Raw genomic sequence first — 257,453 nt, 5'->3', positions numbered from 1 at the left:
TGTGTGTGTGTGTGTGTGTGTGTGTGTGTGTGTGTGTGTGTGTGTGTGTGTGTGTGTGTGTGTGTGTGTGCACATAATACAATGGAGCAATTGGCCAGAAAAACACTCATTCACACTCCTTGATATTCATAATGTGTTTTCTTCTGTAAGCCTTTGAGATCCTGTTTGCCTGTATTTCATGGTGCCCAAATTACCTAATTCCCCTACTTGTTTCTTCTTTTTCCTTCCGTTATTCATCCATTCATTGATTCAACCATCCTCCCAGAATCCATCTGTATCGCCATGCAAATGCATGTCACGCATGAGTGCTCACCTGTCAGATACCCTTACCAGCTCTGATTGATTTCATGCTGCCACCTGCTGCCTTGGTCTGCACGGAATAGCTGCCCACCAACAGCCATGAAGGTACAGGTAGTCTTTTTTAATTATTATATCTGAAATACTAACGTCATATTGTATCACCAGTTAGTCCAATGCTCCTTAATTGTTGTTACTGTTTTAAAACGGAAAATATTATTTGCATTGCAATAAATCTCCTGGAATTGTCTTGAATGTGTTTTCTCTATGGCAAATATAACTAACACACAAATATTTGTATTTGAAAGCAAAGTCTTTGCGTTTGGCTTAAGCTACACTATAATGAAATGTTCCTCCTTGGTTCCCACCTTTTCCATTTTCCTTTCCATCTCCCCTTCTTCGTCTGCCATTCCTTCTAATATTCATCCCTGCCTCCTTCGCTCATCATTCACTCTTTTATCTCCTTACTTCAGATAGTTTCTTCCCTCCGGAACTGCTTTCTATTTCTGTCACACTTCTTTCACCTTTCTATCCATCTTAACTCCTTGGCTCCTTCCGCTGGCACTTCCTGCTACCTTTCTTACAGACCATCCTTATTTCCTTCCATTCATCCATCCACTGATCTTTTCTTGATCTTTGTCTTTCTGTGTTACACTTTCACCCTTCCACTCATCCTATTTACTTAGCTCTTATCTTTCATCAGCAACACCAAAAACATCTCTTGGACTGTTTCCATGTTTCTTCAATGCTTAACCACTACTGTTTGTGAGGCCAATTATAGTATGATAAAATATGCTTGAGTCCAGATGTTGCTTTGCCGCAGTGGATGAGCTACAGTCCCTGAAAAGGTTTTCCTCCTAGAGTTTGTGCTGGGGATTATCCATATGTAAACAATGGGACTAAGCCAGACAGTGTGTGTGAGTGTGTATGAGAGAGAGAAAAAGAAAAAAAGAGAAAGACAGGGTGAATGTGCATGAGGTCTGTAAGTGTGTCAGTTTGTAAGTGTCAGTACGTGTGCATGTTAGCCTGGACTCTCAGGAGAGTGTGAAGGCTTCATCAGCCTCTACCAGAAATGAAGAGAAATGAAGACGACATGCAACATATTGCATTTCCTTTCTCACACAGATGTAAGCATGATCTTTTTCCTGCTGGACACAAAGACACAGATGCATGAATCACCTAAAGGCATAAAGAAATGTCAACAAATCCCTCTGGGAGAAGTACTTCAGAAGGGCATTATGGGTAGCTGAGTTCACCCATGTGCGTTTGACTAACACGCACAAGTTCATATATCAGAACAACCCAGGCCCATGCCACTAGGGTTTTCCTCCCTTCCTCCAGAAATAACTAATGTTGTTGACAAAATGCAGAGTGACACATGCGGTTTGCTGGCCTACCTTTGGCCGGCTTACCTTTGGCCAGGCAGGCCCACAGGGCAAACACTGCAGCTCCACATCATCTCTCTGTCTCTGTTTCTGAGTCACACTATGTCCTTCTTTACCCTCAGTTCCTCACTCTCTCCTCTTCATCCATCTTCCTTGCCCTGCCAGCTCTCCTTAAATCTGACTCAGAGCCATCATAACATGCTCTACTGTGTCCTTCTCTTAACTTTCTTTTAGCCTCAGCCCTTATTCTGCTCTATATTCAGTTCCTTTGTCTATGTGTTGTTATCTTTCCCTTCTATTCCTATTGGGCCTACTCTTGTGCTTCTGATTACTCCGACAGCACTCTGTGTCTGTGCAATGATCTGGTTGTAATAAAAAAAGGCTTTATGACCCTGTCTGTATTTATGGCATGAAACAGCATGGCATTCTTGCATGTGCGTGACAGAACAGAGGCAGAGAGAAACAAACAAAAACAGAGAAAGTCAGGGAAGGAAGTGAATGAGGTTGAGAAGAAGAGACCAGACTCTAGGTGTGGGAGCGAAGGTGAAGCAATGTAAAGGGATGAGAGTTGAGGAAAGGCGAGGAGCGGTTATAAGGTGGCAGAGAGTGCTGGCACTGAGCTCAGGTGTTACTGTGTTGTTCTCACAACACCACTGGAGAGAACCTCAGCATTCTTTAGGATCAACAGTATCTCTGTCCAGTTGGTCACGCAGCTAACATTCCTGCACTCACATCAGTTTGTGTAAATGTGTTTGCATGCATGTGCACATTAGGTCAGGGAATGTGTATGCCATTAATGGCCTTGCTTACTCAAAGTGCTGTAATTGGCTGTTTCAATGAGCTCATGTCAGTGGAAATTCAAGGTTGGAGTTAATTATCATTGATCAGTGACAGACCTCCAATTATAGCTGCAGCAAAGTATGCCTTTTGAAAAGCTTCTTTATTCTGCATGATTTGAAATTGTCTTCAACCGTGGAAAGCAAGGAGACAACCTCTGACAACAAAGCTGTCTTTTGCTTAATGAGATTAAAACAGGGGTATCGCCATGATACTATGCCACACACCTCTCACACCTGCTTTAAGTGGGCTGGCTTGGCCCAGAGCAGCAAAGGAGGCTACTGTCTCTGCTCCTCCTCTGCAGTGATAGCTACTGAGTCGTATGTGTCACTGTCTCACAGAAAATGACAGGAGGAGATTTTTGTTTCTCTCTCTATCAGCGTCCCCTGACAGTCTAGCTGTCTCACTCTCTGGTTCTATCTCTGCCTTGTCTACTTCTCTCTGTGGTTTCCAGACCCAAGACTGTTGGCTCCATTGCTATGCTTGGAGTGATCCGCAGCCCGTGTTTTAAATGTTTAATGCCGCCTTGACAGAACCGGTCCCCAGCCATCCATCCAGGAGGGCCAAAGCAGGCTGGTGCAGGGTGAGCGCCTCACCTTTCAGAGGCAGATTACAGATGCACACACACCCTGATCAAGAGCTCCAAAAGGTGAGGGAATAAATCTCCCCTGACAGGAAGGTTGTTTCAGCCTTTACACTCTATATCGCAATGGAGGGGAGAGGGCACCTGAGCCAGGCCACCCAAGGGAGCAAGTGAAAAGCAACAGGGGGAGGTAAAATGACAGAAAAGCACTAAGAAAAATATATAACTAAGAGACAGATGAAAGGAGAATGCGAAGAAGAAAGTGTGTGGGAAAAAAGAGACAAGAAAAAAGAGAAAGTGTTGGATGATGGTTAAGAGGGCAGAGTCTGATAAGGTCATGGAAGCAAAGTTTCAGAAAGTCATTCCACAGCATGGGGCAGAAATCAGGCAAACAAGGGGAAGAAATAGAAATGAGGTTAAGGGGGAAGAACCAACAAAACTGACAGTTGACGAGTTACTGGTGGCCCGCTCGAGCAGACTTGTACCATAGAGACATGAGACAGATGGAGAGCAACGAGGGGAGGGACAAGAGAGCGGGAGGAAGACAACGGAGAGAATGATATATGTTGAAATGTTTAAAAGTCATAAATGGGGCTGGGAGGTGAGGATACAAAATAGAGGGCAGGATGATTAAAAGCTGAAAACAGGGGAAATAAATGACAGAAAAGGTTTCAGAGACAAAACTAAATGAAAAAGAGTCTGGAGAGATATAGAGGATGGAAGCAGTAGAAGGATGAGATAATTAAATAAAATAGGGATCTGTGTTGAGCCAGACAAGGGTAACAACCAGGAAGAAAGGATGGAGAGATGAAGAAGGAATAGACTGATATACCCAAGAGAAGGTAGGAAAAGGGAAAGACAGAAAATAAAGTAAGAGAGACATTTTTAAGAACACCTCTTCTGACATTTACATTCAGGCCAGACCGGGTAGAGCTAGCATGGGCATACCCCACAGACAATGTGACATTTCCATCCCAAAGGTGCTATGGGAGAAGAAGAAAAAATAGCAAATGAGGTTTCACCCCCTACCACCAGTAAAAAAATGCAAGCGTCTGTCCAGAAACAGAGTTCAAAGGGAATTTCTGTTTGATGACACGGCTTGTCAAAACTCAGCTGAATACTCACAGAAGAGAGAAAGTCGGAAATAAACCGCACCTTTAAAAAAAAAAAAGCCCATCTTGGCAATCAAGGTAGCCCTAGTACAAACCTTCATAAACTTTCTTTGCCAAGTTAAAAGAATATATCAGAACCCGTATTGAAATTGAACTGCATGTCTTATGCGATCAAGGGACTCTCACACTGATTGTGAGTTCAAAAAACATTGTACTCTAAGCAAGCAAACAAACAAACATCCAATTCTTCAAGAAGTTAATGGAGAATTGATATCAAATCACATTAATCAGATTTCATCCGCCCGCCTGCCTCCGGGCTACTGGCGATGATGGATTTAAGCACAAAGTAATGATGGCCACATTTAGCAGAGACAATTTCTATGGCAACCTCAAATTACTTCACCGTAAACAACAACAACAACGACAGAGACGAACGCAAGCGAGCTCATTAGAGATGGTTAGATGCACATCTACAGCAGCCGCAAAGCACTATGGGAAGGAGGGAAGAAGGGGTTGGAGGGGCATGATGTATTTGCAGCACCAACACCTCATTTATTGCATAGGGACAGAGTGAAATGAGAGAATGAAACCCAGGAGTGAATGATGGGTGGAGAAGCAATGGAGCAATAAGGGAAGAAAGGAAGAACGCGTGAGAAAACAACAGAAAACACAGAGGAAGAGAGGGGGAAAGAGAGATGGAGTGATTTGCCTTATTTCCGAGACAACTCCAATGACAAAGCCATTCTTCATTAGCCAGTCTCTTTACAGTGTATATGTCAACCCTGGCGGCCAGACAACTGCAGAGGAGTGTGATCATAATTTATCTATTTAGAATGCCAAGGGGAGAAAGCTATGGTGCCGTGCAGCGCTGTTAGCTGAGCTGTCCTGCCGCGCGGCGCAGTGTAGTGCAGTGACACTACACTCAATGTGACTGTGGAGATAACTGAAGTCAAAAATAAACTATGCAGGGGGGCATATGGAGATGTAGTGTTGCATATGGTAGGCATAACGTCATACATCATATGCTGGGGACATCATGATACATAATATGGCAGGAATATGGATATGTGTAAGGACCATAAAAACAACTCCACCAGTGCTATAGAAATACTCCTGCGAAGAATACATCTCCCTATAACTAGCTCGCCTTTACAAATATAAAATAGTATTGCTGCTTAACTTTATGTTATCAGTTGTCAAAAAACTTAACATTTTGTGCAGAGCGGAGTATTTCTGTCATTGAATATTTTATTTTAAGAATGAGGCTTGTTATTCTGACAAAATAGTACAGTACGGGGAGATGGTTTCTGCAATTATGTTAAGTGTTTTCAGAAGAAGCTGTGCCACTGGTGCAGAGGGAACACATGCTGCAGGAATTATCTCTGCAGTGACTGGAGAATGTGACAAATACAGGAGACAGTGATCCATTTAAACGGCCCTCAAGACTAAATGCAAGAGGAACTGAGCCTGGGCAAGAATGTCTAATCTCTGGTTGTTGCATTGTGTGCAGTAGTAGCTGATTGGACTTGAATTTATTCGATAGAGTTATAGGACAGGGTTTAAAAGGGTCCATCCATAAAAAAATGTGATCATACATTCCTTTAAATGTGTCTAAAATGGTTCAGTTCAAAGCCATTGCAGTAGTGAGCAATGAGTTTGAAAGGAGAAGACAAATGAGTAACACTCTACATTACCTCAACAATAATTACAAAAGTGCCCTTGAGCTTGGCCCCCAGTAACGGCCCCTACACACGGCGGCGTGCATTGAAGCTTGCCGGCGGGCATGTCTGACGCTCGACCAACAACCAATCACATGAATCTCCCGCCCCAGACACACAAGCAGCGGTTTGATTGGCTAGAGCTTGTACTGGCATATGATTCGATTGGCTGACGCTTCCGTCGAAGCTTCAAAAGTAGAACATTGCTCTACTTTTGAAGCGAGCAATGCAAGCTTTGCTCCCACAATGCAGTTCGGCGAAGCGTGAAGTCACCCCATTCAAAGTGAATGAGCAGAAGCGTTGAAGCTTCAACGCACGCCGCCGTGTGGACGGGCCGTAAAGAACAAGTCAATTTTTGAATTGTAGTGCAAAGACGATTCCAGTCTGCTAAAAAAAAAGACGTGCCATTTCTGTTTAAGCAGACAAAAGCAAACTACTCTGAGCCCATCAGGTTCAAAATGAAAGGAGTGCTTCTAAATCTAGAGTGTTATTTGGCACCCCCCTGTAACTATGGCCAGGATGGTCATAATCTCACCTAAATCACAATGGTGTTGGTTATTCTCTATTCTTTTAAGGGATATAAATAGCATTGAATTATTAGAACAGTGCTTTTACAGGCAGAGTGGGAGGCAACAGAGGGAGCAGCTTCAGTGAAGTATTAACCCGCACAAACATCCACTCAACAACATCTGCTGTGTCTGTGGTAGTTGTGTGCAATGGTGAGAGGACGATGGAGCAACTGAAGGATTTAGCAAAAATGTTTCTCCACTTCTTTCCATCAAGAAAACAGCTCCCCTGGTGTCTGCTCCCAACGTTTAGCTTTGGCCTGTAAACCAAGAGCCCTGACAGACATGTTCAATTAATCAATGCTCTACTCGCCCCAGGGCGCTAGACAGGCAGAGATAAATAACCAGGAGTGGGAACCAAATACAAGAAGCTAAGAATCTGGGTTCCCATTACAAAAGAGAAATGTGGTTCTGCTAATGGGTCCTTAAATCCCACTCGAGTGATCTCTCTGCACTGCAAGACGCCAAGGAAAGTGAAACGTTTGATTGTTTTTGTCTTTACTATACAAAGATAGTTTCTCTTTGCTCTGCAACAGCTGTTTGTTACTGGCACTCACTTATTTAACTCACAGCGGCTTTGATAACACAATTTTAAGTCAATCTCACACTCTTTACCACACTTACGGAGGTAAGGTTTTATAAAAGAATCCCGGAAAAGTCTTGTTTGCTGCCAAATGATGCTGGCAGCTATCCAACCGATAATTATTAGAGAGGTAAAGGCTATCTGCAGAACGTTGCCATTAGTGAAAAAGTTATAATACCTCTGTAGGTATTTCAATTCAATATTAGCATTCCGGATGAACATTAGACCGGTGGCAATATTAGCATTCAGGATAGCGCTAACAAGTTCATCAGCATGCAGGCAAATGCAAACCTGAGCTAGATTTGAGCCTCAGGTAGCATTAGCATGCAGATGGTGGTGGGACTCTGTGGTGGGGATGGAGGAGGGTGCAGGCTAAGTGATTAGCAGGAAGGGCTCTTACTTCACATGCAGGATCAGCATGGGGCTCACAGTGTTGAAGGCTAATGAAACAGAACTGGGTTGAGGGAGAAGAAATAAGCCTGGTGGGGCAGATGGGGGGGCATTGTTATTCTTACAGCGGAGCCATGATCACACACTTATAGTGGTGGTCTCACAGTCCTTCTCACACTATAATCATTTAGAGCTGCATCAATACACCCTGCGCTAGTTTTTGTTTCATGGAGCTACGGCCATATGGGCAAACAGTATTTTTCAATTATGTGAAAAGTAATCATAGATACACATACACAACCACACACACATCTCAGGGGGTTGTAGTATTGTGGCAGTAACCAGCCTGTTTATGAGTGGATAATCCAAGGTCCCTGTGATTAAAACAGCTCCAAAGCACTCCTGACACTCCATTACCCAGCATGCCCCGGGTGAGGCAGGATTGTACATATTGATTTCACGCCTCATTACACTTCCTGTCTAACAATGTCATTGTTCTTCCTGGTTCTACAGGATTGACCAGGTATAACTCTGGGAAGGGACGGTGGACACATCACAAATGATCACATTAATAATGAGCCTGGGCTTGTTGGAGCATCACTGGGAAAACCTTGTCAGCCTGAACTCTTTTGACCCAGTTTTGAGTTGTTGTTTTTTACATTGACAAACTTTGCTCCCAATATTGGCAAGTAGAGCATCATTTTTCAAAAGTTGGTAAAGTTATTTTACTTTATTTCCTTCAGTGTTAAAACTGAAGTGATCCTTCCCTATTAAAACATCAATAAGAACTGAAAGAGGCTTGCTGTATAAGATGTAAAAAACATACATCGATTTTCTTTTCAATGTATTCTGTGTTTTCTGTCAATTAACTAGACTGTGACTGTGGTGGCTCCTCAGAGACTAATTTGTCCCCCTATATGGACCCAAATACAACAATATTATTTGTAAGCTATACAAACCAACAGTAGTTTGGCATGGCCTCCTGGGCTGAAGGTGGTTCAGCCCAACTTTGTGAAGTGTGTGTGTGCGTTTATGTTTAAGTCTGAGTTTGGTTAGGGTGAGAGCATGTGCATTAGATTAGTATATTAATTAGGGATGCTCCGATCGATCGGCGCCGATCGTTATAGGCCGATATTCACTCTCGGCCGATCGATCGGTGCTCTCTATAAAGGCCGGTCAGGAGAGCCGATCACATGACGTAAAATACATGACACTTTTCTCTGTGCGCGGCAAAACAAGCTCGCCAAAATGGCTTCACCGGTCTGGCAGTATTTTAAGGTGTCCGAAAATGACAATAAAATAGCGGTATGCAACGTGTGTGAAGCAGAAATCCTGCAGCTCCACCCGTTGTGACGGACCGGTGAGCGGAGCAACACACACAAGAGTTAGACCTAACACACTTAGCTATTTTATCTACATCTGGTCTATTTTATTTATTCTTCACTGTCGGGTCACTCAGAGAGAGAGGGGGAGAGAGGAAAAGCCCACCCACCCTATGATCGGATCGGCGATCGGTATCGGCCGATACTGATTCCGGTGATCGGCCCCAAAAACACTGATCGGAGCATCCCTAATATTAATATTAATATAGCCATTGTACATCATATGCCATCCATTTTTCATGGAGCTAAACTTTTATTAGAATGATCCATTTAACTTTAAATATTTGCATTGTTATGAGGGAAGCATGCCCCTTGTGCCGAGGTCCATCCAACATAGTCACTCAAAATCTTATAGAAAGAGTCAACTAATAAGCACAGAGCTTTCAAATTATTACATTTTTAGATTAGGTATACAGCTTGATCTTGAAACAATTAAGGCATAGTTAGGCATAGGGGTGTAACGGTATACGTATTCGTACCGAAAATATTCGGTATGGGCCCTTCGGTTCGGTACACGTGTGTACCGAAGTGTACCGAACGAATATAACGTTAAACGTAAACAATTGAGAACGTGAACAACTTTTTGGAAGTAATCTCAGGTGCTGCGTCGCAGCGTTCAGTGTAATTTGCTCCCCAGTCATTTTATTGGACGAGAGGCATACTATGAGAGCTGGTCACAGGGATGCGTTCAAATTTAGTCAGTAATTTGAGGAATTGGCGAAATGGCGAACGCAGATAAAATTGAGCTCGAAAATCCTCCAGCATCATTGAAGTCTCCGGTTTGGGAACATTTTGGTTTCGCAGTTACATACAAGGATGATGGACAAAGACAGGTGGACCGAACCAAAGCTTTTTTTCGGCATTGTTCAACTAAAATTGGTTACGCGGCTGGCAATACATCAAACTTGCACACTCATTTGAAAAGGTATCACCCGAACGTGAATATCACCGGTGCCAAAAGAAAAATGACTGAAGTGCAAACCCAACTCCCACTAGCATTTAAGCCTCCACCACTTGTTGCCATGTTAGCAAAGCGCTACCTGGCTGTATCGGCTACCTCTGTCCCTAGCGAGAGGGTGTTCTCCAAAGCAGGAGACATTGTTAGTGCCAGCAGATCTGCCCTTTCGGCAATCAATGTGGACAAGTTAATCTTTCTTAAAAAAAACATGAAAATACAATGACAAGCCTAATGTCAAGCTGGCTGCTTAGGTGAGTACTAGTACAGTACAGTTCATCGAAATGCTGCACGTTAATGTTTATTTTATTATATTTTGTATTTATTTGAGTGAATACATTATTCACAGTTTAATAATAATTAAAAAACCCTAAAAAATATTTTATGTTTTGTGATCATTTTTTCTGCTGTACCGAAAACGTACCGAACCGTGACCTAAAAACCGAGGTACGTACCGAACCAAAATGTTTGTGAACCGTTACACCCCTAGTTACGCAGTACATTCATTGACATTAATTGAGCTGTGCCTAACTCCTGGCTGCTGTAGAGGCAAAGAGCATGTCCCTGGCTTTGGTTAAATTACCAGCACAAAATGCAATTGAGGGAGAACTATTTCTAGACAGCTGTATGATGTACTGTTGTAGGCACGCCGTTATTCATCAACGTTGATGGAAAAGTTGTCACTCCGCGGTTGTTATTCTCTTAGAAAGTTTTAGTTTCTTGTGAGCTTTCCAAAAGTCTCAGAGTGTTTGTATTGGATCATTTATCCCCGCCTCTGAGAGTGTACAAACAGCGTTGTGCTGTGATTCCACTTTCACTGATTGACCTTCAAACGTTAATTGGCAAGTCTGGTTTGGACTGTATCTCAGAGTGCTGGGAATTGGATGGCTGCCACTAAACTCAGCGCGCTTTGTCTTTTCTCTCTCTCTTTCTCTCTCTCTCTCTGCTGACATCCCTTCCTCTTTTTGTGTCCCTTTTTCTCCTTTAAGTTGTTATTTACCAATGACCTCCTCCAAATCAATTCACCTTCTACTTGTGTCCTCTGTCCTTTCCCTTCTCTCCCACTCCCTATCTTCCTTACTCTTCTCTTCCCCTTTCTGTCTCTCTCAATCTGACACACACTTCCCTGATTTTCATGTTTCATCTCATCGCTCTTGCTCCTTCTCTCTCTTCCTGCTCCCTCTCTTTGGCCCAGAGGATGGCAGCTGCAGTAGCATGTAGCCTGCCAGCTGCCAGTTATGATGATAGTGACAGTACAGTGGGGGTGCTGCCTGGATGATGTTGACTAAATGGAACATTGTAGCACCACTGGCAGAAACAACCTCAAGCTTGTGCATGCGCGCACACACACACACACACACACACACACACACACACACACACACACACACACACACACACACACACACACACACACACACACACACACACACACACACACACACACACACACACACACACACACCACACACACACACACACACACACACACACACACACACACACACACACACACACACACACACACACACACACACACACACACACACACACACACAACCACACACCACACACACACACACACACACACACACACACCACACACACACACACACACACAACACACACACACACACACACACACACACACACACACACACACACACACACACACACACACACACACAAACAACAGTGCCAGGGAGAACAGCCTTCGGCCCAACTAATAATTCTTCCCCAGGCACAGCCAGGGTGAGGCAGCTGAACACCACCCTTTTCTGCCCCAGTCCCCCACTGATGCTCCCTCAGTGAGTCAATGGCACATGGTTCTCCTATTGTGACATACCTCCCACTCAAGCTTGCATTAAAATCATTACAAGTCACCTTGGCAGCTTTGAGCCTTATCTAAAAGCCACAAGTCATTATCAGGAATAAATTACATTTAAATTACATCTGGCATTTGTGAGTGACTCAGGTGTCTTAAAGACTGCAGAAACACACTGTAACACTGGATACACACACAGCGACTCCTGGAAACCTGCAGAAAGGCAAGTTTGGCTTTACAGCGTAATCTAATATCTGTTCATGTGCATGTGCATGTGCATGTGTGTGTGTAAAGAGCATCCATGTCTCCCAATGTTTCCTGCCGAGTGTGTTTACTGGCAGAGCTAGACAATATCCTCCCCACCTTACAGACAATCATCTCTCCGATTACAGTGTACTTATCCACAAGACACGCACAAACACACAGGCCCTTACAGAGCCATTTTGCACGCACTGACTTATTCACATATGTGCAATTAGTCAGGTCACAGACACACCATTCACACACAGAGTGAATGCCTGCTGGCTAAATAATCCGTTCCTACACTGGCACAGTAAAAGAGACAAATGTTGAAGGACACTGAGGACACGCACGGAGTGACAGAGGCACGAAACCCAATTTTAAGCCTGAAAACCACTGGCAGAGTAGCTGGCAGATAGGTTCAAAGCCCAAAAAGCTTTGAACCAGCACATCCATCCTCTGAATGCGCTGTCAAAGTTCTTACTGTAAGATGGTATGACAGTATAATTTCAAAGCTTACCGCAAAAAGAGTACGTATTATGCTGTTATGGCAGCAAGAAACCTTACAAATTCCAATTTCTTTTGCATACAGTAAAGGTTAACATGGTCTTATATATCAGGTTCCACAAACCAATGAAACCCTTTCAAAAAATGATTCATCACTTCATTACAATGGGAATATTCCTTTTGTCCTCTATTTGTGACATAATAAGAATTTCAGGAGACTCAAGGTTTTTCATAAGCTGCTGTATCAGATAGTCATGGGCAGGGGGGAGGATTTATTTCTTCTTGATCATTCTGACCCTGAGACAGAGTTCATTAATCCCAGCTCCAAAACACAGCTGTCAAATGAAGCACTAGACAGGGTATCGATAAAGGGGAGAGAACAGGAGCCACAAGATGGAGGTTGATGCAGAGAAGTCTATTAGGACACACAAACACAAATGTACTCTCAGAACAAGCTGTGAACAACACACAGACACCCACACAGAATCACTTTTAAACCAACTTCTATATGTGTTGGACAGCAGTCAAGCTGAGTGAAAGTGGAAGTAGTAGAGGGAAGTTTCAGCACACTCAGAAGGCCAAAGAAGTGGACTCAAACTCCAGCAGAAAAAAAAGGAGCCTGGAGAATATCCGGCAGTATAAAGGATAGAATACATTACTCTCTCAACTCTGAGGAAGAACTTGATCCTTTCAAATATGCAAACTGAAAACCTCCATCACTTGTGGAACATAGATAACTCGAGTAGTTTATGGATACTTTCATCTCACATGAAGCAAACTGTGACAATGATGAAGACTGCACTGGCCCGAAACCACAACTTGGTCCCTGAAAATAAACTGATTCAACTTAAGTTTCAAACCCTAAAAAGAGAAACTATGCACCACAACATTGGTTATCCCCTTGCTTTGTTAACACAGGGTTTCTTCATGTTGCATGTCCACATAAAAAGGGGATGTTTGACGCATCATTTGGTTGCTCAATAACCTTTTTCCCGGCAACCTTTTACTGGCCCAAAATCACGCAAAATTGTTTACCAACCCACAACACCAAATGACCATAATCTATCATTAGAATGTAATTTGAAGACAATCAATGGTCTAGATGCTAAACTGTGCAGAAGAAAAATACGAAGTAGCATTATTCTTTCTCAAAAAAAGATTAACTGGCTGCTGGGTAAAAAGCAAATAAAACCGCTTTCATTAAACTCATATCAGTATCAGTCAGGGCAATGCAAGCAAAACATGAAGAATATAATTTAGCAAGAAACAAGGTTAAATTGCGCACGTTTATTCTAGAAACAGAGGACATTAATTCTAGCTAAATTAAGGTATGCAGGAAACTGATAGATTGTCGAGCAAATCAGCTCTGGTGAAATTGGTCTCTGTGGAGCTCTCCTACGACTAGGCGTGATGCAACATAGTGCAAAGCATCTTGAGGAATTAAAATGGATCCAACTGTAGCACAGAAACTGTTAAATAGGAACAATCTAACAAAATATGTAGCCAGTTGATATTTATCTGAGGATGTGAAAATGTAGCATGACGATGAAGATTTCCTGTTGAGCTTTGTTGAATTAAATACATGTAATTTGACTAATTAACAAATCACAGAGGACACGCCACAAATAAGTCCAGTCAAACTCAAGAACTCTTGTTACTAGGGTGTCCAGTATATATCTCACAAAACTTTAACAGTAATACATTATATGTTTATGAATATGAGTAATGCATACTTCAACTTTAGTGTATTTTTACAGGTAGGTTTCATACAGACTTTATTGGGTCACATCTGTGAAAATACTGTGAAGCTCTGTGTCTTCCTGGTGAGAGTCCTCCAAATACAGCTTGGGACTTTATGTGCTGTGGAGGGGTTCACATGGTACACGTTTCAAAACCCCAGGCACACAGAGTGCTTTGCAGCGGTGATAAGTGTAGAAAAATAATTGGTTATGCCAATTTCCAGACCTCTCGTTAGAGACAATCCCCAGGAGGTCAGGACTCCCAAACCTGAGTGCTGTGCCCGCCAAAACCAACACGCCAACAGCAACCAACATGATGAACTATTGTTGTGTGTTAATGTCATAGCTGGTTTAGATGTAGAATGGCTCTGATTAATTGATGATTGATGAATCAGATTTTTAGTAAGGTGCTTAGTGCTGTCCCAAATAATAAGGTTTTATACAAAGTGCAGCACAGTGATGCCTTTGATGTCCAAAGCAGCATTTAGTTTTATTCTCTGTCACATTTATTTATTCTGCAGACTGCATACTTGTAATAATTTAAAAAGCCTCGGGGCAAACAGTGGTTGGAAGTCCTTTCACTAACATGAACATACCACGTCATGTTTTACTTATCCACCAGCAACACACACCACACACACACACACACACACACACACACTCACCAGCAGACAGATGGTGTCTACTAAAAGGAATCCAAGCCATGTGTGTATCCTTGGTGTGTGTGAGGCATGTTGATGCCGCAATGGGAGTGGGACTGCTGGGTTAGTGGAGTAATATTATCATATGCAGGGACGCCCCCCTACCCACAAACACACCGGGACACAGAATGTCAGTGTGAGGCAGAGAGATTTAGAGCTGTTGATTAAAAAAAATTTCTTTATTTAAGAAATACGCCCACAGGAACATATCAAACCTTCAGATAGTACCATAATTCTGTGTTTTCCGTACCATTATTTAATTGTATGCAGACATTACTGTGCTCCCTGTGTGGAAATGTATTATTCATGAAATATCATGGCGCTAATAGACCTACTGATGGTAAGTGCATTATATACATACCATACACACTACCCTAATCACCAGCAACTGTGTAGGATCACAAGCATACGGGCAGCTATAGGGGGGACGGGAGAAAATATATAGGCCTTGTGTCTCCTGAAGTCTAATTTGTAACAAATATTTTCCAGTAGACAGCTATTGTGGAATTATCAATAATGTTTTTGAAGGTTTATGCACTGGAAAATACGTAAAACATATGCTTTTGTTGCAACTATTGATTCAATGCTCGTTTGCCTTATGATGACAGAATAAGTCAATCATTTTGAATTTCAAACATGTTTATAGCTATTGCACTTCAGAAGAAAAGTGAGGCTTTAACAACAGCTAGTCTGTAAAGAATTCCCTTTTGGATAAGTTCACTACATTTGCTCTCCCAACAGGAGGGGGACGGAGACTGCAGGTTCACATCTCGTCCAAAGCATGGATCTAACTTAATTGTGCATGCTTCAGTGATTCAGAAATCTGAGCGCACTGAGAGAGAAACCCACAAATGAATGCCATTTGTAAAGGAAAGAAAATATGAAATTGCCATCAGCACTTGTCCTTCACTTGGTATGGGTAAATGGAATATTTTGTGGTATTAAATTAAGGAGGATTTCAGAGTCAATGCATCTTTGTGTATTGCATGTACTGATGAGCTAAATCCAAATGAAACAGAATTCCATTATTCAAAGAAAATAAGTCCACGGCTAAACACAAATCACCAGATGCAATTAGTGAGTGTGTGAGTTTTTATTTTTTTTGAAGAGCGGCTCGGTACTCAGAATATCTTCTCATCATGCAAAGGTCATGTTTCTGTTGGGTTCTTTATTTTAAACTTGTGCAAACTAACACACACACACACTTTACCGTAACCTATACTGTTAAATGTGATGGTTTTTAACTTCTACTTCGACACTTGGAACTGTATCATTGAAACTTAAAAGCTACATCCCTTTGAATTATTCCTTTGTTTCTCCTCTTTTTGCTTTCTCTACATCTTTTCAGTCCACTTTTTTTTATCTCAGTAGATTTAAATTGCCAACTTGCAAATTATTATTGTCCAGTATCTCCCTCTACACCAAACGAACCCACTCACTCACAGTGACTTTCCCATGTCATCTGTCCTCTCTTCTCTCCTCGCTCTAAGTACAACTTTCCTTCCCTCTCTCCACCTCCTCCTGCTAACCTGAACCGGGCCGCCCCATGGCCCGGCCTGTACACTTACAGCACTGCAGCTTCCTTATAAAGCTCCCTGTCTAGTAATTGCCTTGATTTTAATGACTTTTTCAATCATGTGTAGTTGGCTACAGCTCGCGCCCCGTAATCCCCATCATTTCCATCCATTACGCTCCCGTATTCCCTTGGCACCAATCAATCTTTGGTTTCTTTTAAACACTTTACAGCAGCAGAGCACTTTTTTCGCTAAATAACAGTGACAACCTTCTGACCAGCCTAATAGCAAGCTGTTTATGGGCTATGAGGGGAGGGAAGAGGAAAGAGCCAAAATGTGCCTTTCTTATCAAAGTTAAACACAAGCGAGTTTGGCACCAGAACACGTGTACATTTGAGAGTTCCTACCTGCTCTTTGACAGAGGCGAGGATGGAGGACGTGGTCTCCGTCTCAGATCTTTCTCCATTGGAGGCTGGCATCACAGGGGCTACCATGGCCCCTTTCTCCTGCTCCGCGGGCTGATCTGGCACCGGCATTGCTAATATAAAAGAAAATACACACATAACATCAATATTCATCCAGTCAAGACTAAACACAGATATGACACACATATATACAGATTTGGTGTCACGTACACTTCCAAGATTATTATTATCTCTGATCTGTTTAACAAGTAAATGTCCATAATATGCTTAGAAATCATAGGGTGTAATACATTGCTTGAAATTGTTCGCATCTTTACTAGGAACTTCTAATAGCTAATTTGGCACACTTTTAAGGGTGGGGTAGGTCATTTTGGAGAAACCAGCTCGAGTGTGCTAGAATTTGAAAATACACAGCCGGAACAAATCTGCCACTTCCTTACAGAGCCCCTCCTCCAACACACACGAACGCGCACATGACCAATGAGGGCACGAGATAAGTTTGTGCACAGATGGAAGGCTGAGAGGCAGGTAGGCCATCCAGTTATTTTAGCCGGGCCGGCTCAAATGATTGGTCGTGCTTTTTACAGCGCCACGGCTTCCACAGATGACATTTTCTTATGGATTTGTTGTCAAAGCACTTAAGATATTCATTGCTATCGGGATGTTAAGAGCATTCCATGGAATATAACAAAAATTGTATCTCGAGCCGGTTTCTCAAACTTACCTACCTTACCTTTAAGGGTGTCATTTAGTAAATAAATAAAAGGCTAAAACCAGGGTTGTAGCTAACAGCATAAATCACTGACTCCATGGCAACATTATACTTACTTTACTCCCCCAACGCATTATTTACTTTAGCTCCGAAACTTAAGAAGGATGATTATCTAACAAATAACAGACACAAATGATATGGTGGTAACAGCATAGCGGGTTGAAATGTTTTCAAAGATGGTAACAAAGCAAAGCTCCTAAACACAGGAAGGGGTACATTAGAATGTACCAAGTGACATCCACATCATAGGGGGATCGGAATATCTAGTTGATATACAGTATGTTGTTTCATTTTTCTAATCTTTGTAACTACAAGAGGTTCTTCAGCATACAGTGAAAAATAAGCAGAACAATATAGGGCTGATGTGTCCAGTAGCTTGCAAGGTAATCCATGATTAAACAGAGAGATGTCACACAGCTTAATGAAAGACCTCCCTTGCTGAGATAATGAACTCTTGAGGGCTCTTCTAGTTTATTAGTGTATTCAAGTTTTTTGCAGTTTTTTTAGAGTAAATATTAACAGTAATGTTATTTAGAGCTAATCAGACACACGTTGAGTCTAAGTAAGCTATTAGCACCAGGCTAGTCAACCCACAAAGTCAACAATAGCTGAGTGCAAATCAGAAATCCAGTCTGTTCTTTAATATAGTTAGATAGCAAGCAGACAGACAGCAGGGCCAGACAGGGTGGTGTCGGTAAATAAAAGATGCTAGAGAGATGGCCCACAGATGGTTATTTTCACTCTCACTTACAAACACCACGACTGTCTGGCATCTCCCCTTCTGAGTGGAGATGAGTCAAGAAAGTTTGGCTCCAGAGCAACCACAACCCCAGCAAAGACCAAAACACACCAGCTGGCGGACTGCCACATTGTCTTGCATGAGTCGACTGTGCAAGTCAGCGGAAGGAGGAAGGACTCATCTCACCTTATTTGTGGAGTCCTGCAGTTGTTTCCTACAGTAAACACCTCCGGCAATGAAGTGGAGCCCTGACCTGCCACCACAGAATGAACCTATGCTCCATCAATAATTTAATCTGAGGCTTCTTGGCAATAGTTTTGTGCTAAGGTGGTTTGGCTTGCGTTCCCCAAACCATCCAGTTATGCCTGTAGCACTCAAACCCACTGAATTTTGAATAGACATTAAAGACATTTCTCATGGCAGGAAAATCACAGGTGTGACTAATAACATTAATGATGGCTTCTTTCCATTTAGCTGTGCCAGTAAGCCATGCCAGTGTGCCAGACTGCAAAATGAGCCCCTGCATGGCATACCTAAATGAAATGAAGCTGTTATTAGTTACACCTGTTTTGATAAGTCACAATGTCTCTACCCACTGGTTGGGTTTTCTTATGCTTAACACTGAATAAATGTAGAGGACATTTCATTTATTCTTGCCTTCCAATAGATTATTTTGAATTACTGACACTGATGAACAGTTTTTATGGCATTGGTTTATCAGACAACCCTTATTATCCCAAGGCTTTCTGACGCTTTATATTCACAATATTCATTCAACTAAGTCACAAATACAATTACATTCAGTGAGCGGAGAAAGGTAATTTTTATGAAGGGAATTATAACAAGAGTATAAGATTATTTATATAAAACTGAATTACCCAAATCATTTAAAAGAACAATCAAATCTAAATCCAATCCCAGCAGCAATGCAATTTTTGAGCCTGTGCATACAACAATACACATCATTGTGAACCATTTATTGTCCGCGAAAGCCATAGATCATGTATAGAAAAGGCACACACCCTTTGTGATTAGTGTCCAGACAGGTGCTGTGTTGTGTTCAGAAAATTGAAAAGTTGGCTCACTGTATATTGGCTGCTTTGGAGATAACCCCAGTACCAAAACATTTGCCATCAGGTGTCACAATGCTGCATCACCCCAATGTTCCTCCTGAGCTATTGTCAGCAGCCACAGTTGAGCTGCTGTTGAATAGATGCGTTACATCCTGCAGGCTACAATGTAACAGGAGCCGCAGCTTATAGGGGGCTTTTGTAGCTCTGGGGCCACACTTAATTGCAGCGCATTCTGGCTGATTTGAGCTGTGTGCAGCTTCCTGTTGAACTGAGGAGAAATGATGGCCTGACATTTCATTTGGCTCAGACCTAGATAAGACATGAAAAGCTCAGACAAAGTCTCCTTTTTGACAGCATGATAGAGGACCCAGCATTTAGCAGAGTTCCTTGGAGAACAAAGTGGAAAAACAAAAGAGAAATTCAACAGGAAACAAATGGCACATCACAGTTTGAAGTTTTACTTCTTCTTCATAAGTTTGCAGTTTGCAAAGGAGACCAAGCAATAAGTGAGGGGATTACTCTATCATTCTATTTATTTAGTGGATAAGAATTATTAAGACTACTTAATTCAGGAATGTTGGTTGAAGGTTTTGGTTCAACACATAAAAAGTCATTTGGCTTTACGTTTTTAAGTCTTAAGTCTTTAAGTAACCACGTTTTAAATATGGTTTTCATTTCAAAACAAACTTGGGCATTTGCTGTACTTGTCTCTTTCAATAGAAAAACTGATTTTGCTCCATCCACAGGAAGAAAACACATGCAAGCACATACAAAAACAGAGCTTTGTCAAACCCCGACTCATAGGATTCGGCAGGATGGGCACCTCTGACCCATGCTCACACCGTGACCTGTGGCCTCCACTCCTGCCCCCTGCCGGCTGAACACACCTTACGCATGTATACTCCCAGACACACACATTCAGGACATGGAACACATCGTCCTCTGAGGTTCAATGAGGTCTTTTCCCCTTACCCCCTGACCCCTCAGCTGTCTGACTCTAAGCATTGTTGGCTCTGCGGCATTGCCCTGCTCTGACCTCTAACCTTAACTTCTCTTGTTATCTTTTCTCCTAACTTTTAAAAAGGTGTCTCCCACCATTGCACAACGTATGCTAACAGATTAATATTGATCTATTATTTTAGTGAAACCACATGATTAATATGATGCTTTGAAAGTCTTTTGAAAAATAAGTAGTACTCCCTTTTCAATCTATTGGAGTGTCGTTATAACGTTATTATCTTGATTCCTATTTTTAGAGAATGTACCTCAAATTCCATCCCAAAACCACATCCCAAGTATTGCGTGATCAGGAAGCCATTGTCCTCAGCATGTTTGAGGGAAAGGCTCCTCTAAGTACCACAATCAAAAGCATGCTTCTCCCCTCCACATGAAATGACACTGTTAAAATATTTACAAAGCTCTGAATGCTAGCTCAGTTGAAAAAGAATTGTATGATGGCTGCAAAAAAACAAGGGGGTTCCTAAGGGATGTGAAACAAGTGGAGCTAGAATCCTCCTGCAGATCTACTCAATGCTATTACACATACTTGGTGTTAATCATGGAGGACATTTTGACATGTCACTGTTGGAAACACAGGTGTAGGTAATAGAATTAAGGATAGCTGAATTCTATTTAGCTGTTTCAGTGTCAGAGCCCTGCTATAATGGATGCCATGGCACACTTGAATAAAACAAGCCCTTGTTTATATTGTAACACCTGTGCTTTTTACTATCATGACAAGCCAACATGTCTGCTTTGAAAAATGTCTTACCTTCTCTAGACAAAGTGGCTCACTCGACCAGCAGCAAAGGATTCTCAGACAATACAGCACTGTGGAGGAATGGAGTGTGACACGATTTTAGTGTATTGCTCAAGCCACTCACTGTTTATTACTGGCATATAAATATATCATTATAGATTTAACTTAATGATAGTTATATGGCATAGCTCAAATTGAGAATGGCCATACTTATAACAACAAAAAAGTTCATTATAAAGCCAAATAAAAGTGCCGATGCTTACCTGAAAGCACTAGCTATCCAGAAACATAACGGTTACAGTTGCACACCTGCACGCAATCAGCGCTAATTGAACATAAGTGGCAAAGACAAAACATACGAAAACTAGCTTACAGTAAGCTAGCATAACATCCCTTTAACGTCACTTCCTTGGGTTAATTTGGACTAGTTAATATTCATTACAAATAAAACCAAAGTTCCAATGATAAAAAGCTATAGGACCCGTTTTACCAGCAGCAAGAGACATATTGTCCGCTTATTGTTTCCAACAAAAAAAACGTAGCAGCCTTGATAGCACCCAGGAAAGTTAGCTAAGACAGGCAACTACAAACCGTTCCACATATGACACAATTATCGCTAAATACATCGTCAGCTTTTAAATAAATGCTACGACATTTGTTTTTCTTTTTATCATTTGCAGTAGTCGTTACCTGCTGTGGGCTGTCGACCAATAGAGACTGCCAGTTGTTGCCGTTTGCACGTGCAGTAGCGCTCGTTCATTTAGTGCAGATTTACTGCAGGTGCTTCAGAGATGACGCTATCCAATCACAGAAGAGCACCCACTACTGACTAGATGGTGTAATGGCACTATGAGTACACAACCTTTATAAAGGCTGCTGTTTATCTAAAAAAACAAGGTTGTGTTGTCAACCTGCAATAAGGGCTTAAACTGCAAACAATGTAGATACTGTACTTTCACTATCATATGACATTTGCGTTTATATACATGTCAATACAGGGACCCAATTATAGTGAGTGGATCAGTCCCAAATGATGGTCTACTCTACTCTACACTACAATATTTGCATTCATGCATTACTGAAAATGGCTGATTGTGAACAATAATAGCTTGACTTAAATAATATGCTGCCTTTATAATATTATAATCTGTAAGTGATAACATGTGTTCATCATTCTTTTAATCCGCAGTGGAAAATTATTTCTGTAGACATTCATTAAATATCTCTTATACTTTCCAAGAAAAAAAAGTAACTTTTTGTATTCAGGTATGAGTCATACCAGTCTGTGGAAGAAGCAGGATTTATTGTGACAGCAGAAAGAGAGGTGTTATGTTTCACGGATAAGCCAGAGTCAGTCCTTTTACTTATGATGTAACATTCTTAGTGGCTGCATTCAACTGTTGAGGCAAGAGGACCTGCCACCTTTCTGTCTTTTACAGTGGATTACTGCTGAGAGGCTGTCACCAAAATATGATGTTTACCACTGATGTGTCAGATAGCAGTTTATTTTAACTGCTATCAAACTTAACTCTGCGTTGGATATATGAGACACTCCATGTTAGCCAGTCATTGTGTAGCATTGTCTTAAATCAAGCATTATACTGCAGCACAGACATGCAAGGTACATTGTGAAACAGAGTTTACGGATTCAGCTGTTGCTTTAGATAAAATTAAGAAAAAATGGTATTCCACTGAGTCTTAGTGCTGTCTATATATTGCTGTAGGCTAGTATGCCTCATTAAAATTGACTCATGCCAATATGTTCATTTAATTAGAATTTTAAATCCAATTTGATGAGCATCAAATCTGTCTAGTTCCATATGAAACTCAAAATGAGGGACATGTACATTCAAATTGATAGAAATTTCTGAGTTTTGAATATATTTTAACTCATTAGCTGTGTGCTCTTCGCAGTCATCCTCAAATAATTATCATCCCAAACATATGCTTATAATGCTAATGTCATCAGAATGAGGCAAAGCTTGGAAAATAAAAAAAAGTATAATTATAATTTCCACACCCAATTTCCCTAGCCAATCACTTGTGGTTTCCAACGCCTGCTTTGCCTTTCAAAATAATTCCCAAAGTCTGCCACATATGAAAGTCTTGGATGATTGATGGCTCCAATTTACCTTCATGTACAGTTTAATATTAAACTCTGAATAATGTATATTTCAGTGAGCACTGGGGAGAGATGGAGATGGTGTTTGGCTCTAGATGTGGACAAACACACACACACACACACACACACACACACACACACACACACACACACACACACACACACACAAACACACACACACACACACACACACACACACACACACACACACACACACACACAAACATGCACAGCACAACTCACTGTATGCCTGTGTGGGCAAGCACGTCAACATTTTTAAATATTCTGAGACACCCATAACTAAAAATAGATGCTGTATTCTCGTCTACAGAATTGAAATATACTGAGGTGAATAATACCAAACAACAACAAGTTGGATATACAATATTTTACCAATCACTCCCTATTTAACAACCATTTAAGTAAGTTTTGGGGCATGAATATTAAATATAAATTTGAAAATGAATGCAACACGTCACTGATTTTTTTTATGTGGCTCCATCTTTCCATTTCAAGAAATCTGAAAAGGTTGTAGGCCGTGTTTTAGGATTTGCTTTGAATCCAAACATACATCTTAGTAATGAGAAGCATCAAAAATCCTTTCCATATGTGTATGTATGTTTGTGCATATAACCAGTAGCTACTGTGCAAACTCACTATGAGTACACCACCATTCATCATCACTCTATATTCATGCATGTGTGCAAATTTGTGCAAATCTCAAAACCATCCTAATATGAACTTTGTCGTTTTGAAGCATATGGTGCTTGCGAATAGTCCCAGACTCCCAGAGCTTATAAATTTGGCAAAGGAATACAAATGTGAACGCTCATAAGCATGTCTTGACATATTGACGTATTGGTGGTTTGTTAGACTTATATTCCCTCTGAGAAATCAACAAACCTCAAATAACTCCAGAACAGGCGATACCAGACACAGAGCGAGACTGGAGGAGGGTGTGGTTCACAGCTCCAGCAGCTCCAGTGATTCTGAGGCTGGTCACAGACAACTGAGATCTGATGCCTCGGGCCTGTTTTGCTCGCTTTCAAAAAGCCTCATTGCAAGCAGTCAACAGAGACAGCAACATTGATCAATACCAATCAATACCTCCAGCTATTGCTAGTGTAGCATTTATATGATATACTCCAATTATTTTGTGTCATCTCGAGCAACAATTAGTATTCAAAGAATGAGAAAATACACAGTTTTTTGTTTTGGTTGTTGCTGTAGCCTGGGGGCGCTAATGTGAAGCGCAAACACACACGTATGCACACATGTATATTCACACAGCACAGTGTGGCAGTAGGGAAGCTGTCAGATGGTTGACCTAGATTGGGTTCTGGGTTTGAAGACATGCAGGAGAAACTATCTGCATGCAAAGTCAGAAATCTCTGCTTCCACAGTCAGTGTAAGGATTTGCAGTACTCCCTCCTTCTGCTTCCCTTTTTGTTTGTTGTCTGTCTGTCTGTGTTTGTCTCCCGGGCTGGGCGTGGCTGACCTACTTCTGGTTCCCGCCAATTCATCTCCGCAGCTGCTTCTCATTCATCCTGATCATCTACTCATCCACACCTGCTTATTAACCCGGTCTCCTCATCCAGTCTTCACCAGTTCGTCGTCAAGATTACACTGGTAATACGTATTGCTTTCTAGCTTGGTCCGTCACTACTCTGGAATTCGTTTTTGTCTTACCTGTTTGTCTCTTTATTCAGTATCCATCATCTCCTCCTCCGCTTGCCACGTCCAGCCACTTCCTCGTCGGACTCATCAACTCTTCACACAACCAGCTCCAGCCTGTTCGCAAGCCTCTGCTCGGAAACCCCTGCTCGCCACTCTCCTGTCCGGCTGGACAAACTCTCACTCCTGCTCCAACCAACCCGCTCTCGGGAGCGCAAAGACACAGGCTTGTCCACCTTTAATCTACCTGGCGTTATCCCCAGCTGTCTCCGGAGCCTCGGCGGAGGATCTCCACTCCCTAGCTTTGTTTTCCCCTTTCCTGGACAATATTACTACAGTTAGTATCCTCTGACTCGATTAGTAATTAAAACCTTTTGCTGCAAACTCCTGTTTCTCCTGTCCGTGTTTGTATTGTGGGTTCATTCCTGAAAGAGCGATCACGGAGCTTAACAGTCAGAGAAACCAGCACGGAGAGGTAGAAATTATTCCAACTTTTTTTCCTGCTACAGAATATTGTAAACTTTTCTCCCTATAGTGTTTTTTGTATTTCATTCTGACGTTAGGAAGGCAGGTAGGAGGAGAGTGTGAAAAGAAGACGGATATGCAGAGAGACAGAAAAGCCCACTATGGTGTCATTTGATCCCAGAGCCATTAAACTGTCTGCATGAGTGCATGGTCTGAATGGTAATTAGGAGCATTTTAATTGATATACAACAAGAACTAAAGAAGTGCATTGCTGCCATACAGAAAATACATTTTGTAAGACAAAAATGAGAGCATCTTTTCTCAAATAAATGAGATATTCTCAAAATAAGAAGTTGGATCTTTAAAATACTGTTAGTGCCAAATAGGTGGAAACCATTCTTCATAAATTCAATCAAAGTCAAGATGCATCATGTGTCTCAAACTTCAACACATTTGGACCAATGTAACAATGACAAATCATATTTGACTAACACATTTTGATCTTAAATGATGGCACTCTTGTTAGTCCAGGAAATGATACAAACCTGAATCTTGACTTTCTTTCAGCAGAGAGTCAAAACATGCCAAGCTGTGACTTATCTAAAACAAAACAACAACTGGTGAGGGGATAAGACTTTTAGTGTTTGTATCAACATTATATGCAACATTGTGCCTGGCGCCTGGAAACAATGTCTGCTCATAAGCAGGTTTCATCAGCTCGAATGTCAGAATACTGGGGCTCATTAACACGACTGAAATAATACTGTCTGCAGAGCTGTCAACAGGAAGGCAGCGTTCCACCGCTACTACTGTCACCTCTGACGTGAGATGCGTCAGGAAGTTACAGTAACGCAGCCTCACAGTCACAAACATGCAGGCTATGCAGAGTGGAAGGAAAACACTGTATGGGTATGCTAGCAAAAGAGGCCAGTTGATCAGGGGGATAAGATTTACAAAATATTAAATATGAAAGAAGATAAAAGGGTAGGAACAAGAAAGTAGAGAGTATGAGAGAAAGTCGGAAGAAATCAGGCGTATCTTTACCTGAGTCTTAACTCTTTCTTTCGTCTCACACCTCCCTCTGACTCCCATCACACATGTCTGAACAATGTGCAACTGATAATCTCCTTATAATCAGCATGCTGCCAAAACACGCAGCATGCAAACAAACCATCTTCCTTTCCTTGCCGCCTGAAACTAACCAAGAGCTGTGACAAAGTTGAGACAATCAGTGACAGGGTTAATAGGAAATGTGCTCTTGGTCTAATGAAACACCTCTTGTGTTTTCATGTGACTGTTGATTTGGTGTTTAAACACACTACAGGACTACCTTGCAAAGTTTTCCACCGGTACACATTTGTCACACTTAGCTGACTGATCTGTTTGACATGGTTCAGCGCTGGTGTCCACTGCTCCTGGATTAGCTCAGAGCCATGCCATCATCCCGGATCATTTGTCTTGACATCAGGCAGTCAGTCATCCAGCAGGTCAGCCATAAGTCTTTCTTTGTCTATCTCACTGTCTATCTCATTCTAGAGGTCGTTCTCTAAAGAAAAACACATATTTGGTCGTAAATCAGCGACGAAACAACACATATGTACATAACTTTTATTTCATTGCCTTCTCTACAATGCAAACATACCTTATAATGAGATCCTGTATCCTCTGCCTTTGACTTATATACAGTTCTGAAAATAGAAACGTACTGTTTATGTTCATGTGAATCAATTCCAGTTTTATGTATTATATATGCGTTGTGGCAGTACAGGAACCACAGTACTTGCAATGACAGATGAGCAAGAACGCATTTCATTCGGTAAGAATAGCCTATGCATTGCCTGAAGCACGCCAATGTATGCATAACATAATGTGCAATATCCCCAAATCCATTTATAGAAATGAAAGTACAGTCCGACTCGTAAGAAAGACAGGGAGTTAATGCTAACAACTAGCGGCTGCCTGGGGGAGGCTACTCACGGTTGGCATTCTTCCTTACTATCAGTGAAAGCTCCCTTTACCTCTCAGAAACCTTGTCCTTGACTTGAAATCCTGTACGAGAAGACGGTGTACAAAATGTAATCATCACAGGATCTGCTTTGATTCAATTTTGCAAGAAAACCAAATAATATGTAGTCTTCCTCTAGCCCCTGTGGTGTGGAAGCATATCACATTATGTATGTTGCATGCCTCTATATTTCAAAATTCTATCAAGGTAAATGTTTTGTACAGTACCTGTCCCACAGGCCGTACAACTTAACCACATAATGTCCTTGCCTGCAGGTCCTATTAAGGATGTTAGCCAGCATATCCCTGATGCACGCTTTACTATATCCTAATTTCACAGCTTCTAACTTTACTCATTTCTTTTTTTTCAATGTCTAGTTGCTACACTTATATGATTCTCTTTCTGGTACAGATAAATGAGGGGTAATTACTTTTAATTATATCTGTGTGCTTATTTATTTCTGTTAAAAGAAAATGTTATGCCGCAGGATCAGTATGATGGCCGTAAGCATCATTACCCCGTCGCCCAAAAGCACAGCCAAATGTGTCTTTTTCATCACCTTGATCGGTTCAGAAACCTCCATTAATGTAAATGAAAAGAGAGCCTTGCTTCACTGCTGGGGGCAACTAGATCCAAAACGAACCTTGGTAATTTTGCTATGTAAAGTAATTGATTGACATTAATAATGAGTATGATTTAGTTGGCCCTTTGTGACCCTGTGGTAGAAAACAGGCTAGTTATAACCAATATATAACTGCAGACACCAGCTTTTTGCTATAAACAGGCCTTTAGAGCTGTCCATGGTGCTGGAAATAAAACTACCCCACTGTTTCTCTGCCACTCATGAAACAGCCTTTTGAACAAAGTTATTCATGATCATACTTCTTTATTTATTCTTTTTAGTAAAGACAAAGCTAAGCAAAGTGAGTCTGCACACAGTCATTTGTGTTTCCTCCTCAATACTCTTTGGGACGTGAGCTATTGAATAAAATGTACGTATAACCCTAAACCTCTGCGTGTATATATAAGCATGTTGTCCCTCTGAAGTGCTTGGAATTCAAGGGGAATGCCAACATGCATCACTTTAAAAGTCATTGCTCACCCATGTCTGCTGCACAATTATCATCTGAGCCAATGACTTTAGAAGAGCGATAACCTGATAATGCTGGAGATGACATGCGTTCCCTGTGACAGGTGGATGGATAGCAGGACTAGACGTAAAGAACTGCTTCTAAAAGCACTTTTTCCATTCACCTCTTAAACACTTATGGGAGACGGAGAGAAGAAAAAGGAGAAAGAAGAAGACATTACGCAGACAGAGAGCAATGAGGGTATAGTGGGTTCGGCAGATAACCTTGACCGTGATAGACATCAAAAGCTGTCTTGTAGGTAAGATATGATTGGCATTCAGAGGGGATAGAGGCCAACATTTACCTCAGTGTTATCTCTGAGACAGCAGGCCTGAGTCTGCCTGTGATCTAATGAAAGAGAGCATTCCTCTGTGACAGGACCAATAGGGAGAATAAGATGTACAAGGAAAGAAAAATGGGTGGTCCATTTTTTCCACTGACTGTTAAAATGCTAACGCAGCCACACAAACACAGGGCTTCAATAAGCGTATCCTCTGCTCTAATTCTCTGCCTCCTTCTGAGATAGCTTTGTGGTTCTTGTTTGCATTTCACTCCCCAATCAACACTGTGATGTCACCCCCCACCCCTCCACACCACCACCACCCACCCCCGATAAATAAGTAGGGCATCTACTTGGAGAGTGCGGGATCAAAACTGACAGGTCAGTGTTCAAAACAAGCGTGATAGAAAAAGAGAAAAAGAGAGAGAGAATATGAGATGCAAGGAATGAAACAGCAGAGGCAGGAGAGAAAGAAAAGCGTGTGTGAGAGGGAGAGAGACTTCACAGATACCCTGCTGCAGTCTGATAATCATGTGAGCCTCTGTGAGTTTCAAACACAATCTGCTCGCACATGCACTCACACAAACACACACAGTGTATTTAAATGTGTTGCATAACTAGCTGTTTTAGAAACCAAAATAGATCGGTCCTACTGTATAAATAAATGCAGTGCCTGAGTAGTTGACCAGCTGGGAAAATCTGGGTTGGAAGGTGAAATCCTATTATTGTTTCTCCCCACTAACCCTACTTGTGCGTGCCCTTGAACATAGCGCCGATGCTTTGATGATACTCTAGTGACCACCAGAACCAACAGCAGCTACAAGTAGTAAACACATGTTTCTTGTTTACTTGTCAGTTCAAATTCTAACTTATTAACAAAATATGTTTCAAGGAAATAAATCATCTGTAGCACTAACTTGATTTATTTTAAGATGCGAATGGACTCTTCATAAAAAGCAAGTATGTCAAAGTGTGTCACTACAAACATGCTGTTTCCTTTAACCTATTAGAAATGAATTGATTTGCTCACATGTCGTTGCAAATATCTTTTGTATTTTCTTGGCTATAATGAGACTTGTACTAAAGTTGCCTCAAAATCAAAGAACACTGTCTTCTCATTTTGCTCTATGAACAACTGGTCCGTTTTTCATGAAAAATCTTTAGTGTGTCCAATGTTTTCTGCAAGACATTTCCCTACACGTTACAGTGGTGTCACCTAGCCTGTACTGTCTGCATGTGAGATATATAATAGCGTGTCCAGCATAGAGACTGTTACTCCTATTGGAACAATGCAACCCCCTGTGGAGAAATAGGATTAACATTAGAATGAATGATGATGAATTTCCTTTGAAAAGTGCACCGGATTGACTCTTTATCATGTAAGTTCTGGTGCTCAATATGTTTGCCCCCTGTGATATAAAGGATATCGTGATACACTGCATCGTTAACTCTAACTCAAAAGAAGTGCATATTGCGACTTCAATCTGTCCACAGCAGTAGCTTTCCATTTATAATGCAGCTAGCCACAATGTAAAGTTATATTGCATTCACCCAGAGAACTCACTACTATATGAAACGCCACAGTAGAGAGGCTGTGCTGTGGCACGACAGGAAGAGTATACCTCTGAGACTCGGATAAGAGAAGCCGGGAGCTGATGGAAACATGGCTTTATCATCACACATCCTCACATCCTATCCCTCACAACCTTGACATTTAATGCATAATTTACATGAGGTGCCACTGCCAAGCACACACATGCTGCCGTCATTATGTTGCAAAAGATATCCTGCATTTACATAAAAGAGATATGAAACCACCTGTAAATAAAGATCAGACTGTGACTTAATCACTGGCTTTCAATATATTAAGAGCCTCTACCTAGCTTCAGAAAATGCTAGTATGACACTAATAATCTAGTCAAAAAGGATAATAAAGCAGCAACTCAACAGAATACAAAAAGAAACAAGGATTAAAATGCATGGAGGAGACAATGGAGAAGGCTTTGTCTTCACCTGATTCTCAATTGCATTAGAACTGATAAGGTTGTGGACAAGTCCTATAATAGGCTTTGCACTTTGCAGTTAATTTGCGTTAAATGTCAGTGTTATTAGGGATTTTAAACATTTAGAGATCCAATTACTTAGAACTTTTAATGGAAGGTTACTTTTCTTTTTCTCTAACACCACCATTAGTAAGAAAGTTCATCAAATGCATTCCAATGTTAGTTGAATCAGTATACAATTTAGACTTAACTCATTAAGTAGGCATACATTTAAAACAGATTGTGTTTTAAATATATGAACATGATTCTGGTAGCATCTGATGTGTGTTGCATGTGAACAGTTGACATCAATTTGCACAAGCCCACAGATGGAGGTGAGGGCACACATGGAAGGCTTGGATGTTATTTCCATGCTCTTCCAGCTGTGCGGAGCTGAAAGTCTTCCTGCTGCTAGTGTTTGATCCCACCGAGATGCCGTACAGCTGTCAGAAGAAGGGAGATCCCACTGGGACTGTGCCGCCTCAGTGCTATCAGCATGACGTCACCCTCTCACTCTACTCTCACTCTTCCTCGCTGTCACTCCTGCCTCCATCCCCCATTTGCTGATCTTTATCACACCCTTTCCTTTCCTCTCTTTCTTCATGTCTGTTGTTACGTCTTCTCTTCATCTTCTGCCATTTATGAATGTCTTTAACTGTGTTGTAAATTAATGGGTATCTGGGTTCCCTTTTGTTGCATATCTCTGTTGTGTTTGCTGCTGCACTCGCCATCTAGCATCTGTCACACTATTACCAGTATTATAATAACCATTCTATATGTCTGACATGGGAACGTCTGTACATGTGTATGAAAAAAATAAAAATAAACTGTTGCTGTGCCGGCATTTCTGTCTTCATGTTGTTGTCCTATTCTCCTCCTTATCAGCCCCTGAACACATTCCTACAGACAAATGCGTGTGTGTGTGTGTGTGTGCGTGTGTGTGTGTGTGTGTGTGTGTGTGTGTGTGTGTGTGTGTGTGTGTGTGTGTGTGTGTGTGTGTGTGTGTGTGTGTGTGTGTGTGTGTGTGTGTGTTAGCTATAATTGCAAATGTGCAAATGTTTGTTTGGCAATGCCTGAATAAGTGCGTAACAATGTGAAAGTGTGTGTGTGTGTCTGTCAGGGAAATAGAGGGAGATAGGGAGGGGAAGGGAGGGGAAGAGAGGGAGTCAAGGCATTTTGTGCTCGCTCTCTCCGGGTCCAAAGCCCTTGGGTGTCACAGAAGAGTTCCACTGTGTTAATCTCTGTGTAATAACTGAATCACAGGGAAAACAATAGTGCTATGGGTCCCTTTTTTTTTGCAAGCCAAAAGGCCTCGGGGCAGCAGGTTATTCTGTGTACAGAATGTGTGTACTCACATGCACAATGCATGCCTAAAAAGTGTAAGCCAGACATAGAGCATTGTGCCAAATCTGAAATGCAAGTTAAAGATATTCTTCTCCTTTAATCCTGATTCATGCTTTCTAAACAAAGACACGCATCGGAGACAGGACGGAACATTCAATTAATTATAAATACAAAACATTGTGCAGGACATAAGATAACAGAGGATGATCCGGGTGTATTTTGTTAGCATTGTAACATTCAGAGATGCAGTCTCAAGTCCCTGCTGTTCAATTGTCATTAAAAAGCATTCAGGGTATTATTTCTCTCTCCTTCTCTCCGCTCCTCTGAAGTGTGATCAGGCTCTTAGTGTGTGCTATTGCTGCAAGAGACATATGGGACCTCAGTGAGCTGTTAACCTCGTGGCTTGACTTTGCCCTCTACCAGTGTGTGTGTGTGTGTGTGAGTGTGTGTGGGTAATAGATAGACAAAGACAGACAGAAAGATACATTGCTGGATTCAGAAGAGAGAGAAAAGAGTAATGTATGGTGCGTTGGTCCCCCAATGTCCCTCACTTAGAAGCTTTTATACAGCTGTGCCTGAATAACAGAATCAAGCCTTCAATATCATTTAAGTGTTGGTTCAATACACCAAGTCTATTCAAGTGCTTGTTAGAAGCATCAAGAGTTGAACACAAAAGCCGACAAAACATGCCGCCCCCATGTGATGGCCTTGATATACTGCAGACGATAAGTACAGTCGGTCTAGTCGCATTACGTGAACAATGGTTCCCAAGGAAACAAACAACAAATCAGGCTTGGAAGTGAGGAGAAATGAATGTGTTGCCAAAAAGATAAACCTGTTGAAACGCTAGGAAGTAGAACTAAAAAAGAATAACAATTACGAGTAATGATTAACAATGCAAGACCCATCAGAAAGCTGTTTGGTTGATGGGACAAATCCAAATGAGAAGATCAGATTGCCTGACAGCCATGTGTCCTTTTTGCCTGGATTTGGAAAACACTTTTGCACGGAGGCGGAAAAAAAGGGAGAAGAAGCAGAGGTAGAAGAATAAGATTAAGAAGACTTGTGGGAGATACTCTGTAAGTCTTCAGAAAAACAAACTAATTTCTCCGCAGCGTTTGCATGCACAAACACATTATTATCACACCCACAAGCACACAAATATGCACTGACTAAATGACTGCGATAAACTACAGAAAAACATCTCACAGCCGTGAAGGCAACACGGAGAATAATCAATAGCAAAAAATGTACACCATGATGCACTTCTGCAGTGATAAACATCTAAGAATCAACCTTGGTTTGTAATCGATTGTGATTGGCTGGAGCTTGTTCATTATGTTCATTTAACATTGAGTGGATTTAGACACCTCTGAATCAATGTACTCGCTGCATTTACATCAATAAGCAATCTTTTTTCATATCCTTTCCACAGCTGGCAACAAAGAAATAAAGCAATATATACAATAAGTATGAATGTACTTTATATGGCATTCCCCAGCCGGATTGTATGACAGGCTGCTAGTATAGAAACTCATTTCAAATTCATATTTCCCCTCCAACAGGTCATAATGATCCCCCTTAAATGATAGATCCCTTTCCTCTTCTCTAGGCCACAGGTAATGAGATCTCCCCTATCTCAGTATTCATATACATGCCTTTGTCACATTAATTATTAAATGTGGAAAATAAATATGAATGAATATGAAAAATAAATCGCAGTCAAGCCATGGAAATAAGACACAGTACACATTGAATAAATGAGATAAAAAAAGTATTGCCAGAATGACAGCACGCTCTGCCAATTCTAAACTACAGACACTTCCTCCTACTGAGGAACTGCAGACAGTATCTACAGTCATATTAGTGTATTATTCATCAAACAGAATCACTTCTTCTTCTTTCTATACTTTGATGTAGCTACACCTTCCAAAGTCTAATCCTCTACTGTGATCTCTATGCTGTCATAGCAACCAAACAATGCTAATAGTAACAATGGTTTCTGGATGGCCACTTGCTGCTGACCCCCGCTGTGTTGTGTCACAAAACTAGACAGACATAATGTAATGAATAGACTATGTGAGTAAAAGTGACGACCAAGGGGTCCAGGTGAATCGGGAGACACTTTCAACGGAAAGAAAGATGTTCAAGCTCCCAGAATATTTAGCTTCTGCCCCTCTGACGTGTGCTCGATCAATGCACAGCTCGTGGGACACTGTTCTGTAGCTAAATCTGGCCTTTGACCTTCTTAAAGGGTACATTAGTGTGAAAAACTTTGACCTATTCCTGACCCAGCACACAATGGGAAACAAGTCATCCAGTCTCTGGTTTTGTCACATCTTGAGTACTGTCCGGTCATATGGTCATCAGCAGCAAAAACACATATACAGAAATTACAAATAGCTCAAAACAAGGCTGCCAGACTAGCTCTCCACTGTTCGAAGCGCACTCATATTGGACTTATGCATAGAAATCTATCATGGCTTCCGGTTGAGAGACGTCTGCAATCTCGTGTTATCACTTTTCTCAGAAATGTCCAATTTAGCAAAAAAACACTGTATTTTTATGATCAAATAGTTTACACAAGAGACGAGCATGACCAGCTACATCAGGCCATCTACTGGCACCTAAACCCAGGACAAATCTTCTGTGACTTACAGAGCTATAAAGGAATGGAACTCATTGCCAAACTACCTTGCTGAAATAGAGTCCAGAGCCTCTTTCAAGAAGAGATTGAAGGGCCATCTACTAATGACCATGTACCCTTGTGAACTGTGAACCCTAATTGAATTCTACCTCATGCTTTGCACTGGTGGGTGGGTGTCTTGTGCACTCATCCTTGGCTGAGATTGATATTGAAAGTGGATGAGATTGTTGATGATGTTGGTGAAGTTGTTAATGATGTCTGTCTTGAATAGTGTTGTATTGTTGTATTATTGTTGTATTGTTTTAAGTGTCGGACCCCAGGAAGAGTAGCTTTTGTCAAGAGCAAAAGCTAATGGGGATCCTAAATAAACATAAACATATAAACATAATGCCATACACTAAAAATCACACCCATGTCATTTATGGTGGTTTTTTTACATGTAAAATAATATTGTGGTTTTAGTTGTTGTATGCTTTCTCAAGGAAAAATAAATTGTATTTGCGTGCATCACGTGTACACATACTGTTTATGTGAGCCTGACATGTGACCTTTCTCTACTGAGACCCAATCACTCGGCCAACAAAGAGTGTCCACAGCTGGGCGTGAGGTTGACGCTGGCTGGGGAGGTTTGTGGAGACCTCTGTGCTGTCTCTCGCCTCCTGCTGCCTTAAATAATGTTCCATAAAGGGAGAACAAGTAGCACTGCCTGACTAACCACCAATGGAAATTCAATTTGCTGCACAGCATGACTACAGAACATCCCACGCTGGATACAGAACAGGGAAGTGTGCGTTTCTGTGTTTCTATTGTACATTCATGTGTGTGGTTGCGTACGATGTGTGAGTGTGTGTCTTGTCCACAAAATTAACTTCACAGACCCATCAAAAGTCTCACTACATGGGGGGAAAAAGGAATTGACTTTTTCTAAAACAGGGTTTGTTTCAATACTCTCCCGGTGGAAGACGTGGAAATGATGCAACGACTTGAAACACTTGACGGGATCTAAAACTCACCCCCCACCCCCTCTCTGTCATAACGGTTTAAAGCTTGCCGTAATGGCGGGCGAGGAACCTCGAAAAAGATCAAAGTAAGACACCTCACTGTGCCTTTGGTTTCATTAGACCTTGTGATCCCAGATGAAGCAACAGATCAACAAACGTGTCACGCATCAGCTAAGAGGTAGTTTGAATCCTTTTTATTTTTAGTATAGCCTTACTTTCTTAGTTTAAAAACAAGGCAGATGTTCTTTTATAAATAACCTCTGAGTAGACTATGTGAGACAACGTAAAGACAAAGGAGTCCAGGCGAATTGGGAGACATTTTCAACTGAAAGAAATATGTTCAAGCTCCCAAAAGAGTTAGTTTTTGCACCCTGAAGTGTGTTTGATCGAGGCACTGAATGCATGCAGCTCACGGGACACTGTCCTGTAGCTAAATCTGGCCTCTGACCTTTCTGACCAGCAGTAGAGTTAAATGTTAGTGAAAAACGTAGACTTATTCCTAACCCAGCACACAATGGGATTCATAAAAAGTCAATTCCAAACACTACAAATCACAACTAGGTCATTTGAATGTGACCTTTTAAATAAAGAAACTCTAATATTGACCAAGAATAAGAGTGCGGATAAGGTAACCTGCCTACAATAAATGGAATCCCTATCTTTGCTTGCTGTGCCTGCAAAATCAATATCATTTTTCATCCATTGGCGAGACCGATGAAGTCCATTTATGTATAAAAACTTCTGTGAGCAAAAGGTTTCTTTGCAGAGCGCACTGAGAAAACCTCTTCTATCATTCCATGTCTGCCGTGCAGGTCAAATTAGTTGAATTAATATCACATGAACAAACTGGTAGCCGTGCAGCAGGGGGTTTTCTGGCAATGGCTCGTTCTTTTCCTGCAGCCTATTTGCCTGAGTGTGTGTAGAATTCCCTGCCTACAAAGTGGATTTTTGTTTCAACTATCGCGTATATAATCAATTGTTTGTCTCTTGTTTTTAGAATATGTGTCGTCTTCTCTATCTGCAGCCCTCTGAGAGAAGGCGGGCGGAGAAAAGAGAGATGAGAGTGACAGAAATGGTGTCTTTGTGCAATTTCTGTGCATTTCTGGGAATCTGCAAGTCCTTTTTTTCAACCTCTTTCAAAGACCTCTCTCTCTGACAAATAAAGACTTTGACTCCAAATCTCTGGCAGACGCCCAAATCCGGCAGATTTCGAGCCTAATTGGCCCAAACAACAGCGAGGGGTATCTTGTCTCTGCAAATGACTGTAGCATTTTGTAAAGAACGAGAGCAGCATTTGTTTGGTTTGTTTAAAACCTTTGGCAAATAAAACCTAGAATGAGCATAGCTGCATGCAGATAAGACACATACTGTATAAGCCAGCTGTGGTTATACAATAAATGACAGAACAAGTTAAAAAACAGATGCCATTTGAAAATGCCAGGTCACCACCACTTTGTTCATCTTTCCTTTTTTCTTTTTTAATGGAGCGTCGTCAGTAACCCACGCATGACCTGGTTTTTTCCTGAGTAAATGTGAAAGCAGTTGTTGGTTTAAAGATCAAACCTCCTCCGCTTCTTTGGTCTTCACTTGATCAGCCATAAGATCTGTACCATCGAACAGCAATGACAAAAGCATGCCAAGTCAGCCTCTCTTTTCTTAGATGTCTCTTAACACACATATCTCCAGCAGATTTCAGCAATAATTGGTACACAAAACAGTAAGGGGTGTCTCGTCTTTCGCCAACATTTCATGAAAAGCCTGTGGGACACGTTTTTTTTGTCACGCTTGAAAAACATTACAAACCACAAAATGTTTTTCACTTGAAGCAAGAGACAGCCGAGCTGATGTACTACTGCGGTGCCGCTGTGTACATTCGCTGTGGAAATTCATGAGCTGCACAATATCTGAGTTAATTTATATGCGGATATCAACAGAGAGTTGCTTGATGAATTATACATAGCAGATGCGAGCCACAGAAGACAGATGAGTGAAATTAATGTGCACTTGCTATTCTAGATCCTGGCCACATTTGGGATCAAACCCATGCGAGAGATATCAGGCAATGGAGGAGTAACGTCAAACGCTATTTATGAGGCAATTTAATGCCATATGAGTAGGAACGGCATTCACTTCGCTGACAAAGAAGTCTGAATTCTGTACTTCCTTATTAAACACTCCTGGGGGAAACAAGGGTTCACCGATCAACGTATCACATCTCCAGCTTCACGAGAGCTCTAAAGGTTTTTTTTGGAATAAGTCTTTCTATTTGCTAAAGAACAATTAAAGAAATCCCACTGCAAACTACAGAGACTTAGTTATTGTTGTCCCTTAATACTCATACCCTAAAATGACTTAATTAAATTCATAGCCTCAATTCATACAGTTAAATTGTCATTGCCCCCTTGACAATCTAAATGTAAACCATATGAACTTGAACTGAGACACATGGATATATTTGGATAATAAAACAACATTGTGTTATATGTAGAGGGAATATTACACTTTTGTTTACAAGGCTGAAGAGGAAAGGGCATAGTAAGATATTTGAGAACACAATTAAACAGTTTAAATAGAGGGAAAAGTGTAAACTGAGTAAGCCTACAGAGATAAAAAGTAAAGGGATGTAATTTGAGAGCACAAATTACAAATCTGAGATAACATCTTAGCACAGAAATGCTTTATTACCCTACTATCCTGCTTGTTGAATTTCATTACCAAGTTCCTTATGTACATATCTTTACATGACGCATTTCTCTTCTCTGTGATGTTTAATTCATCAGCTTCACGACAAAACATGCATCTACATCTTCATCATTATTTTTCTCTGAATAACTTCATGTTCCTGTGGCTCTCTGGAGCACAACAGTCCACAGGACGTCCAATATATTTTAATCTGAATACTCCCGATAGTGGAAACCTGTTATGTTAAAGAATGTATTTTGCTGCCCGGCGTGCTGTATAACAAAGGATGCCTCAGGAAGAACTGGGCATAAATAAAAATGCTGAATATCAGGACGGAGCGCATACAGCTTACACTGACACGGGTGTTACTCGGAACAAGCACAATGTGTAGCTAGCAGAAAAACCTGCCTTTGTTAACTCAGGGACTGTGAAATGAAATCGAATAATGTGGACAGCAGGAGCCGAGGCTCGGCTGAGGATGTAGCTCTCCAGTGTCAACACACATCAATAAACAACCTAATAAAAAGCCCTGTGGTCAAAACATTATTTCAGCTGCCGTTCTCCGCTCAGACTTGCTGAAAAACGCAGCTAAGTCCTCACGGAACAAATCGAGCAGAGTCCTACTGTACAGGTGGTTGCTGTGCGTTCAGCATGTTATATACATTTACAGCTCCTCTAACCCTTTGTCTTGTCTTCCTCTCGCTTCTGATCTATGACTCTCTCGCTGTCACTGTTCTCTCCTTCCATTGATCGAGGTGGACACATATCCACACACACATAAAACCCACACAGCAGGGCAATAAAATAAGGTGGCAAATCCATTAAAAGGCCGTTTTGGTGCGATCCTTATCTCTTCCTGTCTCTGTCTCTCCCATCATTTCCATCAAATCCCTCTCCAAAGATGTGAGAGAGCATTTGATTGACAGGTGGAAGTAGCCACAGCAGTACACAGCTGATAGGGATCAGCGTGTCTGCTGCTGATGGGCATTTATACCACTTGGCTGGCCTCAAGCTTTTAAGATGAAACACCTCTCTGTGGGTGTGTGTGTGTGTGTGTGTGTGTGTGTGTGTGTGTGTGTGTGTGTGTGTGTGTGTGTGTGTGTGTGTGTGTGTGTGTGTGTGTGTGTGTGTGTGTGTGTGTGTGTGTGTGTGTGTATGTGTGTGTGTGTGTGTGTGTGCGCGTGTGTGTGTGTGTGTGTGTGTGTGTGTGTGTGTGTGTGTGTGTCAGTGGGGGATAAAGGATTACCCAAGAAGTAAGCATATATAGAATATAAGTTTTGGGTTAGAGTCAGGTTTTAATATCAACCAGTTATTAAAATAAAGAACCATATGTGTTCAAAAATGCTGGCTGACCCATTACCTTTTCTAATGCCAAATAAGGACAACTACTGAACCAGGCTCAACAGACCATAATGACACCCATCTGAGAAGTAAAGTGAGGAAAAATGTTATCTTCAACATCAGAGAGAAAAATCATGAAACAGCTGTGTCTCAAAATGCAAATGCATTATGGTAACTTTCTAATACATAGTTGAAGATAAGGCCTTACTAAGACAATACTTTTATTTCTGAAATGAAGCTCGGAAGAAAACTCAAGTGTCAAATGCAGCACCTAATATTTCCCTTGCCTGTAGTTTGGGAATACAAACACAAAGGCAGCAGGTGTGAAAAGCTCTCTACTGTAGCTTTCCAATTAGATTATATTATGGGGACCTTATTTCCTGTGCTTGACATCAATGACACTGTGTGTGTGTGGATGGAAAAGCAATGATGTGTGCGTACAAGGAAAGACAAGAAATGACACACACACACACATACTTGCATACACATTCGGGCGCAGGTGTTCATCAAACACGTTATTTCCCACTTGACCAGCCAGAAAGATAATACTATGTTGCCGCGCAAAGAGACGCAGCATCAACAATACACCTCTCCGCTTCCTGCCATGTAACGTGTCATTATGTCAAAGCTTCTTTTTTTTTAATCTGCTCCTTGCAAATCCCACTTCAGCTTTAACAATTTCTCCTCACACCTGATGCACTTGTTGCAAAACCCCCACGATTTTTTCCATCTTCATTAGACCAGAGGGCAGTGTCGTACTACTGGGAGTTTAACGATGCACTCAATCTACGTTTTGATTAGAATTTCGATGCTAAGGTCACAATTAAATATGATTTTTGATTTTAAATTCTTTTGTTGAGCTATGACGGCTTTGCCAAGGATGCAATAAAGATCACAATAACACACATACATGCACAATCCAACACTGGGCTGCATTTTCACTCAGGGAAATCATGATGATCTGTGTTCCAGCTATGGTTCCTCTTTGATGCCCAATTAACTCAGGCAGACCTGGCTAGCTGATCCAATTATTATTTCAGCTTAGCAAGTACAGTGTGGCAGGCGCAGAGGTGATGTCATGGCTAGGCAACCGCCGACGCACTGCTCTCACTGCAGGCCCTGCACTAAATACATACCATTAGGTTAAAATGCAGCGTTTTCAGTTAATATAGCATGGTGCAACTCTGTGTCACATTGTGCTTTTTCTCCTTCACACCTTTCTGTCACTTCCTGCGTTTGACGATTCCTGGTCTCTCACTCTGCCGACTGCTTCTTCCTCTTCTCGCTGCACAGAAACCTCTCTTACTCCCCAATGAGCTCTCCATTGTCCCACATCTTTCCTTTACCCCCCCATATCTTTTCATCATTTACCCCTTTCCTGTGAATTCCATCTTCTCTCACCTGAATCCTAACCACCTCTTCTCTCTTCATGCTTTCTCACAACAAATCATTTAATTCCTTCCTGCTTCCGTTTTTTTAGTTTCTTTGTTTTCCCTTGCACTAAAGACTGAAGGGAAGGAAGAATAATAATGGAGTTTGGGGGGAGATGAGGGCAGTTGGCTGACAGAGAGAGTCCCATCTGCAGTGAGCTCATTAGAAGATGGGAGGAGAACACGGAGGCATCCACATTTCTCTCTATATCTGTCTCTATGTCTATATGTGTGTCTTTCTCTGTCCTCAAATACCATGCTCTCATTTATCACAAACATATCCGACACACAGTCAATTGTTTTACTTTTTACCACCTTGCAGTACCATGAGGCCATACATTTTTACTACATGTGGAATCAGTGGAAATCAAGCCATAAATCCAAAGCATTGTTAAAGCTGGACAACTGTTCTTCTTCTCTGACTTTTGCAGTGTAAGAAGGAGTGTGATGAATTACTGATAGGAAAATGCTCAAAGCTGAATCTCCAACTACTGCCTGAGCTTGACCCTGCTTTTGTGCATGAAGCCTTAAAGCTAGCTGACAGGGCCTTGAGTCTTAACACCTCTCTCCAAAGGTGGGCAAAATAAGTCATTGTCCTTTATCGCATTTGCCTAAATTCTGCCATTTTCAGCCACTTGAATGTAAAGTGCAAGTGCAGATTAAAACTGGCAAACCATGCCGGTTGCACGTTCCAGTCCGATCTGCATTAATGTAATGACACTGCCCACTCCTTTCACCTCTAAACTACAAATAATTATTTCCATTTTCTATGGCTTTAATGTGAAGGTCAGCAGATGGCGAGGATACACTAATGGAGCTGGGAAGCATGAAAAAAGCATGGTGTCCATTTTTTGTATTTTTAAACAGAAGGTTATTCAACTGATCCCCAAACACTAACATTACTCACCCTCCCTCGCAAAAAGGGTCAAAAGGTCAGCGACAGCCAACATCTTTTGAGCTGTGAGGGATTCTGCTCAAGGACTCTCAAGTGATAAACATGAATCACTGCGAGTCAAGTGTTTATCTTTCAAACTGTGGGATACAAGGTAAGAAATTAAAGAATCACCAACCTACTCACAGCATGGGTGGATACATTCCTGATACAGGAAGCTATTCAATTCCCACTGCGTGATAACAAAGCCATGATAAATCGATTTGAATGATAAATACAATTGTAACATCTCCACTGTTACCTGGACATCCACATTGGGTGCCCTGCACAGCACCCTTGAAGGAAAGAAGAGTGATATCTCGGGTTTAATGGTGCATAACATGTATGTAATCTTGTAACAATTCCACAGTAATGGGGATATCGTAAAAGTGTCCATTAGCCGTGGCACATCAGCGTTCTTTATGTCATTAAACAAGCTCATGAGAAACCCGTCACCAACGCAAGCATCAAGTCAGCTGATAGATGAGCACGCCGAGGCTGTCAATTAGCACCCCCCCCCCCCGCCCGCCCTGTGTCCATGAATATGCAATCAATGCAATCGGCAAGTATGGATCAAATGTCAGCCGTCTGCCTGAGGCCCATTCACATTTCATTTTAGTGAACATATGGAAGAAAGCACGAACAACATGTAGCACATAACAGAGCTCGATGGCATCAAAGTGTTACATCAAAGCTCTTCTTGACAGTTCTACTGTTGTCTCTTGACTTATGTTGCTTTCTTTTCTTTAATCAAGTAGTAATATTAGATAGAAAGGACATGAACATACACAAGTATATAAGAAAAGGAAGCTATTTTTGGTGTGTTCAAAGACAAATAAGGTTGTGAATTTCCTTTCGGAGTGTTTATAAAAGATGCAGTCAATACAACAATAGCTTTTTCCCCATCTCATGTTGACAAACCAGCAGCATCAGATGTTGCCTCTGGGCTTGTGTCACACCTCAAAGAGGTGCCATATGTGCCACCAGGCCCCAGAGCTCCTCTGGAGGAAACTCATTTGTGCATTTTAAACAGTCAGCTAATCTAATATTTAGGGTCTTTGAAACAAATGAAACAATACTGGAGAGACAGACTGGGCTCCCACATGTTTAAAATCTCTGAGTCAAATTGTCCTCCAAACAGCGATGTGGGAAAGGATGTGCCCGTGTTCAAATAATAAAAGTACAGAGTGACACTCGGGAGAAGAACTTTTTGAACTTGTCTACTTTGAGGTGAGGTCAAAGGTCACGTTTCAGTGTAAGACCCCCTGGACCTGGTTGAAATTCAGTGACTTTCTCATTGACAGGTGCTCCAGGTCCTGCTGCTGATGCTGTCTTACATATCAAATGAATTGTTGTTGTGAACAAGTGAAAGGGATGAAAACAGTGCCAACCCAGTGAAAGATTGACATCCTGTTATTAAGTATAAGATATCAAAATGACATCAGAAGATCAAATTTGTGGGCTGACAAATTTGACTAGTCTTCATGTCGATATACCACAGTTACTGCACCGTTTTCTAAAGCATTACACACAAAACGGAGCTACTTTGCAGCTCGGAGAGATGATTTTGAGGCAAAACCTTTTCTGCACACAATTGGCCAAACATCAAAGCAGCCATTTGAAAGAGGAGTTCCAACCTCTCTTGATCTCTATCTTTGCTCATTTCACATGTCGAGAAGTGGCCTACAGCATGGGGGGAAATACAAATACATCTTTGCTGTATCAGATATGATAAATTCACAACATCATTGCACCAAACCCCACCCCACTTGTCAAATACAAACTAAACAGTTACAGTATTTTCATTTCTGACCCTGCTGTGCTTCAGGGAGGATAACTAATTCAAAGTCTTCCCTCCCTATCCTCAGCAGCTCATCCCAGCAGCTCTTTGGACTGTCATCAGCAGTCCATCCTGTGGACGCCTGCCAGTAGCCCCTCTGTCCGATCAATAGGCACCGGCGGCTAGCTTTCCCCCTTTTGCTCTCTCTCCCTCTCTGCTACCTCGGTATATAGAGGCTGCTCTGTTCTGCCGGCGCAGCATAGTGATTAGGCATTAGGCCTGCGCTGCTGTGTGAATTAGCTTAATCTGTGTCCGCGATGAAGGACGAGGCTTTTCATGCCCACTGGAGACATTCACTGGACATAAAAGAAGCTAATCTTTAGGACATTTAGAGGGGGTGAGAGTGTGTGTGAGGGAAACAGGGATTGCTTGAGACAGTTCCCACAGTGATTTTTGTTTTAAATCCATCCAAGTTTTTGAAGATGTGTGGCAAGGTGAGTGTTATACTGTCATCCCTCAAAGAACAGGAGAAGTGGATAACATGCAGGTGGAGAAATAGAGAGAAAATCTATATTCCCATATTCCTGCAGCAGAGGTCAGTTTAAGGGGAATTAGAGGGGATTGTATTGAACATGGAAGCTTACCTGGCCACAGAGGAAGCTGCCTAACCTGAAGTGCTAAACCCAAAGTGTTATACTTTCAAACACTGACAAAAGACAAAGGAGTTAATGTGATATACCTGAGCGCACTCTTTCCCTCTCTGTGCTTCCTCTGTCCAGCATGCACCTGTCCAAGTGCTGACATGCACTAGGATGAACATGAACCCACAGCATGCCTAACAGCAGAAACCCCAGCCCTCCTCCTCCTCCTCCTCCCCCTCCTCCTCTTCCTCCTCTCCTCCACATCATCTGCTGGATATATTGTACGCCCTTGACAAACTGCCAGTGCACAATCCCCCCTCCTGCAAATGTCTACTGATGAAAGCCCAAGTACAGCCGTAGTCTTACCCATACTCTTATCCTTGTATCACCTTTCCTGCTCCCGCACCTCACAGACAAAAGGCAATTCCATAAAAAAACGTAACAAGCATCAGTGGACAGAGATTTATAAGCAATAATCTACCCTATAATACCCAAGGCACCTGTTTGGCCCCAGTAATAAATCATATTCCAATCCATACTAGGCCATAATATCTTGTGCAGATAATTTTAAGGAAACAACAAGTTAACTTCTGGTAACAATGGACTTCCCCAAACAAATCATCCGGCTATGGAGAGCAACCCTTTTTGTTTACACGGTGCTTTTCACACCTTAAAAGCACTTTTACGCACAACCAATGGGGAATGTGGGTCAGCTGGAGCTAAATATCTGTAGAGTGTTGGGTGATCCGAGCACAGCCGGACGCTTGTGTCTGAGAGGAGCGTGTTATCAAAAGCAGATCACCAGCACTTTCCCAAAATCACCCACCATACATGATCAAGAAGTCATTTCCTGCGCATCGCCAAACTACGATCCACTTTGGGGAATGAAAACAGACTAAACACACAGACCTGTCACCTCCTTGCTGTCTGCCCGATCACATTAAGTCTACAGCAGGGAACATAACGGGATGACCTACCGAAATGAGATCCTGTGCACTGTCAGCGTCCGGCTTCCCCTCGTTTCCCTCGTGCCCCTGGTCCGCCTCTCCTTCCAGTCAATCCGCAATGTGCTCAGATCAGATCACAACGGATTGGTGCGCCTTTTCGCTGCGTCCTGCTTCCAGAGTTGCCGGGGATGGAGCGACCATTTGCCGGGATCCTGGGCCGGGGGTGCGAGGCTGAGGCATCCGCAGGGAAGAGGAAAGGGATGTGGAGGAGACAAAGGAGGAAGAGGCGAAGCGCTGGGTGCGAAACGCGAGAAAGAACGAAAGAGAGGAAGAGACGGAGAGAGAGGAGAGCAGCAAAGCACTGCAGCGACGGGGAGGAAACACCGCCGGAGAGGAGGCAGACAGCAGCTCCCTGACTCTCTCCCGCACTCGCTCACGCACATGCGCGCGCGAAACATTGCAATCATATAAGGATACGGAGCGCCATCTGCAGGTGGCGCGTGGTGGTGAGGTTGGGAGTTGTCTCATGCATTTCATGTGTGTTAATGAGCATATTTAAACTGTGATTTATTTTTCATTTTTGACAGGGTGTGTGTGTCAGTGTACCTCCACGGGAAAACCTTTCTTTTATTAATTGTTCTGACTGACATTTCTCCAAATTCTACATCATAGCAAGTGCTGTGTGCATGTCATTACTTTCGAAGGTCATCCTTGGCAACAATTAGAACACACACAAGCAATAATTTAGGCTTACTTTGACCTTGACCCTTCGTCCTACCCTCAATACATCTTCAACCCTTTGCCAAATTCTGGTTTCATCATATAATTACCTTATAAGGATGTGATTCAATTCTTATGTGGGAGATTAGTCCACATATGTGTACAGATGTTTCCCCTCAACACCACCGCCACTTACCCCACCCATGTTGTCATACACCGCCCCTTCCCCCCTCTGCACATATTCACACTCCATGGCAACCAGATCCCTGTTGGGTTCTGATGATGATAATATCACCTGACCTGCCCTCCATCATCTTTCCACCCCTATCCCCTTCAGTTTGCAAACACACACACACGAGCACACACACAAACCTGGTTTCCCAAGGTCAAGAATTGCTGAGTATTTCAGATACGTTGCTATATCATATTCTGCACAGTCAGTTCTGCTGGCTCGGACAGATTGAGGATTTATTTCCTTCTTCCTTTCCTTTTCCTTTTTTTGCACTCTCCTTTTTCATTTCTTTCACTTTGTTCTCTCTTTGGAGGCATTAAAATGTCTACATCATGTTGAGATATGGCCAATGTGCACACAGTGTCGTTTCTGTCTCCTGTTCATTCTGATTCTTGTCTCTTCTTTTCTTTTTTAATCAAATAACGTACCCTCAAATTTCGTTCTTCTCTATTCATCACAAAAAAAATGTGTAAGAAACTGCTGTTCGGAAATGCTTGTTGTACAATTATATGGATAGCGATCAGTTCTTTCTAGAAAACGCAATAATAATATATTGGAATATATTTTTGTATTCATCTTTATAAGCGGCACAGCAAAATATCATATTTACCACCAAACTGTGTTGTGTTGAATAAGATAATATTATAGGGATGAAGAGATGCTGCAGAGGTATACACATAATCATGAGCTGTGGGGCGCTGTGCAAGCAAGTAAATACTGGGTATTCAGTGTTCAAATTTGTATGGAAATGGAGTCAAAAAAGCCACAATACATATAAAAGTAAAAGAAAAACAGCCATGCCACTTTTATACATTTTACACAATAATAAAGACAGTTGGCATTTGCATCCAAACTCCTTTATAATTGATTTAAAACTTTCCCATTCATTTATATATTTTTAAAGATATTATTATTTTATAGTTATATTTGAGTTGAGCCATATTTAAGTACCTAGAACTATATTTCTCAGTTACTACAAGGATTGCTTTCAGTGAATATTCCTTAGATAAATAAAGGTTTATAAAAGTTCAAATCAACCATATTTTCTGGCATGATCCTCAGTCACACTTGAACTCAGAAGTTATTGTGTATAACTTTGTTGGGTTTGAAGCTTTACTGTGCAACCTCTATAGCCAAAGCATTGCTGTGTTGAAAACTGACTGCTGGAGAATCTCGTTAATTACCACCATTCATCTGTCATCTGTTTGGTTTCATTTGTTTACAGCAGGAGGTGTTCACTTCCTGTTTGAAATCGTTCTCTTTTCATTTCTGCACTAATGTCATTATGGAATTGTTTGTTTGTTGCTTTTATCCTGCACATATGGACAAAACAGACACATTATACTATATTATTCCATCATCCCATATTGTAGCATTACAGCCAAAAGTGAATTTGAAAGATACATACAATACTCTTCCGTATTGCCAATGCATTTAGAGATTGTATTGCATACCTCTGCCTGCTGTTTAGCAGCCTGTTTATAGACTGGGAACTGATTTCTAACAAGTGTTATAAAGGTCAGAGGAAATTAAAAGTCAAGCAAGTGACGTCAATCTGAGCTTTATCAAAGATATATATCTTCTGTGATAACATATTTTAATCGTACTCTTCTTCTCTTTTTGTGTACACATGTTTAAAGACTTTCCATTAGATGGTGCCACTGAGCTGAACTTAATTTCAATGTTTTTTTCTATTATATTTTAAATCTAAATACTTGTGCATTTTCCAATGCGACCAATTTTCTCCTTGTCCACTTATGCCTGAAAGATGCCACAACATGACTTCCTGTTTATGTGTCACTATTTACTCCTCGGTCTTGAATGTTCACCCACATTGATAAGAGTGAGTACCAAAGGTCATGCAATGAAAATAGTTTATAATGTAAATAGACCGTCACAAATATTAGTTTCTTGCTGCAACACATGAAACACAGCTGCGATAAAGCCTGTCCCTAGAGATGTTTTATATAAAGCGTTATATATAATTGCACTCCCTTTGGGCTGCTGCATTGGGCAGTCACTCTAACCCTGTACATATTTGTGAAATAGATACCATGGAAACGAAGTATTTGAAAGTATACATATTTAAAGGTTCCATCATTCATCTTCCAAATCTATTAATCTCGTTGGACAGATGTTGTCACTGCATACATTTGGAAATACTGAGAATCAGAAAGAAAAGGAAGCAACTTTACACCACATAAATGTAAAATCTTTGTGGATATCTATCCCATAACTCCCCATAAGAACATGTTGAGCAGCAGATGAGCACAGAGCGAGATCACCGCCAATCCCACGTCAGGGATTGGAAGAACAGATCACACAGGTGGATGCTGTGGAGGTGGAGGAAGCAAACAAGAAGGCATTCAGCACAGCGGGGAAGAGAAGCCAAAGAGGTGCATATGGGACGGCTTATTATGCAGGAGTTTTTGTTAGTGGCAAACATAACTGTGTCTGGCAAAGTTTTCTGCCTGAGCATCTCAAATGCTTTATTTAATGAGAAACCATACTGCAAGAGAGAGTATCGGCTGAAGTGTGTGTACAACATAACCTTAAACTTATTCCAAAACAGTGAGTGAATAAGCCACTCAAGGATTTCCATCATATATTGGATTTTAGCTGCAGAGATTTCCTCCCATTCAGCCATTAGAAGGATAATTCTTCCTGAAAGCTAGAATCTGTACTAAGATAAAACAGGGAAGTATGAGAAAGTTACAAATTCCTGTTTTTATTTCCTTTTTGATTCACCCCCAAACCGTTGGTTGAATGTCCGATTCATAAAATATGTTGCAACTCAGTTCAGAGAAATGATCTAGAAGTCACACCCTCATGTCTGTCAGTGTCTGTGAGAAAGTTGCTACAGTTCATGGGTGGGTGCACAAAACTAACATTGGCTGCAAAAGTTCAATGGAAGAAATGACTATAATTCTGGAAAAAAATCTGTAATGCTGACAAGAAACTTTTTAATTGACTATATGGCTTCATCAATAGCGGTCATTAATGAAAGAAAAAGAAACTCATGAGGTGATCAATATTTCTTTGCAGAAGGCACTGAAAAACTTGTGTAAAAAGTCACAAAATGTTCAAATTATAATATTGTCTACTACTTTATTTCCTGGAAACATTTATAAGGTAACAGGATTGTTTAATATTATACATTCAATGATAAGAGTAATGTTACAGCTGGCTAGCTACCTAACAAGGAAGGAAGACACACACAATTGTGGATTTTAAATGATATTTATTTATGAAAATAAGAATTCAATAATTAATAGGTGATAGCAGTGAGATATAATCATGCTGCCTTCTTTCTACTACTCCAGGTGCAGACTTAATGGGTGCTTAATCTCAATGTTTACTCACTTTGAATCGTCCACAAATTAGAAATTCCAAAATGACTTAAGCTGCAGATGTAACATGGATTATAACTGACTCCACCCTTTGCTGAACTTACCATTGTTTATAAAGGGTTGACGCCTCTTTCAAGAAAAATAAACATCCACCTATTACCGAACACAGGAGAGTGTGTTGCCATTGTGATGGATTGGCTCTCTGAAGCAAGTTTCATATATGAATGGATGTGAATGGATCGGAAAACCAGTGGCTGCCTGAAAAGTGGGAGAAACAGATTCATCATGGTCAGCATGTTACAGGAAGTATGCATGCTTTGTAGTTAATGAGCTGAAACGAGACAAAACACTAGCGATGTAATGATCCACAACAGAAATATACAACAAAAACAGACTCAACAATTCCCACTAATTTCCTCCCAAACTTTCGACCTGTTCAGCAGCTGTCATCGATATCTACCTCACCACTGGCGTCTTTACATATTGTTAAAAAAATCCTAACCAGATCTTCTTGTCCTCAACAGCTAAAGACCTTGTTCAAAAACCACATTCCACAAGTTTATTTAACCGTGCTAGCTGCAGTATTTATGCAGAAATGTAAGTTTGTGTTCTGAGCCTGCTCTGCACAGGGATCAATATCCTGGTAACAAATGACCATGGGTTATATAACCTCAGAAACTCCCTCTGGGGTGAACCTTGGGGTTTTAGCAGGCCATTTACATGCACAAAAAAGTATGTAAAGCCCCTAAAAAGCACATTAGGGCCTCTTTTAATGGTCAACCAGCCTTCATGTTCAATGCATTTGACAACCTAGAAATACTTTACTACGTTCCTGTCGGTTAATCAAAAATCCTCAGCCATCCAGAGCTCTCAGGTGCTGTAAAATGTAACCATGATTTGCAATACTTGTTCCAATATTTGATATGAGCCCTCAACATTACAGAAGGATATAAAACATTTAAGTAACAGGTAATATGGAGCGAAAGTTTGCATCGGCACTTCAATGGTAACCACAGACATTTATATAATAATTTTAGAGTTAGATAAACTCCGGTAATGCACACATAGTTTGTAAGTGAATCACCACGCACCAGGAAACGAGACACCTTTGTTTTACCTCACGGTTGTCATGGGTACCCCAATCATTGTCTGGTTCCCCCGGTGTGCCGTTCCTGACAACACTGTCATGATCTGATGGATGTGTTTAATTACTGCATGCTCCAACCCTGAAACACACACACACACACTTCATTGATGTGCACATTTTTAAACAAGCCAGCAGAACACCAATACATGATAATACAAACTGTCTACAAACGGATATTTCTGCAATGTTTCCATGCAACTATCTGAACTCAATTTAAATACACAGGTAGGAACAGCAACAGTCAATAAGTACAGTCACATAGAAACACTTTCCAAGTTATTAAGCCACATTCCTGCATGCATTCTTCAAACTAAGGTAAAAACAAATAGAGCCAACACATGCTCTCTGCCCTCATTAAAAATGACAGCATCCGTGTATTGCTTTATTTATGCAAAATTTGATCAAAGAGGTAACATCCAATAATGTAGTACTTTTTCACTTCTGTCAACAAATGTGACATATGATTAGTGATTACTTTGCACGGCAACTATGCAGAAAACGCAGTAAGGATCTGTGGCTGTGTACTGATTTATTAAGATGGGATGCTTTTATACGCTGCTTCTGTCAAGAAAATATGCTCTTACTTCTTTACAAACATTTGTTAGTTTCAAAAAAGCACAGTAGAGCAGTGCATGTTTTAAACATTCATGGGCTTGGCTAGCAGAACCACAATTGAACCTTCTGAAACAACAAATACTGTTATTGTATCAGAAACGTTATGAGTGTCAGACATTCCTATATATTGAGTCTATTATTACTGCTTAAGCTCTATAGCAATTTGAAGAGTAACAACAAAGAGAAGTAGTGGTCAGTGAGAATAAATAAAAAATAAATCAATCAATTAGTGGCTGATGATTCCACCTGAGGCCATATTATGGTCACCTGTGTAGCCGCGTGGGACGGGTTTGCTGAAAGAGAGCATTTGAATGAATAAATGGTTCCAATAATTAGTCGAACAGCCTAGAGGCTTGTTCTGTGTGTCTGACATGAAAAACATAACACTGCTGTCACGTTGGAACTTTAACGACACGTTTTCCACGTTATTGTGTCAAGATCCACAGTAAAGTGAAACCTCTGCTGGCGAGGAAGGAAGTAAAATCACATGCTGCTGTTGCGTTACGCAGGACGTGGGGAATGACAGTAAACCCTGCGCTCTAAATCCACTGGAACCACGGGAGGACCACTGCGGTTGTTTCAGTGTAAAAACCAGACAGACTGAGCATCAATGAAGACACGAGAGAGAGTGTCACTTTCCACTCTGGCCTGCGGTGAATATGAATGAAGAATGACCAATGGTGAGTAAATAAAGCGAAGGCGTGTAGGTCAACTCAGCTCGCGTAAAGCGCTGACGCACTGAAAAGAAACATACATTTAACACATCAAATTCTACCAGAATGAAAGCCGAAGTTAGGTTCGTGTTAGTGTAAGGATCATGGAGCACTCTTGTAAAGTTTGTGCCATTTTAAAGCAGTGTAGTGAACCGGTATCGAAACTTACCGAAGAGACCTGCATCCGTCCGTCTCCGCTGAGCCTCTGGAGGACTAGCTGTATTGTTGGAGACTTAATGGTTCTACAAACAGGGGAATTCCGTGTTTATAACCTCCCATCGGCCAGTCAGAGGGAAACTGAAAGATTTGGATTTACGGGAATTTACTTCTGGGTTAAAGGAATTGACAATCTCGGGTAGGACTGCTTTAAACTCCAGAGATCAATGTTTACGTCCAGGAAAAGGTTACAACAGGTTTTAATGTAAAAATAATTAATACTAAAATTGTTGTGGTTGTATATAAAAAAAATACACATTTGGGTAAAAAGTTTTAAAGACGTTACATTTGTGATATAAGGGTATTCTACTATTGGATTTTTTAATTGACGAGGCATTCACGTACAATGTCACGGTGGGTCAATTTGAACGGTTTCCAATGTATGTACAACTATATTATGTTTGTCTCTGTTATGAATTATTCTACAAAGTAAAACACCTATAAAAGTGGGGTAAAAAGTGCACTATTTTTATTTAAAATGTAGGGAAGTCAAGTATTCTACCAGTTCCATCACTTAATTAATATGTGCCATTCCTATAGGTTATTGTTTCTCCTCTTAAAATATTAAACTTGGGGATGTTTGGTCCTGCTGTGAGATTGGGAGAGAAATTCTAGTGGGTTTTTTAACAAAATGCAATACCACCTAAAATAAAAAAAGAGGTCGGAAAAAGCTAACATGCTGCAGGTAAATACAGGGATTAAACAAGGCAAAACAATAAAATAGGTTATAAAGCACTGTCATGTATTCAAATCTCTCTTATTGTACATTTTAAAGGGTCTCAGCATAAGAGTTTTAGATTGCTTAGATCATGGAGCCATGTCTGGGAACAAAGCCTTCTAAAATCCGTGGATATCCAATAACCCTTGGTATTTCATTTAAGGGCCAAGTGTGTAGTTTATTTTTCATTAAAAACTGTATAACATGCAAACATGTTTTTGATGAGTTGTCTGACCTCCCTCTCACCATCAGCCTCTTCTCTGCATCAGTCTGCTTGCTCTTCTGCTTCTACCTCTATCGCTGTCCTGTGACAACAAAAGGACTCCCAAAGAAGTTAAAATCGATTACATGTTTGTGCAACCTGTTATCAACAACGCAGTAAGTAAGACACTACTTCTATTTATAAAACTAATTTTAAAGTTATGGATCCATCAAACTTTGAATACGTAATAGATCTGACTGAATGGATACTTCTCATGAATTGCACTGATAAATTGAACCCAGGTTACATGCAAAATCCTTCAATGACTTATCTTACGAAATCTAGTCTCTAAGAAGGAAGTGGAAATACTTCATGAAAAGTTAGAGCAGCACTTTAAAAAGCAACACTGGAGATCTGGATCACACAAAAGCAGCTGCAACCTAATATTAGGTATTAGATGTTAACCATTTTGTGTGCTCCACTTGACAGTCAGATTGAACCCTCCTGGCTTCCTTTTGTTTTTAAATACTATTAGGGGTATTGGTTGCGAAATTTACATCCAGTCATGCACGGAAACTAAAGCAGAACGAGGAATGAAGCTGGTTTTAACACGTTTCTTCAAAAAAAGAAACACTAACGGGAAAAGAGGACACTTTCTGATACACATCTCCAATTTCTACGGAACTTTGCTTTTGGAAAACATATTTTGAGCCCTCTATGGGAAGTTTTCTTTGAATAGATAAACTTTAAAACAAATGTGCTTTTGTTTTTGCAATTAAAAGAACATTTGCCAACTTCAAAATGACCTGAAAATGCTTGAAAAAGCAATAAAAACGTTTCACAAACATAATTAACAAGAGCTAAGAGTTAAAACTAGCTGCCCTGTTTTATAACATCTAATATTTACCACTGTAATGCTTTCATCCTTTCAAGAATGGGATTATCACAACCTTGCTGGAAAACTCATCCTGCCCAGCACTGAAACACAGGATCCGTGGCTGCACGGTAGTAAACGCGGTGAGAAATAATTATTTTACTGTTTTATTATTTATTTTAGTGAATGATTTCCTGAGTAACACTTGAAATATATATATTTATTTTTTAAACGCTTAAAAGGTAACAATAAACCCCATCTCAGTTCAATAAATGTTGGGGAAATGTTGGTGTACATTCAAGTAAAAGTTACAATCAGACCACCAAGAGAGCTGATATCAGTCTCATTCAACACAGTTTGTGATAGATTTGATTAAAGGAGCACCGGGAAGCAAGGCTGCCCATCATTTTGTTGTTGCACAGTCAGCAGTTGTAGTGCAGCTGTTCTCCAGACCAAAGGTGGTTCAACATACAAAACTGGTCACTGAGGGCGTGCACTGTATGACTCACATTTTGACTCCTCTCCCTCTCTTCTGCAGGATATTGTGAGCACCTTGCACAGCCTAACCTGCAAAATGAAGAATTTAAACATTTCTCACACACACGCTCTGGTCACGACCGTCTCAAATTCAGTATGGTGTCCCTGTCATGAGAAACCGGTAAGTCTAGGCATATTTATTTGTGTAAAAATGTAAAGATTCGTTAATATAATTTATTTAATAATGAATCTTTAGAAAAGGGGCAGCAGAGGGTGACCTGCTTACATTTTTTCCATTTCTCCATGTGAGTTTTGGCCCTTTAATGTTTGCAGACTGCAGTCGTGTTTCTGTTTGCCACAGAGAAGGTGACTCAGTGAGGTTATATAGCCTGTGTGAGTGTATCCAAACATAAACCTATTTGAACCCTAGTACACTCATATATTTGGTGCCAGGCAGAAAGTAGCCATAGCGGAAAATGTGCCTGAAGAATGTTAGGTCACTATGCCTTTTTGTGCACCAAAATGAAAAGTGATTTGGGGCTTTTTGATTCACCTGTCTGCATTTTAACCACTTTTCAGTCTGTGATTTATTTGGAATTTAATTTGTATTTTACTCAAAACATCACCCTCTTTCCCCTTGAATGAACAATGTTTTGTGAACCTGTACTTCATTTTGAACAGTCTAGGATCAAACTGAATGATTCAGGATCATAGTTTTAGTCTGAGTCATACAGTGTAGCAAACAGTCTTATTCTGCCTCAGGCTTCACCAGATCAGTACAGGTTTAAAATACTGGCTCACAATCTACCATGGAAGGTTTTGGCTTGAGTTTGAATGGACATACTGTACTTTGATCAAATCCCATATACGGCAGGAGCAGGATGTGTTCTGTGATTAGTCAGTTATCAGAGGTCAGACTTTGAATGTTCCTGAACAGACTGTGGATTGAGCCGTGTATCGTCTTATAAGGGGATACATATGCATCAATAATGTGTGTACTGCATTCTGATAGCGCTTATCACTAAAAGGCACTTGCATAACTGATGTTTATGTCATTGTTTTTGTGTGTTGACATCTATTTACTAGACCAAAGAACCAAGCATGGTGTTAAGGAGGAGAAAGGCAGCGAGAAAAAGAAGAAACAATCAGAAGAAAAAGGAGATTAAAAAACTTTGCAAAGCCGAGGCAATCCTGTCTGCCATGACCAACTGCTACCAGATGCTGAACACTATCCTAGCAGACACCTGAGACCAAACTCAAGCTCAATGTGAAGCAAAACCATGCCATCCGTGCCAGTGCTCCTCTCTTGCAGTCCTTCACTGGATTATGCAAGCGGAATCTTCCATCTTATTTAAGCTATCAGTAAATCTCTCTTGCAACTGTTTTGGACGTTGACTACTGACTCTTTTAGATGCATTTGCAAGCTACGCTAACACAAGCTATTAAGCCAACTGGAAGTTCTAAGGCTGTCCGACATAATGGATTCTTGCACACTGTGCTGAAGGCCAAGTGTGCATTATTAACCGCCCACTTTTGTGAAGAGTTCACAAGAATGTCTTACAGACTCCATGTTCACTGTACAAAGAAGCTCTTTGACGTCGGTGGGTGTATTCAAAAAGGAAACTAAGATGTAAAGCTGCAAACAGTTTTTAAGCAAATCGATATGACATTTACTGGCACTCAGTGATGCCAGATCAAGCATGAGCAGGAAATATTAAGGTGCTCAAGTAGTTTTACTTTCACTTTGGCACAGTAACCAGCCCTGACACATCTAATTTAAAACTCCTTTGTTATTTTTTGTCTGAGTTGTTTTAGGCTGTGTGTCAACTCTTTGGTACTCTCCTTAAAATGACATTGTGTTGATTCATCATTCAGTGTCATTAATCACAGTGTGATTGATAGTTTAAAAGCACTCTGCCACAGATGGCTGATTTCGACACACAAACCTGACTCTGTTATGGGATACGTCTAATAAGCTTTCCTGTCGCATAAAGTTGGTGATTTGATTAATGGTGCCTGCCTAATAAATGAAAAAGAGTCCTATTAGGGCGGTACAGTAGTTCGGGGAGCAAAATGCTTAACTGCCACATTTGTTGTTCTACATTATTTTTTAATAGGCCAGTTGTTGGTTTGCGTTCCAGAAATAATATTGGCAGGCAGCCTTTTCCCCAACAGATATGTTCTTCCTGGGACTAATTAACATGTAGCTAATTTCTGTTTGTAAAATGTTGCAACTACTTTTGTATATGGCATATGTATTCCAAATATATTTATCTATAAAACAAAGTAAAGGTGTATGTGTAACTTATTTAATTCTATAGTATTACAGCAGTAATGTTTTCCCGTCTCTTCAACAGACTCACAACTCCCACAGCTGTCTTCATAGACATTTATTGATGGTGGAAATACATGCCATCAAGTGCACAACTGTAACCAGGCTAACGATCAGTACAGGAAACACACCTGTCAAACATGTCATTCATGTAACCTAATACAATTACGTTTCATGGCTTATTGACAATTGCGACCTTCTTAGTTCTCAAAGGAATTAAAGAGTATCGATTCATACTTAGTCACTGTGCCTTTCCCTCTTTCCCTACCTGTCAATGTGCGCCAATATGAAGGGGAGGGGTCAATCCCTTCCATAAAGAGCATTTGACCCTCAATACCTTAATGCTGACTCAATAGTAGGACATTGTAACTGGAACACAACCCAAGTTCAATTAGGTTTCATTTCAATCCAAAAACACATTTTAATTCCATATGACATTAACAAAAAAGATTCAGTCATTGTTCATTCAGTAAAAGCGAAATGGAAGAAGAAAATAAATAAACTGTATAAAATGAGGGGGAATCAAATACTTTTGCTACTTATGTTTAGAGACGTCAGGCGTACAATGCTGATCTTAAGATAGCTGAAACAAGCGGTGCCTGTAAAGTGACCTCCTTTTTGGACAAGGTGATGTCTCTCCAAAATTACAACACACTTACTTTTAGAATAACCACGTTGTTTTCCTCAGTAGTCAATCTTATTGCACTTCAATTGGAACAGTTTTTGAGGAAGCGACGACAAATAGGATTAAGGAGTGCATTTCAGATCACGGTTGAATGGGGATAGAGAAACCAGGGAAATAACACCTCCAAGTGACTCATATTACATTTTACAACCTGCCTCTTCAATTTGATCTAATCTCTTACTCATCTGTTCTCTACTTTACTTACTCATGTTTTTTCCTGAAATGTACTCTTCTTTATAGGGTGCTAAACCCTTTATAATTGTCCAAAGACAATAAAATTAAGGTTTATTACCAATTCATACTGAGATTTTTTACATTACTGGATGTTTTTTTCCTCTCAAAAGCTGCTGATATCATGAACCTTAACAGTTTAACATAACTGTATACAAGTTCAGTTTTAAATCCATCAGCCTACAATCAACTTTATTGTAGATTATGATGATCATACTTTTTTTGAAAAAAGGAAATGTGTACTCATCAGAAATTGAATATATTCAGCAGGACTGATAGATTGAGAATAGAGGAATGGACCGGCAAAATCCATGAAGATATGAAGCAGGTAGAAAAGAAAACACAGCAGCGTTGGACATTCGGCTGATCACACCACATTACTGTCGTGAAATTACACTTGAGCGTGAAAATACAGACGGATACATTTTGGTGAAATTCTGATGCTAGTTTGAGTCCCGGTGCATCCCCACACGTCTAGTTTCTCCTTCCTCTGACCTGCATCAAATACACATCCTCCTGAGCCCACACTCGCAGCAGAATTTGGCTGATTCAACAGGGTACTTGGTCCCACAGGAACGACAGAACTTGCTCTTCACTCCACCGTTGTCGATTTCGTCACTGCCGTCGTTGTCATTCCTGGGAAATTCAACAAAGATGACCAAACAGCAAAGTGAGAACAAAGTTCATTCAGCTGTTTTTCATCATTTTTAGTGCCGAGCTGCTGATAATGTTGAAAAGTATTATCGATATTAGAGCCAGCGATACATGTAAACAAATCCTGCGAATGTTTGAGTGTTGTGATAATAGTATAGGTAGGCTTTTTAGTTTTATTATAAAATACTTAAAGGTCCCATGTCATTCTTTTCTGGTTGTTACCCGTCCCCTTGTGTTATGTAGCTTTTTCTGCATGTAAACGGTCTGCAGAGTCATAAACCCTCAAAGTACACCCTGTAGCGAATAAAACTCTAACACAGAAAAGACCTGTCTATGCTGCCCCAGAACGCCTCGTTGGACATTTCTCTTTTTCCATTGTTTACTTCTTGGGTATAGTGACGTATTTCGGGTATAGACTTAACGGCCATTACGTTACGTCCGCGGAGCCGTTACGTTTGGACCAATCCGCGGACTTCCTCACACACACACACACTCGGCGGGACGTTGCGAGGCTCGCTGCTGCGAGGAGCGGGACACTGTGAGCTGGCTCACTGGTGTGGGGTCGGCGAGACAGCGAGACACTGCGGAACTCAGCCTGGGCACACACACAAACTCCCAGCCAGGCTGCGGGTGTGTGTGTGTGTGTGTTTGGGGCTGGGTTTCGCTGTGTCTCGCTGTCTCGCAGACGGCCACTGGGCTCACAGGGAGGGGGGGGCAGGAGCTCCAACAAGCCGTTTAGGACAGAGAGTGAATACACATACTTTACAGATATGCTGTATGAGAAACCAATGTGAGTTTGGAAAATTGCCCAATATAAATCTATTTTAGTAGACCTCAACAATGGAATTATGATCAGTAGAAATGGCCATGACATGGACCTTTAAGCTCTATGCAAGGTGTACCGCAAGCACTAAATGGTGATTTGATATCAATAATTTAGGGTTATCTTATTAAGCAAACAGCTTAATGGCTTGCAAGCTGCAATGTGCATATGAGGCACCATTCATGAGAAATCTATTGTGTAACACCTGTTACTGAATTGATACACAGCTTTATGCAATACACCAACGAACCACAGGAGGTCAGGATAGTTTATCAAGACTATGGTGGTTGTGTTGTGTTTTTATAAAAATAAAAATAAACCCTGTTTGTCTCACCTGGATATGTAGTTGTCTACTTTCTTCTTGTTGAGTGCTATTCCAGACTGAGTGTTCCTCGCCGGGCCGTAACCAGAGCTCACTCCCCGGGTCTTACTTCCAACACTGAGAAAAAAAAACATAAAGAGACGAAAGACAACGATGAGTCAAATGCAGACCCCTTGTGTTTTTAAAGACAGATCGAAGTTTAAAATAGGCAAGTTTTAGGTTTAAAACTCACTTTGTACTTGACCCACTGTATTCAAATTATGAATTAACTCTGCCAGTGCAAGGTGTGTGTGTGTGTGTGTGTGTGTGTGTGTGTGTGTGTGTGTGTGTGTGTGTGTGTGTGTGTGTGTGTGTGTGTGTGTGTGTGTGTGTGTGTGTGTGTGTGTGTGTGTGTGTGTGTGTGTGTGTGTGTGTGTACTGACCCTAACGGAGGGCTTGTCAAGCCTGAGGGATTAGTCCTCAATGAACCAGCAGAAGCGATCTTACTAGAAGACATCCCTAGAGCAGAAGAGGATGAAAAAAAAATGAGAAAGTATAACAGAGGCATTTTACTGTACTTCTTGTACTTATCCTAACCCGAGTCACTACATTAAAATAAATCCGTCACACACATATAGAACTGTCAGATGTGACACAGCTGTACCCGTACCAGAGGGCTGTCCGATGCCTGACCTCTGGGGTAAACGAGAGGAGGCTGAAGGGATGGAGGACATAGCAGGAGAGGCCACCTTCTTCACCGGAGCTGAAGGCTTGGTCTGAGAGGGAGAAAGGGGAGGCAAAGAGAGAAGAAATGTAACATAAATAATTGCATAAAACGGAACATCAGCCATGGAGGTCATGGGAAGCTAAGCATCAACATAGTGGCTCTACCTGGAGACACAGTAATAGGGATAGAGAACATAGGTCATCACTATACTACAGCCTACAGGCGCTGACTACACTGTAGATGTGGTTGTGCATGTATGTGAATGTCTGATATGCACTGTGACTCTTTCAAATGTCTACAATGGTTTGGCTTTACTTACAGGTGTAATGACAAAAATATCTGAGACAATTAAAAAAACACTGACTGAGCTTAGCGGCAGATCCATTACTAGAATATAATAAATGTATCCCACCATGGCCCATTTGGGAACTGTGACATAATGACCAATGATATGAAAACATGCAGAGCTCTTAATCAAAATGGTTTGGACCCTGCTGTGTTTTTTTATTGGCTTTCTGATGAAACCCCCACCCATGTGTTGTAGTTGCTAAGTGACTGGTAATTCTACACCTGCTGCAAATGGGCGTCTCACCATGGTGATAACGGATAAGGAATTATTAAAGATTCCCAGACAACAGTTCTCACTTAGAAAAATAATTGGCAATTACAAGAAATGAAGAATTGCCTTAGCCAAGTATTTGGGAGAGAGTGTAGCTACCTACACATACAATCATTAAAATTACAGGGGGTAAACACAACTTGTTTCATTATTTTGGAGTGTGTGCAATGTATAATGAATATTTTTTCAATGTCAACACACTTTTCGGTGCATGTTTCATCAGATTCAAATGAGGAATGAATGGTAAATGTTTGCACATGTGATCCGGCATTCCTCAACATTTTAAAAGAATTCTACCAAATTCAAGTGTCTATTAGTGCGGGTATAATAAGCGGTGCAGTGTGTGGAGTTGTGTACCGGTGTGCGAGCAGCAGGCTTCTTCACTTCTCCTAACTTGTTGCCCTTGCTAGGCATACGGGCCGCCTGCTCCTGGCAGAACTTCATGTGTCTGTCAGCTGCACCCTCGTTGAACCTCCGCTGACAGAAAGGGCACTGGACATAGTCTAAAGACAAAACAGGGGGTGAGAAAATCGACCTTTAACTGCATCAGCTATGTGACAAAAATGTGCCTTTTACTTGTGTTTTTATTTTCTCTGAACTGTAAAAAAACAAACACTTGGTATTCCACATAATGAGGCAATCCCATTTCCTACTTCTTTCCAAATTTTTGCTCTACTGTGTCAAAAAACATTAATCATGGGCCCTGGAAAGCAGCTGATTGTTCACAAGTTTACACAGTTTCTTAACAGTAACCATAATACAGCTCTAGTTATTACTGTCACTTGTGTTTCCTGTTTATTTCCACTCTCTATAAAACGACATGTTACCTGGGTCATAAGTAGCAGGGGGAGGCGGGGGTAAAGGTCCTCCATCCTTCAAGACCTGATCGATTCCCTTGGCAGCCCGGATGGTAGCGATGAAGTCCTCATGCTTCTTGCGCCAGTTGGACGGCTTCTTCAGGGGTTCTGCCTGGCAGGAGGCCACACAGACAAGATACATCGTTACAGCAGCCATTTAAAAAACCACAACCAGACAGCTATTGCCGCTGACATGGGAAACCTCATCTCTGCTATACGGAGTCATTACTTGAAGTGACAGTCACCTGTGTACTCAGTCTCTAGTTACTTTCCATGTTAAACAAATAAAAGCCTTGGTATTCCAATTATTTAGGATTATTTGTAATGAATGCAACTATTCTGTCTGTCATAACCAATTCACTTTATTTCTATTTTGCATTGACATTAAAAGAAAATATTTGTTTTCCCACAGTGGCAGTCTGAGTCTTATCTAAAGCTGATGATTTTTGACAGAAGTAGTTCAGAGAGCGTCCTCTGAGTCGTCTCTGTGGCAACATGATATCCCTGCTGACTTCCTGCTTCATCTTATGCAGTTACAGTCTTCAATGATGCACGATTGTCTCACAAACAAAGATGACTTTGAGAGAACTGAAGCTACAGTATATTTCCTTTATTCCCTTTAACCATATTTCTAGTTAATTCTATATATACGACTCGACTCACAGATTGCCTCCTATTTAAGGACTTCAAAGTGGTAATGATGTACTACTGAGAGAATCACATGACATGATCACTGGGAATATTGTTATTCCAGGTGGAGGGCAGAGCAAGTGTGCAGCAGTTAGTTGAAACACCAGAAATATAAGTGTTTTTGAGTTGAAATCTTAATAACTGCAATGCAACGGACTTCACACTGGCCCCAATGAGTGGAGGGCCTTGATGCACATTCATTTGTTTATTGTCTGTTGTAGATTAGGGTCTTATAAAACAATACCACCGCCAGTATGCGTTGAAATACCTCAAGACTATTTAGGCAATTGATTGAAAGCGAGAAATCAGTATATACAAAACGTCAGTGATTTAGCTAGGCCACTAAAATCCCATGTAAACAGAAAGAAAGGACAAACAAAATAAAATCAACTTACTTTTCCAGAAGAAGTTGAACTTTGTGACTGAAATACAATCGAAAGCGTCTAAATGTATTCAGGCTTACATTTTTACATCAAGGGGAGTTTTCAGACGGATGTACAAGCTAAAGCCATTTGTTGCTACCTAATTATAATCAGATTTAACTGTGTAGTTAGAGTTTCCATCCCTCTGCTTTGGATTAGTCTTACCTTTGGTTTGATGGGTTTAAGCGTGGGGATGTCTGTTCCCTCAGCTCTCTGTCGACCTGAGTCAAAAACCTTCCTCCTTTTAGCAGCGGACTTCTGGCAGATCTTAGCATGTTTCCCCTGTTGAGAGATTTACAAATACACAATAACTACACAAGCTTAATCTGTTTCTGCAAACTTAAGAAACATTTGCAGACATTTGAAATGTGTACAGTTCATGGATAGTCATTATAACATTTTTAATACAAAACGTTATGAGAGCCAAAACAGCGTGGGTAATAAAAAGGTGTTTTGTATGTACTGTACTGTATAACTTCTGGATACAGATTCATCTCAAAAGATTGCATCTCACTGTTATAAGTAGCACCTTTGAGAAAGCTTCAAATGTAAAAACCCAGCATTTGTTATGTTTGATTCCTTTGTACATATGGCATTACATAGAAACCGCTATCTACAATTTGTACTCTTGAATTTACATTTGAGAATACATTTGAGCTCATAGAAATATCATAAGTGAAAGTTTACAATCATTTAGTCTTATCTCTTACACGTTTTCTTCAAAGAAAACTTTGAGTGCTTTGATTTTTGTTGTTGCTCATATAAAGAGCTCTTCACAGGCTATTTGGGTTGGAGCCAATAACCCATCTAAACAGCTGATATCTTGTTAGCTAGAAAAAATGTCTTAGTGCATGCATAACACAATACATTAAGTCTTATTTTGTATGCATCATTTTCTAAATGTGCTTGCTCTTAGAACACTGTATCTTCCTTTGGAGTGCTACAGTCCATTCACTCATCAGGATCTGATCTGAATGACCAGTCATACACACACAGCCTTAGGGAGAAAGTACATGCAGTCTGGCGGAAAATGAGATCGAACATGCCCTATCTACTGAGCCACTATGGCTTTATATCTCTATTAAGAATATTAAAAATGACAATTTCTTACCAGGACTTTAGGGAAGAAACATCTTTTACAGGTGTTGCATTGTATCAGCTCCTCTCCAGAAGGAGCTTCACCATCTGCAACAATAAACACATGTATGTGTGTTACAGTAAAGGAGGATTTATATGCAAAAGAACAGTAATTAACCACAGCTAGCCATATTTGTTTAAGTGATAAAAGGGTCATGTGTAGACAAACACATATGGGTTTGTTCACCTTATTTGATACATGGTAGTTAAATAAATGCTCACTATGGCTCACATAAATCATGTTTTGCATTGTTGTTGGCACAAAAACACAATGCTATAAAGCGTTACCTTGATAGACATTAGTTCATTTTACAATCATTCCACCATTAAGAAATAAATGCCGGGGAAAAACTGATGGTATTTTAACGTTAGTAGGACATTAGTTACATTACATGTCGTCAGTATATCAGTATAACGGTAGTTGCTGCCCACCTTTAGCGTCTTGAATCAATACGAACAAAACGACTTAATGTATGGCAAGTTTCATTAGTTAGGAGCATGCTAACAGTGGATAGCTCCTAATGCTAATGTAGGAATCACATCCAGAGTAGCTAGCTTCATCTATGGCCCTGTCGTTACCTAGCATTACTTGGGCTAAACCCCACACAAAAAAGGAGGTCGTTGACAAAAACGGGTTAACTAAAGCAAAAAGGAACCCGCCCATGTGTGAGGACAAAGACCGTGAGGTTGTGAGTCCGACTTAGCCACAAAACAGAACAAATAAACACATTAGAGAGTTATTTCTCTCACCTTCAAATTCTTCCATCATTAGGTTATGCTGTCTGATGCTTCTGTTGTTACAAACGACCAAAAGCAGCCAGTGGAAGTGAGAGGATTCCCCCCTGCCTACTTCCGGCTTCGCTAAAATAGGGAGGGTAGACTCCTAAATTGGTGAAATAACATCAATTCATGCTAAGAAAAATGTACTTTGCAGAAATACAGAAAGCAGATTTAAATATATGGTCTTTTTAGAAGCTTTACATTTTGCTTTGAAGGTTTCTTTCGTAGGAAATGTGGTTATGTCTTATATTTAGCAGATTATGTTACTAGGATTTCCTCATGATATCTTCTTTAATATATGTATATTTGGGTTGCATGTGTATACGTTATAGTTTTACATAATCCTTTGTTCATATTCATTTTTCAGGATTCAGTAGGCTCTTACATAATGTTACTTTATAATTTAGGTCAAATTAACAGACACTGGATTTCGTAGGTTTGGGATGAGGATGAACTATCTTGACATTACTGATCTTTGGCTACCAATAGCAACTCATTTGTCTTCATGAGCCAACATCCGACCATTTCATTGGTTGTTACTGCATGTCCCTTTAAACAGCGATGGGTGTGGAAGGCAGCCATAGATGTATTATGGAGGAAACCGCTGTTCTTCTTTTTCTACATCCATGCTGTTCTCCTGTTCCCATCATCATCCTTCCCAAATAATGTATTTAAATAAACCAAGTTTGCAATTTTGACATAAGGAAACCTTTCTCATTTTGATTATATCTAGTTTATTGCACGGTTCGAACAATAATAAGCTAACAGCAATGTAATGAATAGAAAGATAAGTATGAACACACAGACTAAGATAGAAATATGTGTATTAATGATTTTCTTAATGAAACAGACAAATATAAATCTACCTGATATGGAAGTATTACGCAAATTGTTATACATTTTTGCTACACACCACACCAATACAATGTGGTCTATAAAATAAGGCCAATTGGTAGTTTGGTTTATTTTATATTTTAACCTTGTCCTGTGACAGACCTCATTTGAAGATAACTACGATCATAGCTCCTTAAACAATAAAACAATTGTATCCCCTTGTGGCTTCTATTTGGCTCGAACACTTGCCCAGAGCACTCGGAAGTTCCCAGTTTGGCATATTGAGCACATATCTAATTTGAATGGAGCAATTCACAGCCAGATGCTATGAGACCACAGTCAAAGTGTTTGTGATGAAAGCCTTTCTGCTTTCATCACAACACGATCACTGTTCTCAAACGCTGACTCTGTGCCATCCCTCACACACACACACACACACACACACACACACACACACACACACACACACACACACACACACACACACACACACACACACACACACACACACACACACACACACACACACACACACACACACACACACACACACACACACACACACACACACACACACACACACACACACACACACACACACACACACACACACACACACACACACACACACACACACACACACACACACACCTACACCTGCCTTGTTCATCTGTCATCTGACCTTTTCACTTTCATTCAAAATTGTTTGGGTAGTGACAATTCGGGGTTCAGCTGAATAAACAAAAATAGCCTTCTAAATTAGCCTAGGTCCTTTGTTCAACCAGTAAATTGCAAAGTGTTGAACATATGCAAGTAATAACCCATTTTAAATAATCAGTAATACCCTAAGAGGTGCTGCAAAAAGTTGTTTTCAAGCCCTGACTGTTAAATACTGTTTTACTCCTGGTTGCACATGGTTAAAAAAAACAAGGGTTTTATTTTGAAATTCTATCCGGAAGCAGTTGTATTCTGGTATTGATTTGACGTTGGTAAATCCTCTTTCACTGAACATGGGGAATACCGGAGTGGCATAACAATTGATGTGATTGACCCTTGCGAATATTGGGAAGCCTTTTAACCCAAACAGGTACACTGCAGATAATAATATTAATAATAAGGATTACATTTTTTAGGAACAGTGTTTGCATGCCTGGCATCGTAATTTAATGTGAACTTAATATATGCATGATGCGTTTACTGGCACTGGCAGAGCTCTATGGAAGTCTTTGTCATCAGAGAAAGACATATGGCTGTGGATTTATAATGGAACATGTCGATCTTCCTGCACCATTAATGTTTTTATGCAAAGGTTATGTTTTACTGTGTCAACAATGCAATGATTTATTGGAAAACCCAATTACGCACGACCACAGGCTATCCTATTTAGCCCATAATAGATGATAAACATGTGCAGACATTAATTATTTTTAAACCATAGTAAAATAAAGTTTTCTCAATGGTCTAATGACATTACGTGGCAAGGGCTTGCTTTTACCAAGAGGACAGAGCATGCTGACTTCCTGCATTATTCAGTAACATTTGTTTGGAGAATGTATTGTTCAGGCTCTCAATTGGGAGCAAAGTTCTAAGGACAACCTGATAAGAATGACTCACACGCAGACCTTGGGTGCAACAGCATGATTCAATTATGTAAACTGTAGATTAATATTTCATAGAATATGACCAAAGGAAACACAGGCCAAGAATGTGCTGCCACTTTTAGCTTCAAATAGTATTACTACTTCAGTTCAAATATCTACATTACAGGCAGTACACTAACAGATGACCTATACAATTAGTAATGATGATATTTATCAAAAATATATTTTTCTGTTGACATATTTTGTATTTCAACATTAAGCTTTGTGTTCTGAAGCTATTGATAAGTATTGTGCATCTTGTTTGATAGTGTCTAAGACTTTGAGACTTTTAATCAATTTCATTATAGATTGTTCTTAAAGGTGAGGTTATATAAAGTCTTCATCTTGTGGATCTTCTTGCTAAATCCCGCACACCATTATCATCACTCAGTTCAAACGTTTGCCTTTAAGATAAAACGCTAATTGAGTTCTTATATTGAGGAACAGGCATGCTGTGTCTCTTGCTTCAACATGTTGAGGCTGACAATTGTACACAAACAACATCTGTTGGTTCTTTGCAGTCTTGACCCCATTTTGGGAATGACAGCCGGGTGGGAGCGTGCTCAGATGATGACATAGGAGGTTTCCAAAAATAGCCACGGTCAATAGCAGCCTGCTCGGCTCTGGAAATAGCCACAAATGGATGTGGGAGCTGAGGTCATTAAAAACAAATCAAACAACCCTTTGTATGTCCAAGGGGATACAAAGTGCAGAAAATAATGCTTTTGTTTGGAGTTTTACAAGTGCATATGTTGAGAAATGAATGGTAAAAACTCAGACTGACAGATTTTAATGAGTGAAAATGGAGGGAAGCTGAAGGCCAGCTTCACACAGGCAGATTGATAAAGATTGTAATAATGTCAACAGAGGGGTTTAACCTAAATCTCTGCAGCAACACAGCTCCCATCATGCACCATGCCTACTACAAGCGGAATGACATTTGAATACAGTCCTCTCCTCCCTTGTGCCGTAATTACCCCTTTAATTGTGTATTTTTGGAAAAGCACCATCATTTGTTGTTCCATTCCATCTGCAGAATGTATGTCCTCTGTGTATTTGGTGTTGCTTCACTCATATTAGAATAGATTAATCATGGTTGAGGTCATAAAATAGTAGGGGGGGGGGGGGGGGGGGGGGGGGGTGTTTTGACTGAGTGCATCGGTAACCCCCTGTGTCACTTTCTTCATGTCAACAAAAAATGTGTCATTTGTACCTGCCAGGCCCTGCTATGGTGAGGTGTGTTAGCGATGACGGATGAGGAGGCGAGTTATGATGACTTCATCGCCTCTCGACGAACTGGCCGCAGGAACGCCATCCATATTATCCCAGCAACCTCTGGGGCTGAGGGCCCCGCTGACCTGTCACAGAGTCTGGCACAGCTCAACATCGACAAGTCAGGTGAGAAACATCCCTGTGGGGATCTGAGGGGAATAAAGGAAGTGGAGAGGTATGTGTAGGGAGGGAGTGATGAGGGAATGAGATGCAGGTGAGGGAAAACAGGTGTGTCGATGGGTGGGGCATTCAGGTGATGAAAAGTGAGGAAAAGTCTGAGGGCATCATGGTGGATATATGAAAATTAGCAATGAAGGGGCCTTGAGATGTATGACATATGTTAGCATAGGCCACGTTTCACAATTAAATAGGTTTTAAAAAGTGTTTTAATTGCATCTATCAAGTGTATGCAGTGTCAGTATTCTACCACAAGGGGGTGACACATCCTGAGACATAATATCTGTGCATAATGGCTTTATAATGGCTATTTATTGCAATGCTTGGTACTGTAACATTACAAATAAATGTTCTCATTCACCACCAAGGGAGAAACATCATAGTAAAAATGAAACTCCCTCTACTCTAACATATTTTTGTATTATTGTTATTTCACTTAGATGTTTGACCTTCACAATTTGTGAGATTACACCTAATTTGGAAGCATATTGTTTAAATGTATCATCTAGAAAAGGTGGCACCTCCTGTGAAAAAACATTTAAAATTCCCTTTTCATCTTTATTTTTTTTTAATTAGCTGTTTTGAGTTGATCCTTCTACCTTAGTGTGTAGTTTCTGCTGTTTCACCCCACCCTATTCACAAATATAACCTTAAAGTAACTGTCCCTCTTTGTCCTTCTGTCAGGTGATGAGGGAGAAAACAATAAGGACAGCCAGGACTCTGCAGCTAAAGAAGAGGAGGCGAAAGCTGAGGGCAGCTAAACTCACATTCATGGACTCAAACCACCGCCTCTTTTCGTTGACCTGATCCCTGAATGCTAGGCCTCTCATTGGCTGGTTGCATCTAATGACTTTGAACAAACACAAAATCCTACTGCCACCATCCCACAATCAGGAAGTCATTGCTATGGCAACCACAGCTCCATTGAGCAGTTGGGTGTGTTCCAGTTTCATTAAAAATATTTGAAATCTCAGATACAACTGATTCAATTTGAAATATGTGTATGTCAATAATGCTGCAATCTGGCACTTTCAATAAAACATAAAATGGTCAGTCAAAGTCAGTCCAAATCAGGACAAAACACAGGACATTTTGATGAAATATCCACGCTCTCATCGCCTGTAGATGGTCTATGAAGAAGTCTTCAGCCTTGTATGTGATGCAATAGATGCAGGAGTTATCTTATTAAAAACAGGGTGTTAAGTTTTTATACGTACAAAATGTGTCCATATAATGTGATTTACAAGTTTAAACACTACCATTGAGCATTTTAAAAGGGATAGTCTGTCTGTCTTTACAATTGGACTTTGTTTAGGGTAGATATAGAGATCAAGAACGTATTTGCAGCTTGAACAAAAGAACATGGATTGCACTCCAATACACTTGTGTGTTTTTATAATGTAGCATATAATTGTTTATTGGATGTATGAATTTCCCCGGTTTATGGGAGTTTTTTTAGAATGCTTAAAGCCGTGATTCGTCAGACTACCTATGAATTTTACATTTACCAACCTTCCTTTTAAACCACCCCTCAATACTATAATAGTAGCTGCAATACACTGCCTTTTTCTGATTATCACATCTGTGGAAATGCACTCCAAGAATGTCTGTCTTCATTACCTTTTTAAAAACTGAAGTCATTACTTGTTTGTCTTAGCCTCTTTACGACATCAACTTATAAGAAAATAAATGACTTGAAGGAGGATTGGGCATTTTCTACTTTTGTTAATGAACAGTAATTTGCAGTGTAGTGATCATGTATTTTCTTTAATGCTCTTTCAGGGGGTTATGGTATGGCATTGTCAAAGACATTGCTGTACAATGTTGCACATTTGTCCACTAAATTAGTTTTGACATGCAATTAAATGTTACCGGTGGAAACATAGTGTCCAGATGTATTTTTTTAATGTTGTCCCATCTAAGAATAAAAGGAGAAACATGGGTATTGTTGCTCTCTAGTGGTCAACCTTAGACCTACAACCCAGACACAGAAAAGCAACCTACTTTTTAAAATCTTTTATCTTAATATACCAGGTTACAGCTTACAGCTTACTTTGTTTAAATGACCAGATTAGTTTTCATGATACTAGCTGATTGTGAATATATTTTCTCAGGGGCTTTGCCAACACATGATAACATGTACAGACCAAGATAACCTGTGATTTCTCACTTTCACCATGTGACTGTACATCTAGGAGTGTAACTGTAGAATGAAAGCACATCTCTTAACTTGTAGAATAGAGTCTTTTTTATTAAAAAATGATGAGCAATAGTACAATGATTGTCAAAGCAGTGCAATAGAGTAATATGGACTACATAATAAACAGTGATAGGGCCTATGTACAAGCTTAAATGGCATTTTGATTGACACACCATTAAGAAATCCACACCTTTTTAAATAAACATACCAATAGGAACTTTGTTTTGATACAATCCCTATAATCTTACATAGATGAGTTAGTCCATGAAAGCATCTTCGTCAAGCTTTTGTCTGGAAGCATTATTCATCAGAGTGAGTTTCATTGTTCAAACCGATCGCTGTGCCATGCAGCACAGTTTAACTGACTAAGTTTCTTGCGGGATGAAAAAGCCATGCATATCCTTTGGGAGCTTAGCGTCCACGTATGCTCGAGCTACCTCTTTAAATGTTTTGCCATCCAGAAACAGGATGAAACACAACTGGCCTGGGTTTCTGTTGATGACTGACACCAACACCACACCTGCAATTAAAAAAGGTAGAGAATACTGTTAGAATGAAAATCTAAGGAATCAAATGACGGCAGTTTTCCAAATGTACTTTTTCTTTACAAAAAGAAATCATTGTAAATGCACATCACACAGTGTATATTACCATCGTCCTCTGACTCTGCATTTGGTCTGGGGATGAACACCGGCTCTGAAGGCAGGCAGTTCTCCTCGCTCCAGAAAATCCTCTCCTTGGTCTCTGTGTCAAACTTCGCAATCTACAGGAAATGGATAAGTTATGAAGAAAATCATTAAAACATGCTGTAAAAACAGTTCATGACAAATCATTACAAACTAGCACTGATAACTCCTTCTGAAAGGTTGTAAACAGCAATTATTTGCAGTTTAAATCATAAAAAAACACAACCAAAAAACACAGTTCGGAGCTAGGTTAAAAGGGAAATCACAAATGTTTACAAGCAGATACTTAAAAAGCCTGTTAATGTTAATTATATTACTATTTTTTTAATAATTTAATATTCTTTTGCAAAATGACAGTCGGCCACTGGCCACTTAATTAAGAAAACCAGGGGCACAGGTCAGGCTTTGGGTAGGTTTTTTTTGTTTGTTAAACACACTTTTTTTAAAAGGAATATTTATATTAGGAGATATTCCCTTCGTGAATCAATTTATATCATTGTGTTTTAGAAAAACTCTGTCAGCCACATTTGGGTATCACTGCCTTACATCCAGAAAAGCGGTCATAAAGAGCTAATCTTTTAGACAAGCAGCATGCCTGTGCAGTACTTTGCCCCAACTCCACGCCATATACGTACTTGCAATATAGTTATTCATTTGTAAACTAGACTGAAGCATAGGGGCCCAGACACTGAGCAGATATAGCATTAAGTAAGCATTAAGCATTTTACCATCATGATGTCCTTGCAGATTCTAGCACTTAATCTGGATTTATGACTGGTAATTGATTGAGTCAGATAATCTTTTTTTATGATGTAGAAATCCCACAACTTAGACTTCACCCAACTTTTCTATTCAGCTGGCAGTGGAAGAGATCCAATGAATGCATATAATGCTGTTGAAATAAGGTTGTATGACGCTGACAAGGTAACATTCAATAGATAAAGGCTCAATGGAAATGACTGCCTCCCTGTTTGCGTATATAATGTTGTTATTATTTTACTAAGATCACCCTACTTGACCTCTCAAATGAGCCACTTATTTCCCCCCCAAAAAGAGGTTCCCTATTGTGCTATATTTTTCCCTCACCATTTAAAACTCCTTTTGTTTGTCCTGCTTTTTATTCCATATTACAAACGTCATTATATTCAAAGAAAAGCCCAAACTCCCTTATGTTGTTGGTATGATGTGTCAAGTGGGAATAAACAAAGAATGTCTAATTGTCAGACACAGGATGTTTTTTTTGTTCTTTCCTCTTGTTCCTCCACTAAAATGTGGATTCTTGGCGTGCGGTGACACGCAAGGGAAGCTTTGTTACTGAATACTTCAAAGCCTCACCGAGTTTGTTCCTGCTTCTCATTGTTTCTGGTATTTGTGGGTATTAGAGCCAGAGCCATAAGGTGGTTGGGTCATTGTTTTTGTCTCCTGATGTGCCAACTGCTAATTCTCAGTTCTGCAATTTGCTTCCTAATGCTGCAAAAACAATTCTGCCAGAAACAATGTGTTTCCCAATATCCCAGCCTTTAAAATCTCAGTTTTTATGAGAGTCTGCAAGTTATGGGTCTCTCTTGGTACACAACAATTATGGGACTGTGAGAAATCCGAAAGATGGATACAAATAAAAACAAAATGTTTTACCTCTTTAGCCAGCGCCGACTCCTCCACACAGTTCCCGTAGACAAACCGGTGCTTCTTGCCGTTGAAATCATAATTAATTCTTGGCAATTCAAAGCCTGATGGGAAATGTTGTATTTATATGAGCAAATGCATTTCTTTTAAAGACCAAATGAGCAATAATGACTTAATTTAGGGGTCTGTTTGAGTGGTTTACCTGCACAGAACACTTCTGCCTGGCACATTAGTTTGCCTTCCTTCTCCTTCACAGCACTGGCAGTCGTGTACTTGAGTTTCACCAGGTCCTCTCCAACTGCCACACCCTACAAACACAAAAGAATCCAGGGTTGCAGAACATCTTCTCAAAATGTCAGGATGCAGTCAATTTGAGACCTTTGTTTCCGCACCTTGTCTGAGTGGACGGGAAGTACAAATCGCTTGTAGCTTGGTTTGGAGTAGCTCTCATCGTGGAACCCTTCCTTCAGCTTGCTCAGGTAGAACATGTTGTAAAGGCTGGTGTCACTGTAGGCGATCACATCGAAAATCACGTGACCGTCGTCCTCAAAAGCATTCACGTGATGGTAGACCACCATCGCCCCGGTGTAGTACTTCGTCTCGAGTACTTTGCAAGTCTTTCTGTCTATCAGATGGATGAGAGTCTGTGGAAGAAAGAAACATTTAGAAAGACAGTCACAGTAATGTTAACTGACTTAGTTATGGTCTACTTGCCAGCAGTATGAACCAGGAAATGTTGAGTACATAAAGTTTTATGATAGACATGTATAGTACGGGTCCCAAGCACAAAAAAACTGCCGGATGCTAACTTGCATACATTTGACAATTTGCACACTTGGCATAAGTTGCACTAATTAGCAAATGCAGACAATTGCAAAAAAAATGCTTGGCCGATTTTTGGACAATTTTGGAGGAATATTGAGGATGTTGAATCAATTTCTGACATTTTTTGTATAAAAAAAAGGCAGTTTTGAGTCCCATAAAGCTTTAAATTCAACCCAAAATTAAACAAAATCAGCTAACCGGGTACAAATATACTCAACATTTCTGGGTTTCACAGGACCAAAAAGAACTATAACAGATCACAGGGACCCCTTACACTCTCGTCAGGGCAGAACTTCAGGCAGCTGGCCCAGTTGACCCCCCTCATGTACGCAGTGGCCATCTTGAGGATGTCCAGTTTAAACGGCTGCTCGATGAAGATGAAGTAGTTGTCCGTCATGCCGAAGCTGTGGTAGTAGCTGGGAGTGAGCAGGGAGCGGCAGGGGACCGTGCAGACCACCTCGGAGCTCTTCAGAGCGGGGGCCCACTTCTCTGAAGAGTTCTTGTCTGAAGTTAGGGGCAAATTAGTCATTTGTTGCCCTGTCTGTCTTGTGTTTTTTTCAGATTTTTATTCTGTAGCACTTAGAGTTCTGTTTATTCAAATGAAATAAACAGGGGGAAAAAGTATTATTATTATTAAACAACTATGAGCATGTACTTGTAGAAGAACTATGTATATGCAAAATAGAAAACATAAAACAGCATGTAAAATGAAATGTGTAGTGGCAAAAAATGCAGAGGAACTGCAGACACAGAAGCCATCCCACATTTACATGTGTGAAATGAGAATTTCAATTCAATGCAGAAACCAATAGCCCAACACATTTCACAATGGCTGTTCTTAATCTGATCCTCGTTCATTTGCATAATTGTTTTCAAAGTATCCCGCAGCTGATATGGCTTATAAACACTGAGGTGTCAGGGCAAAGTAGAGCAGGCCGTGAAGTTTATATACCTTTCTCTGTAACAGCAGGGACTTTGAACAGCGTGTATTTGGTCTTGCCCTTCTCTGCTATCGAGGTTCCCATGTTGTAGGTGTTGCCCTCTTTGTCGTAGTGTGGATGGGACGACACCAGGTTTACAGGCAGGTACTTCAAGTAGTCCACCTGTGGAAAGAGTTTGGTAACTTATGAGCACGGAAATCAAGTCTTTGCAAGTGGATGAGCGCTAATAGTGATCGTTGGCGTTACCTTATCCAAAGTTTCCAGTGTCACAGGGTCAATCTTGCGGATGTAGTTGGTTTCAGAGGTGGCGTAAAAGTCATTTCCGTACTTAATGAAATTGCTTGCTCCATTGTCAGTGAAGTCGGGCACTGTGTGGTTGAGAAAGGTAATCGCCCTGGAATATAAGGAGAAAAATGCTGAATATTAGAAAGTGGTAGAAGAAGCAGAAGACCTACTTTTCTCACACTGAAAGTCTTGTATTCTAGAAATGTGTGACTCAATTGCATCTAAATGTAAATGTAAAATCTGAAAGGGAACAGTAGGTTTTTTTTTCCAAAGTGTGAATATCCTTATTTAACATATCCTTTAGGACCTCTTCTATAAATGGCCTTACTTTACAGCACTGTGAGGTAAGTGTATTACAGATGTTTCTAAAGGCTCTGTAGCTAAATGCATGACAAATACAAAACAGAATAAGACTATTTATTGTGATGCTACCATGAGATGGAAGAACTCAGATGTTATACTTGAGTAAAAGTATTAATACCACATGTTACAAGTATAAAGTCAAAACGTTAATAATATATAATATATACTATATTATTGGATTATAACAATTAACACGTTCATCACTTCAATATTGCAGCTGGTAGAAAGGATATAAATACTGCCATTTAACTTGTGATTTTACCAAGGGATCAATAAAGATCAAAAACTATTTTTAACCTATATTACTAGACTAAAACTCATTGAGTCATCAAGAAAATGCAGTATAAGGTACACTATTTGCCCTGGTTTACAGAAAAGCAGAAGCAGTAGAAGTGGGGTAGCAAGAAAAAGAAATAAAGTCAAAAACTAAAATTGTACTAATCGATTATTTTATTTTAAGAGGATGCTCACTTGAAAATGAAGTTCTTGCTCGGGTCTGGATAGGCCATGGTTCCCATTTCAGACACAACAATCCTGTTGGCAGCCATGTTAGCTTTGTAGGTGTCCCCTCTCAGGAATCTGCTTCTGTGGGTCACTTCACCTGCAAGAGAGAGTTCAGGTTTTGAGCATGCATTAAAAGGAGCAACAGATAACCACTGTTAAACCAAAATAATTGTAAGACGAACCATCTTTAATGGCAAAACTGTTCATGATAGCCATCCCATCAAACCAGTGGCTGTAGCTGGTGTCCCCCAGAGAGAAGATGCCGGGGCCATTGCGCAGCAGCGTGCCCTGCAGCCAGCTGGGAATACATCCTGAAGGGGAGGAAACAGAAAAACAGTCAGCAATGCATTAGTAAAGTCAGTCCTAGTCCTTCAACAGAGTAAAAACTCGGCCTACCTTTAACTTCTGCCTTGCGGGGCTCCGGGCTCTCCTCTGCGTTATTGGAATAGTCTGTAGACATGTTGGTTGGAGGCGCAGTGCCTAAACTCTCTGACGTCCTAATAATGAACTGCTGTCATTCCCAGCGCAAACCGCTCCTTATAAAGCGTGTCAGTGGGGGGGGTGGTTTGGCCAACGACGCGTTAACTTATCTGGACACGGATGCACTCTAGCCTCTGTTTTGATTTCAAAGAAATCTTTATAGCAAGCTAAGTTCGGCGAAATGATCCATATCAAAACACTTAATCAACAACAAATATATGAGCCATCTACTGATTTGCCAGGTTCTTATTCATATTATTTCTCAACTTTTCACGTTTCATTCAATATGAGCCATTTTCGCTGCAGAAAATAGGTTCAGCCCATGATGTCATTGTAAATGTTATTAGTGAACATTTGGCTTGTCTGAATGTTTTATTCTGCAATGAACTTGTTGTTTCCCCACCATATAAATGTTTGAATTGCTTAAGTTTTGATTCAGTTCATTTGGATGGAAGAGGAACTCTTTTATGGATTAGCTAGTGATTCACTTATAGAAGTTTTTATTTGATTTGTTAATAGCCCATTGAACAGTTAGTTGCATATTCCAACCAGAGGTGGGATGTAACTAAGTATATTTACGTAGGTGCAATTTTGAGATACTTGTACTTTAGTATGCTACTTTTTACACCTGGAGTAAATTCACAAGCCACCCTGCAATATACACAGTCTTAAAACTTGCTGCATCTTCACCAGCTTTGATAACACTTTAATGCATCAATAATTATACTCAAAACATATCATATAATTATATTATTCTAAAATGGGTCAATTTGCATAATGAGTACTTCATTTATTTTGATGCTAATACTGTCAGGGTTGAGTGAAGCAGGCAGGACCCAAATGCAGATTTCCAAGATAATTCCTTAATCCAAGGTAACAAAGTAGAAAACAGAACACTACCCCGTGACATAGTCAAAGACAAACAAGGAACTAACAATGACAGACAGAAAAAACAGAACTAAAATACACACAAGACTAATCACACAAACAAGACACAGGTGAGGAGTGAGGAGAAAACACAGGGGCACCAGGTGAACACAATCGGGTAATCAGGTAGGAGGGAAAACAGACAGAAAGCAACAGGCAACACTTTTCAAAATAAAACAGGAAACCAAAGACAGAAAAAGACAAGACAAAACACAACACAGACAGATCGTGACAAATACTTTTATTCCTTTAATTGAGTAACCTTTTAATTGGTGGACTTTTACTTGTAACAGAGTATTTCTACACTCTGGTACTTCTACTTTTACTTAAGTACAAGATCTGAGTACTTCTCCCACCTCTGATTCTAGAGACTTAGAGATTGTATTTAGTAGGATATCAGAAGGTAACATATTTGAACTGCTTTGCTGACTTAACTTTTTTCGATGAATTATAATCACTAAAATACATCTTGCACTGGGGTTAAAATCCTTTACAGTTTCTGGGTTTTTTGTTCTGTGGAATTACTTTTTCTTGGAAGGTTGTTTGGTGACTCAGACTCCCTGCAGTGCTGATGGAGTCAATCGCTCTATTCAGTGGATGACTTGGACTTCTTGGAAAGTAGGTAGTAGTAATAAATCCTATCTGGACGTTAAAGTCCAAATGCTCTTCACCTCAGTGGGTAAATAGCCTCAATCTCAATGACATAACTGCATTTGGCCTCAGATGACCAGAGGTAACAGAATAATGGGTGCTTAATTATCTGTATAAAATACTTTATGCTGCAGTGATGCTCATCACAAGATAGCACTGTTGGCACAAACAACAAAAAGGGTGGCATCTGAAAGCAATAGTGGGAGGTTCTAAAAGCCCTTTACTCAAATTTGATTCAAATAAATGTGTGGCTTGCGGAGGAGATTGCTCACGGGTAGATAAAGAGAGCCTTCAGGTGAACCTTTCCTGGAATAACTAGTCCAGTTTCTTTTCGGAGAGGCGGGAAAGTGTATGCATTCATTTAGGTACAATGATCATACACATATAATATAAATAATAATAATACAATAAAAGTATGTGAATTAACATATTTGTATACACATACACAAGTGTGATCATATAATTCAGAGAATACCAAAAAACAAATACATATTTGTAAAAGAAATTAGGAGAAAATCAAATAAAAAAACATTAAATGATAATAAAAAAGTAAATTGTAAACTAATAGGAGATGGATAAAAAAAACAATGTTAACATTTTTAAGTGTATTGTTAAAGTATGTATAAAGGGTTAGGCGTTGTCCTCCTGTCTATAATTCAGTTACACAATTCACCATAGAGCCCAAACAGACTCAAATGATCTTCAAAGATACAAATAGCATGAGGTGTTTGAGCCTTAGAGATGCTTTGGGGGCAAGTGATGTCCTTACTGCAACAGTACAAGACTAAAACATGTATATATTTGGAAAAGTTTGGATTTTGCAAAGATAGATAGTGATGTAAAACTCTGAGTTGTATGAGATTGAGCCTGAAACTAGATGTACTATCATTCACTGAAATCAATGCAGCATTCCAGTCAGCATCTTATGAATAAGTTACGATAGAAGAAACTTGATAAATCAGATTTTGGGAGGTTACATTTCCTCCACAATTGGCTAAAGCTTCATAAGACATTGTCAGTGTAGGTAATTTAGGTTTACAAGGAATAACCTTAAGGAGAAGGCCCTATCAGTGCAGAGGAAAAAACATATCTGCACTTTGATCAACCTACGGAGCCATTATCATTACTCATATCAAAAATAATAGCAGCGTAAATACACTGTCAATTATGATTTTCTATGGATTTAGAAGTGCTAAATTTTTACGGAAACCATTACAGCTGCTGCTTCTATTTACAATATGTATAACTGTTCTGGTGACTGTTTAGAATCCCTTAGAAAAATGTGTATGTATTTCAACAATCAAATTACAAGAAAACTAACATGAGTTTGGTCCAACCTTTTCTTTTTTTGCAAAATGACCTACATAGAATTCTGTGTATACTGTATCACTATCAGAATTTAGGAGCACTTTATATGTTATGGTTTGGTGCAGGACATCTGTTATCCTCCCTAAAAGGTGACGTGACACCTCTGCACTCAGCGTTTCCACAATAAGTGGAATTCCACTCTCCCTTTTCAGAGAAAGAAGTGACACAACACTTAAAAGTAACACTTCAATCTTTGCTAAATAAATGCATAGCAGCACTGCCCTCTAGTGGCTCCTTACCTGTAGTGGTTAGGCATCATTTAATGTATTTGTAACATTTAACATGATCTCATTGATAAAAGGGAATGATAAAAAAGATACAATTGTTGTTACTCCCAGCTTTTAAGACATATGTGTGGCAGGGAATGTCAACAGCTGGAAAATTACAACTATTGTCTTTACTGGAAACTTTCATAAACACCTTTAGCACCTGCAAGGAAATAAGAAGCAGACTAGGATTTATGTGGCATTGTGTGACAAATTGACCCTTCTTTTACCAGCATGGTTCAGAATGTATAGTGTTCAGTGAATGCACCATCCTTTCCCAAGTGTCATCCATACATATCTTTTAGGTTTTATGACTTTTCTGAGCATTTCGGAACACATTTCAAATATACCTACATCATCTTTGCTTTGTAAAGTGGCAGTTTGATCTCCAAAGTCAATGCAATACAAAGTCATTACAATACAAATCAAATATGATTTTGTATCGTCCTAAACAATGTTATAGCTGCCATTAAAAAGTCAGCCATGCACTTGTCAAAGAAAAAATACTTAATATAATATGTATTGACGATAAAAAGATTGCGTTTAGTTAAAAAGCATATTGTAAAAAAATTGAGACAATACATTTGTTTTAAGCTTCAACATGATAGCACTTCAATTAAACACATCACATCAGTTAATTTGGTATTTATTGGAAAGAACAAGTGAAAATGTAAATGACAAATATTTTCTCTTCTCCAATACATTCATAGAATGTCACTAAACACTCCGTCTACTCACATCTCTGCCCCGTACGACATTCAGAACAGAAACACCGACACCAGCACCGCGCTCTCTGTTACCGCAGCATCTGCTCTTGGATTAATAAATTAAAGACAATGGTACGGATACAATGCTAGATGCTCATAGTATTCATGTTTATTCGCACTGCCCAGATTGTTAAAGACTGTGCCGATTAGTATTCAAGTATTCCCTCACGACTTCTCTCTGTGCTGGATATTATACAAAATATCTCTATGATGCTGTCATCATCATCATCATCATCTGTGGATTACATTATGTGACACAGTACAAGAATAACGTTTAAGTAAACATTATGTACTAAGAAAAGGAAAAAACCAAAGTTGTCTTGCAAAATGTATATCTGTTTACAGTGCGATCCCCATGCAATACCACATGCAGTTATAGAGGGTGCATGAAGAAGACCTTATCGGCCATGCATACAGCCACAGCTGAACAGAAGTGTCATGCTGACCTGAAACCCTTTTATGATTTCCTTTAATTTCCATTGAAATATGAACACATCCTGACTGTTATCTAAGATGTGAGATAGCATATAGCCAGAGTCCATCCTGTTCCAAACAGTGCCTGTAATAAAATGGCGTAAAAGTCTTTCACACTTTTGACCAAGCCAAACTTCACTGAGCCTCATCACACTGTGAGATGTGTGTGAGAACATAACAAACCATGGTTGGCACTGAAAATGCTCATGGATATGAAAAATAAAGTATATCGGAGTAGCAATGGCTAAAGCACTGGCACGTAATTTGAATTTAAAACCATAACAAAACAAAAGCACTAAAACAACCAGCCTTTACATGACGCTTGGTTTTACATTTGGAGCTAATACAAAGGCCAACATATCACTTTAGACAGGCATCAGACATGGGAAAACTGTGCTGTGGGCGTGTAACAAATATTCACTGTGCAATCACAAGTTGTTTTTAAAAGGCAACAAAATCAAATGCTGAATAGCAAGGCCTACTCTCAAAACTAGCAACACATTTGACAGAAGCTTCTGATGTACAGCTCATAAAGATACATTTTCAATATAAATTCAAGTGTTGTAAATCATCTACGAAGTGCCATCTTTTAATTTGAACAAATGATACATTTGTCCTGAAAAGCCTTGTACAGATTTGTTCAGTGTTGTACGGTGATTAACTGCTTTGTCGGTAGAATAACGCTTAAGAAACAACGATGGGGTAAATCATCATAACTTTTCAATATTCAACTGAAAACAAAACAGTACATATTTGATCAGTTTCATGAATAACTCTGGAAGTGCACATGGTGTTTAACAGCTGGAAATCATACAGAACAGAAGCAAAATGCTCTAAAACAACCGGAAAATATCTCTAACATATACAGAAGTATTAACAGTTGAAATACTGATTATTGTCTCTGATTTGACCAAACCATTAACATTTTTAACATTCAAAATCTAGTCAAATTAATTTACTATAATCATGTACAGAATTAAGTTTGATAGCCTAGATGTGCATTCTATCGTGGTAAACACATGCAGCTTGTTGTGGCTAATGTTGCATTTAAACAATTTGTGAGGATATCATAAACAGGAAGTGTGAATATTACATAAACCTAAGGTCAGACCAGTGCCAGATCTACTACCAACATTTCAAAGCCGTTGCTCTTGGTCTACAACACTGATTCTGAATGAGCATCCCTTTACATGCATCGCACGATGTGAAATAAATATAATGACGGCTTCCACAAACAGTGTCAACAACGTAACTTTGTGTATCCAATGTGATATTTGTTTCCAATTCCTGTGAAATATCAGGTTGTATTCCTATTAAATCATGTGGATTTAAATATCTGGTGTTGCCTTAATATTATTATTTGCATTGCTAAATGTCAGCAACACAGCAGTGACATTCAGTTTCCCTTTTGGCCTTTTCAAGGTACTCCATACATCAGTCTCCTTGTCATTAAAAACAGTCAACTTGAATTGTTTAAAAACGATTTGCCTTGACCCCAGCAAGACAAAAGAAAAACACTTTAATCCAAACCATTAAAATGCAGAAAGACTCACAATATCAAATAAACCTCTTAATAGGCTGGCTTTTATTCAAACCTCTTGACCTAATGACAGTGGGTGAGTGATTCAATGATTTCAATAACTGTTCTCCTCTGTGATTGCACTTGATATCCCTCCTTTGTGGCAGTCAAGTCCCAACAAAGGAGGGAGGAAAAAGAGATGCTTGACCCTTTTCCTCAACAGGCCTCTAACAATGATTGTATGGCACTGACCATTATAGAGAATGTTTCCCATGTTCCCTTTAAATCTTTGCTTTACCATCAACATATTCCATCATTTCCATCCCGGGACTCAGGCAGCAGTAATAATAATAATAATAAAAACCAAAATATTTTAAAGTATTTTGCTGAGCATAAAGAAAAGTAAACTTGTTGACGATTTGTGGTAATCCATTGTCTCGGGACGAACTCTTTGTTTGGTGGAGAGGAAATTTGCCATGCTCATATTGCTAACAGGTCATTCCATGGCTTAGTCTGTTAAACAGTCCATTGGTATGCTTGCTTTCCAAAATAATTCCCTCATTACATTCGGTCCTGTAACATCACCTCGCAGGTTTGACAGTCCAAACTGCTATCCACACACTGTGTGCTATAGTTTCGCGTGCGTATAGCCCTATTATTTACACGAGGCCGATAGAAACGGACCCCACAAACGATAACGGGTCCTAAGGTGGATAGATTTGCAAACAAAACGCTCTGGGGGGTCAACCGAGTCCGTGTTAGTCTCTGCTGTGGAGTTCTCCCACCACTGACACCTTGTTTCCCTTAATCCGTCTTCCCATTCTCCTGAGGCGCTCCGGCTTTGCTCCGTTGTGCCGAGCGCAGCACTCTGTAGCAGCCGCGGGCGATCTTATGCATCCACATAACGTTCATGATGTCCAAGCAGATGCTGGAGCCGATCCAGGCCACGCGGCCCCCCCAGGGCACCAGGTAGAAGGCCTCGGTGCCATACACCATGTACATACGGATGTAGTAGACCGGCATGACGGCGATGCGGACAAAGAAAAAGACTGCTGCCATGGCAACACCGTTCGCCATGTTGGGCCGGGAGGACTTAGGATAACCTAGTACCTCAAAGAACCAGCTGGAACACAACACAGAGTTAGGAAACAAGATGCAAATATACAATTATGGAAAGACTGTTCACTATCACTTCAGCTTTAGCATGATTAACAAGGAGTTGGTATCTACAGTAATAATCAAAAGACAACATGCAAGAACCAGTAGATTAACTACATGTTATTCCTAACCATTTTTACACCTTCTAATGAATACAACTGCAAAACATTTGTAAATTGAGCTACTAATCTTAAGAGCCATAGCCCAGGTCATTAGCAAGCAGGTACTCACCGCTGGTTAACACATGGCGTGGAAAACTCCGCAAGCAGACGGAAGTTAGCAAAATAAGGCAACATTCCTAAGCCCTGCAAGAACAAGGTAAAAACAGGAAGACAACGAAACATGAAAGGGAAAAAAAACACAAGAAACCGAGTCATTTTGATCAGCAGGCAGGAAGCTCACACTTCGCCTGCTCTGCAAGTCACTGTATGATATTTCAGATTTCAAGACATGCTTTTACTGTGAGGGGAACTCAAGTCCAAATACAGACCTACTTGCCAGATCTAACAAAAGAGGCTTCTGCTTCAAGGCTCACAATTATTCTTTGGCTGAATTTAGACTGGTCCTTAATTTGACTTCAGAATGATTAATTCTCCTCATCTATTCATGCCTTTGTAGCACGAGTTTCCAGACCATATTTTATGATAATCAATCTGTCTGAATATTAGATATATGAATGTTGACTTGTTTGCCTGATAATGGCCCCAACTGTCAAACATCTAAATGGCTCATCCTTTAAAGAGTATTAAAATCATGGGATCCATCCCCGAAGATCATGAATTCCCTAAACTAGAGCAACATTCTTACTAATGCTAAATGGGGTTGCTTTTAGTGAGGCAATACATGGTTTTGCGTCATATAAGTTGTCATGTTACCTCATATATTCAATTAACACTGACTAATGCATCTTTATACCAAACCATATGCCAACTACTGCCAATTGCCTTCATGTATTTTCATCGATAATGCAGCAGAACAGTGTAAAGACCCCACAGCATGGCAGTTATTCTAATAATCAAATATCAACACAGCAAAGATATTGATACAAATAATGTACAACCATACACACACTCAGCCAGCCACTACTTGAAGGAGCAATCAGAAGCCATGCAGAGGGAAAGCAATATGTTTACAAGTCATAGCTTAGCGTATCAGGGCCTGAATCCCATGTTGTATGAGATCATCGTCAGCAGGTTTGTACTTGAACGCTGAATTTAAGAAATTCATGGACAGAAGCCAATATGACGCCCTTGAGTGAGCCCTCTATAAAAGATAACCCACAAGGCTTTATTTTCCATTTCAATTTCACACGTTTTAAGCTGCTGCTAAAGAGAATGAAGATGATCTTACAAACAAGATGATTTCAGGACACCTCATCTTGTAAACATGGCCTTCCCTGCTTAATTAACTAAATAAAGCAGGCTAAAATTGTTTTAATATTTTGCAATCAGACACATCTGTTAACGACTCTGCAATAAGATTGTTTTAGAGATTGAGTGCTGGGATTTGGATCTCTACTTCTTGACCATACAAATAAAAATCATAAGTCAAACTCAATGCTAAGATAAAAATCACAGCACTCAATTTCTCCCACAAACAACCTAAATTGGAGGTTATTTGGCTTTCACAGCATGTACAAGGAGACTTACCGTCAGAGCTGAAACAAAAGCTGTACATTAAAACATACTTACTATGTGACACACACATCTGCATTGCACTGTTTGTAACATATGAAATGAAGTTTCCACCTAGCATTAGCATGCTAGTACCTCTAGGAACTGGTAAGTCCATACTGTGACTGGGCATCATATCTGCTCAGTGCAACACAACAGCATATAGCAGACAAGGCAGGAATAGGTCCCCATCTAGAACAAGACCTGCTCTGGGTTTTCTAAATGACACACAACCCTTTTGGTAGTTTTTGCATGAACGGGGATGACACAACCCGACTCGATGTTGGAGGTTTAAAGAGGGGCTATTTATGTTAAAGTCAGCAGGACACAGAGACAGACAGACAGATATATTAGAAAGAAAAAGATGCCACAATTGAAGTAAATAAGAAGCAACATTAACAAAAACGTAACAAAAGAAAGCATGCATCTAATATTTACAGTTATAAAATTACCGTATGGATTTAGCTACACACACAATATACAGATTATGCTGCAATTAAAAAAATCATAAGATTATTTGAACCGTTATGAGCAAACATTAGTGACTGATTAGTCAAGAATCGTATCATGCCAACAAGCTCATAACATTAGGCTGATTCAAGTCTTAAGTATTTACCAAGTACATTTTGCCTTAATTTGGCTGTGTGCCCCATAATATTCATATTGGGTAGGTATAATTTATTTGACATAAACACACACAACACATTAACTAATAAGACTTAGACAACTAGACAAATTTGACTAGGTACAGAACTAAAATAAAATGAAAACGTTCAAGTTTCAAGTTGACCACTTTTACACTGGTTTCACCCATATGTTCAGTACAGTAATGTGAGGTGACAAACGCGGAGCATTCATTCTGTTGTCCCACATGAAGTTCAGATCTCGTCTGAGGAACAGTCACGAGTGACCAGTAACAGTATGGCCTACTTTGTCTCATTATCCTATCTGTTTTAGATACAGCGGCTTGCTCTGTTTCTCAAAATAAACGGCTGGATTTAAAGTTTAAATCCTATTTTTAATATAACGATGTGACACTGATTTAATCCTATTATTACTTGGACACAGAAATGTGGAAACTAAATATTCCTCATTAACAATGCAATGAAGACAGACATCCAAACCACATGGTAAAATGTCTCATTTAAGAAGAAAAACAAATCCGTAAAATCCAGCCAGTGACTGTAGACAGGGGTACAATTTAAATCTGGATTTACGAGTTTATATGCAACATAAAGCTAAAATGGAATTATGTTTTCTTTCCAAGTACATCTGACAGAAGAGGCCGGAGGGGCTTTGTCAGTTTCCTCTTTAGGAATAGTCAGGACAAGTTTAAGGAAGAAAGAAGAGGCAGAGCTAGGATTTTAACACAGAAACAGACAGGCAAAGGCCGGTTATGTAGAAAGGCAGGGAAGTAATTGAGAGTTAAATACTGTTTGTTGGCATGCACAGTTACAATAAAAAAAACCCTGCCTTTGTAGAATGCTTCAGAGCTGCCAGCATGCACACAGTGGTTACAGATTAGCATCAAGCTGCGCTAAACTCACGCCAGATTCACACAACTTAAAAAAAGGGGGTCAGTAAAACAAAGAGAAAGCACGGAAAGTGTAAGGGAAAGGTAGGGGGGGGGGGGGGGGGGGGGGGGGGTCATCAGCCAGTACCATCATTGAGCATTCCATGCAAAAATACCATCGTCATTCATTTCCATAATAATAATTATCAACAGATCCTGTTGACCTAGAGGGTTTCAGATTGAACCAAGAGTGAACAGCACTACCCAGAAATGCTGAGTCATATCAACTATCTGCATGTTTAGACGAGAGCTAACTGTATAAAAACGGAGCATCAATAAGCAGCTTCTTAGTACTTCAAAGGAGAAAGGATCAGCAGGCTAATACCTGCAGTTAAAAAATAAATAAAGCTAATGTCATGTATATCAATCGATGTGCACCACCTATCAAAAATGGTTGACTTGCTAGCTACGACTGCTGATGATTATTGGTAACACTTCTTAGTATTCGCACCATATAAGATGTGTTTATACATGGCACTTTTGGCCACTCTTCACTTAATATTTGTACATCGTGAGAAAGCCGAGAGGAAGGGAAACGACGCCTCCTGCTGGACCACGCTAGGTCTCACAGGTACATAAACAGCTAAACACATAAAGACTTGTGAAATGATGAAGCTCAAAAAGTGAGCTTTGAACATCCATAATATTTACTCATCTGATGTGTTTGAACAATTGGTGGTGTTAGTCGCCTATTAATTTGGCCTTGAACATATTCAACTAAACCAGATATGAGCAGCATGACAACACTCATAGATCTTAGTGAGTGGAGGCTATCTGAGGTGAAAGCCTGACAGGACACAGCTGCTCACTCTTGGTTGTCTCCTTCCCATCTTGCCTGCATGTTCTGCTATTGGACAATAAGGCACTCACCAGTACATAGTAGTAAGCATACAACGCTGCCAGGTGGTGAACTACAAAAAACTTGTCGCCTATCGCCTTCCAATAGTAAAATATTAGCAGCAGATCTGGAAAACAGAAGCACAGGGGAAACACAGATAACATGTCACTGGTGTAATCCAGTTTAGTAGTAGTTTGAAGACCAGACTGTAAACTTCTGATTGGCATCTGACCCACACAATAAGGCATACACTTAAGTGATTTATCGAAGCAATACGTTTACAACATCTTTTTACAATGTACATGCATCTTCTTCTACTTTCTCAAACATATCCCAGGTAAACTGAAGGTTTCTCTTACCAGATATGAGGTAGCCTGTTGTGATGGCAACATTAGTCTTCACCAGTGTAGGATCTCCCCTATTGAAAAAAAAACACATTTGGTTTGAGAAGGTTTGTGTGATTAAATGTTAAAGGGGCTCTAATGTGCTTTTTCTGTGCATGTAAATGGTCTGCAAAGGCTACAATCCCAAAGTTCCTTCCAGAGGGAGTTTCTCTCCCACACACTTTACATCACTATGTAACACTCGCGCTTCTATTGGCTAGCGCTCCAACACATTGTACATGATAGGCTAAGGGGCGAGACATCTCTAAGCATTTAACCAATCACAACAGAGCCGGCCAGCTAACCAATCAGCAGACTGGGCTCTGGTTTCAGACAGAGGGAGAAAAGAGGTGCTGCAGCACAGGCAGTATGAGAAAAATAAAGCATGGAAACATGTCACAGTAGAGACACACAATATAAATATGAACCTGAAAATGAGCATCATATGGCCCCTTTAAAGCTCTTAATATGTAGGTGTTGAAAATGTCAGCAGCATGGCTTCAAAAATGAACCCGAGGTAAGTAAATCTCTTCCAAACTTGCAGGGGAATTCCCATTGCTATAAATCAGAGACAGATATTATCACCAAGCATTTACACCCTTGGTTACTGTTGCTATGGCTGTCATGTGCGACAAAATAGACGTTTGATTCAATCTTAAACAGGTTGCTCAGGTCTTGATTTGATCAGCAATGCTAGGTATGTAGTATCTATGTTTTCAGGTTCTGTAAACCAGTTGTACATTCTGTTAACCCTCCTATTGTCACAGTAAGTTTGATTTAATTTCATGTTTTAAGTCTTCAACCTGCTATATAAAAACAATAAATCAATTTGATCATTTTATTTGAGTTTGAAGGTCTCTATAAAAAGTGTTGCATCAGTGTCTCTGTGTTAACCTGACCTGGCAGATAATAATAAAGAGTCTGCCAAACTATACAAAAATAAGGTTCTTTTGTGATAAATAAAAGTCAGTCGAGTCGAGACAAGAAAATGAAGTACAGTACATGTACAGTATACTAGGCTAGTTTTCAACTAAGGAAGCATTCAGCTGTGCCATTTGGTGTTTCCATGAACCAAACTTCTTGGACCAGTACCCTTAATAGTCCTTGTCATATTAAGTGAAACAGTATGGGAAGCAAAGGTTAAAAACATGCTATTCTCAGTCAATTCTCACCAGACTGGGTCTTCATTGACGGGATCATCAAAGAACAAGATGTAGAGACAGAAGATTCCCACCAACAGCGCGTGAAACGTCGACACCGTCCTGAAATTACAACCCAGACACACAGCCGTGATTATTTTGTTCTGATTTTAGAGTACAGTGAGTATTTGTCCTTGTTCAGGAATAGTGCCTTGGAGCTGCTCTGTGGTTTAGAGCGCTGAGTTCTCACAGCGAATCAACTGATTGCCTGTTGCGGCTGCACACAGATTCAGACCAATTATACTAAGAGATTAAACACTGCTGCAAGGTCAGGCAGAGCAGCAGACTCCAGGTCAGTCACTCAGGAGGTGAGACAGTCCAACAGCAATCAGTCAGTGAGACACAGTGACAGCCACACTTCCTGTAAGACTGTTTCACTAGAATCTGTAAAGTCATGGACCTCACCGGGAATCCATATAGCCTGGATCCATCTCCGCTAATCACTCAATTGCTCAGAAACCATGTGACAATTTCTATTTCACAAGTGCTCTCATGAGTAATAAAAGGAGTTTGAGAGAAAATGAGTGATTCATGCAAGTCACAGCCTGTCTGTCTGACTCAATACACACACTCAATATTTGTACTCAAACGTAGTTGTCATAGCTAGTATCTGCAATGTACCCATAACAGGATAGCAGTTAAACAGCTACTTGACTACAGATGACACTGTTTGATCTAATTGTCTGTTCATTAGTATGAAGTGAACACTGTGTCCCTGACGCATCTTAATATTTTCACTGAAGAACATTTTAATAATGGCAATAGACATAACAACAGGCTTGGCCTTGCTGTCAGACTGAGATAGGATCTTGTTAAATGTTAAAATATGAGGTTGACTTGCTGCCCGTACATCGAAAAGTGGAATTTAGAGATACTGTAAGTGTTACAGGAAATATGTGGTTTGTCTGAACAAAGACCCATGGTGATAATACGGTTTTGTCGGGTCACCTTGAGTTCCACTCCACCTTCTGCTTGTCACTGAGGCTGAGGAAGCTGGAGCTGATGCGTGAGGACACCCAGGGGCTGAGCCAGTGGAAGAGCCACTGGAAGGAGAAGAAACTGATCACCGAGATGGTGAGGATGAGCAGGCTGAATGGGTCCATGGCCACCCAACCACACTGAGGGAGAGAAGAAGTTTAAGATTAGTGCTTGAAGTGGTTACCCGTTATAAATACCTTGGTATCTGGCTTGATGATTGTCTCTCTTTTAAACGTCAGGTCAATAATCTGCTTAGAAAGCTAAGGGTGAAGCTCGGTTTCTTTTTCAGAAACAAGTCCTGTTTCTCACTTGAGGCCAGGAAAAGGCTAGTCTCTGTGACCTTTTGACCTGTGCTGGACTATAGGGATCTGATCTATATGAATGCACCTGCCCATTACCTAATCAAGTTAGATGCCGCCTATCACAGTGCGCTGAGATTTGTCACAAACTGTAAAGCACTTACTCATCACTGTACCCTGTATGCCAGGGCAAGTCTGCCATCACTTACTGTTCGGAGACTCAGTCATTGGTACATGTTCATTTATAAAGCCATGCTGCGTAAACTGCCACCTTACATCTGCTCACTGATATCACGGAGAGTCGCAAGTAGCTATTGCCTAAGATGCCAGGATGTGTTTTTATTACATGCACCAAGTGCTAGGACTGTTTTAGGCACTAAAGCTTTTATGTGCGCTGCCCCTCTAGCTTGGAACACTCTGCAAAACATTTTGAAAATTAGCATTTTGGTTCCCCTGCATGTCATTATGTTGTATGTGTCCTTTTGTTTTCTGTTGTATTTCTGTTACATGTGTAACCAATGTGCGGCAGGTCTCCCTTGTAAAAGAGATCGTTGATCTCAATGGGATTTTTTTACCTGGATAAATAAAGGCTACAAACAAACAATTAGAAATATAACTGGGAAATTAGACATTCTCTGTTGTTTCATTACCAAATTCGGAATTGCATCAGAAACAAAACCTCTGCCATTATAGGCCTAATCCAATCTTGCTAAACTCAAGAAGAAAGGCTGCCACTGGCCTTAACAAAAAAAAGGTATATTAAAGCTCATAGGTAAAGTTTGTTTATAATTAAAATTAGAAGTCTTGAAGAAACGACTAATGAAATGTTTTTTTGTGAGTTGATATTAATGTAACTGACTGGCTTAAATTAGCAAGTAATAATGTCTCATGATTGTAGGACCCAAATTAAATTAAATCAAAATGATAACGTGGCAGACTTTGTGACATCAGCAAGTATTGTCTTGTTGCACAAATAATTGATTTGTATATAGAATCATGATTAGAGTTGTGATTATGACTTCTAACAATAACTCTGCTCCATCAGCTTCTTTATATATTTAGCTCCTGTACCAGGATGTACAAAGTATTAAGTTGCATTTCGGCAAAGATACGCTTATGTATTACTTCCTGGAACTCTTCTCAGAGTAAGTGAACATTTTCAGAAAGAAGACCAAAGAATCAGGACACACTGTCACACTGTGTGCTGAAAGCAGTCATAGTGTTTTCACACCACACACACACCTTCTAAAACCACACACACCTTCTTCCCCAGGAAGCTCTACAGCAAAAAGCTGCAGGTCTACTGAATGCTGAGTGGAAACGTAGCTTTCTTTCAACTTTTGGAGGATCTTTTTACGTCTCATTACAAACATGAACAAATGTCCATACTAAATGTCCCGTGTGGCGATTACGTGCTTGAGTTGTACACACCATTAGTCAGAGCATCACTAAAGCTGCTCCATTATTTGGATTGCAATAATCCCACCGTGTACAAAAGGACATTTTACAGAAACAAAATAAAAAGCTCTACTCCTTTTATTCATCCAGTATGCGTAAATGCAAGTTATTGCTTTTGATCAAATTAAGTGTTGGATCAAATATTATAATATTTACTATGCTGACATTTTTGGAAATGCTTACTGTAGCTTTTCTAAGACCAAAACACATGTACCATGACCAATCGGGTAGATATTGCCATCAACATTAAATACATGCACATTACACAGCTGTACTGCATGCCAACAGCTATTGGAGACTGGTACGTACCACAGCTGTTATGTAAGAGCCTTTTAAATGGACACGGGTCATCCATGTTTTGGAAATTGTGAGTGGAATACGGTATAAAGGGTAATTAGCGAGGGGGGGGGGGTGGTTCAATAAAATCCATTTGATCTTGATAATTATTTAATTCTAAAACTAGGCCTTGAAGTGATAATGATGTATTAAAGAAATCTGTACAATGACCTCAAATAACCTATAGATCTATTTCGTCATATCTATATTTAGAAAAAAAAGTGATCAGCTCTGCATGCACAATGGCATGCAGCCGATAAATGTATGTCAGTGACAGTTCCTCTGCAGCCATTGAACTGTTTTTATGAGTGTTGCCGGGAGCTGTTTTGCATATGGCCTGATTCGGCTGTGCAAGCTCTTGGTAAGAAGCCAAGTCAGTTAACTTTATAGACGTATTTACATCTCCCACGCACGGTGTATATCCCAGGATAGGCAACCTAAAATAAAACACATCTTTCTCCCTGGAGCTCTGGCCTTGGTTATTTTATATCAGCCTTTGTTCCTTTGCTACGCGAAATAAATGCTCGAGGACAAACAGTGTGTACCTCACTTGCCAAGAGAAAGTCATCAGGGAACTGAAAGGCCAATTCCCCAGAGTCCCCGCCTGTAATGCATCCGAGGAGAAGTACTTTATTGTAGCATGCTGCAAGGCACAAATACTTTTTGTTATTAGAGGAACACTTCTAGAATCTATAACTGAAGATACATCTGGATAAGTAAAGCCATTCTCACAAAGTGGGGTCATTTGAGGTGCACACATGTTGTAGTTGTGCAAGTTCCCATGCAGAACTGCCAAGGGCAAATGGTTACAGAGGTCGCCTTAAGGATACAAAACAGCTGAAGATTCATGGTGAACCAAGCACCAGTAGTCTTAAACAATCTGCTTTCTAACACATTTGCCTTGTGAAGTGTTTCTTTATCAAAGATCTAATCATTTTAAACCCCCAAACAACAATCAGTGAATCAACATGAATGTCAAAATCAAGGTGGACCAGTGCTAATAAACAAACAAGGACATACACCTTCAATCAAGGCTCATGCAAGGCATCACAACAACCATTATTTTGAAAATCCCATTTCTAAAAACAAAGAGCAGTCCTTCGGCAGATGTATCTAGTTATAACAAGGTGGAAATAATGACTTTAGAGGGTTTAACTCCAAACTAATGAGTGCTATCCAGCACCCACTGTTTTAGTGCTGTCTCATAAGGATTTAGTTTGGGCCTGCCTTGAAGAAATGCCTTTACATTTTCTTGAAAGTGATGTGTATTTCCAGTGAATTGGAATGAACAGGTTTTTCCTGTAAGATTGTTTTGCGAGCTCCATATCCATGCAACCAGGGTGCGCTTGCGTAAGACGGTTGGACCTGTTTTAAAGAGGAAACGAAAATAACCGTGTGCATCACCGGATTGCCTTTTAGTGATGAGGATCGCTAAATAATGTTGTTATAGGGGAACTCTGGTTCTTTTACGCAAGGCATCTCATAGCACACGCACAAGGCCAATTGACGCCACAGCTACTGGAAATGTGTTGGAAAAACAACACTGGCCTGGTGTCTGGGACCAGCCTTCTAGGAGGAGGAAATACATCACCTACCTTTTGACTTTCATTCAGATGATCTGCGCCTCACTCTCGCAGCCGGTTACGGTTCCCAGGGTCGTTTTCCGTGTATATCGAGTCATGTCGAGTCATTTTTTGATAAACAAGAGAAGCCCGCCTCTTGCTCCACACACACACACATACACACACACGCACACACACGCTAACAACTTGTGGGGGACGATGCAGGGCTGGAGCTCCGCGTCGGAGGCAGCTATGCGGTGTTTACCGAGGATCCCATCCGAGGAGAAGCGTGCGTTAACGCGGACCTTGTAGCTCGACGCTCGATTACAGAATATCCATGGGGGCGTTTCTGTGTGTGTGTGTGTGTGTGTGGGGGGGGGGGGGGGGGGGGGGGGCACCCTCTCTCTTTCTCCTCCGGACTCAAATTACAGCTGAATTCTTAAAGATATACACACACATTCACACAGGCGCACATACAAACAGCACACAGTACAGTGGTCTGCCTTAGAACAGTCACTGTGTCTATTTATAGCCAACTGATCCAGGGGGAATCAGAAACTGCATCCCTGGTCAAGGTTTCATTGAATATTTCCTTTATTGTAGCCCTTTTCTAACACGATTACATATTTTACATTACACCAATGTAATGTGTTGGGTTGTTTATGTATTTTAGATTTGTTTTAAACATATGTATAATCTAGACTAAGCTACTCTTTAAATCCCAACTGCATTTAATACATCAACATAAAACACATTAATCCTATAGAATAAATGAATTAACTGTTGGTGCAATAATAAGTCAATGGCTTTTATAGCTGCTAGTTTTCCATTGGAAAAATTAAGTTGTGTTTATTTTGGTTAGACCTGTCTGACTCTTGCTGACTTTTTCAGTGTTACCTACCCATGCTTTAATCGAGTTTTTCTGAGTAGAGATTCGTTGAGCAGCTAGGCTTTAAAAGACAATACAAATGGGAAGTGTAAAAAGACATACAACAACAGACTCAACTTCCAGTGTTTTATTAAGCCACTGATGTCATGTGCTCCCCTGCTCAGATGTCAGCCATACCATTGGACTGTACTGTATGTACAAAGTGTCCAGACACATTACCAGAGGGCAGATGGCAGATTAAATGACCTATGCAAGCAATTTAAAATGAAATGGCTTATACCTAGATTGAGTAATGCCCGTGTATTTAAATCCTGATGTGCATAGATCACAATGAATAGAGTTTATAGTATCCTTTAAAGGTGGGGTGGGTACGTTTGAGAAACAGGCTCGAGATACACTTTTTGTTATATTCCATGGAATGCTCTTAACATCCCGATAGCAATGAATATCTTTGTCAAAGTGCTTTGACAAAAAATCCATAAAAAAAATCCATCTATAGGCCTATGTATTATATCTGCTCTCTGATAACACAGAGAGTTGCAAGCAGCTATTGTCTGAGATCGCATGATGTAGTGTTGTTACATGTGTCAAGAGCAAGGACTGTCTTAGGTAAGACAGCTTTTATGTGCGCAGCTCCACTTGCTTGGAACAATCTACAGCAAGAATTGAAACTGAGCAATTTCATTCCTCTGCATGTTTTTAAAGCTAGGCTTAGTGAAATGCTTTTTGATACCATGGGTACTTGTAAATGTCGATAACTATGTAAATGTAGCCTGTAAATATAATGTATGATGTCCTTTATTGTTTTATGTTTGTTTTATGTTTCATGTGGAACCTATTTGCTGCAGGTCTCCCTTGAAAAAGAGATCTATGATCTCAAGGGACCAATCTGGTTAAATAAAGGTTTGAAATTAAATTAAATTAAATCTGTGGAAGCCGTAGTACTGTAAAAAGCACGACCAATCATTTTAGCCGGCCCGGCTAAAATAACTGGATGGCCTACCTGCCTGTCAGCCTTCCATCTGTGCACATTTTTTTATGTATTTATTGTCAAAGCATTTAATTTATTCATTGCCATCAGGATGTTAAGAGCATTCCATGGAATATAACAAAAAGTGTTTCTGAAATAAATGACCTACCCCACCTTTAACTGATAAATGCATCTGAGGGGACAATACCGACTTCTGCCACATGGCGGCGCACCTCTCCATGTTTCTAACGCTGCAATTGTTTTCCATATTGTGTTAATTGACACACTTACATAAATACGTTTTGGTAGGAACTTTTACTTTTTACTGACTGGAGTAAAAGCTTAAAGTATCATAAGTTCCAAGTACCTTACATGTTTACTTACAGTACTTGAGTAAATGTACTTAGTTACTTACATTCACTCCTCACACACACCTTTCGTTTGTGTTTCAATACTAGAAGGTTGATTCTTTTTTAGCACACACAAATATGTTAACCCAATATGCCTCAATTTAATGATTTGGTCCCAGACACTTTAAAAGGCAACAACTATTTTATCATTTGTCCAAATGCACACATACATGCACTTATGCTTCCCTCTGCTGGATGGTTTGTGAAGTACGTTGTACGTGTATTTCCTTCATGTAGCACAAGCATAAAGGTTGTGCATGTGCATGTGGAAATAAAAAATAAGCTAAAGTAATACAAATAATGACTTTTGTTTTACCTTTCTGATTTATATTGCATATCGACACTTATATTAGACACACATATTCTAAGCTTGATTAGCTTAACCCTTTGTGCAGCATACATTTTATTAAAATTCTTTATTAATTATATTTTATATACAAGGTTGTTCTCACTAAACCATGGCCATTTGTACACATAATTACAGAACCCTAAAACCGGTCACATATAAGTTTTATATTTCAATTTTTATATGAACTTGTATTTGTTTTTATTGTTTAGTGATTTGTTTGTAACTATATTTCCTTTCATTGCAGTGTAGCCTCTCTCTAATGCAAAACCATTAAATGCTTCTGTTATTTGTGCTTTTAGGATTGAACGATCAGGGATTGATTGATTGAAGTCTTGTAGTCGGTTCTTGACGGATGAATGCTTTTATCTATGAACAATTGGCCAACACCATGGGTATGTTCACAAAAGATTGCACGTCTTAAAATGTAACACGTGGAGGTTTGTTGGTCTGAAGTAAGTGACTTAACTACATTTCGAGTTAGATGTTAAGAATGCAATTAAATCTCTTATGTTATTCCTGTAATCAGCAGTTACAATGTTAATCTTTATGTAATGAGTCAGTTACATCCACCCATTTGAGTTTTTTAAGACTTTTTTGGAAAGCATGCACTCACAGAAAGTTCTTAAACAGTAAAAGGTAAAATATACAATTTTTATTATTTATATATGGAAATACAAAATTAAGATACATGCATTTGTAATGGCATAAATACAGAAGGGTCAACATAAAAAATAATTTCCAAAAAGAAAAAGAACATTTAAGCTCATAGAAACTTCCACTGTAACAGCTCCTTTAGTGGTTGAACTATGATTTTGTCATGCACAAACAAATACCATTTTGATCTTATTGTACTTAAAGATTTAAAGCAAAGAAACATATACAATATACCACAAACATGTACTTTGGTCAATATGTAAAAAGCAATAGCAAGAGGCAGGAACTGATCAGTATGGAGTATGATTTGACATATAAAAGCAGCTTTAGTGATCAATGTGGAATAGTCAGTAAAAAAACCTTGAATCAGTGGTAATAAGGCAATTCATGAAAGCTAGTGGACCAAAGCAGCACAACATTTTATATCAGTCAGTTTTCTTTTTGAGTTCCTGTACCATATTCTTTCTGTCTGACATCTTAAAAGACACTCGTGTTTTCTCACCTTTAACAGTTTGGCATTGTATATAGATACATTAAGCTCTTAAAAATAAAGATAATATGCATGTCAATCACACAAAAGGAGTTTAATATGGATCATAACCGTCCTCACTAATCTTAACTACAACTTAGAAACAAAATGTACAAATATCTCAATTTCGTGCCTTAACAAAAGTCATTATTCCTCAGGCCTATTAAACTAAATCTTCGTGTTGGAAAATAACAAGCATGACTCAAATGGTGTTTAAATAGAGCTTCATAACTGAGCCTGTGGTGACACTATTGTAAACCCAGAACAGTAATCCATACATTGCTGAATTACTAGAGCTAAATCAACTGAAAATCTCTATGTGATGGTTGTACTTGGATAACTAGTCATTCAACCATGTAAGAATAGCACCTTGGAGCTACAATAGAAGCTCTCAGTAAATAGGAGTTTACATTGAAGAGGCACTTTGTAACACGTGTATAAGTTCACACATGATCATTTGATGCATGCATGCACACCGTTAAGACCTGAGAATGCCACAGAAAATAGAAATCAAATGAAATCGAGGCAATAAAAGTTAAAATGATAATATATTTGCTCAACTGCTTTTACTTACTGAATATGAATTCTTTATTTTGTACATAATATGATTAAAATACACTTGAAACAGTCAAAACTATTTGATACAACTGTGAAATTGAGCACCTGTTCTACTATGAAGTTGAAAAGGTTAAGGCTTTGTATGGCACATAGCATTTGGTATTTTTAGTTGATCATAAATGACAATCATGATGTTGATAATGATATACTATAGATAAAGCTTCTCCACATTAAACATCCTTTGTAAAAAGCTTCTTATGACCCAAATGGGGTCAATCTGCTCTTCTCTGAAGAACATAGCTTGTAATAAGCTCATGTAAAATATATTTTATTAACATTTGTGTCTTTAAACAACACGTTGAGGGCACATTCAGATCTACTTTACGACATGAAGTCTCTGGATTGAACCCATGGCCTTAAAATATCCAAATAATGATCTTATATCTGCTTACCATTTCACATGAATTCTCAGCATATGATAGAAAACCGTGCTCATCTCGTGAATGAGGTGGACAAAACGCAACGCTGACGTCTCTACACAACATTCTTCAGCATAGATGATACAAACATCCATCCGGAGACAAAATCAATTGTAGTCTTTAAAGCCACAAAGAGGCGTAGAACATTTGCGTATCCCGCTCCTTCACTACACCATGAACTGTGTGTATCCCTCAGCGCCTGTGACGATCACATCCATCCAGATCCTCATGGCCTCAGGAGAGGGAGCTACCATGTAGTAAACTCTGTCGTGAGTCTTTACACTGAAGGTCAGGGAGGGGTTCGGGCTCTGATCGAGGAAAAGGATAGGAAAACGAGGAAGGGAGGGAGGGAGGGAGGGAGGGAGACGGGTGATGATGAATGGTAAGTAGGAGACAGAAGGAGAAAGGTTGAGAAATCATTTAAAAATTATATTAGAAGATGATAGATCACCATTTTCACGACAAGAGTTATTTCCATGCATTACTTTTGTAGCAGCATACCTTGTGTGCATTCTTCAAGTGATCATAATACACTTCTTCAATAGCTTGGAAGTAGATGACTCCTTTCAGCTTGGCTTCATGCTTGTCTGCAGAAGAAATAACAGTAGCCATGACGCATACATAATATTTATTCATATGTTTTTGTGTCCGTGTGTGCTCTTGCCGCCCCTACCTGAATAATAGGAGAGTGTGCGTCGGTTGCGGTCGAACACGAACCAGCGTTTCTTCCAGGTTTTGATTTTGCCTCCCATTTTGATCAGGTAGCCCCTGCAGGTCTTCTCAGAGATGGATAAGTGGAAGCATGTGTCTGGGCTGTGACCCGCCGACTCAATGTGAGCCCGCAGGTCAAAATCATCTTTACGCACCGGCAGGTAGCGTGTTAGCGGCCGGGCCTGCAGAGAGAGGAGAGAGAGGGTTCATTGAAAAGAGGGCATTGCTTCAAGTAATGACAAAGATGTATTTATAGAATGCATACAAATCATGCAGATGTATAGCATATGTTAAGTAGATTCTTTCTTCTTCTGCCAACAGTTGATTGTCCAGGCAAAAGAACAAAAGATGATGGATGAAGCTTATACTGAGAACTGTAAGCAGGCATGATTGAAAACATATGGAGAGGGAATTATATATGCAACACAGAAAGGTTTTACACAGAAAACAGATGGAATGTGTGGTTGTAAAGTAAAAACAATCCCCAAAAAGGTTACAGGAACTTACAGTAAAATCAACAAATAAAGAATAATCACACATTTCAAACCACACTTTTCTTATCATAATAAACATTTATCTAGTGCAGGGGTTTTCAAAGTGTGGGAAGGTGAGCCTCCCCTCAAAGAATATAAGAACAGCCGCGCCCCCCCTCCCAATTATTATTGCTATTATTATTATTATTATTGTTGTTGCTATAATGCAGGGGTATTATTATCCAGTGGAATGCCCTTACCTACTGGCCTAGTTAAATCAAAGTGGTTACTTATTTTTGTCTGGGCAGTGTAGTTTTACACACCATCTTATTTGACTTTCTCAGGGCAGAGCCCCACAAAGAAAAAAATATATGTACACACGTAAGGTCATCATCTTAACAGTTTTTAATGCTCGAGTCATCCGTGCCTATTACAGCTGAATGCGGCGATTACCATCTTGTTCAGCAAAACGCCTCACAAACGTATTAACATCCAAAGCTTTAGTGCGTTTTGATTCAATGCTGAGCACAGCCAAACTTGACAGTCTCTTCTCTGTCATTGTAGACCGCAAATACCTTATTCCTTCCGTGTACTTGGGTCCGAATGCTTCTCGTTTTCTGCCGCCCGTTCAAATGAAATCGCCGCCAATCACATTTCCTCGCTCGCGCCAGGGTTACAAGGCTCGCGTCTTGTGCTGCATTCACTTGCACTCGGACATCAGGGATTTTCTCTGATAAATGTCCGATGAGCCACAACTTTTATTTCAAAACAAAGCTGCCAACTGGGGTGGCCAGACGCTGTCTCCTCTCTCACTTTAGGTAACTTCACTAAAAATCGATCCATGTTGCCGCTCGCATAAAGTTAGCTGAAGTTAACGAGCTAGATTTCATTGTTTCTCTTTATCTTTTTCTCACGCTGCGCCTCCCCTGAAGCTCTCTGGCGCCCCCCAGGGGAGGCGCGCCTCACACTTTGAAAACCGCTGATCTAGTGGATAACAGATATGTGATGTTCCCATCTCTTCATTTTCTTTCTTACCTGTGCCCTCTGTTTTTCTCTCAGTTTCACCTCACGATCTATGAGTTTCTGCCGTCTGCTCGTCTCCTCCTGCAGCCTCTTCTCCAGGTCCTCCCTTCTTTTCCTCTCCTCGTCCAGCGCCTGCATTCGCACTTCCATTTCTTGCTCCTGAGAAAACATTGAAATAGACATTTTTAATGTTTTATTAATGTGTCTTCAAGTTTGTGGATTTGTCATAAATGCAGATAAATATATTTATTTCTACCATTTCCAACGGCAAAGCTGTGAAAACAAACTAATAGAATAATTGTGATTTGATCTGGTAGTGACCTTGTTTTCGATGAGGCGGTGCTTCTCTGCCTGGGCTTCTCTCAGCAGTCGCTCCATCTCCTCTAGCTTGGCCATATTTGACGTACTGGCACTGCAGCACACAAACACACATTACACACATTAGAGCAAAAAAGTAGAAGAAAACGTTGGTTCTGCACAATTAACCACTCGGCATACAGTCATGTGAAAACAAACTCTAAATCATCTGTCATCTGGCTGAACCTAAATTACAATTAAAGTGTCATGAAGTTAATCAATTAAACCTTCTGCACAAGCAGCAAGCGTGACAAACCGCCGCCATTCTGACTTCGCCATGTTTTTTCAGGTGTTACATTTTCTGAGAATCTCAGTTCAGTAGTGGATGTACAGATTACTGTGTTGAAGTATAAGCATAATCCAAGTTTAAGAAAAAAAAATATTCATTTCCGTTAAACATCTGCGCAATTATCCAAGTATACAGAAAGAACCCTTCCAAAAAAGGCTGCACTCCCCTGAGAATACTCTGACTACTCACTGTTTATGCATGAGTGTGTGTGTGTGTGTGTGTGTGTGTGTGTGTGTGTGTGTGTGTGTGTGTGCGTGTGTGCGTGTGAGTGTGTGAGTGTGTGCGTGTGCTGGATCAAACAGGAACTCCATTATGAGAGGAAGCCTCGATGTCAAGGCAATCTAGGGATCAGACCTCTCTTTTTTCGTCTTTCTGTAAAGTGTTCTGACTCTCTGCTTTGTCCCTGTCCTCAGTTTAGGACAGCTTCACCCTGCTTCAGGTCTCTCACACTGCATATGGTCTACACGTGACATGCATTCCTGCCTGACATCACAGGCTAAAGATGTGTGTATATGGTATTCATGTGAAACAGTATTTTGCTCTCAATGTTCCTCTCCGCCTCCCTCTGACCAGCAAACACACATTCTCTCTTATCCTGAGCCAGAAAGGAAATGGATGCCCAGTGTTGATTTGTGATGATGTCACAACATTGTTAAGATGAATGGTCCACATTAGACTCAGTCTAAACAAATCAGGAAGGGAGGGAGGGAGTGCGAGGGGGAAAGAAGTAGGGTACCCCAAATAATTGAAAAGAGCGAAGAAAAATTGGAATGGAAGAAAAAACAAGAACAAATGAATTATTTCCCGCTCCCTCCCTCTATTTTTTGCAAATCTATTTTCACTTTCATAAGAAATCCACATACCTTGCACTCTTTGCTCTGCCATAATTACACATTAAGGACTTTTCACTTTTGAATTCATGCATTTTTAAATGTGAATATTTCTTAAACATGTTTGCTGTTAGTAAGCTTGTTCATTATTATTCACTTTCAGTATAAACAACGTAGGCATAGACACAAATAGACATGCATTCCTACTTAAATAACAGTATGATGGGTAGAATTAATTCATTTGCCATTATTTATTTAGTCTAGTACTTGCAATTAGGCTCATACTTGCATAAGAATGCATCCATCCAAGCCTAACCGTCCATCCTTTCCTCTCTCCCTCCCCTCCCCATGCCATTCTCTTACCTCCGTCGATGAGAATGAATCACCCTCATAGTCATTGTAGACCAACTCTGATTATTCAAGTAATTAGATCACTTGAGAAGATATGTATTTCTCTTGATGCAACACTTGTATCTCCAGAAATCAGGACACATCACTGACAAGATAACAAAGATTCCAGCTCTATCCTTTTTCCCAGCACAGATTCAGGTCCAACACACACGTCTTCAAGTCTGATCTAAGCCGGTACAACACAATCCAACTTGGAAGCGTTTTAGGAGGCAGCCTGTTCCAGGGAAACATTCAGAGAGGTCAGTCTGCAAATGGTTTGGCACTGTTCAAAATCCAACTACAGAAACAAGACCGTACCATTCAGAGAAACAAGAGGAGGGGAAACAAAAGACAGATGCAACCACTGGAAGAAGGAGAGAAGGAAAGCAAGAACACATGGTTTCAGTCCAGATGGGGGGTGAACCCCAAAGTGTACCTCCACACTCATCTGAACCTGAGGGGTTTGAATGTGAACGCACACACATTCACGTTTTCCTTCTTCCGTAACCTGACCCATAGAACACTAATCAAGGGTCCCCCTTAACTCGAGTCACACACACAGTACTACACATCTTAGTCTCTGAGGAGGGAGCGTGAAAGGCGGGAAACTTCTGCCTTGCAGCTCCACACACTTTTTGCATTAACTCACTTTCTACTCACTTTGAAGCCCCCAACCCCAACCCCCTTCCTACAGTCAATGTTTCATATTAAAATCACAAAGAGATATTTTTGCATTTTCAACCGTTTCTTGTCGGATTTTCCTTTAAACTTTGCTTCTCTTCCTTTTGTACATACACAAACAACACATTCCTGCAACACCTACCTGGAGACATTATCAGGAGAGCATGCAGAGATGCTGGTTTCAATGGAGTCAGAACTATCCACACTCATCGTGTCGAAGGCCTGGTTGTCGCTGTACCCGAAGGCATCGAGGTAGACGTTGGTCTGGGAAGCTGCTCGGGACCCGGACTGAGCTGGAGACACACACAGAAAGAGAAAATTAACAACAGCTTCAGGAGGGACTAACTATTAAATCGTATTCTTCATGTTGTACCTGTCTCTGTCTTCTCATCTGGGACAGAAGTCTGCCCAGATGGGGTCAATTTTGGATCACAATGCCCCGCCACTGTGAGACGCTCTTAAACGCTTAGTAAAAAAATAAATCCAAACCTCATAGATGTAACTACTCTTGTTTAAATATAAGGACTCACAAATGAACAAATAGGCTGCAAAATGAAAAACAGTAAGTCCTATAAAGCGAACCAAAGATGTCTGGAAAGAAAATGAGATGTCCTCAGAAGTAGAAGGAGAAATAATGACACAATTACTGTGCAGACATTTAACACGGCCTCTGACTACAGGAATAAACACACAGAAACCCTGATAGCATCTGCTCCATGCAGCAGACCCACCCATCTGATGAGCCTGATCAAGGGACCAGAGGGACTCAGGGGCCAGACACACGTACAGTGTCTGGGAAACACAGCAGCACTATAACAACACAGAGCAAATAATACTCTTTTGGATATATGTCTTGTAAAAAGTGCAGCAATGGAAGAGTTATCTAATTATCTGTGTAATTGGGTGGTCTGTACATAAGTTATTCCACTTTCATTCACAATAGAAATATACGCATTAAACTTGAACTGTATCTTGTGGTGAATGAACCAGTTATCTTAATGATTGGAAATAGCTGGGTGATGTTTGTGGCAGGAAGCTGACATGAAGAAATCTACTTTTTAGTCGTTTTTTGGTCTAATTGTTAAAACAATGAATATATAATTTATACTCAAACAAGCACCTCTTGTTAACTCACACAAACAAACTCATAGACAATACTCTACATCACTTGGATGGAGCAGCCCTCCTCCACTTACATTCCTGCACTATCTCCACTGACCACACACACACACACACACACACACACACACACACACACACACACACACACACACACACACACCACACACACACACACACACACACACACACACACACACACACACACACACACACTACACACACACACACCACACACACACACACACACACACCACACACACACACATGCACACACACACACACACACACACACCACACACACACACACAACACACACACACACACACACACACACACACACACACACACACACACACACACACACACACACACACACACACACACACACAACACACACACACACACACACACACACCACACACCACACACACACACACACACACACACACTACACACACACACACACCACACACACACACACACACACACACACACACACACACACACGGCCTTTTCATGTGACAACCAAGGGAAGTGTGAGTGTGTGTTTGCAAGTGTGAGGCAGACATGAAAAGGACAGAAAACACTGAGTGAGTGAGGCCCCACTCACACGGGACCGTTTGCGTTTATGCACAGTATGCGTATTCAAAAAAGTCTTCCGTTCACATGCATTCGTTTCATTTAACGTGTCTGTTCAAACGAGGCCGCTGGAAACGCTGTAGTACATATGCTGGGACTGTAAGTGGCGCTGTAACTTCCGCCAAAATACACCAAAAGCAGCGAAGAAGAGCAGCCCGAGCAGCCCCGCCGCAATGGCTACCCTTCTGTTTAAGCCCCGCGGTGTATTTAGCAACATGTAGTTCATGTAATTCTCCATGTCCACTTGTTGCTGATGGTTGTGGTAGAGGAGCTGTAGATTTTGCACTAATATCTGTAGCATGGTCAGTAGCAGTAGCACTAGCAGTAGCTACTGACAGGAGGAAGTGTGTGTGGTGATTGCTGGTATTCAGCGGGATATAGTCATTTCCTCAGCATATGGATAAATGCAACGGGGAAGTTAACTGAAAGAAACCGAATCTGTGGATATTGCATCGACCGACCAAGAAGCACGTCTCCGTGGAGAGGACGGCTCAGAAAGAGAGATATTCTCTACAAACACCGGGTGAGATGCACCTTTGTCAATATAATGGATCAATGCATGAAATCTGACTCTGTTTATTTTGTTTAAGGAGTATATTGGGCGTTAACAATTCTGGTTTGCCTTTTATAATATTATTTCATTCAAGAACCCCTTGTGCGTTTAATTAACACAGCTATTTTTGATAGTTGCTACAGCAGTGAGCAGGAGAGGTGGGGAGAGGTGGGGCTATCGTTATTTTTTCAGGAAATATTCGTATAGAGGTGATTACACGGACTCGGTTGACCCCCCAGAGCGTTTCGTTTGCAAATCTATCCACCTTGGGACCCGTTATCGTTTGTGGGGTCAGTTTCTATCGGCCTCGTGTAAATAATAGGGCTATACGCACGCGAAACTATGCAGATACAAGCAGTTTTCTCCTCGTGTAAACGGCGCCTGAGTGAGTGAGTGAGTGTATGCGTGTACCTTTATGCAGATGTCGAGATTCAGCTTCCTTGTTGGATAAGGAGAGAAATCTTGGGAGAATGCTGCCACAACTTATGCTCTGTACCAAGGGATGATGGGACTGTAAATAACAAACAAGAAAAACGGTTTCATTTCCATGTAAATTAAATAAACATTATTGCATCTTCAGAATTCTGCCATATTTACAACACACAATAGAATTGAATGTCGAATTTAAGCACATAAGCTAAAAATAGTTTGAGAAAAAGTTTGGCATTGATGAATTTGTAATCATTGGTGTTAGTTATGCATATGTCAACATCAATGTGTACCTTGGTAGGGTAGCTGCGTCCCAGTGTGGCACAGGTGAACTGGGGGGTCATCATAGGTGTGGTTTTCTTCCTGGGTAATGTGTCACTTAGATGGGACCCCCCTCCTCTCTCAGACCTTTTCCTCTCTTCTAGCAAACGGAAATGCTGACCAAACGAGATGTATATTAATCAATCAAAGCAATAGTGTGAAATGTGGTTTCTACACATTTTGAAGAGGGACGAAACGTCATCTAAATAAAAGAAGAAATGCATATGGAGCAGGAGTTCGCCACCATTTGTTCCTTCTTTTATGTCACACTAGAACAGACAAACACAAAGTTGCGGACACACACAGACAAACACACACGCATTACCTGCCTGTGTCGCTGGCGGTGATTTTTGACAGGAAGGGGAGGTGGGGGGGAGTCAGGGAGGGGAGAGGGGTCTCGATAGGACACCATGTTCTCCGGCCAATGCACAGAGGGTGTTTTGGGGAGGGGGCGGGGGTAAAAATGAAAGGAGGAAGAAGAGGAGGAAGAGGAGAGACAGTCGGCAGGAGAAGAAGAATGACAGAGCTTTGGAGAGAAGAAAGGTACATTGTCAGAAAACTGGAAGAGTTCAAAAGAAGGAGGAAAATTAGGGAAACACATTCATTCATACACACACACACTTTGCACCATCTAGCCCCTAACACCACTACACACACCTCGTCCTCCGGTGGTTTAGGGGTGTCTTCGTCAGAGGAGGGCTTCCCCCTGGACTCAGTAGAGGCATTGGTCAGAGCGGGGGCAGGGGCGGGTTTAGGGTCCCCCCCAAGCTGTGAGTAAAGCTCATTGATTTCACTGACTGTGACATAGCCCTGGAAAAGTGTCATGTAGAGAAGAAGGGAGAGAGAAGGGGTGAGGCATAGCATGGAGTGAGTCAGCCGTTTAATTACAAACTTGAGAATTAGTTGTTAGAACGATGCGGACACATTTAGTGGTGATTCGAGCAGTTTCAGAGCAACAATTAGAACGAAAAGTATCACTTACACTGTCTTATAACATGAATTGAGTTGGTTACATAAGACAATAGACATTGTTACAAGGTTACCTCAGTATTAATACACATGAGTATAATTTGTGCTCAGAATTCAAGAAATCGAAAAAGCAGAAAGAGGTAACCAGGAGGAAGGAACGAAGTTAGGATAAGATGGGTTTAAACAAAGTGGAACAGAAAAAGGAAATATTAGTGAAACCATCAAAAATACCTCTGCTTTCTTGCGAGAAATAGAGGAAAGGAGGGATGAGAAGGCGCAAGGGTTGACTGGAGGAGGAGAAAGTTTGGAGTAGGTGGTGTCATGGCAACGATCGCTAAAGGACTGACACACATCAGCCAGAGAGGCTGTCTCCTAGCAGAGAGGGAAACCCCAACAATAAAGAATGATGAGAGTCCAGCCCACTTTTAAGAGGCAGACAGAGTTAATTTCCTTGATGACAGCTGTCAATCAAACCTACCTCTCTAAGAGTGAAACCTCGGCCACCAGTGAGCTCAGCATATTTCCTTTCCAGCATGGAGAGGTTTTCTTTCTCCTAATACACAAAAAAGCAATGAAAAACAATGTTAAAAACTAAATGAACCTTTATTTGATGTTTTTTCTTTTCGCTTATACACAGAAGGACGGATGACCACATGCATGAATTGTAAACATGGAGGTCTTCGTACCCTTTGCAGCATTGCTTCGAGGGTGCTCCTCTCCTTCAAGAAGCTCTCTTTCTCTCGCTGAGCCTGCTGGGTAATCTGCACTGCCTGCTTCTTAAGAGTTAACAGTCGCTCCTGAAGGAAAAGCAAAACAAGCTTGTTACACATGTATAGCTCACTCATAAAGCATGACTCAGGCCTGACTCATTCACAAACAGACGCTGTTACCTTGCGAGACACACTGCTCCGCTGGAAGTCTGCGATCTCTCGGAGAAGATGTTGTGTGTGCGTCTCCTTCTCCTCGTCCTGCCTGCTCTCTTTCTCCAGCTGCTGGAACTCCAGGTCCTCGAAACGTTTTGACTCTGCATCCAAAACCTCACAGTCCTGAACATACACAATGAATAATTCACAGGGTAAATAGGCAAGACAAATTCATCTCAAAATAAAAGTGAACTAGACATACTGTTATGCACATACACTTTATATACATTCAAGATGCAGGTAAACAAAAAAGACTTGTATTGACACACACAGGGAACTTGCCATGCTGCATTTTGCCAATTAGACCCAATGCCGAAATATCAGCAACATTTCTATAATAGCCAAACTCTTGAATCCAAACTCTTGAATCACTTTATACAGGCTCAAACCATGGTGAAATAAAGATGTGTAGACATTGAAACCTAAAAGTTAGATATTGCGAAGAGAACAGGATCCAAGATTAGATCAGAGGTAGATCAGAGCTAGCCTTGGGGTGGAGAGCAAGTTAGCTCAGGAGAAAAGATGTGTGTAAGTTCAAGTATGCCAGCATTACGTATCTCTACATCTACATCGGCCTTTGTTCTGGTCTATACATGTACGCATGCATAGCCGTTTCACATTTCATTCGAGTTTTTTTGCTTTTCTATGTGTTGTAAATTCTCTGTGTGGATCCATTGATTTACTCATTAAACTAAATGTTTTCCTGTGTGTGTGTGTGTGTGTGTGTGTGTGTGTGTGTGTGTGTGTGTGTGTGTGTGTGTGTGTGTGTGTGTGTGTGTGTGTGGTGTGTGTGTGTGTGTGTGTGTGTGTGTGTGTGTGTGTGTGTGTGTGTGTGTGTGTGTGTGTGTGTGTGTGTGTGTGTGTGTGTGTGTGTGTGTGTGTGTGTGTGTGTGTGTACTGACCCTGGCCAGCTGCTCCTGCAGGGGCTCCTTGGTGGCCTCAGGGCAGCTGTCCAGCTGGGAGCGCTGCTCACACACAATCTGAGCCAACCTCTCTACTCTGCCCCTTTCTGCCTGTAGCACCTCGCACGCCTGGCATACACACATGTTCACGACACATAGACGCACACGCATGCCCACGCAGACGTACATGTGCACATTTGATGATGTGTACAGACGAACAAGGAAACAGACACACACACACACACACACACACACACACACACACACAAAGGACAGAGAGAGGATGGCAGCGTTAGTGGGATATGGGGAGCCACAGTTAGTTACTACGGCGATCAGGTCAGCGAGGTTAGCCAGGAGGGAGGAGGGGAGGTAAAGCTGCAGGAATGAACTAAAGGGATGGAGATCTGGGGAGTAGTAATGAAGGTAGTATGAAAGTGTCATGAGTTCTGTCTCCTGATGATTTTTCTGTTTGTTTAAATGGAAATGATTGGATGAGAAGCAATGGCTCAGTGGATTAATGCTCCTCTCTATGAATAACACAACATATACACACGTCCAAAATCTGTACAAGCACTCAACTTCACCCGGCTATTCAACCATCAGGGCAACACTAACGGACATCTTTCCCTAGGTCTAACTCGGCATCACAGTATTTAAGGGCCGTGGGGTCCAGGACGATTTCACGATTAGGTTAGGAATCCCAGAGTGTAAAATATCCAGATACCAAGGCAGCATGTGCACCCAAACACACATACCAGAGTTCCCGTTAGCCGGTAATTACCGGACAATGACCGGTAAAATATGCTGAAGTCCGGCAAATCTAAATCTCTCCGGTCAAAATGTCCGGTCAAAATAATTTTCCCTTAGCGCAATACCGCATCAGTTGCGCCACTTATGTGACAGACAAGAATAGTATGTGACAGACAAAAGAGTATGTGACAGACAAAAATTGTCAATTCTAATGTCTAACACTTAATGTGGAGAAAGAGATGTCCTGTATGGGTTGATTGTGCGTTGATCTGTTGGTAATGCCTCGGGGTTCCGGTGGGCATGTAAACAAATGCATAATGCTGCGCTATACTTTGTGGCCTCATCCGGTTGCATAGCGACGCTTATTGTTTAGGTGTCTTTTAACAAGCAGGTAGTCATATCATTAGCTAGAACTAGCTAGATCTGATCGATATGGACATAAATGCGAGTAAAGTCTAATCTGACAGGAGAGAGAGATCGGCTGCTGCTGACGAGTCGACACGCAGCTCTGCATGATCCCCTGCAGCGGCGAGCAGAGCAAAACACACTTCAGGTTAGAAAATCACACGTAGCTATTTTAATTACCTCTCAAACTACCTAAACTAGTTATAGATATGTTTAGTTTTACTGTCGGGTCACTCATTACTGGATCCGCGAGCTGCATGATACTGACGGGCTGTCAGGAGAAGGAGAGAGCGCTCCGTTTATTATTCCCGCGTTTTTGTAAATTACTGTACACTTTTGAATAATGTAGTTAATCTACTATAATTAGTTTGTTTAATGTCGAATCATATCAATTTGTTTTAAAGCTCAATAAATAACAAAGAAGACCTTTAACCGGCACTTATCTAATTTTGTCCGGAAGATTTCAACTTTAACGGACATGTTGACCGGCAAAAAAATATTCTAACGGGAACTCTGACACATACAACAAATTCAATCCGTTTAGCCACTTATTCCCCACCCTGTCAATGACACCATATGTTGGTATAAATGTCGACAGACTATCATACACACTCAACCACACCCAGAGTGTGTGTGAGATAGGATCACATGGTGCCCGCTATACCCTGGGCAGTATTAACAGATATATATTTGGACCAGAGACAGCATGAGAAGGATTAACACCTACCAGTTGGTCACATGACCCCGAAATGTGTCAGAGAGAGTCTCAGAGTAGTGTATGTATGTTCAATATGAAATGTAACTGTTTAAAAGTATATTTCTCCCTTCTCCGCCATTATCGATCACAGAAGGTATCAATTTCCCTCACTGCTTTACAATGAACCGAGCCTGTTAAGTACCTTTTCTTTTTCCTGCTGGGACTTGGATTCCAGGTCAGTCATCTTGTTGTGAAGCGCTTCCAGAGCATCTCTTTCCTGCTGGAGAGCGGCTACCTCCGACTCCTGCTCAGCCTCGACCAGAGCTCGCTCCAGCTCCACCTTTCATAAATACACAGCTGTACGTGAGTCATTTGTAGCGATCCTGGGTTACTTACAATAAATGATGTGTGAAATAAATGCCTTTTTGCCGTGTGTGTCAGCCCAAAGCGCCGTCCTTCCTCACTCTTTACCTCTTGGGCAGATTCTTCTATTTGGTTGTCCAGCTCCTTGATCTTTTGCTCCAGCTCCTCCATGTTGTTGAGTACTTGGATCCTCTCTTCTTCTACACGCCTCACTTCCTCCTCTGAAGCCCTTATTGCCTGTCCGCGGCGACGAGCTGCCTCATCTAAAGCCTGGGAACAAACACCACAGATTGTTAAGACATTAAAACATAATCAATATATGGGTTTCATGGTAGTTAGTTGTCACCATAAACACCACCATTTCTATCTGTGATGAAATTAGGTGAACTTCTGTATTTCTGGTCTTATGCAGCCACAAAGCCTCAAGTCACACACACAAACCACAGCTGTCAATTCTAATGTCTAACACTTAGCCTGCTCTAATCTAATAAATGAGCTGTAAATATATCCCATCTGTGTGCTTTAAGAATGTGTATGTCGATACTTTCCAAGTATTAAGGAGTGATCCTTGTCTCCTGAGAAAGAACAGGGAGCATAAACACCTCACACATCAATCCTGATTAATCTTTGAAGAAGCTGACCAAAGTCAAAGGTGCTCCTTTAGCGGTTTCATTTAATAGATGTGTGTGAAACTGAATTTACATTTAACATGTATCAAAGTCAAAGTCAAAGTCAAAGTCAGCTTTATTGTCAATAATTCTACATGTTTTACATCCAGAAATATCGTTTCCCGCAGTCCTACAGTGTGACATATATACATCAAACAAAAAACAAAAAGGGCCTATATAAACATGGTATACATTAAACAAAACAAAGGGCCTAGATAACCGGGGTATACAGTTTAAAATGTTAATAATATAATTTAAGTGTTCAAAGTACAGTTTCAGTGCAGTAGCAGCGGAGATGGGCAGAAAAGTGAGTTAGGGGGTTAGAGTCCAGGACCATTTGGGGCAGGGGAGAAAGGTCGGAGGCAGGGTGCCTATTAAAAGAGACAGGATAATATCTTGTCGTCACAGAGTAGGACATTCATTTATTCTAATTAAATTACATTTTTAACCTTAAAAAATTACTTTGATAAGAATATGTGATATAAGTGGGAGCGAATTTGAATCGCTTGTACCTCATTGTTCCTCTGTGCACGTGGAGAAGGTGAGGCGGCGAAGCTCCGCAGGCTGACAGCAGGTGATTCGGCCCTGGCGTCCCGCTGACCACTGCTGCGCCTCCGTCGTACCGGCAGATCATCGTCATAGAAGCCATTCTCTGATCCATGGGACGCCATGTGTCCGTTCCCCGTTCCGTTAACAGCTGAAGAATCAGAAAAGACCGATGGTGTGTCGTCATCGTCCTCGTCGTTCAGTTGAAGCTTCTCGAGCTCCTGGTTGATCTTCTGGAGATCCGTCACGACTGAAGTGGGAGTGGGTCCGCCTTCATCTCTCTCAGACCGGCCCAGCTCTGAGCACAGAGACAGGATGGTCTCCAGACGCTGTCGCTCCTGAGATGTCAGAGAACACATGTGCATGAGTTATCAGAATCAGCTTTAATGCCAAAGTGTATAAACAAACAAGGAATTTGACTCCAGCATTTTGTTGCTCTCAATGTAAGCAGTTACAAATAGTTACAATACATTTCAAAATAAATAATCTAGTTTTGAAGTTATTTTTGTTTTCATGATGTGATAATGTTGATTCAAGAAAGTCCCAACCAAACAAGTTATAACAATTTGTTATAAAAAAAAACCCACATTTTTAAAACTCTAATGCTGTTTTGGATGTGTAGCCGATTATTCTATAAATGTATCATAATTATGCGCTACAATATTAAACGCTATTAAAGAGACAACAAGCAAAGCACACATCATTTAAGATTATATGTAAATGCAAACTTACATTTATCAGATTTTAAATATTCAAAACCAGTATAAAATACACATTGCATTTTTTATATTTCTTCATATACATGCATATTATTTTTTATTTGGTTAAAGAAATGCACAGATTGAATGTTCTGTTTTGTTCCATACTATATAGAAGTGCCAACAGCTCTGCGGGTATTATTTCTTTCCATCATAAAAAAAAGTTTCCAATGATCAGGTTACCTGGGGGAGCATCGCAGAAGTCACTCCCTCTAGTTTAAATGTCCTTGTTTAGTCCCGAATACATTCAGTACAATCCTGTCTTGTTTGTGATTTACATAATTTAGTTAAGTTTATCATTTGTAGAGCCTAGAAAGAATATTATCCTTTAACTTGGGAAGCAAGAGCTTCCCTTTCCACGGTTCTGCCTGCCTTAACTATAGCTATATGAGGAGCTACGGAGGCTGCAGAGGGTCAAAATACCCCTCGTAGGTTCAGCAGTAGCTTCTCTGGAGGAGGGAAGTATGTAAGCCACAGCAAGCCTGTGTATGTAATATTAGAAATGGAGGTTAGGAAAAAGAATGTGGGACAGAGGTGTGTGAATGTGTTTGAGTGTGAGAGAGAGAGAGAGAGAGAAAGAGTGAGCTAATGAGAAGGTAGACAGCTGTCAACTATGATAGGAAGTGTGCACGAGAACAGGCCATGACTTCAAACACAGGAATGCGTCTGTGTGTACTGGAAACAGGACACTTTCCAGGGAGGAATCTGAACCAGGTGAAGTGATGATAATGAAAGATGAGAGGTTCAAGAGGTAAGGAGTTCTGAAGAGAGACATCCTAGAGCTACACAAAGCCTACATTATGTTGCTCGTCATTCATCACATTATTTTAGAAATTGTATTTTATTCAAATCAAATAAATGATATGAACAGACTCCAAATTGTTTACCAGTGTAAAGCACACAAACACACCCCATGCATAGTGTTATGTGAACCAGGAGCTGATGCTGTGTCAGTTTGTCACCTTGTTATTTTCTAATGGACACAAGCCTCTGTGGAGCCTTTATAGTAATCAGCTGTCAACTAGAGAGACAAACAGAGAGAGGGCGAGGAAGACACACTGAAGGAAGCATTGGAGGCGTGTGGCGCAGTGGACAGAGCCTTGGTGTTGGGACCAGGGGGTCACAGGTTCAAACCCCACTGCAGTCAGCATGTTGTTGTGTCCCTGAGACACTTCACCCCAAATTGCTCCTGTGGGGATTGCCCACAGTACTGAGTATGTAAGTCGCTTTGGATAAAAGCGTCTAACAAGTGACATGTAATGTAAAAGGAAGAAGGAGACGTAGAGAAAAGATGGAGAAAAAATGACAAGAAAGTGAGAGTAAAAGAAAATAGAGAAAAAAGTAAGGAAACCTCTCTAACCAGCTGTGCTTTTGAGGTGAAATAAAGTCGTTTGCATTCAAAGAATCTTTGCTGCAGCTCGACTTATTCTTCTAATTAAAATAACATCTCAACATGGAAATAATGCATGTGTCCTGTCATACCACTAGAGGGCAGACACGGTTAAGCCTTTCCTGAGCTCAGCCTTGGACTCACAGACACTAGACTTGAAGTTGTTTTACTAGCAGTATATCTTATAAGAACTACCAAAAACTGTTAATTGTTTGTTATCTTTCAGATTCATTATACAAATATATGTTTAAAAATAATAATCATTTAGAGATTTAAAAATATTAAGCTCAAATTAGACTTTGGGATGCTGCTTTTTTTAAATTGCACCAAAAACTAAAATCAATTGGTTTGAAGGAAAACCACATCTAATGCAAAACTGATGGGTTTAAGTAAGTGTTCTATATTGATATTGGACAAAGTGCAAATTGGGTAGGTTAACGCCGCTGAGATGCTTGGGAAACGCAGTTCGGTTTGCACATCATCCAGAAAACTATTTCTCACAGTTTAAGAGACACTTATCAGAATATGGCTGTGTGAAAGACAGATTAAAAGAAGGAGGATGTTGGATTATGAGTCCAGTTGTCATTACATGTTGAGCATCTGTGTGTTTATCCACCTGCTACACTACCACTGCGCTCTCTAATCTTCAAGGTTTCTCTAGCCCACATCTGACTGATGTGTTCTGTGGCTCTTTAGTGGTCCGAACCACACTGGGCGGACCTCCAGATGACTGACATAAACACGCACCACACATACACACACACAACCCAAGCACAGGGTTAAGAATAGTCCTGTTAGTATGGGCTTACTGCCAGAGGCATCTGTTGAGTGGTGAACCTCATTGTGTGTGTGTGCGTGCGTGCGTGTGTGCGTGTGTGCGGCTCCTTGGGAGAGTGAGTTTGAGGGGACAAGGAGGATAGTGTAAATCACATGTGTCAAACCAAAGGCCCGGGGGCCAAATCAGGCCCTTGGTGGATTTAATTTCGGCCCGCAGGATCATTTTGAATTACTATTAGATCTGGCCCGCCGGTATATTGCACGCACACCTTCACTCAATCCTGAGGAGTTCCTCAGCTCAGAGCCTGACCCCAAACATTGATGAACTTGCACCCAAGATGAGATGCCAAGTATCTGGCTTGAACTAGCATCACAGAGCAGCAAACTGAGTTTCAATGGATGTTTCCTTCTGCACTTTGTTTCTTGAGACAACAGGGCATGTTTGTTTTTTCTTTGAGGGAAATTGTTTTTTTGAAGCTGTTGTTGGCCTGTGGAGAAATGTAATCATAAGAAATGACTCTGGAAAAGCTGCAGATAGAGCCATAAGAAATGAATGCAACTGATTATTTAATGTTTAATGTTGTTTTTACAGGCAATCATTTAAGCTTTGTTAGTTCCAGGTTTAATATGTGCAATAAGTTCATTTCAATAAATTTTGCAATAAACATTGAACCAGTCCGGCCCTTGACTAGCCCTTGAGTTTGACACCCCTGGTGTAGAGGATGCATTCTTAAACTAAATGTATTGTACTACTTGGGGTGTGATTGCATCTTTATGCAAAACTATATTCAAATTCAAATGTAAACACTATGTTCTTTCAGCAATCCTTACAGCAACACACTGCTCACCTGTGAACAGTCTGCAAGTCTGTAACTCCTTTGCAAATGACACCAGATGTGGTCTGAATCACAGCTTATATCATAACTTCTATCCAGAGACATTTGATCCGATTGCATAGTTGTTCCATCAGTTGAATTGGCAGATGCGGGGAACATGAGGAACATTATAAAGAAAGCCACATGTGCAAACACACTCAAACTCACCAGTCTCTCCACCTCCTGCTCGCGGAGTCTCTCCTCCTTTTGGTGCTGGTGGTAGTCGGTCAGCTCCTCCTTCCCGCTCAGTGAGCTGATACTCCCCCTTCGTTCCCTGAAACCTCCAGGTGGGGTCACTCCTGCCTTTCCGAACGACTGCCTCCTCTCACCCAGCCCCATCCAAGGCTCCAGCCCTGCCTTCCCAAAGGAAGACCTCCTCTCTCCAAATCCAAGCCCCGGGGCAGCAGTGAGCCTCTCCCTCTCGCTGGAGACCCCATTGCTAGCCAGCCGTTCCTGCTCTGGAGCGTTGGAGGTCGTGGGGCTGATGGAGCCCACAGAGCTGGTGGAGGTCAGGCTGAGTTTCTTGGCCACACGAGGAGAAGAGGAGCCCCCTGTCTTAGATGGGAGGGTCACATCCGGTGGGGCAGTTGTGGCAGAGATAGAGGAAGTGGTGGGGGGCAAGATTTTAGGCGAGGAGAGGGAGATAGACACAACACTTTCTCCTTGAGTTGCGTTTCGGATTTGATTCCTGTTGGAGGAATGCTGGCTGGAGTTGTGGTTGAGGTCCGGGCTGGCATTGTGGTTGTTATTGTAATAGTCTTTGTTCACTTTATAACCGCCAGCGCCATCGGATCGCCGTGGAGGCAGCGTCGACAAGGTGAGGACTCCGTTGTTGTTGTCACGGGGAGACTGGGTGGGGCAGAGGCGTGGCAGCGAGCGACTGTGCCCTCCTCCCGTCAAACCATTAAGAGAGCCTGTTGAGTATTTCCTGGTCCTACTGCTGGGCACTGGCTCTTGGGTGCCATAACTGCGGCGGCCAAGACGGGGACTTGAGGGCATGCTGGCTGCACCTCCTCCTGATGGAGTGCGGGATGACGGTGGAGGAAGAGACAGGAGATAGTTATTGCTGGCATCAACAGAGGTGGTGGAGCCTCCGCCGTTCCATGTGGACAGTGAAGACGAGGAGCCCGTGTTGTGCAGCCGTCGGCTATCGCTACTGCCGTAGTTGTCCTGGTTGCGATTGACCGAGGAGCGTGAGGACAGAGAAGAAGAGGGGTCGGATCGTCGTCCAGGGGAAAGAGGGGGAGGGGATTTCAAAGACAAGGTCGAACGTTCTGAGGCATAGAAGCGCCTCGCCTGCTCCTGGTAGGATGATGAGGATGTGGTAGGACTCGTGATAGGTGTGGTGGGAGGAGACTGAAAGATGGAATGGAATACAAATATATTACACGTTGAAATACTCTAATGTGCTCTATATTTCATATCAGATATAACAGAGGTAGATGATAGAGAAATAGTTTTAATTTGTGTGTATTGTTCTTAGACTGTACCTCATTGCATTTACATTTTAAAACTACTTTGACACATGTATAATGTATAAAGCATCCTATGAGTATATTTTGTTAGTAGTAGGTTGGTCTATTATAGTCTACTAACTTATTCTGTATATTTATATTGTGTATTTGATAGATATACTCTCTACTGTTGATATGTACATATTTAATGATCATTTCTTTATTTTATGTTTAACTCATGTGCAATGCCTTGTTTACATGCTGCTGAAACAACACAATGTTCACATTTGGGATCAATAGATTAAATCTAATTGATCTAAAATAAAGAAGATAATGTTGACTTTAAGCAGTCCATGACCCTTCTGTGTGATGGCAACCAGAGTAATGAATACATCTAGTGTTGCAAGTTGAACACGGTTGTATCACCAAGGATAATGGGTAACCACGGTTAGCCATATTTGACTTAGAGATAATTAGTAAACCCCTGACAAACATCCAGAGTGGCCATATAGATTCTACAACACCTGTTGGAGCATGACGTAGAAAGCAAAATAACAAATCCCGAAGTGGAGCTTTACGATGGCTGACCTGCGTCACGCTGAAGTAGGAGGGGTTTGCGTTCCCGTTGGCTCTCAGGCTGTTCTCCAGGGCGATCTTCTTGCGCTGCAGGGTGTCCATCAAGTCCCGGAGCTCAGAGGCAGATCGCATCCCCCGAGAACTGCCGGTGCCACCCACCACCGAATGGCTATAGTCACTGCTGAACTTCAGGTAGTCTGGGGGTTAGAGAGATAATCATTAAATGAATTGTATAATATGGGAAAAAGTGTGCATACTCAAATACATTCATGGGGAGGAGGAACGAGGAGATCCAAATCGGGTAAATCCGAGGAATATTGAAGAAAACTGTGTGAAAGAAAAAAAGAGTGCAGAGATGAAACAAGAGAAAATAGATATGACAAGAATACACAACAAAAAAGGGATAAAGAGATGGATCGGCATTTATGTCCGTTCAGTTTTTGGAAAAAAGAGAAAAAAAGATCAGTAACAGGAAAATAAGTAGGTAGAAGAAGGAAAAGGGGAAGGGCATGAAGTTATAAATTGTGGTTGAAGAGAGGTTGAGTATGTACCTGAAGCTGCAGCTATTCATAGATTGGCCCTTGGCAGAACAAACCCAACCAAAACAACCCGTAACTGGCGGAGAATGACCCAGAATAGGAGTCAACTCACACACACACAGCATGCAAATACATTCTTCCGCACAACCATCCATTAGATCCAAGACAAACACTAACGCTAACTCGACTTCAGTTCTGCAGAGTAGGATTTTGGGGGATGAAAAGGACCACAAAATATTCTGGAATACCCTCAAGAGGCCCCCCACCCTTCCTAAAGCCTTTTATTTAAAGCAGCTTCAGCAGAGAGGTGGTCTTTTAGCCAAACCTCAACTGAGTCAGTCAGATTTAGCAGGAAGGAAGTTAGAAAGACAAATGTAGACAATCTTTTACTTGGGAAAAATATTGCTGAGGTTGGTGGGAGTATGTTTGAGTAATAGCTTCCACTTTTTCTGTCAGAATTACAAAAAGAACTCCCTTAATAGTATCTTATCATCAAAAATGCAGGTAAAACACTAGGAGGACGGCGATATGGGAGAAACCTAGCCAGTGTTTTTAATCCATCTGCGCCTTTATGTGGAAAAGGAGCTATAACAATGTTCAAGCTTAGACCACCCAGTGTTTAACTGTGAAAAACACCCACACACACACAATGAAGGTTTCCTACAACTGACAGCAGTGGGTCCGCCTGAGTGAAACACACACAAACACATATACCAAAAGTGTACATTATATCTTGGAGTATTCAAGAATAAGTGAGAACATTCAACTATTGGCTTTTTGATTTGTATATATTTTTTAACTGCAGAACCTAATAGCACATGCCATAGCTGAATATAAGCCTGTTTGAGAAGAATGTCAAACCTTACACGGTGAAGAGAAATGGGGCAGAAAATTAAAGACATCATAAGATCTAGAAACACGCACACAGACACACACACACAGACAGACACACACACACACACAGACACGCAGGGTGTTTGTCTCCATACATGGGCAGATTTATACAGGAGGCCTGGCGTGCATCAACTCCCTTCTATCGTGACTTTTCTTCGAGGCTAAGCTCAGTCTGCTTCATGTGTGAGTCTTCACTGTAGGTGCACATGTCAGAGTGTGAGTGTTGGCAATCTGCGGGATTTAAGTTAAGATTTTGGCTGCCTGTAATAACAAATGTCTGTGAGATGGTGTGTGCAAAAACAGCAGAGAATCAGCAGAGTGCATTCCTTACGTCTGGGAGTTTTAAGAGCAAGGACTCCACTGATAATGGCACACACACCTTGCTCAACGTTCAATCAATCACTACGGAGACAGCAGAACCCAGCTGCATCACCAAGGAAACAGAGGGAGGGGGGGCACCACATGACAATAACATTCCAATATGTTTTGAGTTTCGTTTTTAGCATGCGTGTGACAGTATGTTTATAAAAGACATATGAGATGGCTGAAAAACACCTGCCCTCATCCTACCCTTCAGTCGTTCTAACGCACATACTCAAAAATAACATCGCAGTCTTACACACCTGACTAGGACGTGACTTCCTGTGACTTTACCATGACATCCTTATCAGGGAGCAAAGATGTTATGGGCAGAGAAGAGATGTTATATGAGGAGAATAAGGTGATGAACTACAAGCACGGAAAAGGTGAAAATCAGATGGAAAAAATTGTTGAGGTGATAAAAAGGGAGGGAGGTACAAAGAGGATCAAGTACAGGTCGTGGTGGGGAAAAAGTTCACCCATCTTAGTGTGTGTGTGTGTGTGTGTGTGCCTACCTGTGTTGTAGGCCAAAGCTGACACGGGGCTCTTTTGTGGAAGCATACTTTTCATTCTGGTTGCTTCCTCGGGATGGTTGAACCGAAAGAAGTAGGATTTACCCAGACACAGAGAATAACCTTGGAGAGAAAAACACAAGGTCAAATTAGATATAAATCTAATATTAACTATGACAGAGCTTGAGTATATTTAGGTCATGTGTAGTATAAATAAATGTACAGACGCACATTTAATCATGGATCGAAAAGTAATTTTAAACATGGAATTCTTCTGTAAATGTGGCACAAAGAAATATTGGAGAGCACAAAACAAGGCCATTTGACATATTTATTAGTTATATATACCATACACCGCTGTCTGTTTGAAGTGTGAAGAGGCAGTCATAAATACAGCTTAAAATTGGTCTGAGCCTGGAGTATTTGTTCACAGCCAGAAACTCACTTCCACACACTCGTGCACAGCCGGCCATTCCCAACCACAGTGTTTGCTCTGGCCATCAATTAGCCTTGGAGCGCCAGGTATTAAACAAGACGTCAGGGTCACAACCCCTGTAATACACACAGACAGCCACAGCTGTACAAATAGCTCAGAAGAGAGTGGAGAGAGACAACAGTGCTGACACACACTCACAGGAGATCTGACACAAGAAAAGAGCAACAGGAGAGACAGCAAAAAAAGATGAAAAGACGATGCAAAAAAAAAAGGAGAAAATCACAAGACTGACTAAAACAAAGAGTTCCCTCTCATTTGTCTGTCCCTTCTCACACACACATGCAATCTCTTTGCTCTCCATTCTTTTAACCTCCACCCCGGAGGGTAGCAGCGTCAGATGAGCCCTACAGTAAACCCCCAGTATGTGTGTAAAAGGCTAAAAAATAACCTCCTTAATAGCTCCATTACAGTAACATCAGATTCCTTGGACCTGAAGTCAGACACTGAGGCAAGAGGGGGGACAGCGACAGGGTGAATGGAAAAAGACAGAATGGAAAAAGTTGTTATTCTTTCTTTTCCCCTTCTCTCGTTCGTATCCCTTTCACCCTGTTCTTTCTCACTCTTCACCTAATGTCTAGTTTCGCTAACATCCCCATGAAAAGCTGTAATCTCTCAGCACAGGGGGGGACCTGAGTGCTGTGGTGAGGTGGAGCCAACACACCACACACACGAAAACAGTGTAAGAAATGTTTAGTCTACACAGCTGGACTGTGAACGTCTCAAATACATACTCAACACAATCCTGCAGGTTTGGGCGCAAACTGTGAAGCAGTGACATCCTGACAGAGAGATCAAGAGATGAGTGTCTTGTTGTGAGTAAAAAGGATAGAAAACACACACAGATATGTCACCGTGAAGGTTAGTGTGAGCATGAAATAATGACATGTTTCTCATTGCCAGACATGAGTAAATGTTGAGCATGCACCTGTGTATCTGTGTGTGTGTGGAAACATGTCTCGTAACAGTGTCTGCCTAATGAATCACAGTAAGTCTCAGTATTTAGCACAACAGCAAACACACAGGCATGCACACACGCACTCTGCCAGCAGTCAGCTCTTGTAAAAATCTAATTTCCTTCCCTCAATAGGCTTGCCATGTGCCACCTTTAAAGTGGGGAGTAAAGTGTGTCGCCCTGATTTGTTCACAACCCCCAGCTCTCTGGTCTATCTAATTTCCTCAAGTGCTTCTTGGCTAACAAATAACTGCTAATCCTCTCCTTCAGCATAAGCAAATACAAGCATTATTGCGTGTTGGTGACAGAGAGAATGAAAGGAAGAGGGAGACAGTACTGTTAGAAAACGTGAAGATTCAACTTTTAACAAGTTCAAGAAATGCAATTTTGCAATGCAATTTAAATACAATTAGTTCTGCTGTCCTCAATAACACATCCCCTCTTCCTTCAAACACACACACAAGAAAGACATACCATCTATAACACAACATCTTTCATCTCCTTCATGTTTACTTGTTTACCAGCAAATTAAGTTTGCCTCCCACATCAAAGCAGCCCCCCAACAAACACATATGGACAGACCCTCTGCAACTACAACACAACTTGAAATTAGTCTGTATATACATTTATAGGATAATTTAAAGTTTGCAATCTACAAAGTCAGACCTCAGAGTCTTTGAGGGAGCAGATGTAGGAGCCGTATCACGTCTGGAGCCAATTTTTGTTTCCATGTAGATCTGAGCGGACCAAACTTCACTCTCACCACAATGTTATGGAAGAGGAAACTTAAAACTGTTTCTCTATTTGGTTAACTTAAGTGGAGGAATTGCCAAATTGAGACCATTAGGTTAGAACGAAAAATAAACCAATGGCAAAGATCCCATGACGAACATGTGCTTAGGTGAAACTCACTTACCTGCTAATTGGTCTGGTTTGACGTGCGAAGTAATCACAAAATAAATCACAACTAATCACCAACCATTTCCTGATGCAGTCTGAAAGAAAACATCCATGATTCTGCTTTATCAAAATGTTGCAATGTTCCCTTAAATCGACATGGTATTGCACTAAATTCACTCATTCATGAAAAGATGCATACACACAAGGTCCCAGTGGGAGTGTAAATTGGCCTCAAAAACCACAAGCTCTCTCTGGGGAACAGGGGTCCAGCAGTAACATCATAAATAAACAGACTGGTCTTTCTCAGGGGAGCTGCTGCAGATTAGGTCAGTCAGTCAGTCACACTTTTCCAGTCTCTCTTTCTCTCACAAACACAGACAAACAACCAGATGCATGCATTGTCTCCCCGCCGGCGGCTCAGTAGATATCTTGTCTCTGCTCTTATCTCAACTCTCATGCACACAGCATCAATCTATTGACCCTCACCCCAAACAGTCACACTGTGCTTAAGCAAAGGTTGCAGGCCTGGGGAAACCAACAGGTATAATCTTTAAAAAAAAAAAGAAGGGTGAAAACAAAAACCATGCAAACTGCTGACAAGATGTATTTCTTATTGAATTGGTTTATAGTGCAAGATTGTGCTGTTAAAACGGAACAACTGTGCTTTTTAGGCAGGGAAGCGAAAGACTAGTGAAGACAATAACATCCAGAACAATGAAGCCGTATTGTTTTCAGGTGTCAGGTGTCCTGACCACTGCCTGTCCTCACAGCCATGGGCTCTTTGTCATGTGCATCCACACCAGTCTGTGAACTTGCCTGCTAATGCATGACCCTGAGGCATGCACACGCATGTTATTACCACCAAAAGGTGCAGACAATATGCCAAAATGTTGCAATGGAAAACCTCCAAAAGTTGGCTGTAAATAAGAAATGTGACTTTCACAACTCGGTGGCTTGAACTGCAGAAGCAGCACTGATTCCCACTACATTCTTCAACCATAAGTCATACAAAGTTGTGCTTTACAGTCATTTTTAAGCAATTAAAGCAGTTAAAAAGAGTTTCAGTTTAGTGCACCAGTGCCTCCATTGATTTAGGGGACAGATGGGACTTAAATTACAGCCAATCAGAAGGGATTTTGATTTGTAATCTATAATAGCAGCAAATGCTCCACATCATGGCTGGTAAAGTAGTCAGTTCAGCTCTACTCATCAGTGTGACGAGTCTTCAAATAAACAAATGCATCGATTAATTGGAATAGCATTGCTCAACCTGTTCAAAGAGCATGTAGACAAACTACCAGACAGACAGATAGATAGATATAGATTCAAAGAAAGCACAACTACGCTAAAGTTGCAACTGTAAGGTGTTTAGCGTCGCAAATAAGAATGCTAAAATACACATACGTTATTTAATTAATGGAAAAATTTGAAGGATAAAAATATGACAAGCTGAAATGTATTTACTTGTAGTAGTGCGTCACAACATTGCATGAGTAAATGTAGCCTTATGCGACTTTCTTTAGGAGCTAGCATAATAAAGATCCGTTACATACCTTTTGAGTCCCATTCAGTGAACACGTATCACGAAAAAAACGACTTTCTTCGTCCTAACGTCAAACTAATTATCGTCACAAGACCTCAAAATAACTTCTTCTAGAAAAGTCAAATAAAACGAATATTACATATGTATATATACACTCGTGCCGGTCCCTGTGTTGTTGTTTGCCTCGCTCCTCAGCTTTCAACAACCTCCTCACCGTCTTCACTCCGTGTGGAAGAAAGTTTACTGATTTAGCATGAACTGAGTCCGGACTGAACCAACTCTTGGAAAATGGGTGGGAGTCTCGAGTTTTAGCAGAGAAAATAATTGTATATATTGTCAATGATCCCAGTATCATTATTTAAGGTTAATAATGTCTAATCGACAAGTAAAAGAGAATAAAACAATAGTGCAAGTAGTTAAAACTACAGGTAAAACTAAACGATAATACCACTACCCCCTATCTGCAGTTGGTAGGTTCAAAGGCTTTTAGACAGTGAGGTATTTGGAGGACGCCCCCTCAGCTTTTCTTTGTCTACCTACCTATTTTCCTTCTCTTTTCATTTAAATCCATTGGAGCAGTGTTCCCCCAAAACAGCTGCACTACAGAGAGAGACTGACTTCAAATCTTCTAAAACTGGTGGCTGGATTCTATTATAATGACACACTAATTAATTTAAGAATAATTGAATTTGACTTCGACAAAGCAAGAGCATGTACGATATTTGGTGGTATGCCACAGAGACTTACTGGCTACAGCCCATAATGGAATACTACTTTATGTTGCCCTTCAGCCTGAGTCAAAAGTAGTCTTTGAAACTGTTTCTTTCAGATGCTTTATTAACTGCAAGAATTTCCAACAAAACATGAACCCATTCTTTTCTCATGCATGCAGATGTGTGTGTATTTGAGACAGACATAGAGAGAAAGAGAACAATAAGACCAGCTGTGTTTGGTTCAACAACCTGATTTGCATTGTCTTCAGACCAGTGTGAATGCTGGGAGATTGAGTTTTATATCCAAGCTCCATTTTAATATGAACTGAGATGCATACTAGAGGTTATCCCATTGGTTTTTTGTAAGCATTAGAAAGAAGAAAGCCTGAGGTTGTTTCTGCTTCACGATGAATATTGTAATCATGCTGTATGAACATATTACTTTTCAACAAGTGACTTCCAGCTGTCCCAGTGAGTTAGTGGGAGAACTGATGTGATTCCAGGTCAAGCTCTGAAGTCCCAAATACAGAACAGATCACTTCCTAAACATAGCTAATCATCTCCAGGCTGCTCTACAGCGGGCATGTGTCTCTGTGTGCGTCTCTACGAGTTTCTGTGTGTGGTTACACTAACTCAACCCAGAGCATCTGAGGCCTGTATTTCTGAAAGATGTTCTCTTTCCCCATAATTTTCCAAACCATGCCCTTTTAACTTTTTTTAACCCCTTTTTCTCTTTCAGACCTCTCTCCACCCCTGTGAATTCACAATGCCCTGTCCTTGTGTGAGTAGACACAGCAACATGATGTCAATATTTGAATCAGCCAGGCACAGCAGGAAGATAATTAGGCCTGTCAATATTTAACTAGAAATTGCAAGACCACACAGGACACTATGAAAAGGAGAAAGGGGTACATAGAAAGGGTATGGAGCTACCAGTAAAACAAGGAGAGCTTTGTAACAGGGTAAATCCAGAAAAAGGGAATTTGGCAGAAGAGATAGGACAAACTGACCAGAGATACAAATATCAAGATGCTGCCTGACAAAAAACAGACACGTGAGCAGAGGTAAACAGAAAGATAAGAAACAAATATTTAAGAATTTGGGAGGTTAAACTTTTAGTTTATGTGTGTTTTGCAAGTATCCTGTAGAAACAGAATGTGATGTAAAGCATTTGCTCTGCAGTTGCTGGAAGCTGTGACTCACTGTAGCAGCTAGCTCCAAACCGCAGTGAATTAAACCAATCCAGAGGTGTACACACACACACACACACACACACACACACACACACACACACACACACACACACACACACACACACACACACACACACACACACACACACACACACACACACACACACACACACACACACACACACACACACACACACACACACACACACACACACACACACACACACACACACACAAATACCTAAACATGTGGAACTTCTCACACATACATAGGCCTGTACATTTGTATGAAAACGCAGTACACCCCGTGTTTCCATGCAGAACGTCAGCACAATGTTAACTCTGGCCATATGACACATACACACATTGAAAGGAATGCAAGTTAACCAAACCACAAGCTAACCACCCTCACTCTTTCACACACACACACAAGTTATGAAATACTTTAAGTATGCACACTCCATGCAATTAAGCCAACTTTTACTCCACATATTTTATGACCAGTAGGTGGCAATATATCCCTCTTACCCCTCTCAGCATAAAAGCGTGTGTTTGTGTGTGTTTGTGAGCGTGGATATCTTACCTTGTGTTAGTGGTGTGGGCACAGTGACCTGCACTCCATCCAGACTGCAGAGGTTACCACAGGGGTCAAGGGTCACCACTCCTCCTGTGTTAGAGGTTATAATGACGAGGTTAAAAAAAACTGTGTTCCTTCACTTCAAAGTAAAGCAACTGCAGATTATACGCACAATTACACAAAGATACTTCCCTGGTGAATGATGACTCCAAACTACACTACCAGTTGTAATAATAACATACACACAAAGCCATGCTATTTCTATCTTCACTAAAAGGCTTTGTGCTGAACGCTGTGCGTTGTATAATTACTGTGTATATATATAGTAATTATACAAGATGATTCACACAGGAACAAAAAAGAAGAAAGCATCAAGAGTGTAATCAATCACTTGACCTCTCACTGGCAAGGATCATTTTCTTTCATTCACACAATACATTACCAATCTACTGACAGATATCCAGCTTACGAGTTCACTCAATTTCATATTTATCTTGACACATTATTTCACCTGAAACAAATTGCAGAGTGTGTCTGTGATATGGTAATTATGTTGCAGTTTTCTTATGATGATGCTCTTAACAGAAGGCAAAATACTTTTAGTACATTATCTTTCTAACAGTTTGACAAATCTCTTTTCATTGGCAGATTTAATGATCTTCTTTAAGCAAGGCGAGATTTTAAGATCCAAGCAAAGCTTTCTAAAAGGAATTATTGGCAGCTAGAAATGTACTGGGTAGAACTTTTAGTACACACTTGCCAGTCCAAAATGTTAAGAGAACTGCTAATATAATTAATTATTTTTGTGAAAAGTGAACTGACATCAACCTTCATTGAAGATGAGACAGTGCTCTGCCTCGATGCCTGCTCCCTGGATGGTGATATCTTGAGGAATTGGAGCATCTTCTCGGCCAATGCGGGTCACCCCTGGAACAACAAGCAATACACAAAAACATTTAAAAAGACAAAACAACAGTATAGGAAAAAATGTTTTAATGTGTTCCAGTCATCATTGAATCTCCATTACTCTGGAAACTTGTTACTAGCAAATATACATACATGCTTTTGAACCATATGGGTGGCACAATGTATTAAGTTACTTCAGAATTATTCATTTGAACTGGTTGTTCTTCGTCATTAGACATTTAGAGAAAAATAGACCCTCAGTTCTCCTTAAAGGGATTTTTCACATTGCTGGCATTCCTCGCTGAAATGGAAGGGCACATTTTGTGTTTTGTACATTTTGTTCTTATGAGAATCAACCAGTTTAACTCTATAAATGTAGATATCTGACTTATTATAAAAATATGTCATACTGGAGCAGCTTCATTTTAAAAAGTTAATAAAATGTATTTAAAAGCAATCACAATGTTTTACTGCACTGTTCTCATGGTCCAGAGGAGGCCAAACAAAACGTCTCTGTCCCTCTGCACTGGGAATATAATGAGAGCTTTGTTAATAAGACATGTTAACTCGACCAGTGTTATCTAAGGACAGATCCTCACTATAATGTAAGGATATTAATCTCATATCAGTCAGTTGTTATTACTATTCCCTCTTCTGTCTGCAGGCCATTGAATTTTAATCAGTTATACAAGCATGTCTCTCATTATATCACGCTGTAGATCTACTTATCTTTGCTCCCATCTATTTGCTTTCCTGTGTTTGGCCAACTGTCTGGAATAATAATTAAGCAACGGCACCTGTTGCTTGCTGATCTGATGAATGCATGGTGTGTGCATGTGTGTGTGTGCTTTAAAGAGAGTGAATGAGGAAGGTGTGCAAAACACCTGTGGATGGCTGATGATAGAGAATCTATAAATAACTCTAAATGCACCGCCATTATGTCACAATGATCAGGTGTGTGTGATTTGGACATGAGTTCTCTATAAGGAACAGTGTTTGATTCTGGTCTTTTAGTTTAATGGAGTATTTTCTCTGTTGTTGTAGACACTTTCATGAAACCATGAGTCATCCCTGTTTTATAGCTGTTTTGATTCGAGTCTGTTAGCTCAGTGTTGCCCTCTTTTTTTACACTGTTAACTGTGCGTTCAGTCTGGGCACAAACCAGAAAGTGGGGTAATTTTCTTCCTAAATGACAGTAAAAATAAATAACCAGGGACGTGGTTGTAGTAGTTTGTTTGAATATGTGTTTTTAGTTCAGGGGAGCCCTGTGGGAGGAAGGAGTGTTGGCTTCTTGTCTTGACTTTATTGCGACCCAGTATCACTTTCCCCCTATCCCCGACACTTCTCCAGCAACCGTGAAAATGAAGCAATGGTTGGGCGGGGAGGAAAAAGGGGATCATTTAGCGGGAAAAGCAGGAAACAAAGCAATGAGGGAGGTTCAAAGAAAGGAAAGAGGAAGGGACAAAAATATCTGGTTTCACAGGTGACGGCTTTACATGACTTGTGTTAAAAAACATGGTAATCCAAGCCTATGGTGTATGATTTCTATGCTGTGTGTATTTGTGTTACCTTCTTTGAGTGGCAGCAGGGTGATGGCCACACTGAGCCTCCCGCTGCCCAGGCTCACCAGATGGGGAGAGGCTGTCTGGACCTTCAGACCCTTCCCTGTGTCAATCAGTTCCAGAGGCGGAGACTACGAGCATCAGGCAGAGGGGAAATGTCATTTCCAAACAAAGGTATTTATTATTGTTTGTGTGTGTGTTTGTGTGTGTGTTCTCTAACCTTAGGTTCAACTGGGGACATCTGATCTGACTCTGGCTGGAACATCATCTCACAGTCCTGAAGGAGAGAAAGGAAAATCAGCTCTGAGACTGAAACATATAATTATAATACATTCACAAAAGTCTTTAATGTTTTGTTCTCATCATCTTTTTATATTGAAATGTACATGAGGGTTTTTCAGTATCTTGTATCAGTCTCTTGAAGTCTAATCATCTTCAGCATATAAGGCCACACTGTGCTGAAAATGGTAGTGTAAACGTACAATCATTCATCCATTCATGTAAGCTAACATAATAAAGACACTAAGAGCAGGGTCACACAAGTACACATATAATAATAATAATAAAGTGTATTTATAAAGCACCTTTCATTGCTAAAAGCAATCCCAAAGTGCTACAGTAGGCGTAAGAACCAAATAAAAGAAACAAAACATCTGCACAAATGATTATACACACACACACACACACACACACACACACACACACACACACACACACACACACACACACACACACACACACACACACACCACACACACACACACACACACACACACACACACACACACACACCACACACACACACACACACAACACACACACACACACACACACACACACACACACACACACACACACACACACACACACACACACACACACACACACACACACACACACACACACACACAAAGTTAAACAACTGCAAACAGCTGCTGCCACATGAGAGGAACTCTCCGTGTGAAAGTGTTCCAAGGGGAAAATACCACTAGAGTGGACAAATTCATACACACAACCTCTCACACTCAAATGCTAACACAACCCGGTTTCCAGTGGGAAGAACTGGTAAAAAAAGGTTCCATGAAAACAGAGTTTAAACAACTATTTATGGTATGCCATCTTACTGCCTGATGCTTTACATGTGTTTGTGTTTCGCTTAATAAGCAAAAAAGGCCAATTATAGCAATGGCTGTCAGTTGCATTAACTCTATGTTGAATTATTTGGTCCAGCTCAAGAAAGTATCTTTAAATATAGTCGAGATTGTCCAGAAATTAATATAGGTGTTCATGAAGAGGATGAGGGCCACAATTTAAGTTTTTATTAACCAAAACCATTTAAAAAAAAAATGAAATTCACTGAGTTAATTCATGCTCCCCAGAAGATAGACCCTTTCCATTGTGGGAATCCATTTGCTTTCATTTGTGCCACCGGTCAAATGTCCAGACATGTCCTAATCTAAAAGGCCGTTTGAACTGGTCACATTCATGCTCCCAAGGGAACCAACCCATTTAATTTGAGTGTTTGCCTAAGTACAAACCTTATTATATCAGAAACACTGTTTGTTTTATCTAACACATTGTGGAGTGTAATCTACATTTCAGCCTCTAGGGGACACTAGCAGGGCTTCAGTGTCATGACTTTCTTATTTAGTTTTAGTTGACAGTGGAGTCCAAGATAAAGAAACATGTTGTTAAGGTTGGGAAAAAGTATGAAGTAATTTAATAACTCTAAAATAGCAGGACAGGATTAGACTGGCATAAAAGGAAGAGAAGGATAACTATAAAGGGGAATGAAAACAGGGCGAGATGAAAGGGAACACAATCAGAAATGTGTGTGTGTTTGAGTAAACACACTCAGATCCAGTGCCAAGGACAACCCTTGCAGCAACGTACAATTCAATGAAGGAAAAACAGTCCTGCTTCTATGTGTGTGATACACACTCATTCAAAGGCACACAAAAAAAAAATCCAGATGGAGTGAAATACTTCTCACTAAAGAGATGATTACAGTATATGGGAAACCACCCCGACCACATCTCCTTTTACACCTTCGGTTATTTCCTTCCTCTCTTCCCCTTCTCTCCCATATCCTGTAATAATTACTGTAATAATATACAGTACATTATCCACCTCACCATTAGTGTCTAATCTTTTCAATACTTTGACATTCCTTTTACTAAAATATTCTCTTCTATTTATTCAACCTGCTTGTCTTCACCCTATTTTCTCTTCATTTGCCCTTTCTATGTCCCATCATCCTGCCTTTTTAATCTCAATCTCCTCTCTTTTCCTTCCTCATCCAGCAAAGGAAAACCAAATCAAAGTCAACGCCACTCCACTTCCTCTAATTCAGCACCAGCTTCCTCTCTGAGGTCACTTCCCTTGCTGCTTTGACACCCTTATTGCCTTGAAACACACACTCTCACACACACACTTGCTATTTTTTACATCTCAGCCACCCCTGTTACCCCTATGCGCACACACAAACATCTACAAATAAAGTCACGCATCAGCTCTTTTGTTATTGCATGAAGATATGAGGTCCCGTATTCCCCTTTTTTTCAACATAGTGTAGACAAAGCAAACACACCATATGATGGCAACATCAGCCGGATTGGAGGTGCTCCAGCAAAATAGAGATTGAATGAAGATACAAAGTTCAACAGGGACTGTGAGAGTAATGACAAGACTATTTTCTCTTTTGTTCCAGCGGTCTCCTCCCGCTTCCTTCCTGTACGTCCTTTCCCACCTCCCTGACTCTCCCCTTATGTCATATATTCCTTACTCCACCTCATTGTCTCTTTTTCCGCAACCTCCCCCCTTCGTCTTTCACCAGGTGAGCTGCAGTCTGGCAGGTCAAGACAAGTTTTCACCTTGTTGTGCTTTACTTTAAGCAGAGCAGTGAGGTGTATCAACCCCCCTTCTAGATTTACAGATTTCAGCTCTGGCATCCTAAGGGGGTCTTTACAATCTGCAAACACCAAACCTGATGCTATCAGGCTATCTGGACCGGAGAGCTCAAGCATGAGATTACTGGATGGTTTAGGTATTTGCAGGTTTATAGAAAAACTAGATTTTTATCACTTGGATACTCTCTGCTTTGTGGCCCCTCTAAGCTGGTGCATAGTTAAACGTTAATCTACTAAAGAAACTGTTATCTTTTAAGAAGTTAGTGGAAACTTCAACATGGCTAAAGTGACTTGAGGTGTTTTGGTGTAGGGTTATGTCTCTGGTCTAACAGTAACTTGACAGGATGTCACATTACAGCTTCAATTGAGGTTGATTGCAGAATTACAGTCTATGTGAATAATGAGTATCAGGTTCAGCCAGATATCGAGTGACATGAGGCAGACTGAGAGAAAGAACCTCCAGCACAAATGAACTCCTGGAATGGAATGGAATGAAAGGCTGGGGACGTTTATACAAATGTGTTTTTTGCCTTTTATGGGAAAATATCCTTAATGTGCAGAGCTGACCTACTTTTACTAATCCCAAATCTGTTTTACACCTGAACTAGCGCTTTAGATATTAAAGGAACAGCTTAAACAACTCCATACAATGTTTTTAAAATCAAGTGCACGCACACAGTCTCTCTTTGATCCCATCTGTAGGACAGCTGATTTCCCCCAAATGCTCCGTTCCACATCTGGAGGTAGACAAAGAGAAAGTGATGGAAGGACTCATAAAAGCAGAAGGACAAACAGATCCAGCGTTCACGGACTGTTTCATCTCATCCTTTTTATTCTCCTCACCCTCTGCTTTCATCCCTCTGTCCCTCCTCTGTTTGTATTTCCTCTACATCTGTTTTGTTTTCTCTCCGTTTCAATTATCTTCTTTGTTATTGTTGCTGTCTGTTTTTCATGCAGGCTGCATTCAGGACATTTCAGCCTGTTGCTCATGTCAGTGATTTGGAACATGTTGCTTGCACACATATATTATAATATTGTGAGCTGAGTTAAGCTATTAAGATAAGTGCATCAACATTACCGTTATAACTACAGCGGTACGCACAGAAGAGTACAATGAACTACAGACAAATCATCAGGACTATTATTTTCATTGAATGCAGATATTCCATGTTGGCCATCTGCTTCTTCTCCTGCTTTATTGAAACAGCTTACATTGGCCTTAGGCTAAGGGTGTTTCAAAGCAGACCGCTCCTCAAGATGATTTAGACCCTGGGTTTAAACTTGACCAACTATAAGAATGGTGGTGGGAATAATGATACCTCTAGCTGCAGTCAAGGTGACTGTTGAGCTTTTTTTAAACGTGCTACAGAAATAAAATGTGCATGGGTAAAGACCACCATTTGTGCTAAGGAGTGGGAGGATTTACTCTTTGTTAAATATGGTAAATTTATTTTTTACACGGAGTACATGACAGGGGAAAACTATAAAATATGTTGCCCTGATTCCTGTTGCCTCTTTTTCAATCTATATTCAACTCCCATCAAAGGTGGGTGTTAAGACAACATGTTGACAAGATATATTTAATTATTTTCTGCGTCTTTGGTTTCGTAAATAAGTATTTGAAAAGGGTGCTTGTAGACTTTAAATTAGGGAAATATCGCTATCTGTGGTTATGTTTAGATTTTTCTTATTTTACAAACTGTTAAAAAAAAACACAATGCTCTTCAAAAAATGATACATTTATATAACAGAATCCTTTTTGTCTAATTTTCATGTGTCTTCGTCTCTTTCTTGTCATTATCTATGAAGCCTGTCCATTTATTGTTGATTATACTAAGTATCTTATTTGTCTAAAATGCTGTCTTCCCAGCTGTTCCTCTTTCATTCTCATGTTTTATATTTAAATGCCATGTCTTTACCCTTGTTCCTCTATCTTCATCTTTCCCGTTCTCCATCCCTCTGTCTCTCACTAACCTCCCCTCCCCTTACATTCCAGCATTACCCTCTCCTCCTCCCACCTGACAAAGCCAGCATTGTATTACAGATGCTGTTTAATATGGAGTCCCCCTCTCTGTGTCCCTCTTATAGAGCAACTCTCAGAGCTAAATAGGGTTATCTTCCTCCCTTCTCTTCACAACAATTACCCATATTAAACACAAAGTAGTTTAATATATGCCTTACGCATGCATCACACCAGACGTCAGCATTCCCACACACATTTAATCCTTTTGTTCGTAAAACACTGCTCTTCTCAGTCTCTGTGTGTTTTGTTGAAAACATTTCAAGCTGATAAACATAACTTGACCTGCTGAATCACAACAAACATCCACAAGCATTGTCCTCCAATTGAATCTTTCTCACACTCCACTGAGCGTTTTCTCTCTTTATCATTTACCCAAGTGCAAAATCCTCGCAGGAAAGAAAGTCCATTGTTATTGCAGCTGACTCAACGTCGGAGGAAATCTAACTTCAGTTTTTATCTCGGGTTTGTGTGTCTCTGGAAAAACCCAGATTACCTTTGCCGCCATATGGAGGGGATCAACTGATGTTTAGGTTTCTGAGGGGCCGGATATGACAGGGAGAACAACGACAGAGAGAGAGAGTATAGTGAGATGTAACTCACATTAACAACGCTTGCATTGTGAAATGAGCTGTAACTGCTGGACAGATAAGAGAAGAAGAGGAAGGCAGAAGGATCGACTTTGAGATAATAAGAAAAACAAACTGAGCAGCGGGGAAACAAAGGAAAAGGAAATGGATAAAAAAACAGATTTAAGAATTCAGAGATTAAGGGAAATAGATCGTTGACCAAAGAAGCTGCATCACTGCCTCCAAACTAAATATTGTCATAAACTGAACTGATGACAGTTCAAGCATACCTGGCACACACATTCATAGTAAATACTGTGGGAAAAATCTTACAACTACAGTACAAGTGGAATTATAATTTGTTCAGCACATGAATTAACCTTTTAAGTGCTGTTTTGAATCTGGTATGAGAACTTGAGGCAGGACGGTTGTATTCTCCTGGTTTCCACATCATGGCAATAGCCAACACTCCAAATATAATGGTTTTAACATTAGCTTAGCATTCTGATGTCAGTTTTTATTTAAAAAAGCCATGGACGTCCTGTCCATTTTTAAGATTTTAACTGAAAGCGAGTTTAAATGTGTCCTTCTGATGTAATACATAAGGTTTTTTAGTTTCACTAATGCCATCTGAACGGTGTATGGAAACACCAAAGAAAAATCTACAACCTAATAATTACACTAGGAACTGAAAAGACCAACTCCACATGACCCAAGTGTACAATGTCCTAATTGGGAAATCAAAGGTAATACATCAGATAAATTCGATACACAGGGCATGATCTAATGTGAACCTTTTACAAACTCCCAAACCACAGCCATACTTACTCTTTATCCATTCTTTAAAATATGACATGTAGAAGAGGTGGGAGGTGGAAAGATGTGGTTTCTTAAATGTTATGGTTGAAGTTAGGTCACATGACTGGCTGCATTAGAGGGGAAACAACATGTATGCTTCAATGAACTCAAGGAAGGTCCTCATCTGAGTCAAGAAATCATCTTCAAATGGTTATTTGTGGCAAATGTGGGATGACTCCCTTATACACACACAACAACAGACAACAGTCTACAACTAAATCAGTCCTCTTTGGGCATCACAATATGACCTGGGAATATCAAATGATATCATTTATATATCTGTAATATTCCAATATGAACTTCTATGTCATCAGCATTAATGAGTCTTTTGTTTTATCTTGAGTGGAATCCCCCACAGCATTTCTACTGAGGACCATCAGTTGCAGAAACAAACAAAACGTTCCCTGCGTTGATTTATGCCACACTAATCTGGAAAAAAGTTGAATATAATTAGTTTATTGTTACCTGCTGTAGATTTAAAACCAGTGGCTGTTGAAACAACACGAGAACAAAGTGTATTCTGTAATTTCCCCCATAAAAAGCCGCGCTTACCATTATTGAAGCGTGACTGGCCACTTCTGTCATCGTGCAGAAAAGGTCGCAATACGCAGCTGCTCCAAATCCAACAAAGGTCTGTCACTGCTTCACTGTGACCAAAGTCCCGACTGCGAATACATTCCCTGTGCAGCATGAGCAACCCGTGGATGTCTTGGAGATACTTTAAATCATCTGTCACATTAACACACACACGATCACAACACACTCACAAGCGTAAAAAAGCCGGCGGCCTCAGCCAATCGCGACTTGTGGAGGAATGCAGGAACAGCTGGAAGTGGACCTGGGGAGAGAACAAGGGGAGGGAGGGAGGGAGGGAGGGAGTCTCTCTCTCTCTGCGCGACGCGCAAGGCTAGCGGCGCGCGCGCGCGCCCGCGCCGCGACAGCTCGCGCTCTCGCTCGGCGCCGCTCTCGCCCTCTTCTCTCGCGCTCCTCCTCTTGCACACACCACACTCTCCCACACACACACACACAAACCACACACACACACACACACACACACACACACACACACACACACACACACACACACACACACACACACACACACACACACACACACACACACCACACACCACACACACACACTCTGGATTAAGGTGCAGGTTGTTAACTAGACCACCTAACACTTGACCTCGTCATTTGCTCCATATCTCTTGCTCAAATGGAGAAGCCTTTAGGGCTTGATAGGGCCAAAAAGAGAGGGAGAAGCATCTTTCAGATACCTTGGCAGCATTGATAATGAAACTCACGATAGATAAGAGGCATGTTTGGCTAATGATATTAACAACAGGAATGCAGTCTAGACTCACTTCACATGACACAATGCAGTCCTAATTATGCAGCTTTTGATTCATTCAGTCTCTGGGGATCTAGAATGGAGCACAAACTGGTACATTTACAAAATGCAGCAGGAACTTTGATTATTTAAAAAAGGATAATAAAGTGTAAGTATTTTCCCTTGCTAGAAAAAATACCTCTTACCTCATTCGAAGGATATTTACTGAATGAGATAGGCCTTTTTATATACAAGAAGAGGTCATATTTATATATGTATAAAGCATACCTTGGAGACAGACCCAACATAACCCTTATGATATAAACACACCGATTTGCAAAAAATAAAAGCATGCATGATGATCCAAGTTTATTTGCGTTTTCATCCAAATGGTAATTATAAAGCAAAAAAAAAAATGACTGGTAGAAAAATGATCTTATTTTCAAACATGCAAACCCATACTTTATGCAAAAAAACATATGCAATTTATTCCCTAAAAGTCAAGAACTGTTGGTATTTAAGCAGTGGCAGGCTGCTCTTAGTATAAGTTATGTGCACCATCTGAAAACTCTCTGCTACATGTACAGTCATGCACCAGTCTGGAGATATCACAGAGGAGAGGCCAGGAGTTCTGTATCAGAGGTATGTCATATTATTTGGCAGAGGTTCAAGTTTTCTCCACAGTTCATCAGAGAGGTTGCAGAAAACACACATTATGCACGACTATAATACAACCTTATTCAGGCAGAATGTTGTTTAGGCATGTGCACACACACACCACAACTGAAGTGGAATGCCCGGTGTGTTCTTATGGCTGGAAAATGACAGATGTCGTCTTTGAAAGTGGTTCTCGGGTTAGGACTGAGGCCAGGGAGGGTTTGCCTTCGCACACAAAACAAACAGACACACACATTTTTAAGGCAGCAGGACTATCTTATCTCACAGGCACCACTGGGATCTCAAGAGAGCATGATCCACTTTCACCACTGCTTCCTTGAAAGTGAATCTACAATAAAGTTAAAAGACCCAACTGTAGGATAAAATACAGAAACAAATAAGTATCCTTCATATTTTATATAAGGTCAAACTTGGAATAGGTTAATTGGGTAGGGGGCAAATGCTGTCCATTATGTTTTTATGTTTGCTTTGGTATGGCAATATGTCACATGGTCATTTTAGGTCTTGACTCAGATGCATCTTTGGAGCCTGAAGCCTTAAAAGGGGCACAGCTAAATGTTATCAGGATAAGGCTCTCGGAAAATGGTTCATTTCCTTTTGAAGTTTTTCCAGGAGTTATTATGCATCCATGGTTGCTTGCTAGCATGAGAGTGGCTAAGCTTTCCCAATGACATCATCTAACGGAGCCTGTGGGTTTGGTCTGAGGGCCGCTGAGCGTTTGACAGCATTCCGAGGTGAATACCACAAAATCCCATGTGATCCCAGGAGGCTGAGCAGGAGCTCTGGAGCTGTTTGGACAGGGATTCAAACCCGTGACCCTGCAGTGAGAGACAGCTTCATTTCAATCCATCATACCTTTCAGTCTTATTTTACTTTTGCCTGTCTGTCTGATGTAAAAAAAGGCTGTGAAACATCTGAACCACTTGACATCAAATCTCTGTTGTCATCAATGATGAAGGGTTTTGAGGATTAGTGTGTGTAAAACTATTCAACCCACACGCTTTAAATGACAACTTAATGACAGATAATTGGATGACACTGACACTGTTTGTGGCTTAAGGGTGATTGAGGTGCATTTGTATTTGTTTGCAGGCGTCTGGTGATGTGCCTCTACTCGTTCTGCCTTTTTTCTTTACCGACCCCACAATGTGTCAGAGGTTTAGTCATAAGAAGAGTGTCACCTGTTTTTACAGCTGTTTCAATAGTGTAGTTGTTTTGGTCAATGAGGGAAAACTACCACATCTGTGTGTGATGGATGTTGACTGACCTGGTTGATTCAGGTCAGACATCACTTAACACCCGGGATATAGCAGTGGTTACTTAAGTCAAACTTGGTTTACTCACTAGGATATTTGCAGAGTTGAATCACTTTTATAGTGTGACATACATGGCTCTCTAAGACACAAACACACCATGCAACCAAAGCATGAGTGTGACGATATTCCTGACACTCAAATGGCAAAAAGAAGACTGGAAACCAACTATAAATTTGGCTGCGTTGAAACCAAGTGAAGATTGTGAGGTTGAACTTTTGGTGATGGGGGAAGACTGCATTTGTATTATTTAGGAAGAGAAAATTACGTCATGGGACGTAAAGGGTCATCAAAATAAAGTGTGGCTGCAGATCTACACAGACTGTGGTGCCCAAAAATACACGTGTGTCAATGTTTGCACATATTTCTGCAGAGAATGTTTGTAGAATTACAAAATCCTGGCTGAAAAACCCAGGCTCAAATGCAGTACTTTAAGACTATAAAATCATGCCTGAGTTAACGTCTTCTCCTTTGAAACCTTGGAAGCCAGCAGGGATCCAGAAAAAAAGAGAGGGAAGGAGAGGGGACCAATCCAAACAACAAAGGAATGCTCTCCATCAGTTGGAGCGCTCCGCTCTCCCACTTGCCTGCCTTGGTATGTGTAATTACTCGGCAATTAAAGTGCCTCAGCTTGTGACTGTGTGTGTGTTGGTGTGTGTGAGCCTGGCGGTGCTTGGTGACCATGCTGAACCATGTCAACAATGTGGCCTGGACAGATCAGGCTATTTAACACAAGTGAGTCATAGAGTGAAAAAAAACGAAAGGCATAGTGGATGAAAATAAAACAGTATAAAGTAGTTAGATAATGATGCTGCTGAAGGAGGAAAATGAACTGCTGTTAAAATATCCCTTTCTGCATCTTAATGTAAGCTGACCTTTCTCTTACTTTCTTATCTTCTTCTGCAGTCTCCTCTTATTCTGATAACCACAGGAATGCAGGTCGACTGTCCCTGCAGTACTTTCATTTCACGCATAGTAATCACCTAGCCCACAAAGCAGAACACAAACACAGTAACACACACTAACTCAGACACACACTGAGATATTCATTTCAGACGACGATATTTTAGCCTTTCTGCCCTTTTCTATTTCAACATGTCGTAGACAATGTATTTTGTATAGAGGCCGATGCAGACATGAAATATCTTGGACATGGTCATACTGTAAATGCTCCTCTATGCATTTACCCCACATATCTAACTGTCTTAGAAAATTGTTTCCATTCCAGCATCTTGAGTCAAACAATGGAAGGGAAAAAATACTGAGCAGAAATACTATAAACAGAAACATTTATAGCCATGTATGTACATGCACATGTTTTATGAGCATTGTGGCACAACTTCCACACATATGTACCTCGGCAATCCCCCATAAAGGTGCAACGGTTTGAGGCTCTAGTTTAATGGAATAGCTGGGCAATACTGAAAAGGTGTTGGCACAGCGGGCTGCTTTTTCACGACCTGTGACTTAACATAGAAACAAAAAAACTAGAACCTGTACTTTTCATTATTGGAAAACCGCCAAGTGCATAGTTAAAAAGCTAACTTTAGCTCACTGAACAACTGTTTACAATTAAGTGTATACCAATTCCAATACCAGCAAGCTGAATATTTTTCTTTAACAATTCTTTATAAAAATGTGCTAGTACTCTGTAAACCAAATTCAATACCTATAAATATAGTATTTTGAATAGCACAACATTTATACAATAAAGGATCCATGATTAAAGAAAATCAATTATACTGTATACAGAAAAGTAAAAACTTCATACACATTGGAGATATGTAACAATTCAACGTAACAAATAGTTATTCATTGATATAGGAATGGTCATTTTATGGGTTTAAAAATAACTTAAGGAACTCCAGCATTATGTAGAAAATCCTTATCCAACAATGTTTTTGGAAGAATCTGCCATCCGACCTCCGACCTCCAATAGGCTGTGGGTCAGCACATATTTGTCCTGTCGTGCAAACACGTGTCATCTTTGTTTTCGCTCCTGTTCAGACAGCAGCAGGTTGTTGAGTTTGATGACGATGTTTGCAAAGTCAGTGAGCTCCACAAAGTCCGAGGTGATGATGTTGACCCCGTCCAGCCCCGGCCTCTGAGCCTCCACCCAGGAAATGATGGTGGGCAGGTTCCTAGAGGAGAAAGTGTATATGAGAAAGCAAACAATAACACTTCTTAATGTTAAACTGACGGATTCCCTGACCGTACAAACAATTATCTAAAGCCATGTTTCTGTCTCTGGAAGGATTATTGTTATGATTATAACATGTGCCAAACTCTAATCAGTTGTTTCTTAGCTGAATGTCTGTCTGTCCACCTCATTTCATTTGTTGATAAGATTCTGAGATACAGTAATTGGATTTGGGAGAAAATGGACCTGATGGGAAAAAGTGAAAGGGAGTGCTGTTAGTTTCCGTCTGTCTGTCAGTGACTGCATTCTCTGCTCGTATTGCTTTGAATTCAAACACTTTCTGTTTTAGTTCTTGTCATAGAGGCACACACTGACCATGGCTCTGTAGCTGTAGCAGTTCCAACACTCTTAAATAATCCGCTATGTCTGAGCCGCCTGCAGCAGAACAAAACCAGGAAGTCTGTTGTGTATCCAGCAGTGATAAACAATCCCATTTCCTCGGAAGTGCAGAATTAGGCCTCCTCCTGTCTCGCCACAGATTCCGCTCAGGAGTTTTATAGCTCAGCATCAGTGGCTGTTTCTCTCACTTTTAAGGGAAGGTACTCTAAGTCAGGAATTCCACTTTCAGCTGAGGATCAGAGAGCTAGCTGACTGCTAAACTGTGTGCAAATAATGTAGTCCTTACTTAGGGAAAGATCTCTTATCTAGGGGTGAAATGCGTTTCTGTTTGATCCGCTAAAGTTTGGAAATGGATTAAGTGGATTATAGCTTATCCTTAGCCAAATAAAGCAGTGAAGTGACATAATATTGGAATAGGGGAGTCAAATGCAAATATATGGTATAAAAGATACAATCTCTGGCCGTCACATCAATGGCTTCATAGCTCTGAAACAGCTGTGGCAATCACAGAGAAGAATAACAAATATTCACCACCAATAAAATAGGACTACAAATGGAGGCTTTTTCAGGAAATCAAACTGTTATATAAGTGGTGCAGCGCAGCACAATGAATGAATTTTTACAAATATGAAGGAAGTAGATATTAATAAATGTTTGTAAAGACGTTTATTTATTTATTTGACTGTCACACAATAATGTAAAAAAGTAATACAATCAAACAATAAAACATAAAAACCTACTTTTGCTAAAATGATTTTGCTAAAATGATGACACAGTTATCAACTGGTTGAACAGTGATTCATTTAAATGTGTTATTTATATTTTCATTTGCACCACATATTTAGTTTGCTTGTATTAAAGATGATAATAATTGTTACTGTAGGCATTTGTAGCATTTACTGTACTGCCCTCTGCTGGCCAAAAACTAGTATTAAATTGAGTTGAGCATTAGAGGACAAGATTCAAAGATGCATGACAACATGAACACTCACACACATGGGATGGATTCCTAAATCTGTTATACATGTTTCAAAGCAGGTAATATATTAAAAATGTATTGATTAAACCCTTGCATTAGTTGACAGAAATCTTAAACTCAGTCACTGACCTCTCCACCAGGTAGTTGCGCAGCCCCCACAGCAGGCCCTTGGCCACAGTGTTGACCCTGGGTGTGAGGATGGCCTGAGACACGTGGAAGGAGCCATGATTTGATCTGTCCTTCAGTGTAGCTTCCAGGAACTAGACAGGAGAAGGTCAAAAATGAACTTGGTGGGAGATTTTTTGGAACATAACTTGGGTTACATATGGTTGTTACTTTGTTTTTAAGCTTGAATCCATTGTGTGTTAGTGAATTCTTAGTATCTTTACAGTTTTCACTGGATAAAATAAAAATAAATATACATGAGGCTCCCATGCTGGTGAGTAGTTGCCACAGTCTGTGTTGTTTTCTGACCTGTGTGAGCTTGTTGGGTTCGGTGGTGTTGGCCCAAGGAGCGGGGATCTTGTTGCCGGGCCACATGACAGGGATGCCCTGAGCTGAAGGATGGTGGTAGAACACAATCACCTGAGGAGAAAGTAAATAAAAGACAGTGAGAAGATAAGCTGCACAGACCGGGTATATGAGTACATTTCTCTAATCTTGCATTTACACAACATTTAGCACATTATATGCATACAACTTATTGGCACCAGTGCTGAATATCCCTAAAGGTAGGTGTAAAAAGACTGTTTAAAATCATGAAAACACATTTGACTTGTCTGCTCTTCACTTAAGAGATTAAGCAAAGAGTACTGGTTGCATGTCTTTACTAATGAAACTTAATAAGATAGTTTGGCTTCCTTTTGAGCTGCTAATTGTACAAATCTCTCCTCGTCTCCTCCCTTTTCTTCGTCTACTCTGCCTCCCTTTCTTCTTTGCCAACTAACCCAGTTATGGATTAGGGTAAAAGGAGCAGGAGTTAAACTGATAGTATCCGAACCAGGCACTGACATGCACGTAGGACCATGCAGACAGAATTGCACGCACACAGATGTGTGTGAAGCGTGTGTCCATATGTTTAAGTGTCATCTCCTTAACAAATGACGCTCATCACTAATTCTTGTCCAGGAGGTCACAGGTGACAGGGATTACCTGACTTCAAGCGTTAAGTGTGACGTCAAATACACACACACTTCCATGCTGCTTTTACTACATGAGCTTTAAAGGGTCTTAACACTGGAGTCAATACACACAAAATGTGGTTGGAATAATGTTTCAAGTGATGTTGTGCATCCACTTTCATTCATCACCTGGTATTTATTCTTCCAGAGGTAGTCCAGAGTGATGCTGTCCACTGCACACATGTTACAAAGCTTGCTGCCAAACACTTCCTGCAGCATGGTAAGGAGGTACACATGATGCTCTGCGCCCATCGCATAGTAGTGGTTGAAGTCTAGAAACACTACCTGAATCAATCAAACAACAGACTGAATCAGTTAGTGTGTCTGTGCTTTCTGGAAATTATGTTTTTATGAAGGATTCTCACCTCTTTCCTGTGTTTGCTTAAGAAGGAGTTGATTTCTAACAAGCCTTCGCTCACCTGTGGGGGAGAAAGGTTGGAAATCACTTGTTGCATCAAGCCTTAAAGGTGACAGACTACCTGTAGCAAAACACTTTTTCAAATAGGGACCCGGCCGGCACATGTCGTGAAGCAGTAAAATGTCAGAAAATATGTAGTCCACTCACCTTGTGGCCAAACAGACCGTGGATGAAGTAGATCTCCTTTCCGGACTCCCGTGGCTTGGAGGAGACTCGTAGATCAAAGTATCGGATTCCTGCTTCCAGCTGCTCCTTAAATGTCAGATTCTAGGAATACACACATCATTTATTACATCACAGGCTTAAGTTAATGGCTTTAAAAACAGCTGTTACATAGACTTTTGAAATCTGCACCAAAAATCTGTGTAAATGACAACTATAAACTAAAAGTTTGTACATTTTAACTCAGTACCTGGGTCATGGCCCACTTCACCATGACCTTCTTGGCTAACACGCTGAACATGGTGGCCAGGTACTTCACAAATGCCTTCTGGTCGGGGCCAACAGGAGCATGCACATCCACCCAGTAGGTAAAGGAATCATGAGACCCTGCAAGAGAGATGAAGAGAAATAAAAATGTAATAGAGAGAGGATCAAATCATATCCCTCTCACACTTGTAGCTTTATTGTTGTGGTATCCATGCAGGTGGGATGGACAGAGGAGCAGAGGAGACACATCTTTACGCACGACAGGCTCACCTGGCACGGCGAGGTGTTTGAGGGGCATGGCACTGAGCTTGGGGGGCAGAGAACCCATCCAGTCGGCATTGACATTGCCAATCCCTGCAGGTCGGGTCTTCATGTCAGAAACAGCCAATTAAAAACAAACCCTCATGAAACCGCTCTCTGGTGCAGATGCAATCCTGGAGGAGGATTCCTGTGTGCTCCCGAAAGATACAAACTACCGTAGATCATGTTCTAAAGTTACAGTTCATCTACGTATACCAGCGGTTCGAAACGACATCAACCTCTTACGACACGTTAGCTGTCCCGGTTTCTTAGAGGCTATTGCGCTTTTGAGGCGCGCTGTTTTCCGACCGGTGAACCGGCATCAGTGGAGACAAGCAGCGGGTGGCTAACGACTGTGCTAATCCTCTTAGAGCAAAATTACACTTGTTATCCCCCCTCTCCTGCTTCTTGGGTTTACCTGCTTTGTGTGTTAGTGAGCAGACCACCACTTGGACACATGCTTACACAGAAAATATAGGAATGTTGTCTTCATTTTAAATTAGAATAAGCAAATCATGACCTTTAGCCTGTAAGAATAAATATGCTATCCATAAGTTATTATTCATGCCATATGTCTGTGATCATCGCGGTGATGGGGACTACTTGGTGCATGTAGCCTTCATCAGGGGTCATGACTCATGTCTGTGTTCAAATGTCATGATTTGGTCTATTCTATTTTATTATATTGTAGTCCAGGTATATTCAATTCATGGATCATTGTCTTTTAATGGGCGTGTTGGATATGAAAAATAAGTTCGATCTAATAACCAGGCTGCTGATCTACATATACACATATGCCCATTGAAATAGTAAATTTACATTTTTATTAATTTAAAGGTGGGGTAAGTCATTCTTTTCATGGAATGCTCTTAACATCCCGATAGCAATGAATATATTAACAATAAATACATTAAAAAAAAATCATCTGTCACGAGATAAATTTGTGCACGAGATGGAAGGCTGACAGGCAGGTAGACCACGGCTTCCCTACCTGCCTGTCAGCCTTCCATCTCGTGCACAAACTTATCTCGTGCCCTCATTGGTCATGTGCGCGTTCGTGTGTGTTGGAGGAGGGGATCTGTAAGGAAGTCTGAAGGAAGGGGCAGATTTTTTTCGGCTGCGTCTTTTCAAATTCTAGCTGGTTTCTCCATTCTTACCTACCTTACCTTTAAGGTGAGATTGAGTCTGACAGCTCTATACTGGTCCATGTGAAAATCAACACAGAACTACGGCTCCATCTTGTGGTGGAGCACATTAACTACAGTGTCCAGATATGAAGTAAAGAGGTCTCACTCTGACCCCTTTTTTGTCGCCCTGAACATTTATGCTGTAAATACCCTGGAAGTCACCTTGGTGGACATATTTGAGTTAATCAGCTAACAATTCATCTCTGTCATTATGGGTCTGAAACTTGTTTGCATGGATAACAACACAATTAAAACATAAATTAGGCTACCTGTCGCTTTGGTTCTTGCTTTGTGTGGCTGAGTTCAAAACATGAACTCAAAGGTGTTAAGAACTTCGCCAAAGACTGTTAATATTACTGGCAACACAACTTCAAGTCAATTAAACTTATTTCAGAAAAACTAAAGTTCAATCTGTATATATATTTTATTTTTCTAAATCATGGTTTAAATTGTTTTCATGGATGTATTGTTTTCCTCAGATAAAAAAAAAAACACTTCCGCAAGTCCCAGAAATCAATGCGTCTGAGCGCGCCCCTCGTCACCTGGAAACAAGCGTCACGTTTGTATGTGCGTTGCCATGGGGAGCAGTCACGCGCACGTAAAGTATCGCAGGAGCTAGCTTTAGATATTTCATCTGAAGAAACTTCGAGCTATCAGCAGGCGCAGACAACGGCCGAGGAAAGGAGCAACGCCCCTAAATGGTGAGTTAAAAACTGGAAGAAAAAGAAGAAGAAAAGGGGGGTTTGAAAGAAATTCCAAGAAAATGGTGGTTGAGGAACTGAACTGTCAAAGCAGACATGTCAACAACAAATGTTTCTCTGGTTTTAACTCTTTCTGATGAACTCCACTGTCTTTTATTTTTACAGGAATGATATCAGTTATTTTTTAGAGTTAGACTAGGATGTCTTTCCCTGCTGTGTGTTACATTGAATGTTTATGACAGTAGAGTTTAAGGGAATCAATTACCTCCAAATGTACTTTGTCAAGAAATGACATTTAGAATTAATGATCCAATTTAATTATTCTGTTTCTTTTCCGCTGTCCGGTTAGTGTCCACGTGTTTTCAATATAATTGACCTTGAATAGCTTCCTAATGTCATGTGGCCTGGATACTTTTCTTAATTCCCTTTAAATCCCTCCACAACAGATTGCCATATGTGAAAGCTGAGTGCAGGCCAGCAGTCCTTTGGCTGGCTTCTCCTCTTGTCTTAGAGCTTATTGTTTCACTGAGACTTGGACATCAGACAAGGTTTTGTTTAGAGAAATCATTTCTGGTCTATATACAGCATGCACAATGTATAACTAATCTATAAACATTTACATATTTGTAATTGTACTGATTATTAGGAGACATAGAGCTAAATCCAGTTTGGACATACTGTTTGGATGGCCCCATTCAATGAAATGTACACTAATCTTATTTTGTTTGGTAACCCTTGGTTTACCTGCATCTTCATTTCTTCTAATCTAAATACAGCATGTCAGCGATCGACAAATGTACTCAAGTTTCAAGAAAATAGCTGACAGATGGAATTCAAATCCTAACACTAATGCTCAAAACTATGCTTTCATAGCTTTACATGTGTGTATGCTTTTCATTGTTCTTCAACCAATCCATCTATTAACAGTTCATACAAAAAAATACCTTTTATTTTATTTTGTATTACCTGGATTATGCATGCTGTTTTTCAGTCTACAGGGCTACCACTGTTTAACCTTGACATTTAAAGAGATTCTTCTGATAGTTGATAAAGAAAATAACAATGATTGGTCATAACTCCACTTTTGTAGCCTCTCATTATCAGAAGAGGTTCTTTGACAGTGCAATCCCCCCCCATTTAATGAATAGTTTACACCTTGAGGATAGTTTAAATGTCAAAAATAACTACCATGTCCTACAAGGTCTATACAGTAGATGTATGTTCAGTTATCAAAATATACATTTTACGACCATTAAAACCCCAGACTTTCTCTTGGCCTTTCTTTAAGAGAAACTGAACATAAACCCAGCATGAGGCCTTAATACAAGAGGTTAAACTAGGCTTAAAAGATTTCAGGGAGGCTACTCACTTTACCTTATTAGCTTTAAGTTAAAATACATGAGGCAGGTGCAAGAATACATATTTATGATGCGATGCATATGCATAATAATACAATAATTGTATGTTACAACCTAAAACAGCACCGTGGACAGCTATGCATTTCACTATTAGAGAAATCAAACGATATCAGTCTGACAGGTGCGGTTAAAAAAGCCCTTTGGCTGAATATGCATCACAACATTATGATGACTAAGGCCTTTGGTGTGAATCAGATCCTCCAGGCAGGGTGCTTGGGGAAGGTAGTGGATGCCGGTAAGCGTGATGGTGATGTAACATCCTATTTACATCCCTATTGACTTAATCTGCCTAGGGCTGGCTTTGTCATCTCTCTTGGGTGGTCATGTGCCTCCTACTAGTGAGACACACGCCTAATCCTCCTCCCTGACAGAACAACAAGAAGTGCTTCTCGTTTAGCTTTGTAGATCTGAGGAAAATCCTTGTGTTTGGTGATTTCCAGGAATGGGTGAAGCTTCAAACTGTTGGCACGGTGTCCATTTTTGGCTGACCTACATGAGCAGGATCCAACCTTTCTAACAACGGATCAGACACTGCAGGATGAGTGTGGAACTCCAAGAGTTGGTGAGCATCGTGACATACTGGCCTTTTAAAAATGATGTCTTCTAGGAAATTAACTCTACTCAAGAATAGGCAGATGAAAGACTTTTGATCATTTGAATTTACTCAGTTTTTCCCCCCCTTATGCAGAAGGAAAGTTAAGGCAAGGCAAGGCAAGGCAAGTTTATTTATATAGCACCTTTCAACACAAGGCAATTCAAAGTGCTTTACAAAAATGGAAGACATTTTAAAAATGGCATTTAAAATCAGTCATTAAAAAGAAAAGATAATAAAATAAACATTAAAAGAAAAAATACATGGATAAAAGTTAAAAGTTACAGTGCAGTTTAAGATGTGAATAGTTCAATTAAAAGCAGCGGCAAAAAGAAAAGTCTTCAGCCTGGATTTAAAAGTAGTAAGAGTTGCAGCGGACCTGCAGGTTTCTGGGAGTTTGTTCCAGATATTTGGAGCATAATAACTGAATGCTGCTTTACCATGTTTAGTTCTGACTCTGGGGACAGAGTTTAAGTTAAGACCCTAATGAAACCGTCTTGAGAGATGATGAATCGCTACACCACCCTGAGGCAGCTGGGTGACGGCACCTACGGCAGCGTGCTGATGGGGAGAAGCAACGAGTCTGGAGAACTGGTGGCTATCAAGAGGTGAGGGTATTGATCCTTTTTTAAATATATATATTATTATTTTAGCATGTCTTTGTTATAGCATGACAATATCGCAATATTTTTGGTTATTTTCATATTGTGACAAAGCATAAATGTGCTCTTTATCTAGTTTTAAGGGCAGCTTTACAATTGAGTACACCATACAATACTGACAGTTCTATATAAGTGCAATAACTAACTTGGTATTCCTGCATTTAACTTGTATTGCAGCACTTGCAATTTTTTTAATTGCACTATTTTACTTTCTCCTAGGGCCTAAGATTTAAATCGCCAACAACTACACTGTTTTGTGCGTATGACGATAACATCTTTGAATCTTAAATATTTTAATATTTCTCAAAGTTCAAACAGTGCACAACCTAGTTTACATCGAATACTGTTTAACAAGTCTAACAATAACCCGGGAAAATGTCATCGCAGCAAGACATTTAATAAAAATAGTGCGATATTTGAATATAACCACACTCTGGAAGTATATAATATCAAGGTTTAAGTTTCAATATACACATTCGTTAAAGAAATTGCTCGTTATATATCAAATGAAATGTTACTCACACATTTCTAAACCAATTTCTGTGCAATATTTGCCCACCTTAACACTTTTAGAAAGGATGCACTTGTAAAAATATACAAAACTGAACTTGAATTGTACTTGTACCCTGTATCAACATCTAAAACAATGTTCAAAGTGAAGTTTAGGACTTCTGGTTTCCTACCATCACTAGGGCAAACAAACCGGCTAACATGCCTTTGTTCCAGCAGCGTGGCAGAAGGGTTCAATAATAGATGAGAAACCGGGGAGATGCATCCACCGGCTGATTATATGGTTGCCATGCAAGTCAATACAGGTGGTGACGGTGAAAGGCAGTGAAAGTAGAGGGAGTGTGTCGGGTTGCTGTCATTGTGGAAGGGACCACAGAAACTGGCAGGTGACCAGAGGGGAGAAAGAGATATGTGCACGTTCTGTGACTCTTACATAACGGCAGGTGGAGGGAGAGGTAACGCTGATCAGAGAAGATAAGCTGTCGTAAATGTGTCCCGCATACCAGCTGTGGTGTGGTTTTAATGTATATAGCAACACATACTGCGATAACAACTCAATACAACTGAATCAAGATGCATTTCACACTTAATTTAAGTAGAGAAGCAAATGGTAAAGATGTTTTTATGTCACTTTATGTCTTGAGCTTTTGCTGGTTTTATACGTCAAATGAAATGAAGTGAAATTTGAAACACCTCAAAAAAGCTGAATTATTGATGGAGATAAACAAAGGAATTTTGACTTTACTGTATGTGGGTTATATGCCCTGCAAATGTAGTGTCTTGTATTTTTAAGTTGCATGTAATAATTAATATCTGGTTTTGACTTCCCCCACAGGATGAAAAGGAAGTTTTATTCATGGGAAGAATGTATGAACTTAAGAGAAGTGAAGGTGAGGATGATCTTAATACTTTAGATAGATCTGTGTGCAGAAGCAAGTATGCCTTATAGAGCAGAACGGTGTGGTATCATTATTGTTGTTCTTAACTTTTCCCATGATTTGTCACACTAGTCTCTAAAGAAGCTGAACCATGCGAATGTGGTGAAGCTGAAGGAGGTCATCAGAGAGAACGATCACCTGTACTTTGTCTTTGAGTACATGAAGGAGAACCTCTACCAGCTTATGAAGGACAGGTAAGAAGACATTAACACACTCTACAATGCATGTCTGCACAGAAGTCTAGTTTGAGCTTCAAGAGCTTCCTCTTTGTAGCGCGAAAAGTTTAGACATTCATTCACACAAATAGGATTGTGATGTTCCTTTATATTTTCACGTGTGCTACATTTTTCAACTCATTTGATCAGTTAGTGTGTACCAAGAAAAACATAATGCGATGTTATGTATTGATTCTTCCTGAATCCTATCAATTTTATGTTTACAGAAAAAAGTTGTTCCCTGAATCAATTACAAGAAACATAAGCTTTCAGATTTTACAAGGCCTGTCATTTATTCACAAACATGGTAGGTGCACTGTGTTCCCTTCATGGCCTGCATGTGCATGACAGTGGTTGCATACTGCAAGATTCACGGCATATCGCCAATGAGAAAACGAAAAAGCTATAAAAAGTTGAGCATTTCAATCAAAGTTCGAAATTGGCAATCTGGTGATAAATAATTAAGAATCTTGTCGTTTGTACACCCTTAATCATCTAACCTTCTGCTCTGCTTTACTTTGAAGAATGGCTGTGTGTACGTTTTGGGGAACTTTACAGTTACCTTGCACTACCTGCTAATTTCTTCCACACATCAAGAATGCATGTTCTTTTCAGGATCTCCCTTTCTTTTAACTGCTTTTCTTTCATTTGTCTTTTAACCCTCTTTCCTTCCTTTTCTATCTCTTTGGTTTTCTGTTAGAGAGAATAAGATGTTCTCAGAGAATGAAATTAGGAACATCCTGTTTCAAGTGATATCTGGGTTGGCTTTTGTACATAAGCATGGTAAGAGGCTTTACACTGTCATTCTTTACCTGTTCATAATCAGAATAACCTTTCAGTAGTTGGTTTGGGTGTATATTGAAATGTAGTGCTAAGTGCACTGCCAACATGTAGATACATTCCCTTTAATGTACATGTGGAAATAAGTATTGCATACCATCAATAACAGGCTACTAAAACAGCTTGCTTAAGGTTAAAGAAACAATGTATCCATGGTTCGAAATGTCAATGTCGAATACACAGACCATCGAACCAAGGCCAGCGCTGACAGCGGCTATATACACCCAATCATCAGCTCCACAGTTTTTCCTTTTTCTTCTTCTAAATGTAGCTAAAGTTTTAAATACTAATGTGGAATAGTCACATATGATTGTAATCTGGCAATGTGCTTTACACAATGACTTAAGCTTAATACTTACCAATCCACAGGGTTCTTTCATCGGGACATGAAGCCAGAGAATCTGCTGTGCATGGGTCCAGAACTGGTGAAAATAGCAGATTTTGGACTGGCCAGAGAGATCCGCTCCAAACCTCCGTACACAGACTATGTTTCAACCCGATGGTAAGCATAATGAATCGCCATCTTAAACACAGAGGAGAGCATGTGCATCCATTGCAGTGTGCTTAACTGCTTTGGTACAGATGCAAGTTAGATTCACTTTTTGCAATACCCTGATTGTACGTTTGTTTACTTGATTATGTCCTCTGTCCAGGTACCGGGCTCCAGAGGTCCTGCTCAGATCGTCTACCTACAGCTCTCCTGTTGACCTGTGGGCGGTGGGCTGCATCATGGCTGAGCTCTACACTCTCAGACCTCTCTTCCCTGGAAACAGTGAGGTGGATGAGATCTTTAAGATATGCCAAGTTCTAGGCACCGTGAAAAAGGTGAGAAGAAACAGAATGACGAAAACAACATAAAAACACCTGATTAATAAATAAAACATACATTTAACCATCTGATTGTGTCTTCCTCCCGTAGACGGACTGGTCAGAGGGCTACCAGCTAGCTTCTGCAATGAACTTTCGCTTCCCCCAATGTGTGCCCACCCACCTGAAGACCCTCATCCCAAATGCCAGCAACGAGGCCATCATACTGATGAGGGACCTGCTGCAGTGGGACCCCAAAAAAAGACCCACTGCTGTACAGGTGGGGGAGAGTATAAGAAACCATAGCTTTATTTGCATTAGCATCCTAATCCCAGTCATTTGTTATTAGTTCTGAAGTCATACCTGATTCCCTCTGGCCCTCTGCATCACGTATCCATATCATGCAGAAAACATGGTCAGGTCATTACATGATTAAACATAATTTCCTCCACTGAGACGGTTTGATTACTCTGTGGGCCCTGGGTAGGAAACACCTTAGAGGGGACTTTTCCATGCTCTGCTTACAAAGCTCCCAGGTGTAGGATCACATCCAGATTTAGCTGATTCCAAGGAAACAATTCAAATTATGTTTAACTTACTCCACACAACATATACATATTTGAATAGGATAAAGTCTACATTGCTATTCTTTGTAATGCATTGTCACATTGTATAAATTAAAGCAAACTTCCTTACAGGTTTGAGTGTGAAATGTTGATTCATAGTCAGAAATGCTCAGGGAGTAATCGTAATAGCTAAAGAACAATCTGTATTCCTCTCTCTCCCTGTCCAGTCCCTGCGTTACCCATACTTCCAGGTAGGCCAGATCTTAGGGCCTCGTCCTCAGAGCCAGGAGATCAAGAAGGTCCAGGCCAGGCCGCCGGTCTCGGAGTCCAAGGCTGATACCCAGCAGTCTTCCTCTGACTCCAAAGCCTCCACTTCCTCCTCCAAAAACCAGCAGCCGCACCATCATCATCCTCTTCAGCAGATCCCCCTTCCCCAAACTGAGAGTAAAGCAGGAGGTCATGCAGTGAGTATCACAAACATTATTGTATTTCTTGTTGAATCAAATAATGGAGTCACCTGAGTTTATGCAGATTCAAACACTACCTTGTCATACATAAAGGAGTCTTTCTGGTCCCTTACTTTGCAGAAAGCAGCATCGCAGGGCAGTGAGAACAGCGTTGGTGGGGGTGGGGTGGCGGTGCTGAAGAGCGGCCGTCGTCGCTGGGGCCAGACCGTCGCCAAGACCTCAGACAGCTGGGAGGAATCGGACCGCTCAGAAACCGCCGCCTCCGACTCCAAGAAGCCCAGCCTGGGGGACGAAGAGGAGGAGTGGGGCCCTCAGGAGGAGAGGGGCCCTCAGGAGCATCGCCCACAGTAAGTGTCCTAACAGAACTATATTGGTGAATTGTGATTTACCTCAAGCATCTCGCATTTCTCAAGAGTTAGTTTAAGTAAAATATGTATGCAAAATGTCCTTAACTTCCCTAAATGATTTAACACATCTATTACCACCATAGGAGTAGGACTTATATTCTGACTTTATGTGATGCATTGATTTGCTTTTTCGGTACAGACTCTTAAAGTGTCTCGTTTTTATGTTTTCAGGCCCAAGCAGTCGGAGCAGAAGCCTCTGTATTCCTACAGCACAGTCACTAAGCTACCCAACAATGTTAAGATGGGCCAAATGGACCCCAATCTCCCAGGATCTGCTGCACGACAGCACTACCTGAGCCAGTCTCGATATCTGCCAGGTAAGACTGCATGATTAGCAATCCTTATCCTTGGAAAGAGAGCAGCAAATTGTAGCGTTTTGCAAGCAATTTTTTTATTTTTTTGTATAGTTTGGCATAATTTTCCCTCTTACAGTCTTTATATAAGTTGTTTAAAATGTCAGGTGAGCAATTGTAAAGCATGACTGCTGGTAGATCTAGTGTTTAATGCTGAATGACACTAACTATCGTAAGAAAACCTAAGAATCAGCAAGTCCAAATGCAAATTTCCCTAAATATTGGTCCTAAAAACAAAGCGTTATCATCATACTTTAGGTCACCTGATCAGAGTTTCAGAAAATTCAACGTGGTGATTTAAATGTTTGTGTTTTCATCACATCATTCCTGTTGCTTTTAGGGTTGATCGGCAAGCATCAGACTTCTTCTGGCGATAAGGAGTTGAGTGGTTTGACGCTGCGGGACTTGTGGGAGAACTCCTCAAACACTGTAAATAAACCGCTCGCTCCTATTGGAGGAGGATTATCAGTCACTAGAGCCAAAGCAGGTGAGGACTAATGTCTAAAGTAGAGGTGTTAAGTGTCCAGATTTGACTAACATGTTAAAGAAATCAAATCTATCAGAGATAAGAATCACGAGTACACCTCCACCCGCCTCATTATGCCCTGCAGTGGAAACCTGGCTACTGTCAGTGTCACATGATACAACACTTCTGTGCCACCAAGGCACTAAATGCTAATGATGCAGCTAATGTCTCCTGATCAGTAGTTATGGAGCCATTGACAAAGCAGGGTTAGGAGTGAGTCTAAAGTGTCTGCGACTTTAGAAAAGGGAGATCTCTATAAATCATTTGTCATGTAGACAGACACACAATATGAGTCCCCGCTGTGCTCTCTTCTTCTTCTTCTTCTGTCTCTTTCTTTCACCCTTTCTCTCCCTCTCCATTGCTTATTCATGAGATTAAGACTGTCTGTGTAAGATCAAGTGTTCCTTAAAAGGCCTTCAACTGCACCCCCTACTCATTTGTCCCCACACACAGCGTTTGTTTTGATACACGTATGAACACCTATTTGTATCTTTACAGTCAAGAACAATAACCCTTTTTCTAACTGAGATGCTAACATGATATTTATCTCACATTTCTGTTTTTCCTTTTCCTCTTCTTTCTGATTGCATGCATTTCTTCTCCGGCTCTACTTTTCCGTGTGAAACTAGAAGACAATGCCTCTAAATCTGACGATAGCCCGCCAGAGAAAACTGTTGTTAAAGAAAGAATACTGGAGAAAATTGATCTCTCCAAAGGTATTTTATTTCACGTGAACTTTTGTGTTGTATTTTGAGTGTGTTTGCTGATGCAACAAGCTTCAGTTATTCACCCAGCATCTTAACATGTGAATGAACCCAACTGCCAAAGACTCTGCAGGAGACAAGGGTACAAATACACAGTTTAGCCAGAGAACTAAGAGCTCCAGTTGCTAAATAGATGTTAGATTGCACTACAACCACAACATCTTCTTAGGGGAACAATAAGGCTTTTCACTAATTACCCCGATAAGCATCTGTGAGCTGCAGATCGATGGAGTCGCTGCAGAAGCTGAATGACTTCAATCACTCGGCCGTAGTCATTTGTTTGGGTCCTCAATAGCTTTTGCATATGCAGTAGCCACTTCACACACAATTTGTATCAGTAAAGCCATGTGTGAGAACATCTATTAAGTGTGTTTTCTAAACTTTACTTCATTTGTATGTTTTCAATGGTGTACATTATTTCATCTTATATGACCGTGAGAAGCAGCTAATGCTAGCGAGGTTGCTACATTAAAATAAAGACACATTAACTATGTTTTCTTCTATTTTAGGGAACTTTGTGAGCACCAAATACAACCTCTCTGGCGCTTATATTCCTTCATTCCAGAAGAAAGAGGTGGGCTCAGTGGGGCAGAGAATCCATCTCGCTCCTTTGGCTGGTCAGCACACAAGTAAGATTTGATCATGCTAAGCTGACATAATTATTCTTAATACTTTTACATCTGGTAACTTCACTTGATCCCCCTTTTTCCAGCTTCAACGGTTTCACTCCCTCATCTTTCTGAATATCAGTTTGCCATGACTATTCATACTCCTTTACTCTAATCAATTTCTCACCTACTTACTGGTACTATGTTTCTCCTCTTTCTTCACTCTTTCAGTCAATCCTTCTTCTTCTCCTGATAACAAAAAAGAGAAATCTAAATCTGCTAAGGCCAAGCCTGTATCCAACTCCTCTTTGAGCGAAAGTAATGAAGGTATTGGCCTTTTTCTAGTAGTTATTAGCCTTCTTTATTTTAGCCTTTTAAAATGATTCTTGCCTGATTCCTTGCATTGATGTTTTCAGATGAACAAAGCTGTCCTTCTGTATTGTTATGGTCCAGTGCTTTGACTGCTGATTACATTAAGATCCTAGTAAAATCCTGTCTAGCTAATGTGGATGTGTCCTGCTAGCTTCACCTGGCTATATAGCTTATGTGTTTAAAACTGTTTTTATTAGAGAAAACTCACTGACTTGCGTGTTCCTCCAGATTACGAGGGCTTGAAGAGGAGGGCAGACAGGACTCAGATGAAGGGGAGCAGCTACTCGGCCCTGGGGAAGACTTCTGGGAATCTCCTCAGCCGAGCCCCCCCCGTGCAGCCGGTCCACGGCAGGGTGGACTGGACATCCAAATATGGTGGAACTCGGTAGATCGGACAAGTCATACAGCTTCTCCTGCTTGATGGACTCTGGTATACATCTTTAGATAATGGATGTTAACCCCAAGCACAGTTTTAAAACACACTGAAACCCTACAGGGAATGCAGTATGTTCCCCTGAAACAAATTACAAACAAATCAACAGAGGTAGCTGGTAGGGGGAAAAACTGGTCTCAAAAGACATGCTTTCAGGAGACATTTTTCATGCCACAATTGCATAATTCTGTTTCCAGAGAGCCCAAAAGATGTTACTGGAAAACATGTTTTGGAGATGACGGTTGCCATGATGCTGAAATAAGACTGTCTGCTAGACAATCCCACTGTACTCCAGTGTGAGCCAATTCTACTGTTAGTGTTGAGATACTCTGTGTACAATTCAAATGTAGCATAGCTTTTCATTTTTATACTGTAGTTTATTATTGTTGTCAAGTATTGTTTTAATACTGATGGAAAAGCACTAACAGTAATTTATTAACAGCTCCTGCGTTGATCCCTCTGCTTTAAAATTTCATAAAAAATTGTAATAGCAACAAAAACGATCCCTTCAACTTATTCTGTGACGCAAGACAATGGCACACCTATTTGTATTATGCAATGAATTAATTGAGCATTTTGTAAACATTTTTATACAAATAAATAAATGTAATGTCATAATGCACTCATACAAAAAGGACAAGACAACCATTTCTATTATATAAACAAGGTTCTATATTTCATCCTCCAATATACACTTTACAAAATAACATTTAACGGTCAACAGTGAAAGACAGATGCTGACATGAAACAGATCATAGGGTACACCTCAGAGTCTTCACTCCATCACGACTCCTGGGGTTTCTGGAGCAGAGACAGACCGAGCTTCCCCACCATCACAAGACTGAAACAGGAAAAAAATGAAAAATCACATCTCTGTTTTTGACATTTGGCCCATCGTCTGGGGTCAACAGAAAAGGTCCATATAATGAGTCTATCACAGACATTTATCAAGTACATGGTCTTTCATAGAGGCAACCACCACACCTTGTCTGAGTCATCCTTTTTACCTCTCCTTGAATATGTTCATGTATGTAAAATAAATCAGTTTATTCATATGACAAATACCTTGCTGCAGCCATCAAGCCAGCTGGCATGAACTTCCTGGATCCGTAGAACCTCTTTCCCATCACACCAGTCAGAGCTCCTGATGTAGCTGGAAGACACAGGATGAACAAAATAAGATGTAATACAACTTGTTCAGAAATTGAAATTATCCTCATGGGACACAAACAGTGTTGTCAGTATAATTACCAAGGGACACCCAAACTTCTTTAGGGTCATTGGAGATCTGGTAGGCACCGATACCTGCGAGTCCACCGAAGAGAACACCAGCAGCCAGAGAGGGGACACTGCCTGAAAGAGAACACACAGCACATCAACACCTGCATTTATTATATCAAGGACTGAAGAGCATGAACAGACTGGTGTGTGTGTGGGAGTAACATAATTTAGTTTTATATGCCATGAAAATAATTGAATGAAATAGATAACATCCACATCCAAAGCATACACAATAATACAAAAATACAAGAATATAAGGTTACCTGCTTTGACGTAACCTATGACTCCCCCAGAAGCGATGAGGGCCGCGTAACCATATCCTACCCAATCCACAGACATGTTGGACACCTGCAAATAAAACAGCGTATGAGTGGACCTACATTAACTATTTAATTCACACAGCTTCCTATTGAACACGTAATAAAACGTAGAAGTGCAAAGACACCAAAAGGACTGTCTGAATGCTGCAACACAGAGGTGTTACACAAAACTAGCTGAGGAAACAGCAGGTAGAGAAACATTGTGTCATTAAAGAGAGTTCTCCCGCTTTGACACAGTAGTGCTTGTCTGTTTTTTTTATCAGAAATCGTTACAATGTGGACCAACGGAGGATACATATTTGTGTGTCTGGCTAACTCAGATAAGGCTAGCTGCAGTGGTGGAAAGTAACTAAGTACTAGAAACTTGTAATTTACTCGAGTATACTACTCCACTACAATTCAGAGGTACTTTATGTACTTTTACTCGACTACATTTATTGTATACCTTTATTTACTTTGCAGATTTGGATTAATTATGTAAAATATAATCAAGTCTTAAATCAGACTTTAGTTCCACCTGGAGTAAATTCACAAGCTACCCTGCTGTATACAAAGTCATTCAAACTAGCTGCACCTTTACCAGCTTTGAGAACACTTTAATGTATTCATAATTATAAAACAAAATATATAATATATTATTCTGAAATGGGCCAATCTGCATAATGAGTACTTTTAATTTAGGTACTGTATTTTGATGCGAATACTTTTGTACTTTTACTTTAGTAGTATTGAAATGCAGGACTTCTTCTTGTACATTTTTCTTCCTACACTCTGGTACTTCTACCTTTACTCAAGTACAAGATCTGAATACTGCTTCAACCTCTGCTTGCACGTGCAAAGACACCAAAAGGACTGTCTGAATGCTGCAACGCAGAGGTGGTACACTAAACTAGCTGAGGAAACAGCACGTATAGAAACATTGTATCATTCAAGAGAGTTTTCCCATTGCAACCCATGTCTGTTTAAAAAAAAAATCAGAAGTCGTTACATTGTGGACCAACAGTGGGTTATGTGTGTGTAAGGCTTACTTATGTAAAGCTAGCTTCTTTAGCACAGAGCCTTAGCCATGCACGCCTACCACAAACTAGCATCTGTGTTGCTGCTGCAGACATGCTAACACGACGGATTACAGAATATATACGCCATTGTTTGTATTGTATTTACAGCTTTAAACGTCTAAAAAAGCAGCATGAAAACATGAACCACAAGTATGCTCCATACAACCTTGCTCTCAGTTTGTCCTCTGTTACTGTCAACACACGGCAGCCTGTTCTCCACCGAGCACAATTTAGTGGTACACACAAAACGCGGCAGGGTGCCTGATGGGAAATGTAGGCCGTAGTGGTTGGGAAGCAGGTGCTGCTGCGTTCATGAAAACATGATTTATTGACATGCAAATGAACAAAACTTGGCACAAGGTTTTGGCTTTTTCCCCCCTCAAACTAACCATTTCTCCCTAACTTCCCTGTACTTGAACGCAGCTGAAATGTCCAGCACTCCTATGAGTCCTGTAAAACCAAAACAATTTAAAGATGTATTTAAATAATTATGTTTATAAAACGTAGTATATCGTGCATAATACATTAAAGTCATATAACACAAATAAAACCTTCTAAAATGTGTTCGCCTAGACAGTTTTTCTCTTAAAACTTACCCTTTCCCTCTTAATTTCCCCCTGAACGCAGCTGTAATGTCAAACTCTCTAAATTCTGTTCAACCTATGGTTTTAAGATATGTTTAAATAATTATGTTTATAAAACGTAGTCTATTTTGCACAATACATTCAATGTCTTGATTTGTCTATGCATACAGAAAATAACAGGAGCAATCTAAATCAATAATGGAACATAATGTGTAGGATTAACGATTAATTAACACGTTGGTAATAGCACCATTTGTTGCATATCATTTGACACTGCCACCTCCCAAGACTGATTATGTACCCTTGAGCAAAGCGTCCCCATCTGTTTCCACATTGATGTGCATTAGACAACAGAGCATTATTTCAGAGTGATTTGCTCTAAGGAAAATAACGGCTTCTGTTGTTTGATATGCCATAATGAAATGTATTATTTAATTGCTGTAGAAAAAAATACAGTGTGGAAACTGAACCCTGCTTACAAGAAGGTCTTCCTATAATCTAATTTCCTAACTGATATGACAGATACATTTGTCTTATTTTTATCACCACTAGATGGCACCACAGGATTATATTCTGCTACTTTTTAAGCCATATCAACAACCTAAGCTTCTAGTAGACTTATTTTGCTTTTATTTTAATACTTTTACATGTATTCTGTTTTGCACTCAGATATACATGTCTGCACAGAGGCAGAACAAAACACTCACTCTCACACATCTTCACTCACATCGGAATGTGTGTTTTCAGTAGTGGAGCCCTGCTGGGTGATTACCGTGAAAATGGGCAGGTTAAGTCTTGGAAGTGTGATTAAAGTTCATGAAGACAGACAGGTTTATGAAATCAAAAAATGACTTAACCTACTCCAATGAATGTGTCCAATTAAGTTGGAAAGGTAATAAACAAAACCTGCCTGAATTTCGACCCATGGCCATGTTATATATTTTACTAATTTTAACATGTTCCTTGTGACCACCTGCTTTTTTGAATGGCATTGTTTTTTTTCACTTACTGGAATGCTTGCGCACACATTCTCATTTGGTTTCAATTACCTGCAATATTGTCTTAAATGTTATCCTTTCTCCAGAAGCAAGGTGGCGCTAGAATACAATTTATAATCCCTGGGAAGCAGCGTTTCATTCAAAGGGCCTGAAGTCTTCTCACTCAGCAGACATCAATTTCATGATCTCACGGAGCTACTTCTTGTGACGGGATGGTTACTTCAGCAGTCAGGCACGTCCAGCTGGATAGAGTGTGCATCCAACAAAATCAAGCTGGGCATATTTTTAATATTCTAATCAACTTTTCCATAACTAAGGGGGGCAAAAGAACAAGTCCCAGTCATGGTCAAAATGTCAAAACATCTAGGGAAGGAGCAGAGGCAATAATAAGAAGGTTCCTTGTATGTTGCAACATTTTCTCAATGAAAGGAACACAGCATAATTATCCTACTACAGCCAATACAAATATAATAATACTAATACATTATAATTACCACACAACCATTTATTTTCATTCGTGTCAAATATGAATGCAAAGTGCCTGGGGTGCAGCCTGTTAAGCACAACTCGCAGTTTTAGGAAGTAGCCGGAGGCCGGTGCGATGGTGGAAGTGGTTGAAACCAAGCCTTTTAAACAGGCTGGATATTCAAAAGGGACCCCGCTCCTGCACTCCCAGACAGCTCTGCTTTAAAACTTACTCCTCCCTTATAGAGCCCCAAACAATATTTTTGATCCCCCCCTCCTCCACCTCCCTCTCTTTTGTCCAGTCCATGGTGAAGGTCTATAGCTGCAGGTATTGTGTGTGCAGTTAAAATGTGTTCGCCTTTGAAGTCAAACATGAAGGCAATTGTTTTAAATATTAACACCGCAACAAAAAAAATCTATAGATTCTATGTGGAATTATGCAATTGTGAAAAAGCACAAGTATAAAGGATTTATTGGAGAAAAAGGCACAAATAAAGTGTGCGTAAAAAGTGTGTCCAATATGTAATATAAGTGTTGGACGTAAATCCATGCAACGCTTCCCGTGTGCAAAGCAATGACAAAAAGGGGTTTTAGTTTAAATCTCTGACCATTATCACCTAGCGCACGTGTTGCACTGTGTGTGCGTGTGTGCGTGTGTGTGTGTGTGTGTGTGTGTGTGTGTGTGTGTGTGTGTGTGTGTGTGTGTGTGTGTGTGTGTGTGTGTGTGTGTGAGTGTGTGTGAGCGTGCGTGCGTGTGTAAAAGGGAGAGCTCATTCGCTCCTGGCCCGAGGGGTCTACATAAGTATGTATTAGAAAATAAACAGTGGATAAATAAATAATGACCCTCACAATAGCAGGGTAGCGTTCTTTGTAGAAGTAATGATGTTGGCAGTTAACCTTCAAGTTTTTAACTTGACACAGTTTCATTTGCAGAGAGAATTCATGGTTTCTACCCAGAAGAAAAGCTAAGAAAACAAACAGATATGTTCTTAAAAACTGTTTGTCAGTTGAAGACAAACATATGATACATACAAAAATAATATTATTTTTGCTTTGCTTTCTCTTTAATTTTCAGTTTTAGCACATTCTCTAAAAACACGTTTATTCATTATTATTTGTATTAGTATATATATTTTTCTACCATACATCACATCACAAGTTGTCTTGTACGCACAACACACTTTTCTTACGTCTTATAAAGGAAGTTCACTCTTTATGTAAAATTGCCTAAAATGTTGGGGGGGAAAGCTTAAACTCCCTTAATAAGTCAAATGAATATTTATTTGTTCGTTTTCACCATCATCGTTTTAAGAAAAGTCATTTAATTGTCCATTAGCGACCACAACATTACAGTTTAGGCCTATCGGGCACCTAGTCAAATGTGATCAGGTAGTTTCTCCCTATCGTCCACACCCGAAAGACTGCGCATGCGTCACCAGGTAGCCCCGCACAGTTTTTTTTAAGGCCAGGTGAGGCGATTCCGTCCAGGTAAGAAAATAAAAGGTTTACTCTGGGACCGGAGGCTTAATGAGATAGACACGGCACGGGATCGACAAGAAAACTACCAAAGGCAGCAGAAGACAAAGCATGTCAATTATGGGCAAAATGGGGGATTGGCAGGTAAGAGTCGCTCACTTTAAGACAAAGACACAGCTGTGGAAGCCCATGAAAACTGTCAAAGTGTCGACCTGTTGTATGATGAGCCTGCACAGGCACCGAAAAGACTGTATATAGTGGTTACACACTTGTGTTCTGTCAGGAAGAAGTTAATATAATTTATTTTGGAAACTCTTGCGGTTAAGTGTCAACTTGTCCATAGTTGTTTTGCTCTGAAACCTGATCATGTTATTTGCATGATGTTGGAAGGACTCCACACGCGTTTAATATACAATCGTATGTGTTTTAATAGAAATAACAAATGTGTCTAAACAAGCATAAAATGCTTTTTTTCTTAAAAGTGGAGTATTGACGAAACGCAGCCCTTATTAAAAAATATCTCGTTGCGTCTTTGAGGTAAAATCCAATTTATTATGAATGTACTTTTTAAGAGCTGTTCCAAATTCGTATTACATGTTTTTAAACCTAAAAAATACAAAGTATCCCATTATGGACTTTCTGTAGAGTTTCGTTAAGGTCTTCCCTGTAAACCTGGCATTGTTTTGGTGAGGTGTGCATGGAGGATTTAAACTGCTGCTACAAGAATCCTCGTTACCGATCAGCCCCACAGACGGCCAGGCCACATCTCCAGAAAGGCACCCGCATCAGCCAGTTTCAGGCACTCCACCAAAAATGGTAATCCGGGTTTTGAACGAGAGGAGCCAACGCCTTAAAGAGCTGGCGACCTGTCTGCTGACCCACGACCTGCTGAGGTGAAGGCTGGGCCGGCGTCAGGGCAGAGCCGGGCTCCCGAGCCGCTCATTCAAATGAAACAAGGCCATGTTGTTGTGTTAATTATTTACACTCCCCCTCAACCCTGCGCCCTTACAGGTAGTCAATGGACCTGTAGAGCGGCTTGGAATGGCTCACCTTTTTAACATAACATTGTAAGAATAGCCTCTCAAGGTCTCCACTCTCAATGGGATTAAAATAACAGTTTGGGAGTTAGAAAATCAAGGCTGGCAACAAAGTGTGTGACAGTGGTGTATTTGCATAGGCATGCTGTTTTCACATCGAGTATTAGAAAAGTCATCAAGGGACAAAATAAAGTTATATCATAGCAGTTTTTCCTTTTAATCAAATCAATTTAACTACATCGCTAAAATAGCATTTCTGTAGTCTTTCCCTTTTTGAAAATACTGTAAAATGTACCAAAAACCGTCCCAGGTGCATGCAGGTCCCCATGCATGGCTATATCCCCCTTATCAAACACCTCGCTGAACAGTAGAAATGTTAAGCATGTGTAGCGTCTTGCTGCTTTAGTTTTTACCTGTGCGCTGTCCATTGGTGTTGTGTGAGCAGATGGGGGGAATCAAACGGCTGTTGATATGCTAATGAGGCCCTGTGCCAGTGTTATTACAGAGCTGCTCCAGCCCTTCACTTCCACCATTAGAGGGAGACCTCAGAGCGCAAGACAGACAGCAGCCCACAGCTTCAATAAAAGTAGTTTTTCTGAGCGGGGAGCACAATTCACTGAGTGAAAACAAGACTAAGGCGAAACCTATACTCAATATCCACCTCAACAATCCATGAACATGCTTTGGAAATTAACTGATAACATTAAATATGAAGATTGCGAGGTAAGGGGCTCCTCTTTCATTTATTTTATTTAATTTAACCTTTAAAATTCAACTTGGATATTTTAGAGATTGTATTGTTTGGATCCAAATGTGTCATTCTTTTGACAGCTGGTAGGGAACATATTTAATTCAGCAGCAGGATAAATAGATCCATGTCTTTTATTAATTGCATGGATTATTATTTTTATGTTTTTTTGTACAGTAGCCTACAATTAAAACTAAGAATTAAAAAAAAAATGATGGGAAAAATAACAACAAATGTTATAATAATGAGAATAATAATTGTGCAGTATGGCAATAAAATCTGTATTTATTACATTAGTTGCTTGATTACAATCTCACCATGATTTAATTTTGTTCTCTTTAAATTCACATTTTAAAATATAACAGAATATTAAAAGGCACGTATTGGAAGAATAGCATACTACTTTACATTTACAATATATTTTATTAAAATATATATATTAAAAATTAAATGACAGATGTATTTACTTTCGCAGCCTGCTTTATTCACTGCTCAAATGGCATGGACATTTACCCTTCAGTTTTAATTTCATCTGCAATTTGAGCCGTTACACTTCGCGTGTGTGTCTGCATGTGTGGAGTGCATACACCGAGTTATTGTTGTTATGGGCATTGACTAAGTTAGGCAGTAATATCAGGAACTTGTTTGGGAGTGGAGAAGCCAGTCCAACGTGTTTTCAGCCGCGTCCTGGAGATAGGGACGGCCGGTAGTAGGACAACAAAAGCTGGGCACCTCCGCGTTCATGTTGGAGTGTTTATTTTAATTTACAGGCACTTTCTTTCGCTGGTGTGGATTTAAAAAAAATACAGTCCAGTCACAGACCGTTTTCTAAATATATATTGTAATGTGTGATTTAGCTGGAAAGAGAATGGAGCTGTGCGTAAAAGTTCCAAACGGCCCTGTCATAGACTTTGAGGATGTATTTGTCTTTCCGGGTTAAAATGAAAAGTTAGCCGGTGTGACTCTGGCTTTGGAGGTGAGGAGGAACCGGTGGATAAATTCGGCCGAGACAGAGGAGAGAACGGAGACCCATGGAGGGCAGTTCGCGCGGAGATTGAGGTGGAAAACAAAGGGACGAAATGAGCCGATCGGAATGCCCACTATCGTCTGCTGGATATTTTTACCCAGTTCCGAGTTGTTTCCTTCCAAGGCTTCTTCTTACTGTGGTCCACCTCCCCTTCATTCCTATGTCTTTCTTTCACTTTTGCGCTTTGGCCCTGGGACCCTTTTAAAATGCCCCCCCTCCTCCCTCTCTCTCTTTCTGATTCGTCTGACGAGAGTGTATGTCCCTCTTTTTGTCTCTCCCTCTCTCCACTCCCTCAACAGTCTCTCACTCCCTCTTCCTATCTCACTCCCTCTCTCTCTCTCCTCCACCTCTGATTAGATATACTGATTCCTCCTTTCAATGGACGTCATTTAAGCGCAGACTCCTGCCTTGAGTTGCGTCCTCCGCTTCACGCCCGATTTCCGACCATTCTTTCCTTATTATTAAGTATTTCTGTAATATTAATAGTCATGAATGCGTTCTATTAGGAGTCCAAGAGGGAGACGAAGAAGCGGCTCTTTTGCTAATATGAGCTCAAGCCAGGGGACGGCAGCACTGTGATAGAAGCCAGGAGAGCAGGGAGAACAGAGGGTTTTCCAAGAGAAACTTTTCGACCCAAATCCGACGAATATCTGCATTTTTTTCGACACACGTGAAGGGCAGGATCTAACCATTTGTTTTCTGATGGATTATCGTCCTGCTTCTGAGGCACATATCTGATCGCCGGGGCCATCGTGATCTTTCAGGAGAGAATAGTCTTTCCGGGGGGCTACAGTTTTTTATTTTGCTGGTTGGTTCCCTTTTGCTCGCCCCCCTAAAACACGCAAAGTGTTTTTGAACTGAATACTCTTTTCTTGAGTGGGCACCAACAATCCGTAAACATGTTAGTGCACAGTTTTTCCGCGATGGTAAGTTTGCAGAAGCCTCTCCGTGACAGACTTTGAATTTGTTTACACACCAGATTTTGTAATAATGTAATATTTCATTTCGCTGAGTATTTTTTTGGTGAAGCTTGCATGCTTAACATCTGTGGGACACTTTGGAGAACATTGTAAAATTGGTTATTTATTTGAGAGTATGTCCACCTCCGGAATTTCGATGTTTTTATTTGTGTTTTACCGTTTAATAACATTATTAAAACGTGCGTAAAAGTAATGTATATCTGAAAGTCTTATCTTTATCGGTTAATAGCAACCAGGACAAGTTATTCAGATTTAATACAGACTATTCCTGTCAGGCCATATTTGATAATGCCCCAGCAAAAGCCCGCAGAGCTCTTTTACTCTAGTAAAAACAAAGAGTGTAACTGCGATCACTTAGCTGTCTATTTCCAAGTGTGCAAACCTTAAACACACTGTTCCTTCTTCCTCCAGGACCGTCACGACGGCACCAGCAATGGGACAGCCAGGCTACCTCAGCTGGGCGGCGTGGGCCAGAGTCCCTACACGAGCGCCCCTCCGCTCTCCCACACACCGAACTCGGACTTCCAGCCCCCGTACTTCCCCCCTCCCTACCAGCCCATCTACCCGCAGTCTCAGGACCCTTACTCGCACGTCAACGACCCGTACTCCCTGAACTCGCTGCACGCCCAGCAGCAGCAGCAGCACCCGGGCTGGCCGGGCCAGAGGCAGAGCCAGGACAGCGGCCTGCTACACCAGCACCGCAGCCTGCCCCACCAGCTGTGCCGGGATTACCGCAGGGAAGTGCTGCTACCGTCCGGCCACGGAATCGACACGGGACTGTCGGACTCTATCCCTATCCATGGAATACCTCACTCTTTAGACGACGTTGGGGTGAGGCAGCATTTCTCTTCTTTGGGCTGTTAAAAAAAAAATCACATTTCTTATTAATGTCAGGGACTACTGTTACGAGTTAAACTAATATTACAATTAAAAAAAAAAAACTAATAGTGCTATTTCAATTTTAATAGAATTATCAAAACATGTGCATTTGAAAATTCCTATTCATATATAATATGTATTAACATTATTAGGGTATTCATTTAATAAATATAAGAAGGATTACAGAGGATTAAATTAGCAATTTTTTGCTACCTGAAAAAATAGCATGACATTTTTTTCCTGAGATGTTATTGTCATTCTAATACAAATATCCTAATTATGCATCGTTATTTCCATTTATAAAAAGGTTTATCGCTATGTAAACATTCAATATTACACATGTTGTTAGTCGTCTAATTCTCGTTTTATTTTATTTATTAATATTATCTCTTAAATCTAATTAAAATAAACAGATAAAAGCAAACAGAAGAAATGTGCCATTTACGTCCTTTTTAAGTCCTCTGATTTAATTGGATTTCTCAGTTTAAAAACAGCTGAAGCTCGCGGATGTCTGCGAACAATTACATTATAAAACATAGCTTGCACTAACAGCAACATTGAGTTTAAGGTAATAGCTCACGATTACTAAAGATGCATGATAAATGAGGGCTAAAATTGTCCAAAACCCTTATTCTTATTTAGAGGATTCTTCCCAGTTTTTAATCAGAAACAAACACCAATAATCCTCTAATTAGTTCATAGGCCTTTAATAGGCTGCGCTGCCGTAATTACTATCCAATCTAGATTAGAAGTTTCCTTGTGAGTAGAGCCAATATGAGGGCGAAATTAGGTCAGGATTATGGGGCGACACAGCTTCTTTATTTAAGTCTGAGTTTGTGATCTAGTGCAACCCGCTGAAAAAACATGGACAATAATAACAGGTATGGGCCTCGAGAGCCTCCATGGTGATTGTGTCCGCTAATTGTGCCAGGCTTTGTTCGAGTTGCATTCACATGTGAGGTAAAATGTCCCTGCCTTTTGTGCTAAAATTCTCTTTTTTTTCATTTTTTGCCATAGTCTGTTGACGATCAAGGAATTCACATTTCCGACCAGACTGTAATTAAGAAAGGTAAGCAATTTTCCTCCGAGATATCATGCATGTTTCTGCTACACACACACACCATTCTGCTCCAGAGAACTCGATGCAATGCGGTAATGCCTGACTGATCCTAATACGCAGTAGCCTATTTTTCATTACATGCTTTCCAAGTGCATCAAACTGGCTGCACCTTTTTTTCTCGCTGATGGAATTTACTGTCAGCGTTTCAGAGCAGCGGGGAGATGAGTAGGGCTGCTGGGCTTTGTAGGCCGTGGGTATTGATGGTCAAAGATTCAGTCCCATAGACTTCAGTGGTTGAAAAGCCAATAGCTGCAATCACACTGCATGGTCAAATTTAAAATGGAAGTTGAAGCGTAGGCCTACAGTGTGTGCAGGGTGTTACTGTGCCATTTATAGAGGGAATCTGCTTGGAAAATTCATGTTGGATTATAATATGTTTTATATTGTTAATATACAACACTTGGAGTCCCTTTTCACGGTCATGTTTAAACGCGTTTTGTCAGGTCACAGACTAGATTTTTCTTTTTTTCCCATTCTCTCTATTTTGAGTCTGTCTATCAGCGCATCAACATGATAATTGGCTTCTTATATTAGTAATCTCAAGAGTTCGTTTAACTCCTATTGTCTCTATTAGGCTCCCCTGAGCCATTAATGTCACAAGTGATCTATCCAAAGGCGCACAGTCCCCTTTGTCTCCGGTTACTGCACACCAAAACGGTGTAAAGCCCAGTAGTGCTGAGCCCCTCCACCACCAACCCCCCCCACCCCTGGTTTTGAAATCACACACGGGCGATTTTTGCTGGATATACGAGGAAATGTCAACATAGGTAGACTTTATCAAATCTCTCGGATGGTGTGCTGCTTTGTGCAAAGACGATCCATTGTGCGCACAAATAGAATGTGAGCGCCCATATAGCCCAGAGTTTCTCGATCTGCTGCTCAATCTCATATACATTTTGTTTTCTTAAGATAAAGAACAAATTAATGACACATTTTAATTTTTTGTGCGAGAATTATGCCTGATAGAGCTGATATTACTGACAACGCAAACACACACATTATTATTCTTATGCTATTTCCATTGCTATTATTATAATGGCTTCTATTATGTTCGTGTTGCTGAAAGTGTACACACATGTGGTGATAAACTCTAAATCCGGGGCCTAAATCCCCCCTTCTCATTTAGTTAAGGCTCTGCATTGCATGAAATTCACTGAGCACGGTCTCTCTCTCTCTCTACCCCCCCCCCCCCCCCCTCCTCCTCCTCCTCCATCCCCTCTCTTTCTTTACCCCCATTGCTAGGTCCAGTGTCTTTATCCAAGAACAACAACCTCTCCTCCATCCCCGTAAATAAGGACGGGCTCTTCGGAGGGGTGGTAAACCCCAACGAGGTGTTCTGCTCGGTTCCGGGTCGCCTGTCCCTGCTCAGCTCCACATCAAAGTACAAGGTCACGGTGGCCGAGGTGCAGAGACGCCTCTCGCCACCCGAGTGCCTGAACGCCTCACTGCTGGGAGGAGTGCTGAGGAGGTGAGTTCAAAAAAAAAAGAAAAAAAGAATCTCCACCTTCTCTCTCTTTCTGTACCTGTTTGTCTACTCCAATCTATTCTCTCTCTCCTCTGTACCAAGAATAATTAAAATCGACCAACCATGACACCTAGCTCCTGCATTTAAAGCAGGAGGGGTCTGTTAAATTCCATATTAACTTCCCCTAGTGCTCTCTCTCTCTCTCTCTCAAATTAATGTAGGCCTAGTCTGTTTCAACCCCAGCTCTATAGGCCCACTGAAGGCATTACACATGAAAACATTGGTCTCCAGTGAACTGTCTACTGAAGTGCTGTAGACACGCAGCCAGTAATAGCGCTGCCTATTAAGTAGGGCTTTATTTATTCATTTTGTACAGTATTTGTTTGCTGGTGAAAAAGGGCTGGGCTCTTTTGGTATTATTTATAGCACGCACGAGGGATGTAATGGAGGGTAAAGCCAGCCAAATGCACCTTTTAATTAGTGAAAAAAAGCCATAGAATAAAAAAGCTAATTCAATGCCTGAACCACATTAACTGTAAATATATAGCCACCATAGGAGGTAGCATCCAAATCCCAGAGATCAGAGAACATTATAAAAATATGTTTAACTTTTTGCCAAACAGTTTTCCTATACTTATACATTAACTACATTATTATGTATTTTATATATTAAAATGTGCACTCTGTTCTGTCCCAGGGCCAAGTCTAAGAACGGAGGAAGATCCCTAAGGGAGAAGTTGGATAAAATCGGCTTGAATCTACCTGCGGGCAGACGCAAGGCAGCCAACGTCACCTTGCTGACGTCACTAGTCGAAGGTAAGTCGAGTGCCGTAAATCACGTTCCCACTCTTGTAGCTCCCGCGATATCAGGTGCTTGCAAAGTGGGATTTTTTCCCCCCTTCTCTCTCTCTTTCTTTCTCTGTGTTGGAAATCAGCATATGCGCTCATCCGTGTAATGTGGACCGACTTTGCCTCGCAAGTAATAAAGCATGAAGGATGTGTGTGTGTCTGTGCAGTGTGTGTGTGAGGAGGGGAGAATGCTGCTGGTTATTCTATGGCTTTGCAGCGTTGGCCTTCGCTTTCAGGAGCACACTTGCAGGTCCACGGCTGGCCTAGTTTATACACAGGATGAATTCGTGTTGAAGTCCAGTTAATTATTGAGTGCTGCTTGTTTATTGGGCACCACTGAGCTGCTTCACCTCATGGATGAGAAGTGGATTGATTTATTACCCTGCATTATTTCAAACATTAATACAGGCCGGGTATGTCGGCGCAGGGCTGATTTTTAATAGTGACTTAATTATTTCGTTAATAGCTTTGGTTTTTCGTGAAGATGCAAATGGAATGGCGCTGACCTATTGGGAGCTATATGTTTTGGGCCTATTAAAGAATAAATTAGTCAATTATGGCGCGCTGAAAAGATGCACTGAATAAATCCATTTTGCTTGCAGAGTTGAACCTTATTATTCAGTGCAGTGGTATTTGGTTGTGCTGTGGGCTTTTAAAGGTGAATGCCTGCGATGGTTCATTGGTCCTTGTTAATCATTATTGCAGAAGAGGGCCGAGTGTTCATTGTGCTTGGTAGAAAATGTGCTGCTGTATTGTAATGAGCCTGGAGAAATGTATGATTCTGGGTGATAGGGGGGGGGGGGGGGGGGGTGGTGGTGACACGGGGAGGGTGGGAGAAGGCAGCCGGTTATTTAGTGAAGGGACAGTGCGTTTGCTGAAGTGCTGTCATTGTTTATGATCTGCTCCGTTTTATGGAAACCAGTTTACTGGACTTGAGCTTTGATGCTAATTGGCGCATGCGTTCTTCCGGAGTGGAGGCTTATGGGCAGGAAGCCCCGCAGTAAAAACTCAACTGCTTCAGGAAATTAAAACCAAAGACTAGGAAACAAATATATAACAGGGACGGAATGAAACCTGTATATGTAAAGACAAAGCGAGATTTATGTATAGCCCTTTACAATTGCTTCCCCATGCCTGTGTGATCTGCTGGACTCTCAATAATGTGCAGCCATTGGTAATCAATGACATGGTGTTCAGCATGACGCCCCGTCTATATTTCATATCCACTTATTGTCTCTCCTCCATATTATTCCGTTCTCACGGTAGGCTATGGGGGGGAGAGCTTGACGTGCATTGACAGCTCGCAGTTTTATTATTATTATTCCTGGGCTATTATTGTCATCATTAGTGTTGTTGTGAAGGCACAGGTGCTGTAACCCTGCTGTCTGGACACATCAGATTAATCATGTGTCGTCCAAGCAGGGAGTGTGAACTGCTCTGAATTTGATGTAACCATATTTAATAAGCAAACACATTCAACCTCGTTTTTTCTTTCCTTCTCAGGCGAAGCGGTTCATCTTGCCAGGGATTTTGGTTATACATGCGAGACCGAGTTTCCAGCCAAGGCAGTAGCTGAATATGTAAACCGTCAGCATTCCGACCCAAACGAACAAGTCCAAAGAAAAAACATGCTATTGGCCACAAAGTAAGCGCTATTATCACATTTCACTGTGTCACACCAAATGCATCCAAACACACACGAAGACAGGGATTGGATTATTAAAATTCACACTTACAAATAAAAGTATGTCATCATGATACATTACGTTGTCATCATTGCTCCATGCCAATTTCAGTCCACTAATAGCTAGCATAATATTAATTAATTAACAAGCTTTTTTGTGTTGCCAAATGGCCTACTTTTAATTGTTACTGGACATCTCTGCAATTTATGGATTTCATTCATACCTTTTTATTTACACATATAATTCAATATAATATTATACATTATTATTAAAAGTGAAGTTAAATGCTCTGTTGTTGGTATGTTGACTGGGCCTTTTCCTCTTCCATAAGCACCGTTTCGTTTGTGATTTCAGTGACACTGACACATAGCTGGTTCACATGCAGCACTATAGGTGTTTTTATTATGAGAAACAGGGGGATTCCTTAACTGGCCTGCATTTAATATTGATAACGGGCCACTATTATCAAACAGCTGTCCACTTAGAGTGTATTAAAATACCAATACATTGAAATGAAGAGAAAACGAAAAATATTAGATTTACATTTAACGTGATCATTTTGCATAAAGATAAAGGTGTTTTTTTTAAGGATTAAATTCCAGGTTTTTTACTTCATAGTTGTATTGGTTGCTGTTTCTACTATTTGATAATAAGCAGCTGAACGTTTACACTGCGAAATGGTTGGTTGTTCACCGACAAGTCATTTGCACTCATGTTTTCTCTTAAAATCTTATTCTTAATAAAAGAGAGATATCCTGCCCCTGAGCTCACAGATGAGTTTCCACCTGTTTGTAGCTGCAGGACATTTTCTTTAGCCAGGGGTTAATTTCTGAAAACAAAGCAGAGTAAGATAAACAATTTCAGTGCACTAATAAATGTTCTAAAGGAAAAGTCTGCAGAAACAGGATCTGCTCACTTTAGGCTAATTTGGAGTTTACAACCCAGCACCCCTGCAGGACTGACTAATTACACATTATTTTTGATTTATTCTCATCATGCATGGGTTTGCAGTGTTGTGGGTTTGTCATTAACTCTGCGTTTTCTCTGTTTTAGGCAAATCTGCAAAGAGTTCACAGACCTGCTGTCCCAGGACCGCTCGCCGCTTGGAAACTCGCGGCCGCAGCCCATCCTCGAACCGGGAATCCAGAGCTGTTTAACCCACTTCAGTCTAATCTCACACGGGTTCGGGACCCCGGCACTGTGCGCGGCAGTCACGGCCATGCAGAACTATCTGACCGAGGCTATCAAAGCTATGGACAAAATGTACCTCAACAACAACCCCAACAGTCACTCAGACGGCACTAAAGGCGGAGACAAAGACGAGAAGCACAGAAAGTGATGTTTCCATCCTCACCGGGCCAACACCCCGGAGGCCCTTCTTCTACACCGACCCCTCCGCCTCGCCCCGGCCCCCACCCATCCAATATAAATATTATAAATACCTTATAAATACTATTGATAAAGTTAAACGTGCCACTTCCTGATCTTGCGAGCGGTTTTACATGTTTTGTTTTGGATTCACGGGGGAAACGACGTGAGAATCTTCTTCCAACACCTGAACCATATGAAATGTTATTTTAAAAAAAGAAAAGAGAAAAAAAACCTGCGGAGGAACAGCTCCAGGGCGAGGAAAAAGGTGTATTGCCTCAGCCAGAGGACTTTTTATGTACTCCCTTATTTTTTATGAGCTGCAACGAATGGACTGAAATCCAGCGACCCCTCTATATCTCAATTTTACGATTGTGACAAAAACGAAGCGAAAAGAGGATGAATTCTTATCAGTATTGTGAATAATAAACTTGAAAAACAAAGAGAAATTCCACAGAGCTCCATGTCATGACTTCAGTTGTAGACTCTCACTCTCTCCAAGCGACCAACTTGAACTTTTTGAAATTTCAACACGATTCACGGTTATATAAGGGAATCAGTGTTCATGTATGTATATATTTATTTATGTGTAATTTAATGGGAATTGTAAATATGGTGCGTCTGTTGAAACTTCTTTTTTATTTATCTGGTGCCTCCTGTTTTAGTGGGTTTGAATATTCGGTTAGTTCTTCTTCATGTGATTTTATGGTTCTTAGAAAAACAGAAGTTTGGGGTATTTTATTTCTCTGGGATATTTCAATTCAGCCCTCTTGTAGCATGTTGAGGCGACATTGAAGCAAGTGAACAAATTGAATAGAAATAAACTTCCATTTCTCTCTATATATATCATCCTTATTCAGTTTTTTATTTGAGACAGAGCACAGGTGACACCCTGAGGAGAACTTGTTTTTTTTGTGTTTCTATTTTCGTTTTTATACAAGCTTTTATGTGTTGTGCCAATCAGAATCACCTCTTGTTCTCTCCTTGAAGCACCATAAAAGCAATAAATGGAATATTGTCTTTTTTTAAATGTTGGAAGACATTTAAAAAAAACATTTTTTGGGACCACCTGATATCTTGTCATGTCCGATAATGTCCAACATTGGAGGCGGTTTTAGCTGTATTGTATAGACATGTGCTGGCAAGTTCCCATGCCTGTCAATGTATTATAGTCCTTTGTTGCCCAGAAAAAAATAAATATTTGATACGCTTCATCTCGATTTTTATTCATATCTTTTAATTTTTTATTCACTGCACCCGGGTGTTTTTTTTTTCCTTTCTGTTTTTTTTTTTTGTTGGTCTTTTTTCCATTCTGAACGGCTACAGTAATTGAGTTTAAGTCTCCCCCGACGATTGCTCCTTGCAATAAGCAGCTGAACTCATTGCTTCCCTCAAGTATAATAAAAAAAATCTTACTTTAAACTCCCTAGTTCAGAGCACAGGATCTTATGCAGGCCAAATGGCTCACAACAATGGATGTATTCGCGTTTGAAGTGCAGCGCCACCCCTCCAGCTAAAACCCTCTGAGATGTATATAGGCCTGGTGTGCAATGTTTGGTTGTTATCGGCTATATTTGACTCCCCCCCTCTTTTATTCTGCCTTATTTAAAGACATGCATCAAATATTTGTTATGTTGTTTGCCTCTCAGTGTAATCAATGCACAATCAGCGCGCAGTACGCTGGCGTTTTAATCTATATTTCGTGATAATCATACCACTTTCATGCGGAATCTTCATCTCTGGCTGGTATATTTTTGTGGTCTTTTGTTTGGCTGAGTGAGCCTATAACTATCACGCAGGCTGTAATAGCAAATCTGATGCTGGCCTTGGCTTTATTTTGCGTGCAGAGCTGCAGAGAGCGTTGCATAACACTTGACTTTGATTGTATATTGATGGCGTTGCACCTATATAGCTCGGAATCATCTGATATGGAGCATGAATCGGTGTGGTGATATATGCATCTTCTTTTTCCCTATTTCACTGTCTGGTAACCGTGCAGTTTAAAATATTGTGAGAGCACCCCCCTCCCTTGCTCCTCTTTCTCTCCTCAGCAGCCATATTTATTATCTGCATGATTTTCGGGCCCTGGTTTAATTCTGAGGCAGTTGTTTTTTTTGTTGCAGGAGGGTGAATGAAGCCTAACTGTACATGTCCTTGGCATAATTGCGATGCACAGTGCTGGAGCAGGTGAAGCGAGGCATTGTCTGTCAGGCCCTGTTTTTGTTGGCTCAGTCTTCAGATTGTGTGTGGGATCCTGTCCTCAGGCACAATAGCTCACTCATAAAGGGGAGAGACTACCCGGCTGCTCCTGCTATGGTGCATGTGAGGGGGGGAATAGCATAAATAGTCACTTTAGGGGAAAACAATCGTATTAAAAACAGCATTGGTATTAGCCAAAAAGGAAGCCCCTCACGTGTGTCATTAATGCTAATGTTATTTAATAAATGCATCAGGGTTTGGGTGAATGAAAACAGGTTTCGGAGGGTGAAACGAACGCATTAGAAATAGTGGTATCTGTGACAATGGTGGATGTTTGTGCCTATTATTAGTGTGAGATGAGGAGTATGGCAGGGCCTGTAATTGTGTCTTTTTGTGTAATGGAATTGGTGTTAAAGAAACTCCAAATCCTATTGTGAGGCGTTTGTTTACACTGATACTAGCCTATAATTTGCATACCTTTTTAATACGAAATTGTAATTATACCCAAATTCGATCTTAAACAGGTAGAGCTAGTTCCTCAGTGAAAGTCATTTAAAAAAAACACAACAAGGAAGTGTGACATTTGAAGAGCCAGTCAGCAATACCCAGATGAATTTGGCTAATTCAATCCATAACTGCTGCTTGTCTCAAGTAAAGCAATTACAGCTGATTCCCGGTTAGTAATTAATAAGTGTGAGGCCTGTTGTTATCAAATATGTTGGAGGATTTGCGAAATAAAATATTAGAGGGGTTAGAGTGACGCATTGTGTGTGATTAAGCGTTTTCTGCAGGCAGATGATGCGTAAAGATGAAGTGTGGATAGTTTTTTATTTATTAATTTCATACACTAACTTGCAGTACTTTTTTTTGTATGATTCAGATATTTCCCTATTGAATGCTTGTGTGCTAACATTGCAAATATTTTTTTTTTCATGCAACTCCGTTAATTGACCACTGCCTGTCGCGCATTTTACGCAACTTTTCATCTTCAACCAGCTGCTCTCATCAGCCCTGTACACATGTGTCCCATCCACTTTACACGCCAGCAGCCATGTATGTGGTCAGAAAGTATTTAGTTGACGCTGTTGAGGTCACTGCCTGGTGAAAGGAGTGTCTGCATGGCCTAATTACCCCGCAGCACCATGGCTACAACAATCTGCACTGTAACGCTCGCAGGCAATGCTTTGGAGCTGCCTGCCTGCATGGGGAGATATAGGACAGCAGCACACAAGGACTAGATTTTTTTTCCCTTCCCCTGCACTGCCACAAATGTTATATTGGGGTGATTGGAGTTTGATTTAAGCCCAGCTGTCCTCCTGACATTTAAACAGAGGGATCTGCTGGAGATTGAAGTGATTGTTTAAAGATGATCAGTCATAGCGAATTACTTTGGGGGAAAAATACTTTCCAAAAGATCATTGCAAGTTTGCCTTATTGATGGAAAATAGATGTGTTTAAGGAATACACATGTTGATGCTCAAGAAATAATAAGGGACAGATATATACTCGATCTACACAATTGTTGCAAACGCAGTAGAGCAGGCCCTAGTCAGATGTGTCACTATTACGCATTTCAAACTGCCGGCTCTCGCTTTAACTGGCTCGGACACGACGCAGGGTTCCTTTAAATGACATTTGATACGGTTATTGGTGCAATCGAATTAGGCCGTGTGACTCTAAAGTTTGCAATGAAGCGCAAAATGGCTAATTGTCCTCAACTCTGACATCAGCCGTCATTGGCGCTGACCCCCCCCCTGTGGGCCCCCTTGCCCACTGAGAGCAGGGCTCAGAAGCCAAGAGAGGTCAATGACTCCAGCAAATCATCAAATCACCGCTGATTACTCGAGACATTAGGTAATCGATTAGAAAACATTAAGTGACTTTGAATAAACAAGGGACTGCTGATAGGAGGAGCTCAATAACTGCAGAGCAATATGGCTCATTCACCTAAAATGAGAGGTGTTTGATTAATTGCACGTGCACACTTCCTTGCACATGCACAAACACATATTCGTTGTTTTTTTGTGGTTTCTGTGTCACTTAAACCAAGTAAGGCTTTGGAAATATTATTTTGTTTGCACTTACAGGTCTCATTGTATCAAATACTGAGGTCTGTCAATTTCATGCGCTTGTGTATCCCTAAATATATGAAAAAAGAGGGGATTAAAATGGTGTTAATGTTTCCCTGCTCTGTTAATGCAGTTTCTAGTTTTAGTCATTCTCTCCCTCTTTCTGTCTCTCCCTGCATCCTTTGCAGTCAGCCAGGGGGGGAGTGTCGCCCCGGGCCAAACATATGCTTCTTTCCATTGCACTAATCCAAATGCAGCGTGGAGGAATAATTGCTCGAGTGGCCGTGGCTTCGCAGGGGCTTTGTCCCTCACTGGCTCCCGTCAGCCAGGCACACGCCATTTCAATCAAGCCTCTATATCTCTCTTTCTCTCTCTCTGTGTATCAAACCTCGGACCTTTTATCAAACCAGACCCTCACGCTCCATAAGCACACAGCCACATCCTCTAAAAGGCGTTTTTTGTATTTTCCCCTCATGTTGTTGTTGCTGTCAGGTCATCACATTTGGAGCCCCATCTTCATTAATATTGACAGTGCAGCACGTTGGCAGGCTTTATTGGCAAAACGGTCGCATGAGCAATGAATACAAATTAAAAAATGACTTTTTGGGTAATATTTCCTCAGCGCCTAGGAGTATTTTTAATATATTTCACAGATTCCAGGCACCAGGAAATATTCGGTCAAGAAGGGGAAATCCACTTGGTCATTCAAGCAGAAATCTGACAGAGTTGATTATGGCTTGTTTGGATTTAATGTGTTGTTAAAAACAGACCTAAAATGATTGACAAATGACGTGATCTGCACAGTTTCACAGATGTTGTCCTTGGGGCACTTTCGTGAAAATAAAATAAAAATGCTGAGGGCCACATATTTACTGTATCAGTAGTAACCAAACAGAAATAATAATAATAATAATAATAATAATAATAATAATAATAATAATAATAATAATAATGATAATGATAATAATAATACAATATTAATTAATTTAAAATAAATTGCAAATGTTGTGGGTTAATTAGGCCAACATTTGGACAAACAGTATCCCACTGTGCCAAATGTTACCATTACGTTTATGATAAAAGATAATTCGATTCGGTTATTCGATAAGGAAACAGAACTGTCTGTTTTCCTGTGATGAATTTCCAAACATACACAAGTTCTACATCGGCCTGTGTTCTGATCACACACACACACACACACACCACACACACACACACACACACACACACACACACACACCACACACACACACACACACACACACACACCACACACACACACACACACACACACACACCACACACACACACACACACACACACACACACACACACACACACACACACACACACACACACACACACACACACACACACACCACACACACTTTAACAGCCCGTGTAATCCTTTGCCTTATTTTCTTGTGAATCAACGACGGAAAAATCACTCTAGTAAAATGTAGCATTTGCTAGGAAATCAAATATTTCCACAGATAAGAAATGAAATAAGACAGAGCGAGAGATGGGGGGGGGGGGCGGGGGGGGGGGGGCAGGGGGGAGCAGCGTGGATGTCTGACTGAATTAATAGACATGATAATTTCACACTATTTCATAGTGAGCTATCTGTTCCATCACAGCAAAATAAAAGGGTCACTGCGCAGCTGTGGCAAACCCCAAGCGTTATTATGAAGTTTGATGACAGACCCCCACCCTCTCTTTCTTTTTTTCTCCTCTCCCTCTCTTTTTCTTCTCTCTGGTACTTCGCTTCAGGCCAGCAATAGCTCGGGGCCACGCCGGTGCCTCCCCATGATAAAGGACTTATACTCTGTCTGCGCAAAGAAAGCCGCAGCAGCTCCTCTCTCTCTGAACCTAATCAACTCACTGGCTGGGCCCTTAACGATTGGTATACACCCCCCCCCCCCCCCCATGTCTCTTTTCCTCCATCCCTCTCTCCCCCCCTTTCTCTTTTTCTCTTTCTGTGAGTTGCTGCACGTTTTGTTGGGCATTTCTATATTTATTTTAGAAATGGTCACAATAATAGTATTAATAACAATTACAATAATAATAATAACATTTATGATTATTCTTATTTTAAATCATCTTCATGTAAATACACAATAAAACAATGTAAAGAAATAAATACTGGTCGAAAGGAGTTGAACTATAGCACTGTGAAATAATATGAATTCTATAATAAATATATAAATATATACAAACATTAATTTATACAGTGTGCATATATGAATATACAACTCTATAAAAAAAGGATGGCATATAAAAGTATATAACTACGCCACAAAGAACATTAAGGTCATTTTAAACTCAGCCGAAGTTGTTATTCATAAGTGCAAGTTCCTCACTTTTTGACTCCTACACACAAAATACATTAAAAAAAAAAGAAATAATTATTTCCCGACAGAATAAAAAACAAGACATTCATAAAGAAATGGGACAGATACTGAAAATACCAGGACCTCTTCCCCTGGAGCCTCCAGGTTGATAAGTCCTTAAACTCTAATGCCAGGTGATGGGCCCATTCTCTCCATGTGGCTTCACTCCTGCCTCCAGGTTAGACCGTTTTAACTTCATCCAGCAGGAAAGAAACTCTGATGCAGTCACTACAATATTCTTTCTTGGATGAAAAAGGGAGTATGTTTGGTGCTGAATTTCTACAAATGCGACTATTTAATTGTTCACCAGCACTTACAATGGTATTACTTGCTTTAAGTGACTATATCTGCATTTTCCTTGCTGTTGGAAGTTTGAATCTTAATGGATTTTGAAGTTATTGTCCCTTTGGATAAAAGCGTCAGCCAAATGGAATGTCATGTCATTTTTGGACTTGCTGCAGTGCTTTGGGTATTGGGAATTATAACTTATTTTTTTAAATAAAGGGCATCAATTGGCAAAAATATGTACTTAATTAAAATGACCCTTGTCAATTCTAAGAGTGATGTTGCTGTGTAGGCCAGTAAAATAAAAATATATAAAACTATGGATATGGAAGATACTAATGACCCTTGTGTCCTTCATCATCTTCTTCACTTCACAATAAGGACATCAATTAAGAGGAATCGGAACAATACAAATATCTTTTTCTTTGCTTATAAAATGTACTTCTTTAAGCTTTGAGTTGTTTCACTTCATTGATTGTCAATTCAGTGTGAACAGTGAAGAGTGACAGTGAGAGATGGAGAAAGAGAGGAGGGGGGGGGGGATAGTGACAGGTGACAAAGGTCATGCGCCAGTTTCAATCCGACGCTCCTGAGAGCACACAGTGTCAGAAGTGTTGCAGCTCCAGATTGTGAAGGCTGTTCTCTGACTTATTTGTATGCTGACACTTCAATGTATATGCGTGAAGAAGTGTGACTGAACCAGGCCTGAGCATGACCAAATCATTACCCTGTAACCCTCATAAAGAACATTTCGATGTATACAATTTCACCCCCGTTCAAATGGTAAAGGGGTAGTGATAAAAGACACTTTATGATTGGGGTTTTAATAGATTTTAAAAACTGTCTCATATATTGTTCTTTGGAATTTTACTGTGTTCATTCTGCCTGTATTCAATATATTTCTACTCATGCTAAAATATTTCATTGTTTAGCCTACAGTGGAAAACAGTGCGAAACATGCATTTAGACTATTGTTAAAAGAAAGTCTATATTGAAACCAAAACTAATGGAAGTTAAGCCACGGTGACCCTTGTGCACATATCCAATGTTAGAGAACTTTTTATAATTCTTAATGAATACATTCATGAATAATGTGCTAAAATATCATGTAGCCCAACTGTAGGCTATTTATGTTGCTGGATTTTGATGGTGGTGTTACATGACATGGCATCCATTTGGCTACACTATGGTCTATTATTTTGGTCCATAAAATGTACTTTGCCTAAGGTTAGGGTTACACACTTTGGTTAAGGTTAATTCAAATCCTAAGAAAAATATTTTACAACAAAATAACACACTTTAGATAAATTCCTGATTATTTCTTTTTTGAAAATGTGTCCACACTGGTTTTGTTTTTAGCCTCTGCTGATTTATTAAAACTCCTCAACCTCCTGTCAATAGGGTTACATGGCTGAGCATATTGCATTCTGTCTACAAATAAGTGACCACTCAAATAATATTTTTGCACCAAATTCATCATATAGACATTCAATTGTTCTTGACAGAGTGGAAGTACAATACAGTTTTTGTCATTTTCAGAAGTTCCTGAGCGGCTGATAGCAACTGACTCTCCTTTATGATAAACAGCCACATTATTAGCTTAAAGGAGAGTCTATGGCTGGGAGTTAGAGAGCTTGGTCTGGCCTCTCGCTGCCTGTGAAGAAATGGTTTTGATCTTACCACAGGCTAAACACTGCCAACAGGACTTGACATTGCAGAACAATTTCCCAATTACCTTTTGACATGCATATTGACACAAACGCGCAAAACTGTAATTTTCCCTCTGAATTTGTTAGCTTGAGGGGCTCACTTTCATGCCAGTGGATTGTCAGATGTGCTGCTCTCTCTCCCTCAGTTTCTCGTACTCAGTATATCACTCTCTCTTTCCCAGTACATGTGTCCAGAGAAAGGATTCCCTACTGACAGCTGGAAAACGAAGACCATTTCCAAAATGGAGGGAAAAAATTGAACTTTCCACGAGGCTTTGTTCACATGAATTCATTTTTTTGCCAATATTTAAATCTAGTTGAAGTTTGTCTTGTGTGTTTACTTCCTGTGTAAGATCTTATTTTTGAATCTGGGAAAACGTGCTTATTTTTCTCTCATGTTTTTGGAATCTTCATGGATTTAAATGCGATCTGATGCTTTGCTTCCACAAACAAGTTTCATCTAATACTTCTGAACACTTGTGTGCCAAAAACCTCAACCTTTCCCAATAAACTTCGCAAACATGTTGTCTCCACATTGTCAATCTCAAGGTTCTGGCCAAACTCAACATGCCAGTTGACACTGAAATGCCATAATCACTGGGATGTTTTCCTGCGTTTGAGATGTCCAGGCAGCAAAGAGAGGAGAGAGGACGGAGGCCGTGTCATCACGAGCTTGTCATCGCGCTGGGCTTGATTGGCACATGCTAGGCCAGATTACAGGAGCTGGTGTTGATGGAAGGTTACCCTGAGACTCCCAGCCGTCTGAACCCCTGAAAAGTGGGTCAGGCTTGGGCTTGGCTCTGCCCCGAGCCCCTTTGCCCCAGCGCTGGTCCCGATGCAGGAGCTGTGGAAGAGGAGGATGGAGCCTCAGGCCTCGGATGAAGGCCAAAGCCACTTCCTCAACCTTCCCTTGTTCCAAAAACAGAATCATACATATGGTTTCTTAAAGATCCAGCATTTGAGTGAACAAATGATAATTCCTTTGGTTATGAGTATTGATTACTTTTTTTGTACACAATGGCTTGACAAAAAAGCATTCAGTGCAGACATAGAATAGAATCCTTTACTGTCATTATAGTAAAGGATTATAATGCTCTACTCATCTCATACAATGAGATGAGTAGAGCTACTCCTGTTTTTAAGCATTTATACTTCAATATGCAGATAAAGTTAAAGTACAGGAATATATCGGTTTAAGTCAAAATAAATATATATACATATATATGCTTGTTTTCACATTTGTTTCAATCAAAACTAATGTTTAATTTATTTTTCTATACTTTCAACAAGCAACTGTTAGTGTGTTTGCTGCTTGACTCTCATGTGTTGGTGGGAGGAAGCCAAACACATGAAAATAACACAACTTCATATTCTGTGATACCCAGATTTTCCCAATTATGATCACACATCCCTGATTTTGTTTACACTCTTCCATTACAAACAGCATATTAGGCTGTCTCCAGATTGTGTGATGATGAAGAAATAATAGAGTTTGGATGTTGATTTGCTGTGAACTCCCAATGTTCAAAGTAGTCTAAATGTCTGGTTACATATTGAGCCCTCATGATCCAGTTCATGACCGGCCAGTGTGTTTATATAACACACATTTCAAAAGAAGCGCAAAAAATAAGTATTTTTGACACTATGGGGTAAACAAATGGTTCAAAAGTAGGATGGAGGCGAGTTTGTTTGTTTGTAAAATCAAATTATATATCATAAAGTTCTCACTGGTCTTATTGGGAAACCACTTTAAAGAGTGTGGTGACAGCGGGTGGAGTTTGACATTAAAGTGACATTGAACCACAAGTCAATTAAAACAGTGTGGCTCATTTCTGCAGCTTGAAGTTAAAATACTAATGCAGAATATGGTATTTTGTTTAATACAAGGACTAGAATAATGAACTAGCAGGATATTCAAAACCTCCTAGATGCAAACATGAAAAGATTAATCATTTTCCTAGCTCCTGAAGAAGTCGCACAGCAGATACAAATGAGAAAATGTAAATGCGGCCTATATGAATTCACCATGGGCACCCTCTTTATCTCCCTCCATGGCCCTGGTGCACACTTTGAAAAGTGTGAAACCCAAATGAGCTCCGTCTTCTTTCAGTAGTCACCTAAATTAAAGCAGCCACAACTAAGGGCTGGGGCTGAACGCCAAAGCTTTGCAGTGGCAGCACCGTGTTTAACACAAGTTCCATTAAAAAGAGCCCATTACTACTACTGAGGGAAACGATGCCCGGGGCCTCTCTAAAGTGTTGCAAAAACCTCATTGATAATTAAATGTTGGTTACCCCCGGTATGCATCGCTCCCGCACTTTGCTTACCAATCAAACCTCCGCCCACCACTGCTGCCATTCGCTCCCTCTCCTCGGTGTTTATCAAGGAATCATACAGCTCTCTAATAGGTGCCAATTAGAACCAATGGGGGCTCTGGGGTTAATTATTCCCAACACATTATTTGATTGAGCGTATTTAGAGCAGTACAGTGCTGGGGAAAAATAGTGACAGCGGTAGATAACGCCTTAGTGTTTGTTGACAGTGACAGACACATGCCTGCTGACGTGCACACACATCCAAATCCTCATCCTAAACAGCTGAAATGACTTTATTCCACTTCCTGTCGCATACTTGATACTAAGCTGTACTGTATACAATGTTCCTTGTGTAAAACAATACAAAAAAGGTGGAAAAATGTAAAATGTTGCACCTCCCTTCTTCCAAAACCACGTCCAATTGATTTGATTTTACTGAAAAATCTGAAACGTTGACTTTAATTAAATGTATTATGTCAAAAATAAATCACAGAACTGCATTAGGTTAGTCGAAGGCAATAATATTAAGTTGAGCCTTCTTATTTAAACTTAAAATTATTGCTTTCAATTAACCTCATGTGAAATATGTTGACATAATACATTTAATTAAAGTCTTCAGTGTTGGAACCTCACATCCTTCAAAGTGCTTTTGCTTTGAATTCTCACTCATAACAGCCCAGTGTTGAAGTCTCAAGGTAGCGTGAGAATACAGATAAAAGCGGCAACTTGTTAATAATTTGTAATGTTGAATAATCTCACTCACACAAATAAGAAATGTCCCAAATGTATTAGATTTCACTGGCGAAAGCAAACAAACAAAAATAAACAACTGGTGAAAAATCATTATGCAGGTTCTTTCAATTGCAACGAAGAGTGTATCGCCATCAATAATACAATAATATGTGAAGAGGGGGGGGAAACAAATGTGGATTCAAGCGGCTCTCCTTGAACAGTAGAAGAAAGTGAAGACAAAAAAAAGATGATACACAATGAGCTGTAGGTATCTGATTTATGCTGGGCAAATAGATAATAATCATTATGCCCAGATAGTGCCTCTCCTCAGTCACACAGCAAAGAAGCAAAGACATAAAAGTAAGTTGAGAATAAAGCTTTTGACAGGTTGCTAATGGATCGCTGTAGGCCCATCTGTTTCACTGCAAATAGAGAAATGGTGGGGTTTTTTGATTTGGGTGTTGAAACTGTTACCACTGTCACTGTAAACAATAATTGTCAAACATATTTACCTCGCAATCGCTTTAGCAGATGTTCCGCTTTTTGTTTCAAGCCGCTTTTTTGTGTGTTGTATCTCCCCTCTGCAGACACACCACATGCCCCCCCACCACCACCACCACCACCACCACCACCACCGCTGCTGCACCCCCAACTAGAATATTGAGCAGGTATTTGCAAAAAGGTGCTCCAGGGCACAGAGTGCGAGGGATTGGGTTTGGGTGGGGCGGCGGGGGAGAGGGGAGGAGGGAGAGGGAGAGAGCAGGAGGGAGGAAAGAGATTATCTGGGCCCTTCATCAGCCGTTCAGCCCCCCCACCCTCCTCCTCCTCCTGCTCCTGCCCATCGTGGAGCCCGAGGGCCCGAGGAGGCGGCCCCGTGCCTCGCAGCCATGCAACCTCTTTATCACTCTAATCTGTTAATTGTAGGCGCTCAATTGGCACATGGTGGCTTTTTATTAGAGCCTCCCAACATTAACTAGACGGAGAATGTAGAAAAGCTGGTGTGGCCTTTTCTGTTCCTGTGCACCATTTAAAGCCAACGTATATCTATAGCATTTAGCAGGACTCAGGTTTCAAATTCCTTTCACTTACACTTATACAATCTTATATCTAATAAATAAAACTAACACTTACGCCTGTTAAAAGCAGATAAACAATCAAACGATAGCTTAAGTTGAGGTTTTTAGCCAGTGGTGTAAAGGAACTAAGTAGATTTACTCAAGTACTGTACATAAGTACCAATTTTAGTTACTTGTACTTTACTTTTTTGATACTTTTTACTACTACAATTCAGAGGTAAATAGTCTACTTGCACTCTATTTAATACCTTTTGTTACTTTGCAGATCTGGATTAATGATGTGAAATATAAACAACAGTTAAATAAGACTTTAGTTACACCTGGAGTAAATTCACAAGCTACCCTGCAGTACAAAGTCATTCAAACTAGCTGCACCTTTATAACACTTTAGAACCAGCTTTGATAACACTTTAATGATCAATAATTATACTCAAAACATATTATATATATTATTGTTGAATGTGCCAATCTGCACAATGACTACTTTTACTTGAGTTACATTTTGAATGCAGGACTTTTACTTTTGTAGCAGAGTATTCCTACACTCTGGCAATTCTACTTTTACTTAAAGGTGGGGTAGGTAATTTTGGAGAAACCAGCTCGAGTACGCTAGAATTTGAAAATACACAGCCGGAAAAAATCTGCCACTTCCTTACAGAGCCCCTCCTCCAACACACACGAACGCGCACATGACCAATGAGGGCACGAGATAAGTTTGTGCACAGATGGAAGGCTGACAGGCAGGTAGGCCATCCAGTTATTTTAGCCGGGCCGGCTAAAATGATTGGTCGTGCTTTTTACAGTACTACGGCTTCCACAGATGACATTTTTTTATGGATTTTTTGTCAAAGCACTTAAGATATTCATTGCTATCGGGATGTTAAGTGCATTCCATGGAATATAACAAAAAGTGTATCTCGAGCCGGTTTCTCAAACTTACCTACCTCACCTTTAAGTACAAGCTCTGAGTACTTCTCCCACCTCTGTTTTGAGCTTAAAATCTGCAACACATATTCAAAACCTGACACCTAGTCCATATAAGAGACACAATGAATCTATTTTCCTTCAACCCCCTGATGTTCTCCCCTCACAATGGAGGCTTGGCTCTTTAGAAGCAGACTGAATGCAGGGATGACCCTTTACTGCAGCAGGCGATCAGCAGATCTGATCTCAGGTGTTCTCCTGCTGTCTTTGTGCAGCTTGTTACAGTGAGCTGATCCCACCCCCCCCCCCCCTTAAAGGACACTTTGAGGGAGGACTGCTAGAAGGCCAGAGGTCTCCCCCCTGTCCCGTCCAGACTTGTCTGTGACGACTGCTCTTTCTCCCCCCCCCCCCCCCCCCCCCCCCCCCCCATGCAATTTCTCTGCCTCCTCCTTTGTTAGTCAGACTTGTATCAATGAGACGTCCCTGTTTTAAAAAAATAAAAAGGGGTGGGGGATTTACTGACCAGGTGACGCAGACATAAATGCACACACCTTCAATGCTTTCTGTGGCCCAAACAGCTTGTGTTTGTTGTCAAAAGACTGATTAGGAATAAGACCCCTCTCCATGCTGAGAGGTCAACAGCCGCTAAAGTCTGATAAATCTGCGTGTGCAAACATTAATCACAATATCAGCAATCCACCAAAAAGCGTCTGTTAAATGTGACTAATTACAGTGTAGTCAAATTGTGTCCCTCAAAAGAAGGCAGCAATATTTTATTCAAATGTATGAATTGTTTTTTTTGTTACGTGTGGAGAGATCCAAATGACTTGCATAGAAGTTAAAATTCAAAATGTGATTTGCATGTGTTTGCAAGGTCACACCTCAGGAGTGAGTTTGTTTAGTATCAAAGGTACAACCAGCGATTGATGCTTTAAAATGTTTGATGTCAAAGGGGAGGGCGCAGTACTTTCAACAAAGTTTTACCTCATGAATCCCGCAGAGAAATGCAGGCCTGCAACCTGGTGACAGAACAATGGAGTGAGCGATTTATGGCTGGCTATTAACAACTCCTGCTTTCAGGCCTCCATACTGCAAACAGGTGTTTTACGAGTCCGCCTGCTGTTTATTTCCACCAACTTTCAGAGTTTCCATTTCTACACCCGACCAAGGGTTACAAAAAATCAAACACCTCAGTAGATGACAGAATCACATGGTTTACACTCACTTCGTCATATTTAAGCTACAGAGGAGAAACACGGGTCCCTTTGCAGCTGAACAATGAATATTTTCCGTGTTATGGCTGATCACTGACTCTTTTTATTGGTTCTTCACCACAGAAGAATTAGTGCTGCAGGAACTTTAAAAACTGCCATGAAGGACGCAAGAGGCATGACACCGCCTCACAATAGCAAAGGGTACAAATTGATTTAAGTATAAACATGTCCGGCTTACAATCATCATCTCCTCCAAAACAAACCCAATGTCCCCTTTTTTTCTGTTTTTACTGTTCGTGTGAGATTTACAAAGTCACTTGTACCAAGCTGCAAGTAAATAAAAACATCATGATAACAAATTGGATTTGGAGATTCAATTTGTTTAATTTTTCACAGGCTGGAAAGACTTTTGGTTCAATGGGATCTTTGTTTTGGGAGATGAATTTCTGGGAGAATATATTTGTGACTGAGCAAGTGTTGCACTTGAACAGTATGAGGATGTGTTTTGATTTTGAGTCTTTTCCCACACATGTGCTTAAGTCTTCAGAATGCGTTTAATTTCCAAATTTTCAATGCATCTATGTTTGATTTTTTGCTCCTCTGAGTGGAAAGATTTGTGTGTTTGAGCTTTTTTTTAAAAAAACTCTTCGCAGCCGTTAAGTTTTTATCTTGATTCTGCGGCCTGGTCACAAGGACTTCATGCGGCAGACAACAGTGGGTATGATACAGAACTAAACACGGCATGAATATGTCTATTTTGGATCAATGGAGCCACAAAATGCAGCTGCAGAAACTCTCCTCGATCACATCTGCTCACACAGTTAAGGGTACTGCCATTTATTTGACGATTGACTTCAAGACTCAAGGTAAATTTATATTTCAGGCACTTAGCTACGCTCGGGTTGCTCAAGGTATCATTTTTTGGGGAAAATGGAGGAGATCTGTCTGGGAGGGAGAAGGAGGATGTGAAGCGTTTCCTGAATGGATACGTTTTCAGGTTACGGCAGAAGACAGGGAGTAAGTCTGCCATCCAGCATGGAGTGAAACTAATCTAATTCACTTTGAGGAATGCAAGTGGGCCAATGCATACAAGGTGTGAGGCGATGGCCTGTAAACAAAACTTGTGGAGGGTTTCATTAGAACCTGACACACATACAATATATCTTCAGAAAAACTAAATATAACCTAACATTGCTAGCTTTTCCACGTTTGAGGTTTGACTGTAATGTCTAAGTAGGTTAAGACAGCTCTTAAGAAAACAATACATGTTGATTGATTGACTTGTTAGCCAGCATTCACACACAAACTATTTTTCTCTCTGTCATGTTGCTACAAACTGTTTGGTTTACTATCATTGTGATGCTCTTTACAGTTTACAAGGAGGAGAAACAACACAACTAGCTTCAGAGTAACAACATGTGTTACTAGTAAAGATCCCTCATTGGGATTCCTGTCACAGTAAAATATGAAAAATGTGTCCTCCTCCAAATTGCTGCTGTTGGATTTTGGTAGAGAAGGAACTGTAGAATTATAGTAGTGGGACTTAAACCTTGTCTGTATGTGTGTTTGACAGGCTAAAAGTAATTGTCTGTGTACTGAAGCATTAGCCATTTCCTGTTGTGTTGACAGCTTTGTCATTGGCGGTCAAACTTTGCAGCGGCTGAACATGCCACGCTCCAGACCGCACTCCAGTTAAATAGCTTTTATTGGGTGACTTTTCGCCAGGCTAAATGGGGATACATTTTATTCGCAGTGTTTGGGGAGAGCCCGAGGTGTGTACGGCCAACATAAGTGGAAAGGCTTTGCAACTTAAAGCAGCCCTTACCTCGCGGCACTGTTTTATTACAACTACTGTTTACATCTCCCAATACATCCTAAGTATTTCCATTATTAAGTTTGGACAAATCATTTGCCTGGGGTTCAAGGTAGTATGCCATTGAAACATGATCCTACTGTTGATCTTATTACTGCCAAACCAAACAAGCAGAAATCAATTTCAGCAGGAAAGGTAAAGGAAGAAGGGAAAAAAAAGAGGAAATTAGATCAAAACGATCGGGGGTGGTGGTTGCAGCTGTGGGTGCAGCAGAGAGGGGGGGCTAGGAGCTATATATGACACCAGTGTTTGTTCGCTGCCCAAAGTCGACAAATAGTGAGCGCTGATTTCTAAAGCATTAAAATATTGTACATCACCCCCACCTCCTGCCCCGGAGGTAAAATCAGACACCTTGGATTACATTTTCTTTGTATTCATCACACACTGAGCTTAGTTTTTAAGACTCACTCCACACTGGGAGAAAAGTATGTTCCAGCTGCGTCGGTACTAACGACGCCTCAAGTCTGATTAGCTGACAGTTTAAAGGTTTTTATACACCGGGTTTTCATTTCATACATTGACTTAATAGAGTGTTAATGAAAATACAGATGCTGTTCCTCTAGCCTGTACATCCTGTATTTATTAGTTTTTATTGGGAAGAGCGTACATGAAATTGATGTCCTGTAACCAAATATCGCAGATTAAAACAAAAATAATTAAATCAAGATTTCCCTCTGATCTTCTAAGGATGTTAGAATAGGAGCTTGCTAAAAAATGACAGGGTAAAGAATACTGCTGTGTCCCACTGAACGTGAATCTATCCCAGGAGATGTTGCACCCCTGCAGAAAAATGGGTGAAAAAAGGAGGTGATAGATTAGCCCTAGGAGAAAATACAGAGATTCTGGCAGCAGGCCACTTGACGCCCCTATAAAACAGCAACATGCGTAGTCTTCCTGCCATATCCCTTTCATTTGGGTGGCACTGCAGAGGAGAGGACTGTGCATTTACACTGTTAATAGCACATCAGTGATGTCATGGAAACATTAGCCATACACCCTCTGTCCACGCAGGAGGTGACAGTTCACAAATGTACTAATTGCCTGCAGTATGTTGGTGTCGAATATGCTTGATCAAATGCACATAAACACACATATTTAAAATTTCCTTAAAATAGCTTGATCTACTTTACATTTTAAAGTTAGTTGACAGAAATCTTTATTTACAATGTTCACAATGAACATGAATAGACAAGTCAACGTGAAAATGGCATCGCAAACTTATTCCAGAGCTTATTATATGAATATTACAAAACAAACTGGGCCATTTGCATTCTGCTTTCACATGGTTAAACCCACGGTGCAGAGCCCGCTACTAACATATGGCATATTCCTTAAAGATCATACATATTTCAAATATGTTAATATTGCGCGGAATATATGCAGTGAGAGGTTACAAAACGCACATTAGAAAGCCATGAATTAATCTCATGAAAAATGGAAACCTGTCTAATTATTCTTTGGGACAATCATCAATTGCAAAACAGCTTTATGCATTCAAAAAGAGGGAACAAATAGTCGAGGAGGGAAATGTTGCTCCCCTTCTGCATTAGCATTTTTGTGTTAAGCACTGCAGTGTTTCTAGCACTGGTCAGTCATGCAGGCTGCTCGAAATTAAGCAGAATTCCCAAGGACTTTCGTTCTCTTACATCATGAAGCAGGGACAGTAATGAGTGAAGAAGCTCTTTCTCTCTGTATGCAAATCCTTGGGAATGTGCAGAGGCCCTTAATGTAACACATAGTTGATTTCCCAGCTTTTCTGCTTTAAATAGCTTTGTGAGTAAGGCAAGGATCACCGGCATGCTCCTGAACATGCACACGCAAAAAAATATGAGCGTCATGACATGCTGTAGTACCTATTTGACAAACAATTCAGAACTAACATTGAAATGAATTGTCAAATGCATGTACTTAATAGAACATATCTGTCTGTGGCAACACTAATTGCCTGTTATCTTTGCAGATAGCTAAGGTGTGGCTTTGATTGGATACTTGCTCGTATGTGCTCTACTGTGGAACTGTCAACCTGTCTGTCTTCATCTGTCACTCACAGCGGTCAGTAAAGATACCGGCATGTCAGTGTACGATCCACCAGAAATACAACAAACAAGCAGGAAGGTACCTTTAATTCTTTGACAACTTTCAGGTTTAGGCCTAATGCTGTTCATAACACCAACAGCTAAATAAAACATAGCACCGACTTGTCAAGCTAATGTATCTTTCTACACTCAAGTCAAAACATATTTATCTTAAAACTTTAAAGAACAGCTGCATTTCATCAAACGGGAGCTTGGCCTTGAAAGCACTACTCCTTTACCGCTCACAAATCTAAGAGAAGACAACATTTCTTTGATGCTAGACAACCGGCAAACATAATACTGTCTGCAAAGTGTGAATATTTGTATCTTTTTTTTTCCCTTCCTCTACTCTTTTCTTTTCTGCCTGCCCTGCTGTCTGCCTGTGTTGTTTTGAAGCGGTGAATAGATTTAAAAGATGCAGGATGACAAGACAAAGAGCTAGGGAATAGCCCCCGGGCGCTTGTGCTTTAAGTCATGCCATTTCCTTGCATGGCAGGCAGCCCTAAATAAGTTACTTATAAGCATTTATTGATGCACAAGTGTGGCATCTGTTCCTAGGCTGCGGTTCTGGATGTAATTAGCTCAGAACCTTACGCACTTCAATCAAGCGACACATTAAGAGATACAACTCCCCCACACCCCCTCCCCTTCAATGTTTCCTCCCTGATTCCCTCTTTCAATCTCTCTCGCTTGGGTGTTTTACTCATTCACACTGCGCGGAATCCTCCATGCACAGTAATTACTCTACGATAACCTCCATCATCATTATCGTTATCCTCTCCAGCATTCAGCCAGCATAGTGGGGATTGCTTAACTGTAAAACCGGCGAGTTTCTGCCGTGGCGTGAGGACTCGCTTTGATGACATCACCACCAATAAAGGGACGCTAAACAATCAAAAAGGCACATGAAATCAGTCGCTGGTTCAGGCGTGAGCTATTTCACAGAGCCAGATTTGAAACGACCCCTGAAATTCTTTTAATAGGGTTTGTTTCACTGTGCAGGGATGGCTTTGTTGCCTTGTGTGTGCACACACAGACATACCATGGTGTGTGTCCGTGTGCATGTACTTAGGCACGGCGAAAAGAGGAATTAAATTTGATTAATTTCAGACGGATTTTGGAAATATAAACTATTCATTTTGTTGCATAGAACACAAGAGAAGGTTTAAACCTAGCCCAGGGGTAGAGTCTTTGTGTTGAGTCTTCTTTGATATTACTGAAGGCTTTTTATTGAGCTCTTGACATGATAGATAAACCATACAGTGGATTGAATGGCCTTCCTCTGCAGCACCCAGTAAATGCCATTTGCCATTAACAATGCTGCAGTGGGGTACATAAACCATTAATATAACCTTTATGACCGTGCGCTCTAACTGAGCATGTCTCCAATACGCAGCTCCGCCTCTGATGGACGTGTTATCTGAGGCCTCCTCTCAATACCACTAAAAGAAGAATTTAATTGCACCAAACAGATGAGATGACAGACATTAGCTTTTTAAAGGCCGTCGTAAAAATGGAGACAGGATGAAAAACATAACAACTGGTACACCTATCTCCTGCAAACTCAGTCAATAAAAACTACACCTCAATATGGAGTAAATGAAAAATGCAGATTGTGGTTTCTATGAGGTTTGATAAAGCAAATCCAGAAACCAGTACCAAGGAGTCTGTGACCTGCTGTGTGGGTTTAATTGACGGGACAGTACGAGTGCCTCTTCCAGGCCAGGGGTGTGGAGAGGGTGGAGAGTGACAGGCGATCCGTCACAAGATGAGTGGGCCCAGTATGGAGACCTGTGGGGTGCCACAGACCCTCGGCCACTCCAGCAGGGCCTGGCCATTGATCATCACTGGGGGCCTATCGAGGAAGGGATGTGACTAAAGCAGGCTTGCGTGGAACAATGGTCCATAGTTTGGCCGACGTGCTTAAGCAGCTGGGCGTCAGTGCCTTTAATAGAAGGGGTAGACTCCCTCTATATGGTCAACAAGGCATTGTCTGTTCCCCCCCTTAGACAGAAAAGGTGGTTTTCTGCGAGGGGTTGGACCCACTGTCATGTGGTGGCTTTTTACCCCTCAGCCAGCAGTCTCAATCAACTCAATGGACTTTGTGGCTGACATGGTCTATATGTTTGTATGGAGGGGGGAAGCTACAAAGGAAGAAAGCAGCCCATTGAGTCACATAGAAGGGGGAACACACACAGCATATCACAAGGGAGCATCTGGTAGGAGGAATGTGTACATGATGTCAAATGATAGTCCAAAGATAGGCCTCCCTTCATAAAAACCAGCGAGGGTGATAAAGGGCAGCCCTGACAAGAAGAGTCAAGAGGAAGAGAATCTTGTTTGTGTTGCCTCGTCGGAGAGTTTTCTTAATGGGGTTCGTTGCTAAGATTGGGGAGGTCTGCCGTCTTGTGACACATGAGTAGGAATGTCTCCATGACCAAGTAAACTGTCTGACTCAAATCGTGCGGTTGGCTAGATAATACTGTCTTCCCCTCCCATTCCCCTTCAGCATCCACACCAAGTATGTCTGTCTGGAAAGATAAAAAAGTTTTGAAGAGCATGCGTGCAAATCCACCTTGATCCGTCCCCTGAATGCACACTTACTGTCAGCGTAAGCCAAGGCATGTTCAGGCACATGGGAGCTAACAAGAATCCTGCAAACACCTGCTATAATTCTCTGCAGTTTGAGTATGGGCATCAAATCACCACCTGTCTAAGCACAGGTATAAGTGGAGGTAAGACCTTTTTCATGAATGTCTCGAAGTGTATCTGTTATTAAGCAGGTGATTAACCATGGATAGTTTACCCTTTCATGCCCCAAGTTCAGGCACCTAAATCAGTAGAAAATCCTATCTCCTGCAGGAACCAATAAAGTATCATTATATAATTATCACATATAGAGATTTGTCTGGCTACTGTACCGTCTTCTTCATGTCTTTTATTTCGGTGTCTTAAACCGTGAGCCCAGTATTCTAGGGAGGATGTTTGTCAGATTTTGCACCAAATAATTGTGTCCTGAATTCTGTGCTCGTGCTGAGTTGTGTTATATTGTCCTATATATATACCATATGTGGCATGCATTTTAGTATATATTTTCTTATGGGCATTTGTGGGCTTGTAATGAGATGTATTGTCCTGTGAGGTATAAGAGGCCCTAAGTAGGGGTTTACCTTATGGGAACATGTTTACATGTAAGCTCAGTATACCACAGACATGTAGCTAAACAAATAGAGACATTGAAAGACTTGTTAAAAGTAAAACACGAGCCAAGACAAACACACATAAACAAATATGTTAATTTAGTTCAACCAGGTTGCATGATTGTCACACAGCCATGAGTTTCTCTTAAGTTGATGTCTTCCAACCCCTTATAATAAATGGCCTTGGTCCCAGCCACCCAGCGTCACACAGACCAAATGGAAGCGGGAAACAGAAATCAACCATCCATTTATCATGCACTTGTCAGATTTTGACCTCCCTACCATTAGCCGGCAGATGTTGCCCAGCGTTCATATGAACTCTGCCTGTGCGTTCAGAATAACCCGAGACCACCAATCCGTTTGACTGTGACTCAAAACACACACAAGCACACATTTGTTTGTGGGTGGGGACAGAGCCCGGCACAGTATAATAAATAGGGTTTGTGGGCAAGTCACAAGGGAATACCTCAGCTCAGCTGTAAAACTCTGCTGGTTGACTGACCCAACTATCTGTTACCCCCCCCCCCCCTGTAACTGTCCCTTTGGGTCTGGCTTGTGGAGACCTTCCCAAGGGGGTCCTCCTTTAAGCCACCTGACTATTACCTGTGGACCGAGCTGTCACAGTTACCTGCACAGGGGAGCCACACACACACACAAACAGATTAATGCCACACACACACACACACACACACACACACACACACACACACACACACACACACACACACACACACACACACACACACACACACACACACACACACACACACACACACACACACACACACACACACACACACACACACACACACACACACACACACACACACACACACACGGTGGTGACACCCTGAGGGAATGTTGTGGCAGGGGGGTGAGACTAGCAGGGGACCGAGCAGCTCTGGGGAAAGAGAGCATGCCATCAGTCAGGAGATGGCCATGTGCTGCCTGTGACATAAGCAACATGGCAGTATGGGGAACACACTTTGACTGAGCAACGAGTATGAGACACAAGAACAACGGTAGCAATAAACAAAACTAAAGAAAGATCAGTAGCACTGAACATGTTACAGAGTATGTGATATAAGGGGAACATCAGAATATCCATGAGGTCTATAAAGGTCTGTTTGATAACCAATTTGTAGGAACAGTGTATGAAATGAAAGGATCTCAAAGAAACAGAGCAATGCAAAAGCAAGGTTTTGAGAAACAAGGGCTGGTAATGACAAGATATCTTATCATCATTTCATTTAAATCCACCATTTATACAATCACTTTGAATTTCTAAAGGTAAATTGTGTGACAATAGGGCAACACTTTTATTTTTTTAGAGAACATTTTGAGGAATGAGCACACAGGTTGGTCTTGAAACAATCTGCCCACCTTTACCCTGACCCTATCAATCACTGTCAACACATCGCTGACATATCTCCTGTTGTCATATTGTGAGTATCAATGAAACAACTACTTGGCAGCCATTTGATAATGCTTAGCGAGCATGCACCCTTACATTTACTATTGTACGTTGTTTTGTTAAACCAGCCTTCATCAGCTGATATAGACTGACAACAAGGGCTCTGCTAGCATCTCTGCAGCCCCTCAACCCCCACCCTAAAAGATGTGACACAAGGCACGTGAGGGATGTGGGGTCATAAAAAAAGCCCAAGTGAATCATTAGCTTGGTTTGGTGCCAGCCAGGGCTAACTCATTAGCTACGTCAATGATCTGCCCTCCAGACAGAATCTCCTCTATTTTAAATACATCAGAATACACCACGCAGCTAGGTTTTTAAATGGTAATTGCATTTCATGGCTTGTTATAACCTCACTGGACAGTTTTGGCCACAGTCCTGCTGAGCTACGCTTGGTCTGGCTGCGGCAATTGAGCTCTTTTGTCCCAGCTTGTTACGTCCCCGATGTGCCGGCTTTTGCTATCCAGGGAAGTCATAAGTCCTAGGGCCACTGTAACTTTATTAAGCACAATACCAACACTATGTAGCGCCCAAGACAAGGCAGGAGGGAGGTGAGGTGGACAAAGCAGAGCATTGTGGGTGAGGGTGGAGGAGTGCTGTGGAGAACCACATGCTCCTTTCCCACACTTATCAGTTGGGGCCAGCATCCGAAAATAACATCTGATGGCTAATAACAGCAGGAATTAACAGTTTTGATAAAGAGAGCACACCACTGTTCTGTTGAATCCTATTTTGACTCCAAAATATCTTGTGCTATCTTGAACTGATGTCATCTTTTGCAAATATTGTCAAAAGCAGATCTAATTGAAGTCATATATTATTACTTGCTACATGCATTGGACTAATGCTTTATCATCTGCTGTAAAATACTATTTTTTTTTCTTAAAAGGTGAAGGATTTAGGATTAATTTTATTTAAGTTTTTGGGTTAGGGTTTTTTCTCTCACTTCTCTTGTAGCAAGAGAGACATATAAAGTCACAGAAATCTAAAATAAATCAATAAATCTCATCTTTTCACATAATATGGTGCATTTCAGGTGATATTAACACCTTGTATTTATATGTCATTTGACATATTTTTGAGCTAAAACCAGAAAAATAGTAATGGAGAGATTAAAGCGAAAAACGTTTAAAAAGCACAAGGTTACACAAATCCAGACAAAGGCAAACAAAGACTTGAGGGCTAAATCAGAAACTCACTGGTCAAAGACAAGCAAATGCAGGACGTTTTTTTCTAATGCTGGAGATCGGACACGGCACAAAGACAACCTGAAAGCAAGCTGGTGGACGTGGACCGGTATATTTACTACAGAGCTGATTAGGGAATGTGGAGCAGGTGAGTAGAGAGGATGAGCAAGTGAAGTGAATCCACATTTGTCCTCAAGGTTGAATGCCCTTTGCCCTTAAGTTGCTTTGAAAAAAGCCTCAGCTAAATGAAATGTAATGTAAGAATGAAGGAATTTGATAAACTGATTACTGTGTACTAAATAGGCTACACACTGTGATTTTTGTCTGTGAATTATTTAAGAAAAGTCTGCTTGTTTTCTTTTTTTGCACAGAAATAACTTGTTGCAAAGGAACAGCGTCTTCTCCCTGAGCTGAGAGGTTGTACCCTGTTGCAAAGCACTGACCAGCGGGGTCTGCAGACAGCGGAGCGGAGAGAGACGCAGAAAACAATCTTCTGCTTGTTTCTGCCTTACCTCTTCTGACATGGCCTGACCTCTCCATCGATCTCCTCTCCGAACAATGGGCTTCCTCCTGAAGAGCAGGCTGTGTGTGTGTGTGTGTGTGTGTGTGTGTGTGTGTGTGTGTGTGTGTGTGTGTGTGTTGTGTGTGTGTGTGTGTGTGTGTGTGTGTGTGTGTGTGTGTGTGTGTGTGTGTGTGTGTGTGTGTGTGTGTGTGTGTGTGTGTGTGTGTGTGTGTGTGTGTGTGAGAGAGTCCTCTTTCCTGGCAACATATTTTGTTCTAACCAACATGCGCAGAACTCTCCCGGACAAGTCTCTAAGGTGTTTTCCAGAAAGGCTGATTCTGATGTTCATATATCGTTGCTACAGCATGGAAGTCGTACCAGCATGCTAATATACTTTAATGCAGTTGTATATATAATGATGGAGACATATCTTTATTTAAATCATGTCATGAGATTTACATTTCTGTCAATCATTCATAACTTGAGATGTTTGTGTGCGGTACTAATTTACTAGCAGTGAGAGCAGGTTTGTCGTTTTGCTTGTCAACATCAATGACAGAAAGCAAGGTGAATCATCTCAACACACAGAGACACACACACACATACTCACGCAAGCTTGTATGCACGCAAACACTGCCCACTCGTCTTATCTTACACAGCTCGTTAGAAGTAAATACAGTACAGTGAGTAAACCAGGACCCCTGCCAAAAACCAGTGAAAAATATCAAAAGGAAGTGAGGAAGGAGAAATAAAATGAAACTGAGAGAGAGGGGGCGAGGAGAAAGGGATGGAGAGGGCCTAGAAAGTGACTTGAGATAAAAATAACTAGTCACACGACACAGAACAGATCTGGGAGCTGCTTCTCTCGCCTCAGGGCTCGGCCTGCCCAGCCACTACTGCGAGGGGGAGGAGGAGGAGGGTGAAGAGGGGGGAGGGATGAAGAGGTGATGGCAAAAAATGAGAGAGGGTTTGGGGGATGGATGGAGTGGACAGGGTAGAAGGTGGTGGTAAAGGGCAAACATCTGTAAGGCTCACAGAGGGAGGTAGAAGAGGGGAAATGGAAGATGAGTGAGAGAAGGGGGACAAAAAGTAAGTATGAAAGAGAAATAAGAGCATAAAAAAAGGTAAAAACGAGACAAAGAAATGGAGGTGTGTTTGATGTATTGGCTCTTGCTTACTAGTGTGAGTCCCCCTGAATATGCTAGAGGCAAAATAAAAAAATATTTTGTGATTAATTCCAAAGAAAGTGGACTATTATGAAGGGACTCCACCAGCCAGTGCATACAGTAACATAAATATTAAATGAGCACCATACAATGCGATGCAAATATCTGGCAAGGGAGTGAAAAACAAGGTGTTCAAAGCTCTTAATATTTATTCAACTGAATTGATAATTCATTTATGAATAATGCATTTGTCTTGTACCCTGATAACACCCATAATATAGGAAACCTGTGGCCTGCTTCTCATTTCCTAATCAAATTCTGTCTTGCATTAACATTTCTGCACAAACTAAATACTGGTCAGTTGAGATCTTTGCCAGAGACTTACAGGGTTGTGCTGCCACTCAACTTAAATGGAAATGAATTATATTTAGTTTTGGGTGCTTAAAACATCCAAAAGATACATCTAAAAACATTCATATCATTCCAGAAAAATCTTTGTTGTTACACGACCTCACTGCCAAACATTCTTGGTTGATACAATTAGTTTACAGACTATAGTTCCTGGTAAATCTGCCAAAGTAGATCTGGAAGCCCTGCCAAATAAAACTGAAACTATATATGTGTGGAGAAAGTGGGAAAATATGCTTTTTGGTATTTGAAGCGACTCTTTAAATAAGAGAAAATCCGATCTAAATAAACCTTCAACATCTCCCACAGCACAGTTTCTGGCAGTCGTCTTTGGGAAAATGTGCCCATGCTAATGTTTTACAAATCTTGTGAAACAGCAGTCGGCTCTCAGGACACCCCACACAGCTAACCTGATGAAAAGTCCAAGTAATCCTCCACCACTGAGGGGGATCTGGTTTTAGAGTCCAAGGCTAACAAGCAGCTGGAGCGAAACCTCTTCAGTCCCGCCTCTGCAGCGACGTAAAAACTTAGATTTTTCTCCCTGTCAATGTGCAACTGACTGACAACAGCGTGTTTCCATCCTGGCTCCATATGCCCTCCATGCTGCTTAACAACCTCGTCAGTGGATCCTGCAAAGGTCCATAAAAAATAGGCGACCACGGATAACGCCTGATGGCCATTCTTGGCACCAGGAGGGGGGTCCCCACCTCCTGAAGCAAGGCTAATTAACCGACAGGCTTATCTAATGATACCCCTATCTCTCTTTTTTAGTTCATCTCTCTGTCTCTCAGCCGAGACCCCCCTTAGACACCTCTCCCTGCGCGCTGACATTGTTTTCTATTATTATTCAGGCTGTGATGCCTCGGTAAGTAGTAAAAAGCCCGTTGACCATTCAGTGGCCAGGGGAGAGGAGAGCTGGGGCTGTGGATAATTAAAAGTTCCCCAGGTCTCTGGCCCTCAGGGGTCAAAATGAGGGGCTGGAGGGGCTGACACAGTGGCATGTGATGGACAAGTCGCTCTTTTGGGTAGCTCAACAAATCTGAGAATCAACCTGATTAGTATGTCTTGCCCAAAAGAAAAAAAGTCCCGAAACAAAAGATGCCGTACCAACAGAAAATGTAAGGACAAAGACATCACAGCCACACTGAAACAAAGCATCAGTGATGTTTGCGAGATATCTCCAAAATAAAAACAAAAAAACAAAGCAAAATCTCATGGATTATCAGTTTAGCAGCCTCTGGTTGTTGCAGGCTTTTGGCTAATGTGCGTATCACTTATCTTTCACACCCTGATACTGTTAATCTGGCTGTGGCTCTAATATGAAAATTAAATATTTTTGTTTTGGATCTCTCGTTTCATCAAAGAGCTTTATATATTGTTTTGCGATGATCAAGTTTTATAGTATTATAGTTACACATTCACATTGTGACCAATAAAATATCTGTCACACACGCCATAGTGAGCCCTTCTTCTCAGATCGATCAGCTGATTATCCCTCATTACTGATTGGCTGTGAGCTGATTGCATCCCATCATCAAGAAATCCCCTCTAGCCCCAAGGCTTGTGTATATGTGTGTGTGTGTGTGTGTGAGGATATATGATGGTGGCTGTCACAGCTCACTCGATTACTGGGAGGTGAGGAGGGGAATAGAGGGGAGGTGGGTTTGACCATTACAAAACACACACACACACACACACACACACACACACACACACACACACACACACACACACACACACACACACACACACACACACACACACACACACACACACACACACACACACACACACACACACACACACACACACACACACACACACACACACACACACACACACACACACACACACACACACACACACACACAATCCAGGGTCAAAGAGGTGTTAACGGAGGGTCAGAAATCATATTGCAGGGGATTCTTTTTGTAGCAATCTCCATTGGCCGGCCACTCTTCTACCCTCCCTCCCTTTTTTTCTTCCCGCCCTCCTCCTTTTCCCTCCTCCTTTTTTTTTTAGGAGGCAGATTTAAGCTGGGTCAAGCAGAAACGCTAGCCCAGTTTCCGCTGCTATGGCCGATAAGGCATTGTACCTTGGCCCAGTAAACAATGGGATGCCATCTGTCCATTAGCGAGAGCACAGCGTGAGGAAGGAGAGAGAAACAGAGAAAGAGAAAGAGAAGACCCATTAGTGTGTCCAACGTGAGGGCAACTTGAAACACATGAATGGAAGAGATCCTCAGCGAGGGGTCATACAAGTTACTGCAGAATAAATAACTTTTCTTGACGCCTTTAGCTGTAAATGCGCTTATTTTGAGGAAAAACTACCATAAAAAAATAAGAAAATAGAAGTAAATTGAAATGTAAGTTAGCTGGCTAACACTGTACCATACCCATTCTGTAAAATTCATATTCATGCTGTTATATCCATCTATTCTTATGCATATTTATATATTTATACACTGTACTCTGACCTGCTGTTTACTTATTTATTCTTAGCGTGCAGCACATCATTCACTTTTATTCTAGGACAGGATTTTTTTTAATGCATGTCAACTTATATTTTTAAATGTTCTTGTATGCTAGTTTTATCTTATATATGTTTGTATTTAAAGTTTCTTAATATGCAGGTATGGAGAGCTGAGCGTAAGAATATCATTGTAAAGTGCAATACTGTATATGACAATAACATATCTAGAATCTAAAATTAGACATCCAGGAAATTCACAGCAGTACAAATCTGTGGGCCTCTGAGGCTTACTCAGCTAAAGAGGCGAACACAAGTATAGCCCGAGGCGATTCCATGTCTGCCTGCGGCGATGACCCCAAAAAAGACCACGGCAAAATATCCCCCGAGGCGCAATTATATCTGTTACTAACATTCAAATGCAAGAGCTAAAGTCAAAGATCTTCCAGCGCAATAAAATCAGATGCATTAAAATAAGTCTCACTGTGGCCTAATGAGAGAAATTACCATCAGTCATGTGATTATGTGTCTTTTGTGATGGAGACATCTCTTATATGGGGCTGGGATCAAAGGCCCCTTAGTGTGGGAGCGCATACTGTAACTAAATGAGTGGGTGTCAACTGTTAATTAATACTTTTTCACAAAAATGTTATTGGATGCTGTAATAAGTCACTAAATAACTGTGCCCCATGAGCAACACACATGTATTTTTAGAGAGAAATGTGTGATCTTTGATACCGTGCTCAATACTTTTGAAACATTTCTCACACTTTCAGGGACAGAACTTCTCCGTATAAATCATTTAAAAAATGTTTTCCCTATTATAATGTGTTTAGACACTGATCACCGGTCCCTAAGTCTTCTTCTCCCTTTTCTCTGTCTTCCTCTGTCTGTCCCCGTTGTCTGCCTTCCTCCTCTTTGCTATCCCCATTCTGTTTAACTCCCTCTCTCTCTCACACACACCCAGGGAACTACTAGAAGTGGTTGCTTCACAGCTTGTCATCACATTGAAGGAGAAACAGGTACAAATGTCTGCTCTTTATTCGACACTGTGCGGTGCAGTCCTGGCACTCTAGGGACAGGAAGTGCTGCGAAGGAACTGATCTGAAAACTGTGGAGTGTGAGACTCTGGGAGAGTGTGCAAGTACATTCATACATGTTACAGATGTCTTAAATAAGTTAATGTGTGTTCTTGCATTAACTTTGTGCATATGTATAACTGTGTGTGCATGTGCGTACATGCTTTAGTGGGCCTTGGACTGACTGTTGGAGGTAGGTTGGGAGGGGAGGGGGGGGGGGGTGCACATCTCAGTTCCAACCCTAAGGCAAAGAAGCTATTCCAGAGTGTTTTCACTAAACAATCTATTTCTCGCGTAGGTTGTAACTCTCCCAAAAAAGTGTTGTTTTCTGCTGCGAAAATTTGACAGGGTGTAGTACATGCTTGAATCATGGCACACGTTGACAAGGAAGGAGCTGTGAATGAATTGTATCAATGTCAAGCTGTGGGGCACTCAAGAGGAGCGTACACGTCACATGGGAAGAGTGAAACAAGGCTAAGATAGCAGCTAACAGGCTACAGAGCTCATATAACGTTGAATACAAAATAAAAGAACAATGCAATTTAATCAGAGAACAAAAAGTGGGGTTTTGTAATTTGGTAGGAAAAAAGTAGAAAGCACACAAGTCATGCAACATAGGATGAGCAGATATTTAGAGAGAAAGACGTACAAATGGAGAGTGTTGCGAGTAAGAGAGGGGAGACGGAGAGCCTGAGGGAGGATGGGAGAGGCGGGGGAGTGGAGGGCTACCTGCTGCGAAACTTCAAAGTCCAAGCTGTCACCTACATTATTTGACCTTTCACCCCCTGCAAACCCCATCATATTATTGTCACAGTTTGAATGGCTGAAGCACTGTCTGGTAAAAGAGGAATAAATGTGTTTCTGAGAAAAAATGAATTCGTACCAAAGACGACTTCACGAGGATAGAATTTAGGATCTGAAGGTGTGCCTTATCCGTTTATAAATTTACATTTCTTTATCTCTTTCTCTCCCTCAGTCTGCTCTTTTCTGTTGCTCCATTTTCCATCTATCTATCTTCCAGTGACGGTGGTAAAGAGAAGATGCCTTAAAATGATTAGAGTTAAATAAACGGTGGTGTGGCCTCGGGGCGTGGAGGCAGAAGAGCTGATGTGAAATCAGATGCTATCAGCCAGGTGAAGCTTGGCTCACCTGGCTCCACGACAATAACATGAGTAACTGCCGTGCCGTAAATTATCAGGATTTAGCTACATTTCTTTATAAAGCAGATAGGCCAACCCGGAAAGTGTGTGGAAAATGTAAGAGAGAGTTCAACTCCTCCCACAGAGAAAAACATCCTGGAAAAGTCTTCTCTCAGATTCTAACCTCCCACCATACCCTGACATACAGAAAATACACCATCAGCGCTGATCTGATCAAGTTTTCGGCCGGCTTATCAGTGCAAACAATATGCGGACAGATTACCATAATTGAAAACGATCAATCTGAGGCAAAGCTCTATTTTTCTCCGGCTCAGTGTGCCGAAGAGATATTCCAAGATCGCTGATAACGGAGCAACAAAGGCCACGCAGGCAGCAGAGCCATTTATACATCTAGGTACATTAAGATACAGGAAAAGGCAACTCAGGTGTTCCCATATCAACTGCAAGAGAGTGAATCTGAACAATACAGACTGGGAAATAGTATTCTAACATGTACTGTAAAGAAAAAACAAACTTTTACCACTCAAATACTTTAAAGGATTCAAAATCTGTCTCAAACCACAACTGTTGTTCTGTTCATGCTCCTGTTTAATCACAGTTTTCCGAGGAGGTAATCACTGATGATGTCTGACTTCATGCCTGGATTGTCATCCATCTACTTTCTGTGTGATGTGTGTTGTGTTCTGTGCGCGTTGTGTGCATGTCTGAGGTCATGCCTGGATGGCTATCTATCTTTTTGTGTTACAGCGCCTCAGGCAAGATACTGAAATGTGATAAGCCAAGCAGGAGCGTAAATACTTGGCTACTTTAACAACACTGCAAAGCGGACACACCTTGTTGTGTGTGTGTGAGTGTGTTTGTGTACCTGACTGAATAATCTAACCAATAGAAATAATTTCCTGCTGTCAGAAGTGCAGTACTTTGCACATTCCTGCATACGTGTCTCTTAGAAGGCATGCACTACTTCTGTTATTCAGGTGAAACTCATCAGCACACCTGTCACAAGCAGTTGTGTTGGCAGTACTCTCTGCTATGATATCAATAGTTTATCTCTGTTTACATTGCAGTTGGAAAAACTAAAACATTGTCATTTATCTTATTTAAAACCCAAACAAATACCTTTCAGCTTTGGAGACGTAGAAGGCATGCACAGATAATGATATAAGTCATCGACATATGCTCTTTTCAGAAGTGTATGGTTATTAAAAGTACTCACAGTATGTAGTAAGTATGTATCGTAGTTTTCTATGGCGTTTTTTAATACATAGATATGTCTTGAAATCAAAAACTGGCAGTTGTTCAGACCTTAAAAGAGCACAAGTGGTGTCTGAACGTGCACACAGTTAGGAGAGTACATCTAGGTGTGTGTATGGAGATTGTGATGTGTGTCTGATGAGTGTCCGGGAAGTAAATCCAGTGCCTTTTGTTTATCCCCCGCTAAGTGTCTAAATCCAGGGGAGCAGGCTCGGGCAGGCTCTTAAGACGGAGACCTTTCTCATTCCAATCATCATTGGACGCTTTGATGTGTGACCCCCTGCCTCCTCGGCTGGAAAGACCCGAAATGAACAGCCAGGTGAGTTCATGCGTGTCACAACACAAAAGCATGCAACTTATACTACAACAAATGCATGCTTACACTGTCCCATGTGTTAGTAATCACACTGGTACACAAACACATGGCTCTGCCTGGCACACTCCTGACAGATAAATCCTGTTTTTCAGTCAGATGGTTTATCTGCATGAGAGTCATCTGGCTTTTTAATTGTTTTGAATCACAAACATTAGTCGATTGTTGTGTAACGTCTTGTCAAATCCCCTTCAGACTATTTAAATGAAAAACTCCTGGGTTTAACAAACAAAGATGAAGAGAGAAAATCTTTACTGCAATGTGCAGCGGTTGCACTTTTGACTCTTGTCATTTTGAATCAACTCTACCTGCACGTCTTAATCCAGTTTCACCTGGTTCTCTGACCTCTCCCGGGTCAAAAAGTCAGATGACTACTGCATGAAAAAGGGAGGAATTATCCTCTAAACCCCCTGGAAGACTCTTTCAAAGCTGCAGTCATCGGTTTCTATCCAACAACTAAACACTTCTATTCTTCTCTAAGACGTCTGCACGCAGATTGGGTTTGGAGACGTTAAGGTAGTGCTGAGGAGGAGGATCTAGGTTTCTTTCTTTACCTGGCTAAGGTAGATGGGAGCAGAGTATTACCGCAGCACTTGAGCGTGCGATGATGCTGATCCACTCAGAATGTGAACCTGTGACCTCGACCTGCACCTCTCACACCCAAAGCAGCATCCTCCCTTTTCGGAGCCTATCCCATGACACATTCACACGCTAAAGCTAGCTATAATCTACCTTGGCGCTGTCTTAGACAACAGCCACGTCTAAGTGCCCATCTCCCGTCATCAACTTTTTTGCAGATGACAGCTTTAATGCACCTAATCACCAACCCCCACCTAACTGGTTCTGGACCGAGTCCTGTGCGTGCCAACTGTGCCTCCATGCCATTCAGGCTGAGTCTTTGTATCAGCATTACTGAGGATTTAGGAAAGAACTCTGGGATGCCAGCGCACTTGATCTGTTACGGAAACACATGTGGATAGTCCATGTGGCAAAGAGACACCGCTGACTTTTGTTTACATCTCCGCAGATGCCGTGAGGAACAACGGGGACCTATTAAAACCACATTGTCGATACATGCGAATGTCTGGCATGAATCGCGCAGGATATTTTCAATACTTACTTTGTGTTTGCTTTTTACCCCACATCTTTTTTTTGTTTTAATGATTTCCATGTCTGGCCCCACATAAAGCACTGGAACTACTTTTCTGTTGAAAACCTTAACTGCACAGTACTATTTAAGGGCATTTAGTGGTTTGTGGCAACTGACTCTAAATTGCAAAAACATTTGCACGGCAATACTCGGAAAGTAGTTTCTAGATCAGGGTTTTATTGTGTTTGTTGATGACTGCCGTCTTTTTATGTGTTTTGCTCCATTGCTTCACTCCCTGCCCATTTTGGGGGGGAAAAAAACAAAAGGAGGGGGAAAGAAAGCACTTGTTAATTCGCTGATCTCACCAACAATCGATTGAGATGTGTTTGTCACTGTTACGGCAGATTGAATGGCCCAAGAAAGAACATAGAGGCAGTAAAAGCAAGCAGGGTTTAATCTGAAGTTGTGAATGACAATATTGATTTGCCTTTTCTCTTTTGACAGGGCAGGATGGCGACTCAGAATCAAAGGTAATGGGGATTATAACTGTCACAACATGCTGTTCTTCTTGTCTCTCCTCTGCCTTTCACCATGTCTCTGTGTGTATCTGCTTTTTCTACCGTTGGTCGTGTGATATATTATCAATAGCACATTTCTTCTTGTCAAGAGAAGAGAGTGTAGATAATAAGATTCTATATTAGGGATTCTTGTCTGTGTCATACATGTTGTTTGTGTCTCAGAGAAAGAAGAAAAAACGCAAATAAAACAGCATTTTAAAAATAGTATTATAGTTCTGAAAAACCATAGCAATTAGAATACGAACCAATAGGTTTACACATACAAGAAAATTACTTTGGTGTATAATGGTGCATACGTAAACACAGTAAAAGGGATTATGTTTTTTTTTTAAAGGAGCAAAAATAGAACTATTATAGAAATTATTTTAACAGTAAATAACATTTAAGATACATTTTTACAAGAACAAAAATATACAAAAAATTAAGTACATATTAAAAGAGTAAAATAAGTTAAAAAGTAGATTATTTAAATATTTTTAAATACTCTGAAAAATAAAACATGTGCAGTATATTAGAATCTAAGGTGGAGAGGTAGGGTTGATCTGCTAAATATCGTCTGTAATTTCCTGGCTTTTCTGACGGTAGATCCAATGCGTATCGATCACAATAATCAATAAACGTTTCATGTTTCCCAGGTCTACGTTCAGCCACATACACTTTAATTCTAAAGCACACAAGTGTCGCCGAGCAGAGCGGAGGGAAGCTCTTCTCTGAGTGAGAGTGGAGGTATTTGCCTTTAGAGGGCCTTGTGGACACATTAAGGCCCATTTACATGTCCATAACGCCAACAGAGAACCCCATCCCTGCACTTAGGCTCAGTGGAGCCGGAGTTTTAAATATAGCAGGGAAGTGAAGCATTGAACGATGCCTGACTCTTTTACACAACAAGCAATGAGTCCCTACGATAGCTTGTTTTGGATGATTTAAAGCTTTATTAACCGTCCTCGTGAGGTTTCTTTGTAATTCTTCTCTTGAAAGGAGATATTGCCTCTGACAGTGGTAACTTATTTAACTTCACTTTTTAAAGACACGTCCCCAAGACATTTGGAGAATTGGAGAAAGGTTTAAAAAGAATAAACGTGTGATGTGCTTAGCGTGGAATCTCTATCTCTTGTTTACACAATTATGCTAAATTATGGCCTTTCTTGACCATTCGACAAGCCCCTCCCCTGTCGCTTTTAAGAAAAATGTTACTTTTTCTTCCCCTTTTGTCCCAACCGCCACAATTAAGGGCCACGGCTCCGAATAACAAAAAGGGGGCCCCTCCTTGCAAGGTAGCCTTAGGTTGTGTTTACACTCCGGGACATCAAAGGCATTGCTGAACTTTTCCAAGCCCCTCCTGCTCAGGTAGTAATCCCAAAGTATAATCTCTTTAAAAACTGTAAAACCCATTAGAGTGACACCATCTAAATCCTCACAGGGAAAGAAAGAGAGTGCGGGAGAAAGAGAGTAAGAAAGTGAACTTTGCGGGCCCCTAAATTGTGACAGACGCCCGTCAAGAGGATTTACAAACGTGGCGAGGAAGAGGAAAGATTGCATGTTTACTTTCAAAATGTCCTGGGATATATTTGCGATAATTGGCAAGATGGATGATTGCTTCCTGAGCAAACATGCTGTAGAGGTGGTTTAGACAACATAATGTGTGTTTAAAGAAGAGATTTAATGGTGTTAATTTGGCCTAACTGACTCTAAAACAACAGCAAAGCTAGTAAAACAAACAAACCTCCTTAGCTGCCCTGCCTTTAGGGGGATTCAAAGCATAATTCAAACTCAAATAAATGTTGTTAACGTAAGGTTGGAAGCAACTGATCTCTTTAAGTGTTTGTCTTTGCTATCTTGTAAACAGTTATTACAATACAGCTGAATTAGGTGACTGAATAGTTCCTGTGCATGAGTAAAAACAGATAACAATTGTGCGTATACTTGGGTTTCAGGTGGATTTTGGGTCAAAAAGGTTAGCTGTTTGCACATAGTGGTGACACCAATCGCTTCTTCATCCCCCTTCGTTACACCACACACATATTTACAGTAGATACACACACACACCTACACACAGACACTGTCCAATCATCCACTCCACATGCGGTAAGAAACTTTCCAAAAAGCCGTCAATCCCAGGGTGAAGAAATATTCAATTTTTACGGCCCCTTGCTGAGTATAGTCCCCTGGCCCGGGCTCTGCCATGCCATCACAATCAATTCCATGAGCTGAAGCGGGGTGCAAGGGGCTGTATGAAGGTCAGACAGCCCACTTTGACTGCCATCTGAGCGTGAAGCACTTACCCTCCACACCATGTCCAAGCTAGCTGCCATGCCAAAGCTTAATAAACCACCTTACAGCACGGTAACTCTCTCACAGAGTTCACCCAACACCGAAAGCAGATACTCTGTGCATTTACGTATTGATTTTCATTTCGTTTATCATTCAATTTGACCTCAAACACTTTCCGGACCCATTTTATCCTCATCAGGGTGAAATCGCCTTCCTCCCACCGCGGCAGACTAATGAAATGATTTTAGGTGGGTTAGCAGCCGCTTAAGGCAGGGTGACCCACCCCATTTATTCAATCGTGAGGAAAACTCTGGATATTGCCTTTTAGATGAGGAATTAATTTACAAAAGACATTGTTAAATAATAAATGAGTGGGTAAAATATGGGGGGGAATTACATTTTATTGTAGGTTTTTGGAACTTTCTTTCAGGAAAGAAACTCAACAGGTCAGAAGTATGGCCTGATGTGTAAGGTTTATATACACTTCTCTACCTGTCTGCATCTCTTGCCTGTTTTCCCTGGCACATGTGTATTTGATGCAGAGAAGCTGTTTACCTCCATGCTTTTGATTAAACCCGGCCACAGAGAAAGAGACGGTGAGTATTTTATTTAATGAGCGTGACGAACGCAAAGGTGTTCTCGTAAATCATCACATGGTTTGCAAACTCAATAAGTAAGGGTTTCCTGCTTCAGCCAGCAAGCAAGCACCTAAATTATTAACGAAGCCGGGGGCCCCCAGAGGCAAAACTTTGATGATGTTATAAACAGGGGAGAGGACAAGGTGCCTTCTCAGCAAAAGATTATAGGACCTCCCACCTCCCCCCATGCTCTCACTCCTAATTACCTACCTCTATGGTGTAGTAGGCAGAGATATCGATGGAGGGGGGGGGGGGGCATCTAAATAAACTTTCCTCTCTGTTAATTGAGACTGTACAGTATGCTGTTGCCTGTGCAAGAAGGCAAACTTCTCATATTGAGGAATAAAAAGTGCATCTGCATTATTTTGTACATATATTTGTAAAATCATGAATATTGCTAATGATAACAGTGCTAATGCAAATTCCGGTCCATGCTCAGACACCCGAGATGATCGCACCAAGTTCCTCTGCAGATTTTCCCCCCTCCACAGAGGAAATTTGTCTCTGGGCAATACTCCATTTCTAAATCCAATTCATCAAGCTTTGATAAGAGACTGATGCAAGCGTTTCATTGGGTTAGGTCGGGGGAAATAGAGGGAGGGGAGAACGGTAGGTGGAGATAGGGAGGAGGAAAGTGTTTGGTCAGGAAATACGCTTCTGACCAAGTTGAGGTGATGATAATAATTTGAGAGGCGGGCTTTGCTGTCGATGAGACAGACTGTGATAGAGCATGCAAGAGGAAAGAAAATGGAGAATTGAATATTAAATAAATGTATCTTTGAAAGTGTTAAATAAACACTTGATGCACAGCTTGATAAACAACTTGCAACTGTTTTTGTGTACAAGTTCACAGCCGACACACATGAAATGATGAAATAATCTCCATCCATTAGTTTCATGTACCGTCTTTGTAGGCCTGGTTATACAGCGCTGTTAGTCAACTAAAAAAACAGCATCAAAGTCTCCGGCGAGGACGAGACAAAGAATATGATTTCCCCAGTGCAAATATGCTCCAAATTAAAAACCAAAAAGAGGTCTCCAGTGTCTTCGCTCTAAATCAGATGAATTTGTCATTAAGCAGATACAAACTGTAACGATTTCAATGAGTCTTACTCGTGATACAGTCCCAAGAAACGCTCATGTTTGTGTGAAAATCTATTTATCTATCTTTCTATCTCTATCTATCTATCTATCTATCTAAACCGAACACATGATGATTCATGAATGTAAAAGCATTCCAAGCGTGGAATTTACCTTTAAGGCAGAAAATCATCAAGCACACTGAGACAGAATCAGATTTCATAGTACCTATCAAATTCAAAATGCTAGAAAAGTGCTAAATATGAAAACACTTATTAAATCTGGCTTGCACAGAGAAACAGGTATATTTTAGTAGAAATTAACTGTTAATAAATAAGGAGATGTGTTAGGGTTATGATTTTTGCTTTCTCTTCTCGTTACATTTCTTCTTTCACATAATGTTGGAATTGCAACAAGCGAAAATAAACACACAATAGAGTGAACAAACATGAGGTGCCATGTGCCAAAAGGACACCAACACATGCTGCAAACTGTTTTCTCTGACTCTCACACATGTGACATTTCACGTCCAGAAACTACTCCGCTGGCCATTTTCTTCCTCCTCATCCTCCATCTGTGGGAGCAGTCGTCGCTCCACACAGAGCCATCTGTGAGGGGGAATCAAGCACGCACCGAGCCTTGGAAAACACACAGAGCGTGCTTTCATACGTTTCCCATCACAGTCAAGCAGAAAATTGAGAAAAATCGTGTCAAAGAACGAGGGAGCTTCCCAACCCCTGGTCTTGAACTGTGGCCGAAGAGGAGGCAGCGTCATGGTCACACGCGGCCTGATCGCTGCATCGCTCTGGAACTGCCAAAAAAACACAGACGCCCCTCGGGGGTTTGATGGCATAATAAGACGCAAGTCTCTGTCTTTCTGTCATCCCCTCGCCTTTCTTCTTGAAAATAAGCATGGTTCTTGCATAATGGCATCAGATCAGATGACTGTCGGTGAAGAAAACATCTCACTCTCAACGCTTAATCAGACACTCTATCTTACCGCTGCTTTCACACTGTTCGGATTTTCTCTATTTGAATCAGTATGAACTCCCCTCCTGTGGTGTGTAATTCTGATTGCACATAATAGAATGGTCCACATTCATCACCAGTGGTCATAATGATAATTTGCAAATGACAGATAATGAGATAATTTGAGAAGAGAGATTGGGGGTTAAATGCTCACAGGCGCACTGTTGTCCTACATTAACACTTGTTTTCTTCTGTTTTCCGGGGTGCACATTAACTGAAGTTATGATTGACCCCGAGATGTGTATCCTCAACTCAAGACACACACTCCAACTACAATAAGTCATCTGTTGAACGGCAAAATTAGGCTGATGACACAGATGCCGAAGAAATGCACTCTGAGAGGGAAGTGATGTCACCCCGCTGCCTACTAAAAGTATCTGTTCAAATCAAATTAGATCTATGGCGCCCTGGCACATTACATTTCCCAAAAATACCACCAAAGACGCTGCCATGATTTGGACATCTGCAAAGATAAATGGAGTGCTAACAAAGTCTCGGACACTGAAAGCGAGTAGACTTCCTGTCTGCGGCAGATGCTTTCCTTCATCATTGTCTGGGCATCTGTACATGTCATGCCATGCAAGTGATGATATCGCTTAAAAGAAATGCGAAAAATGTTTTTCACAAGATATTTTGTTTTTATCCAGTTTTAAAAATTATTCAGAGCAAACATTGGGAATCAGTCGTTTTTTATTTTATTGAAGAGCGTTTCTACGAACAGAAGTCTTTTGTGCCATTGTGGAGAGTTTGCACCTGTCGGCCACCGTAGAAAATAGTCGAAAATTTGCCATTGAAAGAATAGACAAATATTTGGTTTTATAAACAGTTAAGTCAAATCCCTTCCTATATTTCTAGATGCATTGGTCACTTGTTGTCATTGTGGCTGACTTGACTCCCCAGCAGTAATACTGGGTGTGTGTGTGTGGGCTCTGTGGTCATAATTAGCTTGCCATCCAGGGGAAAGTTAATATTTCTCAAGTTGAAGTGAAGCTTATTGGTTTCCTGGACAGGCTGTAATGGATAACCCAATGAGGCCAGCACACACGCACACATTCAAACGGCAGCACACCAATGAAAACACACACGTCCGCTCCCCGGGAGGCCAAGAGTCAGACAGACAGTGACACACAAATCTATCCCCATTCCCTCCATGACAGACCAGGCTGGCTGAGCAGCGGCCTGATCAATAGTCATCAGTGACCTCGTCCACTTGGTCGTCACTTAAAACAAAACTGTCACACACTCTTTGAATGCGTGTTTGGTTCTCTTGGTATATCCAGAAAGTACATACAAGCGGAAATGGGAGTTGTTTGTGCTTCGTCAGGCCTCATGCACACATTTTAATGAAATAAAATGTTTTGCACATCATGATTATTGCTGCATATGCATTTTTACAGCAGGACTAACAGGGTGTCAAAATACAGTAATCAATTGTTTGCTTGGGTCACTGATCAATTTTCACATATGTCAATCAAAATCTAATTATTCATATTTTACCGTTATTACGTGGACAGGCATGACTGCTTAGTCAACCAGAGTCCATATGACCTGCTTCAGATGAGACTGTTGGACCTTTTGAGGCATTCCTATATAAAGAACATTTTCAATCAATTTTTAAAGAAAATATGGTTAGTTTTCTATTTACATTGCCCTAATTATTATCACTCAATACCTGCTTTTGTGGTAATTGAGTGAAAATAATTAATCAACATATTTTTCTACAGGATCTGATTCAATCAATGCATACATTCCTAAAAAAATGGATGACACAAATGGCTTCCTACATATGTTGCTGCTGCATATCCACATGTAAATACTATAATGGTAAACAATAATAAAGGCATAATCAAAAATGTAAAGTCAAAATCAAAAATGAAAAGCAACAGGCAGCAGGGACCCGGGGAGCTAGCAGTGCCACAACAACAACAACAAACAAATGTTTGCTGATAAATAAAACATATCAATCAAGCATAAATGCTAATGAAACGGGAAAGTGCGATTGCACGAGGCGAGCGTGTGAGCTCTGGCAGCAGAGTGTGAGAGAGAGGTGTTAATTGCTGTGCTAATTAGGTCCTGATTGCATTGCTCTTGTTTTGCACTTGCAGGTGATTAAAATTTCAACAGAGCCCATTACTTGGCACTGTTAACAGGTGCCAAGCTCAACACACAACACAAACACACAGAAATACGTAAACACACACATGGTCACACAGACACACATTACGCAGTTAAGAGTCAATACCAGCTCTGTTCCTTGTTTCTGTAAGCTGCTAGATCCAAACAGACAAATACGAGGTCATGTTTTTGTTCATTTTGTAGAGAATCGTACACGTTTATACGAGACACATAGATTTTGAGTAAAACATCTTCAGTAAAACATGATTGTAACATGCCTGCTTTTGATCATATTTTTGTTTTTCTTTATTTAAAGCCTTTGTTATTTACAGCTGGCTATACTTTTGACATTGCTGTAGCCAGAATGTCCTTTTTATCCTTTAAAAAAAAGTAGCTCCCTTCCGATTATGATCACAAATTATAAGGGACTGGTCATATATGCAGTCTATGTTGCACCTATTTCCAAACATACATCTACCTCTGAAATGACCCTGGTTGGTAACATGCTATACCAACCAATTTCCATCATAGACCCTGGTTGAAAAAAGACGATATTGTTTAACCTACAGTTGTTATTGTTGATCGTTATTATACATCCTAGTTTTCTGCTCAAGTGCTACATATTCCCACTCAAATGTGCATTTAATCAAATAACCACTGACCAATTTACACTCGGTGAACCTGCAGCCTTTGCCTGAAGAACAATGCAAAGATACAAAATAGAACATGATTATATTGTTGAGTTGCATGTGGGCAGGAGATAGTGGATCAGCGACTGGCTGGCTGGTTGACAAGTACTGAGAGGAAGTGCTGTTGGGACCACTGTTAGTGAAATGACAGCGAGCGGAGAGCGTGTGATGTGTTCTGTTCCCGAACGGTTGAGCGGCTGTCCCTATTGAGGCAGCAGAGTGTGTGTGTGTGTGTGTGTGTGTGTGTGTGTGTGTGTGTGTGTGTGTGTGTGTGTGTGTGTGTGTGTGTGTGTGTGTGTGTGTCTATATTGACGCGGGCCTGGGAAAATCTGCATCTGTTACTTGAGTGGGATTGTAGAGAGATCTGAGCTGTCGGAGTGACAGGCGCGCGTCTCCCTTTATCCATCTATACATCTGTCTATCTATCAATCCATCTATCTATCTGTCCATCTACATGAGCAGGTAACAGGCATAAAGGCAGCAGCAGCATGAGCAGATAGACCAGCTGTGAGGCAGACAGACGGATAAATATGACTTAATGAATGACATTTGTTTGTTCTAAAGGACTTAGCCTAAAGCAGCAGCCTTCATCACTAGTGACAGAAGAGTTACTCACACACAGAACCTACCAGGAGGCAAAACATCCCTGAACTTCAGAGGCTTTTTGTGTTATTCATCATATGTCAATGCATGGAACGTCACCCATAACACAACCTTAATAGTTAACCAATGTCACAGCAACCTTAACAGAACATCGTTGCGACTTCTAAAGCAGCATCATATTGATGTTATGAATATTGATTATCATATAAACCAATACATTAGACAAACGTTTAATTCCCAAACATCTTGGAGCTGGAACAAGGACATAAAATACACGGATAAATGGCACAGAGTATTAAATATGTCATTTTGCTTATCAGTGCTAATTGTTTAATGTGAAGCCTTTTATGGAGGAATCAATAAAGAAGGCAGCGTATATGGAAGTGACTTTTCACAACTGTATCATGCAGAGTAATGCCAAAAGAGTGTTTTAATTTCCATTAATAACATCTTTGATATTGAAAATTATTGTAGATGCTTTGATAGTGTGAATTTGTTTGTATATTTACAGATGAGAACACTTTTCTTTTCAATGTAATGTTATAATTTAGGGCACAAATGGATCATTAGCTCCAGGGTAGCAATACCCTTTGGTTTTAATGAGCAATGTTAGCAAAAGTAGCAACACTAAGCTCATATTAATAAAAAGAAATACAGGCTAATTCTCCCGTATAACAATTACTGAGCCAATAATGTATTGAAAATGAAAACATGTTTTTATCTAGGAGGGGATTTCATGGAATCATACAATCAAATAGACAATAGATGTAAAAGATCAAACTAGTTCCTGTTAATCTAAAACCGGCTCCTGTCATCATTGCATGTCCCCAAAAATAACCCCACCCCATCACATAGCCATATGCTAATGGTTGGATGGATGTCCCCTCACCAGACAACACCACCCTCCACCCTCAGCCTTCTAAAACTGCACTTTTACGTCACTAGTACCACACCACGTCTTGAAATACAACAGTTACAATGGTAGAGTAGAAACCCTTATAGCAAAAATAACAAGTCTCTCTCACACACTCTTTCTCTTTCTCCTCTCAGAACACCCCCCCCCCCCCCCCCCCCCCCCCCCCCCACACACACACACACACACACACACACACACACACACACACACACACACCACCACACACACACACCACACACACACTCACACACACACACACACACACACACACACACACACACACACACACACACACACACACACACACACACACACACACACACACAACCCAACACACACACACACACACACACACACACACACACACACACACACAACACACACAACACACAACACACACACACACACACACACACACACACACACACACACACACACACACACACACACACACACAGCCTGAGGTCCCAACCAGCTGCTTTGTCTTCCAGAGGGGCCACATACTGGACCGGGACACCTGTCATTCTCCCACGACTGAAAGAGAGAGAGAGAGAGAGAGAGAGAGAGAGAGAGAGAGAGAGGGTGTGTGTGTGTGTGTGTGTGTGTGTGTGTGTGTGTGTGTGTTTTCTGCCTTGGCAACCATCACTGTAGTATTTCATGCCAATAAAGAACCAAACTGAAATGAAATAATGTGTACATGTATGCACTATGCACATCTGTAGTAATAAACAAACAAGTCTTGATTCAAGGATATTATACACTATTGGCAGATTTCATGCTACTTATCAAGTACCTTTTCTTAAACACATTTCTTTGCCAAATGATGTTACAAAAATATATATACTAAAAATATGAAATATAAAATGTAATAAAATATGAAATATGAAATATTATTTAAACAAAAAATCACACAAACAACCAAACCAAGATATTTGTTAGGCTTGATATATAGCACATAATATACTGTATGGAGTATGCTATTGTGTTTGTAAAGATGCAACAAACTCTGTTTCATAAAGGGAAAAGAATGACTATCTTAACAGAATTGCTACGCAGAAGCTACTAAGACAAGTGGTCTGCCCACACAAGCAAAGTGTGGGCAGATGAAATCAAGTTTTTTCCTAAATGAAACATTGTGATGTAGAACGTGTCTGCCCCTGAATGGCCATTAAACCATGCGTCTATCTGTCTGTGCATTGCCTGCTTCGCTCAAAGGAATAGGAGAAGCAACGAAAAGTAGCTGCCCTGTTTTTGCCCCAGAAACTTTTAACTGCTGATAGAGATCAATGGCACTGCTGATGATATACACTCTGAGCTGCTAGTTGGTATTGATCTGGCTGTAATGCTTTTGGCTCTCAGGATGGCAGATGGAGCCAGCAGAGAACTTCGACAAAGAAATAATAAATAAATAAAGATTAATGTTGTAGGCCTACTCATCTATAGTTCTGATAAATAACTCTTGAAACCAAATATATGTGACTTCGGGAAATATAGACATAGCAAGAAATAATAAGATTGTTTGTGAGCTTTCAAAGCCTATGGAATTTGGTTAAAAATAGGGCTTTGTGCTTAAACATAGTAAAAAAAATAGCTCATTCCTGGGCACTAGGGTAGAGAGTAAAGTGTTAGGGGTCAGGATAATGCTTGGGAGAGGTGTAGCTAGAAGGAATTTTGGACCCACAGACTGGACTGCTGTCCCCATTGACCATTTACAAATTGGCAACATTATCCATACACAAACTGTATCGCCCCACCCATGTGTCGAAATGCCCAGATTTGTGAATTAGCAGGTAATGGGAACCTATCGCTAGCTAAAATGGTACACTCTTGCATTGTCTAATTGTGACTCCTTGGCAGAACACAGGGCTTTTATCTGCAATTGGATAAGCAATTACCCGACCATTTACTCACAATGCAGATGAAGACATAGTAGAACAGGGCCTGCACCTGGATATTCTTAAAAGTTGAGGATCTCAACTTCCCAGCACGCACACACACACACACCTGAAAACACACCTGAAGAGTCAACGCGAGGGTAATCATCCCCATCACAACCCCCTCCCTGCACCTCTCTGTTCAACTTCTAAAGTCATCCAGTCATTATCCAGCATTTGATATTCACTCGCTTCTATTCGACGTAACAGGTTGAGTTTCCCCTAATTGGGGCTGAATAATACCGAGGCGATTTACGAGCGCCTTTTCCCCTTGTGTCACCGTCGCTGCGGCACAGATTCTGGTTTCATCCCGCCAGTGGTTTTTGAAGGTATCATTTCTCCTGCCTGGAAAAGGCCCCTGTCGAGTTGTCAGGCTCATTGCTCAAGGTGCGCCCTGGGTTTCAGAAGGGCCCGTGCTGACACATTCATAAATATGACACCTTGTTTTGTCCTTCTGGCGTCTTTTTGGTTGGCGATGGCCTTTGAATTGGAAACAGGTAAGCTAATAGGGCTGCGTCTGATGCATGGGAACCGTGGGCTTTGGGAGAAGGCAGGGTGGCCCCGGGCGACACATGACAGGCAGATAATGACTGTAGAGCTGTCAAGTCAAGGATACCTGTCTGCCGGTAAATACAGATTTGCCTTTTTGACATCATTTTTCCACCTCCTGGAAGATCAACTGAATGCAGCTTTCAGACTATTTCAGACTAGCTATCACATTCACACACACTCGGAGGCTCATGCATGTTCCTGCATTTACACCCAAGCACACACCTATACATGCTGACAAACACACACACACAAGCAAGCAGGAACAAAGGCACTTTAAATGTATGCGCTTATAATTGTGATTTTCTGCACCGTCCAACGTTCCCACGTAATGCTGTATGTTTGGGAATGCATGGAGCGAGTTAATATGATTCTATTGTAGTCAGGCATGAAAGATATAGAGAACGTGTGTGTGTTTCTGCGTATATGTACGTGTGTGTGTCCATGCATGAGTGTGTGTGACTGGCAGGCCGGCTGAGGCCTGTGTTTTGCGCGTCGCCCCGGGGAATGCAGGTGAAAGCAATCTTGGTCCGTGAAAGCCGACGAGATGCGCCTTTCTGCACCCAGAGAGCTGGCGAGCTGATTTCTTTTTGATAGGCTAAAGCCCTGACACCAGCCCCTCCACCTCAACCCCCCACCCAACCCCTACATCACCATCAAGCAAGGCCACGGCACTGGCTGTTCACATTTCAGCTATCTATCCGCTAGTTGTAATATATTCTATAGTGCACGTGTAACGCTATTCCAGCCCATAAACTGAACATACTATACTCTGTCTGTTACTGCCTTTCCCATAAACCCCACCAGTTTGTGTGGACGCTGTTCTGCGCATACACACACACAACATAATCTCCTTCCCTGTTCCTCCTCAGCTGCCAAGCCGTTTGGTGGCCGAAATGACGAAACAAAACCTAAATATACCCCTTTTGTTTACTATTACAGTCCCCACATGCAGAATGATTAGGAAAAAATCATGTTTGGTTTAATCGAGAGGTATTTATGGCTACATGTGTGCGCCTGGGATGTCTCATAATCTCATAATAGACCAATTGTATTAATTCTGCCTATGGATCCAGCTCTGGCTGTGGGCAGCTGTCCATGAGGATGTGAATGGAACTTATGGGATTTATGATTAAGAATTAATGCTGATCCGTTTGGTATTTAGTTCTGTAAGCAGAGCTTTGGATACATGATTATTGTTATAATCAAGTTGGGGATATCATGTCTGAGTGTGTGGTCTGTGGGTTCTGCTTATTCAAATGTTGTAATCCAGTATAGTCTGTATTTGTGTTGACTCTACAGCTAATACCTATGAACCCCTCCCTTCTGTGCACAGATACACACACACGCAGAGTATATCCCTAGGGGTGAGGAACACTGACACTTATGACAGTTTATTATACAGTGACACGGCCAGTGAGCTGGGCTAAACAGATTACAATCTGTCTGAATGCTGCCAGTATTCACACAGCTGCTAAACGCCCACTCTTGGATCCAAAAGAACACAATAAAGGGTTTCCCAACCACAAAAAACAAGAACGTTCTCTCACATAAGCAACTACTTTGTATCACTTTAAGGGGAGAAAATACAGGTGAAAATGGCACACACAAAAAAGGAATTTATTTACATAATAAAGGTTTTACTGAGGGAAAGTAAGATAAGTCCATGGTCTAGAAAATATTGACAATAGCTTTAAAAATCAGTCTTAAAAAATATGTATGAGATAATTCCAAGACACTACAGGTGATTTGGTCAAAAGCTGTAAACCTGAATTTCTTTAATATAATTTCAGTTTCCTATAGGCAAAATGGTTGCAACCTTTTTTGTTAATTCCAGCACTTCTCATAATCTAAAACTTCTCACAAGGCTTTAACAGAGTTTACAAAGAGACACAACCTTGACACTCGTCTTTCTTACAGCCATGGCTGACAGTCACTCATCTTGCTGGCCAGCCAGCCTTACGCTATCAGCCTCTGTAGCCGGCCCGCTAGCTAAAATGGAAATGTGTGTGAGTGCCAGCCGTTGGAGACTGTAGAGGGACTTAGCCTTCACACTGTTGAGATAAAGTAGCAGGCCTAAGCCTCGCCTGGTGAAATGACACATCCCCCCACCTTCTTTTTCCTGTACAATCGCCATAATATTGTGTTTCTATGCTGGGCCTGTAACCTTTGATTAAATTAGTCCAGTATTGCCTGGGTCCTTTTCTAAACTGTAGGCTCTGGAGAGCCACTTAACGGACCCTGTCCCTCGGAGGGAAGAAACAGTTTGAGCTTACAAGTGTACGGCCGCAGAAATACCAAACCCCTCTCACTCCAATCTCTCCTCCTTCCACCCCTCCTTCCTTCTCCTTCCTCCCTCTTTCTTTCTACATTTACACCCTCTCTCCCTGACTTTCCTGAAGTCTTTCCTCTGTGTGTTTGTACGAGTTTGCGTCAATCCATCACGCTCTGTCACTCTCCAGGTGAGGCTCGTATTATAGGATGTCAAAGAAATGACATTTTGTTGGTATTTTTTAAATCCGTGAACTATCGGTGCTGCACAGTGAATGACAGCATAAATGAACGGATCAGAATTACATTTTGTTCAAGGAAGTGGGATAAATGTGGGGAGAAGGCAAAAGAGACATGGCATTGGTCAAACGTCAATCAGTTGTTGGGCTCAGTTAAATTAAATGGCACTTCTGGTCCACATGAGGTGTGTTATTTACTGTATAGAGGCAGAAACCTCTCCTCGGGGGGCTCATATTTCCCTTCCTGTGTATGAGTTCATAAATTATACAATGATTTTTCCATCAGTCTTTCACTAATCCTATCAAATAGCTGACAAGAGATCGAAAACTTTTCCCCTTTTTGTTTTCGAAGCACAGTGCACTCTACACTATTTTGTCCCTTATATTTAGCCTCACTTTGTGCAAAAGGGGAATTTAAATATAATGCAACACTTTAACTTACTTGATACACCTAAAGAGGAGCCATTGGAAACATTTCAACTGGTTCTCAAGAAACACCACTTCTCCACTTGTTTAAAATAACTGAGGTTTTGTGATACTCAGTATCAAGTTACAGTCAAGAATGTACTCATGTGAAAAGTTCACAATGTTTAGAATATAAGTTAAGAACTAAAACTGCCACAAAACCCTCTGCTTCAAAATACAATATGTTTGAAGTTATTCTCTCTTGATTGACTTTGAGCTTTTTTTTCACTGACCAGTAATGAAAGCTTTTCATATCCGTCAGTCATTGTGGTTACCTTCCCACAGTTATCTCTCTGGTTATTCCTATCCGGAGGCCAGTTGCAGGAATCACTTGTCAAAAACCCCCTGAATGACTGCACTGTGTGTGAAAAAGGGTGTGTATGGAAAATGTATTTGTGCACCTCTGATTAGGTGTGTGTCTGTGTGATTTAGGATGCGGTGTGCAATCTAATACTCCAACAGGTTGCACAAATAAATGACTTGCAGCCAGTGTTGTTGTCTCCAAGTGAAATGAATCACCCCGTCAAACTGTGGTGGTTGTGTCTAATAATAACACGAGGCTCTGAGTGGAAAGAGGATTCACTCACTTATCGCGTGAGAATGGGCGGAAACACACAGAGGTGAATTACAAGTCAATCAGAAACTGCAATGCAAGATATCTCTGAGAGCAGCATGCGCTCTTCAGCATGTAACAAAAGCACAACATCTCTTGCTATACAATTGATAGCACTGATAGTCTTCAGTTGACATATTCAAAAAATAATCATTTTAGAGAGTCCATATATTCTATTGATCAATAGACTCCAACGAATGATCGAGTACAACTTTGTATGTAATAAAAGGGCAATTATTATTGAAAAACTAGAAATACCCAAGTATAAATTGTGAAATTAGCAAACTACTGGCCCTTTAATAACAATTAAATGTCTATTCAGGGTGGCAGAAGCTCAGTCTGTAGGGACCTGGCAGTGTGGACTGCGCTAATGAATGTATATGGTTCCTGTTTGTGCATGTGTTCATGTTTGCAATGTAGAAAATACTAATAAATTAAAGAACTGAATCAACCCAAAGTATGTATTATTCTGTCTTCTTCTACTGCATCAGAAATATAGGGAAAATCCATCCACAATATTTTAACCTTTTTAAGCTAATACATTTCAATGTATCGCGCTCTCTGTAAAGCACTCTACTCTCACTCGTGGCACTACTCCAGCTTCTGCTAGTGCTACGCAGGTGTGTGCACGTGTGTGTATACACACCGGGGACCTAGTAGAGTGAGATGGAGCACCACCCGCCTACAGATCCCTAATGGGAGGTCTATGCACCTGGGTCCACACACACACTGCTCCCACGTCATATTTCATGTCAGTGGGCATTTGATAGTAGACATGGGATACCACAACATGACAAGGTGGAGCAGGATTTTTCTACAAGGTGACATCACGGCACATACGAGATCTGCTCTGAGAGTGTGTGTCCGTGTGCATCTGTGTCTGTTTCCATGCCCACACTTTTCACACATGTCAACACACAAAAGCCACATGGGAGGCCATTGAGAGCTGCAGCAGCTGTGGAATATGTTATTCAAATGGTGTGTGACTGTTTGTGTGTGTGTGTGTGTCGCGGCATTAATATGTGTGTGTGTGTGTTATCATCTCTGCTTGCAGGAATAAACGGCACTGATGTGTCTCTGCGGGGAGCTTATAGAGAATCACTTACCTCTCTGCTCTTACTGTAGCGTGGCAATGAGTGACTCAGTTGTTCTCGCTGCATTGTATTAGGACAGGACAGGAAACATAAAATTGAATCACGTAGCTGTTTGGAATAACAATAATGGCGGGTATGCCTCGGAAAGTAAATACAGGGGAGTGGAGTGAAAAGCGGAGGATGGTGAAGGCCTTATTTTGAATTTCCTCCTACAGGACAACATCTACAACTGTAAAAGAAAGTAGGGTTGCATGCTCTTCAATAGTTTTACCCCATACAAAATATTTCCCTGTTTTTGCCCTCTATCTAAAAACATGTTTCAGGCCAGGTTCCTGCCATGAGCAGGTCCACTGTGTGTTTCAGGCTTCAGTTTGCACCAGCTTGGTGTGTGCCTCCTATGGGATGTGTGTGTGTATGGGTTCCCACTCTGCAGTGTGTGTGTTCATGTGTGTGTGCATGGTTGGCTCCCTAGCCTGTGTCTAGCCTTTGCGGCACGGGCCAGGGCTCTGCGGCTGCCCCGGGGCCTCCATTGTCCCCGGTCTCCACAGCCCAGTGGCCACAGATGTTCCCCGTTTGATACCGTGCTCCTCACACATACTCCCCACTCCCCGAGATGTGTGGGTGGCCAAGCGGGGCGCCCTGTTGCGCGCCACACTGCCACGCCATTGGACGCCTGGTGTGTGCACGTGACACTGAATCAGGGGGGAAAGCCATCGCGTCGACAGTTTTAATCCCGCCACCATGCATAATGGAACAGAAGTAGCCCCAAGTGGAGAAGGAAGCTTTGCATGAGGAGGTGTTCATAAAAGGATCATGGGAAAAAACGGGGTGCGAGAGGATAGAAGGAGAGCAGGAGCACGCTGAGATGTTGTTCAAAGCACCTCGAGGAAAATAAAAAGACTTTGGAAGACAAGTGACATCTCTCACCAGTTGTGCTTCTGCATCTTGTGTGTGTGTGTAATGCATGAGGAGGGGTTGATCTGGTGGCTCAGTGCGACAAACAGGCCGTTCAAATTAACGACAGAGGCGAACGTTAAGAGACCTTGGCATCACAGCTGAAGAAAATATCGTGCTCGTAGGGAAGCGCTGTTACGCTTACTTTCGAATCACACACATGCACAAAGAAGTATTTTCCAGTTCCTCTGTACCAGCATCTAGAGATCAGTGAGCTTCAACTGATCAGGCTGAATGCTTTGATCAAACACTTCATGGGAGATTGTCTTACTATACTGTATATGCTCTTTCTGCAGCAATGCCTCGTATTCTAGTGTTGGCCACTAGTAAGTAGTATGGAGCGTGGTGAATTATTTTGATATTTCCTCATAGCCAACTCTTCTATGCATAATTACAGATTCTACCAAACAACATTTTAGTTTAAATATTGTTTGAGTTTTCACTTTGCTCAACAAAACAGTAAAGACGTTCAATGTTGTTTATACATTACCCGTGTTAAACGTCGTTCTTATCTCTGTAATCAACCCGCTATCCCTCAAACTGAACTTTTTGTCGTAGGAGTTGTATCGTTATATAACACTTACATTGTTTGCTTATCTACTATTACAACATTTAAAATAACTGCATCTTCAAAGAAAGGACACATTTTGCAAGAGGTCCTTGAAAACACAATATACTGTAGACAGACAGGTGACTTAAGTTCACTCGTCCTGGCACGCAACGAGCGCATCACTGGTCATTTTCTTTGTCTTAAATGACAGATGTGTAACATGCTACACCAGTTCGGTTGGTAAAAGTGATCAATTAACTTGTCTCTTAAAAATTAGCAAGCATACCAGAAAGAACTGATGAATGGAGTGAAAATTGACAAGAGTGCCACTGAACGAACTTCAAAAGTTTCCAAATCAACAGAGATGATGCACATATGTGGAATTATTTGAATTGTCCCTCTGTGGGACCATTACCAAAATATGCTGGGAACTCAAGTTAATAAGGTGACAGGTGACGAGGGATGAAAGGTTGATTCATTTTGAACGTGTCGGTCGTAAAGTAAGGTAAGAAAACAAAGAGAGATGGCTGTTTGGTAACAAGTTTAACTAACCCTTATTGCTGGAAACAAGAACTAGTAACACACAGAGGAGAGCGTAGACAGAAATACAGACAGAAAGAACTAGTTGGATAGAGAGGAAGAAGCCGCCATTTTCTCCTGCTCTAAGACACAGCTCAGTCTTAATCAAAATCCCACACAGGAAGAACACTTGAGTAGCTTAATCAAAGATCAGCCTGCTCGGTATTAATAATAGAGCAGAGTGCTGAAATGGAGTTTTACTTATTCAAGACTGCACTTATTCGCCTCATATACCTTTAGAGTATATTAGGCTCTGGGTGTGGCAGTAGGGGGACAGAAGCTAATAAGGCTAGCTAAAAGGGTATTTATTTACATTTACAGCAGATTACTTCCAGACATATACAAGTGTACTGTCCATGTACGCATACTGCATATATAAAGCTAACTAGCATTTTCTTCCCCTCAACGATAGCCTTCAGTGTTTATGTTGCCTAACCCTAACCACACACTGGGTACAGGATATAAATCCTGGTCAAATATCAAATCACTCACCATCCACCTCCACTACAATTTGCAGTGTGGGTGTAGTAAAACAACGAAGCATATTAACAGGACTGGGCAGAGACCAGGGAAAAGGTGGTAGTGCAGCAATCAAACAAAGAGTCGGGGGATCATTCAACTCAAAATCACTTGAGAACAAAACAAAGTCCACATTAGCTTGGCAGCTTACCAACTTAAGGGTCAATGAACAAACTTCTCAAAGGAGAGACTGGGTTAGGGTCGTGCTACCAGCATGTGCCACACCAAATTGAACTCTGAATTGGCCTTTTCCTCTGCCTTGTTGTGGAAATCAGCTCCAGGTGTGTGCACAATACTGTCAATTGGGAGTGGGTGGAGCCACCTGAAAGGCGTGTATGCCTCTGATTACCCTGCCCATCAGCCCTTTACACTACTCTAACAAAAAGTGGCCAGTAGATATATTCCAGACAGCAATTATTGGAATTAAACCAATTAGTTGGTTAGACAAAATGGTATCAATGTCTTTAGACAGCCTTGGATGGGGGATGGTTTTGTTACAGGCAGGGCCATCAAATGAGCATCTTGCATACCAAACTCTCTTCTGTATAGTAGACCGTGATATATTAAGATTTACAATTCACTTTCCTTGACATGATTTTGTTCAGGGCTTCAGCTGTTCTAGGCACCTGGCTTGCATGTAGGTGGGTCCTCTAAGCAGAGAGGCCCAGTATGAAGTATTTCTGGCAATGAAACCGCAGGCCGCAATTAGCTTGCACAATGATTGACAGGTTTGTATGTCACCTGTGCAGGTACTGTAGCTGTCAAAAGAAGAACTCTTTCACACACTACCACAAATGCATAACTCATGCTATCAGAGTATCTGTGAATCTAAACCCGCACCCCATTCCTAAATCCTTACACTCACCTCTCAACTTCTCCCGGAGAGAACAGAGGACACCTTGCAAAACATCACACCTGACTCCCCCAAGGGCAACATGGCTCGGGAAATTATCTGAAGCAGGCCCTCTCCCTCTCTTGTTACTCCAGAGGTGGTATGCGTTTTTGGAATGCGACTCGAGAGGTCAACCCCAGCATCCTGAAAACGACTGTGCTTTCTAAAAGATCTTATGACTTATTTTCCCAGCCAATAGTCTAACACAAAGTATTGGATGTTCAAAATCACAGAGTTGCCCTCCAAATTGTCGCTATTTTTAAGACGGTGACCTACATCTTGTCTGGGTCAAATAGAAACACTTTGTATATATAGCTCGCTGTCTCAAATAAAAAACAGGGTGTGTTTTTGAGATAATCTTTCAGACATAGCTTTAAGATATGCCAGCGTCTTATTTTAAATCATAAGTCTGCATTTTCCTTGAAGGTGTTTTTTCTTTAAGTTGTGAACATGAGGCTTTACCTCTTAAGGCTTATAATTCCTGCAAGACAATGGAGTAATTTAAAGAAAAACACATATGGTGTATAAAGCCTTGTCTGGTCATGTCATTCCAGGACTCAGATCTGAAAGCTAAAGACAAAACATGCAGGCGTTACACAGGATTATTGAAGAGAACCTGAGCAGACAATAGAAAGTACAGATACAGAGAGACGGAGATTCTAGCAGTGACAGCAACAATGGACATGTGTGGCGTGTAGATAGGCAGGCATCAGCTAATTAGCTCAGCGGGAACACCCTATTGTCTTGGGTTCGGGACAACGTTATTCAATGGCACCTCACTTGTAGATTGGTACGCTGCACACCGGTTTCGATGTGGCTGGGCTATTGTTAAGCTAAATGCTATTAACTTTTAAGCCGAGCGACACATAAAAGTGAAGCTGGTGTAAATTACAATTCCCCTGCACATAATCCACTTGCTGATGGAAGACATTACAGCGGCCTTGTGTCTTGACAACAGATTACGGCGGCGGCTTTACCCAACCCCGCTCGCGAACAGGAGAAACCACAGGATTTCTGTTTTCATCCGCCCCATCCCTTCTTCGTCTTCTTTCTCTCCCTCCCTTCCTCCTTTTCTGTCGTCCCGTTCTCCCATTGATCTCTCGGTGGTATTCAGTATCTGCCAATGGTGCATGCCTGCAGGGGGGCCACCAAATCCATTATCAGGTAGGACAACAGTTTCCACTCTGTTTCACTCACACTGTATACTGTGTGGAGGGAGAAAAGACAGGGAGGAGAGATGGGGGGAGCAATCGCTTTTTAAACCAGATTATGGCAATGGAAATATAAATTAAAGTGTTAAAGAAGACAAGTGTATTTTACAACACATATGTGCTAAAGTGTGATCCTGCATTAAGGAAACACGGCTTAAATGCTAACAAATAGCTGGTAGGGATTTGCATACATCCTCTATCTGTACCTCAGGGTTCTTAATACACTTCAGGCAGAAGTTAATTACTAGTGTGTTAAAGAGTAATATATTATCAACATGTCTGCACAAAGAGTAAAAGGAGGTCAAATTACTTCAGAGGTGCGTGATTTATTTTGACACCTGAGCAACTTAAGGTATTACCTGCATGACTACAGACAGATGAAGATCAGTGGAAGCATGAGATATGTCAAGTGAGTCACTTTCTTTGTTCGCTTTCAAATCACCGAAAAGCAGACAAAGCTATATTTGATATTACAAGCCTTTGATAACTCAGGATGAAACAAGGTGAATCATGCAAATAATTCCCGGCTTAATTACTTTAGTCTAATCTGTCCAGGTGTGTGTCTTAACAAGACAAGCCAAATTTCTGCTAATCTCCAGAAATCTCTCTTCATCATCGCTACATCACAGATTGATGCTACGTTTTGGTGCGGTGATGGGTTGTGCTTGTTGAGACTGGCCAGATACTGGGAACAGTGAAACACCGCTGGCAACTGGCAACATTTACTACTTCTCTCTCACACACACACTCACACACACACACACACACACACACACACACACACACACACACACACACACAAACACACACACACACACACACACACACACACACACACACACACACACACACACACACACACACACACACACACACACACACACACACACACACACACACACAACACACACACACACACACACACACACACACACACACACACACACACACACACACACACACACACACACACACACACACACACACACACACACACACACACACACACACACACACACACACACACACGGGTACACTGTGGACTAACCAAGGGGCCAATGTAGCAGTCGTGATGGCCAGTGTGCCAGTCTGAGCTCGAGTGTGTCTAATTCCCGGCTAATGCCGTCTACCCCCCAGGTCCACTGTCCTTGGCTGCCTGCCACTCTCTCAGTACTCACTGTGCTCCTTTAAAAGCCTTTCAACGGAAAGAACAGAGGCATAAAGCAAGATAAAAAAAAAACTGATGGAAAGAGTGCGACACACGACCACTCTTTTCCCAACAAAGATAGGGAACCGTAGGATCAGCAGTTTTCTCTTAACAAACTAAACAATAGATCTGCTTTGGCAGGTAAATAAGTAAGTACTTTCAAACATGATGTTGTACATTTTACTACTTCTGACCCCTATCCTTTGACATCTTCTTCCAGTAACCTCCACCCACTCTCGTTCATAACAAAACACACAACGTTAAACTCTAACAGAATATTTCAGAACTTGTGTCCGTTTTGGTCTGGGTTGCAAGTGTGTTTTTAGTGCATGCATTTATATGACTGTGTGTGTGCTGCGCAGATGTGAACACCGCTCAATGCCTCCAGGGCCTGTGGCTTTGTGACATTGTGCTGGAGGCTCTCCCTTTTGAAACCTGACGCCTGCAGCAGAAGCTCACAGATAGTGGGGTTGGGTCAGCCTGGGGCGGTGTTGCAGGCTGCGGGGGGGGGGGGGGTGAACCAACCAGTCAGGCCTGTGTGGCTTGTTGTCATGTTTTGATGCGTGGCTTCTTGACTTCCAACTCTCCTATACCAAAACCTCTCTCCTGAAGGAGCCTGCACACAAATGAGGTTGCACACACATTCACAAGGATTTCTGTTAACCTATACTGTAAATAAAATCCACAAGATGTATTCTTCTGCTTGCATCTGGACCTGTGTTAACAACACATGTCCAGGAGCACACCTATCGAAGTGTGTCATCTATGGCACCCAAGGCCTTTCTGAACGCATCGCTCTCCTCCCTCTTTCTCTCAGGGTTTGTTCTCTCGAGGAATCCACAATAAATATGCCCTCCACACTATTTGAAACATATTGTCATCACATTCACCCCCCAGATATGCATTTGAAGCGAAGAACCACAGGCATTTTTTTTAGGAGATACCAAAACATAAATGCTGCGCTTCAGGTAATAGAATAAGAAGGATATATTTAGAGCAATTCAACACTTGACTTATTCATTTTTTTGCTCCTTCTTTCTTCTAATTTGAATGTGTGTTATCTATTATTTGGTTTGAGGACACCTCAACACACAAGCCATTTGCAAAGAGCAAAGCAGACAGGCTAATTTACCACAAATAACATTGCTTTAGGAGCGAAGAAAATGCATTGTCTTTTATATAAAGGTCATATTCACGCTCTTCACTGTGTGACATTTATTTGAAAGAGACCCCATTTTGCTTTTTTGGGGGGCTCCCTTTCCTGTATTATAAAGGCTTTTCTGCATGTAAATGGTCTGCAAAGGCTACAGTTACAAAGTTCCCGACAGAGGGAGTTTCTGTCCCACACACTCCCCCCCTGCCTATGTTACACTTGCACTTCTATTCTCCAACACACTGTATGTTTTAGGCTATGGGGCGGGACATCTCTAAGCAGTGGACTAATCACAACAGAGCTGGCCAGCTAACCAATCAGAGCAGACTGGGCTCTGGTTTCAGACAGAGGGTGAAAATAGGTGCTGCAGCACAGGCAGTATGAGAAAATAAAGAGCTTTTTGAACATTAAAGCATGGTAACATGTCACAGTAGAGACACTAAATATGAACCAGAACATTTGCATAATAGGGCCCTTTTAAGAACTTTACTGTAAACAAGGTGTCATAGTACTGTAGCTCCAACAACTAAAGAAAAGTATAAAACATTAAATATATAAAAGTAAATCATTAATTTATATATTATATTGTTTCCACCAATTGTTTGCAATGAAAAGCCCATTCTGATAAAACAAAGGGTTACAAACTAAACTAACACTCATGATGTGGATACTGTCCATGAGTAATGAGGAATTAAGATGAATCTGGACAAAAAGGGAATGATATCAACATTCATGCACAATCATTATACTCACATCCTTGGGCATAAGTCATGTCTTGAAGATAAAATACTGGAGTGGTATATTTAAAGGTTAATGGCCATGGGTGTTCATGTGCATGCGCGTGCCTGTGTGTGTGTATATGAATTTAAGTGAATATGTGCAAATGTCTGCTGACGTGCACATATCAGGCAAGACAGATGAGGATGACAGATGTGAGTGTATTCGTGCAAGGCTGTGAGTGGAAGGAGGGTGGGGGGTGTTTTGTGTGTGCATGATGGAGAAATGTCGAATAGACATGGGAGCACAATCCTTCTCCCCATCACTGCCTTCATCCTTCCTTCCCCCCCATACTTTCCTAAAGGCACAAACTCTGCCAGTTGTCACCTTAGAGTATTGCAGGCCCTGCTGAAGCACTCCACTCCTCGGGAGGAGAATGTCAGCCCAGGCTCGGGGCAGTTTTGACAAACAGAGTATATATTGATACATGATAAAGTATGCTAGAAATCACCCGACTGCTGAGGGCTACTATAGTTTTAATATCATCATTTGAATTAACAAGCATTCTGTGGAGAAATAATGAGCTTTCATTATTCAGAACATCATCCTTACCCCGGCGGAGACTCGCAGGGCTATTAGTGCTTGAGAACTTAATGAAAAGAAGATAAAGAAGGTTTGAGATAAAAGTTTGAATGGCCACACTCGGTAACCAGAGTTAAAATTTAATGCGGCCCCAGTGGATGATGGATGAGCTTCTTATCTGGGGCCTGGGGAACGGGCAGACAGGGGATCCGCTTTAGAAGGTGCCATTCTGAGGAAGGTGAGGAATGTGCACCCCTCCCACTTTTTCTGACAGGCCTAGTGTGGTGTACCGAGCCGGGTGGACCCCACACTCCACTTCTCAGTGATTCATCTCAACCCATAAATAGCTCTATGTCCACTACACTGAAAGAGCAGGAAAGATTTAGGATCCAAAACATTGTTGATTTGAAATCACATCCCATCAAATTAACTTGGATTTGCAAAAAAATTCTGACTATCATGGTGCCCAAAGTTAACTTAACTTCCTTTCTATAAGCTACCGCTACATTACATAATTAATGATTAGTTATCAACAAGGAAAGATAATTGATGCCCATGGGAGTTGGTAGTTTAAGTGAAGACAGATCAGGGTGGAAAAAAAAGTAAAATATTTAAAAGAAAATGTGAAAATCTTCTCGTCTGTTCTATTTCATTTTTCAAAACTACAATCTCATTAATACATGCAAGAGTGCCTTAGGATACAATCTCTTCACTCAGCCAACCCTGTGGTGACGCCTTTTCTCCAAAACAAGTGGTGTGTGCTTCATTCCTTCAGTGTGTTACATAACTGACACCAAGTTGTCAAGAGATGCACAAAAAATGAAGCCCAAAAAAGTGTATTAAGACTAATTATTACTACCTGGAGGATGATCTCGAAACACACACGGTGCAACAGTGCAGTGCACATACTTGTAAAAACACTATACAACCTAAGAAATACACACACATGCACAGACACAAGGAAAAAAAGACAGCAGCAACCACTCCTGGAGTCCCTCCGCTTGATGCTGTGTTTGTCCCAAGGGCCTTAAGGGAAGTATGTTTGCTTGCTGAACCATTGTGAAGTCTCCAACAGACATGTCTAGCTGCTGCTGCGCTGGGCTGTGCTGTTCTCTGCTGGAGGAGATCTCTGTGAATGGGAGGGGAATGCATTGATTTGATGAATGAGTGCATATTTGTGGGAGTACTGGTGGCCAATGTGCAGTCTGGTGCGAGGAGTTATTTTTGTGGCTAGAACTTGACAACAAAGCCTTCAGCTCTAAACGCAGACTGCAAGAATCACAGCTCAGTGAAACACTAGCACAGATGTTATTTTCTCACATCAGTCTTGAGGGTTACACTCTCCTTCTGTGGCATTTCTAACATTCCCGCATGCATTACATATTTATTATGTTTTTTAGTTTCGGTAAGTATCGATCCAACTGCATTAAGTAAGGGATAATGTGCAGCCAGGTGGTCATTAATGGAAAAAAACAGACAAAAGGAAGGTTTGTGTTGTGTTATGTAATGTGCAACATAACTTAAAATGACAATAACTGTGTTTTCTGTAACTGTCCAAGTCTTTTCCCATTTTCCTATCCATTGAAAGGCCACACCATGCTCCCGTTAGTGTTTACTTCCTGTCTGTCTTCTTCTGCTGTTCCGTTGAATGTGCTGTTCGAGTTAGTGTTTACTTCCTGTCTGTCTTCTTCTGCTGTTCCCTTGAATGTGCTGTTCGAGTTAGTGTTTACTTCCTGTCTTCTGCTGATTTCTCAGAGTTTGAGCGTGTTGTCTTTTAACCTCGTAAACTTGTACTTTTTTTTTGTTTTCTTTACTGGGGACAGTTTAGCCATCATGAAAACAAGTTTTGTGCTCTCCACAAATATAAAAATGAATAGTCAAATAGTATTCCTAATGTATGAAAACTAATGTTTGCTGAAGTTAAATAGACTGGACTTCTTTCTGTGGATTGGTATGATTGCAAAACGGTTACCGTTAGCAACGGTATGTTCTCCTTAGCAGCGGTCTGTTAGCGAAAATCAGCAAACCTCTTGAATGTTCAAATTGACCAATAACCATAGAGTACCCAACAAAGCCGTGTAATAAACATTATGACGTCATCTACATAAAGAGAAACCTTTTACATTTTGGGAATTAAAAATCTCCTCTCTGTTGAATGTTGAAGCTTAAAGAGTTAACAAAGTCAAGTTAAAACTAGTGTCCAACCCAGACACTCAGCTTGGGTTTTACAGCATCTTCCCTTAAGCTCAAGTGACTGAACCCAAAGTATTTCAGGCTGTGTTTCCATTCAGCAGTGTGCTGCACCCTGTCCCATTCCAATACATCAAGACACGTACATATGCTAGCAATGTGCTTTTCAGTTTATAAAACTCTTAACCTGGCCTCTATAATATTTTTAAAATAACCAATTAATACTTCTACTAGGACAATAAAGTTTGACATCAAACCCAGGTGTTTTATAGAAAAAAGTAAATATCATTTGAATGCATTTTACTCACACAACTTTAACTATTCCTTGCCATGATGTGGTCCATACTTCAAAGAAGCTGCTTAATTTTTTAAGTTCCCATAAAGTTTCCTTATCCATAATGGCTACCCCATTTATGGTGGCTATATAACTTTAATTAAACACACCCATATGTCTGCTGGTACAAGCACTTAACACGGAACAGCAACAATATGACCTGGTAAAAGACATGTGAGGGGAAGCTGGGACCTCTCTAGGGTTTCATGGGTGAGCTGGTTCCCCAAAAACACTGAGCGGTGTGAGTATTTAAAGGGTAATGCCACTCAAATTTAGAATCCTATTTTCTGAGTTTTTGGGCTTTTCTAAACGGGTTTATGAATCCATATGTTGGAGCACTAAGAGCATGGACAGTGATTCCTTTGAGGAAATAATGTAAGAATTCCTATGATTTTACCGGGGGAAAACTAGGAATAAAGTTTGGTTTGTAACAGAAACTTGGATCATGCACAACCACTTTTGCAAAATGTTCCCCTATTTTACAAGCAACGCATTTTTGACAGCAGCATGCCAAACTTCCACAGCCAGTTAGTCATAACCACATCAAACAATTCACAATGGCCAATAGATACAAGGGACTGCACAGCATATTGCCAATATCTGTGTTTTACAATAGATATTTTACTTTTCCTGGTGTTTCCTGAGTAAATTTGATCAAAAATCCCTGGTATTCAGATGTTCATTAATACATCCCGAGGCCTCGTGCTATAAAAACTGTTTCACAAGGGTTAAATGTGACACAAAACAGCAGACTTGTATTAAACGGATTTAGTAATCTAAAGGAATTTATAGGGGGCACAATACTGCTACATTTACAGATTATCTCAGCCTCTTTAATTTAGTTCTATTGCATCATTTTTATGGGACGGGGCAGGGATAGCTGGAGGGTAAGGCTGGGGGATGGAGGGGAGGGTGGTGTAAGTCCTGTGAACGTATTCACATGCCTAGAAAGCAGGCAAGCATCATAAAAAAATGTCTCGCTAATCATTTCAATACAGCACCAAAGCTAGGCAGGAGGGTGGCTTCATGCACACAAGCAAACACATGCATGCGACAGGTGATCTTCGTGCATCCAACGTGCAATAATGTAAAAAAAACTTGAAAAACAAAGACTACGAAACCACAGTTGTACAATAACAGTTATGTGCAATATGTAGTTAAAATGACTATTGGCTGCCTTTTAGTTTGACCATTTAAATACTATAACTAAGAATCTGTAATTAACTCTGATCAATATATAATTGTGTTATCTAGCTTCTACCATACTACATTCTACATGTTACACTTAATTTATTTCATAAATACTGCTGCTCCTTACCAAAAGTGTACTCTGTAAACTGGAGTAACTTTAATATTAAGTGCATGCCCTTTATCCAATAGTGTTGTATTTGTTGTCTCTATCTTCACTTTTGCTGTAACCACTTAAATGTCCCTTAGGTGGTACGAATAAAGGATTTCTGATTCTGATACTGTGAGAACCTGAGATAAGATACAAGAGGGGAGTGAGGTAGAATGAAGCAAAAGAGCCAAAAAAGAAACAGTCGGACAGTTTTTTTTCAGATCCAGGGAAAGACAAAGAGAGATGAAGTGATGTAAAAGCATCAAACATCAGACACCATTGAGGGGAAGGTAGTGTGTTTTTACAAGGTGAGCGTGCCGGAGACGTGGAGACACCTCATTTGGATAACTGGAGTAGTGAGCCGCTGTCATCTCAAGGGGAATCTTGCTCTTAATTTCCCCTGGAATCACAAACAGCTGTTGTTTAAACTAGATCACATCACTGTCACATGGCTGCGGGGGCCTGCAGGAGCTCTGACGCTACTCCCGACTGTCACCACCCGATAGCCATTTTTAACGCTGATCCCTTTCAGGTACTTTAATGTTCCTGCCGTCTCGTGAGACAGAGGGGGTGGAAACGTTCTCTATTCCTTTAATAAGCTCCGACCTGAGCCCAAAAGGACACATAAGCCCGCAGTCCGAGTCCTTCTAATAAAGATGGGATCTGTTTTGTCGTCTCTATCCCTTTTCCCTTTCCTTCCCGACCCAGGATGTATGGGCCCCGTTTTCCTCCGCTTTCTTTCCCAGGATCCCACGCTCGTGCCATGTGTTGTTGCTGATCACAAACATATGGTTTAATTTCTGCAGACGGCGAGCAGACATAACAGCAAACACAGTCAGACCAACTGTGATAGATTTTATTTAGACATCATACTTCAAGGATGTCACCTATGTTATGATATAAAACCTGAAAAGGTTACTTTTTTTTGGTACTTGTACACATACGTCCACAGAATTTACTCAACCATAACAACACTCACTCGGGTAAATCATGACTCAAGATATCAGGCATTCCTACTACCCACAAGACTTTTTATAGGGATTCCATTATGCTAACTTTACACATCGCCTGAGCTGAGGTTGGATAATTATAGTGAACACCTATCCCCAAATCTCTCTGCAGATGTTCACCAAGTAAAGAAGGGCAAATGTTGGCTTTAAATCTGGTTTGGGCCGGATTTGAAATTGAATACTTAATTTCTCAGGATTATTTTAGGTCAAAACTTAAAAAAGAAAAAGTAATATGTCCTTAACGTACATACACATCGAAAATGTTGGAGATCTGTCTATCTATCTATAACCTCAGCCAAGTGTAAACGTTAAAACAACTGTCCTCTAAATAATACTCCCCGTAATTAGGGTGTACTCTGTAGCCTAAAGGCTTTCACTGGGAGCATGGCTTGTATTTACACATCTGACGGTTGAGAAAGAGCAAGACGGATGCAGAGAGACAGACACAATCTAAGTGTGCGTGAAAGAGAGAACGAGGAAGATGGCAGCATGCTGGAGTGATCCTCTGTAGACCATGCACGCTTCTGAAGACAGTGTGGAGAAGAAGAAGAAGCAGAAATGTAAATGAGCGCGTCCATCCATCTAAGGCCGGGCAACAAAGCTTTCTCACATGTGAACTTTAAATACCACCCACCCGGCTCCTTCCCATTGCCCGTCCGTCTTAAGAAAAGGGCAGCGGATTGAACTCTTTAGTCATTGATTATGTGATTATAGCGGCTCAGTGCGTAACGCGTCGTCCTGCAGCGCGTCTCATGAGGAGCTCTGAGGACTGGGATGGACTGTGAGTGGGTTACTGTGAGTGGGTGTTGTCTCACATGTGTCTATGTTTGATTAGATACTGTTCATTTCACACCTAGAAACTCATCTGTACTAATATAAAAGACTCCACTTTTATCCACATTTTAAATGGTACCTAAGAGGTGGGAAATAACTAAGTACATTTACTCAAGTAGTGTACTATAGTACAATTTTGAGGTTATTGTACTATACTTTGAGTATTTCCATTTAGTGCTACCTATAATTCTACCCCACTACATTTAAAAAAGGAAATAATGTATTTGTATTCTTTTACTAACTACAATAAACAACTTTAACTACTTTTACACAATGCATCTAAAAAAACTAGTGGGCTAACTATTTAAGTCACAAAAGAGTCAAATTATTTAAATATGATACAAAAAGTATTGGTTTGTCAGTAACAGTAAAATGCTACTTGATAGAACAATATTTTTTAGAATATTCTATTGTATACTTTAAGTACATTTAGCTGATAATACTTTTGTTCCTTATACTTGTAATGATGTATTTTGACAATAATGTATTGGTACTTTTAGTCAGGTAAAGCATCTGTATGCTTCTTCCACCTCTGTACCTCATGATGTGTTTTGCTCTAGCTCTAACACTTACATCTCAAACTTATATTTTCTCCAGGACTGTTTACAGATCAATTCCCTTTGTTGAATCGTAGCCCCTGAACTTAAGGGACACTGTGTTGTGTTGCTCAACGCCTCCCTATTGTGTGGGATCTCCCCGCCGCGCGCTGATCACAAAGTAAGACTCAAATCATCAGGTGAGTCAGAGCGAGCCACATTCCTTCATCAACAGTTCTACCGTGAGCCGGAGAGTTACCACACAGTAAGACCCACAGAAATGAACACACACACACACACACTCTGCAGGTGTGCCATAAATTAAGTGCATGAGTAACTGTCTAGAAGAAGGAGAGGAAAAAAGGTCCAAAGAGACATAAAATGCCAGCACACAGTCATAAACAGATGTCTGAAGGCCTCCTTCATACATTCACACCTACATACTTATGCAGCAGGGTTATGTTTTTATGCATGTGTGTGTGTGTGTGTGTCTGTGTGTGTGTGTGTGTGTGTGTGTGTGTGTGTGTGTGTGTGTGTGTGTGTGTGTGTGTGTGTGTGTGTGTGTGTGTGTGTGTGTGTGTGTGTGTGTGTGTGTGTGTGTGTGTGTGTGTGTGTGTGTGTGTGTGTGTGTGTGTGTGTGTGTGTGTGTGTGTGTGTGTGTGTGTGTGTGTGTGTGTGTGTGTGTGTGTGTAGGGACTGTATAGTTAAATAAGAAGTAGCATGTGGCGCCCGTTTTACCTGGTAAGCTGAAAGGGGCCCAATGTTGCAACATATTTGTTCTTAGGCTGAATCTTTACAGCAAGGCCCCAGTTTGACCCCAGGCCCTTTGCTTCATGTCGTTTTAATTCTATCTATCTTAATTTTTTTCAATAGACGAAAAATGGCTCAAGAAATCTGAACGGTGGTAGCACTATGAAGATTAATATAAAACTAATATATTTTCTAGCCACTGTTTTCAAGTTACTTCTATTTGAACAGCACCCAGTTTGACGTCTGGCCCTTTGTTTCAGTTTGTCTAATTTCCTATCTAGCTTAAGTGGTACAAATAGATGAAACATCTCTTTAAAAAATTGAATTATTTGTAGCATAAAACAGATTTATAAAAAAATATATTGTTTCCCAGCCCTTGTTATTTTTTGTTTGCTGTAGTAATTCACTTCTATTTTAAGACCACCCACAATGGTATCCTGTTTCTGACCTGTGTATTCTTCTATTTAGGAACAATTGACTATGACTCAACCAATTTGTAAGTTTACTATGTAACTGAAAGCATAACAAATATATGTAATTATAAAACTTGTTTCTATTGCCCCTTTTTAGTTGTTAAAGCTGTAGCCTCCTTTACCTTTTCAGTTATCTTTAACTCTGTCTATTGCTACACATTTGCATGGGAGGCTGTTTGTGAATCTTTATGTTAGCGCGTGCCTGCATGCTCCAGTGGTTGCACTCACAGAGGAATGTGGCAGAAGGCAGTGGCAACTTGACAGTCCCGTTCTGTGTCGGTGTGTGACCAAAAGGTCAGAGACTTCAAAGCCTGGAAGCAGCTTCAAAACAGAGCTCCGCACCTATGACAGCTACATAATATTTGTATGAGTGTACCTGGGTTTGTGTGTGTCTTTGAGAGTTACGAGAAGCGGAAATTCTGAATTGTAGGTTTTAATGAAAGCCTGCCAAATAGAACAGTTGCTTTTATGTTAATGGGTCAACAGTAAAAAAACCTTTGAAAATCAAGTGTTACTGTAAGGAGGGGTTAGTGAAGTGTTTAGACTAGTATTGGATAGTGAGTTTCTCCTTCATGTGATCCAGTCATTTTTTCAAAGCGCTGCCCCAATTTTTGCATGTGCACATTTAATTTTGGATGGAAATTAAGAGGAAGGAAGAATGAGCGCTGTGGTGCACTCGACATCCAGTGACCTACTGCAGGTTTGGCATGCATATGCTCTAGGGAAACTTTATTGAAAGACTCATAGGAATGTGAATCTGTGAATGTGCGTGGGTTTGTATACTTAAATACTCATAGCTGCAGCCAAGGAAGCTATTCTTTGCAGGCGGATGCAATCGATACACAGACATCAGCACTGACACGCTCTGTCTCCAAACTCTGCAAAGTCACATTTAACTTGGGCGCACACTTTATTTTTTGGAGGACTCGAAGAAATTAATTTGTAAGCCTGACACAAATAAACAGCTCATGCATAAATATGCCCATAACTTTAAGACAAAAGGAGAACAGCTCTATCTTCCTCGCAAGGGGGGGATTTCTTTCCTTATCAAAGCAACACAGGGCAAGATTAAAGAGTCAAAATCCTCCCCACGTGTGTGTAGTGTGTGTGTATTCCTGCATGCCTGCCCCCGGACGTTCTCTCTCCTCCTCCCCTCCCTCTCGTCACTCTCCCCGTAGCATTAGGAGCTAGCTGCCAGGCTCTCCTCTTTAGCATCCATCCATCCCTCCATCCCGGCCCCCGGAGGAGTCTGCATTAATCAGGCCCTTTTCCAAGGAGGTCCTGCTACAGTAGCTGTTGTGTTTCCTCCCATTTGTTACAATGCAGATGTGGCCTACAGTGAAGTCACATCAATCCTTATACAGTGAAATTACACGGCCAATCAATAACATTCAATAACAACAGGCCATTTGCCCATCGGTCCGTCCACTCTTTCATCCCACCCACTGACAATGGCCTCAAGTTTGTGTGTGCCAAGCATAGGTTATTGATTACACTTGGAAAACAACCAAAAAATACCCAGAAAGCAAAGCTAAGCACTTTTTGCATTCAATGTGGTGGTAATTACAATCAGAAAAGAGTACTACTTTCCTCCAGAAACAAACAATATGAGGCAACAATGTAAATATATTGAGGTAGTATTTGAAAGTCAATCAGAATATTTTAGGTCATGCTTTTAATTTAATCTTAGTTTTTTTTTTTGGTTTCCCATAGCAACAGGTACAATCCTAATGTGGGAATGTTAAACTGGCCCTATTATGCAGAGGTTCAGGTTATAAATTTGTATTTTGTGCCTCTACTGTGACATGTCTCAATGCTTTAATGTTTAATGGGTTGGAGCGCTAGCCAATAGAAGTGCCATATACTGTATGTTATATTATAGTGATGTCACTATGTCACGGAAGTAAACAAAGGCATAGCAGTCAATGGTGCTGGAATATGCTTAATGTTGCCTTTAGTACATGTAGCTGAATATGAATGAGACATTTAATTTAGTGGCAGCCTCGGCATAGAAATGATCTTTCAAAAGGAAAAATTAACACTGTTTTGAAACAAATGTCCAAATTAAATTGATTCAGCTCTGGGTGAAATAACCATCAAACAATGACCCTTAAAAATAACACCTTCAGCTTGAACTTGTCAAAATAACCATGTTAAATATTACCCCGATATGTAGATTTACAAGATTTCTCATACAAGCTTGCTACTCTCTGCTACACTGGGTCCAAATCAAGCTGTCAGCGAGCGTGCCAGCGCGTCCAGAGGGCGCCACCACACATACGGTCCTGAGCTACATTCAGACACCACTCCATGCAGCGGATTTACAGCGGCTGCCAAAGGCCAGAGAGGAAAGGAGCAGGGAGGCGACGCGGAGAGAAAAGTGGGACAGCGAGATGCAAAGAAGAAGGTGAGGAAAAAGGAAATGGGTGTACGGAGAAGGGGAGAGGAAGAGAGAGTAGGTGGAAGATGGCAGGAGGGCAGCATGCAGATTGCCCAGGACCTGACTGGCATATTCTTGGATGGCTAACAGACGGAGAAAGAGAGAGAGGGAGGAGGGGTTGGGGAGCCGGGGAAAGTTAGGGCCCTCAGGATGTTCTGTCCCAATGCCAGCCCCAGAAGTGTGGCTGGGAGATAGCAGGGCCACGTGCAGCAGTGCACCATACACACAATGTACTGTCACCAACGAGGGACTGGAGCAATGCATGGATCATGATGGATAAGAGAAGTTGTGCTGGAAAGATGGAGAATATGTTGTAAAATAAAAAACAAACAGATACTGGATAAAGAAATGTAAGAATTCAGTGTATTCAAGTAAGGTGAGCAGCTTCATTTCCAGCTATTACTTAGAATTTTCTAAACCCAGACTACATCCTTTCACAGAGACCAATATGTAGCTACATCTTCAGTCAGGTCAGCTCTCTTTCTCTGCTTTACTTTCTCCATCTGTATCCTCCACTCTCATTGGCAATGTAGAGTGGAGGAGCTCCAGGCCATGTGTGCAGGTTTGGGCCAATTATAGGGATTCTCATCAGTGCCTGGTTGCCTTTCCGCTGCAGGCTCAGAGCACACAGACCAGTGGAGGGTCCACACGGGTCAACCCTGTACCCCTCACAGCTCCACACAATGAGCATACCTGGGAGATGAGGCACTGCTGCTTTGGCAGATCTGATATAAAAAAGAACAAAAAAATGATGCTCTTTGGGGTGGATGCAAAAAATATGTTACTATTTTCTAAAACAGGACAAAATGATTATTAGAATTTATACAACTACAGCGCAAATCAACTAAAGCTATAAAATACAGGCTGATATAGCTAATGAAATACTGTTTGTTCAACTTGGATATTACGAAAACAAATCTGAATTTTTTTTAATAAAACTACAATAGGATTTATTGAAATGACTGGCCGTTCATCTTATAGGAAATTCTTCATAGAACTGAATCACAACAGATAGCTACCTAAAGTACGCGACCTTAATCCACATTTTCTGTGCATGAATTATCTCAGGTTGGCTGTTAACTTCCACAATTTACCTGCAGGTCAATAAGGAGGGTACTACACCCGATGCAGGGTCTATAACAACAGCAACAACAGCAGCAGTACTTCAAGTCTACACTTTATTCATCCATAATTACCAGCTCGGAGGGAAATTCGACTGAGAAACTGGATTAAGCATGACCAAATCTTCTTAAGTGGTTAGAAAATCAAAGCAGACTCAATGTTTGCCCCATACACATTGGCTTCGGGATGAAAGGCTTGGCCGAGGATCGTGAACTAACGCCGACACCAGGAGAGATGTTTTTTTTGTCAAATTATCTGCTTTTATACATACAACTTTTGAAGGGTGCTGGTGTGTTTTGCTGCTGAAACAGAATATCAAGCGTGGCCCTGGAAACTGTGTGTGTTGGAGAGGGAACCAAACTTGTGGCCTGTTTGGCGCGGTTGCAGAAGCGCAGCCCTGAAAGTGGATTGTGCTGGTGCTGTGGATTAGCAGAAGGCAGCAGCAGGCAGTGTGTGTGTACACATGTGTGTGTTAAAAGTATGTGTGCATGTCTGTGTGTTGGCGCTGCAGGCTAGCGTGTGGTGAGGAGGGAGATTCTCACCTCCATGCACGCCGCTGAAAACCTGCTAACCGTTGCATTTACAACTCGCAGTATGGTGAGGTAAACACATTTTTACTGAACCCCCCTCCCCTCCCGCTGAACATTTCTAAAGGAAAAGCAGCAAAAACATATCCAAAATAGCAATGCTACAGAGGAGGGATTGTCTTCGCCCCTAAAACAAACATTTTGGATTGCCAAATGACGCTTGTCATCCAAATGCAAACATTCCCTGATACCATCGCATGGACTTAAGCCTGTTGACAAAATGGAAAGCAAATCATGTGAGATCACCGTCACCACGGAAACCTGAACTGGCATAATGCTGTACCCGCTAAGATCATGCTAATCCTTTTAACACTAATTTAAGCGATCTCAATTTTATTAAAACCATAATATAAATACTCTTGGGTATTTTTTTTCTCCTAAGTGGAGGAAAATGAATATTAGACCCAGATTTCTTTCCCACAATGCATTTGGGGTTGTAAGTTGAAGAGGAGGGAAAGGCAGACAGAGGAAGCTTTAAATCTGTGTCAAAAAGAAAGACATTAGGCAAGATGTTCATTTAGAAAACCTGGTGAGAAGGTAGGTACGTCGGTGTCCCATTAATTACAATAATCACATCATAGGTGTTAGAATAATTCATTAACTCAGATTTAGTTAAGGCTTCATTTAATAAGTCCTTGTTGGTCAGGAGAAAAAGAGACAGGAGAGAGGGAGGTGGGAGGGAGACGGAGATAGAAGGGAAGAAAGGGAGGGGAAGCTACAGAGAGATACAGGGTGCCTATTAAACCATAAGGCCCGGGTTGTCAATTTGTGTTTGAGCGTTCCACTGGGGGAACTGTTCCATCCTTTTTAAGAGATATATCATTTTATAAAAGACCAAAGGGAGGGTAGATGAGACAAAACTGGGGGATGGAAGGGTGGCACTGATACAAGGGAGGGATAGATGGAGGGAGTTACAGAGGAGGGGAGGTTGGTTAGGGAATCAGTTTTGCCTACTATATTTAACTGACCCATAAATCTGTTTTTAAATTCCCCTCCATTTAAAAAAAGAAGAAGGCCCTGGCAAACTGGAGGGTGAAGGCAAGAGAAGGGAGGAAGGGAGGGTTTTTATTTTTCGCGCCGGCTGTTAAGTACCACAATCCATGCATAGCCGACGCTACATTTATCCTAACAATGTAATTGGTCCAGCTCCCTTGGCTGGTGGCTCAGTTACTGGCCCTCCCTCAGGCCCTCCAATATATATATATGTGTGTGTGTGTGTGTGTGTGTGTGTGTGTGTGTGTGTGTGTGTGTGTGTGTGTGTGTGTGTGTGTGTGTGTGTGTGTGTGTGTGTGTGTGTGTGTGTGTGTGTGTGTGTGTGTGTGTGTGTGTGTGTGTGTTGTGTGCGTGCGCAACGAAGGCCCTCCCTTTAGCCCTCAAATGAAAAGAAATCCCTGGCTTCCATTGAGACAGAGACTCACTGGGGGGCATGGCGGGCTAGGCTAATGTGGCTAATGCTAACATCAACTATACACCTGCTAACAACCTCAATCATGAGTGTGTGTATGTGTTTGTGCAGGTATTCTGTGGGGAGTGGGGTTGTGAATTGCACCATAGGCAACAGATGAAAAGCAAAGGCTCACACAGGCATGTAGACAACTCACACACACACATACTGTACAGACACGCAGACACACACATATTCACACACAGCCACACACACTCTCTGCACCGAGCCTCGGTGCAATTAAGAAGGAGAGGACAAAAGCTTCACAGACAGAAGCAACATAAGGGTCGGCTGGCTGTTTCACCTGGAGCTAAATATCTTAAGCAGAGGGGAGTCAGAGAGGGGAGGGAGGTGTGGGAGAGAAGGGGGGGGCAGGGGGAAGCTGAGAGATAATGGACAGGGGGACAAGAGGGAGAAGAGCAAAGTAGAAGGGTGTAGAGAGGGGCGAGCAGGTGCTTCACTGCGACTATAATGTGACTGGAAAGGGAGTTTTTAAGTTTTGTTGATACGTTATAATTTGTAAAAATCACTCACACGGCTTGTGTCAACTGGTGATGTTACAGATTGATTAAGGGGAACTCGATACTATAAGTTCAAATGAAAAAAATACGGTAAACAGCAGATGACGAGAATGGAGAGACATTCATTAAAGGGGATAGGATAAGGCATAGCTGTTTTTCGGGGGTGAGGGTAAAGAGGGAAGTGAGAATTTGGGAGAAGGGAGAGAGTTGGGAGGGGGGGGGGGGGGGGGGGGGTGAGGGAAGAGGAGGAGACAGGAGCTGCATAATGAAGTGCTGGGCTAATTTGGAGAACTCCAGCTGGCTGAAGCCAGAGGGCCTGAGCTTCCAGAACATCTGAAGCACCTTAATGCTACACCCACACACCCACACACACACACACACACACACACACACACACACACACACACACACACACACACACACACACACACACACACACACACACACACACACACACACACACACACACACACACACACACACACACACACACACACACACACACACACACACACACACACACACACACACACACACACACACACACACACACACACACACAGACACAAATTTCATACCAATATGCATGTAATATCATTGCAGTTGCAGTGGTTCAGGTCAAAGAAAGTGTGTGTGGTGATCAGTGTATAAAGTGTGTATGTTTGCACAACTGCAATGATATTACATGCATATTGTTATGAAAGTTGTGACATTTGTCTGGTGATCATAAGAGTAATTCAGTGTGTTGGGAAGGTGGAACGTCTCTGAAGAAGTGTGTGTGTGTGTGTGTGTGTGTGCGTGCGTGCGTGCGTGCGTGCGTGCGTGTGTCCAGACAGTATGTACGAACCTCACCTTTAACTAAGTACCTGACAAGTCCCCAGGATGCTGTTTCTAGTACGGTCAGTGACCTCACTCAACTTTGTGTAATTTATAATTTAAGGTGTCATCTCTGTTTATGTCAATTCCAGAACATCCTGTGTTTTCTTTTCAGTTATGGTTTGTAAATGTAACCTGTATGTCATTTTGAAAGTATAGGGCAACAATACAATAGCATATTGCCCATTCAAATCATGACTTTTGAATGGCTTTGTCTAGCTGCAGATGTATTACTCATGGAACAAAGCTTTGCACAAAAACCGAAAATATTTATATATTATATATATATTAATATATAGGTTTATGAGTTGCAGCACAAATAACTATTGTATTATTCTGCTTATACTTCGTACCGTTGACTGTAAAACAAAGACTGTGTTGATTGGGAATTTAAAAATGTTTTCCCAATGCAGAATGCCTCAGGTTTTGCAGGTTGTCTGATCTGGGCATAGGACAATTCAAAATGTAAAGGTTAAAAGTTTATAACACAGAGCTGATGCCTACTAAGTTATTTGCAGAGTCAATACAGATGTCAAATATGTTGTTACACCTTACAAACATTGTAGGTCAGAGTTGTCAGTCACACTCCACATCCATTGGTCTCTGATGAAGAGAGTTGCAAACCGCCACGGTTTGCCTTCAACATATTGTCAACCACATCATGAAGCTTTGAGCAGAATGCGACTGGCTGAAATGTTGGAGTAAAATTCCTTTTCTCTGAGGCTACATCGCAGTAATGGCTTTAAACACAGCTGGATTAGAGCCTCTCTGGTTTACAACCATAAGGTTTCCCATCTGCAAACAATGCCCAACTATATTTTGTTGCCCTCCTCCATTTGGTTAACCTCAAGCCTTTATGGTTACCTAGGGGTGGCTCGAGGTGATGGCATTTGACTTAAGACTAGAGCCAAAGTGAAATGCTGACTAATCTGTAACATCTGGCAAATTTTACGAGAGAGAAAGAAAAGAGGGATAAAATCCTGCCAAGTTGGCAGGTGGAGGAGTGAGGAGCACTCACAATACATTTATATAACCACACACACACCACCCTTTCCATTGCCAGGGTGTGGTGGCTTCTGAAGCCAAGCAGCTTGTGTCTGTACTTCCATTTTATGACCCAGAAAGTTAACCAACAGACATCCAAGCACTTATCTCCAAACTGAAATACAGCTACAAACTAGGGGTGGCACAATGTACCTGTATTGATCATAACTGTAATATTCAACAAATTCATTATTGATATCATGTCAATAAAACACGTATGATTATAAATAATTGAAAAGTTACAGACTCTCCTAAACTCACGACCACTGTTTCACCTATGTAAGTGACTTGAGCACACTCTCTGTCTACCTCACAAGCGCCCACACAAGTAAATACCCACAAGAACATTTGGAAGGTGTCATAGCGAGAGCATGGCTCGGGTCGTTCCCCCGTCATCACCCAGGCTTTTACTCCCAAAGCACCATAAGCCCCGGACCTGCGAGCTGTCAGCAACTCCTGTACTCTAATAAATAAGACAGGCGGCTGTGTGTGTTACACAGCAAGAGTAGGCCTACAGCACAGGTCTATTAAAACTCAAAGGCCACTCAACAAAGTACCAGAATATGATTGCAAAACAGTAGTTACAAAAAAAAATAATACTTGTTATAATTGGACAGTATGTTCTGGGCAGCAGGCCATTTTAAATGTTTGGAAGTGTTAGTATAACCCTATTACGCAAAGTTTTTAAGCACTTTTAATGTTGCTTTTAAGTGAACATGCAGATTACATGAAGATGTTCCTACAGCTAGATTTATTTGAGTATTATTTAGACATGCTTTCTCATTCATGTTGTTATTTGTGAACCACAATTCTAGCATCGTCATTCAGTATACAGTAGGAGAGCAACATTGGTAATTGATCAGGAAACATTTGGTTATTGTACATTTGCATGTCTTCATTTCAAATATTTACTTCCCATTTCTTCAATATCTTTTTCACTTAGAACGTGTAGTAAAATAGTTCATCATCAAGGTTTACACACACACACACACACACACACACACACACACACACACACACACACACACACACACACACACACACACACACACACACACACACACACACACACACACACACACCACACACACACACACACACACACACACACACACACACACACACACACACACACACACACACACACACACACACACACACACACACACACACACACACACACACACACACACACTGAATTACTCTTATGATCACCAGAAAAATGAAACCGTTATGACACACTATACCACATTAAAGACAAAGAAACACATGCAACACACATTAACTGGGAGTTTACTCCATGTTCTGAGCTGTACCATGTAGCAATCACACGTGTGGAGCGCAGCGGGGCTGGAGGAACAGCAACAAATTGGATTTCCCAAGGATGATGGTGTGATGAAAGATTGTGTGTTTTTCTCATCTACCGCCAGTGCTGTTAGAGCGCGGCATGATTAAATAAAACCTTGCCCAAGTTTCAATAAACGCATTATAACAATTGCATTTCCTTGACAAAGATTTAGGGACTGGTGTGATGCGATTGGATTACTGGGGAACATTGAGCTTTTTTAATGCTGTTTTTGCCCTGCCTTAAGTTGAACGTACACCTCCACTTGAGCAAGTTTAAAGGATTTCTCTCCTCTCAACATGTGGTTAGGGACACTTTGATGAAGATGATGAAGGTGGCTATTGCTCAACCCTCTTTCTTCACAGTTTTTATGCGATGGAGAAAAAAAAACACCATGCTTGTTCCTTTCACAATAAAGGCACTGCACGACTTTTGAGATAATTCCTGTATTTCCAACAATATGGTATACATTTGTGTACAAAATGGGAAATGATGCTGACTCAATGCTCAGAATTCCCATACTGTGTTGTGACACTGCAACACAACTGGATGCAAGGCCATACTAATGTAGTCTATACTGCCAGAAAGTGAATTATTTATCTGAATATTAAATACAGATCTGAGTCATAGCAGACCAATGCATCAAGTTTGATACACTGATGACTAACAGGTGAAGGTGACGCATAACTGCTGTGGAATAGAGAAAGAGAGTGTGTGTGGTTGTGTGTGTGTCATCCAACACGGTGGGAAGATTGCACAAATGCTCATCTTGATTTAGAGTCAACTGTCAGTCTTTTCACTGCTATAACCCCAGTGTCAGTTGACACATATACACACACACAGTCAGGTATGGCCCAACGTTAACCATCTGTGATTCTGGCAGGTGGCTACAAGCCTGTTAATGACGCCACACCTTTTTGTTTTTATCCTTTACCCGGCATCCCTCACACCCTCCACACAAACACCCACCCACACCCACACAGGTAACACACTGATAGACAAGGTCGTTTGAACACAGTGTGAAAATGCTTAGCTGCATACCTGTTATTCTCTGCAGACATAAAACTGCATATTGATGACTGTGTATGCATATAGATGTAGTATTACAATACATGCTGTATATTAAAATACAAGTAAACTGACTTTTAAAGGGGTAAAATTAAGATATTCTATTTTCACGCCTCTTTAAAAATGTTTTAAAGAAGTTGGACAATTATGTAGGCACAGGCAAGACAGATAGCTATACAGCATGATGTAAGCAAGCTGTTAAATAAACCCCTGTACCTTTATATTTGAACAAAAACAATGTTTACAGTAGATTAAACAGTTTCCTAATAATTAATATGTTGAACCTTTCTCATCCAACCCTAACATTGCAAGTTCAAATACAATGTTGCACTCTCAACCAAACATAGCTAAGCTACCGTACAAATACTAACTTAATCCAAACACAGCTTTCTGTAATGCAAGTGTGATTAGAAAGTATTAGCCAAATGCAAACAGCTCTTTTGAGTTACATAACTTACTTCCATTGTCAATTTATCCATCTACCATCTCGACTGACTTGAGCGTCAAACTAACCCTAAGGGACCGTATTCATATCCATCAACTGCCTGGCGCAAGCTGGCACCTCTTTTTGATCACCGCAGCCTTGTCAGCACACTCAAATCTTGTATCTTTACTCATTCGATCAGGGGGAACTGTTGGATGCAGACTGATGGAGTGATGTACTGACAGCCAAGCAGATAGAAAAACAGGGATGATACCAAGACAAATGGAGAGGTGGATGTCCAAAGTGATAACCGCATTTTTAGCCAGAATAACAGTCAGTTAGCACGAGAGAGTTCAACAAAAGTCCAGATGACGATGCTAAAGGAACCATCAACATCTCCAAGGAATCGCTCGGGAAACGTCTGCACTGACAGGAGCACAGTTAATATTCTGAATACAACTATGTGCTTTTAGTCTGACTTAATAAAAGAAAAGAAAATGCAACTGTTACTTTGATTATTTCAACAGGCATACGACATTATGGAATATCATAAAAAAGTGACATTGAGTAATGACAAAAACATGCAACAATATGCCACTGTGGCAAAGGGTGTTGCGGCAAATCATTCCCAACTAAAGTGACATGCTGGCTCCAAAATAAAAATAGAAAGCCGAACAGTATTATAATGAGAAGAGATTGTTTTATTAATGTTTTCCCCTCTGTCTTTGACTCTCCGTTGGAGGCATGGTGCATTCTCCACAGCGTAGCTCACAGTTCCTCCCTTGCACTCTCTCCTTGGAGGGAAAGTCAAAAGGTTTTTCATTTATCTCATCCCGGAGAAGAAGCACAAAAAAATGACTCCCCCGAGAGACCCACGAGGAAACTGTGAACACCTTGCCCTAAATATCTGATCTTGGAGGAGCAGAAAATAGCATGCACGTATTTGTTTGCCGGGACGAAGACTTCCCTGGTTCCCCAGACGCCGTGTTGTCATTGAACATTTTGCCGCTGTGAGTTAGGCATATAAAAATACATTTCGATTTTTATTGGGGAAAGAAAACACATCCTAAGAACAAAAGATAATTGTATTGATTTGTTGAGCATGCGGAGCAGTTCAAACGTTTCTGTTGGTAATGTTTTTAGCTCTGAGATTGTGAATGTGTATTTTGCATCCTGCATGTGTGTATGCCTGTTCATTGTATTGACAAATGTTGCAAACATAATGGATCATTGGGCTTTTAAAGTCGAGTTTGAGAAAAGGCTTTAAGGTATAAAAACTAAGATGAAAGACGAAAAAGATGTAAGCAAAAAGTTTTGAACTCAATGAGTCGCTTTGCTTGTGTAACCGTACCAGCATAGCTTAACTGCATTATAGTGCAAACAGGTTTTTTTTGTGACAGAAAGTGAGAAGGAAATAAATGTTTAAAGTTGGTAATGCTCAGAGAATGGCCTTCGTGTTTTTTGGTTTTTCCTCATACATCTTTTCACCCTCTGTCTGAAACCAGAGCCCAGTCTGCTCTGATTGGTTAGCTGGCGGGCTGTGTTGTGATTGGTCAACCTGCTTAGAGGTGTCCCACCCCTTAGCTTATCATGTAAAATGTTTTGAGGAGCTGGAATGGAAGAGTGTTACATAGTGTTATACTATGTCAACAAGTAAAGGGAGGCGGAAATGTAGGATTGCAGACCATTTAAATGCACACCATGCAGCCTATGGCACACTACAGAAAAGAGGAAACAAAAAAGAATGGAAGGGCCCCTTTAATTTAAAGTAGACATTTTTTGTAAATGCAGCAGCAGCATTCTGCTCTTTCCATGCAATCCAATGAACAGTGCACAGTAGGGAACTTTAATGCCAATGCATACTGTGCGGTTGCTTTTGGTCTTTTAATACAAAATAAAATGGCATTTCATGGTTGCTTTCACAGCAGCATTTCATGGCTGCGTCCGAACAAAGTCAGTGACAACAGTTAATCAGAGTCACTAGGAGGAACCGGTAATGTCAGTTATGGCTGATGGCTCAGGGAAACATTTTCTCCCTCACTCTCACTCTCTCTCTGTTGCTTGAAGCTACGCTAAATCGTAAATATTTGTGCATTGATAAAGGCAGCTACTCGACTGGAACAGTGTGAATGTCCTCAAATAGAGCCAAAGAGCAAAATAGTAATTATGCTCTCTTTTGCTTTTATTACATGCTCTATATGACTAATCAGTCCTCTTCTCTTCTTGTCTCTCTGACATTTGATTGTTGGCTTCAATATTGCTCATTACATTGCAAACTAGTTCATTGTTTGATTATTCTTTTTATATTAATGCTGCAAAGTCATACCTCCACTGTATGATTCTATCCCACATTGAATACTGTTTTACAAACCGGTCGTTTGCTTGTGCCACAAACCTGAAACCAATAGAACAGCTGTACAAAAGAGCTATCAAGGTGTTTGACAGAAATCCATATTCATACCACCACTGTACCATCCTTGAAAAACACAATTTCTTGAGTTTTGACAATTTTAAGTCTTTTAAAAGTATGTGCTTTTTTTATAAATGTTTACATGGACTGTTTTTGCTAGGTTTGTAAAATGTAATCTTCTTAAATGTTTTATGTGAGGGACTGCAGATGGAAATGAGCTCAAAGCTAAATCTGGCACTGTTACGCTTGACACATTTTAATGTTTTAAGTGTTCATTACTGTGCATTGTCCCTGCTAAATAAACAATTAAAATAAAATATTAAGTACATCAGTTATTTTGCACAATGTCACATGACATACTTGGGTTTCCAGATTAAATACATGTTTAAATGTTATTCAAGCAATTGTTGAATGTCTTCATAAAAAAGAAAAGTAAATGAAGTGTTAAATGTAAAATATATAGAAACAGATGGCGATAGACTAATTCCTCCTAAGGTGCTTTTTGAGGAGACCCCCAAGGAGGCCAGTCTGAGGGGGCAGACTGCCAACCTCTTCCCAGAAAAGGGTGACCTGCAGAGGGAAAGGGGAGCAATAAGACTGGGCCTTCAAAGGCAAGTTGGTGGGAGGGATTCAGGGAGCAGAGACATGAACACCCAACTCATGTGCATGCACAAAACAAGCAGAAATAACTTGTCCCCATACATGTAGTGCACAACCACATGTGGGAAACACACAACAAGTATGTAACTATCAAGAAGAACACAGCTGTTGTGTTTACCTGAACACCGTCACACAAGGGATAGAGATTCTGACTTATATTCTGCTAACAAAACAACGTCCTTCTGCTTTGCACACACACAGAAACAAACGCTCTGACACAGAAAGTTTCAATCTGGTTATCAGGCTCAGTCTCCTGGCTACAGGGCTTGTGGGATACCCCTGCTTCTTGGCAGTCGTTTCTAACACAAGCTGGAAAAACAGGCTTTGGGTTTGTGTGTGTGCACGTCTGACTCATTTCTGTTTTTATATGAGTGTATTTATTGTGTGTGTGCCTGCCTCTCAGGCATGTGCATTTCATATGGACTTTTGTTTGTGTGATGTTTGCATGCCATTTGCTAATTTGTACAGATATATAAAACGCAAAAACAGATCTATAAATAGAGAAAAACCTCAAATATGTGAGGAAACGACAACAGAATAGGAAAAGAAAGATCCGACTTCCACTTGACTTGCTTTCTAAAAAATTCATCCACCCCCATTGACTTTTTGTTCATGCAACAAAAGGATTACAAAATGTTCTTGTGCAGGACTTTTCTTTTGCTCTTGCTTCATTTTTAATCAAAGTGAAAAAAGACATTTTAGATTTATTTATATGTGCATGTATAAATGACAGAAGGGAAAAGTCTTAATTTAAAACATTTTTCTATTCTTTTTATTTGGGCTAAAGTGCCTCGGGAGGAATAAAATCTTTAACATTTGATATCGTGTTACGCAGTCTTCACACTGTACAGAGTTTTCATATCTGAGTTATTCTAATTCTGTCTTTTTATTATTTGTAGCTTTTAGGTGAATTTGAGCACTGTATATCAAAGTACTACAGAA

At 40.9% G+C, this 257,453-nt stretch overlaps 10 protein-coding genes and 1 long non-coding RNA gene across 21 annotated transcripts in view; 3 read left to right on the top strand and 8 right to left on the bottom strand.

The window, feature by feature from the left end:
* The window catches only part of ctnnd2a (catenin (cadherin-associated protein), delta 2a), a 208,383-nt gene extending 162,495 nt beyond the window's left edge, over nucleotides 1-45,888 (bottom strand). Inside the window, 2 exon segments of the mRNA XM_034132641.1 lie at nucleotides 16,742-16,872; nucleotides 45,595-45,888. Of these exon segments, the coding sequence (XP_033988532.1) occupies nucleotides 16,742-16,870 (129 nt within the window). The 5' untranslated portion in view covers nucleotides 16,871-16,872; nucleotides 45,595-45,888.
* A 3,852-nt stretch (nucleotides 45,889-49,740) lies between these two features.
* On the bottom strand, nucleotides 49,741-52,636 carry LOC117484071. 2 transcript variants are annotated; one of them, XR_004556075.1, is made up of 3 exons: nucleotides 52,511-52,636; nucleotides 50,958-51,092; nucleotides 49,741-50,124 (listed from the first exon to the last, which is right to left on the bottom strand). It is a non-coding gene; the product is annotated as an uncharacterized LOC117484071 (long non-coding RNA). The 2 variants fall into 2 exon arrangements; XR_004556074.1 differs by having other exon boundaries at nucleotides 50,984-51,092; nucleotides 52,511-52,628.
* A 5,147-nt stretch (nucleotides 52,637-57,783) lies between these two features.
* Nucleotides 57,784-65,141, bottom strand: zc2hc1a (zinc finger, C2HC-type containing 1A). Of its 2 annotated transcripts, XM_034132496.1 has the most exons (10): nucleotides 65,057-65,141; nucleotides 64,281-64,354; nucleotides 63,335-63,451; nucleotides 63,143-63,169; nucleotides 62,028-62,169; nucleotides 61,558-61,703; nucleotides 60,525-60,630; nucleotides 60,298-60,373; nucleotides 59,888-59,992; nucleotides 57,784-58,712 (listed from the first exon to the last, which is right to left on the bottom strand). In XM_034132496.1, the coding sequence occupies exons 1-10, from the start codon at nucleotides 65,073-65,075 to the stop codon at nucleotides 58,577-58,579; spliced, it is 948 nt and encodes a 315-aa protein (XP_033988387.1). In that variant the 5' UTR covers nucleotides 65,076-65,141; the 3' UTR covers nucleotides 57,784-58,576. The 2 variants fall into 2 exon arrangements, with proteins under 2 accessions (XP_033988387.1, XP_033988388.1); XM_034132497.1 differs by lacking the exon at nucleotides 63,143-63,169.
* A 1,778-nt stretch (nucleotides 65,142-66,919) lies between these two features.
* On the top strand, nucleotides 66,920-70,712 carry pkia (cAMP-dependent protein kinase inhibitor alpha). The gene is made up of 3 exons (XM_034132495.1): nucleotides 66,920-67,007; nucleotides 68,781-68,958; nucleotides 69,694-70,712. The coding sequence occupies exons 2-3, from the start codon at nucleotides 68,808-68,810 to the stop codon at nucleotides 69,768-69,770; spliced, it is 228 nt and encodes a 75-aa protein (XP_033988386.1). The 5' UTR covers nucleotides 66,920-67,007; nucleotides 68,781-68,807; the 3' UTR covers nucleotides 69,771-70,712.
* A 522-nt stretch (nucleotides 70,713-71,234) lies between these two features.
* Nucleotides 71,235-76,930, bottom strand: bco1 (beta-carotene oxygenase 1). The gene is made up of 11 exons (XM_034132253.1): nucleotides 76,836-76,930; nucleotides 76,622-76,750; nucleotides 76,407-76,536; nucleotides 75,534-75,681; nucleotides 75,299-75,449; nucleotides 74,621-74,850; nucleotides 73,914-74,165; nucleotides 73,724-73,829; nucleotides 73,531-73,625; nucleotides 71,861-71,972; nucleotides 71,235-71,729 (listed from the first exon to the last, which is right to left on the bottom strand). Exons 1-11 carry the CDS (start codon nucleotides 76,897-76,899, stop codon nucleotides 71,575-71,577), a joined length of 1,572 nt encoding a protein of 523 aa, XP_033988144.1. The 5' UTR covers nucleotides 76,900-76,930; the 3' UTR covers nucleotides 71,235-71,574.
* Nucleotides 76,931-80,761: 3,831 nt separating this feature from the next.
* On the bottom strand, nucleotides 80,762-94,675 carry LOC117483984 (TLC domain-containing protein 4-B-like). Its single transcript, XM_034132367.1, has 7 exons — nucleotides 94,382-94,675; nucleotides 90,664-90,833; nucleotides 89,689-89,778; nucleotides 88,493-88,551; nucleotides 88,166-88,260; nucleotides 84,281-84,354; nucleotides 80,762-84,014 (listed from the first exon to the last, which is right to left on the bottom strand). The coding sequence occupies exons 2-7, from the start codon at nucleotides 90,816-90,818 to the stop codon at nucleotides 83,696-83,698; spliced, it is 792 nt and encodes a 263-aa protein (XP_033988258.1). The 5' UTR covers nucleotides 90,819-90,833; nucleotides 94,382-94,675; the 3' UTR covers nucleotides 80,762-83,695.
* Nucleotides 94,676-97,598: 2,923 nt separating this feature from the next.
* phldb2b (pleckstrin homology-like domain, family B, member 2b) lies at nucleotides 97,599-137,364 on the bottom strand. 5 transcript variants are annotated; one of them, XM_034132377.1, is made up of 24 exons: nucleotides 137,113-137,364; nucleotides 130,425-130,481; nucleotides 130,212-130,335; nucleotides 128,565-128,663; nucleotides 127,743-127,826; nucleotides 121,366-121,485; nucleotides 119,070-119,254; nucleotides 117,196-118,383; nucleotides 113,194-113,565; nucleotides 112,122-112,283; nucleotides 111,853-111,990; nucleotides 109,799-109,927; nucleotides 108,864-109,019; nucleotides 108,660-108,770; nucleotides 108,452-108,526; nucleotides 107,662-107,814; nucleotides 106,977-107,120; nucleotides 106,666-106,765; nucleotides 104,083-104,233; nucleotides 101,715-101,805; nucleotides 101,406-101,552; nucleotides 99,860-100,079; nucleotides 99,688-99,773; nucleotides 97,599-99,494 (listed from the first exon to the last, which is right to left on the bottom strand). In XM_034132377.1, the coding sequence occupies exons 1-24, from the start codon at nucleotides 137,143-137,145 to the stop codon at nucleotides 99,354-99,356; spliced, it is 4,266 nt and encodes a 1,421-aa protein (XP_033988268.1). In that variant the 5' UTR covers nucleotides 137,146-137,364; the 3' UTR covers nucleotides 97,599-99,353. The 5 variants fall into 5 exon arrangements, with proteins under 5 accessions (XP_033988268.1, XP_033988270.1, XP_033988269.1 ...); XM_034132379.1 differs by lacking the exon at nucleotides 107,662-107,814; XM_034132378.1 differs by lacking the exon at nucleotides 109,799-109,927.
* Nucleotides 137,365-141,865: 4,501 nt separating this feature from the next.
* plcxd2 (phosphatidylinositol-specific phospholipase C, X domain containing 2) lies at nucleotides 141,866-145,803 on the bottom strand. Its single transcript, XM_034132376.1, has 8 exons — nucleotides 145,701-145,803; nucleotides 145,414-145,550; nucleotides 145,149-145,268; nucleotides 144,949-145,002; nucleotides 144,713-144,868; nucleotides 143,877-143,987; nucleotides 143,532-143,662; nucleotides 141,866-142,025 (listed from the first exon to the last, which is right to left on the bottom strand). Exons 1-8 carry the CDS (start codon nucleotides 145,801-145,803, stop codon nucleotides 141,866-141,868), a joined length of 972 nt encoding a protein of 323 aa, XP_033988267.1.
* A 1,730-nt stretch (nucleotides 145,804-147,533) lies between these two features.
* mak (male germ cell-associated kinase) lies at nucleotides 147,534-158,642 on the top strand. Its single transcript, XM_034132372.1, has 17 exons — nucleotides 147,534-147,618; nucleotides 149,477-149,598; nucleotides 149,725-149,737; nucleotides 150,109-150,236; nucleotides 151,636-151,690; nucleotides 151,811-151,932; nucleotides 152,181-152,260; nucleotides 153,163-153,295; nucleotides 153,447-153,618; nucleotides 153,713-153,880; nucleotides 154,394-154,630; nucleotides 154,754-154,980; nucleotides 155,212-155,357; nucleotides 155,734-155,880; nucleotides 156,552-156,635; nucleotides 157,193-157,312; nucleotides 157,892-158,642. Exons 4-17 carry the CDS (start codon nucleotides 150,133-150,135, stop codon nucleotides 158,050-158,052), a joined length of 1,956 nt encoding a protein of 651 aa, XP_033988263.1. The 5' UTR covers nucleotides 147,534-147,618; nucleotides 149,477-149,598; nucleotides 149,725-149,737; nucleotides 150,109-150,132; the 3' UTR covers nucleotides 158,053-158,642.
* A 102-nt stretch (nucleotides 158,643-158,744) lies between these two features.
* Nucleotides 158,745-161,057, bottom strand: tmem14ca (transmembrane protein 14Ca). 2 transcript variants are annotated; one of them, XM_034132374.1, is made up of 5 exons: nucleotides 160,922-161,057; nucleotides 159,641-159,725; nucleotides 159,348-159,449; nucleotides 159,162-159,249; nucleotides 158,745-158,937 (listed from the first exon to the last, which is right to left on the bottom strand). In XM_034132374.1, the coding sequence occupies exons 2-5, from the start codon at nucleotides 159,714-159,716 to the stop codon at nucleotides 158,880-158,882; spliced, it is 324 nt and encodes a 107-aa protein (XP_033988265.1). In that variant the 5' UTR covers nucleotides 159,717-159,725; nucleotides 160,922-161,057; the 3' UTR covers nucleotides 158,745-158,879. The 2 variants fall into 2 exon arrangements, with proteins under 2 accessions (XP_033988265.1, XP_033988266.1); XM_034132375.1 differs by lacking the exon at nucleotides 160,922-161,057 and adding an exon at nucleotides 160,726-160,833.
* Nucleotides 161,058-164,320: 3,263 nt separating this feature from the next.
* On the top strand, nucleotides 164,321-176,648 carry tfap2a (transcription factor AP-2 alpha). 4 transcript variants are annotated; one of them, XM_034132648.1, is made up of 7 exons: nucleotides 164,321-164,422; nucleotides 168,482-168,901; nucleotides 169,967-170,018; nucleotides 171,312-171,537; nucleotides 172,232-172,350; nucleotides 173,887-174,028; nucleotides 175,122-176,648. In XM_034132648.1, exons 1-7 carry the CDS (start codon nucleotides 164,390-164,392, stop codon nucleotides 175,405-175,407), a joined length of 1,278 nt encoding a protein of 425 aa, XP_033988539.1. In that variant the 5' UTR covers nucleotides 164,321-164,389; the 3' UTR covers nucleotides 175,408-176,648. The 4 variants fall into 4 exon arrangements, with proteins under 4 accessions (XP_033988539.1, XP_033988541.1, XP_033988542.1 ...); XM_034132650.1 differs by having other exon boundaries at nucleotides 164,323-164,422; nucleotides 171,318-171,537; XM_034132651.1 differs by lacking the exon at nucleotides 164,321-164,422 and adding an exon at nucleotides 166,772-168,016 and having other exon boundaries at nucleotides 171,318-171,537.
* Nucleotides 176,649-257,453: the final 80,805 nt, after the last annotated feature.

Source organism: Trematomus bernacchii, unplaced genomic scaffold (assembly GCF_902827165.1).
Source record: "Trematomus bernacchii unplaced genomic scaffold, fTreBer1.1, whole genome shotgun sequence".
NCBI lineage: Eukaryota > Metazoa > Chordata > Actinopteri > Perciformes > Nototheniidae > Trematomus > Trematomus bernacchii.
The sequence above is the reverse complement of the archived record's forward strand: the minus strand, read 5'-3'. Positions and strand labels throughout refer to the sequence as shown.

Excerpts from the sequence above, each read along its gene's own strand:
- zc2hc1a (XM_034132496.1), bottom strand. Across the intron at positions 62,170-63,142 it reads GTTCAACTTCTTCTGGAAAA|GCAGAACCCCTGAAGAAGCC; the intron begins GTAAGTTGATTT and ends GCCTCCTGCCAG. Across the intron at positions 60,374-60,524 it reads AGGCATCGGACAGCCCTCTG|GGATGTCTTCTAGTAAGATC; the intron begins GTACGGGTACAG and ends CTTCTGCTCTAG.
- pkia (XM_034132495.1), top strand. The coding sequence starts at position 68,808 with ATGACGGATGAGGAGGCGAGTTATGATGACTTCATCGCCTCTCGACGA. Across the intron at positions 68,959-69,693 it reads GCTCAACATCGACAAGTCAG|GTGATGAGGGAGAAAACAAT; the intron begins GTGAGAAACATC and ends TCCTTCTGTCAG.
- bco1 (XM_034132253.1), bottom strand. The coding sequence starts at position 76,899 with ATGTCTACAGACTATTCCAATAACGCAGAGGAGAGCCCGGAGCCCCGC. Across the intron at positions 75,450-75,533 it reads CACTGGAAACTTTGGATAAG|GTGGACTACTTGAAGTACCT; the intron begins GTAACGCCAACG and ends CTCTTTCCACAG. Across the intron at positions 73,830-73,913 it reads TTCCCGTCCACTCAGACAAG|GGTGTGGCAGTTGGAGAGGA; the intron begins GTGCGGAAACAA and ends TTGTGTTTGTAG.
- LOC117483984 (XM_034132367.1), bottom strand. The coding sequence starts at position 90,818 with ATGGACCCATTCAGCCTGCTCATCCTCACCATCTCGGTGATCAGTTTC. Across the intron at positions 89,779-90,663 it reads AAGGTGGAGTGGAACTCAAG|GACGGTGTCGACGTTTCACG; the intron begins GTGACCCGACAA and ends TTGTAATTTCAG. Across the intron at positions 84,355-88,165 it reads ATGCTTACTACTATGTACTG|GGCTTAGGAATGTTGCCTTA; the intron begins GTGAGTGCCTTA and ends TTGTTCTTGCAG.
- phldb2b (XM_034132377.1), bottom strand. The coding sequence starts at position 137,145 with ATGACAGAAGTGGCCAGTCACGCTTCAATAATG. Across the intron at positions 108,527-108,659 it reads TCGAAGCAATGCTGCAAAGG|GAGAAAGAAAACCTCTCCAT; the intron begins GTACGAAGACCT and ends TTTGTGTATTAG. Across the intron at positions 106,766-106,976 it reads GACGCAGCTACCCTACCAAG|TCCCATCATCCCTTGGTACA; the intron begins GTACACATTGAT and ends TGTTATTTACAG.
- plcxd2 (XM_034132376.1), bottom strand. The coding sequence starts at position 145,803 with ATGAAGACCCGACCTGCAGGGATTGGCAATGTCAATGCCGACTGGATG. Across the intron at positions 145,003-145,148 it reads ACGGTCTGTTTGGCCACAAG|GTGAGCGAAGGCTTGTTAGA; the intron begins GTGAGTGGACTA and ends TCTCCCCCACAG. Across the intron at positions 142,026-143,531 it reads CGCAACTACCTGGTGGAGAG|GAACCTGCCCACCATCATTT; the intron begins GTCAGTGACTGA and ends TTTCTCCTCTAG.
- mak (XM_034132372.1), top strand. The coding sequence starts at position 150,133 with ATGATGAATCGCTACACCACCCTGAGGCAGCTGGGTGACGGCACCTAC. Across the intron at positions 155,358-155,733 it reads CCAGTCTCGATATCTGCCAG|GGTTGATCGGCAAGCATCAG; the intron begins GTAAGACTGCAT and ends TGTTGCTTTTAG. Across the intron at positions 155,881-156,551 it reads AGTCACTAGAGCCAAAGCAG|ACAATGCCTCTAAATCTGAC; the intron begins GTGAGGACTAAT and ends TGAAACTAGAAG.
- tmem14ca (XM_034132374.1), bottom strand. The coding sequence starts at position 159,716 with ATGTCTGTGGATTGGGTAGGATATGGTTACGCGGCCCTCATCGCTTCT. Across the intron at positions 159,250-159,347 it reads AGAAGTTTGGGTGTCCCTTG|CTACATCAGGAGCTCTGACT; the intron begins GTAATTATACTG and ends TGTGTCTTCCAG. Across the intron at positions 158,938-159,161 it reads GGCTTGATGGCTGCAGCAAG|TCTTGTGATGGTGGGGAAGC; the intron begins GTATTTGTCATA and ends TTCCTGTTTCAG.
- tfap2a (XM_034132648.1), top strand. The coding sequence starts at position 164,390 with ATGTCAATTATGGGCAAAATGGGGGATTGGCAG. Across the intron at positions 164,423-168,481 it reads GCAAAATGGGGGATTGGCAG|GACCGTCACGACGGCACCAG; the intron begins GTAAGAGTCGCT and ends TTCTTCCTCCAG. Across the intron at positions 168,902-169,966 it reads ACTCTTTAGACGACGTTGGG|TCTGTTGACGATCAAGGAAT; the intron begins GTGAGGCAGCAT and ends TTTTTGCCATAG.